General features: G+C 27.7%; 5 protein-coding genes and 1 non-coding gene across 12 annotated transcripts; 1 reads left to right on the forward strand and 5 right to left on the reverse strand.

The window, feature by feature from the left end:
* Nucleotides 1–13504: 13504 nt before the first annotated feature.
* Nucleotides 13505–88922, forward strand: LOC135926099 (bone morphogenetic protein 2-like). Of its 3 annotated transcripts, none has more exons than XM_065461788.1 (9): nt 13505–13650; nt 13688–13796; nt 13848–13899; nt 85628–86027; nt 86080–86201; nt 87036–87219; nt 87314–87448; nt 88063–88213; nt 88353–88922. In XM_065461788.1, exons 1-9 carry the CDS (start codon nt 13551–13553, stop codon nt 88798–88800), a joined length of 1701 nt encoding a protein of 566 aa, XP_065317860.1. In that variant the 5' UTR covers nt 13505–13550; the 3' UTR covers nt 88801–88922. The 3 variants fall into 3 exon arrangements, with proteins under 3 accessions (XP_065317860.1, XP_065317859.1, XP_065317861.1); XM_065461787.1 differs by having other exon boundaries at nt 87036–87225; nt 88353–88921; XM_065461789.1 differs by lacking the exons at nt 13505–13650; nt 13688–13796; nt 13848–13899 and having other exon boundaries at nt 85309–86027; nt 87036–87225; nt 88353–88920.
* LOC135926274 (peptidyl-prolyl cis-trans isomerase-like 3) lies at nt 73639–74399 on the reverse strand. Its single transcript, XM_065462080.1, has 6 exons — nt 74392–74399; nt 74273–74347; nt 74139–74232; nt 73915–74101; nt 73748–73873; nt 73639–73706 (listed from the first exon to the last, which is right to left on the reverse strand). Exons 1-6 carry the CDS (start codon nt 74392–74394, stop codon nt 73673–73675), a joined length of 519 nt encoding a protein of 172 aa, XP_065318152.1. The 5' UTR covers nt 74395–74399; the 3' UTR covers nt 73639–73672.
* Nucleotides 88923–92000: 3078 nt separating the features above from the next.
* Nucleotides 92001–141767, reverse strand: LOC135927377 (plexin-A1-like). The gene is made up of 29 exons (XM_065463345.1): nt 141570–141767; nt 120039–120222; nt 117921–118806; nt 115259–115411; nt 115019–115189; nt 113671–113771; nt 113239–113419; nt 112778–112988; nt 112521–112705; nt 112182–112332; nt 111683–111864; nt 111194–111568; nt 110773–111027; nt 109506–109744; nt 109142–109330; nt 108896–109043; nt 108207–108542; nt 107151–107375; nt 106566–106833; nt 106219–106367; nt 105850–106043; nt 105347–105491; nt 103643–103789; nt 103028–103211; nt 101305–101408; nt 95031–95507; nt 94487–94656; nt 93025–93237; nt 92001–92682 (listed from the first exon to the last, which is right to left on the reverse strand). The coding sequence occupies exons 1-29, from the start codon at nt 141694–141696 to the stop codon at nt 92352–92354; spliced, it is 6681 nt and encodes a 2226-aa protein (XP_065319417.1). The 5' UTR covers nt 141697–141767; the 3' UTR covers nt 92001–92351.
* Nucleotides 141768–152910: 11143 nt separating this feature from the next.
* LOC135927087 (telomerase reverse transcriptase-like) lies at nt 152911–155940 on the reverse strand. Its single transcript, XM_065463023.1, has 3 exons — nt 155683–155940; nt 154271–155635; nt 152911–153188 (listed from the first exon to the last, which is right to left on the reverse strand). Exons 1-3 carry the CDS (start codon nt 155738–155740, stop codon nt 152911–152913), a joined length of 1701 nt encoding a protein of 566 aa, XP_065319095.1. The 5' UTR covers nt 155741–155940.
* Nucleotides 155941–193167: 37227 nt separating this feature from the next.
* On the reverse strand, nt 193168–218826 carry LOC135927581 (corticotropin-releasing factor receptor 1-like). Of its 5 annotated transcripts, none has more exons than XM_065463658.1 (15): nt 218544–218825; nt 217947–218022; nt 215240–215286; nt 214679–214834; nt 205145–205230; nt 203517–203641; nt 203099–203228; nt 202776–202929; nt 202412–202472; nt 201295–201361; nt 199818–199897; nt 199497–199620; nt 198470–198511; nt 194974–195379; nt 193171–194377 (listed from the first exon to the last, which is right to left on the reverse strand). In XM_065463658.1, exons 4-15 carry the CDS (start codon nt 214812–214814, stop codon nt 194250–194252), a joined length of 1539 nt encoding a protein of 512 aa, XP_065319730.1. In that variant the 5' UTR covers nt 214815–214834; nt 215240–215286; nt 217947–218022; nt 218544–218825; the 3' UTR covers nt 193171–194249. The 5 variants fall into 5 exon arrangements, with proteins under 5 accessions (XP_065319733.1, XP_065319732.1, XP_065319730.1 ...); XM_065463657.1 differs by having other exon boundaries at nt 215240–215297; XM_065463659.1 differs by lacking the exon at nt 215240–215286 and having other exon boundaries at nt 214679–214835.
* Trnag-gcc (transfer RNA glycine (anticodon GCC)) lies at nt 203699–203769 on the reverse strand. The gene has a single exon. It is a non-coding gene; the product is annotated as a tRNA-Gly (tRNA).
* Nucleotides 218827–255892: the final 37066 nt, after the last annotated feature.

Raw genomic sequence — 255892 nt, forward strand, 5'->3', positions numbered from 1 at the left:
ATTAGATTTAGGACATAGCCTAAAATTTAAAATTTATTTTTAAATATCAATATGATACATTAAACTAAATTTATAAAATTATAGTTATCATGCATAAAAATTATGCTTGTAGATAGAACACTCAATTTTGTTAAGAAAGTCTAGGGAGCTCTAATCTTTTGTTTTCCTAAGATAATAAAACATTATCCATTGGTGAAGATAAAGGAAATAATAATAAATAACATTCTTGTTCCCATTCATGATATTGTTTTGCAGAGGACATTGATGAATGCTTATTCATTAATCTTATGATCTGATAGGGTTCTGAGTACATAAAAATAAGGATATCAAATTTATTTAATGTTACTTTGAAATCTATGGGAAAAAAAATGAGACGGATCTCAGGGGACCCCAATGAAAGATTATACCTTTGTCAGCAGATTTCCCTGGAAATCTGCAGGTCCAATTTTTTAAGCATTCACTCTTCTTTAGGGTGATTTGTACCTATTTTTTGATATTTTTTTGTCTTAATTCTTTTTTATGCATATATTTTTTTAAAATCATTTTTAATATATGCCTATTTGATTTTTAAATATATATATTTTTTTAATTATTTAGTGAAAATATCCTATTTTATAATAAAATGATTTGACCATTAAAAACATAAAATAAAAAAAAACATATATACCAGTTTTTTTAAAATTCTTATTCATTTTTATCTATTCTAGGATAATGCAGTTACAATAGCTCACTATATTTATATTAGTCTAGTTATAATTATGACTTATCAGTTGATGGGTTATTAAGAATCATTTTTAAATACTTATTAAAAATTAAAACATATCTCTAAAGCTATTAAAATTGTTATAGGTTTCAAAATAAATAATTATAACTTTTTTGATTAGAGGTATAACTTTTTTTTTATATTCATCTTACTTTTTATTTAATTCTTATTTGTATCGAAAAAGGTGTTTTTTTATCATTATTATATTATTTGTGTGAATAAATTAATGTACTATAATCTATTTTTTATGTACATTTAAATTAAATAAATTTTGGAATACGAAATTAACAAAGAATAACAAAAGCCCTAATCAATATCTATCTAATTTTTAAACCTACTCCTTATTTCAGATATTTAATTTTTAATCTCTTTCTGTTGAACATTCTTTGATTTGAGCTATTATACAACATTTCCATAAGAAACGCATAATCTTGTTTGAGATCAGAATATATCTCTATATGGTTTAATGAATAACCCATATGTTTAAAACTAAAATAAAGATTTAAATTGTACAGACCCAACTGTTAGAACATTTCTCTTGCATTAACAGAAATATTTATCATATTTTGCGATTAGCATTTGAAAGTGATATTTGTTAGATATGAGAATTTAGAGAATACAAATAAAATAGAATAAATAAAATAAAATACTAATTAATTTATTAAATAAAATTAAAATGTAATTTAATAAATTATAAATTAACATAAAAATTAAATTCTACTAAAATTTATAAAAATTTCTTCTTGAAATAACATTTTTTTTGTCCATATTTATACTAATAAAATTCATATAATCTCGTCATATTCATATTCAAATTTTACATGAACTCTAAATATTTAACTTTATATATAAAAAAAAATTATTTTCCGTAACTATTCAAATTTATATAAACAACTATTAATTAAATGCAAACACAAATACTAACATTGTAATTATAACAACAATATTATTTTCCAGAAAAGGGTAAGGGATTAAAAAATTCAAATTCTAGGTCATATAGTGTAGGTCGTAAATTTTTAAGAAGGAAGAAAGGAAGAAAGAAAAGGAAAAGGAAAAGGAAAAGGAAAAGGAAAAGGAAAAGGAAAGGAAAGGAAAGGAAAGAGGAAAGGAAAGGAAAGGAAGAAAATAAAGAAATGAAAGAAAAAAAGAAAAAATTTTTAAAATGATTTTTTTTATTAGTTTCTGTAGATCTCATATTTCCTATTCAGAATTTTAGAAAAAAAGAGTAAAATAAAAATTTTAAATTGGGAGGGTTAAGCTAAGACCATATTTCTGAAGGGCAAATTTTCCGCTTATATTTATAGATTAAATTAAGTTGCGAAATGGACGATTTTAAATTAAAGTTAAATCTTTAAAAATTTTGATAAATCGATATTTTATAAATATTAATTTTAATAATTTTTAAAATTAAATTTTTATTTTTTGATAATTAAATTTAATAATAAAAGTAATCATTTCCGGCCAATTTTTCAAACATAACTTCATTTTGAATCGTCGTAAAACTATTTATTACAATTCAAATAATATAATCACCAACATGAATTATTCTTATATGGAATTACCTAACTGTTCAGTATTCGATTATAAACCCTTAACACATATTTCAACGATAATTTATATGGATTTTACCCCCATTATATCAATTATTGGCATTATAGGAAACGGACTGGGCTTTATAATTCCATATATAGACTCTAATTATTCATATGAAATAGCCAAGAAAAAATTTGAGAGAGGTAATGATATCATCTTAATAAAATCTTTCTATATGGCTAATACAATTATTTGCGCATTTCTGTTGCCATGGCCTGTTCTTGATTCACGAGCAATTCACTTTGAAAAAAAAATATGGTTCAATAGAATTTGGAATCTTTACATCATTCATATTCATATACCTTTATTGAAAGCATTTTTGATATATAGCTTTCTGATATCTTTACTGTTTGCTATAAACCAATTTATAGCCATTAGATGGCCATACAAATACAAAACTTATTGCAACGCAAAAACGATTAAATGGGGGTTAATATTTTGCCTTTCCCATTCAATAATTTGGTGTTTGCCCATTGGAATTTTGTACAAATTAAACTTTATTTATTGTCCACACAAAATTAACCCTAATTCTGCTTATTCACCTGCAGGCACGACCTATATAATATACGTTAGAACCTATTTTTTCCCCGCCAAGGCCAGCACGTGGAAACAAAATCTATGGACGGGTTATCTAATTATGAGAGTCTTTGCAACCAAAATTATCCCTTTTTTTGTCATAATCCTTTTACATTTCCTGTCAATAAAAAGGAGGCGAAAAGTTGCTAATAGTTATTTAAATAAAGGAATCACAAGCCTTCCTAAAAAAATAAAATTGGGCAAAGTTTTAGCAAAAGAGAAATTGGTGGTTCAGCATCTACAAAGCGTGTCTAATTTAGTTTCGAATCCAAATTCTAACCCATCTAAAAATCATCAAATAGATGGGAAAAAAAAATTAACCATGATGGAAAGTAAAAAACAAGAAATTAATAGAAAATTAAAAATGAACATGCTCTTTATAATCCAATTCATGTTATTTATGTTGCCCACTTCTATTTTTTATATATTGGGAGCAATAGCCCAGCGTAACCCAAGTATAAATCTCTCATATTCAGGCTGGTCATTTGCATATTTTTTAGAATACTTATTTGTAAGTATGACCTTTTATATTAATCTTTTATTTAACAAAAGTTATAGGGCATACGTATTCCGCACTTTTAAGCCTTATAAAATAAACTTTAAAAGAATGTTGGAAAAATTTACAAATCTATTTAACAAACAATAATATTAATATCTGTATATAGTAAGGGTCAGCAGATCTGGGTTTTTTTCGCCAATATTTTATAACTTAGACCACTTATATGGCGAAATCGCTGTTCAACCTGCATAAAAAAGGGCTTTGAAATATAGACCTTAATTTTTTTAAGAAATCCCTAACAACATAGTATATTTTATACATGACATACAAACCTTTATAATTTTGTAGTATTAAAGAGTATACCTATTGTATTCGAAATTCTAACTTAATTAATTCTCCATTCTAAAGTTATCATAAATTTAATATGTACAATTATAAATTATATATCATATTAAATAATTTATTATATATTATATACATGTATAAAAATAAAACTCTTGATATAATTTATTTCCTATTAATTTTCTTGCAAATATACCATGTAAGAATAAGGAGTGTAAGATTAAATCCTTAATTTAATAAAACAACAGTTAAATATATATAATAAACATTATCTTTTGCAAAAAACCAAAAACTATTATGTGTCTATTACATGTGAGTAATCTTAAATTTCAAGTTTATTTAACTAAGCTGCTATGCAAAATTACATTTTTGTAGTAACGTATTAGCGTAACTATTATGGGAGTGGAGGTATTACTGTAATATAAAACATCTCCCTCTAACCTAGTAATTGTCATAAATACTTTTGCTCGCACAGATTAATCATTATTTTATAAGCAACCCAGTTAAAGAATTAAAATGCATGAAGTTGCAATGAGAGGGAAGAAGGGGCTGTGCTATCTTTTAGGCCCATGTCGTTTTAACAAATTCTCATAATAAGACATATGGGATAATAAGTGTTTAACAAATAAATATCCTTAAAATAAATTAATATAATTTCTGATAACCCATAAATACAATTTACAGACTTGGCAAGTCTCAATTACCCGATTGATGTCAAAAACCAAAATGGAAACCTATTACTTTACTATAATGGTTTTCTTAGATTCGATCGTCAACTGGTTAATAAATAAATATATTTATACAATTAACCAAAGCATGTTTACTAAAAAAAAAATCGAAATTAGTCCTATATTGATATATTATATTTTATTATATAAAATTTAATATATTTTATTATTGATATATCATAAAGGCATCTATTTAATTCTTATATTAAAATACAAGAATTTAATAATAAAATATTAGAATTTCATAATAAAAATATAAAAACTAAAGAATTATTAACATTATTAATTTAATTAGATCTTAATATATATAAATATAACAATAAACCTAAAGTATTGTTTAAGAAAATTATTGATTGTTAATTTATATAAATAATTATAATTTAAAAAAATGTAAATATTAAATTTATATATATTTACCAAGTATAATAGAGCATGATTCACCCTATTTTATTAAATTAAAATTTTATTTAAATATCTTTTTCTTTAGGGGTTTTCGCTAGTATACTTATGTGGGGTTTCTAGATTTTTATTAGTTTTGAGTCTTCTGGTTCGCGTTCCAAACTTTAATTTTTGCATATCTCCTATAATTTCGCGAATATTTTTTTGTAATCAGATATTTTATTTTAAATGCTAGTCTATAAAATTTAAGCGTATATGCATTATATATGATTTCCAGAAAAATTTCCAATGGAATTTGCCACAGAAAAATTAGCCCACAAAAAATTAGCACATAGGATAACTGCCTTCATGAAAATTTGTCCCCTTAAGATATGTTCATCTAAAAATTTGCTCTCCCATCTCCTCATTAAATATATAATTAAAAAGTCTAAATTTTTTTTTAAAAAATTTACCATAAAAGAACACCTTATGCAAGTCAAAATTTTAAGCCTAGCCTGAATTTAAAAATATTTATATTGGAAAACACAGAGGTATATATCAACGATGCTTTCAATAAAGATATATAAAAATGTAATATGCATTGGGTGTCAAATTTTATTAAACATACAATTTTTTTTCCATATGAATTAATATACGAATCAAGTGCAGACCACAGTAGAAGTAAAAATTAATTGATTATATTAACCATATAGAAATTTTTCATGAAGATACTATCACTACCTCTTTATTTTCATAAACAATATCTTATGATGTATGGATAAATATCCCGAGATGTCACTTATTTTACAATTCGCTTTACTTTTTAAATTATTTTTTGCGATACAAGTTATAATCGATTAGATGTCAATTTTTATCATTATTATTATATGGTTATGGGCTATACTTTGAAGACTTGTGCTATATTTTATTTTTTCTTTACTATTTTTGCACCTCAGAGTACTCTATAATTATTGAGAATTTCTAGTAGAATATTTTTACCAGTCTCAATATCTATACCAAACGCATAATGTTTATGCATTAGTTTAAATCAATCAAGTTTGTATTTTGCAGGATATATAACTTTCAAACTCGGCTTTTCCCAAATTTAGCAAAGTCTAAATGGTAATTGTTATTTGTTAAAAAAACTACATAATAAACTCTTGAACGATTATAAAATAAGATCTTGAGCATTATTATTATATTCCTTAAAAAAAATAAGCAATAAATTTTTAAATTAAATTGAAGTGGTGAAAACTAAAATGAAACAATTAATTGACCCTCTATAAATTTTCTATAAAGTTAATATGGAAATTTGAATACAATAACTTTCTTCACTCTAACTTTGATACCTCTTTGGTAGATTCCTAATTTGGTTAGCATATCGATTTCCCAGCAGTTCTGCCTCCAACATATGTGTGAAGCTGGTCAATGGTTTAGCGGTCGTGTATGCTGCCATCATGACAATGAGAGGTTTCTTATGGTCGCTTCCTTTTTAAGTTTGTGTTACATGATAATAGATTTTTTTGTCAATTCTTGATTTACCTAATCGACAAGTTTTGTTATCTATATTGTATTATTCATGTCGTTATCTACTCTGGTTTTTAAGTAATCGGAAAGTCTTCCTCATAATTTTTTACTCCTTACACGAGATTGATTCCTCACTTCCCACGAATCCACTCTGATTTAATAAAATTTCTGGCATAACCTTTTTCTTTGTATCTCAGACATTTTTATGTATTTATCACATAGTCTCCTCCTCTCTCCTTTTCACTGTATAGTGGCGGCTTTGATGTATTTAACTTGTGGTAAATAATATTTTAGCATATGGTTATGCTAATAAAGATATAAAACTTGTAGGGCCGGGAATCAATATTAAAAACCCAAGATTAAAATATTGTATCGGTATTGGGTTTACACAATATTTTCCATCCCTTGTATTGGTATTGTTATTAGTTTATATTAGTACATTCGTTTAACTTTAAATTATTTTAAAAAAATTAAAAGAATAAAATAGTGATTTTTTTTTAAAAAAAAAACCTTGTTTAAATAAATATATATGGAAAAGATGCTAAGAAATAATATTCATTTTAGAGAACCGAGTCTAAATATTTTATCTGGTTTCTTTTTAAATGATAATTCTGAATTTTAAAAAAAAAGATAAAAGAAAAATAAACAGTATGATTTTCAAACTTTTATTCAACACATAAGAATAGTAATATTATACAAAGAAAAATACTAATATATTTTTTGAAATTCTCTACGCGCATTCAATTCTTTAGGGCACAGGCATCCTAGAATAGTAAGTTCACCTAGTGAACATAAGTTATAACATAACGCCCCTCCGAAAACAATGTTGCTGGAAATGCCAGATAATCTTTGGCGAGATAATATAGATTATATATATTTTGGTGTACTAAGAAATTTGAAAAAATGAGCTTCATCTGCTGTCATTGAGAAGTAGCATTATATATAATGGTGGGATACGGCTCTGAGATATTAGGATAAAATTGATGGAGAAATAAAAAAAAATATTCGATGGATATGTGGTGATGCTCTGCCTTGAAAGGGGGCAAAAAAAGGAAATGTTAGAAAACTGATGGAAGAGATCGGTATTGCAGATGAGAAGAAATAAAATACTATTTCCATTTGTTTAGTGAATGCAAAGAAAGTTTGATAAAAAGAGGCTGGAGTATGAATTTGCCTGATTAATAGAGATATACCAATAAACGTGTTAAGGTGGAAAAGAGTTTGGAGATACTAGCATGCTCATATTATTCGGGAAAATTGTCGTTATTCTAACTAGAAGATAAAATGTCAATTATTTATTTCATATTTTAATAAAACCATCAAAATAAATATATGAAATAAACATGAATTAGAGTTGCTAATATAGTGTGAGTGGTATGGATAAGCAAATAGATATTGAAACAAAATTTCTTTATTTTGAATTTCTTTATTATAAATTATAACTAACTGAATATTAACCTAATAAATTCTATATATATATATTTTTCAAAAGTAAATAACAATCTATGTAACTATTAGATTAATATTATGTTAAGTGAAAGAAATAATATAGTAAGTCCGTAAGGTAAAATTTAAGTCAATATAATTTAAAATAAATTTCAAATGTATTAACAAGAGTATAAATATAATTAATAAATCATATAAAAGAAATTGTTAAACTTTGATATAAATATATAATATACAATAAATTTATGATATCTTTCAATCGAGCAATTAAATTAAATTAACAGAACTTTTAATACCATGAAAATCACCTTTGGATCAAAACAAAACTTAAATAAATTTAATATATAATTCCAACATTTTAATATTTGATAATATATATATAGGGTTTAAAAGTGTACGCAATACCCATATTCTTATAACTTTTGTTAAATAGAAAATTAATACAAAATTTTAAGGCTACAATTAAATATTCTAAATAATTTCTAATTATTTAGAAACTCATTTCTTATAAAATTTTGAAAATGAAATATGGAATCTATAGAAACTAATACTAAAATTCTTTCTTAAAAATATTTCTTTCTTTCTTTCTTTCTTTCTTTCTTTCTTTCTTTCTTTCTTTCTTTCTTTCTTCTCTCATTCTTTCTTTATTCCTTTTCTCTTCCCTTACCTTCCCTTACTTTCACTTACCTCCCCTTCCCTTCCTTCCTTTTCTTTTATTTTCTCTTCTTTCTTTGATTTAAAGTAACCTATATTCTATCACTTCTATTAAATAGAAAATATATATAAAATTTTAAGGCTACAAATAAATATTCTAAATAATTGGAAATCGATCAGGTTGCATTTTAAAACATTTGAACTATAACGACTTTGAATGACCACGACGATTATATAATAAATTAACCTGGGTAGCCCAAAACATGTGTGAATTTTAATATCTTCTTAAAATTTCTAATATTTTCTTTTCCTATCATCGTTAAAACTTCTTTTGCATTGCCTCGATATTTCTAGTTGGAGTGTCTGATGGGAGAAAACTGGTAGAATATTCTGATCCGCAATTATTCGAATCACAAATATAAATAAAAAACATATCTTCAAATTTTGCATCTAATCAGGAATTGAAGATGAAGATGCTTAGATTTTACAAGTTCTTTTAAATTCCTGTAAATTAATTCGAATTTTTATCATATTTAGAAATAATTCGGTTAATAATATTTAAGAGAGGTTTTGCCATTATGCCATCTTTTTCATGTTTTCCATGTATTGTCTGTTTTTATCAGAAGGGATGAGCATGCAAGTCATTGAGAATATCACGATTGTGGATAAGGTTGCTTTTACACATAAATTTACCATATTCCGTGAAAAAAAAACAATTTTTTATCAAATTTTACCTAATTTTTTTTGTAAAATCTTTTATAAGTAAAATAAATATTATTCCAATTTATTTTCTTGCATAGAAAATTTTTTAAGATGAAATTATAAAAATTTTAATCAATTACTGCCCCTTTTCATGAAAAACATATATTATATGTATATTTTTAATACATTTTAAGTGCTTTCTGTAGATTCTATATTTTAATTTTTATATATTTAATGAAGACTAAAAAAATAAAATTAGGGCCATATCGACATATATATATTTACTTAACTATGCTTTATATCAGCGCTCAGTATATTATTTCGGAATCCACATCTTCAAATTATCATATTTTGCCTTCCACATCTGAGCTATTCTTTTACCCATCCCACCTGATATTATATATAGAAAACCTCCTTCAGTTCATAGCTTAAATCCAATGCACCTTTCTTTCTTCTTTACCTCTTCAACTCATTTTTATAATGCTTTTTCAATTCTAACTCCATTTCTACACCATTGTGATTTATTTTTCATCTAACTTTGATCAATTAAGCTTAATCGAGTTTCCATTTCGTTTTTTTCTAACCGTACGCTACCTTTTTTTCTATATTAAAATATCAAAGGGTGTGTGTAATTCGATTTTAAAATGTTTTATACCTTATAAAAATTCTTCTTTGTCGCTCTATCACTACTATAAAATTTACCTTTTATTTTTTTTTAATTATAATTATATATAAATTTATCTCAATGTAGGTTTGTTTTATCAAAATCCCACATTAACCTTGGGATTTTAATTTATTAATAGATAAATCTGTAATTACTTAACCAATAATGTTTGTTAAGCCTTTGTGAAAACATGAACTTCTCATCTCGTGCCGCCAATTACTTAAAAGGATTAGATTTTTTTTTAAATTATGTTTAATGCTTATTTGAATACCACTGAAAAAATAACCCTATAATTATACTTTAGATAATAATGTTTGTTAAACTATTGTAAAAGTATGACCTTCTCGTCTCATGCCAAAAATTACTTAAAATAATTAGATTCTATTCAAATTATCTGTTTATTTAATTACTACTGAATAATTATACTTTAGATAATATGTTTGTTAAACTATTGTGAAAGTATGACCTCCTCATCTCATGCCACAAATTACTTATAATGATTAATTTTTTCAAATTGTGTTTAATGCTTATTTGAATACTATTCAATAGATAACCCTAATAATGTTTGTTAAACTATTGTGAAATTATGTTTCATCTCATGCCGGCAATTACTTAAAATGATTAGATATTTTTTCAAAATTATGATATGTGTTTATTTGAACACTCCGAATTGAATAGATAACCCTATGATTATACTTTAGATAATAATGTTTATTAAACTATAGCGAAAGTATAACCTTATCCCATCACTATTTTAAAAATATATTGTAATGCGAACCCGAAACGGTATCTTTACGTTGTTCTTCTATTCCCGTTCCTGAAAAAGCAATTCGTAATTATATTTTTTTTTATATTATTATTGAATTTTTACTCAATAATCCTTATAATGGTAGAATTTTTTATTCATTCATTCTTTATAATATAGATAAGTTATAACATTTAAATATTTTTGTTAAACCATTAAATTTAGGCGACTAAAATGCAACTCAAGTTGAGTTTTTGGTCGAACAATCGACTTCGACTACGAGTGACTAATTTGGTCAACTAATTTGGATTAATTCGACCCATTTAGTCATATAGGTCGACCTATTTAGTGAGCACATCTAATAAAATGACCATATGATAAGTTAATTTTATTCTTTTTTCATCAAAAAATTTTTGAAATTATTCTTTAACCTATTATTTGCTATTATAGCTATCTGCTTAAGTGACCGCTTAATAATGAGTAACCATTTTGATTATAAATTCTTTTTTCGGTTTTTTTATAATGATAACTCCTAATTTTAAAATTATAACAATAGAATTGTCACAATTCTAAGCGTATATATATAATAAAAACGTTATCATAAAATGATGTCACCTATTGAAGGGCATTTATGTTAAATGTGAAAGACACTTAAACGAAATTCCTTTTAGTAGAGTCCACAACAGCCAATTCTTAGGTCTAGATTAGTTTTAATATCATAATTTTTAAAGGTATCCTATCAATCTATTCCCTTTACAAGGGTACCTAGGCCTCCTTTCTGAATAAAGTTTAGAACAGAAAATTAAAACAAGCTAGGAGCAGACTAAACCTTTTATTTTATCTACACTTAAAGGGGCTACGAAGGGGCTAAGCACCAGACAAAATATTCTCCAAAATAATGCCTGAAAAAATATTGCATTAGGTTCTGATACAATGCAAGACAAAAATCTTAACTATATTATTCTGAATATATAGATATTGCAATTCAAATTAAATTTTTATATTATATATTATGACATTTTTCCGAAATATCTTTACATTTATATTTGGAAAAAATTAGCATATCAACAATAAATTTTCTATTTATTTTCAAAATTTAAATTGCGATATCCTGATTAAAATAGACATTTCAAACGTCTTTAACTTTCTAAGGCGTAATCCTCACTCTCAAATTAGACTATTTCCAATTTATCCTTGATTGCTATTCTAATCCCTCCACCTCCAGTTTTGGGGTAGATTAATTTCTCCTAGTAAAAGGTTGTTTTTTTAATCTGTATAGGCATTAATGGCATGATTCGAGTAAACGACCAACTAAACATCCATAAGTGGTATATCGACTATAGTATATTAAGCAACAAACATAAGCTATGGAGGAGTCCTTCATCAAGATCTTGCTGACATTTTATGGAAGATATCTCTCATTCGTGATACACTATCGCGTTGCTCAGTCTACGAATCATTTCTATTGCAGAACTGCAATCTAATTTTTAAGATTTTGTATACATTCCGATCCTCGAGAAACTTCCAATATAATGTCATCATCGCTGCGCATGAGCCTAATATTAAATGTCTCAGAAAAGGGATACTCAACCTTAAATTTGGTGTTCTATTTTATTTACAGACTACTTTATCAACCAGATCCGGTGGCATTGGTATAAGACCGCGTTACTTTCCATTAGCGCGCTCATATTCCACACTCATAAAACACCCTAACTCTTTTGTTCAAGAGGCAATCGATCCCTGGAAATCTCTTATTAGTCGATCCCCCATTAACAAAGCGACAGAATAGGAATAATTCTTAAGAACACCATGGTACCTTAAATCGAAGATTCAACCCGAGCACCATTCTCTTTCCGCAGGTAGTGGTTACAAATTTCGCGATTTTCCATCAAGGAATAGACTAACTGCTAAGCAATGATGATCTATTACATGCCATTGGTCTTAGACTTAATTGCAAAATGGTAATATCCTATCAATCTATTCTCTATCAAACATCGGTCAACTCCAAATGCCATCACTCTTTAAACTGCAAACATTGTAAAGACAGACACCTTGGGCACTCAAAGTGCAATGATACTATAGCCACCCCTTAAAATCTGCTGGCATATCGTTAACAATCAGGCCCACTCGTCTATTTAATTCCGATAGAAAACAGCCAGATGGTTCTACTATCATCCCTTAAAATAATGGGGAATCCCTAAGCTGGGATTTTTCATGCATTAATATTCTTAACCCTTCTAATATGATAAATATGATCTCATAGACGCTGAGTGGAATACCATGCTAAATATATACCATCATTAAGTATCAACTATACATTACTCATAATGGCCACTACTTTAACATCGTTGGGCTCTCAGGCCCTGTTTTAAGAATTAGGGCACTGGATCATAGCTAGGATTTAAGATCCCAACAGGGCACTGGATCTTAGCTAGTATCGAAGATCCCGACGAGGGTAATATCTACGTCAGAGGATGACTCCAAACTTAGTAAAAGACGAGACCCCATAGATTAACATCTTATACTTGAGATACGTTTTGAATTACTAGGTGAAACCTCTTTCCTAATCGAATGAAAGGAAAACAACTAGAAAACAAAACCGCTATATATATATGCTTACTTCTTATAACTGAAATTCAAAATTATGGCTTTTCCACATATATTCATTATTATTTTGTTTTTAAAAATGTTTTCGATATTATATATTTCGATATTGTATATAGCTTACATTCTTAGCATATTAATTAATTATGTTTATGTAAACAATAATAAAAATAGATCATTACTTACATCATTCTCATTGTCGTAGTTAAATTTTTTTCCATAACTTGATTTATACATTTTTTATATAATTTTGATGTAAATTAAATATTTACAATTTATAGTGATGTGCAAATGTTTACTTGATATACAATTATTTCGGCGAATATCTTATGAAATTATCTTATATAATAATTCATATTTATTGGATAAACTTTCAAGAAACCAAAAAAATAATGGAAATAGACTTAGACATAGCGAGTGAGAATCAAGGTTATATTTTTCATTTATTTCTTAACTTTTATATTAGTACAAGAAAGCAAAATATTAGATATTTCTTATCCAATAATAGAAGATCAATTCAATTCAGAAATGTTTTCGACATCTTGTTTCAAATTTATAGAGTCTAAATTTCTAAAGTAATATCCTGAAAATCCAAGTAATATATTTTACTTTTAAATATTTTTTAGAAATACCTTACCGCGTCTGTTTTTATACTTCTCATGCCTTGATGCCCAACATGTAAAATTAACAAGTTTCTTAACTTACTTCTTATTAGAATTTTAAATTTGAGAGATATTAAAAAAAAATTTAGATAATTTTGGTGTGCAAGAAGAGAACAAATCTAAATCAAATTTAATTCAAACACATTGATTAATTCTAAAATATAAGATTCAAGCGGTTCTCAAAAATGAGGTGACAGTCAAAATTAATTTTATAATTGATAATGTCTAACTATTCAGAGTGTTTCTGAACAGTCTATTGATAAAGTAATAATCATTTACCGTATAAACAAATAATCTATTAATACTCGTCAAAACTATAAAATCTCAGAAATTATTAGAGCTTTAAAAAATGGTCAAATATTAATAAGAAATTTCATAAATTGCCTGATTTTTAAGTCCAAAGTAGAACTTTAAAAATTTGATATTTGCATATCTCAACTCACCAAAAAAGCCGTCGTTTATATTCTTTCCTTCTTTCTTTCTTTTTCTTTCTCTCTTTCTTTCTTTCTTTCTTTCTTTCTTTCTTTCTTTCTTTCTTTCTTTCTTTCTTTCTTTCTTTCTTTCTTTCTTTCTTTCTTTCTTTCTTTCTTTCTTTCTTTCTTTCTTTCTTTCTTTCTTTCTTCTAAAAAATAACATAGTGGAGATGAAATGTGAATAAAGTCACGGTTAGAGACGAACCTTTTATAAAATGTTGTGAATAAAGTCACGGTTAGAGACGAACCTTTTATAAAATGTTTAACATTTTATTTTATTAATATAATTTGGAAACAATATGTCGTGTTTGTTATATATTAATATAATAATTTTTAAAAAAATAATAGATTAATTTAAATTTCTTTTGAAGAATTATCTAAAATAATTTTAATAAAATATATAGGTACGTCATTCTTAGCCTTGATGCATAAGTTATAAATAATTTTAACAAAAAATTATAAACTCTACTATATAATTATATTTGAAATAGGATTGAATTTTAAAGGAAAATACGTTAATTAATATTTCGAATAAAATATTATAAATAGGTCATATATGTTTTTAATCCTCCGGTTAATATATAAATATTTAATATATAATATACCTTAGATTGTATTTTTATTCCTAAATGGAGATATAAATGATCTTATATATTTTTCTTTAGATAAATTTTTATTTTTTTAAATATTTTGAAGGGTACAAAAATCAAATTAAGATTAGATAAAATAATTACTTATTAGTCAAATTCATTAATCTGTTATAACCATGCATGGACCGATCTGAGTTCGAATTCTAATTAGATCTGATCAAACTCTACCCTGATAGTTTGGGACTCTGGCGGAGATTTACTGAAACTCTTATGGATTCGGATCTTGAATAAAATTTGTTTAGAATTATTCCTGAATCGCACCTCTTCAAAATATATAAAATTAATTTATTTTCCTAATGTTTTTATGAATATTCTTTTTAAGTATATAATATAATTATTTACTTTTCTCAGCACTTTAAAAAATTTTAGCGTTTTCGTTGAAATATATATTTTATCTACAGTTAAATAAAAATATTTGAATTAGGCTGATGAGATTAAATTTTAAAAAATGATTTCACATATCTTATTTGAACAAGTTATAGATTATATATGATTGTATAGCTTTTAAATTTGAAGCACTTAGAAGTTGACATGGGTAAGCAAGCTTGGCAAATATCTAATAGAGGTGTGAGCGGTAAGTCACGCTACTAGGCGTGAATGAGCATGACGACCATACCCGAGCATGATTGGGTGTGAGAATAAATTTTCCGGTAATCACGGAAATTTTTTTTTTTAAATTGCTTATTTATCAATATAATTTTTATAGTTTATAATTATAACTTATATTCTCTTAAAAATAGGGATAATTTTTGAAAACTATTAAAACGTCCTCATTTTATAGACAACTTTTTTTTCTTCTTCCTTCAAAGTTTTAAAAATATTGACAATAAAATATAATTGGGGTTGAAATGATTCGAAAATCGGAGGTGCTAACTAGAACACGCTACAGTATACTATACGAATCAGAAAATGGGTAAAAGAAAATTTGGGATAAATTTTGAATAATATATATTATATTATAAAAGAAACCAAAAATTTTTTTTTTAAATGGGCTCATTGCCAAAACGTCATGTCATATAAATGTTTTGGAAATGTCAGATATGTTTGGAATTAGTGTCGTTAAACGGCTCGTTTTGAGCCGATTTGCTAACTCAATAATTCCTCCAGAAAAATATTACGAAAGCCTGAAGGGCTCGTTTTGAGCCGATTTGCTAACTCAATAATTCCTCCAGAAAAATATTACGAAAGCCTGAAGATTTTGCTCATAGAATGAACAAAGGTCTAGACATATATTATCGAAATCTCGAGGCTAAGGTAATATTTTTCTGGCTAAAATACTGAATTACCCGTTTTAAAAATCAGCTCAAAATGAGGCGTTTAACAACATATTTGGGATAATATATCTTAAAGATTTAACTTATTATAGGATTAGGGTGGTCTCTTATAATTTACAATTTATAGATCAAAATTTTTATTTAGAGAAAGATTATGTCCAATTTTTAAAAAAAAAAAATTTAATTTTGTTCGCCATTCTTCTAATAAAAAGATTGGTTATAGAAAAATAACCTTTCACTAGAAGAGCTTGTCGAGCCTGATAAAATTTTCCTAGCTAATAACTTCAGAATATTGTCATTGTTGTTTGTTTCATGAGCGATGAATCTTTTAAGTTCATCTTTACAACTTACATTGGTAGATGTTGATACTTAATCAGAATCATCTGGATATTCTTTTAATTTTTTATGTGTGTAGGATAAATCAGAAAAGTTATAAATGATAGATGGCATTGACTTATGCATATCATCTAATTTTATATCAATTACCATTTAAGGTCGTTTTATATATATATATATCTTCCATTTTTTCGTCTATTTAAAACTTAAGACTTTTGAAATTCGGATCTAAAATTAAACCTACTATATGTAATGTTAGCATAATAAATCTTTCCATCAAAAGAATGTCCCGTTTTTTTATGGTTTTGATTATTATTGTATTACCTTTAGAAGGTTGACAAAATTTAAACTAATTTTAGTTTTAATAGAAGAATTTCATTTATTGTAGGACAAATCTGTGCTCAGATTAATCGAGCATTCTCTTTGAATATTGATAAAAATTTTAGCAAATGAAAATAAAATATTAAATTAAATTTATTTATTTGCCAAATTTTTGCTAAACAAGAGTTGAGAGATTTATTATTTTTCATTCAGTTGAAATTTTACAAGACAGAGGAAAAAATGTTGTTTATAAAATGCGGATTTTTTCAAAAAAGAACAAAATTAAATTGGAATATATATGTATTATTGTTAGAAACACATGATGGAGATTTAAGAAAACTATTTTATTAAATTTAAAAAGAATTTCATTGTCATTCTATATATATATATTTAATTTCCACTTTATATAATATTAATTTATAATATAAATTTGAATGTTATTATATAAAATAAAAATAAAATAATTTAATTGAAAATCACGATTCATTTATAAAAGTTCATACCAATATAATTTATTAATTAATATTATAATTTATTAATTAATATTATAATTTATTAATTAATATTATAATTTATTAATTAATATTATAATTTATTAATTAATATTATAATTTATTAATTAATATTTAATTTATTTAAATTAATTTTATATTATTTTTATTGTTATTATAATTTAATATTATAATTTATTTAAATTAATTTTATATTATATTTTTATTATTCTAATTTATTTAAATTTATTATAATTATTTTTTAAATTTATTTAAATTAATATTTAAATTTACTTTAATTAATAATTTAATTTATTTTAATTAATATTATAATATTATTTTTTTTAACATCTATTACAATTATAATTATATGATTGCAAATTAATATTGATATAAAAAACAATTTAATTACAATTTTCCGTGATTCGCGGCGAATTTATGTTCGGCCAATCACGTCCGGCAAAAATTTCGGAAAGATTCGCCAGGCTCAGTCACGCCTAATATTTAAGAATTTATTCATACTCACACCGTAACCCACCATGACCTAATAACGTGTCACGCGTAATTTCATGGCCCGCGCTCACCTCTAGAAACATCTATCATATAATCATCAATATTTTATATTAGTCAATGCATTAAAAAATAATTAACTTCCTGAATAGCTGATATGGGCTTTTTTAAATTGCTAATAACCTTAGTCACTAAAATTAGAGAATATTTCTTATATATCCGATAATCTATAGAGTAATAATATTGATAATATGCTAAAGAAGAGTTAATTATTATTTAAAATTCAATTGAATTTTATTTTTAAATCGCTAAAAAAAATAAGGGGAAATGCGATAAAGGCATAATTGGAATACATGATTGGATATATTATAAGATTATAAAATAAATTTCGAATTTGAAGGAGAAAAAAAAACTTGAATCCTAAAATTAAATTTATAATGAATTATAAAAATTATATAACAAGTTATATTTCATAAAGTAAGTTTATCGATAACCATATTTTATTTAAAATATTAATGTGTAATTTGTTTTAAATATGTATTTTCTAGCCATAGGGAAAGAGAACATCTCGTTTTTTATTACATTTTTTTTAATTATTTTATTTTTTCTTTGAAAATGATTATTTTATTAAATATATATTTTGCCACGTTCATCATAAATTTAATTATCATCTTGGTGTAAATTAAATAGTTTTTCCAGTCCATATATTGATTTTCCAAATCTACAAAGTTTATAAATATATTTTTTAAATATTTTTTTCATAAAGTTTATTATATAAATTTAATGAATTAATTAAATAAGTAATGCACATGCTCTAGCCAACCTTTCATAATTTTTCATTACCTTGAATTTTATTATTCAAAATTTTAACTTAGAATTCTAATAGAAAAGCCTTCTTATAGGAATTTTTAATCTGCACCTCAAAATAAATATGAACGAAAAAAATTTTAATTTTTAAATTTTTTTTATTATTATTTACCACAATCCTTACGGAAAATTAAATTTACCAAAATATTATATGTTTGAAATTTTTGTATTATATCAAGCAATCATTATAATTATATTTTTACAACATGCAATTTAAAGGGAATTTATTTTTTAAAAAAATTACCCTTTTTTTTCATAAGAGAATTTGTTTAATGAATTTTATTTTTGATATCAAAATTTTGTAAAAATTATAATGTTTTTATTTTTTTTTTACAAAAAATATAATGTTTTTTAATTGTTTTTTAAAAATCCCAAGTAATTAACAATTTTATTCAAGAACGAGAATAAGATAAATATAAATAGTGAGAAATTATGGACAAATTTAGATTTTCCGTGCTGAAAAGTATAAAGAACAATAAAATTTGGAGAAATTAAAAAAAAACATTAAATGCAAATATTTTTGTACTAAGACATCATTTATAGTAAGCGCGTTACAAAGTGTTAAGCGGTGATAGAATTTAAATAATCCTTTAAAAATATTATCAATTTTTTTTATTAACTAGATCAACGAAATGCAGGAAAGTTAAGAGGTTTTTCCTCAGATTTTATTGAAGGTCTTTAAATCCACTTATTGTAAACCCTTGACTATATTAGACTTTTATAAAAAAAAAATTAAATTATAGTCGTATATTTTAAAAATGTTATCTAATTTTTCTTTCAAACTTTCCTTAAAAATAATACATCATTGTATCCATTTATTGAAAGAGAGGGAGGGGTATGGGAGAGTCTATTGACTCAAAATTATATTTACGAGAATAGGCAAATTTCCGAAGTGTGGAGTTGGGATAACTTTTTCCTTGACCCCTGCTTTTCTAGGCCTATGATTTAATCAAATAATTACATAATTTAATTCCTTCTTTGAGAATTGTTAACTGAAATTTAATTTTACTTACGGGAATTAGTAATTAGAATTAATTGTATTTTTCAAGCATATAATAAGTTGTTGTTTTTTAAAAAAATGTTTAATTTTTTTTTTATGATAAACGAATTGCGATGAGTCATTCATGTTTTATCATAATTCTTGGGCGGTAGAGATCTAAACAAGGTTTTAAATTCATTAATTGCATCTGAAGCTGTTTCAATAACGAATTATAACTATTAGAATTTCAAAATTGTCTTTAGAAATTCTAGCACAAATTTATCCAATGCTGCTGTACTTTAGGTGCTCACTTATCTATAAATTAAAAAGAGATCAAAATATTATGCTAGAAAGCATCCAACTATTAAAAGGTTGTTGATTTTTGGAGTATAAAGTATTGTAGAATGGTTAAAATAAATATAATTGAACACATTTAAATAATGACCTATTTGAAAATTTATAATAAAAATTTTTTTTTTAAATATACCCGACTTTTATAAATAAATTCAATATCCTTTGTTGATTAGAGTAGAAATATATACAAATATTGGTGCCTTAGAGATCATGAATGATATTTTCAATTGCAATAACATGTAATATTTTCGCCCGGCCTCAGTAAAGTTATATAAAGATCTTTCATAAAATCGTTTTTAAATGATATAGGAAATATAAGAAGTGAATGAATATGATATATTATTTAATTATATAAAAAAAAATTTTAATACATTTTATATATATATGATTTAAAATATTCGGCTGGGCTATGGCTATTTTTTAATAAAATTTAGACCCGGCATTTTTCTAAAAAGCCAGACTTGGGGCAGGGCTGGACCTCCAGGTCTCTGATAAAAATACCACATGTAATAAAAAATAAAAATTATCAATAATTTATGGGGAATTAACTTTTCCACACCTTTCTGTTCATAGCAATTTTTGGGATGGGATCTTCTAAAATTAAATCAAATTATCTCCTAAACGGCATTCGTCGGAGGAATCGATAAAATTTTAATAGCGATCATACTTATATATTGGTCATAGGCTTTCTACCATATCAGAGATTTAACTTGCTTTGAACTTTCCCATAATCACGCGTTTTCCCAAAAGACTTATCTTTGATTGAAATTCCGCGAAATTGTTTAAAACACCTCCAATGTCAAGATTGAATTCTGCAATTCTGGCATTGGCTGCAGCCATGTCAGATTATGGTTTATTTAGATACACTTAAACTAGGATCAAATATTTGCCGCGAATAAATATTCAGACAACAAACTATTTGCGTTTTTTTACACTCTCTGATCATTTTCGCCAAGAAAATTCCTATTTGTTTTATTATTGGTGTTGAAATTATGGAAAATAAATTCGGTATTTGTGATATACTCTATTTATAAAATAGCCAATCTGGGTATAAATCGGAAATTGTATGTTACAAATATTTTATAGGACTACCCATCTATCATAATCCACTGTCGGCTTTTACATTAGTGTAAATATTTTATGCCACTAATAATTTTCCTTATTTTTTTATGATTTTCAAATCCTACACAAAACTTTATTCAATTAATATGAAAAGAAAGGAATTGTAATTATGTAATCATAATTACTTTATAAAATCAAGATAACGTGTAATTTAGTAATTGATTAGAGTTTTCATAAAAAGGAAATTTTATAATTAATATACAAAATTGTAGCCTAATATTGATAAATAAAGATCTCATAATTTTTATTTATAATATCAATTTCATTAATGAAAGATCATTATTCAATATTAATCCAGGTAAAAGTGTTAATGTATTATTTTCTTTCTATTTAGGATATTATTATTATAGGAATCGTTTATTTTTGTTCGATAATAAAAAAGCAAATCATTTTTTTTAAATAATATATAATATGTGTTATGGTATCTAAATCATTTTACAAATATTAATTTTTATTTTTATTTTTGTAAAATTTGAGGAAAATTTTTCTTAAAAACAAAATTATTCTTTTACAATAAGAAGGTTAATGGAAAATAAATAAAAATTTACTCGTGAATAAATATAATAATTTCTTAAAATAATAAGTATATTTTTAATTATTTGAACAAATTTTTCTATTTGATACATTTTTTTTCCTTTTTATTATCCATCAATTAAAAATAGGGTGCTTAAATTAAATTTTTTTTTAAAAAAAAAAATTTTCCATTGTTAATTGCGGCAATTTAAAGGAGGTGACAAACATATAGAAACTTTGCTTAAACAATCTCATACCTTGGGCATCCCATTTTTTAAAAAAATATATAATAAGTCAACCCAAATTTATATATTTATCTAACAATCCTTACCTTACTTTACCTACCAGTAACATTGTTAAACAGCTCGATTTGAGCCAATTTTTAAAACGAGAAACTCAATATTTTAGCTAGAAAAATATTGAATAATTGTCGAGATCACTAATATATATCTTTAAGATTGCGTGATATTTATTTAGATCAATAACTCTTTTTATAAAAATCGACTCAAATAAGAGCCCCTTTAACATCATTTACTAATTGTATATATATATATCTATTTATATTGCAATTTTAAAAACTTTCTAACGTTTTCATTTGTTGTCTAAATTCGATGTCTTATCTACCCTAGTTCACTAACATATTTTAAAAGTTAGAAAAGTAATCAAAATAATTATATAGAATATATTTATTTTATTTTTTAAATTGATCAAACTTTATCGCTTTCCTTTTGAATGTGGCTCTGAAGAGTGGATCGTATTGATAGTAGATGAAGAAATTGTAAATCAAACTAAGCGAATAAAGGGATATCAGAATTTTTTCTAGAACGACGTTTTGTTGCAGGAAGGATACCCTTGAATATCGAAATTTCTGAAATAATAATTATAATAATTAATGAATTCATATATTTTAATCCGATAGAAATTTAAATATTAAAAAGAATATATTTATATCTCTCCCATAAAATACAAAAAACATAATTTGCTATTACATTAATATTTCATATGGAGTGAGGAGAGTGGGGAGGGGGGGGGCACTATTGGGTGATTTTTATTCCATAAATTTTATTGAAGGTCTATTGAGGCATTTATATGCCTTGGATGTATTATATATTTATAGAAAAATTATTTTATTTTATATAAAAATGTTTTTATAAATTATTTTACAGTTGTATATTATATACATTTTTACAGATGATATTTACAAGAACAGACCAATTTTTAAAGGAAAATACCCCCCCCCCTATATAAGGGCTATTTATCTATTAAAAATTTTAAAGTACATAAACATGGATGTCAGGTGTGGAAAACCTATTCAATACTTTGCACATTGGCAAACAACAAAATGGTATATGCCATCAATCACCATGTGTATATTGTATACTTTTAAAGAAAGAATAGTTAAGAACAAATATGCTAGTTTTACAAAATCCCTAGAAACTTAGCTAGTTTACAAACAATCGGCTAAAATACAAACTAAAATAAACAAGCTTGCTATCTTACAAACTAATTAGAGACTTCGCTACTTTACAAAATAACTAGATAATTACAAACTAACTGATTTATCCAAAAATCTAATGTGCAAACTAGCTAACTAATATGCAAACAAATAGATAACATACAAACTAGTTAAATGAAACTTTTAAAAAGTAATTTTTAAATGATACTATTAAAAATCTTTAATACTAAATAACGCATAATATCTAAAATCCAATTATTACTTCTAGTGTGAATATAATAAAAAATGGCAGCCATGTGAAGCAGTAAGCCAATGATATAAAGAGTAGAGACTTTATTACGTTACCTTTTACGTCATACCGATTTTTATTGAAATTTGTTCTAATACTGCATGGATTAGGGCCATTTCATTCAGAGAAATTTTCCTGATACCCAATTTACTCGTACAGGGTTCACTCGCCCGTCTTAAGTTATTTTCAAGTCTATCATTCGAGGTATTGGTTGGAATAATATAAAGATCAACTCTTTTTTTATGGGTCAAGTTATTAGAACTAAAATTGTTTATCAACAACATCATTTTTACAAAGGAATACCATTTGCGATGCCTGTAATCCAGAGATCTCTTGATAAGAAATCTGCTAACGAAGGTGTAATTTGCTAACATTGATACAGTCGGCAAAAGGAAAACAAAAGTTAGCAAAAAAACGCTGTATACAATAATAATTTTATGGGATGTCACATAAGTGCAATCGATTGAGAATTCATAATCGCCGACCCAGGAATGAACCGAAGAAGAAGAGCCATTTGGCAGTTCGTTAGGTCCTTCGATCAAGAAAAAATCTCTATCTATGTCGCGTTCATGTTTATTACTCTGGATCAATCCGTAAGGTATAAAATCCAAAGCCTTGAAGAAATACATGGGCGACCGATCTACGTTTACCAAATGGGGTATCAGGTATCTTAATTTTGGATTCCAGCATTTTGCGAGAGGATTATTTAAGGAACCCTTTGATGAAATATTGAAGAGTATGTTTGATAAAGCTCTTTTGGCGGACTCCACAGTTGAATTATATTTGTACAGTAGAGAAGTGTTTTTCTCTTTATAGAATATAGCACTTTGGCAGCCATCTCTTTCTAGATAATATTTAATTGAGAAGAAAGAGTTATTTGCCTCCGAAAACTTATGAGCTACAGAACCATTTTCAATGAGCACATATACAATGTCGTAGATTATTAAGGTTGGGATAGCCACCAGTATCCCAAAAAGCCAGCAAGCTGCCGAAATTTTGTAGGTTTGGTATCTTTTCTGGTGGTCGCCATTATTTAAATTGAGGGATAGAACGGAGTATGGAGTGACTTTGGTTATTTTGATCAATCTTTCCACTGATATGACCCATATGAAAGCTATCTGAACAAACAAACAAAATATTGGCATGAAGTTGATAAGTTTGCAAAGGAATGTGCCTATAAAGTATTTTATGTTTTGGAAAAAAAAACAAAACTTTATTCAAAATTAACTACCTTACTTTGATTCATTTAAAGTCAAAGATAGTGTTGTTAAATGGCTCGTTTTGAGCCGATTTTTAAAAACGGCTAACTCAGTATTGCATCCAGGATAGTATTACGCAAGCATGGAGATTTTGTTTGTAGAAGGAACAAAGGTTTGGACATCTCTTAGCGAAATCTCGAGTCTTAAATAATTTTTTTCTGGCTAAAATATTGAGTTAGCCGTTTTTAAAAATCGGCTCAAAACGAGCCGTTTAACAACACTAGTCAAAGAATACCGATGATTTGACCTAAAAATGATATTTACATTTTCAAGTTTGAAAGAAATTTTTTTTCACTTAAAAACTAGCAACAAAGTAGAAAAGAATATCTTGAGGCAATCCTTAACTTATTCCCCAATTAATTAAAAATGGACTACGTATGATTATTAAATATATATTCGCTAGTGTATTGCAAAATTTCACAATTTAAATTTCGCTTATGGATAACACATTCTTTATGTCACTCTAATCTAGAACACTAGCTTGCCCCCTTCCCTCTTAGACACCTACCCCCCTTTAAAAAATTTGGAAGAAATATTCCCCTAGTTTTATACCTCTTATATATATAAACTTTATCTGATCACAACAAAAACATTATGTGGCGTAGGGTTTATATTTTTAAATAGTGATAATATATGGCATTTAAATATCTTTTCAGTTTCAGTATTTGACTAAGACCGCGCCTCTTCTAACAACAATTATCCATGGATGTAAGCCGTTCTGCATATAGTTTTTTTTGTATCAATAACTTCATTGAATATGGCAATGTTTCCACTCCACTCTCCTCCCTCACATGCAAGATGTCGAAAGATTACAAATACGTTTAATATTTCCCAACCTGAAGATTGAACAGGATTTGAAAAAAAAAAAAATCAGAGCGAATATAAAATAAGATTATATTAAACTAATCAATTAAAAAATGTTGGAACTTAATAGATAAGAAGGGTTTATTTAATATTTCATTTCCTGCTAATATTTACAATTTTATCCTTGTAACAATTTTCTTCAAAATATAGCCAAAATTATTCAAAGTAACTTAAAATCTAGTGCATAAAAAATCTAATTCTTAGATGGGCCTGGCTTAAAATTCGACTTTTGCAGGTCTCACAGATTCACGTCTGGCTGGTTAATTTTTTAAAATAATGCTTAAGCAAGTAGACTAAGAACCCCTTTATTTTAAATTTCTACTCCATGCCAGTCAAAGTTTCCCATTATAAAATTGGTCGTATCAAATGAGGCTTCGAACTGCCATAACCCCCCCCCCCCCCCTTGTGTTTGACCAAAATACAACTAGCACTGAAAATCTCTTGTAGCAAATGATATCATCGACTATAAAAATAAATTTTCATTTCTATAAATATCTTCAATACATTTTATGGTTAGAGCACTTAGCCCGATCAAGTGGAACATGTTATTCTAAGATACAGTATGGTAGAGTCACATGCATTTCCTATTAGCCTGTAACTGTAGCATCATTTATATATAGTTAATGATATAAATACTATTCGTGTATGATTTTGATATTTCAGATAATTAACATGATTTATGTGTGTTACTGTAAGTTAACCAGTGATGAGGATAAAATGTATATGTTATGTGTTTATTATTTTGCAACTTGCTTCATCTCATTAAATCCAAGAAAATATTGAGAAAAAGAATTCTACCATCGAAAAAAAGATATGACATTATATTTAAAAATTCTAGTATAGTTCTTATTAATATTTTTAATAATAATTTACCTTCAAAATAATCGCTAAGATGTGAAAAATCGTGTAGCTTTTGAGGCAGAAATATTCCACCAGTGATAAGCATACAAAAGGCCAGATTCTTTATGTAGATGTATGTGGAGGTCTGGAAGCATTTTCGTTTCCAATAAGTTACCATAATACTACAATTAAGAAAAAATCCTATTATAAGTATGTTGGATATGAATATAATGAACGCCAAATTTGTCCAATTTTCCATATTGTATATTTTTTTAAATTTATTAAAGGATGTATCATTCAATTTTTACAATATTGTTTCTAAATAACTGATATCGTGGACTAAAAAAAAAATTAATTATAAGAATAAATTTTTATAAAACAAAACTATTGAGAAAATATCGATATCTTAAAATATAATATTTTACATTTAATTTTATTTTTAAACATTAATTATTTTATATTTTATTTATTCATATTTTATATATTATATTTTATATTAATTATTTATGAAATTTTTTTTATTGAAAAATATATATGTCTACTAACTATCTCAAGTATTTATGTTAAAATTTGAAATTTAATTAATTTAAAAAGTTAATAAGAATTACATCTTAATTTCATTTTTAGGCAAAATTAAGAGGTAGGTGGTGTATACGTATCATTTTTATTTGCTTTAAATTATATTTATAAGAAGAATAAATTTTTTCCGATAAATATTCCCATTTTGTTATTCCAGGTTTCTAAATGGATCATGGATTCTAATTTAAGATTTACTCTATATATTAGTGATCTGCAAGACCAGCCAAGCTGCCCGGGGTCAGAAGTGACTATTCTGGGGTGAGCATATTTTTATAAAATGATTTTGGTTCGGGCTTAAGGCCTTATGGGCCGAATGATATTTCGATGCGGATGTATGAAAGATACAACATTTTGCTATATTCATTGCAATGTCACAACTATATAAAAAAAACTCGTGATCCATAAGAAAGTTAAACTGTTTAACGTATTTATTTTCTTAGGTATATTTCTTTCTTTCTTTCTTTCTTTCTTTCTTTCTTTCTTTTCTTAGAGGAGGATATTATATATTATATATATGTATTGTTAGTTAATAAAAGGAGATGGTAGAGGATAGCTATGCCCATTGAGACATAATTGCCAAGAAAAAAATAAAAAAAATTAATATTGTTAACCGCTCGAAAATTTTGTCCAGAAAAAAAAATATTATTAAGCTTTAGGATTTTGTTCTTAGATGGCAAAAAGGGTTTTAAACATATATTTAAAGAAATCTTGAGGCATAGGTAATATTATTCTGGCTAAAATATTGAGTTAGCCCATTTTTTTAAATCAGCTCAAATCGTTTTAACAACCGGAAACTTAAATATTATTATTGTATTTCCGGAAATGTATTCCTGCATGTTTAGAATACCTATCTCTTATGAATTTCAGATAATTTTACCGCTAACATTTTGTGTCATTTATAATTTGTTATGAAAAATCTGTGGAAAAGCGGATATAAATTATAATAAGTTGAAAAAGGGCGAGCACAAATACGGGGGTAGGGATTATATTTAAAAAAAATGATATAACTCTTCAATACTCCGGTGAAAAAAAATAAAGTTAGTACTAAGGTGGGGTTTAATGGACCCCAATTTCAAATGTATACATCTCCAGTTATATTCATTATTTTTATTTTAATATTTGGATATAAGATAGAACTAACCTTAAACTTGATAAAATATTTATTTATTTTTATTTCTCAAGCTTAAAAATAAAAATGTGATGAGCATAATTATAATTTGTAAATTTGTTTTAATAAAATTTTGCAATAAGTAGTATATATTATAATTTTAAAAATTTTTAAAAAAAAAAATTTCTACAAATTTACTCTGGTGAGGTCTCACAAACCCCAATCAGTCACAAAATGCTTATTATCTTTAAACCTACTCAGCAAAAATATATGAAATTTGGAATATAGATTTTAGGATATATTTGATAAAGCTACTGAAGAATCCAGAACATAATATTTAACCGTTTTTATGTAATATTATTTTTTAGCATGCATAGGGCTTCATATACCCCATTAGAGTATTGAAGGGTTAAAGTGAATATAATGTTACTTTAAGTGGTTTTTAACTGATTAATATAAATTTTGGGCATAATTGCATATTAGCTTTAATACAAAAAACATCTTTTTAGATACTCTATACATTTTTTCCCGTACTTAAAAAATAATAAATATTCTATAGTTAAGCATATTTTTATTTTTATACAATCATTTCTATGTGTAAAATTTTAATTTTCATTTAAATTCCTTTGATTAAAATTCGTATGCATAGAGAAATTTTTTTTTGATAGAAATAATTTAAATTAAAAATGATTTATTATATAAATAATTTATATAAATAAGTAACTTGAAGAGATATTAGTTACCATTTTAATGTAACACATAATAAGTTACATTTTAAGAGTATGTTTAGCGAAACGATACCATATTTTTAACATATTAGTATGTAATTTGTTGTAAATACATATTTACTAGCCATTGGGATAATTAAAAAATCTAGTCTTTAAATTTTATTATTATTATTTTTTTTTAATGACTATTATCTTGAATGTATATTATGCCGGTCACATTCAGCGTAGAATTAATTATCATCTTGGTGTAAATTGAATAGTTTTTCCAGTCCATGAATTGATTTACCAAATCTACAAGTTTATAAATATTTTTTTTACAAAGATTATTATATAAATATAATGTTCAATTAAATCAGGAATTACACATTTCTCCTCTTACTACTAGCCAACCTTTCATAATATTTCTATCACCCTGAGTTTTATAATCCAAAATTTTATCTTTGAATCTCTATAAAAAAACTTACTTATAAGGAATTTTTTCTTAATCTCCATCTCAAAATTTAAGTGGAAGGAAAAAGGATTTTTTTTTTTAATTTTTTTATTACTATTTCTTATAATCCTTATGGAAAACAAAATTTGCCAAATGATCACAAATGTATATATAATCTAATCTACCTATATTTTGTTTGAAATTTTTTGTATTATATCAAGCAATCATTATAATTATAATTTATAAGGTGATTTATATTTTTAAAAAAAATTCCTTTTTTTATTTTTTATTTTTCATAAGAAAATATGTTTAATAAATTTTATTATTGAATATAAAAAAGAATTTTTTTTTGTTTTTTTTAACAAAAAATACGTTATTTATATTATTTTTTTTATAAACCCATAATCAATCTAATTAATTATAGTATATAAGTGAGAAATTATGGACAAATTATAATTTTCCATGCTTAAAAAAAATTTAAAGAATTAAAAAGAAAATAAATGCAAATTATTATTGTAATTAAGACTTCTTTTAAATAAACTCGATACGACGTTAGGCGGCAGTAGAATTTAAATAACCTTATGAAGATATAAATTTTTATTAAAAACTATCAGCTAAATGCGGATTTTGGGAAAAGGGGGGGGGGAATATTGTATGAGTTTTTCCCCATAGATTTTTTTTGGATATCTTTGGGTTACTTATTTTAGACCTTTGACTATACTAGACTTTTATAAGAACTGTAAATAATTTTTAAATTAGAGTCGTTATTTTTGAAAAATTTATCTAATTTTTCTTTCAAATTTTCTTTTAGAATAATATATTGCATCCATTTTTGAAAGAGAGTGAGGATGTGGGGATGGGAGGCTTTATTGGCTTAAAATTATATTTACTAGAATAGGCAAAATTCAGAAGTGGTGGGGGGGGGGGGAGATTAAATTTCCCCTTGATCTCTCCCTGGATACTCTCGTGATTTAATCAAATAATTGCAAAATTCAATTTGGGAATTAATAACTGAAATTAAAAGGGAATTAGTAGTTATAATTAATTGTATTATTCAAGCATATAATAAGTTGTTGTTATTTTTTAAAATATATATATAATATTTTATGTTTAACGAATTGCAATGTTATGCATATTTGATAATAAAGCGGTAGAGTTCTAAACAATGATTTAAATTCATTAATAGCAACTTAAGATGTTACAATAAGGAATTCTAATTATCAAAATTTCAACTGGGACAAATCCATTCAAAGCTGTTATATTTTAGGTTCTTACTTATCTATAAAAAAAGGATCAGAATATCATGCTAGAAAGTTTCCAACAATTAAAAGGTTTGTTAATTTTGAAGTATAGAGTGTTGTAAAATGATTAATTAGTTAAGACATTACTAAATAACTATAATTGAACACATAAAAATGTCTTGAATGAAATAGTGATATTAAATATTTTTTTGATATACCCGTAATTTATAAATAACTTCAATATCCTTTATTGATTAGAGTAGAAATATATACAAATAATTAATGGCTATGATATCTATTTAATGATTATGAATAATATACTGTTGGAATTTATTAGTTCCACGTTTTATCATAGATAATTATTTCACATTTTTCATTGATTATCATTTTATTTTTAATCATAATTTAAATTTTATTATATGATATATTACATTTTTAATTTCCTAAAATCAATTACATTTTTTTTATCTCTTTATATATATATTTTTTTAAACAATAATAAAAAAAATAACTAATACAAATTGATGTATAAAAAAAAATGTTAACATAAAATTTTCACCGATTAAATATAAATATAAATTGATATATAAAAAAATAAATCAATTGCCAAAATAAATAATAAAATAACATCGAACAACATATTCAACATACATAATTTCAATTGTAAATGATTAACTCTGTAATTTATATGTAAATTTTTTATATATAATTTTTATTTTAACATAAAAATCTTTAACCAAGTAACATTTACACAGCCAGGTCCTTCATACTTTTAATAAAAATTTCAAGACCCTGAATTTTTTTTTAAAAATAATATTTTCGGCAGCCCCAGCCAGATAATATAAATATTTTCCATAAAATTGTTTTGAAATGATATAGAAAATATAAGAATTTTTTTCTTTCTTTCTTAATTTCTTTCTTTCCTAGTGAATCAGTAGATTCACTAGGCGAAGACCCGCATAAATTCTAATAGCCCTCTGAAGCAATAAAATATTTCTTTAATAGCTCCCCCTGAACTAAAAATGAATTTTTTTTTGATAGCCCCCTGGACGATTTCTTTTATAATTCTCTTATTTATATATTGATTTGATGTAATTATTTGAAAATTACTATCTAAATTTTTATTAAATAAGTGAAATTTTAATTATTAGATTAGATTATTAACAAATAAATTATATTTTCACTATTATCACTTTGCAATCAAATTCTGTGTCTAAAATAAAATACTAATATAAATATTTAAATATCAATTTAGAATTCAACAGTTGAAGCTTAATTGCTTTTTATTATTTAATTAATTTATAACCCTATATAAAATAAATAAAATCATTTATTAATTAAAAAATTTACAAATTTAATATTGTAATTAGCAATCCATTTATAAATTTAATTACCTTACTTATTGAAAATATTTCCAAGATCCAAATTAAGTATAAGAAATTTATTTATAAAAAGTAGACATATAGTTGTTAATCCTCTATTATATAGAATTGGTTACAAAATATTAGGTAAAATACCACTTTTACAGACATATTTGACAGTGTTGAAATTGAATTATATCCACATTTTATCAAAGATAATTATTTCACATTTTTCATTAATTATCATTTTATTTTCAATCATAATTTAAATTTTGTTATATGATATATTACATTTTTATTTTCAAAGATAAATTACATTTTTTATTCCTCTTTTAAACAAAAACCATTTCTCTTTATATATCTTTTTTTAAACAGTAAAAAAATAACTAGTTGTGTGAAATACAAATTGATATTAAAAAAATGTAACGTTAAAATGATATAAAAAAAATGTTAATATAAAATTTTCACCGATTAAATTTAAATACAAATTGATATATATAAAAATATATCAATTGCCAAAATTAATAATAAAATAACATCGATCAACATATTCAACAGACAGTTATAATACTTTAATAAACAATAAAAATCAATACTTTTGATAATAAATATAAGAAATAATTTGCATTCATTCTTAACGCCATCTATTTATTTTTAACAAAAAATATCAAAAAATTAAACAACTCATTATTCATCCCACAATGGACATAATTCTAATTAGATATCTTTTTTCCTTCTCTGTTTAAAGTTAAAAAAAAAAATTTCCTCTTTAGTTTTCACCATTTCTGGTGGTAAGCTACCTCAATATCTCTCTCCACTTTATGTTATTCATACTATCTCTTTTATCTAATTTATACTTCTTCATTTGGCTCTAACTTTATGGCCGCATTGAAGTTTTGGCCTTCCTGTTTTACGTTCTCAACCTTATTTCCTGTGTAGTTCATAGGCCTTCTCATTGTATGCCTATACCAAAAAGTCTGTTTACCATTATCTTAGTCTTAATGGGCACTGCCTTAAAACTTCTTAGTGCACTTCGTACCTTATACTTTCTTGTTACCAGAAATCATCCTCAGCATTCTCATCTCCATAGTTTGTAGACTTCTCTCGTCTGATTCTTTGGAACTATATAGAATAGTTGGTTGTACTATGGAACTGTAAATTTTTCCCTTCAAGTTGTATGAGATTCTATTGTTAAAGAGTACTCTAGATAAAGATCTCCACTATAACCCCCCTTGTTATTTTTACTCTTTATCTCTTTCTCTATGTGCCGTTTGTTTGTATAGTGGAGCCCAAATATTGGCAGCTTTTAATTGCCGATATCTGCCATTCATTTATATCAATGCTCTCTGTTTCATCTCCTCCTATCACCATATACTTCGTCTTTTCTCTATTTACTTTTAGTCTGTGATTTTCTAGGAATTTATCCAGCTCATTAATCTTTCTTTCATTTCATCCTTGGATACGGATCACAATACCAGCTGCAAATATCATATTCCACGGGACTGTTTGTGGTATCGACTGTGCTAATACAACTATTACAGTTATGAAGAGAAATGAGCTGAGAGCCGATCCTTGATAAACTTCTTCGGCTATTGTGAAGCCTGTTGAAGTACCAGTTGTGCTACGGACCATTGTTGTATGGCCCATATACATATCCTGTATTATTCTTATATATTTTTCGGGAACCTTTTTGTGGCGTAGCGCCCACCAGATAAGTTTTCTTGGGATTCTATCGAAGCCCTTTTCTAGATCGAGAAAGACCATTATATAGCTTTTTGTTCTTTTCCTTGTATTTTTCACTCATTTGCCTAATTGAGTGGATAGCATCAGTTGTTAATCTTCCAGGCATAAAGCCAAAATGAGTCTCTCCTATTTCGATTTAATCTTTTTTCTATTATTTTTTCGTAAAGTTTTAGACAGTGTGACATTAGTTTTATGCCCCTGTAAATTTGACAATTGTGTGGATATTTTTTATTTTTGAAGATAGGAACTAGATAGCTCTGCCTCTATTTTTGAGGAACCTTTTCATTTCCAAGTATTTTTTTATATAGATTTGTAAGGAAATGTATTCCATCATCTCCTATTGTTTTAAGGCTTTCTATTGGAATATCATTGAACCCCTAGCTTTGTTGTCTTTCATATGCTTGAAGCATATGATTATTGCTCTGTTATTGGTGTTATAAGGTTTTGACATGGGGAATGTTCATCTAAATGTAGTATGTGGGGATTAAAGTTGAGAAGCTCATGAAAATATCCTTTCCATCTATTCATTATTTTTTTCTTTATTAACAATTTCCCATTTTTGTTTTTGATTACTATCGGAGCTCCGTTTATATCCCTAGAATTCTTTTCTCGTTGTTTGGCTAATCTCTATATTTTATTTAGCCCTTCTTTAGTATGTAATTCCTCATACATGTCATCGTATGCCATGGATTTGGCCCTAGCCACCGCCTTTGTAGCTATTCTCTCGGATTTTTTGTATCTTGTCTTGTCATCTGGATTTTTGGATTTGTACCATATTTTATAAAGGGTTCTCCTGTATAGTGGTTTGTACCTCTTCATTCTACCACCATAGTTCTTTGTATGATTTGTTGCCTCCTCTTGTCAAGCCTAGTGTCGATTTGTGTCTATTAATCTAGATGAAAGGTCTGTCCACATTTTTTAACTGACTTGTGAGGAATCTATTGTTCAATGTTTGCATTGAAAAGACATCGGTCATTGTAATCTACCCCATTTAATGCATAGTTCAAGTTTTGTCTTGTTTTTAGTGGATTTATTTGCGATGTGTAAATCCATGACTAGTAGTTTGTGTTGCGCGGTAATATCTTCTCCTGGGATGACTTTGCAGTCTATTACATCTTTTAATTTTCTGCGAGAGATAAGCTTGTAATCTATCTGGGTTTTCCTTGCATCACTTTCATATTTTATTAAATGACTGTCCTTTTTATTATAATAGGTATTGGTAAAGGCAATGTCGAAGGCTTTCGCAAATTTCAGTACATTCATCATTCCTTTCTCCGTATCCAAAACCACCAAGATGCCTTTTGTAGCTATCTCTTGTTTTTCCCACATGCGCATTTAAGTCACCACCTATTATGACTAGGTCATCCTTATGGATTTCCATTACAGCTTCATCAAGGATAGCTCCAAAGTTATCTTTCTCTTCTTCCTTGCAACTCGTTTGAGGAGCATATACTGAAAGGATGTGTAGTATTGATTTATCAATGCAGAGTTTTATCTTCATTAGTCTATCAGAGATCCTGTTGACTTCTACTACTGAATAGGTTAGATCTTGACTGATGATGATGCCGACACCGTTACTATTGCTAACAATTCAATTATAGTACAATTTATACCCATCTCCAATCATTAAAGTCTTCTGACCTTTCCATTTCGTCTCTTGTATTATGCATGCTATAACAAATTTTCTTTTGTTCAAAATTGATGCCAATTCTCTCGTTTTACCTTTAAGTGTCCCAATATTCAAACTTGCTAACCTTGTCTTCTTTGCTTTGACCTTTATTTTACTTTTCGTAGGATGGAGGACTACCCCCTGCGCGTTGCTTGGAGGGAACGCACTATCTTTTATATTCATATTTTCATTTGTCTCCTAAATTTTGTTTATTGGACAAGTATCCTTAGCACCCGGCTGTTCAGGCCTGTCGGTTACCGGGGTGTCACTCTAAGCTCCGAAATTCATCTTACCATATTTCTTTACACATCAGTCATCGAAGAAAAATCTGAAAGTTTTTATGCTCCTTACCAGGTTTGAACCTGCGTCTTCTGCGTCCTTCTGTTTCCAAACATGCATCTAACCCATTAGGCCACCCCGGCGATATTGTTTTTATAATTATATAATTGCAAATTTATATTCATTAAAAAAAAAACAATTATAAAAAAAATTACAATTTTTCGTGATTCACCGAAAATTAAAGTTTAAGGACCAATCACCCCTGTCAAAAAATTTTGGGAAGGCCCGTCAGGCCCAGTCACCATCATACCGGGACCCACCGTGTTACGCGTAATTTTCCGACCCGCGCCCACCTCACGAAACATCCATCATATAAGCATCAATATTTTTATATTAGTGTCAATGCAATTAAAAATAATTATTATTATCCCGAATAGCTGATATGGATTTTTATTTTGCAATAACCAAAATAGCTAAAATTAGAGGATATTTCATAAATATATCCCAAAATCTATAAAGTAATATAGATGGAGTTTTATTTTTAAATTATTTTATAATGAATTCTATTATTATACTTTACTTAATAATAATAAGTTACATTTCAAAAATAAGTTTAGCGAGACCATATATTTATAATATTAAGTGTGAAATTTGTTATAAATATGTATTCACTAGCCATTGGGAAAATTAGAATATCTCATCTTTTTATTGTATATTTTTTTTTAAAATTGATTATTTTATTAAATATATATTTTGCCACATTCATTATAATTAAATTGAATAGTTTTTCCAGTCCATATATTGATTTTCCAAATCTACAAGATAAATTTTTTTTTAAATTTTTAAAAAAATGTTTTAACTAAATAAGTGATGCACATTCTCTTACTTAAAGGAATTTTTTTAATCCCTTCCTCAAAATACACAATCCTCATAGAAATAAAATTCCCCAAAATATCACAATTTTACATATAATCTACATATATTTTGCTTGAAATTTTTTGTATTATAACAAGCAACCATTAAAATTTAATTTATAAGGTGAAAATTTAAAGGAAATTTATTTTTTTTAAAAAAATTCCCTTTTTTTGTTTTTTTTTATATAAGAAAATATGTTTTTATAAATTTCATTTTTGAATATAAAAATTATTGCGTTATATTTTTAAATTGTTTATTTTATACCACGGAATATGATATTAGTTAAATCTCAAATAAGCCGTTTTTAAAAATCGGCTCAAAACGAGCCGTGTTCGAAAAATTATTTATAAAATTTCATTTTAATATGCCCATCATTTATAAATAAATTCAATATCCTTTTGTCAATCAGAGTCTAAATATATACAAAAATATTGGTGTCAATAATATCTATATAGAAATTATGAATGATATTCACAATTTGTTTACAAATAGTTATGATTTAACAAAAAAAGCAATGACCTGCAGAAGTATCATTTTCACAACTCTTATACTTTATATACCCCAGCCAAGTTGTATAAAGATTCTCCGTAAAATTATTTTGAAATGATATAGGAAATTTAAGTAGTGAATGAATATGATATATTATTCTATTGTACAAAAAATTTTAAATACATTCAATTTAAAATATTCGGCCGGGAAATAGCTATTTAAAAAATAAAATTAGACCTTGCCAGGGTTTTTTTTTCTTCTAAAAAGTTAGGCTTTGGGCAGGGCCAGACCTGCAGATCTTCTGATAAGAATACAATATGTATTAAGGGAATATTAATATATCAAAAAATTTTATGTTATAATTATAAATGGCATATAGGAATTAACTTCTGTTTATTACAATTTTTAGAATGGGTTCTTCTAAAATTGAACCAAATTTACTTCGAATCTAAAAATTTTTATAGCGATCATACTATTTATACATTTGTGCAGGACAAAGAACCTTTCCACCATATCAGAAATTGAGCATGCTTTGAACTTTCCCATAACCCCCCCCCCCGTTTTCCTAAAAATCCATCTTTGTGATTGAAATTCTGCGATTGTGTATAACACCACCAATATCAAGATTGAATTCTGCAATTTTGGCAATAACTGCAATCATGCCATATGATATCTCATCTTTGGCTTGTTTAAAATCGATTAAACGAGAGATCAATTATATGCTCCGAATAAATATTCTGAAAATAAACTATTTGCTTTTTTATTCACTCGCTGTAGTATATAGTTTTAGTCATTTTCGCCAAGAAAATTCGTATTTGTTTTTTTTATTGGTGTTTGAAATTATGCAAAATAAATTTTTGTATTTGTGATATGCTCTGATATATAAAATATGCAAATAAGAAATTGGAAATAATGTTGCAAATATTATCAAGAGATCATAATTCATAGACAGCTTTTACATTGTATATAATATGCCACTAATATACATTTTCCTTATTTTTTATAATTATCAAATACTATTTAAAAAACTTTTTTTCACAATTAAAAATGAAAGGAAAAGAATTGTAATTATGTAATCGAAATTACTCTTAGAATCATGATAATATGTATTAGTAATTACAAAAAGGAATTTTATGATTAATTACAAAATTATCGCCTAATAATTGATAATTATAGAATCACATAAATTTTTTATAAACATCAATTTCGTTAATGAAAAATCATTACGAATATTTGTAAAATCAAGATAAATTGTTAATGTATTGTTTTTCTTTCTATTTCAGAAATTATTACTATAGGAAATGTTTTTTTTTGTTAAAGTTTATTAATATTATATTCAATCCAAAAAATGTAATTTTAAATTAAAAATATATTTAATTATCTTTTTTTTATATAAGAAATAAGGTACAAAATTAATCTTTACAACAAGAAGGTAATGAAAAATGATTTAAAAACTTCCTAGTTTAAATATAATAATTTCTTAAAATAATAGTGACTTTTAATATTTGAACAATTTTTTTTTTATTTGATAAATTTTTACTTTTTATCCATCTACAAAAAAAATAAGGGCTTAAATTAAAAAAAATTTTAAAAATTTATGGCAGAAAGCAAGAAAGAAAGAAAGAAAGAAAGAAAGAAAGAAAGAAAGAAAGAAAGAAAGAAAGAAAGAAAGAAAGAAAGAAAGAAAGAAAGAAAGAAAGAAAGAAAGAAAGAAAGAAAGAAAGAAAGAAAGAAAGAAAGAAAGAAAGAAAGAAAGAAAGAAAGAAAGAAAGAAAGAAAGAAAGAAAGAAAGAAAGAAAGAAAGAAAGAAAGAAAGAAAGAAAGAAAGAAAGAAAGAAAGAAAGAAAGAAAGAAAGAAAGAAAGAAAGAAAGAAAGAAAGAAAGAAAGAAAGAAAGAAAGGAAGGAAGGAAGGAAGGAAGGAAGGAAGGAAGGAAGGAAGGAAGGAAGGAAGGAAGGAAGGAAGGAAGAAAAGAAAGAAAGGAAGGAAGAACATACAACAACTTTACTTAAGCAAAGCTCAAATCTTTTACACCCCCATTTTTTTAAATATATTAGGTCAGCCATTTATTTATCTAACAATCCTTACCCTAGTAGTATCTTTATTAAGTTACCATTGCATGATATTTTTTCTTGGATAAAATATCGAGTTAGCCGTTTTTATAAAATCGGCTCAAATAAAAACCATTTAACAATATTACTATCGTATATATATATATATATATATCTATTTATATTTGCAATTTTAAAAACACTTTCTAACGTTTTCGTTCGTTGTTCTAAATTCCGTCTTATCTACCTTAGTTCACTTATTTAGCTCTGCCTCTTAAAAACACATAAATTGTTCAAAAAGTTAGAAAATAATCTCTCTTTTTTTTTAAAAAAAATGATCAACTTTATGGCCTTCCTTTTGAATGTGGCTCTAAAGAGCGGATCGTATTGATAATAGATGAAGAAATTGTAAATCAAACTAAACGAATAAAGGGATATCAGAATTTTTTCCAGAACGACGTTTTGCTGCAAGAAGGATACCCTCGAATATCGAAATTTCTTGAAATATTATTTAATATTAAGAAATATATTTATCATATTTATATCTTCTCTCCCATAAAAATGCATAAAAAATTTTTTTCCAATGCCATTAATATTTTATATAGAGTGTAAGTTTGACAGGGAGTAAGGAAGATAATAAATATATATTTTAAATGTTTAACTACAATATGACTAATAAAAACTATAATAATTTTATCCTTTATATATATAAGAACTATTAAATAATTAAATGAAACTATCAAGTTAAGTTAATATAAATGGTATTAAATGAATGTAACATATAAAAATTTGCCCTATATAATAACCATTATAATAAAATTATAATCCATGTTCAACATAGAGTGAGGTGAGTTTGGGGGTGGAGGCACTATTAGGTGGTTTTTACTCCATAATTTTTATCGAAGATTTATAGGGTAATTTTATTGGCCTTGAATATGTTATATATTTATAGAAAATTATTTTACTTTATATAGAAATGTTTGTTTTTTAAAATATTTTAGAGTGATATATTATGAAGATGTATGAATTATTAACTTAAAATAATATTTACAAGAACAGACCAATAATTTAAAGAAAAGGATTCCAACCCCCCCCCCCCCAATAGCTAATATACAAACTAGCTAACTGATATTGACTAGTTAGCTATTTTTTTTAGTTTATATAACAAACCAGTTAGCTAATAAGCAAACCAATCTGATAAATAAATATCTAATATATTAACTAGCTAAATAATATAATGCGAACTATGTATATAATATACAAACTAGTTAACTAATATAAAAAATAATTAGCTAATATGCAAACTAGATAGATAATTTTTGTGTTAGATATTTATCCAAGGATTTTGATTATTATACGAATTTTGTAAGTCTCTTTTTATCATTTTAATTTTTATTTGCTTTCTTAATTTTTTTTCTCTCATTTCCTTTACTTTTGAATCCCCCCCCCCCCCTCTATAGAGTGTTGTTAAACGGCTCTTTTGAGCCGATTTTTAAAAACGACTAATTCAATATTTTATCCAGAAAAATATTACGCGGACCTGAAGATTTTACTCATAGAAGGAACAAAGGTTTAGATATATATTATGGAAACAATCTCGGAAGGTTAGGCAATATTTTTCTGGCTAAAATATTGAGTTAGCCGTTTGTAAAACGAGCCGTTTAACAACACTAACTATCATTTTATATTAAATTTTATATTAAATTTTTTATAATATTTTTTTTTATATAGTTTAATCTGATTTTCTCCATCTTCTGTTATCACTATTTTTTTTTCAAAGTATTTATAATTTTTTTAATTTTTCTAATTTCATCTAAATAATATTTTAACTTTATTCATTTTCTTTATTTTCCTTTCGGTAAAAAAAAAGAGCAAAACAATAGCAAAAGAGCAAGGTTTATGAAAAAATATAATTGAACTCTTAGGTTACTTCAATAAGAGTGTCCTGCTGGCAAATCCTTATGCAACAAGCCTCTGAAAGCAGTTCAAAATAAGAAGGAATGCGATTAAAAAAAATGCTAAATTAGTCGAAAAGTATGCATTATCTAATCTATCTTGTTAAATGTTTGAACGTCCAAATTTTTATCATAAGAAGACACCCTGAAATATGTGGCCAATATTTATGAGTCAGGAAATAGAATTTTAATCTTTGCGATAGCTAAGGGGTGTTTCATGTTTACAAGATACAAATTTGAGTTAAGTAATCTTTTTTTGTTCATATTGAATCTCCCCCAAAGTAATAATGTTAACGGGGAAAGTGATTAAGAATACACCATTTAAAATACAAAAAAAATCAAGTAAAATCTTTGGAAAATTATAGGAGGTAGCAGATGGGGGACTTATAAAAGTCAATTAAAAAGGAGAAATAATGTTTAAACAAATTCTAACATTTGCAAATATAAACGAAAAAAAAATATGTATATAAACCTGACCTCTGATTTTTTTTTCTTCTACCGGAAATTGCCTCTAAAAATATTCCTGGCCCCCACAGTTAATAATTTTATTGTTATTAAATATTTATTCCCTATTAACCATTTTATCTAAATGAAAAGAAAGACAAAAAAGAATTCTTACAAAAATATAAGTTATTAGATTTTTATTTAAATAACCTAATAAAAAAACATAAAATAAATATCAGTTATAAAAATATTTTTTCGCTCATTAACCATATATGATAAGGGTAACAAAAAGATAATCCCCTTATTATTAATCATCAAAATAAATATTGGTGAATTTGTCAGTTCCCATGATTGGTCTTCTCACCTTGAACATGTTAGATTGGTCAGTTAATGATGATTTGATTGATTTAAATAACAGATTTTGATTATTCTAAAAAAGTTATCTTTTTTCTTAAAAATTTTTAACACTACACCGTTCTTAGATATAGATATGCATCATAATAGTGAAAAATAAGATAAAAATTCATAAACCACACCATTGATCTGGAAGAAGAAAAAGTTTAATTAATAAATAGGTTTGTAAAGGTCTACGCTTTAAGCTGCTGGTATGTTAAAATATGAAACCCCTTCAGGTGGATTGGGCTATTTGAAAACATTTCTTATCACTTGGGAATTTGGAGGCTAATTCTGAAGAAATTATCATTTAAACTCGAAGGTTTCCACTCATGATTCAACATTGGTCTTTTGTTTCAATGTATAAATATAAATTATAATATTTAACAATTGTTCCAATCTTCAATCAGTATAGATACTAATATACTAATATAGTGCGTGTGCTAAAAATTGTTTCACTACTCCACCACAAATAATAATGTCTTATAAAGAAAAGAGGCGAAAATTATTCCGACTTGATAAGATTAAGGCTCTGAAAATCTTATATTATCAAAATTTAGTCTGAACTCGCCTTATACATTTTTAATCGATATCGAATTGAAGTTCGATTGTGGTAAGGGACTCTAAACTAGAGATTTTTTTTTAAAATATATTAATTGATTATCTTATTGAACGTTTTTCAGAAATTTATATGCTGACGATTATTAAAAACTTGTATATTGTTTTAATACATTGTCCTCCTCCCCTCCCCCCCCCCCTCTTGACTTATTTTTAATGAAGATAAAATGTCTCAAGAGTGTCCTAATTATTACTTTAATATTGTTAACATTACATCGAAATGAATTTTGCATAGGCATTATTAGCCGGTGAAGTAGCAAAAAAAGTCATGAATTTTTAAAAAAAATTAAAAATTGTATTGCGTTTAAAAATTATATAAATTCAGCTACCTAATATCATCATTGGGGTATTAACGGCTTCTTGTGATGCCTCAATCTACACTCAAAAAAGTTTTAGCCAGCACAAGATGATCGATGAAAATTTTTAAAAAATAAATAAAAGTTAATTCTTTGGCTTATGAAAATAAAAATACCCTATAAAATCTTAACTTTTAATTCATTTATGTTAATTATATATTTATATATATAAAAAATTTCTAATGTTTTTATTTATAATGAGGCGGTTCTGTTAAAAACATTTTTTTTAGCTTTCGAGAAGTTAATTTTTGAAGATAAACAGGCACAAAACTTATATAGTTCAAATTTTCATGAAAAATTAATTATTATAATGATGTGTGTCCTTTTATTTAAAGTTTTTTTTTATTTAAATGTAAACATATATTATATTGTGTTATTATTTTTCAATATAAATTTTCCGTTTCTATTTATTTCTTCATTTTTTAATCGTATTTTCACTTAAATTTCATTGATTATCTTATAATAAAAATTATTTTAAAAAATTATCTCTCAATGTAAGTAGCTACTTGTTTTTACATGTAACTACTCTATAATTATTTACCCTTTTAAGGATTTAACAAGTAACATTTACTTCTAACTGTAACTAGAAACTGAAAATAGTATAGTTTTTGGCAATGGCTAAAAGTCGGCTAGTTCGGCTCAATCTTCAGGTGCTTGCCAGATAAAATTCGTTTAACATTAAGGTGTTTTAATTAATTGTTAGTTGAGGCTAAATGGCATAAACAGCTAAAACTATGGTATCTACTACTATAGCAACTAGTGATCTGCATCGGGCCTTTTTAAAAAATTTATCGGCCCAGCCCGGTCCCTTATTTATCTAAAATATAGAAATTAATTTTTTATAATTACTCAAAATAAAAGCCATATGTTATATGGCGTCTAGTTTATATTATAAAAATCAAATATTTTTATTTTACATAAAAAATTTAACATACAATTGATATAAATTTAATATATATTTAAAAATATTTCCAAGGCCCCACCTTACTCGGCCAAATTTTTTTTAAAAAATATTAGATCCGACCCAGCCCGAATCCGATATTTTTAAATAGACCCGGTTCGAAGCCCGTTCGGGCCGAGCCGGGTTCGAGCCGGGTTCGAGCCTACTTTTGCAGACCTCTAATAGCAACTATTAACTTTTAAAAAGTAATTTTTAATGATAGACAATACTAAATAATAGTGTTGTTAAACGGCTCGTTTTTGAGCCGATTTTTAAAAACGGCTAACTCAATATTTTCGCGAGAAAAATAATACCTAGGCCTCGAGATTTAGCTAATAGATGTCTAAACCTTTGTTCCTTCTGCAAACAAAATCTTCAGGTTTGGGTGGGTAATGTTATTCTAGATGAAATATTGAATTAGCCGTTTATAAAAATACCAAATAAAGTATGTTTTCTAAAATTCAATTATTACTTCGATTGTGAATAAAATAAAAAATGGCAGCCACGTTAAGCAGTAAACCAATGATACAAAGAGTAGAGTCTTTATGGCGTTTCCTTTTACCTCATATCGATTTCTATTAAGATTTGTTCTAACACTGTATGGATTGGTGGCCATTTTATTCAGGGAAATTTTCTTGGTAGCCACTTTACTTGTACAGGGTGCACTCATCCTTCCTAAATTATTTTCAAATCTATCATTAGCGTGATCAGCAGCATCATTCGAGGTATAGGTTGGAATAATATATAGATCAACTGTTCTTTTAGAGGTCAAGTTAATAGAACTAGAATCGTTTATCCTGAATATCATTTTTACAAAGTAGTACCATTTGCAATGTCTGTATGTTAGAGATCTCTTAATAAGAAATCTGCTAACGAAGGTGTAATTTGCTAACATTGATATAGTCGGCTATAGGAAAAAAAAGTGAGCAAAAAAACGCTGTATATGATCATCATTTTATGGGATGTAACATAAGTGCAATCGATTAAGAATTCATAGTCGCCGAACCCGGAATGGACTGAAGAAGGAGAGCCATGCAGTTCCATAGGTCCTTCGATCAAGGAAAATCTTTATCTATGTCGGGTTCATGTTTATTACTCAGGATCAATCCGTAAGGTATAAAATCCAAAGCCTTGAAGAAATACATGGGCGACCGATCTACGTTTACCAAATGGGGTATCAGATATCTTAATTTTGGGTTCCAGAATTTTGCGACAGGATTATGTAATGATCGGGAATTCATTGATGAAATGTTGAAGAGTATGTTTGATAAAGCTCTTTTGGCTGACTCCACAGTTGAATTATATTTGTATAGTAGAGAAGTGTTTTTCTCTTTATAGAATATAGCACTTTGGTAGCCATCTCTTTCTAGATAATATTTAAGTGAGAAGAAAGAGTTATTCTCCTCCGAATACTTATGAGCCACAGAGCCATTTTCGATGAGCACATAGACAATGTCGTAGATTATTAAGGTTGGGATAGCCACCAGTATCCCAAAAAGCCAGCAAGCTGCCGAAATTTTGTAGGTTTGGTATCTTTTCTGGTGGTCGACATTATTTAAATTGAGGGATAGAACGGAGGATGGAGTGACTTTGGTTATTTTGATCAATCTTTCCACTGATATGACCCATATGAAAGCTATCTGAACAAACAAACAAAATATTGGCAGGAAGTTGATAAGTTTGCAAAGGAATGTGCCTAAAAAGTATTTTATGTTTTGGAGGGAAAAAAACAAAACTATTCAAAATTAACATCATTTTATTTATTTTTTTACCCAACTTTAATTCATTTAAAGTCAAAAAATACAATGATTTGAAAAATGATATTTACATTTATAAGCTAGAAAGAAATTTCTACTTCTTTCCTTCTTCATCCAATTTTATGCTATAACACACTTAAAAACTAGAAAATTTTCATACCTTTTAATCGATTAACTAAAAAAAATGGAAGCGCAGTATTATATATCGTTATATCTAAAAATTATTTAAACTGCAATATTAAAAGAATTTCTACGTATGGAACATGCTCAGCCATTTGCTAGTTGATTAAATATATATTCGGTATGCGCAAAAACTTATTGTTGGCTAGTAGGCTTGCTCTAAAAGTGTGAATACCGATATTAAAGAATTCTCTTCACCTTTCTCTTAATCAAATTATACCAATAAGTGATCCATTCCATCCTTAATAACCAACTATCCAAGCTGTCAATCTTCCCCAGGCAACCTTTAAACTCTTTTAGACAGAATTGGCATAACGGTGTTTATATGATATGTTTAAATAAAAATATATAAAACAAATAAAAAGCCAAAAAACTAAACAATCAAATAATTTTTAAATCTTAGGCGCGAGGAGGTAAAACAAATTTTTTTAAATAAATTGGCGGGGATAATATTTGTCTAAACCCATGGGTGGGCGAGTTAATTTTTGCATGAGCAAATATAGCTACTACTCCATGCCAGCCAAAGTTCCCAGTATAAATTTATTGTATCTAATAAGGTTTTAAATTCCCATATGCCCTCACTTTGGGTTGAGCAAAGTTATTCTATAAATATCTTCAATAAATTTAGCAAGCAATTTTATCGTTTTATGGTTAGAACTCTTAGCTCGGTAAATAATGATAGTCTAAGATACAACGACAACGTTGGACATATGGTAGAGTCACGCGCATTGCCCACTAGCCTGGAGCTGTAGCAACATATATATCTATAATCATATAAATACTATTCATGTGTGATTTTGAAATTATTATAATGATCTTAAGATATAGTCAGTTAACTATATTATAAATAAATCATGCGTTTATCGTATTCCATAAATGGGGACGAGAATAAGATGTATAAATGTATTATTTGTTGATTATTTTGCACCTAGGTTCATCTCTCAGGAAATCAAATAGATTTTGATAAAAAGGATTCTACCATCGACAAAAGATATATGACACTATATTATTATTATATATAAATATTCCAGTAGCATTCTTATTAATTATTTTACATACATACATCTATTTTTAATGGTTTTTAAAAATAATTTTACCTTCAAAATAATCGCTTAGATGTGAGAAATCGTGTACCTTTTGAGGCAGAATTATTCCACCAGTGATAAGCATACAAAAGGCCAGATTCTTTATGTAGATGTATGTCGAGGTCTGAAAGCACTTTCGATTCCAATAAGTTACCATAACACAACAATTAAGAAAAAATCCTATTATAAGTATGTTGGATATGAATATAATGAACGCCAAATTTGTCCAATTTTCCGTATTGCCTATTTTTTTGTTTGTTAAAGGATGTGTCATTTAATTTTTACAAAATATTGTTCACAATTAAAGTCAAGTTATATTTAGCAAAAATGTTAGATATAGTGGACTAAACTAATTAATTATCAAAATAAATATTAGAAAATAAAACTATTGAGAAAATATTGATATCTTAAAAATAATATTTTATTTTTTAATTTTTATTAAAATTATTTTATATATATATTTTTTTTCTATTTATTAATATTTTTACATACTATATTTTTCTTATTAATTATTTATGAATTTTTTTTTTTATTGAAAAAAATTATTTGTGTGCTTAAACTAACTCATACATTTCTGTTAAAATTTGAAATGTAATTATTTTAAAAAGTTAATGTTTATTAAAATTACATCATATTTTCATTTTTAGTTATAATTAAGAGTGAAGAAGGGGGGGGGGGGTTATACGTATCATTTTTGTTTGCTTTAAATTATATTTATCAAGAAGAATCAATTTTTACTAATAAATATTCTTCTCTTGTTATGCGAGGGTTTCTAAATAGATTATTTCATAAGTATGGATTCTAATTAAGATTCATAATCTATATCAGTAATCTCCAAGGCACGGCCAGAGCTCACCCGGGGTCAGAAATGACTTTAGTCTGGGATGAGCCTATTTTTAAAACTATTTCGGTTTGAGCTCTAGGCTTTTCGGTCCAAATAGTATTCAGACCCAATGCATATGTCTACTCCTTACAGTATATAAGCAATATTTTGCTATATTCATTGAAATGTTAACTACATAAAAAAAAAATTCGATACCCATGGGAAAGTTAAAGGGTATAAAAGCATTTATTTTACTTAGGCATATAGATCCTATCATACGGTCTTATGAAACTTATAATTTAAATAATTAAATTTTTAGTAACTGTAACTAATTATAATTCAGTACAAGTATATTATACCTTTGTTAATTTTAGTAACTAATGTTTCAAATTTATTTAAGAAGTATAAAACTATTTATAAGAAATAAAAATTATCATTACTACCCGGGACCCGTACTGTTCAGTATGTAAAAAATTATAATGGTTACGTTTTGGTTATGGTTCTAAAGAAAAAATTTATAAAGGTTCGGTTCAGCTAATTATAAAGATTTATAAAGGTTCATTACGTTTAGAAATTATTTTTTTTATTGAAGCAACATGGTCTAATGTATTTTTATTATAAGCATCTATGAATTATATATAAAAAAAATATATATATGATTTAAAAATAATGTTCTACTTTTTGTTCGTTGTGACGATAACACAAATTTTAGCCCCGAAAAGGCCTTTTTTACAGAAACTTGTGTTGCGGGAACCGCCAGTACTATAAGAGCAAGTTTATACAATTTTAGATATTCAAATTATTTCCATTTCTAAAACATAAAAACTAACCTTCTTTTATAAAGGTTCTTTTTGCTTCCTTCAAAAAATATTTATATAGGTTCGGTTACGGTTATGGTTCAGATATTCATAACGGTTTATAATGGTTTAACTGTTCGTTACGGTTCACTCCGGGTCCCTGACTATCAGAGTTGTTAAAGGATCTAGATACAAGTATCTAGATATAAAAATGTGGTATCTGTATCTGTATCTAGATAGATTTTTGATTAAAATATCTGTATGTAGATATTATTTTAGACGATGTATCTGTATCTAGATCCATTTAAAAAGTATCTTTTAACAACTCTGCTGACTACTAATCAATATTAAAAGATATCTTATAATGAAAAATTTTAAGTAAAATATTTGAATAAGAAAAATATAAAATAATATTACAAGCTTTTTTTTTTGTCCTCTCTAAAATGTTCAGATTAACTTGAATATACAAATAGTTCAAATTGAATATATTAAAAATAATAATTATATGAATGTCAATGTGAATGTAGGATTTAAAATTTAACTTATAAATAATATTTAATGATATATAATTAAACAATGTTTTAATTTATTAATATTTCTAATATATAACAACTTTGCAAGTAGTTATTTGGGTCATTTTTTAATATAACTAGTTACTCTGAAAATTTTATTGGCACTATTTTTTTATACACAATATTATAAACTTTTATAAAAATATTGTAAAAAAACCTTTTGTTATATAAATTATTGATGTTTAAATAATACAATAACATTTATTATTATAGCATGCTGTTTTATTATAGACATTGACCAGTAAAAATAAAATATAAAGCTTCTTAAATTTTATTTTATATTAATACATCATATCTGATATAAAATTTATTTATAATAATTTTTTTAAATTGATTATATAATTTAAAGTGTAATAATTTTGAATCAATTAAAGGGATTATACTGTGCATGCATTAAAAAAAGGAGACAAGTTTATATAATTTTGTTTGTTCAAGGTAAAACATTATTATTGGGGATACATTTTTTTGACATCTTTTTTAACAAATATTTATAATATTTACAAAAAATATTTGTGTACAATATAGAAAGTTTTAAAACCTTGACCACTCACCTATAACCAGGATTTACTATTACATTGAGATATAAGGTTAAAGATATGTACATATACTCAAAATCCATGGTTAATAACAAATGAACGACAACAGTATACAGTCATTATTTAGATCGAAACGGGTAGCAAAAAAATAAAATAAATTACAGCATCTAAAATAAATAGCATGCTTATGACCTATGTTAAAATCTTTGCGTCTCTCGTCTAACCTCATTCATAGGATTGCACAGCATGTTTAGAATTGTATACCAGGTGCGGGTTATAGTAATAATCGTGTTATTCTTAATGTCATTATCACGTAATGATTCCATAATTTCAGACACCTTATTTGTTTGTTATTTTAACTGATGCAAGTTGTTTGTTTGCTATATTATATTATTTTCGAATAATGTTTAAATATTTATATTTGTTTTTACTGTCTGAGGCGTTAATTTAATTTCGTATTATATTATTTTCAATGGAATGTAAAAGCTAGATATTTTTATAGGTCTGTGACGACTTTAACATCCTTCGGCTCTCAAGCCCTGGCATTGTTTTAAAGTGCTGGGGCACCGGATCTCTGTTAGGACCGAGGTTCCCAGCCAGGGATATTACCTACGACAGAGGTTGGTCCTAAACATAATATAGTGCAAGACTGAAGATCCCAGCGAGGAATACTACCTATGTCAGAGGTTGGTCCTAAACATAATATAGTGTAATAATCTCAGCTTTATACTTTCGATGATCGAAACCTAGGCTTAGGGCTATTTTGATCCCAATAATGACGTTGGCACTAAAAGAGAATTTGGATCACAAGCGATAAAAGACAGCAAAAATTAATGACAAAAACAAAGACGCGAATAAAGATACGCGGAAGTCGAGAAGATCAATGGCCAACAAAGCAAAGCCAATAATAAAGAATTCACAAATTTTGGCTTACTTAAATTATTAATATTATATATAAATTTAAATTGATTAATATAAGACTAATTTATAATTTTAATCTTTGGTTTCCTTTATTTATTAATTATTTGTATACTTATGAAACTCTATATAAATATATATACACACTATTTATACAGAAATTATAGTATTATCATTTTAATTAAAAATTAATTATTTGTTGTTAAGATTAATATAAATCTTAGTCATGAAGGATATTTTAATTCGCCCAATAGTAGCAAATAAAAACTATTATTATTTTCGGGTTATTTTTAAAATATATATATTATATTTTTCCTATAATCATTATATAATTAATTATAAATTTTAATTTTTTGGAAATGTATTTTTTCATGGTAAAAAAAATATCTAAATATAATGCGAATCCTTAAATTAATATAATATCCTAATCTTTAAAAAAAACTACTTATTACAATTTAAAGAAATGCCCAATTTATTGTATATAACAATGAATTACTCCAAGAATATGGAAATATCGAAATGTTCGGAATTTAATTATAAAGCATACACATATATTTCCCTGATAATATATCTCTACCTGACCCCTATTGTATCGATTTTAGGGGTTATTGGAAATGGAATGGGTCTCTTAATCGCATATCTAGATTCACATCACTCATACAATATATGTCGAAATCTATATAAAAGAGGTATTGATAATATAATAATGAAAACTTTGTATATGGTGAATATATTTAATTGCGTATTAATGATAGGATGGCCCATACTTGATGCATATGCGTTTCGATTTAGGAAAAAATTATGGTTCAGTAGTATTTGGCACGTATATGTGATTCATTTTCATATTCCTATGGATAGGACATTTACGGTATATAGCTTTCTGATATCTTTACTGTTTTCTGTAGACCAATTTATAGCAATAACGTATCCTTACAAGTATAAATTATTTTGTAACGCTAAAACAGCTAAATGGGCGTTGATATTAACTTTCTTTCATTCCATAATTTGGTGCATGCCAGTTGGAGCTATGTATAAAATGACCGTGATTCATTGCCTACAAAAGAATAACGACAATTCATCTTATACACTTAATGAATTATATACTAGAAATTTTTTTCATCCGGTCAACACGCGGAAAATAAATATAATGAAGGGTTTTCTAGTATCAAGAGTGTTTGCAGCAAAAATTGTTCCCTTTTTCTTGGTGATAATTTTGCATTTTTTGACGATAGAAAAAAGGAGAAAGATTTTTAATGGTCATTGCAATATAGCAATCGTAAGGTCCGAAAACGTTATTGTAAATTTAGTTTTTAATTCTATTTCTAGCTACCCACCTAGGAATCAAGAAAATCTAAGAGAAAATTTAACAACGGCGGAAATGAGAAAACAAGATATTGATCTAAAATCAAAATTGAATATATTATTTATAATTCAATTCACGTGTTTTATGCTGCCCTCCGCGATTTATTATATAATCGTGGCAGTCGCTAGGAATCGCCTAAGCTGGAATGTTTTGAACACCAGCTGGTCAATTTCGTATCTTTTAGAATTTTTATTTGTCAGCTTAACCTTTTATGTTAATCTTTTATTTAACAAAAATTATAGGATATATGTATATCGCACTATTAAACCTCACATATTAAATATTAAATTAACTTTGTCAAAATTAATAATTGTATTTTCAGTAAAACACTAATTATTATAAAAAATTTTGTCTGTATTAATATATTTATATATTTTTTTTTCCTTTTTAACGCCAAAGTAAAAACTCATTTGCAAAATCAAAATTCTGTTAATTTCTATTTAATTTTCAATTCAAAGTAAATGATAATTCAAATGTGTAGTATTTCGCCTTATACTTTTTATTGATGGTTTAATTAAATATAAGCTGACTTAACTAATCGATATTGTATCTTCTCGTTCTATATGACCTTTTTTTCCATATATCTGCGATCGCTTATCTATTGCAATTTTTTTGTTTCTCACTATCGGCATCTATACATTAATTGACGATAATTTTTATATTGTTATTTTACACTACGGTCATACAAGTTGTTGCCTTTTATCATTTCTAGTTTTTTTTTTATTATTATAATTTTTTTTTTTTTTAAAAAATGAGAAACACCCACAAGGTATACCCTTTAGCAATTCGTTATAGGTTTTATAGAGCATCTTTATTTACATAAAAAATAATTAATCCTAAGTAAATAAATGAAAATACAATGTCAAATATTCTCATTGTAACAGTTTCCTCTATATTATATATTGGAGATCTGCAAAATTAGGCCCGGTCCGAAGCCCGTTCCGACAGGGCTGTGCTCGGTAATTTTTTTTAGAAAAATCGAGTTCGGACCGTGTCTTGAAATTTCTTTTATAATATATTCAAATTTATCAATTATATACTGAATTCTTACATGTAAAATAAAAATATTTGATTTTATTTATAGTACTAGATGGCCATATAACATATTAATTTCTATATTTAAATAAATTCGAGCAGGGCCGGTGAATTTTCTTAAAAAAAATTTCGGGTTCGGGTCGGGCCGGAAAAAATATTTTAAAAAAAATCGGGCCGGACCGGGTTTGAAAAATTAGGCCCTATGCAGATCACTATTATATATCTCACCTGGAAGAAACTGGTCACTTAAAACTAGTCTTGTTAAACGGCTCGATTTGAGCCGATTTTTTTAAAACGGCCAACTCAATATTTTAACCAGAAAAATATTGTCCAAGACTCGAGATTTCTTTGATAGATGTCTCAAACTTTTGTGCCACCTATGAGAAAAATCTTAAGGCTTTGTATAATAATTTTCCTGATTAAATATTGAGTTAGCCGTTTAACAATTACTACTTAAAACTGTCGTATATTTTACAAATAATATGTTGAACCATCTTCATATTATCATTCATGACTTTTTAGACAAAACAAGTGTGGTTTATGGTGCACTCCTATAAATATAGTTAAATTTTATTTTAATTAAAAAATAAATCGCTGCATGAAAATGGCTAATACGAACCCCCCCCCCCCCATCGCCAAAACTTGCCCAGCATATTTACGTTTATTTAAAATTTTATTTCAAGATATCTAAAATATTGTCAATATTTTTATAAATGATAAAATTGAGATTATCATATCACTAAGAAATAAATATTTAGCCTGAGCAACTTTTATAAAAAATAAAAAAAAATTTATCAGTATAAAATGTATTAAAAATATATTTCTGGGCGTAAATTCATATTTACAAATAAAAGCTTTTCAAGAGCATGATTCTACGAAACATTTTTAAACTTATTATAATATATTTATAGCTTAAATTTCAAAATATCTTGTTTTTAAATTATTAACGAAATTACCTGGCCCTGGATAACACTAACCCCGGTCTCCTCTAGAGACTCTATACTATTAATAGTGGAGGTCAGTGGTCAGGTTAAAACCTACGAACAGAGCAAAACAAATTAGATATAGTTCTTAGAATGGTCAGATCCGGCGAACCGTTAACCTTCAATAAACTATCAGTAAAAAAATGATAAAAACAGGTGTAGATCTAAATGAAAATAAAAATAAATTTGTGAGTTGAATAAATGCCTAAATTATAGAGGGCCCACTCAGGAAATTTATATCAAAACGGGGAATTCTTTTGATAATTATTATTTTTTTTAAAATAAATATAGCGGCAAATTTTTGTTTTCCAATGGACTTTTAAAACCCCATTTTATACATTGTTAACAATTTTTGATATTTGTTTAACCTTGATAACTATTAACATTAAATACAAGTTTACTTAGTGGGAAACCGGGGTTATATCGCAGAAATTTTGCTATTTTTGCGATTAAATTTTATTTTAATTTTATAAAATAAAACTAATTTTATCATTGGATGGACTCAACTTTATACAACTAATTACAAAAATCTGGGGCTTTTCTACCTTTTTTATACTGTAACGACCCTGGGTAATATGGAACCATCATCGCTTTGGGCATCTCTAGAAATAACTTCATCAAAAATGTAATCGGTAAAATATATAAGAGTTTAATGGGTAGATTCCACAGGCAAAATCTCACTTAAAATATTTTGTAGTATCGTTGCCCTGGAATATGTTTGCTACATAAATATGCCATAAATATTTTAGCCAAATTTTACATTATTACCCCTAATGATAAAATTTTTTTAGCTGATTGCCTTTTCACTCATCTTTGATATAATAGACCTTTGTCTCATATATTGAAAATTTAGTTTTTAGTCACCATTCTTCCTAATCCCACTAAAACTTCTCAAAATTATCGGAATAATAACAGGACTATTCCCGAATTCTGATAATTAAGGTAATGCTGGACAAATTTTGCCATTGCTATATTCTACAGAAAACCTTCAAAACCATCAAGTAGCCATCAGCAATAATATTCCAGCTTGTTCATGGGAAATAACAAATCAGTCATATTAAAAAATTCATCCTCCCCAGTTAAATCGTCAAATGATGGCAATGTAGGCTTTGTAGTAATCTCCGCCTTCACACAGATATATATATATATTATAGAATTAAAAACTTAATTTAAATGATGATTTACTTAGTTAGCCGCAATAATATATATTAAATTAACCTTGTAAATTAATTAGTTATTAAATTTAGTGACACGTCATTATTATAGTTTTATTAATTTAATATTATTGTAATTTAATTTGATAGATTAGCCTGATTTAACAAATTATATGTAATAAATATAATTAGTAAACGATTACGAATTAAAAAAAAATTCATAATAACAAAAAGACAATGTTAAACATAAGTAATAAAGCAATATAAAATACAAAATAAATAAAAGCGAAACAAGCATATTTATTCAAAAAACCCCAATCCACCCTAATCTTCGGGAGAGATTGAATTGATAAAACAAACATAATAATTAGCCTTAAAAATAAATATCGCGATCCTCTGCCTTAAGTAAAACTTCGCGACGCTCCTCAGAATTTTTGCTGATTAAGCGGAATCTTTAAATACTTTTTTTAGGGCCAAATTATCATAGTTATTAAAGTGGAGCAGTACAGCAAGATAAAAGAAAATTAGGTGATTTGAAAAATAAAAAAATCAATTATCTTTTCCTTTCTCTTAAATATATTAACAAAACGTCCATAAACAATTACAAATTGACACAGTTTATAGCAATATTAAGTTATTAATCTACATTTCTAATATTAATATTTAAATAATTATAATACACCCTGTTAAAACTAGTGTTTACCGATTCGGGTCTATTTTTTAAAAAGACCCGATTAATTATAAACTAAAAATAATATTATTATAAGCCAGGATGTTTTGCTTATAGCTGGCAGAAAGAAAAATTATTTCCTAATACTAGTTGATTTTTATACCATTTTAATATATTTTAATTAATTAAAGAGAAATTTTTATAAATACTTTTATGTTTTCTATGCTACCTAAGGCAAAAAAAACATTACCCTGAAATATACTAGTATATTATGCCTGTAATTGGAACATTAGAAGTATATTTAAACCCAATGTATAGATATATAAATATTTATCTGAAATTATTAATTGATTAGTATGCCCAAATAAATTGGTTTTCTTGGAACATATTACATTTTAGAGTAGATTATTTACTGTGAAATTTTAATTTTTTATTAAAAAAATATTAATAAAGAATTAATTATTTTATTGTTAAAATTAATTTTAAATCTTAAGCATGAAGCGATATGAAAGGCAAACATCAGTATATGCAGTTTTTCAAAATATTTTTTAGAGAATTAGTTTAAGAATTGGAAATGAAAAGAGCTTATAATATATACTATCCAAATATATAAATAATTAAAATTTTTAATTTCTATATTTGTGTTTTATTTTTCTTGTAAATACTATTTAATAAGAATTTTTATAAATATATAAGTTCCTATCTTCGTAAATCCTTTGCAATAAATACCAAATTAGTTGATAATGAATTACTTAAATGTTAGGATAATTTACATTTTACTAATAATATATCTCAATTTGTATATAGTAAATATATTTAATTGCGTATTATTGATAGAGAATACTAGATTCATATGCATTACTCCTTGTCTAAAAGTTATGGTTTATTTCAGAAATTTATTAAAAGAAAATGTTTTATTAATAATTTAGTCAAAAAATTTTAATGCTCAATAAAATGTCTCATCAACCATATTGGTCCAAAGATTCCATAACATCTTCCGATTTTAAATTTAACAACACTAAATTAACCTGTAATTCTATTACTATAAAAAAATATATTCTTCTAATAATTTATATATTTCTGAACCTTGAGATTCAATGTTTTCATTATCAAAGGAATGCTGTATTTAAAAGATGAGAAACACATTTCAATCGTTTATGATTTTCAAATGCTTTTCATATTAGCTCCTTGGTCTGTAATGAATATCATTTCAGATAAATATGCCCTACTGTATACTGATATAAAAAATTAGTGAAATTGGTTACTTTTTAATATTTTCACCCGTCTTTTTTTTCTTCTTCAAACTTGCATGCATACAATAAAGCTTTATTAATTTTCCAGAAATCGTTTAAGAAATGAATAGTATAAATTACATAGGATAATTTCTTGTAATCATCAGTACAAAGGTCTGTGGTGGCCATAAAAAATTTAAACAATATTTTCATACATTTGTTACCAGCACATCGACCCTTCTTTTAATTTCGGGAAATAATTTATTGCGTGTGCCATCATCATCTATTAAATTTCTAGAAATTTGGGATTTGGAATATACTTTTAACGTCAATATTTTCATATATTGAGCCAAATTTGGCAAAATATTGGCAACAATTAACCTTCCTCATAAATTTTATCAAATGATCTCAAATCACCTTCACAAAACATGGTAAGCATTTTTGTACACTCATTTTTTTTTTATAATTTGGTACAACTTTTGAGTTTTTGGGATGAGTACCAAAAAGGCTATCATTGTTATTTGAGACTTTTTACTCTCTACTGTAAATTCACATATATACCTTTTTTTTTAATTTGTGCCTAAAATAATTTAATGATATCATATATTTTATGTATAATGCTGCTAACCTATTCTTATAGAATAATGAGCATATATATATTTGAAAAAACTGCAACTTTAATCTTTTCAACAATTTATTTTAAATTTGGCATCTATTGAAATAAATATTTTAATATGAAAATATGAGACTATTTAATTAAATATTTATTAGTAAAATATGTTTTATTTACCTTGATAGAATATAATGACAGTAGAGTATGTAATAATATCGTTTAAACCAGGCAATGCAATATACTAAAGTATAATCACAAAATAGTTTGGTATATGGTGTAAATTAAAATGGCATGTTATTCTGATTTGACATGATAAATAAAAAATTTGTTGTTTTATAATTGACATTATGAATTATAATGATATTTTTAGAATATTTATATTAATATTTATTTATCGGGTAGGTTCAGTAATTTTCTTTTAATGTGACCCCACCTGAACCTCTGGGTGGGGCTACGGACAGCGCGTACAGTTCTCTAGGGCTAGTGGGGTAGATATAGTGTTTGCAACGGTCTGGTCCGGTCTTTTTTTCTAAAACGAGACCGGACCAATGGACCGTTAAGTCAAATGAGCATTTTATTAAAAATGAATAGTTAAACTAACCTATTAATATTTCAATTATATCATCAATTCATTTTTATTATGTTATACACAAATGCCTAATCAAAAAAATATTAAAATACAAATTTATTTAATATAAATTATATCAATATGAATATGATTTACATATTTAATTAATTTTTTTGATATATATATTTGGTTATAAAATAAATTGTATATAAATAATTTAATTATCTTCTAAAAAATCAAAAATGATTCCATTTTTTATCCATGATTCAAGTGCCATGATAGATTGAACCATCTTTGGATTCATTCTATTGCGTTTTTTAGTTATTTTATCATTAGCTTTAGAAATGTTAATACAATAAAATAAAACGTTAATATAAACTAAAAATTTTCGCCGAAAGGTGTAAATAAAATCAAATTTAAAATCAAATTTATCGACTTATTCAATAATATATATATATATATACAGGTGAAGATCTGATTTTGGCTAAGAATTTTTCAAATTGGTTTTAAGATACTACTTTATTTCTACAAAATAACCATTTTGAATTTATCACCATTTGTAATTCTTCATGCCCTACTCTCGCCAACCCAAGGTCTGGCTAGGGTGAAACCTTAGTTTAGATTATATTTGATTTAAATTTTTAATGGCATTTCATTATTATAATTACAGTTTAAGCAGTTTTTTACAAATTTGTATTAAATTCCAAAATAAAAGTTTCCGCTTTCCTACCAAATCTATATTATCATTTTTATAAATAGAATATTATAGTGCTAGTTTTTTTTTGTAAAAAGAATAAGGTTTTATATATATATATAGGGTCTTTTTAACATAAGTAAATTTTATTTTAAAAGTTATATCAATCTTTTATGAAGAATCTAAATTTTTGGATTTTAGGAAAATCGGAAAAATATCAGTCTGAATTCAGATGCAATACTTTTGAAAATTAAAAAACCCTGTCAAAAATGTTTTTTATTAAATCTAATGATCAAAAGTTGGATAAATTTTTTTATTGATAAAACAATCAATTCCACTAAAGTGCATTTGCAAAATGCACTTGATGAATATTATAATATATTATTAAAAACCGAATATTAATCCATATAAGGTAAAAGTTTTTCACAAAAAATCTTTCATCCTCCGAGATCACATTTAGTTAAAATATATGAATTCGCCTTTATCAAATATAGTTAAAAAATATATTATATATACATGCATACATAATATATATATATAATGCATAATTTTAGTTGTAAATTAAATTATTATAAGAGTAAAACAAACTAATTATCAAATCTTACATTACAATATATCATAGCAGTGTCAAATAAAACTAAATTATTGTACCATTATGGTTTAGAAGATAGTGATTATCTATTTTAATAATTTATATTTAAATAATTCTATTTATAAAAATCTTTAGATTTTTTTTATACCGTTATAACTCATCATTTTGATATCCTTGCTCACTAAAATGATATTATAAAAATTGATTTCGAATTTTTAATACATAATATTATATTACCTCTTTGCCTCAAAATCAGGTCTTCTTAATAAATAAAAGATATTTATTTAACATATCCCCATTATACTCTTTAACTTTATTGTAAGTTAGAATATAGAATTATGAATCATTTAATATGGGGAAGAGGTGTATAAAAATATTTTGTGTCACTATAAATATTGTACCAATCAGAGTTGTTAAAAGATACTTTTTAAATGGATCTAGATACAGATACAGATACATAGTCTCAAAAGTTATCTAGATACAGATACAGCGTCTAAAAAGTTATCAAGATATGTTATACAATTTTTAAATGTATCTGTATACAGATACATTTTTTATTATGCTCTTATAGGTTTTCATAAACCTAAATTAATATTATATTGTGAAAATTCATGAAATGAGCTAAAAAATTTATTGACGCGATATTACATTTATCAGAATATAACTAAAATAATGATTTTAATATAATATATGATAATATATGATTAAATAATTATTAGATTTCAGTAATAAAACATTTTCAAAATTTTGATCATTTAGGCATCCTCGTTTATCTGTAAAGACATTTTTAGCAACACTAAATAGTCTTTCCACAGGGGCGCTTGAAGGAATTGTAGTGTTATATTTAATAAATAACAATTTTATATCAGGGTATTCTTTAAAAATGCTAAAATCTCTACATTCATTTTTGAAAAAATTATTTAAAATTTGTTGATTATCAAAATTTAAATCATTATTAGAAATTATATCTGCTGTAGGGTACTGAAAAAAATCTGAAATTAAATTATTTGTTTTTTTTTGGCAGGTTATTTGCTTGCAGTCAGTTGATGACTTTGATAATTCACCAGCTAATCTTTGTAATAATTGTTTTCTTTTATTAAGATTTTCTTCCATTTGCAACCATGTCCAATCAAGTTTACAAAAAGGGTGGAGCATGGTTGCTATAATATTATCATCTTCAAATAAGGTCACAATAAACCTAGAATTATTAAATATTTTTAATTTATTATATTAATTTACCTATCCTCAATCCCTTTAAGTAAGGCATCTAAGAGTAAACAGAATCTCAGGTTCATTTCTTTAAAATTCTTTAATTTGATAATAAGTTGTGAAATAGTTGCACAGTAATAAGCTGTGTACATATACTTATCTCCCTGCAAAATATCAAGGGAATTAGCTATTGGCTTCATTAGCTAATTGAAAATAATGCTATATATATAAATATTATTTATAACTTACTAAACAATATTCATGAATAAAATCACATTCATTAGGTAAAAACCTAGGTAGTTTTATTCCATCACATATCTTGTCTACTTTGTCAGATTTATCTTTAATAATTTCTGACATTAATTGTAAGGCATTATAGGTGGAGTTCCATCTAGTTATATTAGGACATATAAAATAACGACCAATATATTCCTTAATAATTCAGATGAAATAGGAGACTTATTTTGCCTATTCCATATATTTTGGCATTTAAGTAGTGTTGTGCTATATATCTAATGAAGAAAATATTACTTATTTAATTAAAATTAGTTTTACCCTCTGATATTGTTTACACTGCATGGCTCTATTGGCATCCACAGTGGCTATAAGATTCAATGTGTGACTGGCACAACATTGGTGATGAGGTAAAACTAAATGATTCTGATAATTCAGAATCCTGTGCAGTATTATAAAGATTTGATATAGAAATTGGCACAACTGCTTCATCTTCCAGATCATCAATTGATTCACTTGTATTATTTTCAATTGGCTTGAAAACTCTTTAATAAATTAAGTAATCAATCATATATTATGTTTATATTTATTTATAATAAAATAAACCTAAAACATTTTTTAAAATTTTTGGCATTATCTGTAATGGTCTTTGAAATTTTATTTTGAATGCAATAATCCTTAGCTATATCTTGTAAATTTTTTGCTATTTTATCATATGTATGACTACCAGTCATTCTTTTACAAGCCAACGCTACATTTTTACTTTCCAAACTTATTGGATTTATATAATAATTCTTTATTATAATATTAATAAATATTAATATATAATATATATATATATATATATTTATTTATTTCATAAGCTCATATGAAATAAAATAAATTTTACAGTCAAATATTTTTATTTATAATAAAAAAAGGGGTATATAAAATGTATCTGAAAAAGTATCTAAAAACAGATACAGACACCTCTAAAATAATATCTAGATACAGATACAGATATCTTTCTAAAAAATCTATCTAGATACAGATACAGATACTACATTTTTATATCTAGATACAAGTATCTAGATACTTTAACAACTCTGGTACCAATATTTAATATTAGTTTTAGAATTACGAAAGTAATTATCTAAAATATTTAAACATTATATATTTTGATATGAACATGATCATACCCAAAAAGATTTGTAAGATCCCGTTAGCATCTATATATTTATTAATATATAAGAATTTTATTTAAGGGGGGGGGGGGGGGGGTGAATTTGAAAATTTCATAGAAAATGTATTTCAAAATTTATAGAATTTCAAATAAATTTGCCACTAAATTTTAACTCTTAATTTATAATAAAAATTTTATAAGTTTAACACATATATGGTAAAAATTGCCTGAAATATAAAGGTTAGGGAAAATGTATTTACGAATATATAGGGTTGAAGTCTGCAAATTGCCCGGTCTAACTAAGGTTTCCTGGACTGGCCATTTTAAAAATACAAGGTCTAACCCGAAATATATGTTGCTAAACACCAAAATAAACAACTATTAATAATATTGTTGGCGAGTGCTTAAATTAAAAATACTATACTTTATGGATTATCACTTCTATCTAATATGAGAATTCACAAAAAAATATTACAAAATAATTTTTCCCGGCCACAAAACCTCTTGACAAAATTGTATAAAAATCACAGTTTGGATACTCAATACATTCTTCGGGAAATACATTTTCAGCATAAAAAAATTTCACATTAAAAATCCATTCTCGGTAAAGTAATTTAGAATTGACAGATTTATATATCAAATTGCCTTGAATTACACATCTCGTTATAACATATACAACATTCAGATAGTCATTATAAATCATATTTAAACAATTACTATTTCATAACATCGGTATAGTCAATTAGTTAATATTTTAGTCTCTGCCACGGAGAGCTAAACATTAGTTGGAGTCAATTAATTTAAAAATTATTATAATTCATTTTTACTATTATATAAAAAGAAAATAAAGTTAATATTGTCTTTAAAGAAAATATATTTATTTGAAATTGACCTGTCAAACATCAATCAATTGACCCAATCGTATTTGACTGTCAAATACACAATCCTGGTAATTATTTTATAATTCTATTTTTAAAAAAAATGATTGCTAATAATTATAATAATCATTGGAGATGGAACCCAAACAGGATAAAAAAGGGATAATTTTTAGTTTGCTTTAAGATGAAATTTTTAAAAAATCGAAAATTTTACCAAGTTTAAGGAACTCCCGGCCTCCTAACCCCAGGTCTTAGCTACGATTAATATTTTTATGGAAAAAAATATCATACTCAGGCGTATTTCGTTTCCCAACAAGTTACCTAGAAAATATTTTAATAACATTTATTATCTGATCTATGCGCCGTAAACAGTTATAAATTTAAAGTAAATCTAAAACCTGAGGAATCAAATTTGAGGATAGTATCTATATAAAAATGAATACATATCATTGTATTTACAACAAATCTACAAAATTATTTAAGCGAGTGTTAAAAAGCTAATATCTTTCTGTAATTCAATTCATTGTTGGTGATTTTCTTTATAGTAATCGAATATTTATATCTCAACAGCTTTATATACATCAGGGACCTGCAGCGCCATCACTAAGCCCGGCCTGGGTACCCGGGCCGGACAGTATTTTAATTTTTTTAAATTTACCCAGGCCGGGCCGAGCCTAGAAAATTTTTTAAAAAAAAAAAAATATTCTCGCCGACCCGTATATTTTAAAACTAAATATTTGATATCGCTATTATTAGCTGTAAAAAAATCAAAAATAAATAAAATATATTTTTAAAAATAATTCGGGTTAGGCCGTACCTCTGTAGGTGTCTGATATATATATATATATTTTTATTTTTAAAAAGGAGATGGGGCTACAAGTTCCTCAAAAAACATAAATAATTGTATTTCAAAATTGTAATGTGTATATTTGTTTTTAAAAAAAATTGATATTCTTTAGGTTCTGATGTATGGGATCTTATTTGGCCGCCTATATTTTTTTAAAAATTTTAAGGATTCTTTCTTTCTTTCTTTCTTTTCTTTCCTTCTTTCTTCGCTTGACATATGTCTAAGGGAAGAGATAACGTAGCAAAAAGTTGTTGATTTTTTTTGTTGTTATTAGAGTTAGGCGCACCAATTCATTTTTTTTGTTACTTATTTGAGTTAATTTTTTTATTTAAAAATAAAAATTATTGTAAAAAAATGTCCAGCATTTATTTATTTTTAATTTCCTTTCATATAAAGAAAGAAATACTTTATTTAGCCTATTGTTGTAATTGTGTAATATTATACAGATATATATATAACTTTATATAATATTCATGTCATTCAAATAATTAAATGTAAATTAGTAGATTATATATTTAATTATATATAATATCTTATGACAATAATTGAATAATGCATATACATAACTCCTTTGTTGTGTCTAAAATATATATGAAATTGAAGTTATTTTACCTATAATGGGTGTTAATTTTTGTACTAATTTTAAAAAAATTATTAAATATAGATTATAATACGCGTATTAAATTTTTTTTTGTTTTTTTGAAATAGTTTATACTTATGTTAAGTATAAGCGTAAAATTTTCATCTCCCATATCTAGTGCATTAAAATATTTTATCGATATTACACGAAAATAAATCTTTTACCTATGACGATATTAAAATTTGAACCTGATATATTTATATAATAAATTCTTCTATAGTTATTATATTTTTTTAAAAATAATATAATATATACCTTGGATGAAATAGTCCACATTACTTATGTAACCTATTAAAAAATTATATAAATCCTATATTTTCATTTTTTTTATAAACGAATCTTTAATAAATAAATAAAAAATTATAAATTTATAATGGCAATTAACATAAAATTCTATGTCAATTTTGTAAACCTTGGGTGTTGTTCATAATATCGCCACCTATAAATAAATATGTCGATTGTAGTGAGTTGTTTAACGGCACGTTTTGAGCCGAATTTTTAAAAAAAGGCTAACTCAATATTTAATCCATAAAAATTATTACGCGAGCCCGAAGATTTTTCTCATAGAAGCAACAAAGGTCTATAAATATTTTATCGAAATATCGAAGCTTAGACAATAATTTTTTCCTGACTAAAATATTAAATCAACACTAGTCGATTTGTAATAAAATTATAAATAAAGTATGTCCCAATTGAGAGTTTTGATATTGAGAATCAGACCCTAATCAAATAGAAATAAAAATTATATATGCTAAAATCTGATTATTAATCTTTATTAAATAAATAACTATGATCAAATACAAAGTGACAAACATAATCAAAATAAAAGAAAAATAAAATTAATATAAGAAAATTAATAAAATAAAAATTTAAAATCTAAGTTAAACAAAAATAATCATTTTTCCCATCATTGTTAGCGACAATGTGTTATTTTTTCAACTTTAAAACAATTTTTTAGCGCATTTTTTTAAATTTAAAAATTTGATTTTATTGGAAATGTATTCTATCATGCTTGGAATACTTACCCGAAATTCAGATAATTTTATCATGAGCTTTTGAACCTAATATAATTTATATTATTTCTTCCATAGATTTTTCAAATAAATTATTAATAACTCAAAATTTAAAGGTAAAATTATCAACAATTCATAAGATGGGTATTCTAAACATGCTGGAATTCATTTCCGGTAAAATCAGATTTTAAAATTTAAAAAAACGCACTAAAAATTTTAAAGTTGTAAAAATTACACATTGCCGGAAAAAACACATTGCCTCTAACATATATATACTTTTGTTTTTGCAAGTGGTAATATCATTTGCTAAAAATAATTATTTGAAATTATTATTTTAATCAAACAAATACAGAAGTTGAGATACCTGCATTATGATTGCAAATCATTATTTTAGCTAAATATAGATTTTAATAAATTTAATATAGGTAAAAAAAAATAGATATATCGTTATAATTTGTATAAATATATTAAATAACATTATGTATTCTACAGTATTGTGAATGATTTAATGATAAATTAAAACACATCCATCTAAAAATATTTTGTTTGCAAAAATATTTAAAGCATTATTGAAAAATCCTTTTATTCCTCCTTGTGCTATTTTAAATTATTTTTGCAAACAAAATATTTTTATATAGATGAGTTTAATCACAACACTGTACTTTGTTTAAGGGTGGTAGGGGGGGGGGGTCCATCTGATATATAACCTTTAAAAAAAGTATATGTCATATTGGGGAGAATAAAATCTATCGGAATTCACAATCTCTCAATTTTAATATGATCATATACTAAGAAGTGATTCTTAAATTTTAAAAAATCTGATACAGGGAAATGTATTTTAACACGAATAGAGTATATATCTTATAGACTTCAGGGAAGTTTTTGCCAAAATTTTTACAAAAACATTAATAGATGCTGAAAGTAAGCATTGTTATTTAAATTGAGGATATTTTTCTTTTAAATCGCTAAAAATGGAGGAAATATTATCAATATTCCCATTTTTAGGAACAAAACAATTATAAATATTTCCGCAACTTTTGGATTTTTTTTAAGAGCTCACTTTAAATATTAATTATTTACTTCCCTATCATCTGTTATAATATCCACTTAAAAAATTCAATAGGAGACATTAAGCGAAATTCTTAATTTTTAAATATTTTTTTTCTTTTCGCGATTTAGAACCTATTCTAAAAAATTTGCACAGAATTGTCTGTAATAATGTGTTGGAATACACTTCTGGTCAAATAAGATTTTTCTGGAAATATAAATCCTCTTTACCAAATTTTTAAAAATTTATTACCGTGGAATCCATATTCCAATAGGACATATAAGTTTAAAATAAATATTTGCATCAAAATATTTAAATATCATATTTGAAAATATTTGAGTAAAAAAAAATCATTAATTCTTAATACATAACCTGAAACCTATTTTTAGAATTAATATACCATTTCAAAATTTAAAAGAACCCAGAAAATAACTTGTAATGTAACTGTAATTAATAACTAGTTACATTTTTATAAATGTAACTAGTAACTGTAACTAGTTATGTTTCAAAAGTAACTTTATCAACACTAAATGGTAGTAATTTCAAAATCCTGCACCGGACCCTAGAAATTTTTTAAAAAGGGTTTTTTTTGCCCACCACGTAAAATAAAACTCTCAATTTTTTTTCCCCCAACAAAAATGGGAGAACGTAATTTTGATATATTATTTCTAAAACAATTATCAAAAAGGCAATTTTATTTTTGCTGGGTGTAAATTTCCACGATTCAATTCTTAGTAAAATTGCAAAAAAAAATTTTGCCCAAACAGATTAAGATATTCTACACAATTTGTCCTACTCTACTCCTTACATTTGCCAAAATAATATTATGTAAGCCCTCCAGATTTGGAAAATAGAGGTCCAAACTCAATGACATATATGTCATTGTCCAAACCTGGTCACCCATTTATAAGCAACTCCAGGGCTTAGATAATGTCATTTTTGTCTTAAATCTTAATCGGATAATTTCCAAAAATAGACCCGAATCATCGGGCTTTAAACGATCCTAAATATATTTACACTTTAAATTTTAGAAAAAAAAAATTTTTTCACCTCTAGGGAATAAAGTTTTACTCACCGTGTAGACGTGGTAATACATGTTGGAATAGTTTTCGGATCAAATATGAGTTTTCAAAGATAAAAAACCTATCAGTTAAATGATTTAAAATTGAGAGATTTCCTAACCCTTGCGTTCAAGTTAGACCGAATTCACGTCTAACGGAGTATACAAAATATGATATAAATATAATACTTTTACGTTCATTTTTTGTAATCTTCGCAAACGAATTTTGTCTATACTGTGAATGCAGGGTAATTACCAATGACATATATAATACCTAGACTGACAATTCATTCATTAAAAGTGTACATCATTGCAAATCTGCTGGAGACGCCATCTTGTTTATACTAATCATTATTAAAATCTTAAAAGAAAGCCTAATTTATTCCTATATCTGATGCAAACTTTATCAAAGAATTACCGGATCATCGAGATAATAGGAAAGCAAGTTATCAATTTAGTAGTAGTTTTTAACATGAGAATAATTACTATATGTGTTCCCAAAATGACGGGTCCAGCTGATTTGCGTTTAACGACGCTTAAAAATGCATTTTAATGAATGAATCGTCAGTCTAGGTATTATATATGTCATTGGGTAATACATACGGCATATACAATATTCTGAATAATTAAATCTTAACGATAAATAATTATCCCTTAAAAAAACAGGTTTAATAAGCATATAAATTTACCTGAATTTTCTTCCACGATTAATTGATTGTCCAAATAAATATCATTTTTAAGAAAAATTTAATATTTATACCTAGCTTAGTTTCCACGTCTAATAAATATACAATCAATATAAATGTTCAAAAAAGTATATTTTTAAAAAAATTATAATAGATTACCTTTAATCACACTCGAGAGTTAAGAATAGAGCTATTGCGTAAATTAAAATTGTATTCATTTCTTTAAGGAAAAAATTAGTTAGAAATTTTATTTATTAGTAAAATTATACAAAAAAGCTACTAACCTTTATTAAGAAATATAAATGTTATTAGTTGAGCTTTTAAAGGTTTTTTACCTCTCAAAGTTTTAAATTTTTTGTATTTTGTAGAATTGCAAATTATTGCTAAAGTTAAAAATCAAATTTATAATAAAAAAAATTAATTAATTTTTGATTAGCTAAGTATTAAGAAATATTAATGTTATTAGTTGAACTTTTGAAGGTTTTTTTTTAACTCTCAAAGTTTTAAATTTTTTGTATTTTGTAGAAAATTTGCAAATTAGTGCTCAAGTTAAAAAATCAAATTTATAATAAAAAAAAATAATTAATATTTGACTAGCTATGCAACATGATTAAGTTTTGTTAATATTTTACGATTAGTAAATAATAATCTTAAATAAAACTCTAAATATACCTTTATAGTACAACAAATGATTATTGAACCTTGTTGTATACCATGGACGTTCGTAAGAAGAGAGAAGAGGCGTTATTCACTTGAGTGACTCTTCTTTTTTTTATCGCACAAAATATTTGCTTTAAAAACATTTTCTTGGTAATTTCCTCTTCATTCTAGTTTTTTTTTTAAATATTCTCTTATTTTTATATTTTACAAATACATTGTTGAACTATTTCATTCTCCCGTCTGTTAGTTTTCCAAGCAGAAAAGCCACATATTTATAAAAATATAGTTTACTGGCAATAGCAATATCTAGTGTTGTTAAACTACCTAAATTTATTCCAACTGTAAATCAGCATAGCCATATTTTTAACCAAAAATATTAGAATCAATCTTCAAGATGGAGACTCAACTTAGAAGCTCCCTATTTAATTGTTTAGGCTAAAAGCTTGACCGAGCAATAGAAGAGATAGTCAAAGTTAGGTAATTTAGCAAACACTAGCAATATCTCATTCGAAATTTTATTTGTCAAGTTTTGTAATTAATTGATTTCCCATTCGCAATTGGAGACATAATCTTCAAAATTTGCAACTCCTATACATGATTCTCAAAAAAAAAAATATGAGATCGAATTTTTCAATGTATTTACCAGATCAAGCGAGAAATATCTTCGGCGGATCGCTTCCGGCAGTTAAAGCTCCTTTAAAGATCATTTTAGACCGATATTCAATATAACTAGAATGGATAAATGCGCCTGAAAACTAGCTAAATAAAAAAAAAAACTTGTCAATTAAATATTTAAACAGATCAGGATACGATAGAAGGCGATACTAATCCGAAAAAGATCTACTAATTGAATTAAAAACTCCATTAATAAATTTTACGTTAAAGGGACACTAAGAGATTAAACGATGCTTTTAGCTAAAATATATCCATCGTATTACAGATTATTTTAATCATTCCAATTACCGTGGCATCCGTAGAACGCAGAGCCTCTCATAACTCAAATTTAAAACAACTTATCTACGATTCTGTTATGACAACAAGATAGCTTTTTAATTTCTCTTTAACTTTATTAGAAAATAATGTCCCCTGCAAAATAGAAAGGCTAGGATAAATATTTTTATAATGTGCGCTTTACTCATTTGTTATTAAAATTTACTAATAGAAATATGTCTTAGGCCACAGTCATAGTTGATCCGATCCGACACGATTTAACAGCTGATAGATTTTTAAAATCGGTTTATGAGAATCAATTTTTCTTTATTAAAACAAATATTCTTAGGTTATTATCATGTATAGAATTAAAGATAGAATTAATATTATTTTTTAAAAAATTGATCTCATAAACAGATTTTTAAAATCAATCAGCTGTTAAATCGTGTCGGATCGGATCTACTATGAATGCGGCCTTAGTCCGATCCAATATGATTTAAAAAAGTACGATATTTCAGCGAAAACGTAAAAAAAACAAACTAATTTTAAGTCCCCAAGAAAAATATATAAAAAAAAATAATTTTATGTTATTCGTGAAATGAATTTTTATGAAAATAAAGCAAGAAAACAAAATAATTTTTATTGGTTAGGTCCGGATAAATTTTTTTTTGACCGAATGAGAGAAAAGTCTTTCCGGAGTTGATTTAAATCTGAATGGATTTGGAATCAATCCATAAGGGGCTCAGGAATGCATACAAAAAAATAATCATGGATTTTGAATTGATAAGATTTGGATTCTTACTTTATAAAATATTTTAATTTATCAAAGAAGAATATTTAAATCTTTTCTAAAGAAATAAATAGGAACTTACGCCTACACTATATGCTATATATCTTTAGCTGGAGCCTTGAAAATATATTTGAAACGGAAATTTATAAAGGATTCTCATTTAATTACATTTTCCAATAGATTATTTCGTGCGAAATTTCAATTTTAATTTCAAATATAAAATTATTTAGAATTATTTATTGTTAAAATTAAATCTTAGGTATGAGGGGATAAGGATGATATTAATTTAAAATTATATTTTTTTTTTAAATAAATTATTTATTTGCCAAAGAATTGTAAATTAAAATTAATCATTTTTTTTTTAAATTAAGTTATTTTTACAAATTTTTGTTTTTTTCCGGTCATGGGTTAATTTATTTGAATATTTACTGATATGATATGTTGTCAAAATGTAGTAGCAAATAATTAATTTTTTAAAAATGTAAAATAAATACAGGTGAAAAATGTAGAAATAGAATTTACGGGAAAGGATAGGGGATAAAAAAAAGGAAGTTTGGAATATGGAAGGTTATTCAATGGAATAGATGAAGCTTAGATAGTTAGAGAGGATGATGGCGGTAGCAAGTCTTTGGCGTAAGAAAAGGGATTCCGTAGGCTGATCTTTTTTTTCGCGGCTCCGTTTGCCTAATTCTTTGAAATATGATTATTTTTTCTAATAATCAGTTTTAGAATTAAATTATAAAATTTAATTTTTGGATTTATTTTTTTCTTTAATTTTGATTTTTGCATTTCCAATCTATTTTACAAAACAATGAATTGTTCGAATATGGATATACCTAAATGTTCGGAATTAAATGATAAAACATTACCCTACATCTCCTTGATAATATATCTTTACCTGACCCCTCTGGTATCTATTATAAGTGTTATCGGAAATGGAATGGGCTCTTAGTCTCACACCTGGAGTCAAATCATTTATTCAAAATATTGCGGAATAGATATGAAAGGGAGTTAATGATAGTATCTTAGTTAAAGCCTTGTATACAGTTAATATAATTAGTTGCGTATTAATGATAGGATGGCCTATACTTGATTCTTACGTATTTTAATTTGGTAAAAAAAATATGGGTAAACAGAAATTGGCAGATATATGTCATTCATTGTCATGTTTTAGTAAAGACACTTTTGATTTATAGTTTTTTTGATATCTTTGATGTTTGCTAAAGATCAATTTATAGCCATAACATATCCTTACAAATATAATAAAATTTACAACGCTAAAACAGCCAAATGTGGGTTGATAATATGCTTTGTTCATTCCATAATTTGATGCATGCCAATTGCAGCTTGGTATAAATTGACCATTGTTCATTGCGTAAAAAGAAATACCGATAATTCTTATACTCATGATACGGATATACCAGAATTTAAATCCAACAATCAGATGGGGAAAAAATATATGGAAGAGTTTTCTAATATTAAGAGCATTTGCTTCGAAAATTATCCCCTTTTTCTTGATAATAATTTTATATTTTTTTGACCATTAAGAAAAGGAGAAATATTGTCAATAATTATTTTAATAAAGAAATCGTAAGGTCGGAAAACTGTATTGTACACTCTACATTAAGGAATGTTACCAAATTGGAGATATCAAGTATTAATATATCAAGCTAATCATATTTAGTTCCTTATTCTAATTCTGAGAACCCCATCTAGAAATTAAGAGAATCTTGGAACAAATTTAACGAGGACAGAGATGAAGAAAGAAGATATCAATCTAAAATTAAAAACGAATATACTATTTATAAAACAATTCACCTGTTTTATGTTGCCCATCGCAATTTTCTACATAATCTTGGCAATCACTCAAAATATTCTAAGTTTAGATGTCTTAAACACGAGCTGGTCAATTTCTTATTTTTTAGAATTTTTATTTGTAAGCTTAACCTTTTATATTAAACTTTTATTTAACAAAAATTATAGAATATATGTATTTCTTACTATAAAACCACATATATTAAGTATTAGAATAACTTTTTTATAATAATTTTAATTTGTTTGTAGAATATCAATGTTTTTGTAGTTTTTACTATTCCTTTCTGTTTGTGTAATACTTTGATTCATGTAATTTTTATGATCCTAGATGACACTTTTATTGTCAAAACAAAAAAATAAAATATTTTAGATTAGATATCTTTTATTTATTTATTAAAAGATATTTAAATACCTTTTATTTGATACACTTATCAATTTTTTAGTGGATACTATTATTTGAGTCAAAATATATTTTACCTTTTAGTTGATACCCATCCATATCAAATTAATTTACCCCTTTCCCCTTATAAATCTTTGGCATTCATTACACTCTGCTTGACAATAATATTGGTATATTAAATGAGTCCATTTTCTTTTTAGCTTGATTATATAATTATATCTTCATTAACTTGGTTCTTAATTTTTGGGGTAATGTTAGATTTATGTTTAAAACATTGTGGTTGATTAGCAAATAGCTATATGGGAACCAATGTCATATATAATTACCCTATCTTAAAATATCTAAACTTGGCTTAAATTTTAATACTATTTAAATTAACGAATATAAATTTTTATCTGTATCTTCTGGAATGCAAAAAGATAGAGATATTTTTAAATAACTTGCACCTTGGATAAGATCTTAAAAAATTAAAAAAGATACAAATATCAATGTCCAATTGCGTTGAGATGTATATCTTGGTTCCAGGAACTAGGGCCACCCCATTATGATTAAGAAGAGGAAATGATTTTGTAAGCCCTAAGGATTCTTACTAGCCCAATTTAGAGCTTAGTATATAACTACATTTTTAAGGACTAATACCCAATGACCCTTTTTAAAGCCAACAATGGTGGGCTGAGGAAGCTAATTTTCTTGACAATAATATCATGTTAAATTTTAGCATATTTAACTGTTAAATTTTAGCATATTTAACTGTTAAATTTAAGTTTTTTTTATAAAAAATGCTTTCTTTTTTAGAGAAAAAGTAAAAATTTTGCTATGGTCATTGATACTAATCAATATTATTATTTTTATTCCAAGTGTCATTGTACCATAATTAGGAAAAAAATTTGTATACATAAAAAAAAGGGGAAGCATATGATATGGATAATCCATCACTGTAGCTTAGAGTTTAGTAAAATTCAATTTTAATAAACAAAACAACACTATAATCTTATGTATATTATTTACAATAACTTATATTTACATATTATCAGCTATAGGGTTAGAATGTATTGTAACATATTTAATATGAATATCTTGTTTTGGTCTATTTTTATCATTAACAGGTACCTTTTCTAGTAGATCTAAAACATCAAATCCATCTATAACTCTAAATATTAGATTATTTGTTTTGCCATTTTATATATTTACTTGGCAAAAACAGTATATTTCATATCAAGATGGGATTGTTTAGAATATAATATAAAAAATTGAGAGCCATTTGTATCTGGACCCTTATTAGCCATTGAGATCATTCCTCTAGAATCATGTTTTAATGTAATGTTAAGTTCATCAGGAAAGTTTTTTCCCCATATACTTTTGCCTCCTTTCCCAGTTCCTATAATATTTTTAGAGTATAAGACAATCTAAATTACCCAAAGGATCGCCCGTTTGAACCATAAAGCCTTTAATATTTCTATGGAAAATGCAGTTATTATAATAATCACTCGCACATAATGCTAAAAAATTCTTTAGGATGATTAGCATTCAAATTTAATTTAATATATACCTCACAAGTCTTTGGACAAGCATCACAAAATAATTCTATTTTTATTTCACCTAAATCAGTGTGTAAAGTTACAGACTTAAAAATAATATTTATAAAATTACGTAATAAATTAAAATTACCATGTGCTGGTAAGGATGAATGTATGTGGAAATTATTCAAATTAATATATTCATGGACAAACTTACTTAATATCGAAAAACTTAATAGAGTACATCGTCAAAAAAAAGAAATTAGAAATCAAGCTTAAAAGAATTTTGAATTTTTTTACCAGGCTTATATCATTTATAATTTGTTTAATTTTAGGATCTGCATTAATTATCATCAAGTTAAAATTTTTAGACTGAAGAAAATGAATAATTATTGATTAACTTGACAAATTATATTAAAAACTAATGTAAAATTTATTATAATATATGTTGTTATTTTAAATATAAATACAGCTTTAATTATGATATCAAAAAAATATATGAATATTCATCATACAATGTTTATAATTCATTTTCCAAAAATAAATATATCAATATTTATTTGAAAATTTTGATAAAATTAATATCAATATTTAAAAATTACATTTCTTTCATGAGATTCTTATATCTATTCAAATTTAAATTTTGTGATGTGATGTGAAATATTTATAATTTTTTTCATAGAATTGTGATAAAGAATTACTGTTGATAAAATTGACTTTTATTTTTCTAATTATTTGATATAGGTTATTATGGCATGATTCAATTTAAAATATTAATTTATATCTATTTTCATAAACCAACTGGATTATATTATATTAAAATTAATTTACGTTGCTACTTCATGTGACATTTAAATATCAGATTTCATTTTGAATAACTTTCTTTTAATGATATACTAAATAAAATTTAGAAAAGCAAAAGTATCATTTAATATCTTACACCTGTCTAACAGTGTCAATCATATGTCATTTTTAAAATTATTTGATATGTAACTATTCACAATAATACGATGGCTTATGCTAAACGCCTCTGCCGACAATAGCTAATTTATTAAATGCTATTTTTAAAAGTATTGTATTACTGCGTATGTAATGGATGAGTTTTAACCAACAAGCCCAACCACTCATTGTTTTAAAGAAAGTTAGCCCGTCCAACAACCCACCTACCCAAGGTTTTTTTTTTTAATTTATCGACCAGCTCGCCCATTTATTAAAAAAATTTGTTTAAATCTTCCGAAAATCCAGTGCTTAAAATTTATTCTAATGGCAGTTTTAGCTCTCTATTTATTTATTTTAATGCATCTTCGATCTGCTCATTTAACTCTAAAAATATTTAAAATTTACCCACTACCACCTATTGTTTAAGAGTATTTTTTAACTCTCCCGTCATCAATCTAATGTTTAAATTATTTTAGCAAGCACGTCCACATATCCTGTAGAATAGATTGGCGTAAGCGAACATGCTAAAAACTCATAAATTTTCTTTTTATTTTCCAAATAGATAATAAAAATAAAATGATACAGAAATAATAGTATTGAACAAGGGGGAAAGTTCAATTCGCCGGTTAAGTCAGAGGATTGGAATTATTAGTAATTTGTCTTTATTTGACGTATTTATCAAGAATGAAATAAAATGAATAAATTTTATTTATATTTCGGAATATTGAACAAGAATAAATACTATAGAATAAATTGTGTGATTGTATTGCATAATTAAGGAGGAATATTGAACAAGAATAAATACTATAGAATAAATTGTGTGATGTATTCAGCGTCTACATGACAGGATTTTCACTGGATGCAAACACCCTTAAAAAACCTTTGCCTACCCCCCTAAAAAATCGCAGCCTTCGGCGGCGGTGTCTCTTTATCATTATTTTTACCTATTTATTTATTGATACTCTTTTCAAAGAATTTATAAAGGATAACTTAAATTAATCTATATCTACTACCAACTATCTATATTTTGTGATTATAAATAATTTATTTTTTAGATAATAAATAATTTTTTTTAGATAATAAATAATTTATTTTTTAGATAATAAATAATTTATTTTTTAGATAATAAATAATTTATTTTTAGATAATAAATAATTTATTTTTTAGATAATAAATAATTTATTTTTAGATAATAAATTCAATTAAAACCTCCATTATTTACAATGAATTAGTTATTATGGCATTATGAGCTTGCTAAAATATCTAAACCTTTTAAATTACATTTAAAAGGATAGTTTATTTGGAAAACAATGTGTATGATTGTTTGCAATATATAGATTTGGTCGATGAATTGTATTATAATAATACTATAATAAAAGTATAATTTTTACAGCAATAATTTTTTCCTATTTCATCTCAAAATTTAATAGATAACCCCCCAAAAATTTAGCCTACCCCCAATAAAGCAGCTTACCTCCTACCCCCTCAAAAAAATAGGATGCAAAATGTTCCTACCCCTCCCGCTCATGTAGACGCTGGATGTATTGCATAATTAAGGAGGAATATTGAACAAGATGTGGTCTTTTTATTTGATAATATGTTTATACAAAAAAAACAAGTGGTCTTTTTATTTAATAATATAGTTATACAAAAGAAAACAAGTGGTATTCTAAATGAAAATATATATCAATATATATATGTTTTATCGCCTTGAGATGTATTGATATACATGTTAATTTCATTGAATAAAAAGATAATATAAGAAGTATACAATGAATTACAACAATTTAAGCGAACATGCAACATGCACCACCTCCAAAAAATATATATAAAAAAAATTAAAGTCTTGAAAACACAACATGGTACAAAAAATGGGGAAGGAAAGAACTCGTTTGGCATGCGGGAGGTAACTCTTATAATGTTAAATGAGTGGATAGGGTTAATATTTAATGTTACAATAATGGTTTCATTATTAAAATAATACCCAAACCCAATACTTACATTAAGATTAACAAGGAATTATATAAAAAATAATATATATATGTGGATAGTAGGAACTACAATTGGGAAGGGGGAATTATTGTCATTATTTCCTAATATTGGAATATAATAAACAATTATAATTGGAAAGGGGAATTATTGTCATTATTTACTTTTTTTGGAATATAATAAACAATTACATTTGGGAGGGGAATTATTGTCATTATTTCCTTATTTTGGAATAAAATAAACAATTACAATTGGGAAGAGGGAATTATTGACATTATTAACTTTTTTTTGGAATATAATAAACAATTACATTTGGGAGGGGAATTATTGTCATTATTTCCTTATTTTGGAATATAATAAACAATTACAATTAAAAGGGGGAATTATTTCCTTATTTTAGAATATAATAAACAATTACAATTGGGAAGGGGGAATTATTGTCATTATTAACAATGTAACTTATTAATCATAATTATAATAACTAGGAAAAATGGAATATGTATGATGCTTTAATATTTGTAACCAACAATATAAAAGTAAAAAAATATAATGCAATATATTCCTATTGATAATTTCTAATGTGATCAATATGAACAAAGAGAAACTTATCATCTACCTGAATTTCCCAAATGACGTTACTAATTCTCCCAACGACAATCCCCACACGCCATTCTTGATTGGAGCCCACTTTAATAAAGACAGAGTTGCCTAATGTTAATTATCTGAAATTTATTCTTTTTACATTCCTATTATCACAGTCATCGTCTTTTAAAAAACTCCATTTCCATCTTAACTCCCTTCCGAATAATCTAAAAGCAGGTGATGACTTAGTAACCGCATGTTTCGTGTTGCGATAATTTAACAACACATCTTCCAAAATGTCATCCCAGCCTCCTAATTTATATATTATATTTTTTGCTGATCGTACAGCTCTTTCAGCCATAACATTTGACGCAGGATGGTATGCAGGAGTATATATATATGTAGAATTCCCTTTTCTTTTAAAAAGTTATTAAAATCAACAGACCTAAAAGTTGGTCCATTATCTAATACCAATTCTACTGGATACCCAAATCTGGAAAAAAGATTATTTAATACCATAATGGTGGTAGTCGCATTAATGTTTTTCACCTTAATAATCTCTAACCCGCGAGAGTACCCATCAATAATTACTAATCCATAAAAAATTTTAATAGGTCCAAAAAAATCACTATAGACTTGTTACCAGGGTTTGTTAGGTTGTACACAATAATTTTGTTTAACTTTTGGGAGTTTAGGCGTATTAATCATGCACATATTACATCTAAAAATCATTTCTTTAATATCTTTATTGACTCCTGGCCACCAAAAATACCTTTCCATAGTATCTACCATCCTATTCAACCCAATATGTCCTTCATGTAACACACTAAGAAACTTTTTTCTTAACCTTTGAGGAATAATAACTTGTTCGCTCTTAAAAATACAATCATTCTTAATATTCAACAACTTACCGAATGCCTTGTAACCTTTAATCAGCGTATCATTTTCACCTTTTTCCAACACAATTTTTTTTAACTTGGATTAATTCTGAATCTAAAAAGGTTTCTCCTTTAATCAATTCTAAATTGTTAATTATTCTTACATCCTTCATATCATTATTAACATTAACAAAACAAATGATATCTTCCTTAATTAACCTTGATAATCTATCAGGAATGATTTGATCCTTACCCCTCCTATAATTAATGTCAAAATCAAAACCGGCAAAGCCCATTTCTGTGATCTTGGAGACATATTGTAAAGCTTAACAGGATCTACTCCAAACAAATTCACCAGTAATTTATGGTCCGAAAAAAATTTATACCTACTACATATTCTTTCCATTTTTTTTACTGCCAAAACAAAAGACAATCCTTCTTTTTCAATAATTGAATATCTTTTTTCAGCTCCAGCCCATGCCTTAGACATACACTCAATTGGCCTTTCTAAACCATCTTCTTCTACCTGAAATAAGACTGCATCATGCCTTTATTGGACGCATCCGATTCCTTATTTCTATCATAATGTGCAAGAATTGGTGCATTACACAATTTTTCTCTAATTTCGTAAAAACTAGTTCTTTCAATTGATTCCCCAACAAAATTTATTACCCCTTTTAAGTAAATCATATAAATTAGCTGCTAATTTAGAAAAATCTCTTATAAATCTAGAATAATAATTCATAAGACCCAACCAAGAATGTAATTCATCCTTATTCTTAGGTTCGGTCATTGTACTTATAAGATCAATTTTTTCTTTGATTGGCAGTATGCCTTTGTCACTTATTAAATAACCTAAATATTTTATACTCTCTTTGCTCACTTTTTTTTATATTTCCAATCAGCCCAAATTCCAACATTCTTTCAAACACTCTTTTCGTCCATAGTCTTCTGGAAATTAGCAGTTGATACTGTAAGCCCAAAAGGTAGTCTATTAAATGAAAAAGACCCTTGTGGGTGGAGACGGTCAGAAATTTGGAAGTTTCTTTAGATACAGGAATCTGCAGATACGCCGATGAGAAATCTATTTTTGAAAAAAACTTTCCATTACCTACTTTAGAAATTATGTCATTAATCCTTGGAAGCGGATATTCGAACCTTTCTAATTGTGGGTTTACAGTAACTCTAAAGTCAGCACAAACTCTCAACGTATTATCTTTTTTTTAACTAACACTAATGGAGTGGCCTATTTTGAAAATCTGACAGACTTAATTACTCCCTGCTGGCGTCATTGCTCTATAGTGTTTTCTAATTCTTCTTCTAACTCGAAGGGCACTCTCCTGGCTTTCACAAATTTTGGCTTAAAGTCATTTTTTTTAAATATCTATTTCCATATTTTTGACTTTTTCAATTCTATCATTAAAAACACAATCATATTTCTTAATTAGTTTGTTGATGTCACAACCTCTCTTCAAAATACCCTTTTTTAGCAAATAACGATTGAATGACATAATTTTTTTTATAAAATTTATCAGTATCTTTGAAAGGATTGTTAAAAGTTAAAAAATTTACCCTATCTCCTATCTCATTCTTATTAATAGTGTTTACATCAACGTTGAATTTGATTATGTCAAATTCTTTAATCCAGTCTTGACCACATAACGGTGATCTCTCCCCATCCAATACATACAAATTTAAATATTTAATTGTATTCAAATATTTAACCTTAATATTAGAGACCTGACCAACGACTGTGATAGGAGAACCCTCATAAGAGAATAATTTTTTAGAACAATTTTCCAACTCAAAATCTTCATAATTCTCCAATTTAAAATCTTTAATGGGCAAGGATATCACCGGAGAACCCGTATCTATCAAAAAAGAAAAATTTATTATTAAGTTGCATATTAATCATAAAATCATTAATAAAATTTATCTTATTCCTTGGCCTCAAATTATATGGCCTTTGTATCATTTCTTGTTTTTTGAAATTGTTGTTGTTGTAGTTGTTGTTGGCCTTAAAATCCTGCTTGTTCTTTTTCCAAGACGAATAGCCTTGCCAATCGGCTCTATCCTCTCTTCTCCAAGAATCTTTCTCTACATATGTTTTATTATTATTAATCTCCAACGATTGAAATTTGACAACAATGTCCTCTATAATATTAAGCTCTGTAGTATTTTCTTCTATCAACCTTGTTTTTAGCTTTTCATTACGACAATTCAACATAAATTGCACCGACAAAAATTCAGGATTGAGCCCCGAACCATACTCCTTCAGTCTATCGAGATACTCTCTGGAAGACTCAAGTCTGTCCGGTTTTGTATTGAATAATTCAAATATGCGCGTAATCTTGTTTTTTTCAACTTTTTTTTGTATTAAATCTTTCATCTGTTGATACGATAAGTTATCTATGTTGTCCATAATACTAACAGCCATATCTTTGTCAATTGTTTTGAACAGTTTGTATTTCTTAGTTGCCTCATCAACAATATTTTCGACTAAAAATTTCAGATCCAATGTTTTCAATAGAACTTTGATTTTGATATGCCCCTATCCTCCACCATATTGCACAAGGGGAAAAGTTCAATTCGCCGGTTAAGTCAGAGATTGATTGGAATTAGTAGTAATTTGTCTTTATTTGTCATATTTATCAAGAATGAAATAAAATGAATAAATTTTATTTATATTTAAGAATATTGAACAATAGTTATACAAAAGAAAACAAGTGGTATTCTAAATGAAAATATATATCAATATATATATGTTTTATCGCCTTGAGATGTATTTATATACATGTTAATTTCATTGAATAAAAAGATAATATAAGAAGTATACAATGAATTACAACAATTTAAGCGAACATGCAACAAATAGATTATAAAATAAGTTCTTTTTATAATAATTTATTTATTTATCATTAACAATTGATTTTCAAAATTAGACAAACAGAAGTGCTTATTGCTCAACACAGCTTTCATTGTTTAACTTATCCATAAGTCGAAAAAAAAACATAGTTTCTAGATTATAACTAAAAAAATTTGACTAAACTGAAGATTGGTTTTTATTTTAAGATTAATTCTCAAAATAAGATTGGAGAAATCTGCTTCATTTTTATCTAAATAATGTTTAGCATTACATTTGTTAAGAAATACTTTTCAAATGGGTCTAGTTACAGATATATAGTCTGAAAATCGATTTAGATACCCATGCATCGTCTAAAAACGTATTTAGATACAGATAAAATTTTTATAATACTATGAAGTGCTCATAATGCTCAGGATTCTATTGTTAAAATTCAAATATCGAAGTGAGCTATAAAGCTGATATCACATCTATGTACAAATATATTAAAATAATGACTATTAAGATATTAATAATTCATATACAAAATTTAAAATTAAATGATTATAAAGTTAAACTATTTTGATAAAACATTATCAAAATTTTTAACATTAAGACACCTCCGTTTATCTGTAAAGACATTTTTCGCCATACTAAACTCCTTTTACCGATGCATGACGGCATAATGGTTGTTTTATTTATGGGTATAATCACATAAAATATATTGATACTCAATTTTAAAATAAAATTAAATTTGATTAATTTAAAAACATATATCAATATTTATATCATCTAAGGAATGCCCCAAGAAGATTTAATACTAAATCTTTTCATTTATTTTCAGTGATTGTCAAGTAATTTTAATCTAAAAATTATGATATACATTTTTTTTTATTATAATCTAGAACTTAGCGTGTCGTCATCCCTTGCGGAAAATAAAATTTGTCTAGTTTGATATAAAAAAAAACATAAAATAAAATTGTTTCAATATGTATCTAAAAAGTATCTTCAAATAGATACAGATACCTATATAAAATGGTATCTAGATATCGATACTTTTTTTTATAAAAGTATATCTTTAGCAAAAAAAGTGAAATTATGTTAAACCATTTTTCAAATAATTAATTTATCAAAATCGTGAGTAAATTATATATAATACCTAAATTTATATAAAATAGTAATATATATAATTATAATTATTATAAATATGATTGTGTACAAAATAAGAATACATTTAATTTATTGAATTAAATAAGATGTTATCTTTGAGTGTTTATTTAGTGCAATTGTTTTATTTGCCTGGCTTTTGATAAGATCTTCTGAATATTGTGAACTATTATCTTTTATAAATATAAAATATTTTGACACATTCTCTCTGCGTATGTTCTGCTGGTAAGCTCCTTCTATATCTCTCTCTCCACTTTATGTTATTCACGCTATCTCTCTTATCAATTTATACTTCTTCATATTGGCTCTAACTTTATGGTCCCATTGAAGTATTGGCCTTCCTCTTTTAGGTTTGCCCATCACTTCCAAAAAACTCTCAATCTTATTTCCTATATAGTTCATAGGCCTTCTCATTGTGTGCCCATACCACCTAAGTCTGTTCACCTAGGTATTATTATATGTCATTGGTATAGATATATAGTTGGATCGACAAATTTAAGATTGATTATTCTTTGTTTTAGGTAGAAGCCTTCTTAGTATCTTTTGGTTTCTTTTTTTTAAAAAAGTAAGTTTTCTTTTTTTTGCAAATATATTATATTATAGATTTTATTCAGGGAATGTTATATTTTATTCAGTCTAGCAAGATTTGCTCTTCCATTCACTAGGAAGATTATATCAATCTTCCCTGTTATAATTATTTCAGTTTTTGGCTATTTCTACTCTATAGTCTTTTGATTGAGTAAAATCGTTTCCTTATTATGGACAAATTTCCAAGTTGGAATAGAATTATGATGATTCATAAACTTAAACTTTTATAGCATAAATATCTAAATTTTGCATTTGATAAATCAAGAATAGGATTATATGTCATTTTTTCACTTTAACTTAATATATATTAAATTTTTCATCATTTTTGTTTTTGCTTTAAGGTAAATAGAAGAAATATTATAATAAAATAATTTAATGGCCACAAGGAAAATAATATTTATTTAAAATCAACCTAAATTTTTTTATTATAAGAATGCTATTTAAATAAATTTATTTCTTTAAATGGCTGCCTAACATTCTTAAAAAAAGGAGTAATTTAGTACCCAGCATCTAGCTAGCTACAATTTTTGGATAAATAATAGCCACTAGCACAACATTATTTAAAATTTTTAGTAGTTTTGATAATATTTCTAATATTTTTAATTTTTCTTCCCCTTCTTTCCATTTCATTGGCCAAGTTGTTGCAGCTAATAGCATGCATCAAAATTTAAATATATGGTAGTCATGAACTCCTCGTGTTCATTTATTTTGGGGGTTAGAGGTGTAGACATTTTTCCTAGAAACAAAAGGGAAACTCATACTATATAATTCTATTTAAATTTGGCATTTTATAGATCCCAAAAATTATTCTTTGAGTTTTCTAGAGCCCTGATATATCTTCTTATTAATTAATCCACTATTTTTTGAAAAAAAAATATCAATCGATCTCCATTGCAAAGCGTTTTGAATAATATAGGAGTTTATTTTCAATCCTAATAATAATTTAGAAAAACACCAGTAGGTAACACCAATGGACAGCATAGCCCTTTAAGCCCGTGTCTAGTATTTATAATTATTACTTTTTTAATAATTTTTAAAAAAGGGCTAACTCAGTATTTCTTCCAGAAAAAAAATATTATGCAAGCCTGAAGATTTTGCTCATAGAAGGAACAAGAGGTCTAGACATATATTATCGAAACCCTGAGTTTTAAAAAATAGGCTCAAAATGTGCCGTTTAACAACTCTTACTTTATATCGGATTTCACATATAATTTTCGCATTAATTTAATATAAATTTTTTTTAAATTTAATGAATACTAATACTAATTTAAATTTTAAATTAATTATTTATAAAATTTAAAATTTATATTTCAAAAAATAAATTACTAACCACTGTTCGAATCGATTTCTATTTTCTAAAATTGAAATTTATTTTAAGTCCAATATTCGACTTACTCCACAGAAGGGTGCCGAATAAAATAATCGGCTGAGCCTTTGTAACGCGTGTAAATTTATTTGCGATTTTATTCAGAGTTGAGTTATGACTGATTTTCGGGTAAAAACTAGGTCTACCCGTTTTTAGACCGCTAAATATCCGCTAAAAAGGTAGCGCAATCAATTACCCGATTAAACTTAGTAGTTATTACAACACAACGATAAAAGATGAAGAAAATCATATCTCTATAAAAAAATTTATAATAATCATTATTCAGTCTCAGAGAATTACACAAAACCTTGTCTCGGCTAAAAAGATATCACAAAACTTTTGAGACAAGAAAATTTCAATTTCAAAATATAATAATAATTTATTAAAATTTTTTCTCTTTTTATAATATTAAAATTGTAAGATTTTTTTTTTTATGTGCAGAAAATTAAAAATAAAAGAATATAATGAATAATATATATTTTTGAATAAGAAATTAGGGGACACACAAATCAATAAAAAGATAAAATGTTTTGAAAATTATCAATTTTTTCGAAATATTAAAACAAATATATATATATATGTATGTAGATAGATATAATAATAAACTTAATACTCTGGGAATTGGGATCGAAATTTAAGCAAAAATATAAGGATTGAAGGAAAAATAAAATAATGAATATATAATTAAATCATGGCGACACCTATCTTTGGTAAGCCAGATTCTTACGAAAAATGATTATCAGTTCATTTTTTAAGTGATATATTATAAAAATAAAAATTTCACCGCAAATAGGACTTCAAGTCTTTCGATGTTTTTTTGTTTTTTGGTATTTAGTAGACGCTTAATTTCTTTCCCCCCTTTATATTTATTATATGTATATTATGATAGATTATTGATCTATGCTGATTCCCATAGAAATATGCATTTATTGTAATATAAATAGCTTTGAAAAAAGTTAAATACACATATAATAACCGAAATTTTTATTTTTAAAAAATTATATAAACTATATACCTATACCTCATTTCGGAAAAGAAAGAAAAGGAAAAAATTATGTTTAATAATAAGTTTTTATTGGGGATCTTCTCTTACTTTCTACCAATGGCTCCGCTATTGAACCATAATTTGGCGCTTTTTTTGGGCAATCATTATTCCGTTACTAAAACCATGCATTTGCTTACCAAAGATCCTCATGTAACAAATTTGAATGGTAGCACCAAAAAAGTTGGTATCAATACCGTCGTGAGCGATAAAAACGATTCTAATTTAGAAGTAGTTCTTATTCACGATATCAGGTTTAGTTATATGCGATATCTTTATCAAAATATGAAACGCCGAAATATCTTCGAAAGTTATTGGGACAAATCTCATCTTGCTAAATCCTCTTCGAAAGAGTCAGATGATTCCATGATCATTAGAAGTTTCGAGAAAATCAGTAATTATATTTTTTTTTAATCTCCCATTATTTCACTGCATTCTGCTTTTAGGGAATCCTAATAAACCATACATTCACGTTTTTGACATATCGGTAGTTTACGATGAGAATATACTGAACGCGGATATACTATTTTCGAATGACGACATCAAAGGACTGCAAGATGCGGGAAGAGTGAGCCCATTTATTAGATTATTTATAGTATTTAACAGAGTTGTTAAAAGATACTTTTTAAATGGATCTAGATACAGATAAATCGTCTAAAATAATATATAGATACAGATATTTTAATCAAAAATCTATCTAGATACAGGTACAGATACCACATTTTTATATCTAGATACTTGTATCTAGATCCTTTAACAACTCTGGTAAACAAACAAAAATCAAGAAAAAAAAATATTCTTCAATTTCCTAGATTTCTATTCGTTTTATCTGGCAAATATCTAAATTAATAACTTGCTTCCTTATTATCTCGATGATCAGGCAGTTCTTTATTAGAGTTTGCGTTATATATAGGAATAAATTGGCCCCTTAGTTAAAATTTTTTTTAAAATAATGATATTGATATCAAAATGGCGTCCCCAGCTGTTTTTCATTGATGTACACTTTTAACGCGAATACATCGTCAGTCTAGGTATTTATTATATGTCACTGCTCTACGTTTATGTAGAATGTATATTATTTTTTTTGAAAATTCAGAATCATTTTTAATTTAAGGGTCCCGAAAAATTTCTTATTATATAATTTATACACGAAACAAAATTAAAATTTTATTTCCAAATTAATTATTTAAAAAAAAAAAAAGATTAAGATACGATAAAATTTTGATAATTAATAATAACATAACACCATGAAAGAAAACTTAAATATAAATATTTAGGTTACATCGGCGGGGCTTAATGAACCATGTATGGATATACAGTTTGATTCGGCAAATTTTTTATCTATATGGGTAGATTCATTTGACAATATAAATATTATACAAAAATAAATAAATCAAACTAGACTCCGACCATGCGTCAGATAGTGTATAAAAACCACGAAGGCGTGCTTCATCATATGACGGCGGAGGAATCAAATTTTTATCGCGACGGAAACTTAGCCAAAGTGTCGGGTAACGCTGTCGAGAATTGGCTGAAGATAAATGTCACATACATACTTTTGCGGTTACATGGCAAGAAACCTTCAAGTATAGGTAGTTATTTTTAAAAAATATATATATATATATAAGAAAGAATACATCTATTATTTATATGTATTTATTTTCTTCTTCTTACATTTAGGATTTGTCTTCGATGTTAAAGATGCTTCGCAACGTTTTAATCACACCATGGCGCCTTTAGATATAGAGTCAACTTTGGTCATTATTTCGGATAAAACTTCACACGAAATGCCAATTTTCGCGTACGCTGTGAAAGGTAATTGTAATATTGTATAGCACTAAAGTTTTAACCTGCTGTGATACAGGAGAAAAATCTGATCTAATCCCGAAATGTATGCTAGCATGTATATAGCACCCACTAGTGTTGTTAAAATGGGGCCCGATGAAGATTATAGATACAATAATATTATGTAAGCCCGGAGATTTTACTGATAAATGAAGGTAAAATGACAAAAGTAGTTAAAATTAATGGAAATAAATATTAGGGTATTGTAAAGGAAAAAATGTTATTATCTTCCACAGCCAGAAAGGTCTGGATTTCTTATTTGAAAAATCATAGGCTTACATAATTACTATTTTGGCTAAAATCTTAATCGGGCCGTTAAAAAACTCTAGTACCCACATTATAAATCTTAGACAATTTAGCCCCCGGACTAGTTGAAATGCTTTTTAATTTATATCCATTTTTATATATAATATGGTAAAAATTGGCTGGAAATTTAAAGGCTAGGTTATTATTCTACACATACTGGAATACATTTCCGGTTCAAATCAGATTCCTTAAATTTCCCTTCAGTAATGGAAATAAAAATTTGAAAAGATTCCGAATTAAAACCAAATTTATTTATTTTATTTTTTTTTAAAAAAAAGGTGTGGCTAATAGACGCAAGAGATCAATAATTAGAGAGATTCCGAAAATCTTTAATGATACTAATTCTAAGATAAACAATATGTTTCAATCGCAATCACGACTCGACGAAGAAAATTATTTGGCCGAACAAGCTGAGACTCTCTGTCAGAGGTATCTGATAAGGGTATTTTTAAAACCTCCTAATAGGTTCATAATTGTAATAATTCTTAAAAAAAACTGATTAAGTAATATTTACAATTTATAACGGTATCAAAGAAAAATATCATTCATATATTTATCCTAAATAAAGGTATGACATGACAGTGGACTTCGAAACATTGGGATTCCTAGACGAGGATTACTGGATAATAGCTCCAACCAAATACAACGCGTATTATTGCGAAGGGGGCTGTCATCCTAGGTATTTAGGTTTAGACCTGAACCCCACAAATCACGCTACACTCCAGGGGCTTTTATACGATATCCAAAATAGCCACGAGAGGGAAGACAATCAACCCCTTAGCGATGAGCATAGATACCGCGTTGAGAAAGGAGACTTAAAAGAATCGAATTCCTCGGAGAGGAATAGCGGAGTGCGAGCCAGCGAAAGGGTGATAAGCGACGACGTGAGACCGCCTTTACCGTGCTGCGTTCCCAATCACTTAGAACCACTAACGGTACTCTATTACGATAAACAAAGGAATGTTGTGCTGAAGCGTTTCACTGATATGATAGCGTCTAATTGTGGTTGCCAGTGAAACTTACGAATTTTATACTTATCTATTTAAGAAAATTTTTTTTATAATTGATTGCGCTTATTATATTCAGATGTTTAAAAACAAGCCTTAATCAAATGAATACGAATGCTAAAAAAAAAATTTAATATCTGGTGCCATTTCCGACTCTTATTTAGGTAGTTTATAGGTAATATAAATAATTACTTAGAACTTACCAATAAGATGCAGGCTTAATTGCGCCCTAATTGGTCTAATTATTTCGTTCTTAATTCATAATTGATTGTTCTATTCCTAGAAACAGCCAGGGGCTTTCTATTTTAAAGAACAATGTATTATAAGATAGCGACAAGAGGTTGTGACAAGTACCAAAATACGCTGTTTATTTAGAATTATAAATAAGAGGAGATATAAAAATAAAGCGCGTAACATTTAACCAATGATAAAGGTAATTAACAATTATATCGATTAGTGTTGTTAAAAAAGCCTATATGGGTCGATTTTTCAAAACAGCCCGTAAAAATAATATTAAGATTTGGCAAATAGATGTCCAAGCATTTCTGCTAGCTATGAGTAAAATCTTTAGATATAATGTTCTTTTGGTTATATAGTATACCAAAATTCGCCGTTTTAATTATTTTTTTAAGTCTAAAAAATTATTTAGAATTATAAGAGGAAGGAGATATATATAAAAAAAAGGCCGTAACCATTAGCTGATGATAAGGGTAATTAATTATTATATCGATACTAAGCTGCTCGTATCATTTCGTCCAGAATTTTTTTAAAATTCAATTTTGTTTTAAAAGTATACATTTTTTTTTAAAAAAAAATTCTCATAAGAAAAATGCTAAGTCAACTCCGAAATTTTAATCATATGTTTATTTTTACCTTACATTATTTTTTTTTCAATTAGTAAATTTAAATCGCTAGCGTGATCATGATTAGAGATCTGTTTGCAATGCCATACTCAGCCCATGGGCCGGTTAACGACCGAAAAAATTAAGGGCCGATGTGTAAGAAGTAATGCCATGGGCGCTTACTATAGAATAGAAAATAAATATTGAGGCGGCCTAATTTTGTTAATTTCATAAAATACGATTTATTTTTCCTTTTCCGACATTTTGCATAGCTTGATTTGAACAGATTTTTTTTTAAAAAACGGCTAACTCCATATTTTAGCCAGTAAAATATTGCCTATGCCTTGAGGTTTCGCTAATAGATGTCCAAACCTATGTGCCATTTATGAGCAAAATATTCGGGCTTGCGTAAAATTTTTCCGAATAATATATTGAGTATGCCGTTTTTGAAAATCGGCTCAAATAGAGTCGTATAACTACAATATTTATAATAACAAAATCGTGAAATATATCCTCATCATTAATCTTAAAAAGTGAACCTGAGAGTCGGGTTTTAAAATCCTTCGCAGATCTCCAATAACCATCATTAGTTTAAAATTCTTAATAATATTACAGTTCAATGTTGGTCAAATGAATTCTAATAAAAAAAAATATTTGATCGCTTTAATCAACCATTATTTTCGGTTCTCGTTTCAAGGCTATAAGGGGGAGTTGGGAGTTAAAAACCTTTGGCAAAAAATATTTCTATTTATGGTAATAATATGTATCAGACGAAAGCTAATAAAAAGATCCTCTTAAGACTAAATTTTCTTTTTGATAATTTTTTAAGGCCAATTTTTTTTGGAAAACCCTTCCCTTTTAACATAATTATCGATATGGATATCAAATGAAATGGTATAAAAAGAGTTCTTTTAACTGCTATCAATCATCCCCCTCGAATCAGAAGCATAGTTTTATAGGGTTGGGATTATATTGAATTGCAATATTAAACCTCTACCAAAAAAAAAATCGTGATGAGTCTAAATGAAAGGTTTAACTTCTCTGTTTCCTAAAAAGATATGGATAAAATTTTATGTATTTTAGGCTCATACATAAATATCGACATGGATATCAAATGAAATGGTATAAAAAGAGTTCTTTTAACTACTATCAATCATCCCCCTCGAATCAGAAGCATAGTTTTATTGGGTTGGGATTATATTGATTTACGATCTTAACCTCCTTCCTAAAAAGATATGCATGAAAAATTTTTTTTTTTTAATAATTGTTCTAGACTAATTTTTTAGAAAAACCCTTCCGTTTAACATAAATATCGACATGGATGTCAAATGAAATGGTATAAAAAGAGTTTTTTAACTACTATCAATCATCTTCCTCGAATGAGAAGCATAGTTTTATGGCGTTGGGGTTATATTGAATTACGATCTTAACCTCTTACAAAAAAAACACTTTATTCTCCGCTTCCTAAAAAAAGATATGCATGAAATAATATTTTTTTTTATTGAATTTATAATACATTTCAAAATGCTAAAATATTATTTATTTTTTTCTAAAAAAAAATGTCATATATGGTTACAAAATTATATACTTATATAAAAAAAAATATAAAAAATGTCAATTCTTCTTTTTAAAATGCTTTTATAATAATAATAAAAAAATAAATATTTTTTTTTAAAAAAAAACGCGAGGCGATGATTGGTTAAAAATAAAAAAATTTGGCGGTTTTCCATATATAATAAAATAGCACGCATTCATAAAAAGTCTGAAATTTGTACGAAAATAAAATTCTATATTTATATCTATGTAAAATAAAAATAAAAAAAGAAAGATATGAAATGAAAGAATAGAATATTTACATGGACGTCGGGTGTCTGCATTATTAAATATATTTAAAATAATTTAAGAAAATACTTTTTAAGAGCATAAATTTGATAATAATATTAGCTTTCGAAAAATAGCAGCATTTACGCAAATCAATTAGTATTTCTATTAACTCCATTTTTTTGCTAATCGAGTAAATATTGGTGTAGTAATAGCTCAAATGACTAAAAGACCGTAATTACATCCCAAATGGAAAGAGAAAGAGATGCGGGGAAGGGGAGTTGAAATAAGTAGTTTTTTCTGTCATTAAAAAGTCTCTTTTTTTTTGATTTTTTCAAAAAAAAAAATTTGAGCAAAATATTTTAAAAAATATTGGTTTATATTAAAAATTATATAAAAATTTTTTTTTTTGATATTCTTATGGAGAGAGTTTGTTTTATTTTTTGGTCTAAATAATTTTTCTAAACTTTACGTTTCATTTTTAAAGATTGGTTATTATTTGTATAATAAATAATCTGAAAAGATATGAGATAACAAAAATGTTAAGTATTTGGCAAAAGAAAAAATAATTTTTTTTTTAGGATAAAAACGATAATACTTTTATAAATTTGATGGTGTATTTAAATGCTTAAAAAATGGAATGGGAAAATGGCAGTTAAGCAAGCATTTTCAATTGGTAGCTTATTGTGTTGTGTATTAAATATATTAAATTTTTTTTTTGTCGGCGAAATGCCCGAATACCAATCATAAATCGGGGAAAGCTTCGAGTGTAAAGTCCCAAAATTATTTAATTTATATGTTTTTTTTTTAAATTCTTTCGCATATTTGATCCTAATACTATATAAAAGGGGCATAAAAAAGGTTTAAAAAAAACTTCTTTTTAAAAAAATAATATATTCATAGATTATTATTATTCTGTTGAATTATTGAATGAACGGTGGTGAGTCGCTGCGCTAAATGCTTTTGCCGCGCCATCGGGTCAGAGTCGAGGGCGGCGTTGAGCTGATTTTTGTAAGGGCAAGCGTATTTAACGTATAATTGCCATATGGCGGCTTTACTGTTGAAGCCGCAATTGGGAAAAGGCTGATCCGGGTTTTGAACGTGTGGGGCAGGCGGAAAGGAATAATGGGGCGAGGAAGACGATATATTAAGTAGAGATTCCTCTTTGAGGAATTCCCCCATCTCTTGATCGGTGACAGGGGGCAACATGCGTATGTCTTGATAATATCTGTCAATGTTATACACACATATTTTAAATATCGTATTATTTAAGGTATAACTTAAAAAAAACACCCAAAAAATGCCAAATATTGTAATTAAATTTGGGTGGGGTTGGGGGAAATGAGTGTAGACTATTCAGAGTTATGTATTAAGGATAATTACAAATATATCTGAGACCTGCAGCAATACCATTTGCATAGCCCGACCCCTACGTAAAAAAAAAAATTTCGGCCCGGCCCAGATTATTTTAAAATATACGGCCCGGCCCAGGTATTTAAAATTTTCTAATACCCGAGCCGGGCCTTCGGGTCTCTGAAATATATAATTTCGAAATGCTCATTATTTTTACCTTTCGACCCATTCTTTGTAAATGGAGATATCCTTGGCGTAAAGTAGTTTGCTCGAAGGGGAATCCTTACCCAACCTCTGGTCGCAAGTAGAACAGCTGTCCATAAAGGTTTGGGCTATAACGGAAAGGCAGGCGTCTACCGTGTGAGATTTTCGGACGTCCAGAACGAAATTAGGGTTTTTTATGAGATTGACCCAGAAACGGAGAGGTAGACTTCATTTTAAAATTAGGGTTTAAACTATTTTTAAAAATGGTGTATTTTAAACTGTAATAAAAATGACTTGATAATGGAGTTGAGCTTGAATACTTAAAAGTAGTGTTGTTAAACGGCTAATATTGCCTAAGCCTTAAGATTTTGTTAATTGATGTCTAGACCTTTGTGCCATCTATGAGCAAAATCTTCAGGCTTGCGTAATATTACACTAGATAAATATTGAGTTAGCCGTTTTTAAAAATAGGTCAAATCGAGCCGTTTAACAACACTACTTATAAGTTAGTAGGGGGAGACCGGGGTTATATTGTCCATAAAAAATTTGAAGTGCTATAAAATAATAGATGAAGCAAATTTTACAAAATGGTTTTCTTTACATATGTCTCTTAGGAAGAAAATAAACTTTTAGTAAAAAAAAATTTTAAATTTAAGAATAATAAAAAACAACCCGGGGCACCTCTTATCCCTTCACGCGTGTTATAGTGCTTTTATTTTAAGAATTTTTAAAAATTTTTTTTATAAAAATGTTAATTCTAAGTAAATAAATGAAAATAAATGTCATTAAATTTACCAAATTCATCTATATTATATATATCACCCAGTAGAACTTGCTGTAAACTGTCATGTAATTTTTTTAAAAAAGTCAAACATCTTTATATTGCAGATAAGTTAGCGGCTTCTAAACTTCTTATAAATTTAGTTAGATTTTTTTTTTATTCAAAATAACTCCCTGCTTAAAAAATGGCTAATACGTACCCCGCCAAAACCTGCCCCAGGTTATTCACAATTAAAATTTAATTTCAAGATATTACATTATCAATATTTGAGTTTACTTTTATCATTTATAAATGATATTTAGACTGAGTAACAATTTAAATTTATCAGCAAAAATGTATAAAAATAGAGCTACTTTTAAGGTATTAAATTTATATTTGCATTTAAAATGAACATATTTCTCCGAAACATTTTTAGAAAGATTAAAACCTGCCCCGGGATAACACTATACCCACACACTTTTTGTTCCAAATTATAATATCTATGATTTATTATTAATTATACAAAAATAAACAGATAATATGTAAAGATAGTCCTTTTTTCCCACCAAATTGTATTATTTGATATATTATATCATTTTTTGATAAAAAGAAAAATATTTGGAAATGGGAAAGGCGAGTTGTGTTTTAGCTGGAAAAGAAGGAATTTAAGATTTAAGGGGGGAGGGGGGGGGGTGGAATTAGCACTCTCTATAACCTATTGCTCTTCCAGGTATGCACGACTTCGCTATCCGTGATCCCGTGTTGAAAGGCTTGATCGTCCAAAAAGTCGAACATGAATTTTATGGCCAACGGGAGCGGGCACGTTCTTTGGGTCGTCGAAAATATCGCGTCGAATAGATCATCCACGAATTTTTGAAGGGTTCCCTTTTTTAAAATAAGTAGTCGGAAGAGGGAATGGAAGAAGAAAAAAAATTCAAATCATGTAATATGTAAGAATATTGTAGAGTTAAAATGTTTAATTCTTTTTCTCTCTAGAATATTACCATTTTATGCAATCCTACCTACATATGTGATTTTTGTAAGGTAAAAGTTAAAAAAAAAATGTTTTGTTTATTCAGATATTTTTGTTGTTAACAATTGGCTTATAATGATTTTGAGCTCCCAATAATAGTTGTGGTTTCAAAAATTAAATTAAGGTTATTTGAAATATATTTATTACTCATTGTTATAAAATATTATAGAACTTATTTAAATATAAATGGTTTTTTTAAACGCAATAATTATCATCATTCTTGTACCTTAGTTGCCAGCAGCCTAGTGAGGTAAATCTCGCTGACCATTTTGCCGCGAAGTTCGTTGCCGCCATTGTCCCCGGCTGAACTGTTCGATTTTTTTCCGGAAAACCCTGTCTTGACCTTAATTCGATCACCTGACTTCCCGTCAGGGTCGATCATGTCCAGCGAAGGCTTAACCAGGTGCCACAACTTGTAGGCGTCGGAGGAATCGTTATTAGAACGGTTATTTTTGCCGTTATTTTGGTTGTTAGGATTTATCAGGTAATTATTGCCATATTTAGGCGAACCTTTGTGGTTATTGTTTTGAAGGATATGATTATTGATGAGCCGATGCTTCTGAGGGAATGAAGGCGAATTTACGTTACGGTGGCCGTTTGTGAGGGAAACAGATCCTAGGAAACTTTTGGAGGAACCGTTGGAGATGTTGGTGTCGATCGACGGGTGGCTAGGTTGAAGGGCAAGGGTTGACTCGTTAGGAACCTAAAGGAAGGTGTTTTAAAAAAGATTTTTATATCTGAAGGGATCTAATCTCTTCGAAAATTAATAGCATCGATTAGAGATAGATTTTCGATGGTTTGGACATCTATCAGTGAAATCTGGACGCTTTATGTAATATTTTTCGGGGGGGGGGGGGTTAAAATATTGGTTTTTAAAAAATGGACTCAAGTCGAGACATTTTTTATCAAACGATCCGAAATCATCATTTTGGTGGATTCGAGGGAATGCTTCGGAAGAAGTATCTCTCCTTATTTTTCGCCCATCTGGATACCGGGCCTCTCCTTTACAAAATGACAGGCGACTTAATAACATAAAACGTCGTTCGTTACTTTTTTTAAAACGAGTTATACCTTTCGTGAAACGAGTAATATTTTAAAAGGAAAAAAAAATTTGGCCGAGTTTTCAGGTTCAAAATCATGGACGTTAGGATTAAAAACCGCCCAATGCAGACCTCCCGACTCTATCATACTTTATTGTCTAAAAAACGACTCTGCTCATCGATTGGTTTTGGGAACAAATAATAAGCCTATACCAACTCCTATTATTTGGACCATTTTTATGCCCCTTCCCAACCTGAGCCAGCCCCGGGTTTTGGGTCAAGGTTCATGTCTCCAAAATATATCAAAGTGAAGAAATTATTAATAGAGTCAATCAATTAATATTCTGCGGGACTTGACGGGTCTCATCAACTTTTAAAAAAATAAGTCCATGATCATTAGCATAGCCGCCTTAAAACCGCGTTGTAACAATTGAACTTGCATATATAGCCCGAGTAAGAACGATAGTCAAAATCAAAATTTTTTCCCGGCGAATCAGAAATGTATACTTATTTTGACGAGAGAGGTAATGCAGGCATTTTCCGTTAGTTTGATAAAAAATATGTTAAAGAAGTATATTATAATCAATGGCATTAATACTATAGACTGGGCAATCGTAATGCTGAACAAATTTGAAGTGGCAAAAATGGAAGTGACTGGTGGCCATTAAGAAATATACGATAATTTCATGAATTTCAAATATATTTTAAAATATGTTTTATATTTATAATATTTAAAAACCATTTATATTATATCCCAAATTATTATTTACTTATACGTTTTACTAGATGAATAAAAAAAACCTTTATAGAAGCAAGTAAATTATGGTTATACTGTCTTGATTATTGCTTAATGAATACCTTTAAGATTTATTTAGAGTAAGTTAGCGTAAATATTTTTTATAGTGAAAAGAACAGATTAAGCATTTACAGAGCAAATAGAGGTGATGTTTAATACTTTGTGAATATTATTAAGATATTTAAACTAAACAAGTTTAAATAAATACTTTTTATAGTGATAATAAGAATATAATTAAAATATTTTCTGCTCTTTATTAACATTTGCAGTTTTTACTCAATGAATATCTTTAAGATTTTATACAAACTAATCAATATATTTTTTTTTAAAACTGTATAGTAATAGTTTAAAATTTTGTACCCTTTTTATTAAAATTTGCAGTGAAGTAAGGATTTATTGTTTTCCTTATTACTTAATTAATTAATATCTTTAAGATTTTTCAAATTTTATTTAGACTAATCAAGTTAGAATGAATATATTTTTTATAATAATTCAATTAAATGTTTTTTAGAGGAAAGATATATTATATAATCTTGAATTGACTTATATTTTCATCTATATTTTTTATTACTAAAAATATTTACCCACCAAAGAGTGTAATATTTCATGTGATTTTAAAATCTATTACAAAATTTAATATATTTTTTATATTTTAAGAAAATGCTAATATATTTCAGTGATTTGGTTGTAACCAAAAATATTGTTTGGCATGCAAAACTTCTCATCATAAGTATATGATACCTCAAATTAAATAATTTGATTACTAATTTTTGTCAGACTTAAATATAAAAATATTTATTATATGAAGATACAACATGTATTATTAATCTATTTTCCTTTGTAAAAAAATTATTTATGGCGGATTTCCTATGAAGAATACAATGGACCCATGCTTTGAAAAGAGTTGACTTCAACAAAGTTCAAAGAATTTTACACCAAATTCATTTATTTCCATCAGCTACAAGTTATATTCTATTGAGAAAGGGAGCAATACCATCATTTGTTGATATTCCTAAACATTTTCAAAATGCTGATTTCCTAGAATTGGGCCAGATTAATTCAAAAATACATGAATAATTTTTTTTATATAGAAATCAATCAAGCCACGGTGATCAAAAAAATCATCCATGTCAAATGTAAGCCTTGAAACATTAAACATTTTAAGTCCTGTATATGAATATCCTTTAATTAACAAGATTAATGAGGCTGAACATAATTATTTTGAAAGTTTTGGCACAATAAAATAAGAGGATCTATTATTAAAAATAGATTGACAAGAAAGATACAAAAAAAATTAAATATGGCCAAAAAAAAATAATTAATGAAAAAAAATAGAGAAATATTATGTTTAAAAGTCTGTAATTAAATCATTGAAAGATAAAGACATGATATATGGGTGAAGGTCAAGATATTGTCGAAGGATTATTTACAGGTCTCCCTTTTACATTTGTCAAAACTCAACTTGCCAGTGGTGGGAGTCAAAAATCCACGGGAAATTAAATATGAAAAAAATTTTAAACAATTTGCTTTCACTATATTATTTTTACTCTCCAAAAGATCTATCGTTTTTAAAGAGCAGTTGCTATTGCTGATATAAATAATGCTCCTGTTGCAATTGGAAAAGACTCCGACATTGCAATTCCATTGCCTAATTCCACATAACCATATTCTGTTTTATGTTATTTTATCTATAATGTGAGCGGTTTATGGATTTTGATTGGAGACGTTTAATTTTTTAAATAAAATAAAAGATATTAATAAGGCCTAATATTTGAATTGCAGCTCCAGTTTCTTAAAATGATTCAGATGGCTAACAAAAATGGCTCTTTAAAAACGATAAGCTTTCAGAGGGTAAAAAATATATAGCGGAAGCTATTCGTTTAAAATTTATTTAATATTTAATTTTCCGTGTGGATTTTTGACTCCACAACCGGCAAGTTGAGTTTTCACAAATGTAAGAGGGAGACCTGGTAATCCTTCGACAATATCTTGACCTACACCCATATATCATGTCTTTATCTTTCAATGATTTAATTACAGACTTTTAAACATAATATTTCTCTATTTTATTTTCATTAATTATTTTTTTTGGCCAAATTTAATTTTTTTTGTACCTTTCTTGTCAATCTATTTTTAATAATTAGAACCTCTTTTTTATTGTGTTAAAATTTTCAAAATAATTCTGTTCAGCCTTATTAGTCTTGCTAATTATAGGATATTCATATACAGAGCTTAAAATGCTTGATGTTTCAAAGGCTTACAATGGGCGTAGATGATATTTGTTGATCACCGTGGCTTGATTGATTTCTATATAAAAAAATGAATCATGTATTTTTGAATAAATCTGGCCCAATTCTAGAAAACTTACATGTTATAATTTATTGTCAGTTTTTATGTTACTTTTTGAAGATGTTTAGAAAAATCAAAAAGTGATGGTTATAACTTGTAGCTGTTGGAAATAAATGAATTTGGTGTAAAATTCTTTGAACTTAGTTGAAGTCAACTCTCTTCAAAGCATGGATCCATTGTATTCTTCATAGGAAATCTGCCATAAATAATTTTTTAACAAAATAAAATAGATTAATGCTATAAGTTGCATCTTCATATAATAAATATTTTTATATTTTAGTCTGACAAAAAAGAAATCAATTATTTAATTTGAGATATCATATACTTATGATAAAGAAGTTTTGCTTCCTGAACTATATTTTTGGTTACAGCCATATGCACTGCAATATATTACAATTTTGTAACAGATTTCAAAATCACATGAAAAATATTTAATTCAAAATGATAAAGTATTTTTACTATAAAATTAACTGGATAAAATTGATAATTCTGATATTATACTCTCTGGTAGGTAAATCTTTTAAGTAATAAAAAAAAATATAAATTAAAATATAAGTCATTTCAAGATTATATAATATATCTTTCCTCACTTTGATTTTTGTTATTTGAATATATAAACAAAAAAATATTAAATTAAATTCTTATAATAAAAATATTCATTCTAACTTGATTAGTCTTAAAACTAAATAAATTTGAAAAATCTTAAAGATATTCATCAAGTAATAAAGAAAACAATAAATCCTTACTTCTCTGAAAATTTTAAACAATATTCTTATTACTATACACTTTTTATTTTTATATTGATTAGATATAAAATCTTAAAAGATATTCATTAAGTAAAAAAAAATGCAAATATTAATAAAGAGCAAAAAATATTTAATTATATTCTTATCATCACTATAAAAAGTATTTATTCTTAATTAATTAGTCTAAATAAATCTTAATAGTATTCATCAAGTATTAAACATCACCGTTATTTGCTCTGTAAAATGTTAATAAAGAGAAGAATTTAATCATGTTCTTATCACTATAAACAGTATTTACGCTAACTTGATTACTCTAAATAAATCTTAAAGATATTCATTAAGCAATAATCAAGACAGTATTAACCATAATTTACTTGCTCTAAAAATGTTTTTTTTATTCATCTAGTAAAACGTATAATTAAATAATAATTTGGGATATAATATTTTTGTATTTATGTATTATAAATATAAAACATAATTAAAATATACCTGAAATTTATGAAATTTTCATATATTTCTTTGGTAATAGGTCCATACACAAAATGTTTCACTAGTCACTTCAAATTTGATTTTAGCATTGCGATCGGCTGTATATAGTATTAATGTCATTGATATATAAATCACCTGCAGGCCCGACCCTAAGCCTTATTAAAACCAGGATTGGCCGAAAATTTTTCGGGCAATAGGTACCTCTGCAGGTCTTTGATATATATATATATATTTTAAAAAAATGCATGAAAATAAAAGATTTTGGCATTTTTAGATAAAATTTGATCATAGATCTCTATTCGTTCTTCCTTTTCATTCAAACTCCTGTATTTACAAAGGAGTACTACTTTACAACGATCATCGTTCCAAACTCAAAGAAATTATTTTTTCAATCACAGAAATGAGCTGTTCAGATTTTGTACCGTTATTAATACAAATTTTATTTTAAAAAAAAAACCATATTTAAAAATATAACATAACCCCATATCTCCCATAACCTTTCCCATTTACATATCTAACTTGAAATTAACGCTCCACTTTAATTATTGGTATTTAAAAAGTTAAAAGCAAGAGTTTTCAAGGAAAATATAGTTAAATAATATGAAAAATAAATTCTAATTATGTTTTCCCCTAATTGAAAATGTGACAGGCAAATTATTATTTCTTAAAATAATATAATATATATTCTCCTAATTTCCTTGTAATGTTGGGAAAAATTAGATATGTCACTCCAATTCTCAGCCAAATATTATATACATAAAAAACGTAACTTTTAAGACGATACTTTCACAAAAATACATTAACATATTTGCCTAGCTCTTAGCTGTTTTTTTTATCTTAGTCCCTTAAATATCACAAATATGAAATTGACGTAATTAAGTAGTAGATTATGTGGTGAACGTCAAAGGTGGTATTTAAAATAAAAAGACTATAACCAAAGATCGTTTTTTTAACTGGATCTCCGGTCTTTCGACGTCTTCAGTCTAGAATTTTGACCTTCGCTAGGTTATTAGCATATCAAGATGTTAGAATAATGAGATAGAATAAAAAGATGATTTATTCATCATATAATATATATACCCTGTAATGCTTAAGAGTGTTCAGCCTTTTCCAGTTGCCCTCAACTTGAGATGTTTGGTCTTCGTCCTTGAGCATAAGTCTGCCGTGAACACCGGTTATCCATTCTTTAGATTAAGGTTTCGTGAAAAAAATAATATTTATAAGTTATTCTAAAAAAATTCAGCTAAAAAAGCCAAATTTTAGTCCTAATTCTTGCGTCATTCTAGCCCCCCCCTCCGTTAAGATTACTTTTTCACAATGTTGTAAACGAATGCGTTCAATTTTAAGAAAAAAAAGGGACTATTTTTTAATCAGCTGTTTCCTTTATCAAATTTGAATTTTTCTTTATAACCAGCCATTATTCTTGTCCTATACAATGATTTATTAATTTGAATATTTTTATTTATAGATTAGCGTAAGCTTGGATAATTGTTATTTCATCATCATTAAATGATTCTGAATTTTCACAATCAGATAAATTTACACATTAGCATGGCCCAAATATAATAAATACTTTACAGGTAACATCTAAACTAATTCTATCCTACCAAAAAGTATATAATATCAGTTTCAAAATCTTCAAGTTCTAATTTAAAGAGATACATTGATTGTAATATTTATTATTTGATATAATATAACAACTATAAGCATCCTACGAATAATATATTTTTAGATCGTTGTATTTCATAAACTTTTATTTATTTATTAAGTGTGATTATCTGAAAAATTTCGCTTATTATTTTAAGTTTTTATCAAGGGGTTTATAATTTTAGTATAGTTGAACATAATTTAAAAAGTATGACATAAATATTATATATATTTAAATTAATAATTAAATTTTATATGTCATATAAAAAGAAAGTTTTAAATATATTAAAAATTAACGAGAAATTTTTAATATACATTTTTTTTTATTTACTTAAAAACTATTTATTTTAAACATAGCTAATATATTGGGCTAAAAAATATATATTTATTAATTTATGTTAAAATAAATATTGAATAAAATTTCAAAAAAAATTATTCATAAAGTTACGAAAGAACGTGAACACGTTCGATTTTTGTCAAATGAACGCTAAACGCGTTCGATTTTTGTCAAATGAACGCTGAACGCGTTAGATAACGCTGAACGCTTTCGATTTTTTTAGAGATGTTTACAGCACTACTTTTTCATCTTCGTTCGAAACGGTCGGGAGAAAAAAAAATCGCGACGTTAAAATATAGGCAACAAATTGACAATACGCGTTTTAAAAGCTGTGATACTATTTTTTTTAAAAAATACTGAGCAAAGTGAATTAGAGTGTTTATAAATATTATAAGCTATATTTTGCAAATAAATGTTAGGCAATGTGAAACGATAACAATTATTAGTGAGGGGTGAAGACATATTACTTAAAAAATAAGTGGCAGATGTCACGAATAAGGATGATAAATTAAAAGGCTAAAACCGTACACACGGAAAGACCACATCATTAGGAATAAAGTAGATATTCCAATGAGCTTTAAATTACTACCAACTTTTTTCTAAAAAAAAATTAACTTTTTCTTTCAAAGAAAACACTAATCAGCTGTTCTAAATAACTCCCTCCAAAAAAAGTTTTTAATGGCGAATTTTGTCTCCTATCTTTTAAACATTTTGTGCGTTTTATGGAGATCGAACTAACCCCATAAACACAACGAACGATAAGAACAAACCTTTAATACTCTTAGAAAAAGTTATATATATATTTTTTTAGAGGTAAACCTAATTGCAAATCGTTCAAATCCGGTTTACAACTATCGGGCAAATTCTTGTAAGCCTGATCAAGGATTTTCTCCTTAACCTGAGTCACCGTATCCACGTCTAGAACTTTGACCATAAGTTCCATATCTTTGCAATGATCGAAATCAGAGGTTTCTTCTTGAACTGCAACCACGGCTCTAATAGACTTGATTGTATATTTTTTTTATTTTTAATATTAAATTGATTGACATGAGATAATAAACAAGATGGTTAAAATAGCTTAGTCACATAGATAACAATATAAAAAAAGTCATAATGTCTCAAAAAATGTGAACATTTAAAACGACATAGTGTTTTCTATATACATTTATTTTACAAATTTTTAGGAGGGCATATTTAAAAAAAAAGAAGTCCTTGTGGATATATAAAGAATACAAGTAGCGAAGAATTAATTTATCGACAAAAAAAAATTCACATTGTCAAGACGATTGAAATAAAATAAAAATGACAAAAATGGTATAAGAAAAAAGAAAGATGGTTAAAAAAAAAATTTTGCGCCAATAGAAAGTAGGGAGATTTTCGTTTTCGCTGGTGCGGGGAACAGGAGCATGATTATAAAAAAAAATATAATTTTACCAAAGTTTGGTATTCCACGTGGCAACGTAGCAGCTTTTCCTCGCTGAGAGAATACTTTGCCTCACTGGTGATTTGATCTATCGGACCTTTGTAGGCTTGTTGTTTTATGGCTCTGAACAGCAAGAATAAATGTTCGCCAGCACACTCCTAATAAAAATAGCAGAGTTGTTAAAAGATACTTTTTAAATGGATCTAGATACAGATACATCGTCTAAAATAATATCTAGATTACAGATAATTTAACCAAAAATCTATCTAGATACAGATACCACATTTTTATATCTAGATACAGGATCTTTAACAACTCTGAAAAATAGTAAATGAATGGATAACGTAATACATTTATTCTTGTTCCTTTTTTCAAATACAGAATTGTCCTCCTTCAATCTAGTTAGGATATCGGGGATACAATATTTTTGTCACCACGTATACGAAAAAATGGTGGCATCACGTGACTAAAAGGGTTATCCGAGATCAATGAAGGCCCACCCGTGAAGAATTTTAAAAATGGGGTTTTGGGCCCGATCCTAACCCCTCCCCCTCTTAACAGTTTATCGCGAAAGATAATTCATGAATAAAATATTTTAAAAATTTCAGGATGGCGCCATAGTTAGATAAAAATATTCGGCGCGGATTCTTTCCTTTCATGTTTATATAGATTTAAGTTTAACATTATATCGGACATGTCCATTCCTGTTTTTTTCCATTATCTAATTCATATATAAAAAGTGTGCCAAAACTAAATATATTGTTAGGGTCAAATGTGTTTTTTCCCTGCAAATGTATTATTTTTTTTTTACAACTTTAAAACTAAATCATATTTTGAGCGCCTTTTATTTTTAAAATTTAAAGAATCGGATTTTTACCGGAAATACTATTCTGTCATGTTTGGAAAGACATTAGCCTTTTAATCATTTATAATTTAGATTTAAAAAAAAATATATAAGTTTAAAAGTTGACGGAAAAAATTGTTCGAAATTCATAAGAGTTAAAGTATTCTAAACATGCTTAAAATACATTTCCGGTAAAATAAAAAACGATTTTGAAAGTTGAAAAAAATAAAATAACAAATTGCAGGAAAAAAAACAGATTTGGTAGTGCGTACAAATTGAACGTTTCAACGCGGCGTTTTAAAACGCATATCAATAATTTAAAATACAAAACGCAAACGTGCTCAAATTAAACGAATGCAATTAAAATGCATTATTTGCGTTTTGAAACGCGGCTTTGAACTGTTCAATTTGTGCGCACTATGACTAAAAACTACGATAAACAAGTAGTGTTGTTAAACGGCGCCAACTCAATATTTTATCACGAAAGATATTATGCGAGCTTTCAGATTTTGGTTCATAGGTGGCACAAAGGTTTGAACATCTGTTAACGAAATCCTCGAGGCTTAGTCAATATTTTTTCTAGCCAAAATATTGAGTCAGCTGTTTTTAAAAATCGACTTCAAATCGAGCCTTTTTAATCACACTTAAAACACAGAAATAAAAAATTAAGTTAATCTATAGGATAAAACAAAGACCTCAAAAAAAAGATTAATTTTTTTTTGTATGAAAGAGAAATTTATTTTTTCCCCCTTTTACCGTAATATTTCAAAATCTTTTCGTTTCTCCCGGTATAAATTTTAAAAAAAAAATTTTTTCTTCCTTTCTTCCCTTAACGATATACGCGATCTCATTACATATATATATTTATTACTTTCAAGAAGCGATAAAGCAAAAAGGTGAACCATGCAGTCAGCATCTTTTCGGCAACCGATTCCGTTCTTCTGAGAAGCAATTTAGGGTGGCTATTACCTTCCATCGATTTTTCTATGAGCTCCGAAAGAAGAGTCTTGAGGATACTAAAATTATTTATTTATTTTTTTAAAAAATAAATTAAACTAAATATTGCATTGGGCTCAAAAATGTTTTATAAAATCGGAATGTAAAATGATATTTAAAGTTCTTTATTAAAATTATTAGGGAACTGGGAAAGAAATTCATCTTTAGGGAAATTTTTGACGGATACTGTCGTTGTAACCGGCATTAGTTTATTTAAGGTTTGACTACAAATCTCTGCCTTCTTGGGATTTCAATTATAAAAGTAATTATATATTTATAATTCGAATTGATACAAAAAAATGCTGAATCTGAAGAAAACCGAAGCAAACCAAGCAAAAATTATAACGAGTTAGTTAAATCGGTTAATTTTTCGTATACTCGGTGCAGTAATCCATCTTTCCCTGTAGCGCCACCATTATGAGGGAGGCCACGTTGACCCGGTCCTTCATGGAGAAGTACCGGTCTCTCTCGAGCGTCTTGATGAAAACTAGCAGGAAGGTCTTGAAGCACAGCAGTTGTTCGAATAATTTGAGGCCCTTTTCGACTTTGGATTTGTGGGCCGAAGGTTCGAGCTGTTTGGCATAAAGAATAGTATATCTTTATTTTATTTATTTTTTAAAACTATAATTTGTCGAAATCTTTCACTCAAAAATATTTCGGTAAAATTTTTATTACCCGTGAACCGGATGTAGATAAGATGGGGGCCACAATAATTTAATATAAAAAGGAATAGAAAATTATTAATACCTTTAGGGTATCGTGTAAGATAGGATGATCCGATATGTTAGGGAAGAGCACCTTCATGCAATATTCCCTGTATTCCAGGAAGGGGATTCCGCCGACATTGCTGAATTCGTTGGTTATTTCCGTCATATCAGTTTGTAACTCGGCGAATGCTTCAAGATCGACCAAAAAAATTTTATACGTGGTATTATATAATTGGTAAAATTAATACCCCTATCGATCCCCAATAAAATTAGACTATCCTCTAAAAACCAACTAGTTGCTTCTATCCAACCATTTATGCGCCTCTTAACTTGCAGGCTTGTGGGGGGGGGGGGGGCTAAATGAATAGGAAATAAATTTTTATATACCTGCTTTGCACTCCTGCGCCACCTGAAGTTCTAAAATATTCATTTGCTCCCTCATATTCTTTAGGGCTCGACTATTTCGATCCGATTTTCTGCGATAGAAAACGAATATGGAAAGCGTCAGGCCGGTTAAGGAGAGAACCGCCATTACTATAGCCGCTAAGCCCCATCCACTGATGGGTCGGTTGAAATTGGCAGGCCCGGCTTGAAGATCGTTATATTTCAGGTAACCCACGTCAGAGATCAAGTTTTTGCGGGCTCCGACAGTTACCTACGTGGAGGGATAAAAAAAAATTAAGTTTGTTTTCAAGGACATAATCGTATTTTAGACCTCCTTTCTACTATACAATCCATCATTCAACCTAATAATTCATCTAATATACTTTATATGAGAATTTACTCACTTCAATCATGTCAGACGCCATTTAATCGTTAAAAAACATCAAAGGGCATTAAATAAATACTTTTCCCCCCTTCAAATTCACTTGAAATGGAGGGAGGATTATGAAGAATAAAAAAAATGTTAAAATTATAAGAGGTTACATTAACCATAAAAATAGAATCTTCTTATCAACTTTACCAACTCACCCTGATCAAAAAGGTATCCGTAGGACCATGATCCGTTTTAACCCGGTTTTCGATGCCTCCGTTACCGGAAAGAAGGGAACTTTCGCTGGCGCGTCTGGAGCGGTATATGAACTCACGAACCAAAGCGGGGGAAGGTGGTTGACAGGTAAGCGAACTCGAGTTCATCGAGACTATTCGGCAAAGCATACTGGCAGATACCGGACCGGTTTTAGTTTCGGATAAAGCCTAACACGCAAATACATTTATATTACAAATTTCCCTGTCATTTGTATTTTACTCGAAATCATGGTAATCACATTTTTGCGGTAACTTTGTAGAGGTGTTGGTGAGAGTTTATAAAACCAATTTTTTCAAATTTTAATAAATAATAAAAAGGTAGTATACACTTGATGCTCATGCTATAATTTTAAGTGTATGTTTTAACAAAAAAAATTTATTTACACAATTAGAATTAGAATATTTGAGATAGTGCGAACAAATTGAGCGTTTGAAACGCCAATAATGCCTTTCAAATGGCCTAGTGCAAATTGGTGAAATTACCCTTTGAGCGTTAGCTGCCATTTAAAAAAAACGCAAACAGGTTTGCTATTTGATTACTTGTTTTTTATTCTTCGTTTTGTAACATTATGTAAAAATGTTAATATAAATAACTTACTTATAATCCTAAAAAAAAAGGAATATTTAGAAAATTAAAGAAATAAGAATGCAGACGATAATATAATTTTCAAAGACAAATCACGTGTTTTTAGAACTTATTTACAATTTTGATCGACGGATATTAATAAAAAGATAACCTCAATTGAAACATGGGACGCGTCACGCTCAATTTGGGCGCACTATAACATAACTTGATTAATATTCTCAAATTTTTTTTATTAATAATTTACTGGTCGTAAACATAAGTTCCAACTTTAAAAAAAATAAAATAATAATATATTCCTTATATATAAGAATAAAATTACGATATTCCATATTAACTATATAAATAACTGCTTCATAAAACACAATTAATATTTAACAGTTATAAAAAATATAAGATTCGGAAAATAATAAAACCGGTATCCGATCCGAAACTGGTATTAATTGAATAGCAAAATCCGGAGTTTTGCAGGCCTCGGGGTAGCAACTTATGTCGGCCATGATGGTAATAGAAAACGCGTTTTCAGTTGGCAGAGATGACAAGGCGGCAACAGCCTCGTCCGAATATTTCACGAGTTGATTGGGAACGGCTAGTAAATCGAATCTAGGATCAGGATAAATTCCGTACCCAGTTTCGAGGCCGGATTTGCCGGATAATTTTGTCGGGTTTTCCGGATAGTACAGGGCGTTGTCGAAGACCAGAGAGAATGGCACGGGTATAGGTTGAACCATCGATGTATCAGAAGCCAGCACCTGTTATATTTTTTCAAATTAGCACATTTATGAATGTTTCTCAAATATGATCTCTTAATTATTCATCTAAAATATCTTCACTCAAATTTGAGCGATAGTTTTGCAAGTTTTTAAACGTATTTATAATACGTTTATATAATTACTATGGTAAATATATATTATAATATGCAATTTTAGAAAGAAAGATGGCCAATAAGAGTTCTTATTGGTGGCCTTTTATATTTTTTCTTTTGGCAAGATACGAAAATTTATGTCTTTCGTATAAAATTTATTCTAATTTTAATAATTCACAATTTAGAAAAAGAAGAGTTTATGAAGATTATTATGACATCATATTTAGCGACAATAAATACCCGTGGAGCCAGGCATGTCATGAGGATGTCGGAACGAATAACGCAAGACTCTGTCAGATTAATGTACGGGTTACTAAGTGTTATCATAAAGAGCGCTTCTTGGATATTGTTAAAGCGAGCCCCTTCGACGGTAATGGTGGTTCCACCACTGTTTTTTTTAGAAAAAAGGAATTAAGAATTATTTAGGTATTTTAAATGACAATTTAAGCCATCTTTGGGATATTATATTACGATTATAAATTGTACCTCAAAATGCCGGCAGGTGATGTAACGGAGTCCAACTTAGGGTTTTCCACGTATTCAAACATCAAGGGCTTCCCATTTTCATTTCCGAATCTACTTCGCTCATTTCCGGAGTCAGGATTTTCTTTAATCGCGTCAAAATAGTGAGCCTCCTTGAAGTTTCCATCGACGCCGAAGAGAACCGGGCCGGAACTTGATTTATTTGTAATTTGTGGATTTAAAAAAAATGTATTTCAAATTGATGACACTCGCTCTTTATATTTAAAAAAAAATTTCTCGTCGTATCTAGAGGAGGAATATCTCCACTTTCTCGTATGATAGAAGTGCCTAAATACAATCCTTATCTTTTCAAAGCCGACAAATAAACCTCGATTCGCCATCTTTAATTCCGTTCTTGTCGCTTCCTATTTGATCTCCAATTTGTTGGGAAAATGGCAAGGAGAGGCACACTGCCTCGACCTCTGTTCTGGATATTACTACGCAGGCCTTGCCGGCTAGACGCGCGTGTGCCGTATTCCCCGCATCAAGATGGCGTCCGATTAGGCGCACTCTTGTTCGTCCAGCTTTGGTGGCCCGGGATGGATAAATATCAGTCACGGCGAAGTTCTGGATAGGAGGTATAAAAATAGTAGATAAATAAGATAACCTATTTTGCGTTTTTTTCAAATTTTTTTTAAAAAAAATTTGCGTTAAAAGGCAAAATAGTGTGTTTTACAAACTTTTGGTCAAATGGCCACTTCAATAACAACGAAGCAGTATTTAAAAAAATAAAACGTGAAACTCCTGTTCAATATGCAAATCACTATTACATTAATTATGTAACAATTTCAAATAATTTAATCACCCCTTTGTCATGCAAGGGATACACCGTCTCGATACCTTGAACGCGCAGAGGCTGCTTATCAGAATTCTAACAAGTACCACCCTTTCCACCCGTATATTTTATAAATGTCGTTTTTTTCACGGCACATAAATATCGTAACCCCGACAAAAACTTTAAAATGAAAGATGCCATTCCAACACTCTCGAATTAATATAAATAATATAAGCAACAGTTGAATCAACCCAATATCAGCCTCTTCCAGTCTCCATATGGCTCAGGATTAGAGTTGCATCTATTTAACAGCGTCATCTTATAATTAGAATGAGTCCGAAGTAAAAAACAAAATATGCTGACAAAAACAGTTCAACTTATTCCATTAGACGCCAATATTCTTCTCGGTTTGGTGATGAATTAGTCAATCATGTGACAAATGTAACGATATCTTCCTACACCCCCCCCCCTCAAATAAGAAATTACAATTGCCATGCTATCTACTAGTATTGAATCCCTTATATATATTTCTATAAAAATAATCAGATTTTTGGGATTGGAACCCTCTTTTAAAAATGGAAGAGAATTGTAATCTTAGAAATATAGAAGAACCGATTAACAAACGCGCGAGTAATATTATTTGAGTCTTGGTGTGATTCACTTAAGAGGATTTATTTATTGTTTGAATTTTTTTTTTGAAAGCTAGAATAATTAAAACCGGATTAAATTTAAAAAGTGCAAAAATTTCTAATATAATTTGTGTTTAAAAAGAATTATTTGTAAAGGTTACATGAATTTAAAATATATTAAAAAAACTTACCACAAACTTAAAATCCGCTTTACTAACTGCCGGATATCTACCGACTCGAAATCGAACGGGTCCCGAGGTTTCGTTTCCGCTCCGTTCCAATACGCATGTGACGCGACGAGTGGGGAGGAAAGAGGAAAGCACGGGTATACAAGCTACCCCAGCCACAGTTATTCCTTGCGTGAAGTGTGCAAGGGACCGGGGAAGGTTAAGGCCATTTATAGTTAGTTCAGTACCCCCTTCCATGGGTGCGCTTGATGGCGAGAACTAGAATTGAAAGAAGGGAATATATAATGGACAGATGAATGTTATCGAATATATAAAGTATCAGGTGCACACCCTTTAATTAGGCTCAGTATAAAAAAAAGTGATAAAGGTGCACCCTAATAACCCCCTTAAAGTAGTTATCCATAACAAAATAAATTATTAATACAGATATTATAATTGGGCCCGGGCAAGTGTCATTGACTCTATCGAGTGACGTGAGAGTAGACGATCTTTCCTCACAAATGTCTTTCAAGCTGCACACTTCCATGAGTGCACCAATGCACCATGAACATCTAAGATTGGCTGGCAAAAGGGAACAAGCGCCACAGTCACCTGCCAATGAGGAGCAATTATACACGTCGATACTATTGGCTAATTTCGGGAGAGAGCTCTCATTGTTCGAATATGACACGGTTGAAAGGGGGTCTGGCCAATAAGGACCATCCAGAAGACGTGCATGAGCGGTACCGCCCCAGGATACGGCCAATCGCAGCGAGGAAGTAGTATCGCTTGTTACTTGTGCACTGGCTGAACAGGTGATCTATAAATAATTTATTAAATACGAAATTTTAATCGATTTTTAGTAATTTTAATTGTTCTTTCCCCTCTCCTATCTCTATTTCCGATATCAATTAAATTAAAATACTATACAAACTTGTTCATAACCAGGCGGATTATTAGTGAACACTGCGGTGGCATAGAATGTTCGCCCAGTGCGCGTAGCGATGAAATGACAAGCCAAATCTGTCATAAACGGCTGAAGACTAAAGGCACGCATGCGTAGGCTAAAAGGGCGTGAGGCGTGAACTTTGAATGAACGCTCGTAATCGCGACCATCTTGATAGTATTATATTTAATTACTTATTATCTTCGATTTCAACATAAATTGCAATGACATATCCTAATATTTATCTTACAATCAAGTCTAGGATAAAAAAAACAAAAAATTCTCAGCTCTATCGTTAATAGATTGTGAATATCATCTAATTGTTACATTTTTATTATTTTTATAATTTTAATCAGTTACAATGTTATCCATTTTACAGATATAATTGGGGTTTATGTATTTTAATTATATAGATGAAACGACAAAGGACAAATATGTAATTATAAGCTTATTAAATTGTTATCATACATGACATATGTTATTAGACCTGCGCTAGGTTCCTTAGTGATGACCAAATGGTCACTTCCCTCTACGGCGAAATCGGAATAATCTTCAAAGGCGTCGATTGACTGTTCGTCCTCCATGATTTCAAGTCTGGGGCAGAAGGAACTTCCGGCCCTTGACGTGGCACCTTTGCCCTGATAATAATGTAAAAGGTTATCATATATTTATTAGCAGATATATGAAACCCTTCTAAATAATCAAATTTAGAATAATTACTAAGACTGAGGAACAAATATGATTAACTTTCTTTTTAGATATCTAACAAAAAAAAGGTATTTACAGAACCAAGCACTGTATGAATTTAGTTCAGACCAAAAATTACCGCAAGTCCGTTTACAAGGAAATCATTCCGACAATCCCCACCAGCGTCGTGCGTGCAAGCGTTCTTTTCAACGCACCAATGACATGCGAATCGCGGCGATGAGACGCAACCACTACAAGAGGTCAACGCACCGCAGTTGTACGCTATGATGGAAGTTTCCGTTATGGGATTGACGTCATCATCACCTACGGATATTTAGAGAAAAAAATTATGATCGTGAAGGTTCAAAATGTAAATTATTTTTTTCCAATTTATACCTAAAATGGCGACCGTCACGATATAGAAGTGGCGGCCCTCAGCATTAGCTGGTAACAAGGGAGTGCGGCACCCCAATGTCTGGCCCGATTCGACCCCCGTAGGCAATGGTAGCGATTTTGCCTTAGCCCGTATGTTAAATCCGTCAGACGTAAATAAGCAATGGTAGACGAGCGATAAAGGTCGAGGAAAGTAATTAAGCACTAAACGTATCTATAAGAGTGGGATGGCAGGTGATTAGTAATAAAATTTGAGTGAAATAAAATATAAGACTTTTTTTATTTACCGAATAATTTCATAATTAAAAATAATCGCTGACAAATAAGAATAATATAATATAAGTTGGGATTTAGAAAAAGATTTATAATCAAATGTAATATTAGTAATTCTTTTTAAAAAATCTTATATTCTTCGTGTCCAAAGTCCAAACTAAAATCTGAATAAAGAAAAAATAATTAATAACGTTTCTCCTAGTGGTGGATTGTATCTGGTCGGGTTCTATCCACGTAACCTCGCTGCAACGGCCAGTGTCGAAAGGCAGCCAATCAGCTTCGGACGAAGGGTTTGGTGAATCTAAATGCTGCCGCGAAGCCGGGTCCAAATTAAAATGAGGAGCGGATTGGCAAGCCGTTTTGTTTTTGCATCTTAATTTAAAAAAATTCAGAATTCATCAATATTATATTATTTAATGAAACAATTGGAAAAAATGCATGCCAGGATTCGATCATTTCTTGCATTACATTATTATCTTGTGGCACATTCATGATATATTTATTTTGAAGAGTACAAGAATTACATTATTATCTTGTGGCACATTCATGATATATTTATTTTGAAGAGTACAAGAATCAGAAATTTAATTTAAAACTGCTAAAAAACGTAAAAAAAACAAAACCTTTTGTCCAAGTGACACCAACCGCAATACGGATTTTTGGCGCCCAGACAACTCTTGCAATTCGTATAGGCTTCGCAATTGTCGATACTGATTTGGTAAATCTGCGGGGGAAAAAAAATATAAACATTTTAAAAAAATAAAATTTTATTAGTTGGAATGAGTTAGAGACTCCCCCCCCCTCTCTTATCTTAATAAATTGGGCAAAATATGGTTGGAGCTATGAAGAAAAAGATCATTCACGTAAAATCACGTGACTTACTTGACCCACAATTTTACCTTATACGCAATTCTAGAATGCGGTACTAATTAATATCTCTTGTCTCAATAAAAATAATTATCCCTGAATATTTAAAAATGAAATAAACGAAACCGGAAACGAATATATTGTTGACCACTTTACATAGTCGGCAACCAACTCGTTCGTCTTAGTCTTTTTTAAGAAAAGACGACTGTCAATCATTTTTTTAAAATTTTTTTTTATATATAATGCCAAAAATACCTTTTGACGACGTTAATGAAAAATAACGAGTACACGTGAAATTATGAGTCAACCCTTAAATATTCAAAGAATGTTTCTATGTTCCGAATATTATATATTTTTTTAATGTTATTAATAAGATTTTTTTAAACATTTTTATTGGTAATGTAGGGTAAATGATTGACATTTAAATCAGATGGGAGAGATTTCGGGAAAGCGAAAAAATTCCCGTTTCCGGTTATAAAAAAAGAAGATTGCTTCAAATCGCCAATCATTTTTTTTTAAATTGGCGAAAGTCAAAATAATAGGAAATAGGCATTCAAAAAATATTATTTTAAAGAAAAAAAATGGTGAGAAATGTGTTTTGGCCTCTACACACTAAACCGTATAAAAAGATGGTCTTCTTGTCTAACGTCACGTGATCCTATAAATGGCGCTGGCTAGATGAATCTATTTCCTATATAGGATTTCCAAAGAAATGTTCTTTATATCCCTGCCATTTCAATCGCATAGGAATAAAAGAATTCAAGTTATTTAAGGGAGTTCTTTTTTCTTTATTTCTTTCTCATTCATTTATTCATTCTATCTTTCTTTATTTCTTTCATTCATTCTTTCTTACTAGGCTGGCCAGTAGCCTAAATTTATATTTTATAAAAAAAATTGATGCCTAAGACAATTCCTGGTATCACATAGTTTATGGATAATTTTTGTACTTATTTTTTTAAGAAGGTAAATTTTAAGGGCGATTCATCAGATGTTATAAAAGGTACAAAAAAATTCTTAAGACAACTTCAAAAATTTAGGTGTATCTTAAGATTCCGTCTTAGTCGCATTTTCTTTAGCTAAGCATATCACATAAATCATAGTAACCTTATCGGGAGTGACCGCGTAAAGCGTGGTACTAGTGCGGTCCATGAGAATAGGATCCAAGATGGGCAAAAAATTGTCGGAAACACGTAAAACAGAGTAAAGATAGGCAGATGTGGTAGAAGCGAGCCAGAGACTAAATAACCTTCCATCGGAGGTTGACAGGTATACTACCTATGTTATATTGTGCATATAATATTTTTTTAATAAAAATTCTATAACTAATTGTTTTTATTAAGGTACCGTGTATCCGTAAACGTTAGAAGTAACTATGGAAGTAACGCGCAGTCTATTTTCGACAGTGTTCCAATTCAGCAAATGAGATTTCAACGAGGAGTCGGGACAGTCGAGCGTCAGCGCGTGACTAGTGACGTATTGTTTGGAAGCTGTTTGGTTCTGGTATAGCGTATCAAAAACGAAATAATAATTTCAAGTAGAGTGATAAACACAACCCAGACTTATTTGTTGGGGATAGTGCGTCCCCAAAGAGACTATAATATTGTTTAGGAATTACGTCGTCTCCGCACCCTAAAAGCGCTAACTTTGAACGGGATGCGCGCCAACAAAAGAAAATATGTGTGACGTCTAATTCTTAAAAAAAAGTATAAACAAGAGCTTTGCAGGAACCTGCTCAGTTCTGATCAAATTTGGATAGGTGAGACTTGGTAAAACAATTTATAGGGCTCTTAGATTATTTTGTTTTGATAATGCTTTTTAATATATTTTTTTCAATTAAAAACACCCAATTTTTATCTTCCCTCTGAGGACTCGTTTATATTAAGCGAAATACCGCTAAATCGTTCTAGCGATTCTCTCAATTTATCGCTGAAAAATAGCATAGCTGTACAATTCCACTGTTTACCTTGTAAATCGTGCATCGCTTCGCTTAAGCGATATCGCGCTTACTATAAACGAAGCCTAACGCTTATTTTCCCGCACCCCACCCGCTTCCACCCCTGCGTTTCTTGAAAAAAAAAATTGTAATTTTTCCTCATGCTTTCAGCATTAGGATGAGACATTTCCTAACATAGGAGTTCGAATTAGATTCAAATCTTTGAAGAAGAAGAAAAAAATAATATCAGTTTATAGAAACAAAATTTGTTACATTTTAATAGCCCGATTATTGACTAAAGAGATTTTTTTAAAAAAAATTACGTTAAGGTAAAAAAATATGACATTTTTTTAAAAAATAATTATTTTATTATCAGTCTAATCGACTTCTTCAAACAGAAACAAGCTATAAAATAAATTGTCATCTCTGTATTCCCCTTTCTTCACTCCAATTTGACTTGTAATTTATTATGCGAAAAATATCTAACGGGGTTAAAAAGGACCCGGACCAAAATGGACCAAGCGATGCAGGGGCGTGTGGAATGAGCCGAGATTTTAAGTAGGAATTACGCGTCTAATCGAGGGATCAAATTAGGCGGTATGGAATGTCGTTAAAAATAAAGGAACATTTATTACCTATAATTAAAGATGAGTAAAATTTGAATAAATTTTAAAAAATGTGAGACTAATAAATTTAATATTATGACTTACAATGATGACGCGCCTATTAAAATTGGGTAAAATCTTTTGATAAAATAAATTTTTTTTATTAGGTAATTCTTAATATAATAAGACTAGATAATTTATCTAAAATTCTTTTATTTTATTTTCCTTGGTGATTCAAATGGTTTCTTCTTTTTAAATAATTATGGGGATCGGTTTAATGGTGACATGTCGTAAAAGACGATTATTTTGAAAGTATGTCTTCCATTTTCTTTTTTTTCACGTGATCTTAGATTTGGTAAGAAGAAAAAAATTGCAAATGGCTTTGGGGCAGGTATATTTTATAGATTTTAACTAACCCAATAATTTGCAAAATAAAATCCAGGATTTGAAACAGGAAATATCGCAACTTGGATAAATTTAAAAACCGGATATTGAACCCCTTTCAATTTTATTAAAAAAATGGAGCCGAGGCGGCGACATCGAGAACACGCAAGGCAAAAACGCGCCTTTTTTAAGATTTAATGCAATATGCCGATTCAACAAATTCCGCAAGCTTTGTGAGACCCAAAAATCCAGAAATTAATGAGTCAAGATTTTTTTTTGGTGTTACTAAATATTAATAACATCTTATGCGTGAAAAAAAATATTTCTTTTTTCTATCTTAATGATAAAATTTCGCGTTATATTTTACATGTTAATTACATAAATCTAACATCTACTTAAAACCATCTCTTATAGCCCACCCTAAATTCTCGTCTGCTTTCTAATTAGATTATCTGAAAAAAACATCGCTTTCGTCACTCTAGACCCTCAAATTCATCTAAGACTAGTATTAGGGCATATCTCTCAACCTTTAGGGTCAGGGGTACTCTTAGTGAGATCCCTATTTAAGCGTATCGAGTATTCGTTACGCTTATTTTCGAAGGGTGGGTAGAGAGTAGATTGAATTTTGTTTAAAAAAAATTAGGTTTGGACATCAATGACATTTTAATATTTATCTTGATTGACAATTATCTCGTTAAAATATATTTCAAAGGGGTCATTGAAATAAGGAAACGACAAGCCATTCTGGTTTTTATAAAAATTTATTCATTGGAAATCAAAATGGCGTGTCACCATCTGATTTGTAATGATGCCCATTTATAATGAATGAGTAGTCGGTGGTAATATTATATGTCCTTGGTTTGGACGTCGCCTAAACTAATATAGTGGGTTTCTACGTTAAGAGTCAAATATATTGGTAATTTATTAATTTTAAATAAGGAGTAATTTAAGAAGCTAATATTAGGATATATTTATCACCCTTTGGGGTTAGGAGTACTCTTAGTTCTTCTAAGAGTTGAGACAGCTGATTTGTTAATAGTAATATAGGTTATATATATATAATAGTTTATATAGCATGTCAAACCGTGGCAGAGATGGTAGATTCGTGAGCCCTGGTTATCTCGCTAAGTAAATAAATGCAAATCACAGGGCCGTCCGTCGCCTGATAATCGCTCGTCCGATTTGTGTTTTCGCTATGGGCAAAAGTAGCGATTAAAATCTCCGGTCGGTTGTCTCCTACCGACCTGTAGGCTGCAGTTACCGTTCCGGTTTCATATACCGGATAAATGGATTCCGTTTTGATTATCTTTTTCCGACATTCAAGTCCGATCTCGGAGTAATGTAAATTGGGGCCTGTGATGCGTATGCCAGCAATTAATGATTCCTTAATAGAAGAGACGGATGTGGTACGTGTGGCGATGAGGTATGCTTGCTGGGGTGTGGAGTAACCGGAAACAAAATTCGTGAAGGTATCACTTCCCTCTTTAGGGTTAACCGGGAGAGCTGATTGGCCAGTTAATGGACGGTAAGCAAAGTGGAAGAGCCGATGGGGAGGCGCTAAGGCGTAGTTGGCCAGGTAATGGGTTTTCCCTGAGGTTGTGCTCCCTTTTGAATCGATTTGGGGATAGGTGAAGCATCCAATAACTAGGTAATGGGGCGGTGCCAGGAGTGCCACGACCCCATTGGATTCTCCATCCCTATTCCATAACCTACCCGGACCTAAATTATTGCGAGAGGAAGTAACGGGAACTTTTCCGGGGAACACGGTACTCGGGTAAACGTGTGCCTGGTCGTTATAGATACGCACGTGTGAAGCGGAAAGAGTGATTGAATCTCGTACGGCGCATGCGCCCAAGTATGAGGTTCTACAGTCTATTAAGAATTTGCGCGTCGAGTCGTAAAGTAACGCCTGACTGTATGAGGGATCGGCATGCGATGAGTGCGGACGTTGACATTCTGAGAGATTTGAACTTTTTTTGAGATGAGAAAAAATATTTGTTCATTTTTAATGAGCTAATTTATATATAATTTTTTGCTCCATCTTATTTCGAGATAATTTAATGATTTTTTTTAAAAAAACAAACAAATAAATCATGATAAAAAAATTGACTCCTACCATAAAACTATAAAGACAAACATTATTTTTTTCTTTTCATGATTTTAAAATAAAAAAATTGTAAACAATCTAATTTTTTAAAAATAATATTTTCGCTTTCTTCCTTTATTTCATTCTTTCTTCCATTCTTTCTTTCTATCTTTATTTCACTTCAAGATATTTAAATGGATGTAAATCATTTATAAATCATAATATCATCTTTTTTCAGGTTACTTATAGAGGAGATGGGGGTCACCTGAAATGGGAGAGTAGAATAATATGAATGACTAATTAGTCTACTCTACACCATTGAGATATAATAATACCTAGACTGACGATGCATTTATAATAATGCATTTGGAAGCGTCGTTGAATGCAAAATCAGCTGGACCCGCCATTTTGGTAATCCATATAGTAAATATTGTTATGTTAAAATCTATTGTTAAATTGACAACTTGCTTCCTTATTATCTCGATGATCAAACAATTCTTTAATAAAGCTTGCGTCCGACATAGGAATAAATTGGCCATTCGTTTAAAATTTTTTAACAATGATATGGGTAATAAAATGGCGTCCCAAGGTGTTTTCATCGATGTAGACTTTTAATGAATGTGTCGTCAGTCTAGGTATTATTATATGTCATTGGTCTATAGCTAAACTTTATTGTAAATATAATAGCCACCATTTTGAAATCGGGTAAAAAGAAATGACGGACAAAAAGTGTATGGTCATTTACCAAAGAAATCCGGCCAATCATAGTGATCAAATAAAAGCAAATTCGATTTCCTGAACTTTACCAAAGATTGATTAATTAAGGATGTGTTTTAAAAAGAACAAAAAAAATATAAGCTATAACAAGATGGCAGAAATTTAATTACGTAGATTTTGTATATGCATTTCTCAGTTCGCTCCTCACTAAAAATTTAAATTTTTCAAAAAAGACATATCTTTCTAGTTTTCTAGGAAAATTTCCTCATATTTTCGAGCTTGAGCAAAAAATTTATACGCTCGCAAAAAAAAACGTTAAATAAAGATGCGAGTCATTGAAGAGTATTTTAGGGTCTCTTCATCAATTTTCATAAATAAATTATACTAAATAGTTTTTACTCATTGGCGGGTTCCGAAGATGGGGCCAATAGATTTTCGCGTCGCAACAAGGTGATGTCGGGTAGAGCGTTCGAGCATATGGCCCTATTATTATGAGGGTTTAGACCGGTTCGCAGGATAACTAGAGGTTCGAGCTTTCCCGAGAGTCTAAACAGGTGATTGACGGAGGCCAGATAGATGTCACCTTTATCGATTGATTGAATATATTTATATATGGTATATTAAATAGAGGTTAAATAGATATGCATTAAACTGAATCGCGAACCAGGTTCAAAATTGTGTCCAGAGAGCTTATAAAATAAAATTAGGACACTATCGTGAAAAATCATTGGACACTCATTCTAGATGACAGTTATAATTAAAAATTAAATGAAGATACGTTTGCCCCCTCCCAAAAAAAAATTTCCCGCCCTTTTTAAGGTCCTAATATAGATTACACTGCGCTTGCTTAGAGTTGTCGGGTAAAAAAATAATCTTCTTAATTATCGTTATAATATATAATCTGAGATAGGGACCTAAAATAATTATTGTTATTTTTTTTCAAAATATAGATCATTCTTTAAAATATTTTTCATAAATATACCCGATTAAAATTTTTAAGCGAAAGCTGTGTTGAGCCCTATTGGCTCATGTTTATCTGATCAAAATGTTTAAAATCAATCAATATAATATTTAGTAATATTTTAAGTAAAGGTAACGCGTTCCTTTTTTCAATGTAAGAGTAACGCGTTTTGAAGGAACGTTTACTGCACTAGCAATTAGTATGCTAGTTTTTTTTAGAGTAACTAATAATTAGTATGCTAATTACTTAAGTAATAATTAGAAGATAAATTTATTTTTAAAAAAAAATGACTAATTGCATTTATTAATTAATTTATGTGAACAGGATATCGAAATATTCTTTTTTTAAATCAGATTTGTACCTTACGTGGACCTATCAGATGAGTAGGTCTGATTGGACCTTAATTTTAGCATTAATTTATGTTTTCGTCTGCTTTTATAAATATTCACTTCCCTGAGGAAAATAAAAAGTATACCATTAATTTGTTTTCGTCTGCTTTTATAAATATTCTTTTTCCGAAGAAAATAAAAAGTACACCATTTTATTTTTACATTTTGCTTTTAGCGTTTACAATTTTTCCGCCTTCGAAAATCTTATCCCTTCTTTGTTCCAATTATTTTTCTTTTATTTATTATTAAAGATCTAATAAGTTGAATAAATTAAATAAAGGAATGGTAATTTATTCTTGGAGACGTTTATATACGCGTGAACACGTGGTCGAGACATGACAAATTTTAATAATTGTTTTTAAAAGGATTAATTTTTTGTGTCTTCTTATTTTTTGATATTTCAATTTATTATCATTATTTTAACCCAACCCCCCCCCCCTCCCCACCTAAATTCTAAGTATGCATTACATATATCGAGAAAAAAATGAATTGAATCTTTAAGTGACAAGATAGATAGCTGTCATTGTTGATATTCCATCTTTAACACATTGTTTTTTGCTACTTAATATAATTTACGTATTTTTTTTTAAAAAACAATAGTTTTTTTTATGTTCTTATAATAATGTAATTTTTAAGTATGGTAAATGTTTTTGTATTGTTAAAAATAACTAAAACATTTTACAAGAGGAGAAATATAGGGGAAATTGGGAATAGGAAATTATTCAATTATAAATACAATATGTAATAATAACCATATTCGTGAATCGTAACTATTGTTTTTTAAAGAAGAAATATCAACCAATGAAATGTCGATTTATAAGCTTCAACTCAACCCGCACCATTGTAGGTTATGCTTATTCAAAAATAAATGCGATTAAAAATAAATAGTAAATTGTTAATTTTATTCGTATACGAATAAGTTTATTTTGTTTTTTTAAATATTAATAAAATTGAACAATTTTTTTATTTATTTAGTGGAATACTTTGTTAAACATTTTGAAAACTTTTTCAATGATTTATATCAGAAACCTGCAGGCCAGGCCCTAATTTTTAAATATACCCGGGCCGGGCCGTATATTTTAAAACCAAATATTTGAAATCGCCATTATAAACTAAAAATCATTTTAAAAAAATCCCCAGTTTTCAGACAATTTTTTCATAAACATTTAAACTTAATATAATTTATATTTCGATTTTCCATATATTTTTTTTATACAAATTGTAAATGACTCAAAGGTTAACAGCAAAATTGTCTATAATTCATAAGATAGGTATTCAAAACATGGATAGAAAAATATTTCTGGTAAAATCCGATTCTTAAATTTATTAAAACGAGCTCAAAAAAACTATTTAAAGTTGTAAAAATTAACACATTGCCGGAAAAAAACACAATGAAGCTAACATATTACAATACTACTGGATTGGCAAATAATTCAATTAAAAGTGTGGCGTTACGGCTGACTCCTATGTATGGACATTTTTGATTAATGAATCGCTAATTTACACTAATACATATATATATATACATCATCGGTATTACCTTTTCTTTTTAAATTTTCTCACAATTATTCTAAGGGGAAAAAAATTTGGAGGTATAGATTTGAACTCATGCTGAGTTTACTGAAGTTACATGCGCACGAGGGGGGGGCATAATAAAAGGCATCAAAAAACTACAACCAATTGGAACTATTTATTAATTAGCTATATTAATAATCTGTTTACCCGTTAAGACAAATTTTATAAATCTTTGTATAGTCTAGAATAAGAAAAGTGCCTATAAATCAATCTCTTTTTATATTCTGGTAAAGCTTAATTTTTCCGTCCGAAAAAAAAAATTGATTGATTTATTACTTATATTATACAAGGATTTTGACCTAAAGAGGTGAAAGGGAATATGTATAAGAATGTCGCTTGATAAAAATTGTGTAAAAATATAAATAAATAATTAAAACATACATGATTTATTAAATATTTTATTTATATTATGTAATACGAATAAATGCAGCAAGGGCAGGTGGTGTGTGACTGACCATATAACGGAAGATAAAATTTATAATCATGTATGTATAATAAGGTAATAAATAACACAAAAAAAAAAACCTTTACAAATGTTAGCAGCCACTACACAAATAAAGTAATTCAATTTTCTTTTTCAAAATCGTTAATATTAATATCGGTTTGAAACTGGAACAGGATAAAATTTGAAAACCGGAAAAATTAGGATCGGAACTCATTTTAAAATTTTCGGGAACCGAAAATGCGTGGAGGAAGGAGTATATATCTAATTTTATATACAATCGCGATTACAAATTTTTTTTGTCATTGTTTATTAACAGCTGTTTTGAAAGGGGAATACCTTTAAAAAACAATTTCGCATTTTAAAAAAAAATATTGGGAATTTGACGTTTCATTTCCGTAACCAACTTTCTTGAACTGAACGAGGGTAGGGCACGGTTAAAAGGGTGGATAGATATGAGGTAGGGGGGGGTTAATAAATGGCCATATACGGTCGCGCGAAATGCACAATCGTTAGCAGGAGTTTTTACTTAAAAATATATGATCGCCATTTCAACTGATATATATATAACGTGACAAGTTGACCTGTCTTGTGTCTGACAGATAGTAATTATTTGTCTGGAACCTTTAAATAAAGATACACTATTAACTTACTTTTAGCTAAAGTACTTGCTAAAACGCCAGAGACAAATTTTTTATAACCCAACCCGACCCGTATCCGAAAATATTTTTTAAAATATTCTCAATATATTTTAAAATATTCTCGACCCGGAAATTAATCACATATTCCCTAATCCAAAAAAAAAAATCCGACAACAAAATCAAGATTTTTAAATAAAAAAAAATATTAACCATAAAATTTATTGAAATAATCAAAACAAAAATGAACAAAATTGATAACGCTTCAAAGAATAAAGATAGGGGTAACTCTTAACGCACGGTTATTAAAACCGTTATAAAACGCGAAACCGATTATACCGACAAGCTCGATTTTTAATAACGGCTCACCCAATAAGCGCGGATATTTTGTTCTCGTAGATTGGGCAGAAAGGTTTGGACATTTATTAACGAAATCTCGAGGCTTACGTATTATTACTCTGGCTAAAATCTTAATTTAAAGATTGGCTAAATCGAACCGTTTAACGGCGCTAGTATCTGACCTCGTTTTTTCAGTTTTGTTTAATATTTTTGAATGAGTAAGTTTTATTTTTTATTAAGATTTTCACAATTTTTCAAACCACCATGTTAAGAAGGTTTTTTTTTCTAATGATAAATATTTTATTTCGATTTTAAAAAAGTTTACAATTTTACAATTAATGTCTAAAACAAATTTATTATTTAATGTACTGTATATTATAATCAATATAAAAATAATAATTAAAAGAAGGGGAATGGTCGGCAGGGCTTAATGACCCATGTATGGATATGCAGTTGGAACGACAGATTTCGATTAATCTTTGTCGAAGGTAGAAGCCTAAAAGTTATTATTGCTTTATAATATGTCGACGTGTGGCTAGTTAAATATCTAAAAATTAAAAAATCAATAATTAAACTCTAAATTACTTTTTTTTTACCGACATAAATTTAGAAATTCATTTTTATATGTTTTTTTTCCGGCCAATATGTTTATTTATTTTCAACTTTTAAATCATTTATTTTGATTACGTTTTTTTTAAATATATTTTTAAAAATTCAAATTTTTCTGGAAATATATTTTCCAGCATGTTTCGAATACCTATCTTATAGTGCGCACAAGTTGAGCGTTTCAAACATGGCGTTGCAAGCGCCAATAATGCATTTCAAATGGCCTCGTGCAAATTGGTAAAATTATCGTTTGGCGTTAGCAACCATTTAAAATTTTCATGACATATTCAATTTTGAATCAGGTGATGAGAATCTTCTACTAATCTCAGTGATCATAATTCTGATGAAGGATAATGATGGAAAGTAGCTGAGTTAGTAGTATACATCTGAATTGGAATGTAAATGGAAGGATGATTGTATAAGTTTTGTGTTGATTAATTATTGGTATATTCTGTAGGACAGATATATGAAGTTTGGCTGATTTTAAAAAATAGGAGTTTTGTGAATTTGAAATTCGTAAAAGTATTTTTGGAAGCTGAATGATAAATAATAATAAAAAATGATGTTACGTTGTTATGACTAACAATTACAGGTTTATTTGATATGGTTTTGTTGATTGTAATGTTGTTAAAAAGCCTGATTTGAAGTCCATTTTTAAAAATGGCCCGATTAAGATTAACCAAAATAACATTATGTAAGCCCGGATATTGTGCTAATAGATGGCAGAAAGGTTCAGAACTCTTTAGCAACACTAGTTTGATGGGAAATATATTTGACACTGTTAGAGTAATTTGTTGATGAAGGAGAGATGAGAAGGAAGAAGGTACGAATATATATTACACGTAGTGAGAATGAATAAAAATATGTTAAATGTAAATTATTTTATTATCGTGACCATGTAAAAATTTATATTAAATTTTGTGTGTGAATATTTTTACATTAAGATGACATAGATTTTTAATTTTTTTTAAAAGATGAAAAAAAATATGATTTTTTTAAATAAAATATATTTTTTTTAAAAAGAGAAAAAAGAGAAGAGATGATATTAGTAGAATGAGAAGAGAAGAAGGAGAGAAGTAAGAGAAGAGTTTTAGAGAGAAGAGAAGAGAAGAGAAGAGAAGAGAAGAGAAGAAGAGAAGAGAAGAGAAGAGAAGAGAAGAGAAGAGAAGAGAAGAGAAGAGAGAGAAGAAGAGAAGAGAGAGAAGAGAAGAGAAGAGAAGAGAAGAGAAGAGAAGAGAAGAGAAGAAGAAGAGAAGAAAAATACATAATGGTTTGTATGATGTCAATGTCAATCAATAAAACATTCGCGTATTGGATATATATAGAGGCATTTATTCCTATCCATTGTTAATTTTCAACTATTGCAAGCGCTATTATATTACCATCATTGATATGGTGACATTATACTATTGACTTATATTGAATAAATATATTAAAAAATATATGATTGACTAAATATTTATATTTACCATCACGATACTAACGGTTTGTTATATGAACCCCGGGGGTTAAATTTTTAAAGCATTTTGTTTTCCTTAATGTTTCATTATTAATTTGGGGAAAGAGGCAACCTTTTATCCTTAAAGCATTTAATAATTTTATTTCGCCTTCCTTAAAAAATAGTATTATTCCTCAATCTGTTTTTTTTCTCTTTTATTCCTATAAAAAAAAATAGCAGGATCAGCCGAATAAAAGCAATTATATCGCTGACCGGGTAACAACGGAGGGCTCTAATACCTTTCTACTCGAATACCGTATAAAATAGTAACGCTTCAATATAACCCTCCGCCTTCCTCGAATTTTAGCGGGATTATCGATGACGCTCCGAAGACCCGAAACAGCCGCGGCGCTTTATGAACGTAATCTCCCTATCCCTAACTAAGCCGATTTAGTCATGATCTTACAAAAAGAGAAAAAGGTCGTGGAAATAAGGAGCAAAGGCCAACAAAATGTATTTTAAATACATAAAGCAGATTGCTTTCGAAGATAACGTAATTAATAATAACATTTTCCCCGAGTTATGGATAGGAATAAAAAAGAAATAAATATTTTATATTTAATTTTAATGGAAAATAACGTGAAAAATTTTTTTTAACGTGCAAATGAATGAAAAGCCGTTATTTTTTAATATTACCACAGGATACCGATAATAGCCATATTTATATTACAATTTCCCATAAAAACGATATTTGAAAGGCAATTATTATGTAATAATTATCGCTAAATTATATTTTAAAAAAAAGGTTTATTTCTTTCTTGTATTATTAATATTTGTTCGTATAGCACTGCGCAACCATAGATAACGAAACTATAATGGCCATCAAAAATATCTTTTCAGTTCAAAACTGCCTATATCTTTAAAGAATGCAAATAGATTAAAAACTAGCAGCCCATTAAAGCCTGGACAATTTTGGCAGACAAGATATATTACAAAAAAAAATGAAAATAAGCATTATCGTATGTGTTTTTTGTTTGTTTTGTTGCTGTGATTTAAGACGCCATTTATAGGATCCAATCGGTAAATTTAATAACAGCGGCCGCTAAAAGTTTCAATATAACCCTCCCCCTTCTCAAATTTTCATGGGGGTCATCGACGACACTCCGGACACCAGAAACAGCAACTAATCAATCTTATTTTTGGCAGACAAATATTACAACCAAAAACGAAAAATGATCATTATCTTATAACATGTGTTTTTGTTTGTTTGTAGCTGTGATGGTTATAATCCATGGCCGGACCCAAACCTCGGCAAAAAAATATTTAAATTACCTCGTTATCTTCCTTAATTAAAAAAGGGAATATTCTATTCTTGGAGAGTAAAACAAAGCCCAAAATTTCTCATTTAAAAAAAATAATTGGGTCGGATCTTAAAGATGGTGTCCAATGACTCAAGAGCACCAAGTGACGTTTGTTAAATGGCTAGATTTAACCAATTTTTTAAAAAACTGCCAAAATTTTAATATTGCATAAACTTCGAGATTTAGCTGATAGATTCGGGCACGGGCAATCTTTATTTTTTTGGCTAAAACCCCGAAAGCGCGAATTCGAGGCGAAGATCGAAAAATGAATTCAAAAATCATTATATTTTATATCATATTTTGTATACTTTCCCGGCGATTTCGCGCTAATTGTGAATGCAGGATCAGCCCAGCCCGTTTTGTTAAATCGAGCCGTTATAGAATTAAATGGAGAGTTTTTTTATGATCTTAGAAATTTTTACAAACGTTATTTTTCGCTTTTTTTTTTAAAAAAAATTAAATATTATTATGTTTTCTTCTAAAAAATTTATAAAAAAAAATAATCTTTAATTTGTCATTGTTGCTAAAAAAAAAGAAAAATGGAAGCACGTTTTATTATTATGTGTAATAAATAAAAATAAAATGAAAATAGGAAAAATTTTAAATGTTTTTATATCGTTTAAAAATTAATTGTATAAGAAGCAGTCCAAGCTAGCTTTCTTAGTCCCTTTAAAAATGTAAGAGGGGTTTCGACATTTTGATCGTATCGAAATCAGCTGATATCAAAAGTATCGCTTCTCTCGCAACGTTAAAAATAGTAGCACTTTACATTAATATTAATACGTTTGAAAAAGCGCTGTGACTAAAAAATGAGATATAGGACGTTATGTGTCTAGGAAAAAATTGGCAAAACAATATACTTTTTCATCCAAATTTGGCTGACAAAATATATTCATGCATCGAAATAGTGTGTAAGTTATAAATATCCATACTTTCTATCCTTCCTCCATTTCTTTCTGCGTTCCTTTATATATAAATTCTATACCCCCATTTGAGCGTGTGTGGAGTCAGGCGGATAAAATGAAATAATCTTTGTTTTTCAAATAATTAACGGTTTCAAATGAGCGGATAGTTTAGGAAAATTAAATTATTTGGAAACAGGGTAAGAATAAATTGCGCAATGACATATAAAACTACCTAGACTGCATTCATTAAAAGTGTACATCAAATGAAAACAGCTGGGGACTCCATTTTGATTACCCATATCATTATTCGAGAAGCCAACATTCCGATGTCTGAAGCAAACTTTATTAAAGAATTGCCTGATCATCGAGATGACAAGGAAGCAAGTTATCAATTTAATAGTAGTCTTTAAGTGAGAATAATTACTATATGGGTTACCAAAATGGCGGGTCCAGCTGATTTGCATTCAAGGACGCTTTCAACTGCATTATTACGAATGCATCGTCAGTTGAAATTGTGGGAATCGTTGGCTGAAACCCGATGGTCATATTTCTGAAATGGCAAATAAATAAATTGATATAGGGGAACCACAGGGGGATTTATCAATATTAATTTTATTTTAACACTTTATTAAAATATCGATTAAATAAATTTATTTTTATCAATTATTAATCTGGTCTGGATAAAAACACAACAAAGTTATAAATAAAATGAATGAAAGAAAGAAAGAAAGAAAGAAAGATTAAAAAATGAGATGGTACATATATAAATATATTATGTATAACAGTTTTTTACCTTTCCGTAAACTTACTGGGTGGGAAGCTCATAGCATTTAAAAAAAGAAATAATAATTATATTATTGTTTATTATTTCTTAAATTTAAAGGTAAGAGGGAAGGTGCGAAAATAAAAAAATGATGGAAAAAAAAATAACGATCATAAATTTAATAATTGCAAAAAGTAAATTGCGTGATAATTTATTAGGAGAAGAGAGAAAAAAAAGAGCAAATTGATACTTAACAAAAAAAAACGTGTGGGGCAAGAAAGATACTATATAAAAATATGACAAAAAGACATTTTGACAAAATAAAATATAATACAGCTGATAAAAATGGCAAAAATTTCGAAAGTCGCGAATCCCAACGCCACAGATTTAAAATCTAATTGATCCAAAAAATTTTCATATTTTATCAAAATTGTCGTATCCCTTCCTATTAAGGGAAATCCTGATCACTTAAGATCTACACGCCGGCTCGGTGTAAAAATCTCGTTCGCCGATATCCGATAAGTTTTGATTTGATAAAATTGGCATTCCTTCATTAAAAAACTTAAAGGTCCGGTTTGAGTGGCGTGCTGATCTCTAATTCCGAATACCGGCATTTATAAAATAGACATCAAATATTCAGCATTAATTCTTCATAGCACAGGTAGAAACACTATGCAGAGTTCAGTCATTTAAATTCTTTCTATATTTTTGTCTAGATCTTTTAGTAGATTCGTATAATTAAATTTTGATTTTTTTTTATGGTAGTTCATGAATGAGATCATTTTTTGCTTTCCCGTAAAAAAAAATAATATCTAAATATATTTTTTTAAATCTACACATTTAAATTACAATCTTTATTTAATTAAATAATTAATCAATTATTACATCGAATCAATAATACATTTTCTAGAAGATTATCATTTATATTAGTCCCTTATGGTGTTAGTCAATGATATATAATAATACCTAAGCTGACGATGTATTCGTAATAATGCATTTGAAAGCGTCGTTGAATGCAAATCAGCTGGACCCGCCATTTTGGTAACCCATATAGTAATTATTCTCAAGTTAAAAACTACCTTGCTTCCTTATTATCTCGATGATCAGGCAATTCTTTAAAAAAGTTTGCGTCAGACAATAGGAATAAATTGGCCTCTCGTTTAAATTTTTTAAATAATGATATGGATAATCAAAATGGCGTTCCCAGCTGTTTTCATTGATGTACACTTTTAATAATACACCGTCAGTCTAGGTATTATTATATGTCATTGGTTGTTAGTATAAATATATAAGAAATTTTTATGTTTTTTTAGGAACGTTCGCCGGGAAGGTTACGGAATACATTTTCCGATTACGTTCCATGTCCCTGATTATAAGCGTTTTTTGAACCTGTGGTCTGCGTAGACCCCATCTGGTCATCCGCGTAACCTTTTTATTTCATCTATTTATCGAATTAAAACATAAATAAACACTTTATATATATATATATATTATATATATCATTTTTTTTTTAAATTTAAAATTTTGATTTTACCGGATATATATTATATCACGTTTGGAATACCAACCCTATAAATTTAAGTCAAATTCGCTATGAACTTCTGAATGGGGAGAAAGAAAGAAAGAAAGAAAGAAAGAAAGAAAGAAAGAAAGAAAGAAAGAAAGAAAGAAAGAAAGAAAGAAAGAAAGAAAGAAAGAAAGAAAGAAAGAAAGAAAGAAAGAAAGAAAGAAAGAAAGAAAGAAAGAAAGAAAGAAAGAAAGAAAGAAAGAAAGAAAGAAAGAAAGAAAGAAAGAAAGAAAGAAAGAAAGAAAGAAAGAAAGAAAGAAAGAAAGAAAGAAAGAAAGAAAGAAAGAAAGAAAGAAAGAAAGAAAGAAAGAAAGAAAGAAAGAAAGAAAGAAAGAAAGAAAGAGAGAGAGAAGAAATACATTTTTTTTATATACAAATAATAAATGACTCAAAGGTTAACGGCAAAAATTATCTTACAATTCATTAAGATTGATATTCTAAACGTGCTAGAATACATTTCCGGTAACATCCGATTCTTAAATTTAAAAATAAAAACGCGCTCAAAAAATGATTTAAAGTTGAAAAAAATAACGCATTGCAAAAAAAAATGCTTTGACGCTAACATATATATATATACTAAATCGCACGCACACTAATCAGCATCCAAGACAAAATATCCGTTTTTTTTTAACCAATTGAAGGCTGGTAATCTGATTCTATTCTATTTTAAGTTTTTCTTCTTATTATCTGCCTCACCCTTTTTTCCTGGAGAATATAAAAAAATATATAATTATTTCTTTTCTTTAGATAACGTTTTTTTTTAATCTTTATAATTGGAAAAAGAAGGAAGAAAATTTACAGGTCATAATACATAGTACGATATTGGGACGAAAATATAATTTGGTTTTTTTTAAAGGCAATTTTAAAAAATAAAATTAAAAAAATTAAAAGATTAAATAGAAAAACGTGCTAGAATGTTTCATTCGTTTATTTTTTATAAAAATGTTTGTACTCTTTTTTAAAATTCTTATCTTAATAGGTTCGTCTAGTAGTATTATAAGTATTAGTAATGAATAATCAAATGACAAAAAATAAAACTCTCGAAAAAAAAAACATAAAATATAAGCGTTTAATCCTGGTGTTCCTAGCTAGTCTCATTATTTTTTACCGGGAGCAAGAAAAAATTATTTATTATCGATTTTGAAACAAGTTTGTTCCTTATTTTTTTAGTCTTCTAATTAGAAATTTATTGTTTTTTTTAGGTAGCCGTAAATAGCCGCAATATGCAGATGTCAAATTATAAGGTCCGTCCCCGACCCCAATTTTATAAAAATGTCCTATCTATAAGCTCGTTTAGGGTTTCAATTTATAAAGAGATTTCGAGAATTGTTTTTTTTATTTAAACTTTATGGTATTCGATAATGTGATATGGGCGCAGAGAGTAAAAGTGGAGGGCATTCATGGGAGCTAAAATCGGATGCTGAACGCTAGAAACCAGAGCCAATTTAGGAACCGAAAACCATTTTAAAATTTTTAGGGAAAACGGGTTTATAATAGAGTTTTGAACCGGATCCTGGAACCGTGTCAAGTTTAGAAACCGGAAGCAGAACCATTAAAAATTTTAGAAACCAGAACCATATTTTTAAAAAAAATGTTCATAATTTTTTTTCGTCCAGGCTCCAAATACTGGCTAAAACCCATTCTCCGCTAATCCCAATCGAATCCAAAATTTTTCGAAAAAAAAATGCTCAGTTCGGTTTCAATTACATATGGTGGTATTTGTACATTTATTTAATTTTAAATTTTGTTTTTTTTAAACAAAAAAAAATGTGATTTGACCTTTTAAGAAATTTGATTGATATTTCTGAACTGTAAACCTTAACCAACAAACCCCTAACTTAATTTTCCTACATCAGCAGGACAGAAAAAAAATCTATTAAAATCCTGTCCTTAACCAAGAACCGAACCTTGTAAAAATTGCTAGGGTTCGTGGTCCCTGCTAAAAAGTAGAGTTTTTGGTATTTCAAGATAAAAAAACTTATAGCATCCCGAGTATATTATAAAAAAAAATTTTTAAGATTTCAAATAAAATATAAACGGATGTAAGGAGTAAAAAAGAAATCGTCGCCATTTTTTCATTATGGAGGTGAGAAAATTGTAAAATATTTTTGGAAAATAAATTAATTTTCTTTTTAAAAATAAATATTAAAAAAATATATATAGATAAGCTGGTCTAATTTTAACGCTTCGGTAGATCAAAAAAAGAGGAGAGAATGGCATAAATATTTTATTTCCTTTATTTCTTTTCTTTTTTCTTTCATTTTTTTTTCTTTCTTTTATCTTTCTTTCCTTCTTTTTTTTACATTTTTTTTATAAAAAAAGACACTTTTATAGTGGTGTGAATTTCTAAACAAAAAAAACATAATATCCACTGGAAATACTTGTAAAAAATGATTAAAAAGGATCATTACAACCCCATTAGAAATATTATTTATCATCTAATTATATCTAACAATCTATATCAAAGCGTAAACATTATTTTTATTTTTTAGAATACATTTGTGGCCCAGAACTTTACTCCTCTGCGTAAGTATTAATCGGAATTTGAAACCTTAACTAGAACGGCCAATTATTAAAATTTACAAAAACGAAACTCCATTTTAATATTTCAGGACACCAGAAACCCTGTTTAACAAAATTATAACTAATTTAAATTTGATATCCGTAACCCGATCCGGGCCATAAAACGGTATCCGAGACCATCCATACAAAAAATATAAATTGCAAACCCGAAATCATACAACGGATCTCATTTAATTAACTGCTCATATTTTCGATTTCCTTTTCTATAAAAATTTGACCTCCGAAAGTTAGGGTGAAAACGAATGAGTTTAGAATGTCTAAAGCCTCTTTTTATAGTAAGGCGAATCGCATCAAAACATATGTTTTTCAAATTGCGTCATAGCGATCTGACTCGTTTCATCGCATCGCTCCTAGCCATTGTAAATTATAGGTCTATTATTTACTAATCATGTTTAAGATGAATTAAGCGAATCCCGCTATTAAGAACCGAACCATTTTTAATCCCAGTTTTCAAAGCTTTAAATTTTTCTTACACGAACTTGACAAAATCAAATTAAATAACGAGATTAATGTAATAATTATTAATTACATATATAAATAAAATAATCGATGTCGAGATTTTTAAAAAAAAATTCTTTAAAGACTTTTTGCGTAAAGTGTAAAAAACTAACACAACAAACAAACTATTTTTTTTTAATCTCTTATTTAAAATCAAATAATCACTCAACAATAAAAAAAATAAAAAAATGAATTTTTCTTATTTGTTTATATAATAAATAAATTGAAAATATAAGTTTTAAAAATTAAAAAAATTAAAAAATAAAATACAAATTTGACAAAAAAATATATAAATAAAAAAACTGAAAATGACATAAATAAAATTATTTTCTTTATTTTATTTTTACAAAATATATTATAAAAAAATTTGAACTTTGTGACAGAAAAAAGCAACTTTTTATTTTATTTATCACCTTATTTTCCGTGTTTTAATCTAATTTTATTAATTAATCAATTTAAAAATAAAACACAACCATAATATCTAATTTTGTTTAATAACATAAAATGCACTGAATTTAAAAGAAATTTCGTTCAGTGTTTTCAATCCAACTCGATTTTACCGATAACACTGGGCGATTATAATCCGCTTATAAAAACGCTTCCAGGGTTTACTGGACGCTTTAAAAAAAACTCTAAAATAGGAAGAAAGTTGTAGGCGGTCGCGGGTTATTATTTATAGTGTATTATATGGTTCGCTTGATTATCGTTTAAGGTGCTCTAACTAATAATCTATAGATATCTAGCCATTACCAAGTAATAGCATGAGATGAGGCCGATTCCATTAAAAATTAAATAAAATACCAATCTAACCCTATGTTAAAATCTAGCGGACATACCTGTTGCTAAAAAATCATTTAAAACATCAACTATTTAATGCAATGTTAAAATTAGACAAGACAAGTGACGATTAAAGACGAGGAAGCCACTCACTATCCATATAAACTTATTAAAAACTACTCAAATTAAATAAGTTTATTATGCAAAACAGCAGATCTGTGCAAATGAAATAGCGGCCCAAAATTAGAATATTATAAGGGCCGGTTTTTTGGTTAATCCTCTTGTTAGGGCTTAGGTAAATTGGGGTTTTTAAAAGGTGGAATTCATGGTGAGACCCATGGCTGCCAAAACTAATGCCACCCTCTGGTATATAATCTATCCCATAAGAAAACATTAAGTCAATATTTTTTTTAATTTAATTTTTATTCGTGGATGTACGATTTTTAACGCAAAATATTTTATCAAAAAAATTCTTCTGCTTTTTAAATTTATTTAAAAAAATGTTATATAAAAAGTTTATCAATAATTTTATATTCCTTTTTTTAAACTATGTATTATATATTGACTAGTAATGTTTATATTGTGACAATTTATAATATTTTCATAACAATTACGCATCATAATTAACCTGAGAAAAAATAAATAAAATGGTGATTAGAGGTATAATATATTGTGATTTATATAATGATATGATAATATGTATACGATATATTCATTATAATTATAAATAATAAAAGTTAATAATTTATATGTTTATATATTATTTCTTTCCTTTTTTTTATACTATTATATAATAGTAATTTTTAAGTTAAAATTTATGGAAGCAATATGCTATGCATGGCATGATATGCCAAGTAGGGAATGGAAAAATTGATATTAATAAAAATGTTATATATAAAAATTAAAATAAAACTAGCAGGCTAACAAAACCAAGGTTTTTACTACCTTATCCTTGAAGGTTTTTAATATATTGTAAATTTTTTACAAAATTAAAAATGAGATTAAAAAGATAAACCATACATTTTGTTTGTGTAACAAACAATAAAAAATGTTAAAAAAATGAAAATAAGTCATATAAAATAGAGATCTGCAAATCGGCCCGACCGTTACCCGTTTTTTTCAAAAATTTCCGGGTCGAGTCTGGCTTAAAATTTTAAATATGATATCAATCCATTTCGTGAAGTAAATTGATATCTATTAAAAAATTTATTGAAAGAAACAAGGGCACTAATACTCTTAATTTACAAATCAAATATAATATTAAATTTTTCTGTATTTAAACAAAGTCGGGCCTAGGTGGAATTTTATTTAGGGTAGGGCTTATCGGGGCAAATAAAAACAAAATTTTATTCTGTATCGGGCCGGGTGCTTATGAAATAAGTCATAAACCATAAATAGACCTAATGACGTAATTACGCGGGTGTAACAGAAGAGTTCGCTCTGCCATTTGACATCCTCCCCCTTCTCACGCTAAATAATTTGAATTTACCTTTTAATATCAAACATTTAAACTTTCATTAGGGTGTATTATTGGGCAAGGAAATTTGTCAGTTATTTTAGATAATATTTTTGAAGAAACCCCATCCCCCCCACCCCCTTCTACCTTTCATTTTAACGATGTATCAATCATTGCAGGATTAAGATTATGTAATTACAAAAAAATTCGTATAAAAATAATGATCAAATCTTTATTATTTTTATTTTATAAAAAAAAAATGTTTTCCGATCTTTAAGACGTTTAAATGTAATTCCCTAATCCTTATTGCAATTTTCTTGTACGGATTGGAAAAATACATTATAAAAACTTTTTAATATAAATTGTTACTAGTAATTTTTTTTTATATTTGTTTCCAAAAAAAATATTAATTCGAAAATCAATATTTTAAAAAAGTAAATCCCTATAATAGTTTACAAGTGAGTGGACTAATATGGGGGACGAGGTTTATTATGTACATTTATAAAACAGGAAAGAAGCTAATATAATTTAAACATTTCTCATAGAAGAAAATCCTCCTACACCCCCCCCCCACTCAATTCCTTGGCAATGTGAGCATTTTGGAAATTAATTATTTGTATTATTCTAGTACAAGTAGTGGTTTAACTTTATGACAAATTTCATAGATGCTAGCTAGGAAATTTGGCTGTTTTCGTAAATATAATTTTAAAGCTAATAAATTATCACCCCCGCCTTCATCCCCCGTACACCCCCCCCCCCCTGACTTTCTCAAAGAATTTGTACAATATATTATCAAAAAAGTTGATAATTTTTTAAAATAATGGCTATTTCAGGAAAAAAAAATACTTTCTTATATTTTTTAAAAAAAATGACAAACAAAAATGATTTTTATAAAAAAATGTAACATAACCGAAGACCTATAATCAGCTGTTTCCCCCTCTTCCTTAGCAAAAATCTTGGACATGTCTATAGTGAAATGATATCTTATCAATATACAATATTGTGAAGAAGCATACAGGAATTTGGACTCTCTCGATTTTAAATTATATACCGAGGACGGTTTTTAAATTTGAATTTGACCGGAAATGTATTCTAGCTGCCAATATTTCCCTGAACTTTTTAAACTAATTTTAATAATATTTTCCATATATAAAAAAAAAAATATAGACAACGGCTAAAAAAAATGTCTGAAAAATTACAGTTTGGTCTATACATACCGGAACACATTTCCGATTAAATAAAAAAATTTCAAATTTAAAAATTGAGAGAGCCGATTAAGGATCTGCAGAGTTGTTAAAAGATACTTTTTAAATGGATCTAGATACAGATACATCATTTAAAATAATATCTAGATACAGATATTTTAACCACAAATCTATCTAGATACAGATACCACATTTTTATAACTAGATCCTTTAACAACTCTGGTGATCTGCATCGGGCCTAATTTTTAAAGCCTGGTCCGGCCGAAATTTTTTTTTCTAAAGTTTAGCCCGGCCCGAACCCAAAATATTTTTAAAAAATTTTGCCGGCCCAGCCCGAATTTATTTAAATATAGAAATTAATTTTTATAATTACTCAAAATAAACGATATAATATGTTATATGGCGTCTAATTTCTATAAATAAAATCACATATTTTTATTTTAACAATATAAAATTAAACATAAAATTGATAAATTTAGATATATTTTAAAAAATTTCTAAGGCCCGACCCGGCCCGGCACGAATTTTCTTAAAAAATATTCGGCGGATTCGGGCCGTGTACGGGCCGGGCCCACTTTTGCAGATCTCTAGATCCGATTCCCAATTGATTCCATATCCGCTTCCGGCATATACTATTCCTATTCCCAATTTTACAGATTAAAAGAAAGTTGTAAAAAAAAACAACTAATAAAGGATCGTTTCATAATTATTTTCACTTTTAGTTCACTTTAATTTATTCATGATTTATTTATATAATTTTATTTTTTAAATAAATTTAATATTTTTTATTTCATTAAAGGAACAGGCAAGCAAAACAATGATCAAAGGTTTTCATCACACAGGAATAGCAAAAAAAAAAGGTTTAAAAAATTTTTTTTGATTGGTTTATTTTAAAATATTTTTTTTTGTTAAACAAATCATGGGGTAAAAACTGTTTGGCCACCTAGACAAAAATATTTTTCGTGAGGAGTTTAAAAGGATTGCTACAAATTTATAAAATATAAAGATAGCTAGAACCTAGAGTGCTAATAATACAGATAAATATTGTTTTCCCATCCATAAGATAAGGTTTTTTTTTAAATTATATAGTTATCAATATTTTGATATTGATATACCGCTCCTAAAAGGCTATAAACGGAGGCCGAAAATAATAGTCGCGTCTAAACGCTAAAACCCAAATTAGGCGATTCTACAACACTTGATATATCAGTGATAATTATATTTTATATTCTTATGGTACCTGAATGAAAGAATGACAAAACCTCCTACAATTAATTTGGGTAAATCATCTATTCAATCATTAATGAGCCTTCAGCTCAATAGTGGCTTTATTAGGTAATCCTTAAATTGATAGGATATTTTTTCTTAAATATCGATCTCATTGACGACATTTTTAAGTTCAAATAAGGTTAGTAGAGCTAAAGTTGTGCAAGAAGGAAGATTTATTAAAACTTAATAGACAGATCAATAGAAGTTTTTTTTTTAAATTTCAGCAAAACTAAAACTCCCGAAGAGAATAGGAATAATGAAAGGAGAATAAGATTTGAGATTTCTATTATAAAAAAAATTAATTTAAGATCAAAATGATTCCATTTTAAAAAGGTAAGATCAATTTTTTGTACCCTGATGAACCTAACTAAATCATAAATGGTATTTTGTATAATTTTTGCAATTATAATAATATTTGAAATACAAAAAATTTTTTAAAATTTGTTATATTTCATCTTGAAAGATTCGTTATGCATGAAAATTACAAAAAATTAGGGTTGTGCCGATATTTTCAAAAAAAACTTGATCCGATTTTTGAAATTTATTTGTAAATGTTTACAAAAAAATCGAATTATTTTAAAAGAAAAATATGAAGTTCGGCAACAAGAAAGGGATCTTAAGATATCTAGCGTTTCGTATTCAGCTAGCGTTACGGCTCTTTTAGCCGATAGCCGATTTTAAAAAAAGTCTGAACTATCTGTAGATGGTATAAATGTTTGGACATCGGTGAAATTTAGAGACGTGGGTAATAATATTTTGGGTAAATTCTTGATTTCGCCATTTTCGAGAATATAAATATCGGTTATCGGATAGTGTTTGTAATAATATCTGGACCGATACAATTTTTTAAAAAGATTTTGCCAACTTCTTTAAAAAAAAAAATATCTACAAAGATTTTTTAAATTTTGTAAAAATAACATAATAATAAAAGTATATAATATGATATCAATAATTACAAAAAGGAAGGGAATTATAATTGGAGTTTATGGTTAGTTTTTTTTTGAAAAAAAATATTTGTAACCATATGGAATATTAATTTCATAATATGTATATAAAATAATTTTTTTGAAGGGGGGGGGGGGGGATTATTGAAATAAAAAACGGGCCCTTTACAAAAATTATATATAAAATACAATGCAATTACGTATTAAAAATTATGGGAAAAATTATTTTAAACATATTATTAACACACATATTTTCTAATAATTAAAATAAAAAGATTTGAACCCAAAACCAGGAATGCCCATAATCGAGAAACATCTTTTATTGGATGGGAGATTAAAATATCTTATTTTAAATCATATTTTTTATTGTTTACATCTTTATATATATTATCACTAACTCATATTGGTGTTACCTTCAATCCTAACCTTAACATTTTCTAGGAGAATAATGGGTATTATTTTTTTCATAATAAATTTCCTGACTAAGAGCTTTTCTGATTGGCTAATTTAATATTTTAAAAAAATAAACTTGTAAGGTAAAAAAAACTTCCTGCAAATTTGCCAAGTTTGAGACTATAAAAATATTTTGGGTCAGGTCTTTTTAAAAGGTATATAAAAAATTCAAAAAATAACAAAATGTTTTTAATTGGTTTATCAGAATTAAGTGATGATTAGAATTTATCTATCATAAGGACAACTAATTAGTTATTTTACTCATTTATCTTTATAAAAATTTAATTAAAATTTTGGATCATGATAGGCTTGGTCTTGAAATAAAAATTTGGGCTAGGCCAGGCTTGAACTAAAAGGATTGAATTTACAAGGCCCTACACCAAGTCCATAAAATAGAAAAAATGTGGGCAAGCTCAGTCATATAAAAACCTTGTTAAGGTCAAATTTTATAAATAAATTTATATAAAAATTAAATGATGAATCATTCAAAATTAATTTTCTTCCTATGTTTTCATTACCTTAAAAATAATTTACAAAATTCAGATAATTATAACACAAAATAAAATTTTACAACCCCAAACTGGTGAATAAAAAGTCAACATTCTCTAGACTCCTTAATCAAAAGATACTAACAATCCATGCTTAAATATGGTCAAAACTAGAGCAGCAATCGTGTAAGTATTGGACTATTCTTGCACCGTCTTATTTCGACCCTCTTCTTGCAGGTTGAATGACAATTTATGCATCGGCATGGGTTATATTGGAATTATGGATTGAATATAGGATGAGGATGATGATAATTAGTATTTTATTAAACTACCCCCTCCCCTTTATAACTCTTTTCCCTGTCTTTTTTCCTTTCCCTACAGGATAAACGATTTTGACGAAGGCACTGATGATCTTAAAACCGTTAATAATAATGATAACAATTCTGGGTTCACTATAATAATGATAATGTGGTAAATAATGAGGATCCCGAGCATCGCTTGCTTAATACAAACAAGGATTATGGGGACACTATTGACTCTTCTAAAATGACAAAAGAAGGAAAAAATAAGACAAAGATAGTAAGCTCTTTAGGATAATGAGTTTCAGGGATTGAGATTACAATTACAGGGAAGTTGGATGCCTCCGGAATAGGACACTCTATATAGACATAACGTTATCTTCCGAGGATATACTTACCTAACATAAGAATTACTTTTTTTCCATCTCTAGGCGTCAGGTACAATATTATTAATATTGGTTACAATTCTACTATCTTGCCGGTAACGGAACTAATAGATCCCCTCTTTCATACTCCTCTCTTTACTATGCTAGCTGACCACATAGTGGTACCGTCCACTATAATAAAACTACATCATGTATAGGACTATATACTAGTGAATATACTTGGTGCACACTACAACTCCTGGTGGGTGATATAATTGCACTTCGTGCAATTTCTGGTATGGTAATGATTGACTGAATGAATTATAAAATGGATACTGACTAGGTATTTCCCCCTCTCTGTAATTTCAATAGCATTAATTGTAACACCATGATTAATATCATTATATAAACAAAAACAAACTGATATCTTAAACTTTGATTAAGTTAATATCACATTTAAGTTTGGCTTTCATATTTATATTATAATGTTTTAGTTTAAAAAATTTTCATAAGTGTTTACTTAAATAATTTATGAATATATAATATTAATAAATATTATTTTTCATAGTTTAAAATAAAATGCAATATTAAATGAGATCTAAAAAATACCTGTGGCCTCATTTATGGTCATTCTAGTAAAAGCATATTTGTTATATGGATTTTTATATTCATGTTGAATAATTTTGGTTTGAGAATAAAGAATATGTCCCAAGAATAGAATTAAGATAATAAGCATATTGAATTTTTACTATAAGCATTGAATATAAAACGATTTATAAATTATTTTAGTAGATATTGCATGCAGGTAATTTTGAATGAAATGCAATATGACGCATCTTGATAGATGTATTTATAGAGAATAAAAAATGGGGAATTTCACGTGAAGTGCACAGGTTAAAATCTTAAAATATTATATTTCATTCACACATTGGTGATTATGCATTACACTATTATAAATCTTCAACATAAAAGTATTAGTTTAATGGTTATTAAAATTAAAAATAGTATATATACACAGCTATGTCTAATCTTATCATGGCATCCGTTTTTAGGCCTATATAGGATTTTTATATAGGGAAGGGAGCACTATTAAGTCGGGTTGTAGATAGAAATTTTATTGGAGGGTTTTAGGTCCATTTGTTGTTGACTTGGCTATGACATTGTTTTACAAATATAATTTTGGCTTTTCACTTTTTTTAATATCTTTTTCTAAAAATTTTGAATCACAGCCGTTATTTTTTTAAATTATTATTTATTATGATATAGTATACATATTTTGTGCGATAGGGGTGTGTAGGAGGATTTTTTATTAACTTAAAATGATATTTACTAGAATAAAAAAATTTAAATAAGATAAGAAATTTCACACCCCTAGTTACACGGCTGCATCCGTCTAACTCATATATGAATAATTTCATTTAAGTAAATGGTATTAAAGGACATTTTTTAAATAAGTGTTAATAAATCATTTAGCTGCAACTTTAAATTCATAATAATTTTTAATATATTTATCATTCACATATATGTATAGCTCATAGGGCCAAAATTCCTATACCATGGGAAGAGCGTTTACATGTCAGTATATTCACTGGATGCAAACCCCCCTCAAAAATATATATTTACTTCCCTAAAAAAACCAAAATGTTATCCAAAGATAATTTAAAAATGTAATGGGAATTTTTTTAGATTATTATAGCCTACCCCCCAACATTCCTACCCCCTACCCCTTTACAGATATTAGGATGCAAACTGTTCCTACCCCCTCCCCGCTCATGTAGACACTGCATGGGAAGGAGGTCGGGTAGTATGATCTAATATTAATATTGAAATAGAGGGGGATTTTTATCTAGTTATGATTTGGTGCAAAGGAGTGGGCAGGAGCAAAGATAGGTAAGAGTAGTGTTGTTAACGGCTCAATTTGTTTCAATTTTATTAACAGCAAACTCGATTTTTTAGACAGTAATTATTTTCTATGCCATGAGATTTTGATGCCTAAACTCTAGTGCCATCTATGAGAAAAATCTTCATGTTTAAATAATATTTTTTATTTTCTGGATAAAATATGAAATTAGTTTTTAAAGATTAGATATATAACTGCCTAACAACATCAGATGGGGGCAATATGTTTCCAACATTTTGAAAGTGATAGCAGGGGGGTAGTGGATAGGCATCAGGCTAGGGTTAGAATTTATTTGTGGGGTATCTATTACTTTTTAGATGTAGAGCGAAATAATATTCTTGTAAAAATTTATTATAGACCTATTATAATATACATATACTGCTAAACATCGACCAATAAATTTTGAAATAAACTTCATTTCTAACAATATTTAATTATTATTCGTCATAAATGAGGGGAAGATAATTAATATTATTCATATTCTAAAAATTAACTATTACATTCACATTTTTTTGAAAGTTTAATATATTGATATAAGTTATTCTCCTTTAAATAGAATTTTCCACTACAATTAAAAAAATTACTATAGCGGGTCAAACGCTTTAATCGCATATCTTTATATTTTATAAATAGGTAATAAATACAACAAAATTAAGCTTGAGCTATAAATTGTATCAAAATATATAAATAACTTCGTACAAAAAATAAATATATATTTTATAATAAATCTAATATAATATAGTTGAATAAGAGTATACCATTATGGTAAGACTAACCATTCTTTTTTTACCTTACCGTTTAATGTATACCTAGTCTTCCGATTACTCATGATTAAATACTTATTAATCTTCACCTTTGTGTGTAGCTGAAAGGATGCTTAAGATATAATTAATTAAAACTAGATAAGATTCACAGCCGCTTTAAATATTTAAAAGCTATTGTATTAGAGGGCGGTATCAGTTTCATAAACTTTTTAAAAGGTCTCAGATGTACTATACATGGCGTGAAAGAGGGGCTAGATAGCTTTGCTTGTTTCTAGATCTTAAAAACATCTATATATAGTTAGAAAGATGATTAATATTCTTTACATTGTTAAATTTTAATTATAATATATTATATATGTAAATATTAATGAATAACATTTCACTAGAATGAAAAAAATCTTAAATATCAGTAGTATATAATAATTAGCTTCCCGAAGTTTGTCAAAATGTATAAAATGATTAAATATAAATAAGAACTGTAAAATTGACTATTTAACATGGTATTATACCTTTTTATAATATCCTTCATATTTCAATTCCGTCTTCAAATTTTGGCCAAACGAATAAAATCAATTATAATAAGAATTTCGTTATTTAATTTAATAGCCATTTTTTCACCAATAACTCTTAATTAAATTTTAATAAAATTTAAGTGATAAGAACATATATTTTATCTAATATATATAATATGAAATTATTATCATCATTCATTTATATCTTTGTTAGAATTGAGGATGCATAAAAAAAAACATAAAATATAAGAATAAATTAAAGTTACGAGGTTAATTTAATTTATTTTAAAATTTTACATCTGTTTTAAAACTAAAAATGTAATGCTTATATAGCATGTTACAAACAAAAAATCAATCTACATATTAATATAATAATTTACATAAAAAAATCAATTTTCACAATTTATAAAAAAAATCAATTTATATAAACAAAAAAAAAACAATTTAAAGGTTAGTATTAAAAGGTCATTACAACATTCCAGCTTTAAAAAAATGATCTCCACTCAGGTTTTTCTTGCATATCTTATCGTGCAGTCAACGTTTCTTGATAGTTATAAAATTATATTCCTGCTTGGTCTTTGTCTAACATGACTCTGTTCCTGTATTCCTAAATTATAATCATCATTTCTTCTAAAACTTACAGTAAAAGGTATTGCATTTTTAGTATTTGTTTTCAAATGTGTCGTTTCATCAAGAGGTGTGCTACTTGTAGACCTATTTTTTAATTTGGTCTAAATGTCTTCTAATAATTTTGGCTCCTGTATCCACTTCAAATATTAAATTCCCATTTTTACGTTTTGCCTTGCCTTTGTCCCATATATTATCCTTGAAAGTTTTATACCAAACTTTGTCACCATTCATGATATTTCTATTTGACGATAGATTGCGATTAAATTCATTCACTTTATCTTCTTGCGGTTTGATTAAATCCCATCTGGTTCTTATGGTTCTGTTAAACATCACTTCGCTTGGTATCTTGTTAGTTGTCGCGTTTGGTGTGTTGCGATAATTAAATAAAAACTTTTCTAAAGCTATATCTAAGTCTATTTTATTATTACTTTCCATATTCCTTTTCATATTTTCATTGATCTTATCATTTGCTCACACTGACCATTGGACTGTTGGTGGAGAGACGCGGTGAAAATGTGATCAATTCCATGATCATTACAAAATTTTTTGAACAAGCTTCTTGTATCCTTAGCACCCGGCTGTCCAGGCCTGTCGGTGACCGGGGTGTCATCTCTAAGCTCCAATATTTATCTTACCATATGTCTTTACACATCAGTCATCGAAGAAAAACCTGAAAATTTATATGCTCCTTACCAGGATTGAACCAGCGTCCTCTGTATCCTTCTATTTCCAAGCATACATCATTACCCATGGTCACCCCAGCGACTCACTATTAAATTAATTACCTTCATTTTATTCTGAATCCTGGACAAAAATAACAAAATAATTATTGTTATATTTTGATAAAATTATGTGAAACTATAAGGTAAGTAGACATTATTTCCACCTGAAACATGGAACATTTAACGTTAATGTTATATATAAGATATTTGGTGATTGACATGTTTTACATCATTATAAAATATTCACGTTGCTTAACATTGGCGACGAATTAATGATATCAAGTCATAGTTAAGAATCACTTTATCACGCTCACTTATTTAGATAATGATTAAAGATTGAAATATCATTCCACATATATTTATAGAATTTTATGTCATTATTTACTGGTTCATAAATAAATTTTAAAACCATCCTTTATCATTTCGATTCAAATTTATTTGATTTATTTGAGATCTTTCTTGTAAAATCAGAATAGGCTGCTAAATTATAAATATATAGTGATAACGGTTCCATAAAATATATTTCTTTTATTTTAAGTTAGAAAAAAATGTGTCAGTAAGAGTTTAAAAAAATTTAAAGTATTAGTAATGATAAATAAAAATATATTAATTTACAGATAAATCAGACAATAAAATTCCATATCGTAACACGATAACAGAGCTCCGTGAAATTGGCCGAACATTTGGAAGCACTAACGATGAATCATATGTTATTTTTTAGTGCTTATTAGTCCTTTAATCCTTATAGGAGCCGAATTTAAGGAAAAAAAGTTATAAGCAAAAATAAAAATTTGTGCCAACTTCATGCTTAAAAGTTGACTTAAAGCACTAACTATGAAATTTATATCATTCTTTAGTGCTTAGTTAGTAGATGTTAGTGCTTCAATCACTTTTGTAGCGAATTTAAGAATAAAAAGTTATTGGCGAAAAAAACAAAAAAAAATAAATATTGGCGATGTGCCAAAACAAAAACTAGAGTAGTACTAAACATCCAGTTTTTGCCATTATTTAGTGCTTAATTAATGTATTTAAATTCCGTTATTAATTTGGTTAACCGCCATATGGAAAAAAAAGTTATAATCTAAATAAAAATTATGACGTCACGATTTAAGCGTGAAGTTGGCCGAACTTTTGGAAGCACTAACGATGAAACTTATATCATTCTTTAGTGCTTCGTTAGTAGAGGCTAGTGCTTCAATCACATTTGTAGCCGAATTTAAGAATAAAAAGTTATTTACGAAAAAAACAAAAATAAACAAATAATGGCGACGTGCCAAAACAAAAACTATAGTAGTAATAAACATCCTGTTTTGCCATTATTTAGTGCTCAATTAGTAAATTTGAATTCCATAATTAATTTAGTTAATCGTCTTTAAAGAATAAAAAGTTATTTGAGAAAAAAACAAAAATAAACAAATAATGGCAAAGTGCCAAAACAAACACGATTGTAGTACTAAACATCCGGTTTTGCCATTATTTAGTGCTCAATTAGTAAATTTGAATTCCATAATTAATTTGGTTAACCGTCTTTATAAAAAATTATAATACGTTAAAGAAATGTTTAGAGATAAATTTTGGCCAGAAAATTATGAAAGCACTAACAATGAAATTTATATAATTCTTTAGAGCTTCCTTAGTAGAGGTTAGTGCTTCAGTCAGTTTAATAGCCTAATTTAAAATAAAAAAGTTATTAACAAAATAAACAAAAAATCTCTCAGCGACAAACATTTTATTTTTACCATTATTTAGTACTTATTTTGTAAAATTTAAACCCTAGTTAGTTTGATTAAAAATCCCAAGTAATTAAAAAATGCATATTGTCTTTTTTCACTTAACCTATCAATTGTTTCCGTAGATCATCTGCAAAGCTTATATATATTAAGGTTCCCAAAATATATGAATACCTATAACCAAGTCACAAAATATTATTTCCACTACTGCCTAAATGGGTCCATTGAACCCCATTCTTGTGTAATAATTATAAAATTTTTATTATTTTATTGTAACAACCACATTTTTTCTCCAGCATCTATTATTCTGAGGTGTCATTGAATGATATGGTTAAAAACATTCTCAGAAATTTTTTATTCTTAATTCAAATTGTTCTTTTTACATAGTTTTATTTTATTCGAAAAAATTGCGCATATATTTATTTCTATCATAAATTTTAGTTATATTAAGATCACAATATTATGAAGTACCCGTCGAACCGTGCTCAGGCCTAATTTTTTTTAAATAAATCTGGTTCGGGCCTAATATTTTTTAAAAAAGGGCCGGGTAGGGTTGGGCCTAGAAATTTTTTTAAATATATATCTAAATTTATCAATTATATATTAAAATTTTTTTGTAAAATAAAAATATTTGATTTTATTTATAGAAACTAGACAACACATAACATATGTCTTTTATTTTGAGTAATTTTAAAAATAATTTTCTATATTTAAATAAATTCGGGGATGACCGGGCCGGATCGGTAAATTTTTTAAAATATATCTAAATTTATCAATTATATATTAAATTTTTTTTGTAAAATAAAAATATTTGATTTTATTTATAGAAACTAGACAACACATAACATATGTCTTTTATTTTGAGTAATTTTAAAAATAATTTTCTATATTTAAATAAATTCGGGGATGACCGGGCCGGATCGGTAAATTTTTTAAAATATATCTAAATTTATCAATTATATATTAAATTTTTTTTGTAAAATAAAAATATTTGATTTTATTTATAGAAACTAGACAACACATAACATATGTCTTTTATTTTGAGTAATTTTAAAAATAATTTTCTATATTTAAATAAATTCGGGGATGACCGGGCCGGATCGGTAAATTTTTTAAAAAATATTTCTGGTTCGGGCAAGACCGGCAAAACTTTTTTAAAAAAATTTCGGACAGCGATCACTAATACTTATGCAGGAATTCTGAGAGTTCCTGATTCGATAAATAACTGCCATATTAATCCTCCAAATTTTCTGACACCTTTCTCAACGCCTAAGAAAATTTTAGACCAAAACATTAAAAAATTATATTCGGTTCATAAATTTTCGTCTTTATTAAAGTTTTATTATTAAAATTTTTTTTTAAAAAATTATTTTAACTATATAAGAATGTTTCACATTATGGAAATGCGTTACATACTATAAAAATTTACAGGTAATCAAAATTTTTTTGAGTAATATAAAAAATTAACCACAGAATTTCCCACATGTGATTAATAAATCAACACTCAGCTGTAAACCATATAATAAATAGAATTCTAACAGCTGCACACATTCCAAACAATCTTGAACCATCAAATTTATCTCAAGTAGATGGTTTAAGACCTGATGGGAATGACAACCATACCTTGGGCCCTCGGCAAATCACTCATTGGGACTACACGTGTGTCTCATCATTCCCTTTAAACATAAATTTCAATTTTATAACACAGGCAGAAATTAAAAAGACAAACAAATACAAAAATTGTAAAAACCTCATATTCACTCCAGTAGTGACTTCTACTAACGGGCATTTTTCCCTTTCAACATTTATGTTTTTAAAAAATCTGGTTAATAAAATACGACTTTTCCCAAATGAACCCAGAGAATTTCTTTTTGTTCGACAAAAAATTCAAATAGAAATTTTTAGACACAATTATGGTTCCTTTTTGGGGAAGAATTTTATTTTTAATTATATAATTATAAATTATAATTTTTTTATTTAGGTTTTATTACATATTTTATAATTTTATATATTTTCATAATCCTTAGAGAATTACAATTTTTTATGAAGACGGTTAACCAAATTAATTAAGGAATTCAAATTTACTATTGAACACTAAATAATGGCGAAAACCAGATGTTTGGTATTACTATAGTTTTTGTTTTGGCACGTCGCCATTATTTGTTTATTTTTGTTTTCTTCGCAAATAACTTTTTATTCTTAAATTCGGCTACAAAAGTAATTAAAGCACTAACCTCTACTAAGGAAGCCCTAAAGAATGATATAATTTTCATCGTTAGTGCTTTCATAATTTTCTGGCCATAATTTGACTTCTAAACATTTCTTTAGCGTATTACAATTTTTTATAAAGACGGTTAACCAAATTAATTACGGAATTCAAATTTGCTAATTAAGCACTAAATAATGGTGAAACCCGGATGTTTAGTACTACTATAGTTTTTGTTTTGGCACGTCTCATTATTTGTTTTTTTCGCAAATAACTTTTTATTCTTAAATTCGGCTACAAAAGTAATTAAAGCACTAACCTCTACTAAGGAAGCCCTAAAGAAGGATATAAATTTCATCGTTAGTGCTTTCATAATTTTCTGGCCAAAATTTGACCTCTAAATATTTATTTAGCGTATTACGATTTTTTCATATGACGGTTAACCAAATTAATAACGGAATTTAAATACATTAATTAAGCACTAAATAATGGCGAAAACCGGATGTTTAAATCAAATAATAAATTTAAATTTTTTAAACATTCTTTTATTATATGATTTAAATCTTAGCCAATGAATTTACATTAATATAAATATATTCGATTTAACGTAATCGATCCGACTAGCCCAGAATCTACTATCCACTAAAAATAGTTGTAACTAGTGGCTAGTTATATCTAAATAAAGAAAACTATTAACTGTAACTTGTTATATTCCAAAATTTAACTACTAACTTAACTAGTTGCATCACATTGCCAAAGTAACTTTTAACAACACTATCTATTTTATTTTGTACTTATCTTTAAAAATAAATTTCGTAAAATTCCTTACAAATCATGTCAAAATTTTATTCTACCATTAATTCATCTAATAATCGATAAACCTCTCTTATATAAGGTAATTCTTATATTTAAAATTATGTAAAATACTATAACTTTTTTTTCCTATGACTATATATAACATTTTTTTTATAAAATAATCATATCTTTAAGTAAAATTTTTTATAAAATAATTCTCTATAAAATACATTCTTTATAAAATAATTCTCTATAAAATATATTCTTTATAAAATAATTCTCTATAAAATACATTCTTTATAAAATAATTCTCTATAAAATCATTCTCTGTAAAATCATTCTCTATAAAATTATTCTATATAAAATCATTCTCTATTAAATCATTTTCTGTAAAATTATTCTATATAAAATAATTCTCTGTAAAATCATTCTCTATATACGACATTCTCTATAAAAAAAATTTCTGTAAAATACATTCTCTATAAATAATTCTCTATAATCTACATTCTCTATAATTATTTTCTCTGTAAAAGTTTCTCTGTAATAACGCGATACCGTTACATTGCAACAAACCTGGTTAACAATATATATTTTCAATAATTTTGAAATAATAAATAATTTTCAAAATATTTTTATTTTATCCTTGTTTAAATTTTAAAAAAGTTCAAAAATAACGATTATGACCATTGTCACTTTCCTGTAGTACATCTTCACTGAAATTTTAATTTAATGTTAACAATATCTATTTTTACTCATTTGTCTTAAAAAAAGTTCAAAAATAACGATTTTGACAATTGTCACTTTCATGTGGTACATCTTCACTGAAATTTCAATTTAATATGTTAGAAATATCTATTTTTACCCATTTGCCTTAAGAAAAATTCAAAAAAGTTTAGAAATAACGATTATGACAATTCTCACTTTCCTGTGTTACATCATCACTGAAATTTTAATTTAATATGTTAACAATATATATTTTTGCCCATTTGCCTTAAAAAAATTCAAAAAAGTTCAATAACAATTATGACAATTGTCACTTTCATGTAGTGCATCTTCACTGAAATTTTAATTTAACATGTTAACAATGTCTATTTTTACCCATTTATCTTAAAAATATTCAAAAATAACGATTTTGACAATTGTCACTTTCCTGTGGTAAATTTTAATTAAATTTCAATTTAATATGTTAGAAATATCTATTTTTACCCATTTGCCTTATTTAAAAATATCGATTATGACAATTCCCACTTTCCTGTGGTACATCATCACTGAAATTTTAATTTAATATGTTAACAATATATGTTTTTGCCCATTTGCCTTAAAAAAATTCAAAAAAGTTCAATAACGATTATGACAATTGTCACTTTTCTGTAGTGCATCTTCACTGAAATTTTAATTTAACATGTTAACAATATCAATTTTTATCCATTTGCCTTAAAATAATTCAAAAAAGTTTAAAAATAACGATTATGACAATTGTCACTTTTCTATGGTGGTACATCTTCATTGAAATTTTATTTTTACATCTTAATAATAAAAATTATAACCTATTTACGACACAATAAATCAAATAAGTTAAAAAAATAACGATTATTACAATTGTCACTTTTCTGTGTTACTTACATTACATCTTTATTAAAATTTTAATATAAATTTTTTTTTAATATAAATTTTTACCCATATATGTCAAAAAAATTTTTAAAAAAATAACAATTATGAAAATTGTAGGTGCATCTTTATTGAATTTTTATTTAACATGCTTACTAATCCATTCAAAAAATAATATCAAAAAAATAATAATTTACTATAAACATTATAAAATATGAAGATCTTTGAAGATCGTTGCTCAAAATTTTTTAAAAATAAAAGATCTTCAAATTTTCGAGCGAGATCTTGCTCAAAAATATTCAAAGAAGATCTTTTGTACAACTCTGCTTATAACTTCTAGTGACCCCTGATTTGTTTCAACATTAATAATTTCTATTTTCTACGCGGACTCTCTCCCTTTAACAATTCCCGGAATCTGATTTTCATTAATATCGTTTTTCCTGTTTTCTCGATCCATACTGGATGTTCTTGGCAACTTCCTCACTTTATCATATTTAATCTTAGTTTCGATAATGTCCCAATAATTATTGGCCGCTCCAATTTCTACTATCCAATCCAACCCATTACTGTATGTGTATATGTATAGGCCTGTGCGCCTATATCTCAATTGACGGCGGCAGAAATTTTTTAAATTTTTTCATAGGCGTTCGGCGGCGCGATATTTATTTAAAATAATTTTTTAATGAATTTAATTTATAAATCAATGTATTACATTTTTTTTTTATTCTAACACAATGTTAATATAGTTTAATTCATTTCTTAAATTATTTCCTGTCTCACTCCAATTGTATTTTCTCATTCTCAGAAATAGATTAAGGAATTGAATTTTTACTCAGATAAGAGTCACATAAACAACATATTCTATTGATTTTTAATATAACAAATTAAAATATAAATTTGGAATGCAAGCAAAATATAAAGTATGAAATATAGTAAATCAGAATTCAGATTTAGCAAAATTATAATTGCCAGGGACATAAAAAATTCCTTTTGCATTGAGTATTAATCCAGCAATCAATTCTGGCAATTATGCCATCAACAGTAACGAAATTATGAAGTCCATACCATAAGAATAAATGTTGCTCATAATCCCCCAATCTGACGCTTCTTGACATTGGCCCCTGAATCTGTTACCATTTGTATTATTTTGACTTTTAAAAGGAACTCTTCAATACTATCAATCTCCGATAATATGGTTTCCCCAGTATGCTTTTGTGTAATATTTCTAGTTGCCAGGGTAAAATATTTTAAATCAAAATTTTCATCCGGCGCACCAGGTCGGTCTGGTTCAATAACAGTTTCAACAGAATCATTTTCCATAGTACTAGCTGTGCATGGTCTACCACCACCATACCACCTTTCTGTTGATCAAGTAAGGTCAACTTTTTCAATCAATCGATTTAAGGCTGTGACAGACCAGTTTCTGTTAAAAAATTCCATCAAAAAACTTTTGGCTTCGTAATGTTTTTCATATTAGTTAAACTCAAACCATTTTTTTAAATATCGCTTGTTCAAATGTAAAGTTTAATAAAAAATTAATTTTACATGTTGAAAACTTCGAATTTTGTTTGTCCAACTTTGAATGTGCATAGTGGATCCTGTTGATAGTGAAATTTGCAGAAAAAATTGATAATTAACCTTCCATTTTCCAAGCTTCATTTTTTTTATCCCCTATCCTTTCCCGTAAATTATATTTCTACAATTTTTCACCTTATCATATCATATCAGTAAATATTCAAATAAAGTATCCCATGACCGGAAAAAAAATTTTATCTTTTTATCAATCTATAAAATTTGATTAAATTATATTTAGAACTGAAATATTGCTTAAACAAAAAATGTACCCTTTCAATTGGAACGTGTATATTTACAAAAATAAACAAATAAATATAACAGATGATTATAGACTATGACTACTTCAATTTGGCTAACCTTGTACTTTAAAACATTATAGTGTAATCTTTTACAATTTTAATTTTTAAAAAATCTTTTGATAAATTATAAAATGCATACAAATAACTTGTCAGTGACAGAATATTTGGTGATAGTAAATAGAGTCAATACTTAAAATTTTAGGAAACTGAAATTTATGTCTACAACTCTCAATAAATAAGTAAGAGGACAATTTATGAGTAGAAAGAATTCTTGTTATTAAAACTTTTACAAATAATACGATATTATGATTATTTATTGTGTATTATAAAAAATAAATTTAATATCTATGAAAATATTGTAAATCATTTTCCTAGTAATAATTAATATAAAATTACTTCTGATTAAAATCTTATTATTTAAATTTCACATAATAAGGATTATATATTTTTAAAAAATAAGTTTTATTTTTTTCCAATTTGGAAGGCATTTTTGATATAATTTACATCACTGGGGCAAAGGTAATTTAGATAACAAAATATATTGGATTCAAAAAAAGATAATAAATTACCATAAATGTTAGAATGAGATTTAAACTTTATATAAAATGCCAAAAAAGTAATGATTGTCAAAGAGTAAATATTGTTTAAATTGGTTATATCATTAAAGCCATTGTTCCAAAAAATCCTATAATTTATTTTTATTTTTAATAAATGAGTTAAGAGCATATCAATACAATTATATATCAGTTGAATAATATTATTAAATACCAAATCATTTGTTTTAATGATAAATTTATTATAAATTTGAAAAAAAGATGTAAATAAAGTGTGAAATTTTAAGGCGACTAATAAGTATAAATAGAATATATTTAAATAAGATAGTTGCAAAAAATCTTGATCAAGATCCCGCATATTATATGGTAAAATCTCATATAGAATTATATTATTCAACATAGATTTAAAAAAATAATAAATCTTCCGATGGATTATAGAAAAAAGTGTTTGCCCATACTCTGAATTAAATATAATAGTATCTTCAACTTTCATATTGTAGTACTTAATAAGATTTAAATTAACGCGAAATGGATATTTAGTATTAAAGTCGTATCCACACCAACTAATTTGATCTGCATTCAGATATAGGTTGTGATTTAATTTATTTGTATTTATTTTAAGGCTACATTCGGCAACTCCACTATGGAGTAGTTCTAAAAATCGATTAGCCTCAATATAAAGGGGAGTTATAAAAAGATAATCATCGACATTGCGCACTATAAAACATTGTTTTGAATTAAAAATCGATTTAAATAACAATTTTTCCATGTGACCTAAATACATATCGCAAAATAATGAAGATAACGAAGACCCCTGAGGAATACCTTTTGATAGTTTATATATTCTGTAAATCTTTCTCGGGGAACTAAAATTTTCTTTAATATATTTATGAAATACGTGTAATGATACAGCCTGTAAAATCGTGTTTAATTGTAAAGTCTTAATTTCCGATTGCTTTCTAATATAAATCAAATTATATTTTATTTCATTACTACAGTTGTTCGTAAAAAATTTTGAATTTGAATCGGATATATCTTCTAATGCATCTTGTTTAGTTCGAGAAAATAAAAATTTAAGATTTTTATTAATCTTGGCCTCTCTGGTGTTATGTATGACATACCCGTCATTACTGAATTTTTTTGAATTCTGTTTTTTTATTTCATAATAAGAGCAATAATAAAATGGAGGGGACAACTGAATTATCAACTCTGTTAATATAGAATAAAGTTTTTGAGTATCTATATTATCATAACATTTGTTTAAGTCAGCAATGATAAAATATAATTTCATTTTTTTATACTCACTTGTATATTCTTTCGAGCAATGATTCAAAAAATCGAACCATTTTGTGTGTATCATCCTAGAGTTGATGCCATAACCTTTATAATTATCAAGATTACATATATAAGTCATAAATGGAAATAACCATCTATAATTCTTTCTAAAGTTTTGCTTGGTATTGATAATAGTTCGTAATGTTCCATTGAATTTAGGAGAAAAACGAAATTTATTTAAAGAATTTAGATTTGTAATGCTTTGCTTGATAAATATATTTTTAGCCAATAATATCTTTAATTGTTGATTATGAAAAAATTCCCATACAGAAAAACGATAATAAATTAATTTTTTGTTGTGAGTGATGTCAGTAACAAAAAAATATTTTTTTATTATTGTTATTAAGTAATAACTGATAACCCAATACCAAAAATGATACCAAAAAATATATTCAATATGTTTTTGCTGATTAAATAGCAAACATTCCCAAAAAATATCAAAGGAAATAGAAGAATTTTTGGTTAATTTTAAAAAAAATTTAATACATTTCATAAAATTATTTTTATTAATAAAGTTCCATATTGAAATTGGTATAAATTTATTTAAAACATTCTGCAAAAAATTGAATACTTTGTGCTTCCTGGTATATTTGGTGGGACCAAATTTTTCAAGTATAATATAATTCAAATAATTTTTAAATTTATATGTTGATTTAATATATGCATTTTGTTGACATCCATAAATTGCAGGACAGTGTTTATTAACTAATTTACGATAATTGCAAACATTATGATTGATGATTAATTTTTTTATAACACCATAGTAGAAAGGATTTTCTATCAAAACTTCAATATATTCCTTATTAAGTGGCGATAATTCTCTAGGATATCTCTTCTGATTAGAGTCAATGAAAGGCAATGTAAATAATGATTCCATAAAATCTTTAATCAAATTTTGCATATTTGAGCAGTTATTGCATTTTGATAAAATATGTGTTTTTGGGAAAACATGTCTTCCGAAATTAGTGTTTGTATTGAAAATAATATGATTCACGTGAATAAAATATTTATTTCGAACTTCAAGTATTTCTTTATCACCGCAAAATATGTTTCTCAAATTTTTAAGTTTTCCTATATTAAATTGTTTTAAATATATATTCAAAGTTTCCATTTCGTAAATTTTAACAAAATAACCATTTTTAAAGTGAATATTAAGTTTTTCAATAGAAGATACAAAATAAAATATATCACAATTTGTTTTAATTAAACTTAACATTCCATATAAATCACTTTGGTTTAATTTATTATTATCTTTAAAAATTGTAATCCACAAATGAGATGCTGTGTAACAAAAAAATGTTTCTAACATTTGATATTCAAAATGATCCAATAAATATTGAATATCCATTTTCAATTTTAAAAAATTAACTGACAGTATATGATTGGTTTGATATTCATTGATGTATGATTTAGGAATAATGGGATAGTTACTGCATATTATATATTTTTTTGCATCCAAAATTTTTAGGTATGGCGGGATGTATATTAATAAGTCATACAGTGTATATGCATGATGATACAATTCTAAAAATATTTCCATGTGGAATCTAATATTAAATTAATATAAATATAATTAATATTTATTAAAATAGATATAATATCCTTACCCTGCACCATTTACATCCAACTACCCAAATATTTTATGCTAAATAAAATATTCATTTAAAAAATAATCATAAACACTTGAATTTTATATCAAAATATTCATTAAATAAAATATCAAGCAAAATTAACAGCTCATTCTCCTGAAAACCAATTGTCACCTAATTATTTTATTAATATATTTGAGATAGAATTTAAATATGGACTAAATGATGGATAGTCCAATAAATTAATATCATATCATAAGCATTTAAAATAAATATAGTTACCAATGATGCCTAATTAAATGAATCAAAGGGATAAGTATTTCTTCTCCAGATATTAAGTAATTTAAGGAGAGAATTAATTATATTTAAGGAAAAATAGTTATTGAGCAAATTATTTTATAAACGGCCTATTTAAAATAGTGCCTAAAAAATTATAAATTTTAATTTATATACTATATACTTAGTATTTTATGACTATTTAAAAGATAACTTGAATAAATGTTCTAGTTTGGAAATATCAACAAAGTTTTTAATTAAAACTTTTGTTAAATTATCATAGGGTCAAATTAATATATAAAAAATTAGACTACAAATTAGCTATTGTCCAGAATAGATATGGGACTCAGTGCAAAAAACCTACCTATTCATAAAATAAATTGATGCTTAATAGTGTGAGAAAATTAATTATTGGCATCTGTAATCTTTTAAATAAAAATGTGTTAAATTTTCCAATCTATTATCAATGGAAAATTTTAATTTAAAAAAAAAATACATACTAGATAGAACTTGATGATATTCAAAATATTTTTGAATATGTAGAAGTTTTATCAAAATATTACGATTGAGATCTGTCACAGGACACGTGGTGTGTCAAATCTTAAGCAAAGGTTATGGGCCCACATTATGGGGTAAACACAATGGCGTCACTAAGAGGGGTGGTGAAGGGGCTCGAGCCCCCTAAAAAATTTTAATAGCCCCCTGAAGCAAAAATTTTTTTTTATGGCTCCTTAATATCTCCTTGAACTAAAAATAAATTTTTTTGATTGCCCCCTGAATGATTTCTTTTATAATTCAATTAAGTAATATATAAATTTAATTTTATTATTAAGAAATTAAAAGGACTATTTAAATTTTTATTTACTATTTTAATAATTAGATTAGATTAATACATTATATTTTCACTATGTCAGCTTGCAATAAAATTCTGTATTAAAAATATAATATCAATAACTCACTAAATATTAATTTAGCTTCAGTTGAATTTTAACTGATTTTTATTATAAATTATTATATAACCCTTATTAAATAAATATAATCATATATTACTTGAAAATTAACAAATTTAATATTGTAATTAGCCGAGTTCAAAATGACTAATCAACTGCATATTTATTTTTAAATTTTATTATCATACCTATTCCTAAAAATATTTTCAAGGTCGAAATTAGTATGAGATTTCTTTATAAAAAGTAATTAGACATATAGTTTATAATCGTCTACTATATACAGTTGTTTATAAAATATTAGATAAAATGCCAAATTTATAGACGTATTTATTTGACAGTTATATAATATATTACAGTTAATATAATAATAAATTTTACTAATAAATGGTTTTGATAATAAATATAGTAACAATTTACATTCAAGTATTTAACGCCATCTATTTAATTATAAATAATTTTAAAAATTAAACATTTTATTATTAATCCTGCAATAGAAGTATAATAAATTTGATATCTTTTCTTCTCTTTTTTTATGTGTTTTTAGGAAAGTTATTTTTTTTCTTTTTCGAAAAACAGTTTTGAGTTAAATTTTTAATACATGTATATTTTTGATATTACTACAAACTACTTTTATTTTAATATAATATACGGTGCGAAAATCTATATTATAATTTTCCGATGTCCTCACTACTTCATCGTGACGTCATGTCATCGCTACGTCATATCATCGGTAAGTAATTTTTTTTATTTGTTTATTTTATTGATTTATTTTATACAAACAGATGATCCCATAACTTAATTTTTTATACAACTGTAGGAGGCCATATTAAAACCAATTGTCAAAGTAATACATTATTTACTAAATATTACAAATTATTAATATTTTATATAGCAATTCAATTTACTTGTGAGGTGGACTTGAGAAAATCTTTTTAAATTATTAAGATCTTTGATGCTTGGAAAAAGTGAAACATTATTTACAAATTATTAATATTGATTGGGATTTTTAATGTTAAATGTTAGTCTTATGATAATATACATTAAATATATCTATTTACAAAATATTACAAATTATTAATATTTTATATAGAAATTCAATTTAACTTGTACGTCAGAGATTTTTTCTCCATAACTTATTTTTTGGAGTTATCTCCAATAATACGAGGTAATATTTTTTATTTCCTATAATAATATTAGAGCAGACCTTATTTTGTCATGATTCTCTAATAAGTGGTTTGCCCAGGCTTTTTCCTCATTCATTAATTATAAATTTAATATCTCTAGGCTTGGGAAAATTTTTTCAAAATTATTATGGGTTGGACTGGGCTTAAAAAATATTTATCAGAATTAATATTGGCTTGATTTTCAAAATTATTAGGGATTGAAATGGGCTTGAGAAAATCTTTTTAAATTATTAAGATCTTGGATGCTTGGAAATTTTTTTCAAATATTGTGGGTTTGAACCTAGATTGGGATTTGATGTTAAATGTTAGTCATATGTTAATATTTTTATAAATAAATATATTTTACCCATAGACTAATTGGTAAATCAGAGATTTCCTCTTCATTAATTATAAATTTAATATCTCTGGGCTTGGTTAATTTTGACCCATCTACTGGTTTACATTATTTTCATGTATGTTTAATTTCAACAATAGTTTATTTGTATTTTTGCCTGATTTCTTTATTTGTCTAGGCTAACCCAACCTTAATCCCTCACATTACTACAAAACATGATGAATCTATTAAAAATAAGCAAAGAAAATAATGACGAATTACAAACGCCTTGCCCGTTCTAGAGTTACTGGTAGCCAAAATAATAAAGAACTACGCTTGAAATTAACTCCTCTGAAGGTTTATTTTGTTTTTATATTATGTTTTATATTTATATGTTTATTTTATTTTCATCCAGTTGCCTCCAAATGATATTTTTATCACTACTATCACTCCCTATGCCACCTCTTCCTATTTTTTAACAAATATAAGCATTCAATTCCATACTATCACTCACTTCACTAGAAGTTATTATAAATATTACTTTATCCGATTCTCTGAGAAACTTTCATGAATATTTAGAGGAATGTTCAAACTTGAATGTGCAGTACCGCCATTTTCATCAATTTATTATTGGAAAAATATTCAGTAGTTCTGTCGTGGCCTTTATAACAATTCTTGCTACCTTTTTATGGTTGAGTTAACATTGTCGTTCATGATTCTATTTTAGAGGGGGCTACCAATGCTGACATTGACAGAAATATCATTTTGCGTTTTTCTTTTACCAGTATCCCAAGGCAGAGGCATATGCCTCATCTTTATCAGGACGTAATGTGTTTTGTACACTGCTTTGGTTATCCATCATTACTTTCATCTACAGCCCTAAATGATATGAAATTATACATTAATTATTTCCTCTCCAGACGACCGCCCAGATTTATTTTCGCTTTTTCCATCAAAAATAAAAATGTCAACAAGGATTTGCTCTTAATTTTATCAAATACACAACATAATAATTATTCCTCATTCTTTTTTAATAAAATTAGCCTAAATTTATATGTCAATAAAAAATATATAAATAATTTGCATATAAGTTTCATTAGTGTTTAATAGCATTTTTGTAATTTAAATAGAAAGCATTTTTTTTTAATTAACATAAAAATATAGACAAATAATTTGGGAAATGCAAGACATACATAAAATTTATCCGAAAAGCTACAATAACCCTATATGATAAACAACAATTTTTTTATATATAATTTTAATTGATCATATTACCTAAAAGTATAAGAGTCGGTTATTTTTATTTTATTTGTCGTATCAATATCGCTGATTATCATATTGGGTATACTAAACAAACTTATTATTTTTAACAATTCTCAAATTGTTGACTCAGTAGTTATATCTCTCATTCTTCTAATGATAGGAAACTTGGCATCAACACATACCAAGAAATTGCTACCTTCAAACTGTGCAAAGTCGATGTGCACGCGTTCGAACATTTTTACAGCTGTTTCCCATGGATTTTGTACATTATGAGGATTGTCCGCATATTTATTACACGGATCACAGTTTCTCACCTCCTGATCTATTTCAGCGTTTAGACCAGGCCACCACAAGTAATCTCTCGCCAACAATTTCGTTTTCCCAGCACCAAAATGCCCTTTGTGTAATTCCTGTAATATCTCCTTTCTCATATTTTTCGGTATAATGATCCTATTCTCTTTAAAAAGACAATCTTTAATTAAGCTCAGTTCCATTTCCATATTTTTATGTATTTTATTCTTTATCTGTTCATGATTCTTTATATTGTAAATTACCTCCATTAATTCGATATCAATATTAATTTAATGAACTATTCTTTTGAAATTTATTGGTAAGTCCCAAAATTTGTCATCAATTTTTTCATCATCTATCTCTTGTACCATTTCTTCTGTGATCATTTGGGGTAATCTTGACAAACAATCCGGTACTACATTTCGTTTCCCGGGTCTATGAATTATCATAAAGTCATAAGCTCCCATAGCCAAACTCTATTTTTGAAGTCGCATTGATATGGATGAATTATCCTTGAGTCCCTTCGTAAATATATAAACGAGTGGCATGTGATCTGTGATTATTGTAAATCTCGTAAGCTTACCTCTCTATATTAGTGTATTTTAACTCTGATTTTAATAAAGCTCGCGAAAGCAATGGGTTTCTCTTTGCCATCACCTTCAATATAAAATAAGACTGCTCCTAGACCTTTCTTTGAAGATTCAGTTGCAATGCCTATTAGTAGATCCGGATTATAAAAATTTAACGTAGGCGGAGTACTTATCAGTTTTTAGGTCGTCGAAGCTTTCTTGATGTGTACTATCCCATAACCATTTGTCTTTATTAACCATTTTGTATAGGGGATCAGCTATGTCCGCAAAATTACATAAAAATTTTAGGCCATCCCTAAAAAAGTTGCCAATTTATCTTTTATCTTCGGTTCCGGCATATTAGAAATAGCTTTTATCTTATCTGAATTTGGATGTATACCTCTGTCGTCTATATCGTGCCCAAAGAACCGTAGTTTTTTTAAAAAAAATATACTTTTTGCAAAGTTGGGTGTAAGCCCATATTTCGATATCTTATCAAACACCAATTTTATGTTGTTTAAATGAGCTTCATCATCGTCCCCGGTAATTAGTAGACCATCGATATAAAATATTACATCTTTCATGTCTCCGAAAATGTTATCCATAGTTTGTTGGAATATTGCCGACGAAGTTTTTAAACCAAACGGCAGTCTGGTAAATCTATAATAGCCCTTATGTGTCGATATTGTAAGAAAATTTCTTGATTCTTTGTGCATAGGTATTTGGAGAAACGCGTTTTTAAAATCTATCTTGGTAAATTTCTTACCTTTAGATAATTTTGCGATTAAGTCATTAATGCGTGGTATAGGGTACTTGAAATCTTGTAAAGCAGGGTTGATAGTATTTTTGAAGTCGGCACAGAGCCGAAGTGAGCCATCGCTCTTATAAACGGGAGTGAGAGGACTAGCCCATCTAACATCTTCAACAGGTTCAATAATTTTATCGTTTTCCACTTTTGAAGTTCTTTTGTTATCAAATCAATTCTAGAATATGGTATACGCCTTGGCGGTATGATTTTCGGTGTAGCATCGTGTTTTAAACGTAATTTGACATAGCTGCGAAGCATTGGTTTTTTGTTAAGTTTAAAATTGCATTGCTTAATTAATTCTTGTATAGTATTATCATAATCATCCTCGACCATATTCACAAATTTATCTAGTATATTCCCAAAAACTGTTATCCAGGTCCTTCCTAACAGTGCAATCTTATCACTCAGGACTACATAAACAGTTAAAATTTGACTTTTGTCCTCGAATTTTGCCTTGACTTTGGTAGTTCCTAATACATTTATTGTATTTCCATCATATCCAGTTAATTTAATATCCGATTTATTTATGATTTTTACTCTAATCTTTTTCGCGATATGAATCGTAAGGATACTATACCTTGAGCCGGTGTCAATCTGCATCAAAATAGGCATGTCGTTCAAATATACGTAACCTTATACGCATCGTTAGCTTTATAACTATTATCGGTATCCATATTGTTTATGTCTAATATATTCTTTTCTTTCTAGTTTGTCATTATCATCTTCTTTTATCTCTTCTATATTTACAGTGTTTACTTTATTTGTATGTGATTGATTATTATCGTTGTTATGATATTTACAATTGCATACTTGATTTCTTCCTTGATTTCCAATATTATGATTATCGTTATGTCGTTGAATAAATCTTGAATCGTTATAATGTCTGTTATACCTGTAATTATAATCATTATTAAACCTATAATTATTATAGTTATAGTTATTATAACTAGATCTATTATCAAATCTCGAAGAATTATTGTACGATCCTGGATAGTTTGCTCTGACGTTGTTGTAATAATTCGCGTTATAATTTTGATATCTAGGATTGTAATTATTTTCTTGATATCTATGGTTGTAATTATTTCCTTGATAATTATTTCTTTGAAAGTCAAGGCCTCTTGTTGTCCATCGTTGTCTTTTATCGTAATTAGATTGTAAATTTTGTCGTTCGTCATGGTCTCCATATCTCACCACTGTTTATTTTCTTCTGTTTTCCTGACTTTATGCCTTTCTACATGTTTCACGGTTATATCATCTTCTTTTCGTTTAAAAAATATTTTCAACTTTAGCAATTATATTTTCTTTTAATTCTAACTCTTCAAAATCATATCTTAAAATAAGAACTTCTGCTAATGTAATGTTTTCTTTTAACGTAATTTTCTGCCTAATATTTTTGCTGATTGATAAAATTTTTACTTTTTCAATAACTCTACTATCACTTAGCAAACATTCATTTTTTAAAATGCATAATCTACTTACCAAATTGATGTAACTTTCGTTTTTACCTTGTACAGCTGCGTTAAATAATAATAAGTTGGAACTTGTAGATTTCTTCGGGTGTAATAACCTGAATTTTTCAATCAATATCGATGGATTGATGAAGTCGGTATGTGAACATATCGATTTGAGCTTGATATATACCTCATCAGGTAGTCTTCTTGTAAAGGAAACTTGCTTTTTCGATGTCCGAGTGTCCTTGAAGATGTCTTCGAATCTACTCAAAAAAGATCGCCATTGCCTGAGTATATTGGAAATTCAATATTTATATTAACAATATTATTGGGAATCTGTTTCATATTTATTTATTTATTTACGATTTCCTCGAACATGTAGCGGAACTGCCACCATAAAGTTTTCTAAAAATAAATCAAAGTTAGGAGTTTAATTTATTTTAAAATTTTACATCTGTTTTAAAATTAAAAATGTAATGCTTATATTGCATGTTACAAACAAAAAATCAATTTACATATTAATATAACAATTTATATAAAAAAATCAATTTTCACAATTTATAAAAAAAAATCAATATATATAAACACAAAGAAAAAACAATTTAAAGGTTAGTATTAATCGGTGATATCAACAAGTAACGTTCTTAAAAAATATTTTTAAAAAAAGAAAAACTACCTTTATTTATTTTTTAATATAAATAATTTAAACCGAGTTTTTAATTCATATCAACAACCATTCCTTCATTTTTATATTTTCTCGTTGTTAAATTTTCAGTCGAATGTTAATCTAATTAATATTCAATTAAAATTCAAAGTAAATTTTAATAATAATAATATTATTCTATTTTATCATTTATTTTAAGAATATTATGTCCATAGTATTTACTTCCTCAGAAGAAGATGATTTAACCCTTCCCTGGCCCCAAATTTATACATATTTTACATCAATAAAGAAAATTAAGGGTACAAAGTCTATACTTTGTAAATGTAAATTATGTCCCAACGCAAATATTTCAACCTCATTTCCAGCATTTCAAACTTAAAAAAGCATATGAAGGAAATGCTGAATTAATATTATTTTTTAAACATTACTTCAATAATAGAATATTAAATCATGGGTGTGATAAAATAACCATTATAAGAACTATTCTCTAATAATATTTTGAAAAGCTTTATCATGAAATTAAAATATAAGCAATTAAATTATACTATAGTATATGGCTAGGAACCAACATTTTAAAAATCCAAGATAAACAAAATATTGGCATTGGTTCAAAATATTATATTGGGTTTAAACAATATCTTCTACTTCTTGTTTTAGTATTGCTATTGGTTTAACTTCAAATTGTTAATAAATTCAAAGAATAAAATAATGATTTTAAAAAACTTTGTTTAAATAAATATGTATAAATAAATATATATTATGAATAAAACTATGAAGTAATATTGTTTTAGAGAACAGAACCTTGCTATTCTTTCTGATTCCTTTTTAAATGATAATTTAGAATTCTGAAAAAATAAGAAATTGAAAAATTATCTTAGGCAATCATAATTTCAATGTTTTCCTTAAGAATAAGCTTGGTAAGGGATTTAAAAATGCAATTAAATTTTTATATCTTCAATTATTGAAAAAGAAGCTAAGTTATTTTTAATAAAAAATTTAGGCATTAATAGTATTTTAATTAAAAAATTATAAACTGTATACTCCTTAAAAAATGAAAGAGATTATTGAACATTTGAATAGTAATAAAAATAAATTAAGCCAATCTACTCACACTCATTGAGATGCAGAATACATTTACATCAAAGATAAAAATAGGACAATCAGCTGTTGATGAATTAATTTTTAATTGTTGAAAACACTGCATTTATTAATATTATCAAAAAATTGCAGCCTACTAAAAATGTGAATTAACAGAGCATATGACACCATGGCAAGGTTAGTGGATTTATTGTGTATTCCAAAAATTGTCTTTACAACTATGGATTCTTTGTCAACTTATCATCGGTATATAAAATATATATTTTATAGATTGATAATATTGTCTTTTAAAAAGATCTTATTTAGGGGGGACCTTACACTGGCTACACCCAGACACTCTTGAAAGGATTTCAGCCAACTTAGCTTGTAAAAGTCTAAACCAACACACGTTTGATTAATCTATCAAAAATAATCTTTGAAATTTTTACCATATATAAGATATAAAATAAAGTGAAAAATGCATTACCGACAATGCAAGAAATTATATAAAAGCTTTCAAGTAAAAAATTATAATATATTTATTAAAAAGTTATTAAAGTATGTTCCCCTGACATTATTTGCTCTATTTGAAAATTAAAATACTACTGATAGTATTGTATACTTAACTAAGCATCATTCCTGTTCAGAGCACACTTTAAATTTCATTGCAAATGTTGACATTAAAAAGGCAGGTGACGATTGCATTTTAAAACCATTACAAAAATTACATTTACTAAGTGTAAGTTGTGGAATAAACATGGGCAATCTTTAAACTGTGCAGCGGAAGATATCTGATTAATCTGGTTATAACAAGGTGGAACTCTTTTTATAATTCCGTGAGATTAATAGATAGTCTTATTAAGGAGAATTGAAAATTTCACGAATCTTGTGATAAATCTGTATACAAGTCATTCATGAATGAATATTGTGTGGTTAGTGCTAATTAAGAAATATGATAGGTATATATATATATGATTATATAGGTTATGAAACCGATTGTCTATGACTCTTTCAATTTTAGAGAGGGAAGAAAAAATGACTTTGGGATATCTCACTCCCACCCCACCATAGCTATATCATAATATTAAAACTTAAAAAATATGGCTTTAAATAATTTAAAGTTTTGTGAGCCGCTTATTAATTCAATAGCATAGATATAATGTTTACAGTTCAAATATTGCCTACAATTTATTTTATGATTATCTTTTATTCTCAATAAATTCAACTATAAATATAAATATATAGTATCCGCAATAATTCACCCGCTATTTAAATTGGATTGGCCCTGGATTAAAATTAGAGGTCAACAAAGGAATAATGTTAGAACTTATTTCGAGTATCTAGATTAAGAAAGAGTAGACTTAATTCCTTTATCCACATACATACCTGAATATTTTCTTATAAAGATATATATATTTTTTTGATGAGGAAATGAATGAAGATCTTTGTGAGATTTATTAAGCCTTTTTCAAAATAAAGATAATTCTTTAAATATTTTTAATAAATTCCTCTATTTAAAATTTTTATTTATTAAATATAATTCAACTCTCCCATTCTCTGCACTAATTGAACGAGTGTTTAGCACGGCGAAAGTTGTGTTAAGCACTAAGTGCTCTTGTTTGTCTGATCAAGATTTTGAAAATCAATTGTTGTTAAAAATAAATAAAAAAAGATTTTTTCTTATGAATAATATATTATTTTTGTATAATTTTATTTATATTATATATTGTGAGGAAAAAAATAAATTTTTTTTGTATATAATATTTAATATTTTAAGTGACGGTATCCCGTTTCTTTTTTGTAGTAACGTTTACTAGAGACACAATGTCATGGATTACTTTAAAAAAAAATTTGCATAATGGAGGGGTATAAGGTAGATCCTTCTTAAGCTAATCATGTGACAAGTTTAAAAAAATTTATAGTCTAGCCAAAATTCAAAATAATATCTAAAACATTTAAATAATAAAGATAAAATTAAGCCAATAACCCTGAAAATTTTTAAAATTATTAGTGATTCTAATCTCTCTCAATTGTGTGAGAAAATAAATGTGGTATTTTGAGTTAATTGATTTTATCAGTGTTCACACCTTTGCTATCAAGCTCTCCTGTGGAGCACTTGTTTAATTTAGTAAAGTTGGGCGTGTACTTAATGAAAGACTTGAATGTTTGAATCATAATATAGAAGAAAGATTTATAAATTAAAGGCAAATTTTAATTTATAAATACATAAATTCTAATTGTTCTATTGTATTATTCAATTAAATTAAATTTACACCATAGCTAATTAATTATTATATTAGATAATTTTTGCATCGATCAAAAATTTCCCGATCTTTTTTTTTCCGAAAAGATCATGATTGGGATTCGATCTTTTTTAAAAGAATCTATTAACAAACCTGATTATACATTTTAAGCGATTTATTAAATTATTGTAAAATCCTGTTTATTATATATAAATAATTAATATTTATCCTTAAATTTCAATGTTATCTGGTTTCCAGTTCCAATTATGATATAGTTTATAAACAAAATTTTGCTTTTTATTATATATTTTTAAAAATTATTATTAATATAATTGTACTCGGAAAAAATATATATATATATATATTAAAACAATTATAATAGAATATAAGTGACCCTCTTTATATCTAAAAACCATAATATAAGACCACTATGAAAAAATGATAGATAATATTTCATATGCTTCTGTTTAGTCAGGACCTTCGACTTGAGACATTTTTATATTATATATATTATTTTTCCGAGTATGTACTATATTTCTTTTTTATATATCATTAGATTTTATATATATAATTGTTATAAATTTTTTATTTAGGATTATAAATTGCTCTACAAAAAAAAGCAGCCTGATAAATAATGGAAAATCTGACTCAAAGAAAATAATTGGTAAACTGCACGGGCTTCAGACCTATTTTTTGGCTAGTATTTATCAAATAGAAGTTCATGATTTTAAATATTTGGGAAAATTTCTTATCACAGTTCAGATATCGATTTTCCAAGTTGATGATCTATAAATCTCTTGATAAAAAAAAATATATTTAAAAAAAAATTTAAATATTTGAAATTTTAAAAATAATGGAAACTAAGCATTATTTACGATACATAACATAACATTAAAATCACATATATTTTGACGATAAACAAAAAATCCGTATTTTTCTTTTTTTAAAAAAAAACTAAATATTAATTTTACAATTTGAACTATAATTTTTTCTAAGCCAAAATTTAACTTAATCTCCCTTTTTTTTTACATGCAATTTTAATTATTTACCATCCAAAAAAAAGAAGTTAAAAAATTGACTTAACAGTGTTAGAAGATATAAAAAGTCAGTCAAAATGAAATTGTCAACATGACAATCCTGATTTTTTTATTATAAGAATAGGAATAGTCCTAAATATTGAAGATTTTTAAAAACTTGAATTCGGTCCAAAAGGGATATGAAAAGAATTAAAACATCATTTTCTCGCAGGCAATATGATTGACATTGATTCGATTTTACAAATAATTATGACATTTTTTTTTTTAAAAAAGAATAAACTTTTGGTTATCCTTTTGAACGTTGCTCTAAATTCTAGATCGTATTGATAATAGATAAAGAAATTGTAAATCAAGCTGAAAGAATAAAGGGACATTAGCATTTTATTTAAGACAATGTTCTGTTGCAGGAAAACCCTTGAATATTGTAGTCTCTGAAATATTTAATTTTTTTTTTTAAAAAAAATGGTTTGCATATTATTTTGTTTTTGCATTATATGTTATTAAAGGTAATGTTCCCTAATATAAAACTTTAAATCATTTATTTAAAGCAAATGGATTACTTACCCCATAAATTCTTTTATTACACGTATTTCCTGGTTATGTACGTTGTACGTAACGTATATTAATCTATGGTTGTTACATATTAGTGACAAATTATGTACACTATATTAATTTCTTTTTTTTTATTATTACTTGTATTTAAAGAAATCAATTTATATTACTTTTTTTTAAAATTGTTAATATGAGTTTGCAGCTATGTTTTATAACCGTAATTGATTTGCATTTTATTATATATATATATATATATTTAGCTCATGAGAAAATTAATTTTATATAGTTAACAGATTTTTTTATACTTAATTGATAAAATAAAAAAAATCTTCGCTTGATAAATTAAATCCTTATATTTAAATTGAGGCTAAATCCCTACAATAAATACCCTACTAATTCCTATCAAGACCGACGCCTAATATTCTATTTTAGACAAGACTTTTCCCCGCATGTCTTTAATGGCAAATAATATATGTGTTTTGATGGTAGATTTATGTAATAATATAAAATATTGTTACTTTATATTATAGGTCATTGGAGAAGCATATTTATAAATTTTATTATAATATTTGCACAAACAAATATTTGTTAATCTTAGACGTAATGAATTTCATATTTTATTCTATTATAAATAATATAAATTGTATATAATATATACATTGTTGTGATGATTTAATGAAGCATGTTGACGATTAAATTAAAATTCATTCATATAAAAATATTTTGTTTGCAAAAAAATAATTAAAATAACATAAGGCGGAATAAAAAAAAATTTCAAAAATGCTTTGTCTATATTTTAATTATCTTTGCAAATAAAATATATTTATATGGAAGGGTCTTAATTTAATCGTCAATATGTTTCATTAAATCATCACAACTCTCTATACTTCATCATAATTTTAATTCTTCGTTTCAATTTCGACTATTCCTATATATTTAATTTAACTTATAGTTAACATTCAAATTCACAGTGAACAAACTTTATATTATTTTATAATAATTTATTATCTTTATCATTTTAACATTCTAATTAGGTTGTATATAAAAGATGTATTTTATTTTAACATTGAAGAACACTTACAAATTTTGACATTATTTAATATAGTATTAATTTTTGAAACTTCCCTGGCTACCTTATCAAATATGTTTGGAGGTAAATTGAGAATTATATAATAGAAATTTAGGTATAAGATTATATCTTTCTTTATTATTATATATAAATAAAATATTATCGTAGGGGGTTTAATAATAATTTTTTTTTTGAAGTTAGATCATTTAAAGCACACGTTTTCTAAATTTGCAAGACCTGATTGAGTTTTTCCGGAAGTTAATTCCCTTGGGGGAGGGCATCAATTGATCTGGAAACCCTGTTCGTAAAAGATAATTAGATCCCCCATAAAATATATTGCGAAATCCTTGATATAATTTTAACCTTCATAATATGTCAATAAATCATGTGGGCATTTCATGAATCTTTTAAAAAAAATATATAGTGACTAACAAGGTAGACTACCTTTTGCCCAACATATTTACTAAATTCTGATGATTTTTTACAAGGACACATAGCCGTAACCCCCTCAAAGTATACAAAAATTTGCTGTATTATTGTATTCTTCGCCGCGAATTCGCGTTAACTGGGAATGAGGGTAGGATCTTCCGAAAAAAGGGAAGTAGGTTGGGCGTCGCTACGGCTACTCTCATAAATTATATTGGAGACCGGCTATTTTATTTTAATCATTTGGACCTGGTCACATCTTTATTTAAAAATAATTTTTCGGAACATGGCGATTTGAAATGATCGTAGCATTTTAAAAGTAGATCCATACCCATTAATTTAGTAGTTTTTTTTTATGCCTAAAATCTTGAAAGATAGCCTAGGAAGGGCCTAAGGAATCATTGGTAGAAATAACTAATAATAAATTTATTTTTAGAGGAGAAGGAGTGAAGGAGTGTAGACAATATTTTGAAATTTTAACACACATTTTTATATATAATAGGGTCATCGTCTGGGAGGGGAGCACAGTGTCTAAATAAAATTATTAAAACGAATATTAAAATTAATAAAAAAATTGGAACTGGGGCTTGAACCCCAATGTCTTAGGGGCCATAAATCTCTGGTAATAACATGTGACTACGAATGGATGTAACTTGCATATATGTTATGATAATTTTTTTTTTAATCTCCGCAAGGTTATACCTTCAATACATATTTTTTTTGATTTCGAAATAAAATTAACTCTGTGAGATTTTAAGTAATTATCTATTTCCTGCAAATTACTAAAAAATGCGAATTGGGGTTTGAACCCCTGTCTTAAAGTCATAAAGCTCTGGTCAAAACATGTGACTACAATGTTGCTATTAAAAATGAATTAAGATTTAACTTGCATCCTCAAGGTTATTTTATCATTTTTTTTACCTTCAATATATGTTTTATAATCTCGGAATGGAGTTAACCCTGTGAGATTTTAAGTAATTATATACTTCCTGATTTTAATTTCAGGTCTAATTGTTACTCAATTGAACCTCATGGTATACGCGATTTTATTTAAATGGTCTACCTCTATATGTAAATTTTAGCTTAAAATTAGCTTGATATCATTATTTATAGGAAAATATGTGTGTTTTTAAATAGAATCAGATTACTTCTATAGTGAATACAACGAAAAATGGCAGCCACGTGAGGCAATAAGCTAATGATATGAAGAACAAACTTTTAATGGCATTTCCTTTTCTCTCAGGCATATTTAAATTGGCATTCCTTCCAATTTGACAGGGTTTTATTGTTATTTTTTTTAAGGAATTTAAACTATGACTACTCATTTTACCTTTTCTACTGGGTTCATTATCAGTTTTCAAATTATTTTCACTTCTATTATTCAGATTAGCAGCGTAATTAGGAATATTAGTTGGGTTAACATCGAGACTTACTAGATTCTTCTTATCGGTCATGTTAAAACTGGACTCAAATATCATACATATCATTTTTATAAAGGAGCGCCTTTTGATATGTCTGTAAGTTGGAGAGTTCTTGATTAGAAATCTGCTAAGGAGAGCGTAATTTGTGAAAATAGATAAGCTCGGCAAAACGAAAAGAAAAACGAGCGATAAAATGGTATATCTAATCATGTTGTGGGATGTCACGTAGTTACACCCGATTAAGAATTCGTAATTTCCCACCCAAGAAGAAATTGAAGAAAGAGAGTCATTTAGTAATTTCTCAGGCCTTTCGATGAGAGTAAAAGTTTTGTCTATGCTGGCAAGTCCACAACGTTCATTATTCATGACCGCACCATACGGTATATAACCCAAGGCCTTGAAAAAATACGTGTGCGATAATTCTAAATATAAAGGAGGGGGGTTGTCGTATTTAAATTTGTGAATTCGGAATTTCGCGATGTCCAAAGATTGGAAGCCTTTCGAAGAAATGTTGCAAAGTATGTTTGATAAAGCTCTTTTGGCAGTTTCGAGTCTCGAATTATTTATGTAGAGTAGTTGTTGTGAAGCCTTGTTTTTATCGTATAAACAATCGCTTTGGCAGATATTATATTCAGGTGAGAAGTAGGAAACATTTGACTCCGAATATCCGCTCTGGAATCCGGAATCGTCTTCGATGAGCACATAAACTATATCAAAGAATACCAATGCCGGGGTAGCTACCAATAATCCCATAAGCCAACAAGCAACGGATATTTTACGAGCTTGAGATTTTTCCTTTCTGAAATTCTCGGAATTGTGGGATGGATTGACGGTTGCTGAAACTCTAGTTGTTTTGATCAATCTCTCCACCGATATGATCCATATGAAGGTTATCTGAAGGAATAAGCAAAAAGCAGGGAAGAAATGGATCAGTTTGCAAAGGAGTGTACCTTAAAAAAAAAGAGAATTTTAAATGGAAGCCCTATTTAAAATTTATATAATTGCATGTGGAATTAAATATTTGATTAGGTCATCAAATAAAAACATCGCTATTCCGGGATGGATAACTTAAATCAAAATACTATTAATGGCAGGCCCAGAAATTAGCAATTTTTTTTTAACTCCTAAAATGTTTATACGTTTGTAGACCAGCAGGAAAACTATACAAAAGTATATTTCAAACTAGAACATGTAAAAATATTTATTGCGGGGTCGATTTCGTTGGACAGGTCCGCGCCTACCTCTAGTTAAGATCTTATTGTATGTAATAAAAAAAAAATTACCTTCAAAATAATTGCCTCGATGCGTAAAATCATGCAGCATTTGTGGTAAGATCAGTCCTCCAGTTATTAGCATGCAAGAAGCCAGATTCTTTATGTAAATGTATACGGGGGTCTGAAAGCATTTTTGTTTCCAATAGACCATCAATATGCAACAATTAAGCAAGAATCCTATTACGAGGATGACAGATATAAATATAATGAACGCTATATCTGTCACATCTTCCATGTTCTCTTCCTTGTCCGTTGAAGGTAATTATACTTAACGTTATACAAATTTTTCGGTGTTTTCTAATATTAATGATTTTGCCGATTAAGATTAATTTATTAAAATATTTTAAATATATCAATCATCAAAAATTGAGAAACCTTAAAAAAATGGGGGATTGCATAATGGATTTTAATTATTTATAATATTTATCGATTTTAAAAAATAATGATAACGATTACTTTCCTTTAGAATTGTTAAAGTATTTAGATATAAAAATGTGGTATCTGTATCTAGATAGATTTTTAATTCAAGTATCTGTATCTAGATATTATTTTAAACGTATTTGTATCTGTTTTTAAATACTTTTTAAGATACATTTATTTAACGCTTTTTTTATACTATAAATGAAAATACTTGAATGCAAAATTTATTTTATTTCATAAGCATATAATTTAAATATATATATTAAAAAATACTAAGATTACTATAATAAAAAAAATTATATATATATATATAAAATATTAAAACTTATATATAAAAAAATATATATGTTTATATTCATTAAATATAATGTGTGAGTTTATCAACAAACCAGACAAATTTTGATATTACAATGCAACTCAAGGAATCTGCCATTTTTATTTTCGATGGAATTGATTAATTTTTTATACTAATTTTAAAATTTTATTTGAGATTAATATTAATAGTGATGAAGAGGAAGAAATAATAATCAATGAACCATCAACAAGTTCAGACATATTTTTATGGCCAATTTATAGAGAATATTTTAAAATAATATCTCAAAATAAAGAACTCTGTTAGTAAAATGTTTGCCATATCTATATCTACAAAATAATACGAAAATTTCAGCTATCATTATCTCAACTTGCAACATTGTAAAACATTTAAGGTATAGATACTAAATAAATGTTTACAATTGCAATTTAAATTTTAAGAGAAAAAATCAGACACTGTTAATGAAAAATACAATTAATACAAAGAATACTTGATGAATTATCAAGGTCTTCAACTGTTAGCAAACAATTGACCTGTGAAAAAACAAATAATTTAATATCCGATTTTTTTCAGTAGTTAATAATAATTTTAATTTCTATACTCAACAAATTTTAAATAATTTTTTCGAAAATGAATGTCAAGATTTTATTGTTAAAGAATATCTTGATATAAAATTGTTATTAAAATATAACACCACAATCTCTTCAATCACCCTGGTAGAAAGACTTTTTAGTTTAGCTAAAAATGCCTTTACAGATAAACAGGATGCCTTAATGGCCAAAATTTTGAAAATATTTTATTACTGAAATCTAATAATTATTTATAATCATTTTATCATATATCATATTATTATATTAAAATCTAAAAATCATTATTTTATTTATATTTTGATAAATGTGATATCTAGTCAATATGTTTTTAGCTCATTTCACACATTTTCACAATAGAATCCTAATTTAGGTTTATGCAAAGCTTATATAAGAGTATTAAAAAATGTATCTGTATCTAGATACATTTTAAAAATGGTATCGGTATCAAGATAACTTTTAAAACTATGTATCTGTATCTAGATCTATTTAAAAAGTATCTTTTAACAACTCTGCTTTCCTTCTTTCCATTTTTTTGAAATATATAGTTTATGGGTACTTCTACCATGGGAGGGGAAGGGGGTATAAACACAAGATGGACACTGAATTAGAATTGGAGTAGACAATTGTGAATAGGGATTCGTCCGTTAAAGTAAAAATGGAAGGAAGCACCCGCCATGGCATTCAATATTCTTGGAGGGGGGATTAATATCGTTTCTGGTGAACCCAGCTTACATTTTTAAAAATTTATATTTTAAAAACTCATGTATTTCATCAAGAGATTTGTTCAAATAACCCTGAATATCTGAACTTCTTTCAAATTCAATAATCGGGCTTTATTATGGCTGGAGATGATAGAGAAACCTTAGGTGCAGCCCTATTATGTTTAGGAATAAATGGTGCAATTTCTAATAATTAAACACATATCCTCGCTTAACTTTTGTGTCTATCTATAACGGAATCCTTCCTCCCATGAATTTCTCAATCTCAAACTGCTCAATCCCATACAACAACTTATCATTTAGTCCTCAGCACATGGAACATCATACTACCTGTCTCGTATCAAACTAAACTCTAATATACGTAAAAAAGATTGGGATTCTCCACTTGTTTTGCCCGTTCCGCTGAAACCAGTAAACTCCCAAATCAATCATTTTTAAAACGAGAGGAATGGCTTGAGGCAATACCCCGTTCCGACTTCTAGCCGCTCCTCTCTAGAGAACAACTTAGGATCTCCATGGCACTCCGCTCAGATTTTTAGTCTTCCCTTTTAGATACATATTTTTTTTGAGTCAATCTTTAATTTTTTTTTTATTTAATAATATACACTCCATAATTATACGAATGTATTTTATATTATAATTGTTTTTAATATCTTTAAAATCGAAATGGTTTTTAAAATAAAACACTTTAATAGGTAAAATAATTTGATTTTCTTCAAATTATTTCAATTTCATTTTATTTTTCGTGTTTTTAAACATTTAGAGAAATTATGAATTACACTTAGATTAATTAAATTTCGATTTTTAATTAAAAAAAAAACCTTTGATTAATTTATTTTAAATGTATTATATAAAAAAAAAAGGGAAAATAATATTTTAGAAAAGTCGGAGCGGAGAACCGACCCGTGTAAATTCTAAAAAGTTTTTTTCTGCCAGGCCAATAAATTTTCTCAGCAGGGAAGCTTTATATAGTAAAAAAAAGAAGATCTAAATTTGTAAAATTTATAATGCGCACAAATTTATCTTTTCAAAACACAAATAAATACATTTTAAATGCATTAGTTTAAATTGGACTCAGACGTTTCATATTTTTAAAAAAAATTAAAATTAACGGTTCGATTTTAACATAGCTGTGTTTTACGTAATGGCAAATATAATCGCGGATAGGTGCATCCTAGATGTAAATATAAATAATGATATTGACAGTATTTTTGATGGCAAATTTAAAAACTGATATATACCAACTTTTAAAGTATAAAAATATTTTTAAAAAAATGCTAACTTTCAATGTGGGTACATTTAAAAAAAATGATAAGCATACGCCTAGTTTAACACCCTTATTTTGAAATTAACATATCCTAGGAATTTCGTAATGTTTATCATCGTTATTCCACATGCCTTGTTCATTATAATTTTTTACTTGCTTCTTTGTTTTGTCATTAATAATTGCAAGTTTGGTTATTGAATTTAAGTTTTAACTATTCTATCTAGTGTTGTTAAACGGCTCGTTTTGAGCCGATTTTTAACGCTAACTCAATATTTCACCCAGAAAAATATTACGCAAGCCTGAAGATTTTGCTTATAGATGGAACAAAGATTTAGACATATATTATCGAAATCTCGTGAAGTAAGCTATATTTTACTGGCCAAAATATAGAGTTAGCCGTTTTGAAAAATCAGCTCCGCCGTTTAACAACACTAATTCTATCTATCAGAGAGTTATAATGATTAAACTAATCTTTTATTTTATTCTCTATTTTTGTCTTTGTTCAACCATTATTAAGGGATTAAAAATGCTAGGAATTGAAAGTGTTAGTATAAAAAATGATGACTATATTATAATTTTCCGATGTCCTCACTATGTCATCGGACGTCATGGCATAGCTACGTCATGTCATTGTTACGTCAGTCATCGGTACGTATTTATTTTATTTTTTTTTAAACGTAAATAAATTATTACATTTAAGATAACATCTGTTTTAGCATCAATATCTGAAGATAACAAACAATTCCTAGAGAGTTGATACTAATATTGACTCCTATGCAGGTTCAATGCATTTTTATTTTTTATACTTATATTTGTTTTTATTTTAGAAAACAGGCCCTATCTTAACCTCTTATTAGCTGAACAAATTTTGGTTAATCTATCATTACCAGTCTGGTATGAGCAAAATAACTATCCAAAGATCACGAAGTCCAAAATTCTACCAACAATAAGTTGGTAAAATATAATATACATATATATATATATACACTAAAAATGCATATATTTTTATTAACTTTTATAAGTTCTTTATAATTTTCTAAACATGTTTTACGTATACTTTCTTAAATTTTAAATTACATCTGTTTTAGCTTTACCAATATCTGATGATATTCCAACAATTGCTGGAAAGTTGAACCTAATACTTATACTTTCTTACATTTTAGATTACATCTTTTTTAGCTTTACCAATATCTGATGATATTCCCATTATTGCTAGAGAGTTGAACCTAATAATGGCTCCTCTGCAGGTTCTGTGCATTATTAATATTTTGTTTTTATTTAAAAAAAACACTTGTCTTAACCCCTATATTGTACAGATTGATTAATCAGTCATTGCCAAACAAAGAAAGAGATGGCAAATTAATCATCCTTCTTTAGTAATTTACTTTACATATTCCTTTTTCTTTATATTTTCCTTCCTTTTTCTTCGTATTTATACCATTCCTTCCCTTTTAATTACTCTCTTATTATCTTCCCCTTTATTCTTTTTCTCTTTCTTTTTCTCTTCATTTTTACCTTTTCCTTTACCTATTTTTATTTCCCATTTTCTCTTTTCCTTTACATATTTCATTCCCTTCCCTTTTATCACCTTCCTCTTTCTAACCCTTCTCTATTCCTTTCCCTTTCATTACCATTTTTATTTCCCTTTATCCGTTTTTCCCCTTTTCTTTTCCTTTCCTTTCCCCTCTTACTTTTTAATTTCTTTTCCATATTCCTTATTCTTTCTTTCTCTTTTCCTTCCTTTCACTTTTAATTCCTCTTATTACCTTAACCTTTCTTCACTTTTCCTTCTCCTTTCCCTTTCATATTTTCTTTTTCTTTCCTTTAACATTTTTTCTTTTCCTTTTTACCTTTACATACTTTCCCTTTTCCTTTCGCTTCTCATTTCCCCTCCTTTTTCCCTTTTCCTTCCCTTCTCCTTTTTTCCCTTGCCCTTAAAAAATTTATAAATCTAGCATATATCTTCTAAATATTTTAAAGATAATATTGAATAATATTAAATAGTTGCTAGGAAGTAACACTTATATTCAAAAATGATAACTAATTTCCTCATTTTTAGCGATTTTTTTAAAAAAAATCTTAGCATTTTATATTAATAATAATTTTAAATTTACTTAAAAATATTTTCTAAGATATATAAGCAGAATTTCCAAGTTTTTTTTCATTTTAAGCTATTTTTATTTTAGCGATTTGAACAGGCCCTTGATTATGAGAATATTTTTTTTAAGATACAATTGTCTTTTGCACCAATATATCGTGGACAGTATGCCAAACAAAAAAAATGATTCGATTAAATTCTATTCGTATAGTAATCAGTCCAAATTACAAGCAGAACTCTATCAAAGCATTCATGATGCTACTCTAGAGAAGGATACTAATGCTGACACTCTTGGGCAGAAGAAACATTTTGTCTTCTTTTACCCGTGGCCCAAGGCATATGCATCAGCTTTATCAGGACGCGATGGCTATCATACGCTGCTTTGGTAAGCCCTCGTTATTCATTACTTTCACCAGTAACCCTAAATGGGATGAAAATTCTGCGTGAATTATTTTTTCATCAGATTCCAAACGACGGCCCATAATTTGTCGCTTTATCGTCAAAAAATTAAAATGTATTTAAAAAGGATTTGCTCAAAATTTAAACAGATACACGCCTATAATAATTATTTTCCTCATCATTTTTTAAAAAAAATATAAGTAAATTGCAATTGTTTTATTAATATTGAATGGCATATTTTTAATTTTAAATAAATAGTATTTTTTTGTTTCCTAACAGGAAGATATGGCCCTATTCAAATTCTTTGATAAATAATTTCGGAAAATTCAAGATATACAAATAAATTTATCTGAAAAACAACAATAAGCCAATGAAATAAACAACAATTTATTTTTTTATATATAATTTTAATTGATCGTAATAATACAAAAAAGTATAAAATAATCATCTTTTTATACATAAAAACGTGAATAAAATAAATATATTGAGTGCATATTAAATAGGGCTAGAAATCAACATCAATTTTTTTACAGGATAACGGATAACAAGCAAGCATTAATCATTCAATCAATTTTGTCTATAGAGTTGTTGCAGTGGACGTAATTCTTATCCATATTTTTCTCCATAACTTAATTTTTTGGGTTATCTATCTCCATTAAAAAATATTAGGAAAGACCTTATTTTGTCAGGATTCTCTATTAAGCCCAGGGTTTTTTCCAGTTTCCCTATTACGGAAACTTCTTATAACATTTCAGATATCGACTTTTCAAGTTGTTGATCTATAGATCTCTTGATAAAAAAAAATATATTTAAAAGATTTTAAATGTTTAAAATTTGTAAAAATAATGGTAACTAAGCATTTTTTTTACGATACATATTTAACATTCAAATCACATATTATATATTTTGACGATTTAAAAAAAAAAAATTCTCATTTTTATTTGTAATTTATATAAATCAAATTGCTAATCTATATTAGTGATCTGCATCGGGCCTAATCTTTCTAGCCCGGCCCGAACCCGAATTTTTTTTAAAAAGTTTTGCAGGGTAGGCCCGAACCCGAAATTTAGCGTTTAGTTTCAATAAATTAAATCAAAATTTTATATTTTACATAAAAAATTTAATATAAAATTGATAAATTTAGATATATTTAATAAAATTTCCAAGGTCCGACCTGACCCGGTCCGAAATTTTGTTTAAAAAAGTTTTGCCGGCCCGGCCCGAACCCAAAATTTTTTTAAAAAGTTTTGCTGGGTAGGCCCGAACCCGAAATTTAGCGTTTAGTTTCAATAAATTAAATTAAAATTTTTTATTTTACATAAAAAATTTAATATAAAATTGATAAATTTAGATATATTTAATAAAATTTCCAAGGTCCGACCTGACCCGGTCCGAAATTTTTTTAAAAATATTAGGCCCGACCAGGCCCGAACCCAATTATTTTAAATAGAATTAGGCCCGAGCTCGGGCCGGGTCTAACTTTGCAAATCTCTAATCTGTATAATAATTCTTCCTCTAAACTTTAAAATACGAAATTTCTTTATAAAAAAAAATACAAAATATTAATTTTATAATTTGATTATATTTTTTTTTAAGCCAAAATTTAACTTAATCTCCTTCCTTTTTTTTTACATGCAACTTTAATTATTTACTTTCTTCCAAAAAGAAAAAGTTAAAAGTTTTTCTTAACAGTGTTAGATGTAATGACATATAATAATGCCTAGACTCACAGTGCAATGCATTGGAAAGCGTCGTTGAATGCAAATCAGCTGGAACCGCCATTTTGGTAACCCATATAATAATTATTCTCATGTCAAAATCTACTATTAAATTGATAACTTGCTTCCTTATTATCTCGATGATCTGACAATTCTTTAAATAAAGTTTGCGTTAGACATAAAAATAAATTGGCCTCTCGTTTTAAATTTTTAATAATCATAATTAGTGATTAAAATGGCGTTCCCAGCTATTTTCATTTGATGCAAATGCATCGTCAGTCCAGGTATTATTATTATTATATGTCATTGGTTAGAATATATATATAAAGCCAGTCAAAATTTATTTAAAAAAGAAATTGGCAATTTGACAATCCTGATTTTTATTATAGAGTTGGAAATGATTTGTTAGAATAGGAATATTCTAAATATTGATGATTTTTGAAAATACGAATTCGGTTCAAAGGGATATAAAATGAATATTTTTTATCTCTAAGGACAATATGATTGACTTTGATTCGATTTTACAAATAATTATGACATTTTATTTAAAAAGAATAAACTTTTGGTCATGCGTTTGAATGTTGCTCTAAATTCCAGATCGTATTGATAATAGATAAAGAAATTGTAAATCAAGCTGATAGAATAAAGGAACATCAGCATTTTTTTTAAGACAATGTTTTGTTGCAAGAAAACTCTTGAATATTGTAGTCTCTGAAATATTTAATTTTAAAAAAATGGTTTGTATAATATTTCGTTTGCATTATATGTTGCAAGTAATGTACCTAATTTAAAACATTAAATCATTTATTTAAAGCATTTTTTTTTAAAAAAAAATGTGATTTTGCTGAGATATCTCAGCACATGTAAGAATATAAATTTTTTGAACAATTTATTATACATATTTACTGGTTATCCACATTGTATGTAACGGATATTTATCTATGGTAAATAATACGTTGTGAATAATGTAGTGTTATGTTATGATAGTGGATTTATATAATAATATAAAATATTGTTAATTTATATTAGGTCATTAGATAGTGTTGCGATAATTGGGTTTATAATTATCTATAGTTTTTTTAACATATTAAAATTTTGAATAGTTATTGAGAGTTCATTTTTATAATAAAGTTTTTTTAGTTAAATTTGAATAATTATAATCATACAATTGTTGATACACAAATCAGGAGGCATTCCATCTAGACTTGAACCAACCGGAATTTTTAGAACCGATGGAATGTCCTTGATTCCTTGGTCAAGGGGTCAGCTCCTGGTTTGGGATTTCACCTGCATTGACCCAAATGCACCATCTAACCATAACGTCGATGCCCTCGCCTCGCAGAATCTCGCAAAACCATAAAGTACAGTTCCTTAGACCCTTCTTTCTTATTCATACCCATCGTCTGCTCCATTCTCACCACCTTCGATAGCAAAGCTCAACGTTTTTTCAAAGAATTGGGCAAACGGTTCCACGAAAAAACCGATCAGCCTAAGGAATCCCTCTTCTTCTTACGCCAAAGATTTGCTACCGCCATCATTCGCTCTAACTATCCAAGCTTCATCTCTTCCATTGAATAACCTTCCATATTCCTAGCCTCCTTTTTTTAATCCCCTATCCTTTCCCGTAAATTCTATTTCTACGTTTTTCACCTTTATTTATTTGTTACTACATTTTGACAACATATTATATCAGTAAACCAATGACAGATATATTACCTAGTCTGACGATTCATTCATTAAAAGTGTGCATCAATGCAAATCAGCTGAAGACGCCATCTTGGTTACACTATATCATCATTAAAATTTTAAAAGAGAGCCAAATTTATTCCTATATCTGATGCAAACTTTATTAAAGAATTATCGGATCCTCGAGATAATAAGGAAGCAAGTTATCAATTTAATAATAGTTTTTAACATGAGAATAATTACTCTAATGTGTTACAAAAATGGCGAGTCCAGCTGATTTGCTTTTAAAGACGCTTAAAAATGCATTTTAATGAATGAATCGTCAGTCTATATATTATATATGTCATTGAGATATTATATATGTCATTGCAGTAAACAATCAAATAAAGTAATCCATGACCGGAAATTGTTTTTTTATATTGTTTATATAAAAAATCAGACGATTGTTATGATGCAATATAATTTTTGGATAAAAAAATCAGACGATTGTTAAGTTTGATGATTATGATGCAATTATATAAATAGACCTTTTTAATAAAATAATTCTATATAGTAATATTTTGTTTGATTTCTTAACTTAATTATATTAGATCTTTAATTATTTTCTCAATTTGATACTACGAATTTTAAAAGATAGCACATTTATAAATTTTTGCATATCTGCACAAACAAATTTTTGTTATCTTATATTCTTGTGTATACATAATGAAAATTATATTATATCCCATTGTAGTAATATAAATTATAATATATCATAATTTTAATCCTTCGTTCACATACTTACTTAATTTCTAATATATTCAATTTGGAATATTAGTATATATTTAATTTAACTTATAGTTAGTCAACATTCAAATTCACAGTGAACAAACTTTATATTATTTTATATTTATTTATTAACTTAATCATTCTAATTAGATTGTATAGTATATAAAAGATGTATTTTACATTGAAGAACACTTACAAATTTTGACATTCTTTAATATAGTATTTATTTTGAAACTTCTCTGCCTACCTTATCAAATATGTTTGGAGGTAAATTGAGAATTATATAATAGAAATTTAGGTATAAGATTATATCTTTCTTTATTATTATATATAAATAAAATATTATCGTAGGGGGTTTAATAATAATTTTTCGGAACATGGCGATTTGAAATGATTGTAACATTTTAAAGGTGGATCCATGCCCATTAATTTTGGTAGTTTTTTTTTATACCTAAAATCTTGAAATAAATGATAGCCTAGATGGGGGGATGCTAAGGACTCGTTGGTAAGAATATATATTAATAAATTTATTTTTAAGAGGAGAATGGGTGAAGGAGTGTAGAGAGATAATCAAAATTAACTTAAATGGGATATTTACGAAATTTTAAAATTTTAACAGACATTTTTTTTTATGTGCTTTTTCCGGCAATTTTTATTTTTTCAACTTTAAATTATTTTTTTGAGGGCCTTATTTTTCCATCATGTTTGGAATACCTACACCCCTATAAATTTCATGCAATTTTGCAGTGAATTTTAGAACTTAATAAAATTTATTTTAAATTTTCCATAAATTTTTTCTATAAATTTATAAATGACTAAAAGGTTAACGTTAACAGCAAAACTATGATACATTAGAATTGGCATTCCAAACATGATGGAAAGTATATCCGGTAAAATCAGATTTTTAAATTTAAAAAAAACTCGCTCAAAAAATGATTTAATAACACATTGACGCTAACATATATAACTCAATCGATGGGGTCATCATCTGGGAGGGGGCACAGTATCTAAATAAAATTGGTTCAACAAATTAAAAAATTACTAAAAAATGCGAGCTGGAGCTTGAACCCCTGTCTTAGGGTCATAAAGCTCTGGTTAAAACAAGTGACTACAATGTTGCTATTTAAAAATAAATTAGGCTTTAGCTCGCATATATATCGATTATTTTTTTTTATATCTCATAAAGTTTATGCCTTCAATATATGTTTTTTTGATTTCGGAATAAAATTAACTTTGTGAGATTTTAGGTATTACGATATTTCATGCTTTTAATTTCAAGTCCAATGATTACTTAATTGAACCTCTTGGTATGCGATATTATGTATTTTTTAGTCTAAAAAGAGCTTAATATCAATCCTTATACGTAAATATGTATGTTTCTAAATAGAATCAATATTTTTGATTACTTCTATAGTGAATACAATGAAAAATGGCAGCCATGTGAGGCAGTAAGTTAATGATATATAGAACAGACTCTTAATGGCGTTCCCTTTCCTCTCAGGCATATTTAAATTGACATTCCTTCGAATTTCACAGGATTTCATTGCGATTATGTTTGAGGAATTTATGCGATGACTACGCACTTGATCTATTATACTGGGTTCAATATCAGTTCTCAAATTATAATCACTTCTATTATTCAGATTAGCAGCGTTATTGGAAATATTAGTTGGGTTAACATTGAGATCGACTCGATTCTTTTTATCGGCCTTGTTGTTAGAATCCGACTCACATATCATACATATCATTCTTATGAAGGAACGCCTTTTGACTTGTCTGTAAGTTAGGGAGCTCTTGATTAGAAATCTGCTGAGGAGAGCGTAATTGACGAAAATAGATATGCCCGGCAAAACGAAAAGAAAAACGAGAGAGAAAATGGTATATTTAATTATGGTTTGGTGGGATGTCACGTAGTTGCACCCGATTAAGAATTCGTAATCGCCCGCCCAAGAAGAGACTGACGAAAAAGAGTCATTCAGCAATTTCTCAGGACCTTCGATAAGTGTAAAACTTTTCTCTATGCTGGCAAGTCCACAAAGTTTATTATTCATGACCGCACCATACGTTATATAATCCAAGGCCTTGAAAAAATACGTGTGCGAGCGTTCTGAATGCGCCAGACGAGTGTTGACGTATTTAAATTTGTGAATTCGGTATTTCGCGATATCCAAAGATTGGGGAATTTTGGAAGAAATGTTCCAAAGTATGTTGGATAAAGCTCTTTTGGCGGTCTCCAGTCTCGAATTATTTATGTAGAGTAGTTGTGAATCGTTGTCTTCATCGTACAGATAATCGCTTTGGCAGATATTATATTCAGGTGAGAAGTAGGAGACGTTTGACCCCGAATATCCGCTCCGGAATCCGGAATCGTCTTCGATGAGCACATAAAATATATCAAAGAATACCAATGTCGGGATGGCTACCAATAATCCCATAAGCCAACAAGCAACGGATATTTTACGAGCTTGAGATTTTTCCTTTCTGAAATTCTCGGAATTGTGGGATGGATTGACGGTTGCTGAAACTCTAGTTGTTTTGATCAATCTCTCCACCGATATGATCCATATGAAGGCTATTTGAATGAATAAGCAGAAAGCGGGCAAGAAATTGATCAGTTTGCAAAGGAGTGTTCCTTAAAAAAAAAGAGAATTTTATATGGAAGTTGGACAACTTAAACAAAATACTATTTAAGGCAGGCCCGGAAATTGGCAATTTTTAGTTCTCTAAAAACTTTTTTTTACAATTGTAGGAGGGAAGGAAAACTATGCAAAATTATTTTCAGGCTAGGTCAGGTGAAAAAATATTTATTGGCCGGGCCTAAAAACCCTATTTTATGGGGTCGATTTGGGCGATGGGCAGGTCCGCGCCTACCACTAGTTTAAGATGTTATTGTATGTAATAAATAAATTACCTTCAAAATAATTGTCTTGATGTGTAAAATCATGCAACCTTTGTGGCAAAATCAATCCTCCAGTTAGTAGCATGCAAAAAGCCAGATTCTTTATATAAATGTATACGGGGGTCTGAAAGCATTTTTGTTTCCAATAGACCATCAATATGCAACAATTAAGCAAGAATCCTATTACGAGGATGACAGATATAAATATAATGAAAACTAGATCTGCCACATCTTCCATATTCACTTCTTTGCCCTTTTGAAGGTTATTATACTTAGTGTTATTATACTCTCTTATAAATGTAAATTATTCGCCAATATCTAATATTAATGATTTTGCCGATTAAGATCAATTTATTAAAATTTTTGAATATATTTAAATCAACAAAAATATAGAAACCTTAAAAAAAATTGGGGAGGGGGGGGTGGCGTAATGGATTTTAATTATTTATACAGTATTTATATTTTATCGATTTTAAAAATATCGCTAACGGATTATATTTCAATCTTTCAGTTTTTTTTTTGAAATGTATAGTTTCATAGAGAGATTAATGTGTGGGGGGGGGTGGGGTGGCTATAACGCAAGGTATTCATTGAAATGGAATTGGAGTAGACAATTGAGAATAGGGTATTGTCCGTTAAAATAAAAAGGGAAGGGAGTTGGGGGTGGGGATGAATGTAAAGTGGGCTCGGGGGTATTCCATTTTGATTTTTATGTACTTATCTTTTATTTTCTATTTTTTGATTTCCCTTTTTTTTGTTTGGGTGGTTGTCGTTTCGATATTTTCGATATATTCATAACCGAAAACAGCCCCTATGTGCATTTATTTTTCTCTATTAAAAAAGGTATATTTTTTTGTATGTTTGGTGTTTTACATATTTTTATTTAGAGTTACATTAAAACCTAATTGGTAATTATACATAAATGTTATTAATATTAACTAACCTCAATTTAGCCTATTTTTCAAAAAAAAAAAGAATGAATAAAGAATTTAGCTAAACAAATATAACCTGCCTCGAGATTATATCAAAAGAGGGCCAAAGATTTATGACATGTATTGGCCAAATTTTGAAGGTTATGTAATAATATATATTAACCGTTTTTAAAAAAATCATCGAAATCTAGGTAAAAATACTATTAAAACCTCTCAGTTTTCATTATCAGATTCTGCCTATTCAATATTTTAAATAATTGGGATCTTAAGTATATGCATGTTAAACATGCTTATTTCAATTAAATTTAACCGGAAACATCTGCTTAAAGAAAATTTTTCAGGGTCACGCAAAATTTGGCCAGATAATACTAACCTATATGTATTATTATTATTAAATATCTTCATATGTATATTTAAAATTAACAAGACACTTACTTGTAAGTTTTAACTTTTTGTGTTGGCTCTAACCCTAAGGATACTATTATTTATATAAAATATCAGTAATTTGTTTGAATGGGTAATTTTGTATCATCGAACACAAAAGTTTATAACGTAATTTTGTTAGAAAGAGATATTATAAAAACCATTTAAAAAATATATATTATATATTAATTGATTAAATGAAATTTATATGCATTTGGACCAATTTTGAAGAGAAATTGGTAGAATAGATAAAAATTGAAAAGGTGATGGATCATCTATGACTATTTAATATGGCCCTTTAAGTCACTTCTATCCCACAATAAAATTATTAAATATTAAATACATATCAAAGTATCTAATTTTAAATTTTAATTAAGTGTTTCGATTCAATTATTGTACCTTCCTAATAATAATGATATATTTAATAGACAATTGCGAGTAACAGTTTATAAAGAAAAATAAATTGGTTATCCTCGGAGATTACATATATAGAAATCGTAGTAGGATATGGAATCCGTTGGGATTTGGAATGGCACAATTTCATATCATTTTCAGGGGAGATATTTAAATTTAAAATGCCCAATTTGACAGGAAATCTATTCCAGTGTTGTGTGGAATATTCCAGACGGTATGTTTTGGTCAATTTTTTCCGGCGAACCTTTGAACTACTTCTTAAATTTATATTAAATTTTACAGAATTTGGGTATAAAATATTTAAAAAAATACAACTAAAGTTAATAACAAAAATTTATGACATATTTAGGGTAAGGTAGTACTCTAGATATGCTGGAATATATTACCCGAGATCATAATTTTTCAAATTTAAAATAAAAATTCCTTTAGTAAATGATTTTAAGTTTGAAAAGCTTCTGAATTCCTATCAATTCCATATCTCCCAATATGGCATTTCATCGATACAAATTTATTTTTGTCACTATAAGGAAGTAACTACTTTAACGATGTGGGTGCTCATTATAAGATGCTGATCGTTATTATTATTTTAATACCAAATAGGTCATGAATATAAAAAGGTGTTCATTTCTTAAAATTTAGTTAAACTTAAAAAAATTTTTAATTTTTCAAATTTCCTTCTCTTTTCTTGTAAATTTTTAAGACAGTTTAAAATAATTATTTGTAATTAATTTTTGTTAAAAATCAATGCTCTCGAGTAAAGCTATTTTCACACAAAATACGGTTTGAAAATTGATGCAACTTTTTGACCCGTAACCTTGGATGATTCTTTGGCGCCAAATGACCACACTATCCTTGCATCTTCAAGCCTAAAGCTTTTCGCTGGAATGTTCTCCAAATCTATAAAAAATCACTTAAATTTAAGAAAATGTCCCAGGAATAATGAAAGATATTCAATCATTTTTTAAAAATAAGAATTCGACAGGAGAGCTATATATATCTCCAAGATATTAATACGCTAAACATCTACTCAAGCCATATTCTCGTTAAAAAATTTCTCAATATAATTTTAAATTGGAATATTCCATCTTCAACTTCTCCTTATCTTATGTGGGGCGCGACTTATTGCTCTTTAAAAAATAGGTGGCAATTGTGTCTATCTTTCATTAAATTATATCTAAATTAATATGTTCCAGAAAATTAAAGATTCTTTTTCTAATATTGTAAAATCCCGCCAAATGGCATTTGACATTCGTGCGGGGGAGGGGGGGGGGGTTAATACCGCATCTAATGTGTTTTCTAGAGATTCCCGCCAACTTTTTTAAGAAATTATATTTCAAAAAATCATGTATTTCATCAAGAGATTTGTTCAAATAACACTGAATATTCGAACTTTTTTCAAATTCAATAATCGGGCTTTATTATGGCTGGAGATGATAGAGAAACCTTAGGTCCAACCCTATTATGTTTAGGGATAAATAGTGCAATTTCTAATAATATATCCGATTTATCGCTTAGCTTTTCTGTCTATCTACATCGGCCTTCTTTTCAATCTAATCCTACCTCCCACGAATGCCTCAATATAAAACTGTTCACCCCATACGACAAAACCTATCCTTAGTCCTCAACACCTAGGACCAACTATCTATCTCATATCAAACTAAACTCAAATATACGTAAGATTGGGATTCTCCACTTGTTTTGCCCGTTCCGCTGAACCAGTAAACTCCCAAATCAATCATTTTTAAAACGAGAGGAATGGCTTGAGGCAATACCCGGTTCCAGCCCCTAGTTGGTTCTTTCTACAGAACTTAGGATCTCCATGGCACTCCTCTCAGATTTTTAGTCATCCCTTTTAGATACATATTTTTTTTGAGTCATTCCTTTAATTATTTTTTCTTAATATTATACACCCCATAATTATACAAATTTATTTTATATTATAATTGTTTTTTTATTATCATTATATACACATTATAAATATTTTTAAATCGAAATGGTTTTTTAAAATAAAACACTTAAATAGGTAAAATAATTTGATTTTCTTCAAAATTATTTCAATTTCTTTTTATTTTTCATTTTATTAAACATTTAGAGAAATTATGAATTAAACTTAGTATAATTAAATTTCAAATTTTCAATAAAACATTTGATTAATTTATTATAAATGTGTGTTATATAAATAGGAAAATAATATTTTAGAAAAGTCGGAGCAGGGAATCAACCAGCGTAAATCTTTGAAAAAGTGTTTTCTGCCAGGCCAATAAAATATTTTTCCTACCGCGATAATTTTTATACATAAGAAAAAAAAAGATATAAATTTGCTTAATTTAAAACGTAATTTTTTTTTAAAATTAACTTCCTACCTAGTCCTTGAAAAATATTTTGCGTAATATAGGTCCGAAAGAGGCAGAGACTTTATACGGATAAAATATGATCTGATCACAAAAAAAGGACGATAGTTGGAGAAATGATTCTCCAAATTGCAAATCCGATCCGCGGACCTAGCAAAAAGATTTTACGGAATGGGCTGAGAGCGGGGGAAAAAATAATGACGTAAAATATTTTAAAGAAAATTAACGTAGCCCAAGCCGCCGAAAAACTCTTTTAAAAATGTTTTTTTTGGCCCCAAAAAATATTTTACAAACCAGGAGCCAAAAAACCTTTTTAAAAATTTTTCACGGATAGCTCTGGTCCCGACGGCTTTTACTTTCAAATAGTTTGTAAATTTTATCTATATATATATATATTCATAATATTATTTCTAAACAAAGTTGGCAAATTACCTTTTAAATTATATTTGACTCCTAAAATTCTGCGAAATATTAAAATTTTTTATAATTATTGACAAGCACTTTGATTAGAATTAAATTACATATAAAACTATATTATGCATTCATTTATAGATATAAATTCTGTTATATTTACTATCATATAATACAAATAAAAATTAAAATTGTCATTAAAAAAAAGAATTATTATCGAATTTGGGCTATATTTAACAAATATCAATCAATTAACCTAATTGTATTTGACGAGTTCAACCCTGCTAAATTAATTATGTCGCAGATAATTGTTTTATAAACAATATAAAACAAACTGTTATTTTTTGTCCCATCTATACATTTTTATTTAAATACATTATTCACCACAATATTTATTGAGGAAATTTGGCGGCCGTTCTAATGAAAAGTCATTTTTTTAAAAAATTAGCTTATAATGGACATATATATAATATATATATATATATACTGATCAATAAAAAACAAAATCTCAGTTTTTCATAAACTTCTTCAAAAATTTTTTATAGTAGGAGAGAGGGGTGGGGGGTATATATATAAGACAATTTTATATTTACGAAAATGGTGGGAAAAAGAGCCTTAACCTTTTGAATGTATATTAAATATTATCAAATTTTAAAAAAAAATTCAGGTTAGTATTTATCAATGGCGTATAATAATACCTAGACTGATTCATTAAAAGTGTACATCAATGAAAAACAGCTGGAGACGCCATATTGATTACCCATCTCATTATTAAAAATTTTAAACAAAAGGCCAATTTATTCCTATGTCTGACGCAAACTTTATTAATGAATTGCCCGATCATCGAGATAATAAGGAAGCGAGTTATCAATTTAATAGTAGTTTTTAACATGAAAATAATTACTATATGTGTATTACCAAAATGGCGGATCCAGCTGATATACCTTCAACGACGCTTTCAAATGCATCGTCAGTCTAGGTATTATTATATGTCATTGGTATTTATTTACATTTAAAAGCTATTTGAAAAAAATAAATACCATAATAAAATTGTATGCATAATTATGCGGCGTAATTTTGCGAACAAATTGAGCGTTTCAAACGATGCGTTTTGCAAGCAGCAATAATGGTCTTTCGAATGACCTCGCGCAAATCGGTTACCGTTTGGCGTTAGCAACTAGTGTTGTTAAACGGCTCGATTTGAGCCGGTTTTTAAAAACGGCTAACTCATTATATTATCCAGAAAAATATTCCTCAAGCCTGAAGATTTTCTTCATAGATGGCTCAAGGGTCTAGACATCTATCAACGAAATCTGGAGCCTTAGACAATATTTATTTGGCTAAAATATTGAGTCAGCCGTTTTTTAATATCAACCATTTTAAAAAACGCAGACAGGTTTTGCATTTTCAATACTTTTTTTTTATTCTTCGTTTGGTAATATTATATTAAAAATGTAAAATATAAATAACTTACTAAAAAGGAATATTTAGAAAATTAAAGAAATATAAAATGCAGACGATAATATAATTTTCTTCTGCTTAGAAACTTATTTAAAATTTCGAATCGACGGATATTAATAAAAAGACAAATGAACGCATTACGTTTTTTTATTTAAATTTTGAAAATTACGGCAAAACGTAAACGCTCAATTTGTGCGCATTATTACAGATGCGATGGCATTTTTTTATATTTATTTCTTGATTTGAATATTTTCCTTTTCCATTTTTCTTTTAAATTTTAGTATTACACATTTATTAAGTAACGTAATGAATTAATATAAATAACAATTGTAAATGAGTGCGTATATAATATAAACTCTATAATTATCTAAATTCCATAGTTTTCTTATTATAAAATTGGTGTGTGGGTGAAGGGACATTGAAACTTAGTTAAGTGACAAAAATTTTTAAAATTAAATATTTCACAAAAAAATGGACTGAAAAATGTTGTCAAAATATTATATATCAAACAAGACTGTCTAATATGCTTCATATCATATATTATCAAAAATTTCTGTGCAAAAATATATATTTTATAAGTTCTTTTACAAAACAAAAAAATAAGGAATGAACGGAAATGGAGCTGTTAAGAATAGGCATGCTCCATTAATCCCGGAACAAAAATATGAATGTACGTCGAATGGGAAAATAAACCAATATGATACATTATATCAGTTAAAATAATATTGAGTGGTATACAAAATACCACTCAAAAAGATTTTTGATACTTTTTTTCTTCTTCTTAAAGTTATTAAATTGGATTTTGGGGAGATGGCGAATTAATTATAGGTATCGGGAAATAAATACTTATCATGTATGCGAGTGTCATTTAAGAAGAAGAAAAAAAAGGGGGGTGTAAATGTTAGTGAAGGATGGATGATCTAAAGGATGAAAGTCTTTTATATATATTTTATAAAGTTGCAACCCGCGATTTTATATATAATATTCATACATAAACTTTGGTTTTTTTGATAAATCCACTTAGAATTTTATATAATACATTATATTCATTCACTCAGCACGCCGGTCTTACGACCCGTCCTAAGATCACGTCATACATATATCACGTTGCGATAAACTTTCGTGACCATAAGATAGTTTAATTTTGAGGAATATTTTGTCGGCGAGAAAAAAAAATTAATAAATAAATAACAAAATTTTTAATGAATCTTCTGGTGAAAATTTTTTTCTTCTTTCTCTTCTTCTTGAATTTATCGGTTAGGAATTTAAGGCAAAGTGAGAAAAGAAGGATTCATTCTCATAGGATGAATGTGAATCTTCTTGAATTTATCGGTTAGGAATTTAAGGCAAAGTGAGAAATGAAGGATTCATTCTCATAAGATGAATGTGAACCTAGTAAGCTTAAACTAGAAGACCTCTTTCGACGGGAAAAATCATTTGCACAATCTTTCGGAGTTTTTTCTGTAAAATAAAAATAGAAAGAAATGAATGATTAATATATTATATAAAACATAATGTGCAAATTATACGTAATCATGAAGTGTCAGTTAAGGGAAAGGGGAGGGGGTGGAACCTTTTATTTGGGGGGCCAATATTTTTGGGGAGATTATTTTTCTTTCATAAGTTATTACAAACAAATTTGGGGAGGTCATGTTTGGGGATCGACCATTTTTTTTGAGGGAGATAGGGGGGGGGGGGTACCCTAACTCAGTGTAAGGAGCTGATATAATCATTTTGAAACTCTGTCCTTATTTAACCAGATTAAAATGAAGAAAATATACGATAAATTAGAAGTCTCCATGGCTGGTAAAGTAATTTTAGCAGCCGGGCGGGAAAACTGTTAAATAAAACCGTGGCCAGAAACCTCGTATAAAAAAAATTAACGAATTCGGGTTTAAATATTCTTGAAATAATTTTAACTCAATCTAAAATGATTGGATTTTACCGATTAAACCGCCATGATCTTTAAACACTGAATCTCGGTGGGTTAATATGATTATATAAGAGATATTTTTAGACTTTATTTTGTAATGGCTAAAATAATCGCTAAATGTTACTCTCGATCCGTTTCCCAGAATTCATTCCCGGGTTCGTGACAAAATCCTTTTCGTATTTTTCCTTACAATTTTGGCCCTCGCTTTCCGCTACAATCTTAGAATCAATCGTTGTTTCTCCGCTTGGCTCGACCAAAGATTCGGTCTCCTGATCCTTAGTGCCATTCGTCATTAAGAGTGAGGATGGATTCCTTATCGAAACGATGGAGTCATCGTAGAATACACCGAACTCGCTCTGGACGGATGGCCTCTTCAGAGCGTTAGACAGAACGGAAAAACGCTTAAGCAAGTAAGGGAACGAGGAGGTAATATCGGAATGGCTAGAGAGAAGGACGAAAGAATTGGTGGTGCCACTGGACCTACGCCTGTTAGCCAAATTTTTTACTTCGGCCGTGAAGACTAATTTGACCTGGAAGGTTACAAACATAAAAATATATATATAGATATGCGCGGCCCATTTTTGAGGCCTTAGAACGCGGTCAATTATTTAAATCAGGCAGGCGCCTTGCCGATACGGAAAACGCGACATTCTAATATAAATGAATTGGAATAAGAATGCCATATTCTTTCTTATCGGAAAAAGTTTATCTAGAATAAATGGACACTGAACCAAAATACCCTAATCGAAAAAAAAAAACAAATTAAATGCCTTTAAAAAAGAGTGAAATTTTTAAAAATTACTGCTTTTTTTTAAAAAAGCATTTTAAATTTTAATCTAAAGTCGAGATTTTTTGTCCCGACGTTCGTCTTGTATTCCGTAAGCATTATTTTAGTGTTATTAAAGTAGGTTGTTGGCATTTCTTTGGGATGTAACAACAAAAGAAACTGGTTAATTTCCCAGTCACTTTAAGGATATCTTAAAATCTAATGGAGGTCTAAAAAGTTTCCTGTGGTTTGGGTCTAGAATAGGGTCACCGTCGTCTCCTCAACGGAGTGTAAAAACCACCTAAATGGGGTTGATGTCAGGAAGGCCACCCGATTGTAAAAACCTTGCTACAAAATTTTCTAATGATTAAATCAGAAAGAAAACTGGCCAAGGGTAAACCACCTGAAAATCGCCATTAAACGGAGAAGAAGATATATTCTCTTCTTTTTTGGAGAAAAAATAGTAAGTCTTTTAGACACCAAATATAGCTAAAGTCAAATAGAAATTCATTAAGTCTAATTTTAAATAAATAAATAAATAAACTATTATACCCAGGCCCGTGCTAAAGAGGACATGTCTCTTGGCAAACCAAAATAATGACTATTTAAAAGGGGGTCGCTAACTTTTATTTCTCATTGAAATTGTAATTTTAAATTACTACATAAATTATGCTTAACATTTACCTAACTTCAGTCATTAATTTACAAAAAAAATTTTAAAAATATGTTTCCATTAAATATTACCAATAAAATTTATGTTCTAGGCTGCTCATTCACGTATCCCGTTTTTTTTAAATGGTGAAGCTAAGCCTGGCTATTATTATATAATTTTTTTTTAGATATAACTGTCTTCTCAAAGTTGCCAGAAGCCAGCACGGTTCCTGTACTACATTGTCGTATATTTTTTTATTTTCATTATTTAATAAAGTATTTCCATTTATATCTCTTCTAGTGTTTGTTCAATTACCTAACCTTGACCCTCTTAAATGTGGCTCAGTCAATCTTTTAGCCTAAAAAAATTGAATTAAGTCTCTAAGTTTGAATCTCAACTTGAAGATTGATTGGAATATTTTTGGTTGAAAACATGTCTATGCTCTTAGTTAAATCCCAAAATTAAGTTTGCATTTAATAAAATAAAAAATATATTTTGAATGTTTAATCATGCAAATAAACGGCTCGATTTGAGCCGGTTTTTAAAGCCGGTTTTTAAAAAACGGCCAACTCGGTATTTTATCCAAAAATTAAATAACGCAAGCCCTGAAGATTTTGCTCATAGATGGCACGAAGGTTTGGGCATCTATCAGGGAAATCTCGAGGCCTTGGCAATATTTTTCTGGATAGAATCTTGAGTAAATCGGCTCAAATCGAGCTGCACTGTAACTAATAACTATAGTCGGATAACCAGTTACTTTTCAAAAGTAACGTTTAACAACACGAGTATTTTTGACTGGGATACTTTTGTATAAGAGGGGTTTTTTTTTGTTACAGAATTTAGATGTTCTTAAAATTTTCGGAAAAGGAAAGATGATCAATCAAAATTTCGGCATCTTTTAGATGCTAGCCAAAAAAAAAATTTAGAGTTCCAGAAAACAAGCACACCTAAGTGGAAAGATTTTCTCTATCGGTGAGTTGACGTTGAATTCAAGAATCGTCCTTCATGACAAGTAAATTTGAATAAAATTATTTTAGGGTATAGTTTATTTTTACGTTAAAAGAAATCAATTACCACGCTGATTCGTGTCACCTTTGATGTCGGTAATTAAAGGGCAACGCGCCGCCAACCGCTGATTTGGATTTTTAAGACCGCTCTGGCCGCCGGTACTTTTTCTTCGGCGTGCAGCGGTATATATATACACACTTATAATATTAATATTATCTTGAATAATGCTCTGAACCGAAGGGGAATGATTATTAATATTACATTAATTAAGTAATCATTTTAATACAAGATGGATAAATTTTAAATAATTAACAATATTGATGCCAAATAATCAATACATTTTTCATAATATTTCTTTTATTTTATGAAATTGTTTGGCTTTCTATAAGCGTTTCGCCGTGAGGCAAAAACGAATAGTATATCCCTTGTTCTCTTTATTCAATTCGTTTTTTCCTTACTTCCTCCTCTCTCTAGATCTCCCTACCTCGCATTTAGTGACGATCAATAGTCAGGTCTTCACGGTCCTAGACCGGAAAAGGATCGATCATTTTTTTAAATAAATACCACGGTCCAGTTCGGTCCGGACAAAAGATCGAACCTTGACTACGTCACATCCTTCTTTCTCCCTCTTCATTCATTTGGTTCAGTTGTATAATATAATAATCATTATCCAGAATTTCTCTTATGGGGTAGGGGAAAGCATCATTAGGGGGTTGGTATTCCTCCCTCCTATGGATTTTAATGAAAGCCTTTAGGTATACTTAATTGTAAGATTTTTGGTTTATATAACATTTTTAATAAAAAATAATTTTATATTTTCACCCTTTTTTTTTCTCTAAAAAGTTTTAATAATAATAGTCGCCATTTTATAAAAAAAATTATATTAACTTTCTACTTTCAAATTATAGTTTCTAATATTGTATAAATTTTGAAAAAGGGCAGTGAAGTGTGTGTTGGGAGAAAAATTTTAATTCGCCTTTAAAAGTGATATTTTCAAACGACCACGACCCAGATTGGTAGCGCTTCCGGTCCGCAAAGCGGGCCCTTGGGCTCCAAGAAATCCGTCACTGGAACTGATGCTGATTTGAGAAAAAAAGGTATTCCGAACAAGGGGATTTTCCACTTCCCTTCGTTCCTTGGCTACGCCAATGATCATAATATAAATGATAATATTAGCAAATATAGAGTTAAAACCTCTCTGTTCATGAAGCAACAATACAACGACACGAAAAATCCCTGTGTTAAAAAAAAAAAAAGAATTAAAAATGAAATAGAAACACTTAGTGTTGTTAAAACGGCTCTTTTTGATCCGATTTTTTTAAAACGGCTGACTCAATATTCTAGCCAGAATGGCTCGAGATTTCAGTAATATATGTCTAGACCTTTGTTGTTTCCTTCTATGAGCAAAATCTTCAGGCTTACATAATATATTTCTGGATGAAATATTGAGTGAGTGCGTTTAACAACACTAGAAAAACACTATTTTAAAAAAGTAGAAAAATAAATATGAAAAGCAAAAAAAAAGATACCTTTTAAAAAATATTTGTAATTATATTATTTTTTTTTTGTAAATTAAAACGAAATCATGGCCATTTTATATTATTAAATTTTGATCATTATTTTAAGTCGAAATTTAATTTTTTTTAAAAATTCTCAAAAATATTAATTTTTAATTTTAAAACGCTTTATTTCGAAGGACACACTCATTCAAAAATACGCATGCGCGAATAATACATTTCCGGTATAATCAATTTTTTTTTAAAACTTTAAAAGATGGCGTTTAAATATTAACGTCAATGTATTTTTTTTAGCGCGTTTTTTTTTAAATTTAAAAATCTGATTCTGACGGAGATGTATTCCATCATGTTTGGAATACCTAACCTTATGAATTTCCTGTAAATTTTGTCAGGAACTTTTGAACTTAATATAATTTATATTAGATTTTCCATATATTTTTTCTATATAAATTATAAATGACTCAAAGGTTAACTGCAAAATTGTCTACAAATTCATAAGATAGGTATTCCAAACATGCTGGATTGCATTTCCGGTAAAATCAGATTTTTTTAAATTTTAAAAAAAAATGCGCTCACATTAATGATTTAAAATTGAAAAAAAAAATAACACATTTGAACGCTAACATATATATATAATTAAAAGAAAGAAAGAAAGAAAGAAAGAAAGAAAGAAAGAAAGAAAGAAAGAAAGAAAGAAATGATACCTGAGTCGATATCAAAAAGGGCATAATTATTTTGCGATAAATGGGATTGGGAGGTTGGTATAAGGTGATGAAATAGGTGATACCTAGATGGGGAATCAGGAATATGAAGCCTTTGAAAGATTTTCTTGGATGATTTAGTTATATATATATATATATATATAATATAGATGAAAGTGTAAATTAAATATAAAATCGGTTATTCTTTTCTTTCTTTCTTTCTTTCTTTTCTTTTCTTATCTTTTCTTTTCATTCTTTTCTTTTCTTTATTTCCTTTCTTTCCATCCCCTATTTCTCATTTTACTTAAATATTATTATACTTACAAATAATTTATATTCCCTGTGTTAGAATGAACCTTTTCGACCAACACTTTGACGATGCGGGCGAAGATAAGGAAATTTAACTGTATTTTAAAATTTAAAAAAAAAACAATTTATCGATATGGAATAAGATATATATATATATACACATATATATATATAATAACTTAATCTCGAAATGATTTTATAAAATGTTATTTTTTAACTACAAAATTGGAATTATAATCTTTCTTCCTTCCTTCCTTCCTTTTTCCTCCTTGCTTTCTTTCAGGTTAAGGAGACATATTTTTTTTAAAATAACAATAACTGGACAATTTTTATTACATAATTAACACTTATATAATTTTCATTAAAATGTATTTAATAGTGGCGTTGCAAATCAGCTGGTGATACGCCATCTTCGTCAATGTGTGTTTTTTTCTTCCCGGCAAATGTGTTATTTTTCTAGAGCATATTTTTAAATTTTAAAATTTGATTTTACCGGAAATGATTCTTATCATGTTCGGAATACCTAACCTATAACCTATAAATTTCACACAATTTCGCCGTGAACTTTTGAACGTAATATGATTTATATTCGTTTTTACATATATGACTAAAAAAGATTAACGGCCAAAATTGTCCACAATTCATAAGATTATGGATTCTCTAAACATTGCTGGATTTGGTGTTGTTAAACGGCTCGTATTGAGCCGATTTTAAAACGGCTAACTCAATATTTTAGCCAGAAAAATATTACTTACTCCTAAAGATTTTGATTAAATGTCTAAACATTTATTCCTTCTATGAGCAAAATCTTCAGGCTTGCCTAATATTTTTCTGGATAAAATATCGAGTTAGCCTAGCTAGCTGGAATACATTTCCGGAAAAATTAGATTTCTAAAATTTAAAAAAAAGGCGGCCTCTAAAAATGATTTAAATTTGAAAAAAAAATATATGACGTCGCCGCTAACATATGTATTAATTGCTCTGTATACTAAATATATAAACGAGCACACTTGGTGCTATTAAAAAAGTTACGAGTCGCTTACCCGGACCCAAAATTAGGATCATTTTTTATCCCGACCCAAAAAAGGATCTGGATTATTTTGACCCGATACAAAATTCGTCTCAAACTCAATCATGGTATATGGTTATATATTTTTATTGGGTAAGTTCTAAAATCGAATATATTTTCATCTTTGAAAGGGTTAAAATTAAAATATTATTTATTTTTTTTTGAAGATGAATCAGAACTATGGAAAAGTAAGCAATTTTCAATATATATTATTTTTATACCTTTTTTGGGTCAAGGTCGAAAAAACTACCCGAAATTCGAGTCGAAAGTCGCAAAAAAAGGCCCAGATTTTAAATCGAGATGGCTAAATTAGGGTTCGACTAGGGTCGGTATCGAGACAAAAACCGACACATAATATGTGTCAGCTGTTCAAGCCAACTCGGCTTAAATCAGGATTAAATAGGATATTAAAATTAAGTATACTATGAGGACTATGAAGATAGGAACGGTGTAGATATAATAAATCCTTGATTTCGAAATAAGCATACACCTTTATATATGTTTTTGTTTCGTTTTTTATTTTAAAATATATTAATAAATTAATAATATAAAGCAGAGACCTGCAAGAGGTACCATCAACTGCGCGGCCCGACCCGGATTTTTATTTTTTATAATATATTATATTTATTTTTAAATATTTGTAGCTAATTGATGGTCGATTTAAAATATTTGTTTCGGCTATATTTAAAATAAACCATGCAGGTCTCTGATAAAAAGCTTATTTTAGTGTATACCAATGACATATAATAATATCTAGACTAACAATGCATTCATTAAAAGTGTAACATCAATGAAAACAGCTGGGGACGCCATTTTGATTACCCATATCATCATTAAAAAAATTTAAACGAGAAGTCAATTTATTCCTATGTCTGACGCAAACTTTATTAATGAATTGCCCGATCATCGAGATAGCAAGGAAGCGAGTTATCAATTTAATAGTAGTTTTTTCATCTTGAGAATAATTACTATATGGGTTACCAAAATGGCGGGTACAGCTGATTTTCATTCAACGACGCTTTCAAATGCATTATTATGAATGCATCGTCAGTCTAGGTATTATTATATGTCTATATACAGTTCGAATCGAACTCAGTCGGGCTCGGATAGACTTTTCTTTTCGGTCGGGTCTGATTTTGACTGTACCTTTCACGAGGGGTGCATCCCGATCTACCATGGAGTGGGAAGGGGGTATGACGCAAGATCCTCATTGAAATTGAGGATGTAGTGGGGGGGGGGGTAGAAAGAACATTTTAAGCTAATATTTTAATACTAAATTTGCCTTAGATGGGTGGGGGTAAGGATTAAATCGTCATTGGGCTTATAGGGGGGGATAGTATTGAAATGTGCTCGGATCTCGGCAAATTTTAAATTCCATTTTGATAAAACTTTGATTTTTGTTTACACTGGTCTTCGGGCCAGACCGAACAACTTGTGGCTATAAGAGTAACGCGTTACTCTTTTAAAGTTACTTTTTTTTGAAATAAAGTTTACAAGTCACCAAAAGAAGAAAAAAATGTCATGTGATTTATATATATACATATTTCCGTGAATTTTCAGATCGGTGAAAGCCCACGCGCAAATTACGAGAAAGGGGGCACCTTTATATAGAGGTTTAAAAAAAATTAAACTTTGATGAATCGGTAATCTCAATTTAAGAAGAACTATCTGTGTATTGCCATTATATTAAAAAAACACATTTTTTTGGTTTAGTGTCCTCTTTCAAATTCATATTGTATTTATTTTCTTTCTTTCTTTCTTTCTTTCTTTCTTTCTAAATCTTGTGATGTTATTGATATTATATTTAGTGAAACTGAGTTTATTGGTCTAAAAATAATATTTTCATCTATAATGGTAAATTAAATGGACGAGTGATTTTAAAGAATATGAGTGGTTTTTTTTACCCCAGCCGATAGAAACTATGTATCGTAAAGGTATAATCTTGTGAGCAAAGCCGATGATGACCATTTGGTACATGAATATGCCCTCAGCTAACATCCAATAGAAATTTGCTAAGTAAAAATAGGTGTAAAATACCGAGATAGCGCTACACACTTTCTAAAAGAAAAAATAATAAATGTTTTTTTTTTCAATTTTAATTTATATACAATAATGTTTTATTGTATATTATTTCTTTCTTTCAAATTATTTCCTTCCCTTCTCCAATCCATTCAATCTCTTCTTTGTGCCTATATTATATATATATATATAATTTATTTTATTTTACCATGCGGCTATTCACGTTAAACAAGGAGAAATTGGTGTGAAAAAGGTGGAGTAATATCCATAGAATATCGCTCATGATAAAAGCTATGATCAAATGGCAATGGATAACGTTACGATCGCATCTGAGGCTTCTGTTGACATTGTAATGTTTTTTAAAAAAATGCCTTATTAATTCAGTACTCTAGTAGAGATATGTAGTTTTCGCTTGCCTTTTCTTTCTTTGTTTTCACTTTCTTTTCATAATTATAACTCTATTTATTTTTTTGAAACTCTTTTTGCGTTTTATTTCCAACTTTATCCAAATGTTTATTCTAAAAAAAAGAAGATGATCGGGGTAAAATGAACCAGGTCCACTCCACCCCAGTCTATTTTGAACCAGTAAAAATATCATTCTTATATATTAAAAAATAGAAATTAACTTGAAACGTGACAATATAATGAGAGACAAGCTCAGAGATAATATTGATAAGGCGTAGCCGATGTAATAGATAAGGACTTGTGTCGGGAAGGAGGATTTGTATTTCATCGCAATCCCTGAATTCGTCTAAAAAAAATTATCTTCGTTATCAAGTTAATTTTGTTACAGTTGAAAAAAAAATTTTGCATCGGCCGGGAATTGAACCCGGGCCTCCCGCGTGGCAGGCGAGAATTCTACCACTGAACCACCGATGCTTCTTATGTAAAATTAAATTTTATAAATTATATATTATATACATAAAGAATTTATCCATATTTTTTATTTAAAATATTATAACCAACTTTTATAACAATCTCTAATTTTTTTAAAATATCTTTTTATTTCATATTAATTAATCTCTTATTATGTTTTTTTTTACATCTTATCAATTTTATTAAAATATTATGTTTTTAAAACATGACAGGTGGGTAAATAGCAAATTTTATATTTTTATTTTAAATCTTCTTATATAACAATAAAAGCCCATTTATGTGCTATATTATTCACCCATTTAAAAAAAATATAACCCGCCTATACATGTAGTATGTAGGATAAGTTCAATTTTTGTTGTTGAGACGAATTTGATATTAGAAGCGACCAATGACATATAATACCCCTAGACTGTAGCGATGCATACATCAAAAGTGTACATAAATGAAAACAGCTGGAGAAGTCATTTTGATTACCCATATAATTATTAAAAATTTTAAACGAGAGACCAATTTATTTATACGTCTGACGCAAACTTTATTAAAGAATTTCCTGGTCATCGAGATAATAAGGAAGCAAGTTATCAATTTAATAGTAATTTTTAACATGCGAATAATTACTATAAGGGTTACCAAAATGGCGGTTCCAGCTGATTTGAATTCAACGACGCTTTCAAATGTATTATTATTATGTATACATCATGTGTCAAGGTATTATTATATGCCATTGGACGCGACACGCATTCCGCCGTAAGTTATCAATTTGCTTTTGAACTCTGTTCATTTATTTAAATTAAATGGATATGATCGTGATTAACTATGATCTAATCTATTAGGAATATGATGCAAGGAAGCAAACAACCGTAACTATTGAACCACATTAGCTAAGCGTAACACACAACCCGCCTACCCTTCTTTAGACGCGGAAGTGCCTAAGTTAAATATTTACAAGTTATAAGTGGGGGCTTCAAACTTTTTCCAGGGGAACCCACAAAATTTTTTTGCGTCTAGCCTCTGATCTCTGATTCTTTCTCGAATGTCCTTAGATCCTGACAAAATTATTAGGGAAAAAAACAATGTAGAAAAATTCGTAATCTAGAATTAATCTATCACAGACCACCACACACTCCCCCCCCCCCTCTCATAAAAGGAGGAAAAAAGATTCGATTTATTGCTTTGTAACATTAATTTCTTTTGGGTTAGAACCTAACTTTCCAGTGAAAAAAACTTTTTAAAAAAATATCATTCCCCCCCCCCCCCCCCCCGATATAAAAGATTATGACATTTTAGGTAAAATTTGATCAAAAATTTCTCTTTCTTTTTAAAGTGATCTTAAGATTTTAGCAAACACTGATAAAAAATGTGCCAAGGAATTTGAAACCTGATTAATAGTAATGAGTTGACAGAGAGAGTCGTTAGTGTAAGTTGACCAGGTGGCGTTGCTGAAGCATTTTTTGTAAGCGTTTTCTATAACGAATAGTAAAATTATATAAATTAAATATTATATACAAAAATATAATGTAAAAAATTATTCTTTTTTAAAGCCCCCCCCCCCCCCAAGAGTAAAATTTTCTTTCAATATGTAAATAAATACTGGTTAAGTAAATAAATACCGGTAAAGTAAATAAACAGGGGTAACATGGACGGCGCGGTAACTGTCTATAGAGGCCAGTAAGAGGGTTAAAAAAAACTTAGCATATTTTTGAATGGGCGGATGGGTGAAAAAAGAGAAAGAAAATTTTCACTTGATTCTTAACATATTTTTAAAAATAAATATTCAAATCCAAATCCATCACTAATTTATATCCTTCAAATTGTAGTGTTGTTAAAAAATGGCTTCCATTTAGCCAATTTTAAATTAAGATTTTAGCCAGAAATCTGCAGAGGTACCATTTGTAAAGTCCTACCCGACCCGTTTTTTTTTAAAAAAAATTTTCAGGGCCCGGGTATATTTAAAAAAATTAAAATACGGTCCGGCCCGAGGGCCTGCAGGTCTCTGATTTTAGCCAAAAATAGTATTATGCAAACCTCGAGATTCCGTTGATAGATAATCCAAACCTTGTCTACAATACTATGAGCAAAATCTCCAGGCATGTGTGATATTTTATTTAGGCTAAAATATTGGGCTAACCGTTTTCGAGTATAACACATTAGAAAGAAAGAAAGAAAGAAAGAAAGAAAGAAAGAAAGAAAGAAAGAAAGAAAGAAAGAAAGAAAGAAAGAAAGAAAGAAAGAAAGAAAGATTCTCTTCTCTTCTCTTTCACATTGAATAAAATGCTTAGCAAATTGTAGGGATAAAAAATTTTTTACATTTTTATGAGTAATAGTTAGACGAGCGGGCAGTTTTTTTAAAAAAAAAACATGGGCCGGCGGACGAGTTAAAAAAATATTTTGAAACGATGGCCGAGCGGATATTTTTTCCCAAAGGCTATCTATTGGCGGGCTAAAAAAAAATAAACAATGGTTTGGCGGGCTTTGTATTAAAAACCCGTTCCCCAAAGTTTTACGTACCACCACTACCATTGGAGTACTCCAGGTTACTCTTGTTGTTGACGGATCTATTTTCTTGATGACCTTTAGTCTCGATATCACATTTAGAGGTTCTTACCATATTCTTAAATTTATCGGCCAAGTAAAATGTAGGTTTTAAAATTGATCTTTCATCTTCGATTCGCCAAAAAAAAAAGGTCAGATTTGATAAACATAATAATTAACAATGATTATCAGCTGTGTCCAAGTTTCTCATTTTAAAAAATCGCGGTTTTAAAACATTGTCATTATTTAGGCAGAAATTTGGCTGAGAATATTTTCTAAAAATTTATTAAACGATCATCTATCTTCTTGTTCCCTATCGATTTGTAAGCATCTTTCTATAATAATTAATTAATTATTTTGACCTCTCATGTTATTTTCCCATTTTTCTTTTTCTCTACCTCTTCCACCATCACGATTCTCCTTCCTTTTCATCATTTTTATTAACCTCGTAAAATTCTATACTCCCCCCCCATCCCCTTTCCTCTTCCACCCCCCCCCCCCCCATCAATTCCCAAGCTAATGATGATAAAATTTGCCATATAAACGGAAATCCTAATCAAAACGACCTACCTATCCCCTCCAATTTTATTCAGATGACAGCGATAGCGCCTTAGTAATTATCAGAGACCTGCAGGCCCGGCCCTAAGCCCGTCCCGGGTACACGGACCGGGCCGTATTATAATTTTTATAAATAAACCAGGGCCGGGCCTGAAATTTTTCTTAAAAAAAATATCCGGGCCAGTTTATTTCAAAACCAATAATTTGAAAAAATCAAAAATAAATAAAATATATTTTTAAAAAAATCCGGGCCAAGCCGATAATAATTTTTGAAAAAAACCGGGCCGGGCCGGGCCGTATAAATGGTACCTCTTATCTAACCCTTTCAATTTCAATGACGATCCAACAACCCCGATCACCCATCCCCTACCTTTTTCTTCTTCTTAAAGCTAGTTTATTTAAAGAATTTTTTTTTTTTATGAATGATGAAAAGGCTGAATTAAAAATATTTATACTATTTATAATATTTTGCAATATTAATTATGAATCCACGTAAAAAAAATAATTTTTTTTTTTTAGTTTTAAATTACAAAAATGTTGATTCGCAAAAAATTAATTTTTTTATATTTTTAGATTTTAATTTTAATAAGCCAAAAAAGTAATGATAATAAATAAATCATTTAAAAATAATTGAATTATGGAATTGGCAATTTATTTATTTTTTTTTCTATCATTTATAATTATCTTCGTCACTTTGACACGTGTCAAATTGGAGAGGTATTTCAATAAAGGTGTGGTAGTAAAGAAAAGATTAAACTCCGCAGTGGCATTGTTGAGCTCCGACAAAAGTGAGTCTCTTCAAGTCGAAAGAACTGCTGATGCCTCTTCACTAGGTTTGGTTTTATTTTTTAGAAAAAAAACCGATTTTGATATCAATTTTCGGTTCGGTTTTTTATTCATGCCCTATATTTAAAAAATCAGGGGTGAACCGGACCGGTTTTTAAACCCGGGCCGAACAACCTTAGTAAAATATTGGAACCGGGTCGGGTGAAAACTAAATCCCAATCGGGCAGGATCTAAAAAAATTTTGCCATTTACAAGACCTCTAATGCAGATCAGAAACCTACCTTCATGGAGGCCCTAATTTTTTAATCAAGCTGGGCCTACGGCCAATGTTTATATTTTAAAAAATTCCCAGGCCCAAATTTTAAAAAAATTTAATTTATAAAAAAAATTAGCCACATTTAAGTGTATTTAAAGGGCAAACATTTTCTTTTTACAATACTGAAATTCATTATTTTTAAAAGAAAAATAAATAAATAGCAATATATTTTTAGCTTTAGCAACCGTTTTTAAAAATATGCTAAATTTAATTTTCAAAAACCCAAGTCCAGTCCAGGTCCGCTAAAAAAAATATATTACAGCCGGGTATGGACCGGACCGGCCCGGCCCATGAAGGTCTCTGATGCAAATAAATGCTTTCAAAGTAATTTTTTTTTTTAACAAAAAATATTTTATGAATTACAAGACAAAATAATATATTTGTAATTTAATTATTTTTATTTTTATTTTTATTTCGATTTTTCATTTTTTTTTCACCCTATTTTTAAAGATTAGAAAATAAAGAAAATCGATAAATCAGTGAACCTAAAAATCATTCGAAAAAAAATTAATAAATAAATTTTGGGACATAAGATTTGTTGAGAGGAAATTTAAAATGACGGATTCAAATTGTAACAAAAAAAAAACTAAGGAAAATTGACAATTTTCAAATGATTTATTGCAGTATTATTTGTACGTAGGAGTAGTGTTGTTAAATGGCTCGTTTTGAGCCGATTTTTAAAAACGACTAACTCAATATTTTAGCCAGAAAAATATGGCCTAAGCCTATAGATTTCTCTTAATAGATACCCAAACCTTTGTTCCTTCTACAAACAAAATCTTCAGGCTTGCCTAATAATATTCTAGATGAAATATCGAGTCAGCCGTTTTTAAAAATCGGCTCAAAACGAGCCGTTTAACAACACTACGTAGGAGGAGGGTTAAAGGTGAAGAGTGGTTAGAAAACTCCTAGATGGGTAAGTAATCCGTAAATGGGCGTTTCGGGTTAGGGTCGCTGCAAACAATCGATACCCCACCCCCCGTGACGCTTCATTTTGCGGATTACTAAGACTTACCTCTTAACCTAGCGGTGTTAAAAAACCGGTTTACGGGTCGAGTTTAACCGATTAAGATTTCGTCCAAAATAATATTACGCGAGGCCTCGAGATTTTGGCGAATAGATGTCCAAACCTTTCATACCAGTTATGAGAAGAAGAAAAAAAATTCTTCGCGCTTATACGTAATATTATTTTTGATTCGTAACCTTTTATCGGTTCGTTATTAAAAAAATAGACCCGAATCGGGTTAGGTTAAATATAGGTGTTAGAAAACTCCTAGTTGGATAGTGATCTGTTGTAAATGGGGCGTTTGGTGGTTAAATTCGCTAATTTTTTAAAAAGATTTGCCGGCCCGGCCCGAACTTCAAATTTTCGGACTGGACTGGACCCGGGCCGGGTACGGGCCTGGTCTTATTACTCCCCGTTAAAACAAATTTCATCGAGAAAAAAAAGTAACAAAATTTATTTTATTTTTTTTTTCTATAATAGGCAAGGTATTATAAAAATAAATTATTTTTATAAAAATGTTAAGGTAAAAGTACAGAATAACAAAATAGATAGGGTTGAGAGTTCACAATAAAGTTTTCGTTTGTAAACAAGTTTTTAAAAATATAATTTAAAAAAATATTTTAAAAAAAAAAAAGGGTTATTGGAAAACTCTGAGAGCAGAGAAGAAGATGATCGAGGGATATGTGGGAATGTTCGGGAAGAATGGGAAGATTGGAAAAATAAGGATAGATTCCTATATATATATATAAAAAACAAAAATGTCGGATAATTCTTTCGTTTTTTACCGGGAGTTTTTTTTTTGTGCCTTCCTCCGATAAAAATTTATGTGGAATTTTTAAGAAAATATTTCAAAATTTTAAGGAGAAAGAACAGAGATGAAAGATCCAAACAAGACCCTAGAAACCATTACTCCATATATTCTTAAGATGTAAAATTTTAGGAAACCTCAACCCCCCCCCTTCCCATTTTTTTTCTAAACAGTTTCATATAATCGGTGAACTGTTTGTGCCACCATTAGAGATCGGCGCGAAAAACAGGTCTCCGAATAAATTTTTTTGAAAAAGATTTTTCGACTCGACCCGATAAATTAATTACCCGATCCCAAAAATAATTTTGTACAAGTTATTCGACCCGGCTTGCAAAATCCTATAGACGGAGGATTTCCGGCTTCATTTTCAATGTCAGTAGAGTATCACACTATTAATTCCCTAGTGTCTGTACCCCCCCCCCCTTCCCCTCAACCCCCTATATTAAATAAGAAATTGATCACTGACTAAAGACCTCCTCCCCTCCCCAAGCTGTTAAGATTAGTCAAAATAATATTATGTAAGCCTTGCTCGTATATGGCAGAAATGTTTGCATCTCCCAGGCTAACATAAATATTTTGGATAAAACATTGATCGGGCCTTTTTTTTAAAAATTCGACCAAAACTCTGGATTGTTTAACAACACTACCCGAAGCAGTTAAAATATTTCGGCCGAATTAAACGGCTCGATTTGAGCCGATATTTGAAAAACGGTTAACTCGATATTTTAGCCAGAAAAAAATATTATCCAAGCCCTGAGATTTTGTTAACAGATGTTCTAAACCTTTATGCCAATGCCAACCTATGAGCAAAATCTTAAGGCTTGCAAATAATAATTTTCCCTAATAAAATATTGAATTTCCCCCCTTATTAAAATTAGCAGATTTGTTAAAGGATCTAGATACAAGTATCTAGATCCTGTATCTAGATATAGAAATGTGGTATCTGTATCTAGATAGATTTTTGATTAAATAATCTGTATCTAGATATTATTTTAGACGTTGTATCTGTATCTAGATCCATGTAAAATGTATCTTTTAACAACTCTGAAAATTTGGCTCAAAATGAGCCAGCCGTTTAACAACACTTAGATTTAAAGTTACAAAAATAAGGCATATATTTTTTTTTGTTTTTTTTTCAAAACAACCATTACCGATTTTAAATAATTAGCTTTTAATTTAATTTAAAATAAAAATTAATTTAGTTCGAAAATAAATTGAACCTGCTATTAATAAAACTAAGTTTGTAAATTGATGATTGAACGATAAAAACATTTAAAATTATTTTATAAAAATTATTTACCCAGCCCCGCTAATTTGTTGGAAGAAATTATTAGAAAAATAGTATAAAAAAAACGCGAGAGAAAAAAAAAATTAAAAACATTGTAAAATTTGTGTTGTTTTCTCAATATTTTAGCCAGAAAAAAAATATATTGCCTAAAAGACCTCTTTGTTCCTTCCTGTGAACAAAATCTTCTGGCCTTGCGTATAATATTTTTCTGGATTAAATATTGAGTTAGCCGTTATATTTAAAGTTCTTGAAGTAAATGGGGAAAGTGTAAGGGAAAAGGCTAAGGATATTATATGACAAAACAGATGAGAAAATACATATAGAACACTGTAATTCTACCTACCGAGAAGGGTTTAACTCTGTTAGCGGCTTCTCGTAGGCCCAATCTATTATTGGCTAGCTCATATTCTGTTCGATATTTTTTTTTAATTTTAAGACGTTAAAGGGGGGGGGGGGAGGCAAATGTATATTTGACAAATAAAACATGTATTTTGTTACAAGGAAAATTCAACATCAAAAAAAAACTTGAAAATTAAGAAATATAATAATTTTTTTTGAATTTAAATTATAAAAAATAAATAAATAGGAATATTATGATTTATGAAGTTGAGAGCAATTAATTTGATAAATTTATTTCGTATTATAAATAAAATCACGTAATTGGATAAATAAAATAAATAATACCTTTTAAAATAAAAAAAATTATCCATTTTATTTTATTATATCTTTCCTTCATTCTCTCTTTCTTTCCTTCTTTCTTTTTCTAAAAATAAAATTTTTTGGAAAAATATTTCTTGCATGGCAAATTGGTATATGCCAAAATAATTTATATTTATTTTTAATTATTTGAATTGATTCTTTCTCCTTAAAGCAAATAAAAAAAAAATCTATTTTTAATAATTAATTAATTAACTATTTTTGGCATAATTATAATAAAATATCATCGTTTCAACCCTACAAATCTATTTTATATATATAAATATATGATTAAAACTTAAATAAATATTACCTAAAAAAACTTAGTTATTGAATGAAGAAGATGGCATATATCTTTTTTTTAAAGGAAATTTTTCAAAAAATGACGTCTATTTTTATAATAAATATTTATTAGCTTCTATATGTTATTTATTTATTTATTTGTTTGTTTTTCAAAATCATCTTATAAAAAAAAAAATCAATTCCTAGAAATGTATTTTTTTTCCAGGAGCGAGCTTGCTCTGTAATTTTTAATAAAATTTTGCACTAATATTTATCAGAGAGTTGCAGGCCCGGCTCGGTTACATGAGCCGGGACTTTTAATTTTTTAAAATACCCGGGCCGGGCCGAAAAATCTCATTTTTTTTCACGTCGGGTCAGGCTGGGCAAATGGTATTACTGCAAGTCTCTGATATATATATATATATTTATATATTAGTTTGCCGATTGGAAAAATAATAACATTCGAAACTGAAAATCTCATCATTTCATATAGTCACCACTGCACAAAATTGTCTAACAAAATATTTTAAAATTTTGCAAGGAGAAATAAATAAATCTATATATATAAAAGGGAGAAGAATTTTAATAATTGGAGAATATAGATTATTAGTGTTCCGCAAAACCCGGCCCGAACCCGCTTTAAAAAAAATCGATCGGGTCGAGACGGGCCGGGTCGGGCTTGCATAATTAGACCCGATACAGAATCACTAAATTTGATATCATTAACTTGATTAATTATATGTCATGTACACACCTCCATAAATTATGTATAAAAAAATTTTACATTTTAACCCCCTCAAGGAAAAATGGCCCAAAAATTAGTTACGAGTTCTTGAACAAAATTTGTTTTATTAAAATGCTTTTTTTTGTGAGTTTATTAGGTATATCATTTTTTTGTAACAATTATAAGAATTAATTATCAACTCCAAATAATTTTTATCAGCGAAATTATTACGAAAGTGAAAAGGTTCCGCTAAACATTTTTTTTAAAATAATTTTATTAGTGTTGTTGAACGGCTCGGCTCGATTTTAGCAGATTTTTAAGAAAAGGCTAACTAACTTCAATGTTTTATTCAGAAAAATATTATGCAAGCCTAAAGATTTTACTCATAGTTGACGCAAAGGTTCATCTATTAGCGAAATTTCGAGGCTTTAGACAATTATTTTTCTGGCTGTAATATTGAGTTTTTAGCCGTTTTAAAAAAATCCTAAATTTTATAGACAAAAATGTGCAGGATAATTTTAGGCGAAAAATTTTTTTAAGTTTTAAGACAAACTTCGTAAATTATTAACCGGTTAATGACTATAAATTCAAATAATTTTACAAATACTTATTCTTTTTTATGAAATTATATTTATGCAAAGATGTTATGAGAGTTTGGTCGGGATTGGGATAAGGATCTTTGACCCCGGTTGCCGGTTTTCTAATATAATAATTTTACCCCATATCATTTAAATACATGAATTCTGGAAATGGGTGCTTTTGGGGGAATTGGGGGGGGGGGGTAGAGAGTCATTTGATTTTACAATTTCCGGTTTTACCCACCTAAGGAAAATGAGAAAGCGGAAGACGAAGAAACCCAGCCATTTTTAATTTTTAAAGTTTGGGTTCAAGTTCATTTTAAAAAAAAAAAAGACATAAATATAAAGTTATAACCCAAATCTAATTTAGGTCACATATAAAAGGTAAATAGATTTTTTTTTTAATTTTTGTTTTAAAAAATAAAAGGCAAATAAATGATAAAAAAAAATAAAAATACTTTCTTGCCCAAGAGGCACAAAAGTAATAAAAAAATTTTAAAAGAATATCCATCATATTCCATCATCCAGAAGAAAAAAATTTTAAATTCTACTAATTTTTTGTCCAGGATTTTTGTTATTTGGGATTCAAAATTCCTGGTTCCTTCTTCTGGTTCCTAAGAGAAATTGTAAAAAAAAATGTTGTTTTCAAAAAAATACTAATAGAGTGTTAGTTATTCAATCATTATGAAAGATAAATTGATAGAATAAAAAGAATGCTGAATATATGCTCAATAACTTATTCTTAACTTATATTACTATAACTTTGTCATGATAATATAAATAGTTGGCTAATTGCTCTATTCAAAGAATGATCTAAATGCAGTTTTTACCCGAACATATGTCATCTCAGCCTAGTGTTGTTACTCGGTTCGTTTTGGGCCGTTTTTAAAAACTGCTCATTCAATATATGAGCGATAAAAATATTGCATATGCCTCGAGATTTTGCTAATAGATGTCCAAACCTTTGTTCCTTTCACAAAACAAAATCTTCGGGCTTGCGTAATATCATCCTAGCTGAAGTACTGAGTTAGCCGATATTAAAAATCGGCTCAAAACGAGCCGTTTAACCACACACTCTCAGCCTAAATATGTATTATACAACTCTGCCGGTCCGTGCGCCCTTTAGATTAAGTTGGATTAACAAAACCGATATTTAGACATTATATATAACTAATTAACTTTTTTTTAAAATATAGTATACTGATGCCCCATCCCCCTTGTCCCTAAATAAAATTTTCTTAACACGTAGAAAAAGACGGGGTAGGGTGGGAGGGGGTAAATTGACTAAAAAAAATTTTTATATAAAATATTAAATAAACTTAGAAAAAATTAAATTACCCAAGGAATCCTGGAATAGAGTGCTATCGAGGAACGAAGAGCAAGATAAGCTAGCCAGAGACCCATTCGACGTTTCGGGCCATCGGATCGAATTTTGGTCCAAGAATGATTGGCATTTCAAGTTACTAGAATTCATTGTTACTGGGCGTGAGTTCTCCTTTTATTTATTTATTTCATTTGTTTTATTTGTTTTATAAATTTGTTTTCTTCAACATTTCTTTCGCGAGTATTTTAAGAAATAAATGCATTTATTCTCAGGTAAACACCTTTTTTTGAAGAAAAAAAAATTGTCACGTGTTTAATTTAAATATTTTAAAAAAGTAAAAGTGTTTGTTTACAAATTAAATTTATTAATAAATTAGTTTTAAAATTTTTAAATTTTTAGATTTTTTTTCCTCCGTTCCCCTTTATTTTAAAAGCTTAATAAAAAAAATTCAAAATTTTCTTTCTCTCTTTCTTTCTTTCTTTTCTTTTCTTTTCTTTTCTTTCTTTCAGTTAAGAAATAAAGAAAGATGTATAGGAGTAGTAATCTAATAAACAAGATATTCGATTTACCACTTCCCTTTTCCCCATTGTTTTTCGAGAATATGGCACAACCACTTCCAACCCTACAATAGATCTTATGAAATAAATGAATAGTAATTTTTAAAAAGTATGTGTGTGTGTATATATATATCTATATATCGGAGACCTGAAGGCCCGGTTTCAATACCGGTCCTGTCCGTTTTTTACATATACCCGGGGCGGGTCGGACCTAAAAATTGATTTTTTAAAAGACGTTGAGTAGTATATTTTAAAAGATACCTTTTAAATGGATCTAGATACAGATACATCGTCTAAAATAATATCTAGATACCGATATTTTAATCAAAAATCTATCTAGATACAGATACAGATACCACATTTTTATATAACAACTCTCGTCATTATCAACTATAAAAATTAAAAAAATATAATGAACATAAATATATTTTTTCTTTAAAAATCCGGGTCGAGCCCGAAATTATATAGATAGAGAGAGCTGCGCCGAAAAAAATATTTTTTAAAAAAATCCGGACCGGGCCGAAAAAAATAATTTCTAAAAAATCCGGCTGGGCCGGCCGGCGGCCTACCGTGCACATGGTGCCTATTACATAAATTATGCTCAATATTCATTAAGGAAGGTGGGTAGTGTTGATATTAAGGGTTTGATTTTTTCAAAATTTTCTGTTAAATCCTTTATATATTTCGAAAATTTTTAAAGCACGTAAAAAAAAATATATACATATTGATTTTTTAAAAGCGTTTTCGATTATGAGTACCCATCGAGCGCAGACAATATTAGAAAGGTCTAGTGACGTCTCCAAATCAAATTTATTACAAATTTATTACAATTTATTACAATTTTATTTTTAATATAAAATAAAAATAATAATATCGTGTAAAATAATGATCTAACTTAAATTCTAAAATATTTATCCTAGAACTAGTGTTGTTGTTACGGCTAACTCGTTTATTGTAGCCATAAAAAAATATTGTTTAAGGCCTCGAGATTCCGCTGAGAGGTGCTCAAATTGTTGTGCCAACGTTGAGCAAAATCTTCAGCCTTGCGTTAATATTATTCTGGATAAAATATCGAGTTAGTCGGTCTGAAGATTTTACTCATAGAAGGAATTTTGAGACTTTGGGAAATATTTTTCTGGCTTAAATATTAAGTTAGCCGTTTTAAAAAAAATCGGCTTAAGTAGAGCCGTTTAACAACACTAAAAACGTGACATAGTTAGATTAGATTTTTTTTTTATTTTAAAACAAAACTCTAAAAAAAAATAAATAAAAAGAAATTAATATTTTAAAAAAGTTAAAATAAACATTTTGAATTTTAATTTTTTTAAAAAAAAAATAAATAATATTTTTGTTTTCATTGAAATTTCGCCTATTAACTAGCTAGCATAATCTTCGAGAGAAAAAAAAAAGGAAAAATTTAAGTAAGCAATAAAATGTATTTTAAAAAAGATAATAATTAATCCTGTAAACAGAAACTTTATTTAGAAGTAGTGTTGTCCTAATGAACAAAATCTTCGGACTTGCGTGATAATTTTTCTGGATGAAATGTTGAGTTTGCCGGTTTTAAGAAATCGGCTCAAAACGAGGCCATTTAACAATGACTAATTTGAAACTGATAGATTTTCAAATAGTAATAACAACTAAAATTAGTGTTTTGACAAATGACGGCTAATAGTGTTGTTAGAGGGGGCTCGATCCGAGCCCGTTTTTAAAAACGGCTAACTCAAATTTTAGTGTTGTTAAACGGGTTTGATCCGAGCCGGTTTTTAAAAACGGCTAACTCAAATTTTAGTGTTGTTAAACGGGCTTGATCCGAGCCGGTTTTTAAAAACGGCTAACTCAAATTTTAGTGTTGTTAAACGGGCTTGATCCGAGCCGGTTTTTAAAAACGGCTAACTCAAATTTTAGTGTTGTTAAACGGGCTTGATCCGAGCCGGTTTTTAAAAACGGCTAACTCAAATTTTAGTGTTGTTAAACGGGCTTGATCCGAGCCTTTTTAAAAACGGCTAACTCCAATTTTAGTGTTGTTAAACGGCTCGATTTGAGCCGGTTTTTAAAAACGGCTAACTCAAATTTTAGTGTTGTTAAAGGGGCTCGATCCGAGCCGGTTTTTAAAAACGGCTAACTCAAATTTTAGTGTTGTTAAACGGGCTCGATCCGAGCCGGTTTTTAAAAACGGCTAACTCAATATTTTCCAGGAAAATATTGTCTAAGACTTAGAGATTTGGTTAATAGATGTTCAAAACGTTTGTGCCGCCTATGAGAAAAATCTTAAGGCTTGCTTGAGTAATAATTTTTCCGGATGAAATATTGAGTTTGCCGTTTTTAAGAAATCGGCTCCAATTTAGCCAAATAAAAAAATATGTTTCGCGCGAAAAACCCGATGATATATTTTTTTTGCACATAAGAAGATGGTACAAAGGGTTTGGACTTTAGCCAGAAAAATATTGCCTAAGCCTCGAGATTTATCTGATAGATGTCCAAACCTTTGTTCCTTCTACGATCAGAATCTTCAGGCTTGCGTAATATTAATCTAGACGAAATATTGAGAGGGTAGGAATATCCATCAAAGATATGAATTTTGTCTAGAAAATCTTAAATTTAAAAATAAGCTAACTCTAACCCTGACATTCACAAGTTAGATGTGAATTCGCGGGGAAAGTATTTGGCGCGAATGCAGGATAAGAAAAAGATAAAACATATGTAAATATATAATATAATTTACCTTGTTAATTTTTTTTTTCTCTTCTTTATCTCCGTTATTTTTTTTTACGTTTGCCAATCTTTGAATAAATTGGATTCTTTCGCGAAGGATAAAAATTTGATTTTAATTATAAGCACCATCGGATTCAAATAAAAAAAAATTGATTTTAATTATAAGCACCGTCGATTGATTTAAAAAAAATGATATTTTTTTTTTAAAAAAAGGAGAGATCAAAATATTTAAAAATAGATTTATTTTTATCTTTTTTTTAAAAAAAAAATATTATATTTTTCTTTTATTTTATTTTATTTTATTTATTTTATTTATTTATCTTATTATTTAATATTTAATTTTTCTTTAAAAAAACAAATAAAATATATATCAGCAGAGACCTGTAGGCCCGGCCCTAAGCCCTCAGGTACACGGGCCGGGCCTATTTTAATTTTTTTAAATAAACCCGGCCGGTCCGGACCGGGCCCAAAAATCTTTTTCGAAAAAAAAATCCGGGCCGGGCAGTGCAAATGGTACCTCTGCAGGTCTTTTTATAAATAACTTAAATAGTTCTTCCCTTTCCCCCAACTTCCTATTTTAAAGAAATTAGCTAAGAAAATTTCTCACCCCGCATGTATGAATTCAATGTTGTCGAATGAAGGTATGACGTCACCAATTCGGGCGAGAAAATTCCTAGTTAATTTCAGCTATCTGTGTGGGTGGGGTGGGCGCGGTATTTAATCGTAGGTTAAAATTTAAATTATGATCGGTTTTGGCTCGAAATCTACCCGTCAGCAGGCCCAGAACCCGGTATTCGATAATAAAAATCCGGCCCGAAAAAAATTTAAAAAAAATATATATTAATTTAAAATATAAAAGATAATTTAATCAAGAAAAGTTTATTTTTATAATGAAGAATTTTTAGCAAAAAAATAATAAATATTTTTTTTTAAAAAAAAATATGTTTAATTTTTTAGCGTCAATATGTTTTTTTTTCAGTCAATGTCTTATCTTTTAAAATTTAAATTAATATTTTTTTTAAAAATAAAAAATCATTATATTTGGAAATGTGTAGAAATACATAACTCAACTTTTGTGCTTAATATTAGTGTTGTTAAACGGCTCGTTTTGAGCCGGTTTTTTAAAAATGGCTAACTCAATACTTCCAGGAAAATATTATCCCAACCCTGAAGATTTTGCTCATAGAAGGAACAAAGGTCTAGACTTAGCCATTATTTTTCAGGCTAATGAATTAGCCGTTTTTTAACAACACTACTTAATATAATTATTTATATAAAGTTTTTCCGTAGATATTCGAAATTCGTAGAGTTATGTATCCTGAACATGCCTCGTTACATTTTCGGTAAAATCGTTTTTCCTTGAACGCACTCAAAAAGTGATTTAAAGTTGTGAAAAAAATAAATAAACACAAAAAACGCTAGCATATTATTTAACCAGAGCTCCAAACCGAAACTAGTATCGGTTCGGGTTCAGGTTCGGATAAAAATAACGGTTCAAGGTTCAGGTTCGGTTAGTAAAAAAATTAAAATATCGGTTCGGGTCGAGCCTTTAATATTATTAACCGTCAAGGCCTTTGTCATGAATAACGAGTTCATGGGTAATTTCGCACAAGAAAATAATTAATCAAAGCCTCTAAGCGCCACGTTGGCCATGAGGGGATCTGCACGATCGGGTGAGCTCGGAGAGACCGCCAACTCGGTGGGACCGCACCTCGATTTAACAGTTATTGTTTGGGCCGAACACGGGTCTCGACATAATTTTAAAATTCTTACCATTTTCTTTTCGAAGTCGCGAGTATATTTTTTTTGGCTTGTAATCCTTTACCCAATTCTTGAAAATCTGTATACATTTTAATCGGCCCATTCCTTTTTTTTTAGGAATAAGAAGATCGGACTTGAAAAAAATAAGGCAGATTGCCGGAAGCTAAAATTTAATGTAAGTTCTAAGCCACATAACCCCAGGTCCACTCTACCCCATCATAATTTAATGTTCAAATTTTTGGCCTTTAAAATATCCTATTTTTATTGGTATGTTATTTATAAATGGCGGGTCATCATATTACCATATTGGATATTTAGTTATAACGACGGGATGTTGCCATAGTTTAAACGAAAGTTTTCAAGTTCAAACCTCGATTTTGACAATAAAAAAAAATTTCAAGTTTTTCTTTGATGATTGATGAGCAAATACGTGTGAAAAGATGATTTACCGAGCTTAAAAATCACCCCGGTCACTGACAGGCTTGGGTCGCAGCTGGATGTTAAGATATTTGTCCGTTCAATCAAAAATGGATTATAACAAAAATTGTAAAAAAGACACTGTGATGCGATAAAGAAAGAAAGAAAGAAAGAAAGAAAGAAAAAAGAAAGAAAGAAAGAAAGAAAGAAAGAAAGAAAGAAAGAAAGAAAGAAAGAAAGAAAGAAAGAAAGAAAGAAAGAAAGAAAGAAAGAAAGAAAGAAAGAAAGAAAGAAAGAAAGAAAGAAAGAAAGAAAGAAAGAAATAAATAAATAAATAAAAGGAAAGGAAAGGAAGAAAGTTTCGTATGAAATCCACCTTGTTTCTCTCTCGTTATATTTTTCCCATCTGGGTATGAGGGGTTAATATTGTTTTCAATAATAACTCGAAGTTTGTATTCAATCATATATTTTTTTTTGCTGCCATTGCAATTTGCTATAAACAGAAACGATTTTAATTTAAAAAACATTTAATATTATTTATATAAAAAAAAAGTATAATAATTTTTTTTTATTTTTTCATTATATTATATTTTTAAAATAGATATTATTAAATCTTAATTACTACTATTAATTACTATATTATATTAAAATGTAAATAAAAATTAAAATTTCGTACAATTTTTGTTTTTCAACAAATAACTTTAAATTTGTATATTTTTATTTTATAAATATAATATAAAACAGAACATGCCACGGGGAAAGGGGGTGGGGCGATTAATTAATATATATAATTTTTTATAATTTTATCAGACCTGCAGAGGTACCATTTGTACCACCCGGCTTGGCACGGATTTTTTTATAAGAAATTTTTTCGGCTCGGCCCGGATTTTATTTGAATATATTTTATTTATTTTTGATTTTTACAGCTAATAATGTTGATTTAAAATATCCGGCCCGGTCCGGATATTTTTTTTTTAAAAATTTTTTTAGACCCGGCCCGGGCAAATTTAAAAATATTTATCCGGGTCGAGTTTAGGGCCGGGCCTGCAGGTCTCTTAATTATATTAATATAATCTGAATTAAAAATTTTTTTTAAAATATATATCTTAAATTTATCAATTTTATGTTTGAATTTTTTTATGTAAAATAAAAATACGTGATTTTATTTATAGAAAGTAGACGCCGTATAACATATATCGTTTATTTTGAGTAATTATAAGAATTAATTTCTATATTTAAATAAATTCGGGCCGGGCTTGAAAATTAGGCCCGATGTAGATCACTAATAAATATATCAAATAATGTCTGGTTTTGAAAAATGGTATATTATTTCTACTTCTTCGAGAACCAGCGCAAAGGGAGGACTAAAATTTTAATCTCGACAGATCTTTGACGATATATAACGAGAAAAAAAAAATAATCCCTTAAAATTACTTTATCTATTTAACATTTACTACTAAGACCCTTCCATTTGTTTTTCGAACCTTCATTAATCACTCTATAATTAACTTCTTTCTAACTGCCAACCCATATATTTTTTTTATGGAAAAAAAAATCCCTTAACTTCTTGGAAAGTGTGTATACCATGCTAACAGGAACTGACTATGTTTTCAGTCGAGAAAACCTCATCATAAACTTTTCCAATATATTCTATTTCTTTATTCCTCTCATTCATATGGGCCTAATCGAAAATTATTAGAATCGAATGCAAATAGTTTTTAAAAAAATTTCTATAACGAATAATATATATTGTACATATGAACTATTCACAATATTTTTGAAAATCGTAAATTTTGGCATTACAAATACTCGAAATATTTATTGTAATTTTATAAGAAATGATTGAAAACCGCTCCATTTTTAAGCCCATTTTTGAAAAAGGGCTAACTATTTTAGATAGATAAAGTATCGGCCCAAGCCTAGCAACTTTCATCAATAGATGCTCAAACCCTTGTGCCCATCTCAGAGTAAACTCTTCAGGCTTTCGTAATATTTTTCTGGATAGAATACTGCAGTTAGAAATTCGGCTCAAATGGAGCGATTTTGCATCACTATTTCAGAAGTATACATAATATTCTAATTCGTAATTAAATCCTTTTTTTTTAAAGTAAGTTTTATTATTCGATTAATTTTCCGGAGGTTCTCATGTTGATTACGTATATTGACTCTATGATAACCCTTCCGAAATTTCACTGATGCAATATTGCGTAACCAACCCCCTCAATTGTCATTTTTTTTTTCGTGAAAATAATGATATTTTACTTCACTTTATCCTACTATCTATCTCTATTAAAGTTAATATACGTATGATAATGTTTAAAAAAAATTATTTTATATAATAAATCATCTACCATATTTCCTTAGGTTATTATATAAGTTAGGTACAAACGTAAAAAGTATCATCATAATTACTAATCGATGTTTAATATACATTAAAAAAAATGTTCGAAAACGATGAGGGGTTGAAAATGAGAAATAGTTGGTTTAGAAAATTAAAATAAATTTATATTAGGCTGTGTCCAAAGTATCAAAAAAATTTAATCGCGCAATTCGCGCAAATCTAGCGAAAAAAAAATATAAGCCATTTTTAATGGAAAATTAAAATGTTGACCTAAATGATTTTTTCAAATTTCTTTAAATATTAAAAAATGATTTAGGCCAAAATTTTAATTTTCCATTAAAAATGGCTTATATTTTTTTTTTCGTTAGATTTGCGCAAATTGCGCGATTAAATTTTTTTGATAATTTGGACACAGCCTTAACTAACAAGATACTATATTATTATTTTTAGTAGTTTTACTTTTTCAAATGTATTCAGATACAGATACATCGTATAAGAATATATATTATTTGGATATAATTTTATTCAAGATACTTTTATATTTTAATCAGGGGCCCGGAACAAGGGCATTATTGCGTTCCCGTTCCGTTCCGGTTCTGTTCCAGCTTTCGGAAAGTTCTGGAAAATTCCTAGAAAAAAATGTCTAAATATATATTTTTTTTAAATCTACACTTTTAAAATTAATCTTAATTTAAATCATTTGAATGAATCACTTATTACATCGAGACGCAATAATATATATTTTTCTAAAAGATTATCATTTATCTTGGTTCTTTGTGTTGGTGTTAGCATAAATAAATAAGAAATTTATATATATATATTTATTAGGGACTTTCAGTTTTCATGTCTTTGATTTTTACTATGTAAAGATGCATATAGTGTTGTTAAACGGCTCGTTTTGAGACAAGATTTTAAAACGGCTAACTCAATATTTTAGACAGAAAACATTGTCCTAAGCCTCGATATTTCCAAAATATATGCCTAGACCTTTGTTCCTTCTATGAGCAAAATCTTCAGGAGTGCGTAATATTTTCTGGATGAAATATTGAGTTAGCCGTTTTTAAAAATCGAACAACACTAGATGAATAATGGCTAATTTATGGGTATATAATATATTATTGGTAAAAATTTAAATTTTTTTAAATGAGTTTAATAAAAAGTTTATTAAGTTGATATCTTATCCGAAATTATTAAATATCTATTTTCAAAAATATACGTTTTAACAAATTAAAAACATATATATGAATGTATATATTTTTTTTAAAAAAACGATATAAAATACAAAAGTGTATTTTTTTTAAAAAAAAAACAGAAACAATTAAGTAAAATATAATTTTAATAAAAAAAAAGGTGATTATATGTTTAAGTATTTCTATTTGTATTTTATCATTTAAAATGCTTATTTGTTTAAAAAAATGATAAAATACTAAAATATTTTAAACAAGTATATCAAAATATGTGAAATTAGTTACTAAATAAAAATAAATATATATATTATAAGTATCGAAGGCTCTAAAAAGAGCTTAATTTAATAATGAAAATGTACCTAAAAAAACAAGTATAATTGTGCTTAAAAATTTCTAGGTTTAAGAAATAAGGATTCACGATTTTCGCTTGTTATGTTAAAAAATTTTCGCGTTAAAGTTTTTAAAAAAAAATATGTAGACTGAAAAATTGACCGTTAGTTGATATATGACTATTGGCTGAAATATAAAGTTATTTAATTTTCCCGAATATTTATTAATTTTTTTATTTTTAATTGATGAAGGAAAGGAGGAGACGCAGGTTGCGTCCCAAATAAGGGATTTCCCATTGGACCAGGGGGTGCAGGTTAAACCGTCTGGTCTGAGGCCATCCTGTAATGAGAGATTGGTTGGTTCAAGGATGTTGGGTTTTAGCCTTATTAAAAGCGTTATGGATGATTTTATTAATAGCTTTATGACGGAGATGGCGACCTTGGTTGCGGGTACAGTTTAGGCCGTGTCTGGCGTTAGGTTGAACGGGTAAGCTGCATTGGTGGCAAGTGTGTGACTGTGTAAGCCAACATCCAAGTCTAAATCCTATAGTAACTCTCAGTTGGTGATTGGTTAAGAGATTATCTAAGGTTTGGCTTGGAAGTGCTTCGAGCCATTCATGCCCGCCGTATTCATCGTTTAATATTAATAGTTGTATATCGCTATATCGATAGGGTTAAAACTATTTTGTAATTTATTTATTAGGGGTTCGATGATAGATTTGTTAGACTCTTTTTAGAGCCTTCGATACTTATAATATATATATTTATTTTTATTTAGTATAATTTTACATATTTTTTATATACTTGTTTTAATATTTTGTTTTATCATTTTTTTTAAATAAATAAACATTTTAAATTATATATAAAAAAAAAATTGTATCTCAATTCTTTTGGCTTCCAATGAGTAGATTAGTATTTTTTTTTAATTGGCCAAAGTTAATTTTTTTTAAAAAATGGAAGGTGTTTGTCTACTGTTGGATGTGACAATTGGAGTAAAAATAAAGTTTTCTAATTTTTTGTATAAATTTTATTCTTTTTGTTTCGACTTGAGTAAGTATGTTGCTATTATTGATGCTTTGCGGGGAAAGTGGTAACATAGGTTATATTGACCGGATGAGAGAATTACTCATAGTCCGCTGGATAGTTGTGAGGCTATCAGGTCTAAGGCCATCAACCGATGAAAGTTTGCGAGTAATTAAAGGATAAATGATTATTGTTACATACAATATATAATTAAATGATCAGGGCTTTAGCCAGGGGAGTCTGGCCGCCAATTTTTAAAAAATTTTGGCCTCAGAAATGGCCTCCATAGATTATTTCCAAAATTAGTGACCAAGTTTTTCTACAAAAATGAGCGTTTTCTAGAATATAAACCCCCATATAGGAATGCTCGATGTTAAAAGAGACCTTATATTTTTATAGACGCTAATTGGAAGACTAAATCATCTAAGGATAATAAATGAGATATACATACATATAAAATATATATATTATTTTACACATTATAAAAAAGTTACTTTTGTCGTTACATTTAAAAAAAAAATTGTGTATTATATTTTAGATTCCAAAACAATTATATATTTTTTCAAAAGTAGCTAGCTACAGTTATTTTTCTCTAAATAATAATTTAGTCCTAATGATGCCCCCCCCACCCCCATCTTTCAATTCAAATGAAAATCACTAAATCTTAGCTATATATATTAATTTCGAAGTCGAACATAAAAAAAGGCTCATTGAAAGGCTCAGTTTCTAAATCCCCCACTCACTCATAGCCAGCCATTAAATCTTGGTTCCAATGATAGCTACGCCCTTAGAATGGGAAAATTATTTTGTCAGCCCCATTCACGAATCCTTCAAAAACTTGCACGTCAAGGTTTGAATAAACCTCTTCTTACCTTGTCGTTCCCTTTACGGTTTATCTCTCTCCTATCTTAAAAATGTGCAACAAAATATTCTATATAATTGACTACATAAACTATATTTGATTACACTAAAATAACCCTTGAGTTCGTCACTTCATGGAAGTTTTATTTCTATGTTATTTTTATATGAAAGTCCAACTGTCAATGAGTCCGAGTCAATATAGCTCCTCCATTAGAGGATTTAATTGTATAAAAAAAAAAGAAGAGATTCAACTTCAACCTAATAATATTTCTAACATCGAATTTCTTTTTATTCGAATAAATAGTCCAACTTTTCGCGTTTTTCCAACGAGGTAAACCGAATTAAAGAAAATTTATTTATTTATTTAATTCTTCCTTCCTTCCTTCCTTCCTTCCTTCCTTCCTTCCTTCTTCTTCCTTCCTTCCTTCCCTTCCTTCCTTCCTTCCTTCCTTCCTTCCTTCCTTCCTTCCTTCCTTCCTTCCTTTTTCCTTCCTTCCTTCCTTCCTTCCTTCATTCTTTCCTTCTTAATTCTAAATATCCTAAACTTTGACTCTGAAATTTATTTTTGTAATCTATTTCCTAACTTTATTTATTCTATATTGATATATAATTTGTTTTAGATTTGTATTTTTTTTAAAAAAAGGAGCATATTTTAAAAATAAAAAATGTCAATAAAAAATAAAATGTTTTTTCGTAACCTTGACCTCCTACGCCTAATTAATCTTGAAATTTTGGGGAGAAAAAAAAAAGAAGAATATATTTAAATATAAATTTAAAATATATATGTCATCTAAGAACAACAGAATTCCTTAAGTGTTGGTATTTTGAAACAATTCTATTATTCCTCATGGGAATGGTAACAACTTTAGCAAACGCCCTTGAGCAAAAAGTTGTCCTACATATACATACACATCAATATATCAGAGGCCTGCAGGCCCGGCCCTAAGCCCGGTCCGGGTACACGGGTCAGGCCGTATTTTTTTTTTAAATATACCGGGCCGGGCCTAAAAAATTTTTCCTCTGATATATATACTATTACATAAAACTGAGAATGCTCTTGTACTCGACTCTCTGTTCTCCTCGTGGGAAGATAAAACTTGAAACAACGCCCTTGAGGAAAAATTTGTCATATATCTATATCTATAAATATACTATTAGTGTCTATTTAGTTATCAAGAATGACGATTATAAAATCAAAAAATTTTAAAATCATACCAGCTAAAACTATACTATATGATATATTATATTATTTGTAATCGTAGATAATAAAACTCAGATTAGTAATAAATATTATACAAATATAAACTTTAGGATTAATATTGGACACCAATTTTTTTGTTTTAAAAAAATTTATTTATGTCAAATGCCAAGGTCATTTTGAAAATAGAAAAAATAAAAAAAATTTAAATTTAAATTTTTTTTTGGTCCGATTTATAATAGGAATCGAAAAAATAATTGGAAATTTTAAGGATAAAAATTAATTTGAATTTTTTTTTTATTATTTGTTTATCAATTTTTTATAAGATAAATTACAAATTTATAAATATTTAAATATTTTTGAACTATAGTGACTCAAATAAATGTAAATTTTTTTTAATTTTTTTTTGAATATTATTAAAATTGCGAATAAATCTTTTATTTTTATTATGGTTCAAAGTAATATAATAATAAATATAGTAAATAAATAAAATAATCTCAATTTTTTTTTGAAAGCCACTTTAAAATTTTAAAAGATAGGATTTGGCTAGAAGAAATACATTTCATTAGTGTTGTTAAACGGCTCGTTGTGAGCTCATTTTTAAAAACGGCCAACAACTCAATATTTTAGCCAGAAAAATATCGCCTAAGCCTCGAAATTTCGATAATATATGTCTTAGACCTTTGTTCCTTCTATAAGCAGAATCTTCAGACTTACGTAATATTTCTCTGGATGAAATATTGAGTTAGCCGTTTTTTAATAATCGGCTTAAAACGAGTCATTTAACAACACTATACATTTCAATATACCTACCAGTGGTTTCGAAGCCCCTATCAATGCAAAGAATTGTTAGAAATTTGCAGTATGAATTCTCTAGAAATCCGGTCAAAATCAAATATTTCGGATGTATGAATTTGCCATCAGTAAATGATATGAAAATCAGGAATTCCACAATACGAACCCAATCTAATACAAATACGACATTATAAAATAGTCTAAATATTTTCACAGCATATAAAGTTTATAAAAATTAAACTTTAAGAAGAATGTTATGAGCTATTTTAAAAGTGTTTTTTTTTACAAGTAGGGGTTATCTAATCTCTATTATAAAATAACTTGTCACATAATGAGTGTAATGATTCAGATAAAGATGTTCTGATAATTCTAATCTTTGCGCACAGTGCAGGTTAGGAAAATCTGCTTCTATTAAAAACCATTCACTTCTATTAGCTATATCTATTAACTTGCGATTTTAGAAGTGAGATCTACAGTGGCGTAGGCGGGTGGGGGGGGGCTGAACATTAAAGTTAAGGTGGAAGGGTATTATTATAATAAAGAATTTATATCAATTATTCAGTCTAAAGTTTGTTTTTTTTAAATTAAAATCTTTGATAATAATCTTCAAAATTATAATTAGATATTATTCATACCATTTCCAAAATTATTTATTTCTTATCGTAGATATGGTTGTAAAATAATTATTACTATGAATTTTTTTTTATACTATTGTAATCAATGTTTAATCCCTTGGTGATTATTTATTAGTGGATGTATAAAAATTTAACACCTGTCAAACAACAAAAGGTCAGTTGAGAGGGGATTAAATGCCATACCCTTATATACATTTAAAGCAAATTTAGTTTAACATACTCTCAGAATGTTCTCGCTTTAAGCTTAATTTCTTGGAAATTACATTAAATTTAATTAATCCTCTTTACTATTTATTATGTCATATCTAATAATGATTATTGATATCAAATAATTTATGCTTGTGATTTATGTTTAATTTATTAAATATCTCATTAGTCCAATGTATCCTTTTATAATACGTAATTTATGTTAGAAGTCATATTTAACATTGATTGTTATTATAGAATTTTTTTCTGGTATCATATTAAACAAAAACGTCCATATAAACGTAATCTATGCTATTATTATTTTTATATTAGAGGGTATACATTTATCTTTAAAAGAAAGCAGGAACATTCATGCAATATATTTTAGAGTAATTTAAATTTCTTTCATCAAAGTAAGTTTGTAGATCATTAATGATATATGCTACATAAAGTACAATGTTATTTAGTTATATATTTATCACAAAATAATGTATATGAGATTACGAATTTTGTATCATTTTTGTTAAAAATATATTTAATTTTTACTTTAATTTTATATCTACTTTATATCCTGAATAACTTAAATCTTATGTTTTTATTAACAATGACTGTCAATAATCATAAACATGTCATATATAATCTCAGCTCTATACTGGATTTTAAGGAACTAATTAGACAAGAATTAAAGATATTTGTTTAATTGGTGGTAAAATAATGATGTTTATCACAATTTATCAGTATATATATATCGGTAAAAGTTAATTGTATATAAAAAAACATTTGAATATTATTTTAACAAGAAAAAATTAATTGTATTTAATCAATTTAGTATATATTATTATTTAACAAAATGAAAGTTAATATATAAATTTTTTCATTATGTTAACTATTAGCCGCAAAATAATATACAAAAAGATAATTATATAATAAAAGTATATATACTTATATTAATTTTAGTATTACATATATTTAAGTTAATAATTTATGTAAAATTTTTTAAGGAACTATTAGAAAGCTAATTTCAGGTATCCCCCTGTTTATCAAAGTAGTTAAGTAAGAAGCTTGTCATATTTTGTTTATTTTCTCAAATATAACAACTTTACTCTCATATATATTTAGCTACATCTGAAAAATATTTTAATTTATTACCAACTATCTGTCAAGGGTAGTTATCACCAATACTATTATGTTGATTTTTTTTTATCAAGTCTATATTCGATGTGTATTTTTTTTTCGAAAAAGCAACTTTAACATTTATAAGTTGTCCTTTTTAGCACTAGCAAACATAAAATATATACTTTGTTACATATTAAAATCAATTATAATATCATACTGATTCTGTTCGCAAAAAAAGGAATATATTCTCAATATACAATTATTGTGTAATATTAATTATTTATTAATGCAATATATCATGTATAATTAAGGTAAATAGTATTTGTGTTAGAAATAATCGATTCTTATTTCATTAGTAAATTGATTTCTTATTTAGAATCAACCAATTCTATTCATTGATCAATTTTAAATTATAAATTAAAATAACAATTCAATTTAAATATAATTAATTGCTCAAGACTTTTAAAAAAAAAGTATTAGAGGATTTACTTTAGTATAGAATACACATATATTCCTATCAGCAAGGGAAATAATCCCCCCCCCCTTTTTTTTTACTGGTTATATTATATTTATCAGAGTTATCAAAGAGCACCGCTACAACTATGCCTAAGTATCATATTTGAAATATAGATATCAAATATTACATATGGTGGCCAGTTCTTATTCCTATATAAATTGGAATTTGTTGTAATGTAACAAAGCCTAGATGTAATCTTTATTTTATTTGAAGTTAGACGACACCTTTATCTAAGGAAAGAATTCATACGAGATTCAAAGTAAGATTGATCAAAATATTACGAAAGAATTTAAAACTGGCAGCAGGAAAATAATTTTCATGAGAATCAGTTTAAATTTCTGATCGAGAACGATAAATATAGACAAATCCACTTAGATAAGACTCAGAAAAGTGTATAAAAATTATTAAGATCAATTCGTAACGCATTGAGCACAAAATAGATAAATTTATACGGCCAAAAGTCCTGAGTCCCCTCAATCACTATACTTATAATAAGATATTTACAACTTTCCTCCCTTACATTAATTGGATGTGGTAACAAGCGCACACATCAAGTGATAAGTAGCTGTTCTAGCATTCTTAAAAATTGGAGATAGATAGGCCTTCAGTACATACCAAGCAAATATATTAGGCATATAATCGCCATAGAACTTATAGCGATCATAATGGCCAGACTGAAAACGAGGAGTGATCAAGATATCACAAGCTTGACTAATTCTAAAACATGGTAAATTTTACAGAAAAAAAAGAATGATTTAAATGTCCAATTTTTAAATTTTTTCGATGCCACACATGGTAGGTCAAATTAACCTTGTATACTCCGCAAACATCCAGCTGAAATTATAAAATCTCTTGCAGCCAGGGATACGAAACGACAAGATTTTATAGAAAAGAGAAGGAGAAATCTAATATTAATGTAAAGCTTTGTAAATTATTTATTTAAATTTTGACATTTTATTTTATACTTAACGCCCTGATTTTACCTGACTTGCAAAGGGAAGGATAGATAGAATAAAATCACCGATTACATTATCGACGGACCTAGGTGATGGTCCTCAACTTTGCATTCAAGGCGGTCTTGGGGTTATTTCTATACGAGTCATACAGGAGAGTAGAAAGTCAAATCATATAAAATTTAAAAGTTCATTTAAAAATGTGAATATTTTTCGGTTTGACTAAACTACAAATGCCTGCCTAGGTAAACTGCGAATTGCTTAGGTAAAATTTTTTGTTATATTCTCTATTAATTGGAGTGAAGATTCCTTTTCTTATGATATAAATAATTTATAAAAAATTAAATAATTAGATATATTCAATAATGAAGGAATATTACATTAATAGTTGTATATCCTTTTTATCTCATAATAAATAATATAATTATATTAAAAATAATTGTTTCGATAATATCAAATTTTCATAAAAAAATAATACGCCATCTTGCGGGTTTAATATTATTGAATGTTAGTTAGAAATAGAAGGTAATGTGGTAGGGATCGTAGAAGTAAAAGGTAAGATGGGATTTGTTGAATATTTTTTAAAAAATTTTTCCGGCAAGAACTACAAATTTTTTGATTTATATGATAAGCTAGAATTCACTAGCTAGAACTAGCTAGAATTCACTCGTATCATGCCACTGTAAAACATCTCTAAGATCGTATCTTAACCTACTAAATAAGATTTTATTCGAAATGGGTTCCATCACTTTACTGGAATAGAAATAACTTTTGTAGACATTTAAAATTTTTTTGGTAAAGAAATAAAAGAATGTTTATTTAATTTTATATAATTTTTGTTTAAATTAAATTAATATAAATTGGATAATGAATACGTTAATTTAATTTTTTTAGAAAAATGGCTATGTAAAATTAATCAATATAAATGACGGCTGTTGCTACTGGAATTAATTTTGAATATGACTTTATGCCAAATATAATCATTTTGTTCTTTTTATTATCATAGTTGTTACTTTATTACTTTTTTACAAAATTTATTATTTATTCCTCATCCTCATAATGCTTCGAAATTAAGGAGGTTTGCGTTATGTTTAAAATAATATCATACAATTCGGTAAATGTTATTTTGCGTTTTTTAAATAATTTTTTAGGATTTTAATTTCTAGTGCTATTATTCACATATATTTACCATTTTTTAAAAAAAATATATTACTCTATATTTAGTATAATATAGGATTTAAGCCAAACTATTTATATTTAAAGTGTAATAACTATTGGCCCAGTACCTCGTCCAAATTTAGGATTTTGTACAAACATTAAGATAAAATTTGATTAAGAAAGGGTTACATTGGCAATGTTAATTTTACTTTTATTTAGCCTTGTAAAAAACCTAGAAATGAACATAAAATTTAAATAAAAATATCGGTACAAATACAATCACTTCTTAATAAAACTACTAGTTTCTTTATATCCAACTTTGAAAATAATCAAAATTTATTCCATATTCAATGCCCATCATATCGTAAAATCCCAATAATAAATTTAAAAAAGGTTAAAAAAATTATTAAAACTAGTTTTATATATGTAGAAATTTAAAAATTTGTTGAAATAGTATTTATTATATAAAAAATTTAATTTATAATAAAACTAAACGTGTTAACAAACGTATAATAGAAATTTAAAAAGGATAGCATAAATTTTAAGTACATGGCTACATGGAACTGGATCAAGAAAGGAGGAACAAGTGAATGGCACAAGATTAAATTAAGAAATAAAGGGGAAATATATTATTTAGGAATTTATTAAAGGCATTAAGTTATTTAGGTTTATTTCATTTTAAAAAAAAACATACCTATAGTCGTTATACATAAACAGATCAAATGTCGAGATTACTAGGAAGAGATTGATATAAGTTTAGCAATGGGCAAGCTACGACATAAAGAAAACCCTGCTAAAACGATTTGCTTAACCATTTAAAGAGTCAGGGTCTAATTACGGGAATATTAGGTGTGGGTGGATATGTAGGACAGGCTAAGAAAGTTAAGTTAAATATATAAAGAATTATTATTTAGGTGTTTAAAAGGAAAGTATTATCAATGATATAAATTCAAGAAAGGGCATACCCAGGTCATACATAACCAGACCTATATCCTTGCCTAAAACTAAAACAGATGTGATGAACAGTTATTATTGGAATAGATAATCCGATCAAGTGGGATAGTGTGTATACTGGGTAGGTTAACTAATTCAAGTGTAGGTAACGAAAGCGATGAAAGAGTGGATGTGGTATATACAACTAGGTTAGATGTACACTCCAGTTGGGAGAATAAAATATTGACAAGATGAAGGAGATAAGAGAGGGATAATAAATATAGCTCGACCTCTAAAGCAAGGTATATTAATAAGGGAATCTAATGATTTATGAGATAATAAGTTTTTGTTTTAAGTAGTTTATTTATGGAGATTTTGTTATTATTTAAATGGGTGAACTGTGCTAGACTTATGTTCATATTTAGAATGTCCTTTACAGTTTTGTTGAGACAACAATCTTTCTCTTGTTTTTATATGCAGGAAACCTACTAAGATCTTCATAAATCAAGTTTTGTTCGAAATTTCTCATTATATGTGCAAACAACTGAATTCTTTCTTTTCCTAAGTAAAATCTTAACCGGAATTCTTTGATAATTTCCATAGACCCTCATTAGATATGACTCTGGATAAGTATCAGACATCTATTTACAAAAATCTGAAGTTTTTTTTGTGTTTTGTTGATGTCCCAAGTATCTCCTGTAAAGAAGAATGGAAATTTTATATTGAATTGAACATTTGAAGCCTACTTTTCATATATATTTCTCTAGTATTTTAAAGTTTGATATATTTCTAAAACACAGCTTTCGCATGCTTTTCAGTCTCATTGCCAACCTCATTCTTTATATGGCCTTTATTGTCCAGATTACCCCTATGTATTTGTATTCCTTTACTAATTTTATCCTAGCGATTCCATAATATGATTAGAATAATCCATTTCTACCCATGGAGAAGGCCTAATAACTGTTTTATTCATGTTTACGGTAAGCCCGATTTCCCTACTATATGAATTCAGTATATCCAAAATGTTTTATGTTTCTTCCATGGATTTAGTAATGATCACTATGTTATCTGCATAGGAAATTATACGATGCATAAAGAATATAAGTCGTCATGGGAGAATAAGTTTAATAGATTGAAGTGTATCAGCAATAATTTTGTTCATAATTATATTAAATAGAATCGGCGACAAAACGCACCCTTGCTTAACGCCTTTACGCACCATAAGCGGCGGAGATTGAATGTTATCCACGTAGAAAGTAGGTGAGAGAGAGCTATAGTGATTGCTAAAGATTTATATTATATTCAAGTCCACGACACTGTCACTTAAAATTTTCCATAGTACTTCATGTTTATTACTAACAAAAGTCTTTCTAAAATCCACAAAGGTAAGGAGCAGAAGTAATTTATACTTATAGAATTTCTGTAAGGTAATCTTTAATACTAATATTGGCTGTAGAATATTTCTCCCAGGTCTATAGGCAAAGGCACATATATTGATAAATAATTAATAGAATTCAGTATACGGTTTTTTTTATTAATACCATGAAGACTTTCTATGCTAAGAAGTAAGCTCGATAGCTCTGTAGTCACTGAAAGTAGAAGACTTGAAGGTTTGAGGAAATTGCAGATAAATGACAGATTCTAATCTTTCGGCGTAACGCCTAAAACCCAAATCTTATTGAAAATAATTAATAAGAAGGTTTAAATATAATTAGGAGAGACTAAATGTTCAGCTCTGATACTGTCTGGTCTAGCACCCATGTTATTTCATAATTTAGTAATTGCCTTACATATCTCTAGTGTAGTGAAATTTGAGTTAGAAAAGGCTTAGTCGTCTCTTATAGTTGGTGCAAGTTCTTCGGAGTTAGACATTGTTTAATAATAGATTCATCTGCTCTTCTGGGTCGCGGATAATACTAATGTCCGTTTTAAGAAAGGTATATTTTTAAAGTTTGATGGTTTACAAAACATCTTTAGTTTCTTACAGGCATCATAAATTCTATTACATCATCGATCTCTTTCGCCTTATCTGTGATATACTTCCGTCTATCGGTTCTTACCGGCCCATTGCAAACCTCTAGTTTGACCATCTATTAGCGAATACACAAGGCTTAGCCAATATTTTTAGGGGGTTAAAAATCGGTTTAAATCGATCTATTTAACAACACTACTTTTCGGGTAAGTTTTAATTCTTGTTCTAATTATTGGTAGAAAAAATATATAAATAATTTTTATACGTTAGGAAAATAGTCTCAAATGTGTTTGAAATTATGCCAAGCATCTATACCATTTTTTGGAACATTAGCAATCATATATTTTTTTTAATTTAACCTTTTATATCATAATTTCTATTCAGCTAGTAAATGTAATTATGGGATACTTTAACACCCTCACAACAAAAATCTGCGAAATATTTAATTTTACCTCTAGCAAGATTTGAAACAGATTCGGAAGGATTTTGTGGTAATAATATTTGAAGATTTGTGAGTGCTGCCTGATTAATTAAGAACCTTTCATTCATCTTAGCTGTAAAATTATCCAAGAGGGTAATAAAGAGATTTATTTTATGGTATTTTTCGACTGACCCTTACACTAATATTGGAACGAGTGGCTTGCCTTTCGAGTCGAGGTAGATAAATATTAAATTCATAGAGCTCTGTTTTAACTCAACAATTACATAATTTATGAAATTCGTAAACTACATTTGCCCTAATTTTCTCAAGTTCCAATATTATACTTTCAGTTATTCTCATAGTCTCAAATCATATCGTTGTCATTTTTTTTTTGAAATGTTTTACTGCAGTTTTTCAGTGAAAAAGTTTCAAATGATCTGAGATACTTTAAAATGGCGGATAAATATATCGCCAAGGAAAATTTGATGTCGATATTAATTTATAGAATTAACTAGTAGCGTATTTATTTCTGTTGTAAAATCTGACAAATAAATGTAAATTGGAAAAATATATGCAACTAGATGTAGTGATCCAGTAAGATTTCTGTAAAATATTTTAGTCGGCATCTGGATTTTTTTCGCTTGGGAATGAGGATTTGTCTCCCCTGCCCCCTCTCCCCGCTATTGGTAAGCGCCTGTCTCTTACTATATAATAAGTGATAATAGTAATGATTTTTAAACATAGAAAATAAGAATAATATGTAGATAAAATTTTCGCGAAATTTAATTTTAATAGGTTGTTATAAACTACTATATAATTTCAACATTCCTATTATTAAAGTATAACTAATAATATAATTTTATTTTAATATACCTTCACCCCCCCCCCCCCCCTTGGTTAAAAAAAAATAAAATAATAATGTCACTAAGTCGGGATATATCTACTAAATTTAAAAAATACATAAATCGAAAAATATATTATTTATTTACTTTCTGAGGAGCTTAGAAAACTGGTATATAATTTGCTTGACCAAGGTCTAGTTGCACTTTAATAGGCAATTCCATTACTTTAGTTTAAAATTTTATAAAGGTTTTGTTCCATTTTGGTTTTTTATAAAAAAATTCATATCGGTTCGGTTTATAATTTATAATGGTTCTTTTCGGTTTGTTCCGGTTTTTATAAATTTGATTTTAAAAAAAATTAATCATTAACCATGTATATAATAATTTTAGAATAAAAATCTTTTTAATTTATAATTTCTTATTTAATTTAACCATGATAATCTAATAGATATTATTAGACTTAGTAAATATAAATTAGACAAATTAATTTTTTTTATTTCATAAATAAATAAGATAAAAACAAACATGCGTAAATACAATGATGAATAAAATAACACATAAATATAATAAAATGTAAACTATTTATGTTTAAAAAGAGAATTAGAACGGATAACCAAAATATTTTCTAATATTTCAGGATTTAATTTAGTTCTCTGCCCAGAGAGTATAAACTTAAGGCTAGAAAATGCTCTATGTACAGATACCTGCGTAGCTGGAACTGCTGGCACAGTTATAGCTAACTTATTAAGTTCTGGCATACTATTCTTTACATTTTCCCAATAATTCAAAAGATTTGTATCTTTTTCTAATCTCTCTATACTATCAAATGACCGAATTTTATATTCTATTTCTATACATTTATTATAATTTTATATGCCCTGAGAATTTTTCTTATTAAGACTTTCGTGCGACTTTAATAAATTATCTTTTGAATGCGAACACGTAGACATAGTATTTAGAATTTCAATATTCTGATTATTTAGACTTTGTATCAAGTTCCAAGTTTTACAAAGATGTTTTCTGGCGATCTCTCTTTCTTCAAATGTTAAAAATATTATTTTAATAATAAATAATTTATATTGACTTAAATGAATATTAGAATTCTGAATTTAAAAAAAATAAAAAATTATCATATTATTAAAATATTGCTGACCATTTTATTTATTGTCATTTAAATTCTATGATCCAAGTTTTTATAATGAAATAAAAAATAAACCATATAATATAAAAATGAATGTAAAAAGTCCTTGATTTCTATTAGATGTTAGTAATTAATAGATAGATTTATTTAATTTTTTCCTAAATTATTAGCAAGTATTATTATAAGAGCTTATTAATAACCTTATATATATAAACTTGTTAATTTAGCCAAAAATAATTATGTGCGATTTTAAGATACCTTATCTAATTAACAGATAATTTGCCTAATCTCTAATAAAATAAGTATTTTAAAGAAAAAAAACAATAAACTTGATATTATTCGATATATAATGTTGATATAATAAAAATATTTAATTTGAAAAGAAATCACCAATTGAAAAAAAATTGCCCCAAGGAAAATTAAAATTTCAAATTTGGGTTAATAATTTAAAATTAATTATTTTTTTAAAACCATTTTGAACCGGTTTAAGCCGGTTCAAAATATTTATAACAGTTCGGTTCGCTCTTTTTATATTTTCTTTATAAAGGTTCGGTTAAAGTTACGGTTCAGAAAATCATAACGGTTCTTTCCGGTTTGGCGGTTCGGTTCGAAACCCTGCAAATTACAATATTCATTATTTTTTAATTATTCGAAAATATCCATTCAATAATATTATAAGGGTTTCTATTTATAATGTATGATAGATAAAATGATTCTAAAGTCTTGGAACTACTAAGTTGTTGGTCACATAATTGTTTATCACCATTATTATTTATATATATACATATATATATCTATTCTCAATTCTTATATATTCAATTTGTCAATATTATCATGCGATTCTTTAATTTGTATATTCCCAAATAATACTAGGTTCGCATATTAATATCTTACATTATATATATGTCGTGCGGGAATTCGGAATCTCTTGATTTTAAATCCTTTACCAGGGCGATTTAAAAAAATTTTAAAATCTGATATAACCTGAAATGTATTCTAGCATTTGTAGAGAATTTACCCTATAAATTTCAGCTAATTTTGCCATGAACTTAAGAACTTATTCTAATTTATATTTAATTTTTATAAGGAGTTTTTATATAAAATAAAAATAAAAATACTAAAATGTCTATGGCTAAAATTGGCTCAAATTTATAGGGTAAGTACTCTACACATGCTAGAATACATTTTCGGTCAAATCGGATAAATCATTCTCGGTAAAAGATATAAAATCAAGAAATTCGGAATCCGTACGACACATATATATATACACTGCTTTTAGTTTATCATGTATAATGTATACCTAAAGCGCGATTAACATAGAGCGCCCTATCTAAATGAAAAGAGGCAATAATATTTCATCGCTTAATTTAGGAATTAATGTTATCAGAATTAATGTTATCAAAGTGTATGTATTTGAGATACAATATACTAATATTGATAATCAGTTTGACTTTAAAATAACATTATAAAATCCATAATAAAATATGAGCTAGGGGACATGGTATTATAAAATTTGTGGATAGCCTAAGGAAAATAACAAAATCAAACTTTTATAATTTTTCGATATATGGCAGATTAAGTATAATCTAATTTACTTGTCAGCGAGTCATCTAAAGTATCTTCACCTATCCTTTAATTGGTTTTTTTTTCGGGGATGTCGTTTGCACCCATACCCAATTCAAAAAAAACATTTCCAATTTGTTCTTCTTTTCCTTGTGGAACTTATAATTAATATTTAATCATAATGTATAATTGGAATTTTATTTTACCATCTTTTCTTATATTAGTTCAAAAATAACTTCATAAAAGTCACCACCTTTTAACGCAGAAATAATATTTAGCAATAAGTTTCTTTTTCCTTCAAAATTTGAAAAATGATAATCGTTAAATATTATATATAAAAATAAATACTGATTGTTGAAACTGCTTATCACTTCATTATTGCAAAATATAAACATGCAAACTGTTATCATGCATTGTTGTAATACAATACACTATTAATGTTATCAGCTTATAAACTTACTATATATAGTGTATATGTTGTTATGTTTCCCCGAAACACAAGTTGTGTGTCCGATTCAATAATTCTATGTATGTATATTCATACCAAATATAACTTATTTTGAAGGCTTTTGATGCCTTTGCACGAAGATATTGGAATTCAAAACTCTAATGATTAGGCATGCAGAATACTCTTACTAGGGACCTGCAGAGAATCTACAAGGCCCTTCTTTTTTTTAAAAAAAATTTTCAGGCCCGGCCTGTTTTTTTTTCAAATATATTATATTTATTTCTTGATTAATTTTTTTTAGCATAATGGCGATTTCAAATATTTGGTTTTAAAATATATGGCTCGGCCCGGATACCCGGCCCGGGAAAATTGCTTAGTATAAGCAGTAATTTCATGCTATTTTTCCTATTTTACTTAATTAATTTTTAAAAATACTATCAAAAGTAAAATTATCTAATTTAAAAAGGTTTGCTGCCTTATAATTGATTTTAACTATTTTTCATTTTCACAATTTAATTTAATTACGTGAATTAAATTACAAATTGATTTCATAAAAAAAAATTGTGGTATTTAAATAAGTTAGATTCCCAGAGTGACAAATAAGCGATAAAATATTAGTCATCATCCACTGGAAAATTGTTAATTGTAGAATAAATTATTATAAATTATTATCTAAGGCAGAAAGATACCATTTTCTAAATTATATCAACAAAACACAAAAAGTGAACATCTTAAAATTATTTACGCTTAAAAGAAAGAAAGTAAGAAAGAAAGAAAGAAAGAAAGAAAGAAAGAAAGAAAGAAAGAAAGAAAGAGAACATAAAGTACCAAACACAGAACATACTAAATCCTGCGGACAAAAATCCTTAGATTATAGTTTCCTAGAAAAAGAAAAGAATCTCCCAGGCAAGATAAAATTCTTATCAAATTCTTTGAACACTCAAAAATATTATAGGTCATAAGAAGACTAAAATATTTCTAGAAGGAGCTAATTAAAATAATATATGAGGGAGGGATAGGTGGGGTGGGTGTCGGGAAATAAATTTTACACTTACAATTTTGGGATAGATTACCAAATTAACTAAATTAGAAGAGTTATATTTAATCTAAAAAAAATAATAGCCATTTCACGATAAATAAATAAATGGTTCATGATTAGACCAATAGAAGTGTACCCTTTTAAGGGCATGACATGGAAGCGATCATCAGCTGGCCCAAACGTATTTCGTAGAAATGAGGATTGGACCGGGTTTAAGTGGTTCACTTTTCGTCCAGACCTAGCTCGCCCAAAGCGTGTCTGCGGATCTTTAATTAATATACTAATAACTAGTTAGATTCAAGTTGTATTGTTTAAAATAAAATCAGAGATCATCTGTTTTGATATTGATGCATGTCAATCAAAAGACTGCCTATATCTATTTAATTTACTAAAAAAAAAATGGGGGGATTTCAGATTTACCACGAGTGTAAAGTTGAATTATAAACATTTGTAAATAGTAAAAAAAAAAATTTGTATAGGCAAATTACTAACATATAAATAAAATTATATAAAATTGTTATAGAGTAAAATTTGATTTAAAATTATATAAATACGTATATGGTATAAAGTGAAGAGCTTTCGTTTACCTAAAAATATAAACTATGATCATATGTTTTTTGGAAGATGTCTTATACGCATAAGTGTAGCCAAGGTTAGCGACAAGAAGAGATCCCAACTCCGCCCCGCCCCCCAAACCTCCTTCGGAAATTTGCCTGCGTAAATATAATTTTAAGCTAATAAAATCCTTCTCCGCTCTCCGCAACCCACCCATATTTCTTCCAAAAAATGTATACAATATATTATTATATAATATAGAAGAATTTGAAAAAGAAAAATTAATAAAAGTTTGTTGTGGATATTATGAGTTTAAATATTGTTCTGTTTCTGTAATATATATTTTTTTTTATATACTTGTATGTTAAAATAGTTTATATATATATAAATTCGAATAATTAGGATATAATAGAGATATATGTAATAATTTTTAAGTAATTCGAGGAGAATAATGATATAATTATAATATTATTATAATATACGAATTTATATTATTATTTTTTTAGTTTCTTTTAATTTTATATTTTTTCTTTACTTTTTAAATTTGTTACATTGGTTTTTATTTAAATAGATTTATTTCTGTCTCTTAGAACCACAACTTTGAACAAAAGTTATTAACTTTTTTTAAAAAAAATAACGATTATAAATTCAAACTTCTTTAGAAAAGAAAAAAATTATTATTTTTTATATATATATAAATTAAAAAGAAAGTGAAAACCCGAAATTAGTTATTACAATAAGTAATGTTGTTAATCGACAGAGTCGAGTCGACTTATTCGAAAACTGAGCCAAGTTTTGGGTCAAAAAAAACGAACCCAAACTGACTTGAGTTATGAACTCGGGTCATGAACTCGAACTCGACTCGAATTTACGAGTCTAGTTCGCGACTTGAGTTGTCCACTAATTCGACTAACGACTCGAGACTCTGAGTCGGAGTCGGAGTAACTCGACTTTTTAACAACACTAACGATAAGTGAACCTAAAGAACCTCTAATAAAGTTTAGGCGGGAAAACCCAACTTAAGAGTGATTCGCCCCCCCCCCCTTATTTAACCAGAAAATCCTAGATGCGCGCATGTTAATTACGCGAATCTCAACCAATCATTTTTTTTATTTTCTATGATTTTTTTTATTATTTTAAAAAAAAATTTTATTGATTAGTTTTTTATGTTGTTTTTTTTTCATTATCTATACTTGTTTTTTTCAAATTTTTTTTAAAAAAAAAACAAAAAATTTAAAAATTTCCCCAATCCCGTCCCTATAATAATATTACTTATATTATATTATTATTTTCTTTCTCCAAAACTTAAACATCGAAATTACTTTCAACCATCCCATAGTGGGTAAAGGTAATAGTTCGCACATTCGCATTAATTATTTATAACTTATTTTCTATCGCGAATGTATAATACAAATGTAGTCGGAAAAATAAAATAAGCTAGGGTAAAATAGAAACCAATTTTTTTTTTTTACCTTATAAAATTTATGCTTTATTTTAAGAACTAATGGATACTCCAAATCCAAATATCACTTCTGATAATATTAACAACTCTAATAAATCATCTATCGAATGCCAAGATTATTCCGAAATATACCTGCTCCGCGACAGCGAATTGAACTTCATAAATCAAGGGCTGGCTATCGTGTTGCTGGTATTGGGGGTGATCGGGAACGTATCCGGGATCTACGTCATATCTAAACAACGAATAGTGACAAGGCCATCCCGAGCATGCGCGATTAGTTGCCTCAGCGATAGAGCTGGCGAGGCGAATATCAAAAAGTCCGACAACGAGTTACCCAAAGAGACGCCATCGCGCCAGATCGGAAGGCAAATGTCGGAACATCAATACATCTTGAGATGGTTTTTCTCCTGCAACCTTCTCAATTCCATGTTGCTCATACTGTCGCCCATTCTCAAATCTTACAGCAATAATTTGAAAGGATTTTGGGTCAGTTATGGTTGGATGAAATATATAGCGCGATACCATTACCCAATCAGCAAACCCTTGCTATCTTTTGGCACCCTCATATACGTTCTTTTCTTTACGGTACAAATGTTAGCCGTAACCCGCCCGTACAGTTATAAAAGAAGAATAACGCGACACAGAATAAAAGTGGTCCTGGCCCTTATGTTTATGTACTGCTTTGTTTGGTACTTACCCATTAATACATGGCTTAGATGCAGGGAAAATATCATCTGCGATAAGCCCTTCGAGGGTATCGCGAACCTCAATTTCGATGACGCAAATAACCTCTCATTTATCCCCATATATTTTAACAACGACACTGGAAAATATTTTCTGTCTGCGCATACGATGTACGATTACGAATGGAATATCAGGGATCTCAATTACAAATTTAACATTTACTGGGAGGTTTACCAATCAACTAGAGAGTTGTTCGTCAACATTCTCCCCTTTTTTGCTGTTCTTTGGTTCAAGGTTATAGTTTTAAAGAGAAGGGGGCTAAAAATTGGCTATAATTCTGACAACGTCACTATATCCGGCGGAGAAAACAGGAAAATGTATTTACTAATCTCGGAACGAGGAAAGAAAAGTAAGAGTCCCCTTCACCACTATTTGGAACGGGAGAGCAGTAACTCAATCAGGAACTTAAATAACGATTTACATTTGTCGCCGGTAAATACTAAGGAGTTCACGGACCGCACCCCTAATATGAAACCCTCAAAAAGAGCCGGGAATGTCAAAAAGTTTTTCAACAAGAGCCCTAACTTTAGATTGTTCAATTTCTCTCAGAAGAATACGGAAAGCCGCCAGCATCTAAAGACCCTATTCATATTGAGCGTGGAATTCGTTTTCTTAATTTTACCAATCTCTGGCGCTCAAATGTTCATGGATTTCATTTACGCCAAACACGACAGGTACCTTCTGGCCTCCCTCTACATTTTCTTCACCACGTTGCAGTTCGTGTACGTTAGTTGCACCTTTTACATAAACGTCGCCTTCAACGTTTACTTTCGAAAGGCGGTTCTCGATTGTATCCAAGATTTGGTGGATAGCGTTAAAAAGGGGCATGGAAGAAAAGTACCATAGCGACGAATGTTAAAGTCAGATGCGATGGCGATAAAAAAATCTCCCCCCCCCCGACCCCCATTCACTTTCACACCTTAAAGTTTGTCAATAAAAACATTCATTTTGCTTAGAGATAGAACCAATCCTTGGAAGACCCCCACAAACAAAAATAATTATTCAAAGATTCAAGGCGATCTGATGATGAAAACTCACAATTATTTTTCTTTTCTTTTGGAATTTACGTGTATTTCTTTAAATACACCTTTTATTAGCTAATTTAAAAAAAAATTTTTTTTTTTGTTATTTTAAAAGGCAAAATTATATTCTAGTATTTTAAGTGTTTTGTAATTTATCTTATATATATATATATTTGTAATGAATAAATAAAAAAAATTTTTTGAAAAAAAAATATCATTTCAACCCCACATATATTCCTTATCTTATGCGCATATTTTACACGCATTTAAAATTAAATATGCTATAGCTTATAAATCAGTTCTTATCGTGACGTAACTTATTATCAGTGTTTTTATTTGTTTACCCAAAACATCCAGAATACGTTCACTTATCCCTGTCTGATAAACAGATGAGTTCACAAACATTCCTTGGTTTAGAGGGAAAACACCTTATTTGGGATTTCGCTTTTATTTCCTAATTTTTCCTTAGCCCAAACATTGGTGTTGTTAAACGGCTTGATTTGAGCTGATTTTTTAAAAAAACGGAAACTCTAACCAGAAAAATATTGCATATAGAGATTCTGCTAATAGGTGTCCAAGCCTTTGTGCCACCTATGACCAAAATCTTCAGACTTCTGGCTAAATATTAAGTTAGCCGTTTTAGCCGTTTAACAACAGTACCAAACATGGATCAGATGACAACGGATATGTCAAAAATTAGAAAGCATCATCAGATTTTCACTTTAGCCCAATAGTTATTTCCACCAATGAGACCCTAGGCTCCCATAGGTTATTATTTTTTATTTTTTTTAAAGGAATTTTGGGTAAAATAAGAATTCTCAAATTAATACATGGATACTTTTAAAATCTTAATCAACTCAAATCACGGTGTTCCTAGGCGGCTACCTTAGTTCCTTTGGATCTCATCTCAATGAAAGTTTCTTTTGGCTAACCCCACCTCCCCCCCCCACCTCTCAAAATAGTTTATATTTTTATATTTGTCTTGTTTCACAAAAATGTAAAAAATAGATTAAAAATAATTTAAATTTGAAAAAAAAAAATTAATTTTAAGAAAAAAACATGAGATTAAGTTCCTAAAAAGGAACAATAGTTAAATTAGAAAATATTGATTTGTATGTTCTGCCTAAGGATTAGGAATTCATTCCATTGGTTCAAATGTTTTACGATCTGATTTTGGTGAGGCTAAATTTTTTTAATAAGCTAAACGTTATAGGAGCGAACTTGGCCGTTGGTAGAACGTTGCTATTTGTTTTAAATTGTTTATACGAATTTAATTAACATGTTATTTCTATATTTTTTTTTTCCGGTCATGGGTTACTGTATTTGAACATTTACCTGATATGATATGTTGTCAAAATGTAGTAGTAAATAATTAATTTTTTTTAAAAGGTAAAATAAATAAAGGTGAAAAATGTTAGAAATAGAATTTACTGGAAAGGGTGGGGGATAAATAAAAAGGGAAGCTTGGAAAATGGGAGGTTATTCAATGGAAGAGATAAAGCTTAGATAGTTAGAGCGAACGACGACGGTAGCAAGTCTTTGGCGTAGGAAGAGGGACGCCTTAGGCTGATCGGTTTTTTCGCGAATCCGTTTGCCTAATTCTTTGAAAAAAACGTTGGGCTTTGCTATCGAAGGTGGTGAGAATGGAGCAGGCGATGGATATGAATAAGAAAGAAGGGTCTAAGGAACTGTACTTTATGGATTTCCGGGATTCTGCGAGGGCATCAACGTTATGGTTAGATGAAAATCTATATTAAAACTTAGAAAAATATACCTTCTTTCATTCTTCTCTCATTTCGTTTTATTCAATTTAACTATTAAATTATTATGAAGATTAAATTTATATATATATACCAGAGACCTGCAAAGGTACCATATGTACGGCGCGGCTCGGCCCGGATTTTTTTTCGGCAATTTTAGGCCCGGCCCAGGTACCCGGGCTTAGGGCCGGGTCTGCAGGTCTCTGATATATATATATACGTAGTTTAAAAATATATTTTTAAGAGTCTACTTAATAATCTTTTTCTATTTTTTTCTTACCTTTATCAAGTATCGTAATTCTTAGATAGTTATAGATATTTTTTTAAGATAATACAAGTAAATATCTTCCTTTTTATTACGTTTTAAATTATAAATTATTTATGAATCCTTTTTTTTTAAATAAAAAAATTGTAATAAAAAAATTTTTACATAAAAAATAAAAAATTTTGGAAATGCCCTAGTATATTATGATTAGGTATAAAAAAAAACTATAATATCTTCTACCAAGTAAACACACTTATCTTCTCAAAAATAAAATATATATTCTTTATTGACGTTATTAAGTTTATATTTGAATTTGATGAGATTATATACTGTAGAGGTTATGTTATAAAGGTGTTTGTTTAATAAAACAAAATATCTATCATATTTTAACGTTTATTTTTGGATACAACATAAATTATTATAATAGATTTGTTACTTTCTTATCCTTGTAAAAAAAAATCTTAAAATAAAATGGAGTAAATTAAGGATATATATAAAAAACACATAAAAAATAAAAATAGAAAGAAAGAAAGAAAGAAAGAAAGAAAGAAAGAAAGAAAAAGAAAGAAAGAAAGAAAGAAAGAAAGAAAGAAAGAAAGAAAGAAAGAAAGAAAGAAAGAAAGAAAGGAAAGAAAGAAAGAAAGAAAGAAAAGAAAAGAAAAGAAAAAGAAAAGAAAAGAAAAGAAAAGAAAAGAAAAGAAAAAGAAAAGAAAAGAAAAGAAAAGAAAGAAGAGAAAAGAAAGAAAGTAGTAGGAAAGAAAGTAGGAAAGAAAGTAGGAAAGAACATAGGAAAGAAAGAATTTTTACAAAAAATTAAGTATTTTTTAATAACACAATTTTACAAATAAGTAAATTATAAATTGTGACAATGAAAAAATTTCAGCAAAATAATATTTGCTGGATTGGATTATTAAGAAGCTTATAATTAACAATGAAAATTATTCCTAATCGTAGATTATATTTTCTGTAAGCAATATTCATAATAAATCTTTTATTTAATTTTAAAAAAAAACAATAAAAAACTGAGGAAAAAAACGCTCAATTGTTTTATTTACAAAAAAACGTTTATTTTTATCTATCACGATTATAAACGCATTCCAATGAACAAAGCGTTTGTAACAGATTATTAAGGCATAAGAGTTAATATATGGTGAGTGCACTAAGATTTCAGGATTTCTAGGATTTAGTGTTGTTAAAAGGCTTAATTTTAGTTATTTTAATTTTGAATCTTAGTCAAAATAATATTACCACAATCGAGATTTTATTAATAGACGGTCCAAACCTCTATGCCATCATCCATGAGCAAAATTTCCAGGTTTTAGGCTTGCGTAATATTTTTGGGGCTAAAATTTTGGGATAACCGTTTTTAAAAAAATAAAACGATTTAATAACACTAATAGGATTGAAAATCTTTTCTTAATATATATATATAATTTATTCAAACTGAAGTTGTATCTAAAGTAGAAATAAAAAATGGTATTCAGAGTTTATTAGGACTTCTATTTAATGGCAGAGATTTAAAAACTAAAATGGTTAGAATAAAATCTCAAACGCTCAGAATAAATAATTTATTGCTCAGAACTATTTCATAATGCTTTTTTTTTTAGGAAAAAAAACTTAATTTCTCAGAAAAAAAAATATACTAATTGCTTAAACTATGCCCCACCCCCAAGGGTATATTATCAATTTAACAAGGGTGGCCAGTCATTCCTATTTTTGCCTAAACCTTCCCATTTTTTCACTCTTGTTTACGCCGTACACGCAGAAGGCTCCGATTGTAAAATGAATAGCTCAGAAAAATATATGAAATTTATTGGCCTCTTCCATTTCCCACGGATTTCTGCACCCCCCCTAATTTCAAATGACGATATTATGTCACCCACCAACCCCCCTCCATCCCAATCTAGCCCCGTTGTCGTAGTCCTTGACGGTTCATCAAAATAAAAATTATTGGTTAACTACGAGGGCTTATTCAAATGAATCTTTTGTAATTGTAAATATGGTTTAGGCTAAAAAAAAAATATATATATATAAAATAAATAGAGTAAAATTAAACGTTCAAAAATCTTTCACGTATTATCCATGTCTTTCTAGAATATTCAAAGTTTTACCTGAACCCGATACTTGGATCGTCTTGTTATACATATCTTTACTCGAAAGTTCTACCTGAACCCGATACTTGGATCGTCTTGTTATACATATCTTTACTCGTGTGTTCAACTCTTGTCTAAAAATTAATTTTTACAATATTTACATGCGTATAGCAACGCATCAATTTTAACATGTCGGTTTGGTGCAGAAATCCATATATCCGCACATTTTTGCATTAACCATAAATCCCCAGTTGTTCGAAGATCATCGTGCTATACCAACCTCTTCGATTACCAAAACCAACCATGATCTAGATAATAATATTCATATAAAAGTTAGCGCATAAAAATTCTAAAAACAATCATGCAGGATAGGTATTTGCGCTATAAAAGAGTATTCTCATCCGAAATCTTCTTTAACGTTTCATTTTATTTACTATAGAATGGTACTGTAATGACAGTCAGTAGTTGATTTAGATGTTGCAAGCCCTAAAAGATGTTGACAATAAATCAGAGGGATAATATTCGCAACGTATTACTGCAGAGGTCGCTAAATTTTGAAACGAAATTTATATAAAAAAAGAGTCATAGAATTGAACAAAATAAGAGGAAAGAATATATATAAAATAAATTATAGATTTTATTGAAATTGGCAAGGGAATTATGAGATATTTTTGGCATCTTTCAGTAGTTGTAGATGATTTTTGCGTTGTGTATGCTGGATGCCGGTATGCAAATAACTATTAATTTCCACTGTTTATTCAGGTATGGGAAGTGCTTGAGGTTTCTAATAAAGTTTGTTGTCCGATTAAATTATAGCAGTTTTGCTTTAGATCGCTATTGTTATAATCGTTATGGAATGTAATAGACCACTTCGCGAGATCTGATGTTCCGAAAAAAATACTATTGCATCTGATGAGGGATCACTACTCACAAATAATCGGTTAGATTCCTTATGTAAAATAAATTTCGGGGTCGTTGCACGTAGTTATTGGAACGTTGAAAAATAATTAACACATGTAAGAAAACAGCGAAACATGCAAATTCATATTACATGGGCGTTGCTAGAATTTTGGTAGATTAAGGATGGAGGGGGGGGGTAAGGTATTTAGTCCCCCCCCCCACCATAAAATATTTACGAAAACAGGCTTCCGAAAGGGTGGAAGGGGGATTTCCTCTTGATCAGCCCCCGCATCTCAGGCCACATCTATGTCATATACCCAAATACTAATTTTATACAGCAATGCAGCTCTCACCTCTTTTCTTTTAAATTATATTTTACCAAAATCACTCTTATATAATAAGAGATAAAAATTCCTATGATTGATAGTATGTATCTCTCTAAACAAAAGTATTTTAATAACCAAGATCCAAGGATCTGTCGCTCTAATAGTGTATAAAAAAGACGATAACGAGAAAGTGCTAGACTGAACTAGTGATATTTAGACTTTCTGGCATAAAAAATGGACTCAAATATTATATTACAATAAAAAAAGAAAGATATTTAAATTGAGTTCTCAAGGTTACTCAATATAGATTTTAATCGATACATGGCACACTAAAATAGTTTAGTTATATTTTAATAAAATACATAATTTATATAATGCAAAACAATAAATAATGAAGACAAAGTTCAAAAAAAATATATAATTTTTTTTAGTGGGTTGAGAATTATAAAAAAAATTTCTCTCTTTTAGGGAAGCTACAGAAAGTAAATTTATCTAATTTTATTATATAGTTCAAACGTCAATTTAGATATTAGTGAAGGATAAGCAGCTTACAAATTTGAAAATTAGCATCTAAATTCAATCAGACGGTGTTTTACCCTTTATGAGAAAGTAGAAAAATATTTTCAAGAAGGTTAAGTGTAATAAATACGATCAAATGAATAATTTATGACTTTGATGAACCATTTTATTTTTTTTAAAAAAAGTATTTTTTATGAAATTGTGATAAAAAAAACAAATGTGACAAAAGAGAGTATATAGGGCATAGGGGGTGATTAAGAAGAAGAACAAAATGACGTTGTAAAATAGTAAACCAATTATTAATTATATATACCTTTAAGAGGGTATCGCGTCATTACAGAGAAAACATTTATAGAGAAACTTTTACAGAGAAAACAATTATAGAGAATGTCGATTATAGAGAATTATTTTATAGAGAATGTATTTTACAGATAATTTTTTATAGAGAAAACAATTATAGAGGATGTCGTATATAGAGAATGATTTTACAGAGAATTATTTTATAGAGAATGATTTTATAAAGAATTATTTTATAGAGAATGATTTTTTAGAGAATAATTTTATAGAGATTACAGATAATGATTTAATAGAGGATTATTTTATAGAGAATAATTTTATAGAGATAGATTTTACAGAGAATGATTTTATATAGAATTATTTTATAAAGAATGTATTTTATAGAGAATTATTTTATAAAGAATGTATTTTATAGAGAATTATTTTATAAAGAATTTTACTTAAAGATATGATTATTTTATAAAGAATGTATACTATAGAGAATTATTTTATAAAGAATTTTACTTAAAGATATGTTTATTTTATAATAAAAATGTTATATATAGTCATAGGAAAAAAAAATAGTATTTTACTTAATTTTAAATATTAAAATTACCTTATATAAGCGAGGTTTTTCGATTATTAGATGAATTAATGGTAGAATAAAATTTCGATATGATTTATAAGGAATTTTACGAAATTTATTTTTAAAGATAAGTACAAAATAAAATAAATAGTGTTGTTTAAAAGTTACTTTGGCAATGTAATGCAACTAGTTAAGTTAGTAGTTAAATTTTAAATAATATAACAAGTTACACAGTTAATAGTTTTCTTTTTTTAAATATAACTAGCCACTAGTTACAATTATTTTTAGTGGATAGTAGATTCAGGACTAGCCGGATCGATTAAATTACGTTAAATCGAATATATTTATATTTATATAAATTCATTGGCTGATTTAAATCATATAATAAAAGAATGTTAAAAAAATTTACAAATCTAAATTTATTATTTAATTATATTTATGGAAATATATATATAAATTAAGGAACCAGTTACTTTTGCGCGGTTATCTGTTTCATATGTCTTAATGCATATGGCGCACGGTTCAAAAAACTCCGCTAATTTGCAATGCATACAAAACTGGAACAAATTTTGCATGTACATAAAAATGTTAATGTCACTGGCATATGTACCAATTGAGAATGTAATTGATGGATTCGAGGAATTATGTGCCTCTAAATTTTATCAAGAAAATAGGGATATTCTCTCCCCCTTGCTAGAATACTTTGAAGAGACGTGGATTGGAAAAATGATAGCGATGGAGAGGAAGTCGCCAATAATTAGCATTTCTCTATGGAATTGCTACAATTGACACTAACTCGTGAACCGAATACAAATAATTCAGTAGAGGACTTGCATCGAAGTTTTTCGTCTCATATGTTCCCATCATCCAACGATCTGGAAAATTATAAAGAGTTAGTAATTATATTATATTATAAATTTTAGCATTTTAATTTTTACCACTCAAAGACGAAGATGGCCTGAATAATTACAAATCGGAACAATATTCTTTAGGACTATTGGCTCCGTTGTCAAAGAAAGAATATCGCGAAAGATCTAAAAGAATTTTTCTAATTGTTTAAGATTTTTATTCAAGAACCATGCTGGATTAGGGCTTTATCCCATAAATTAAATTTAAATATTTAATTTATTCATATAATTGTATTTTTTATATTGGTATATTATTTATATTATGTTTATTTGGATTTTTTGTAAAAATTTATTTGCTATTTCGAAATGAATATTGCTAAGCTCAGTATATTATCAAGGTTTATCTTATAAAAACTTCATATACAAACAGTATTAAAATTCTTTAAGTCATATTGCTAAAGTAACTTTTAACAACACTATATATTTTATTTTGTATTCTTATCTTTAAAAATAAATTTCTTAAAATTCCTTACAAATCTTGTCAAAATATGTTTATCTCTTAGTGACAAATAACTTTTAACTTAAGAATGGATTATCGGTGTGTCCCATCTATAATTGAAAATTTTTAGGAAGAATAATAATATAAGTAAGAACTAAAATAAATTTTGCTGAAGATAAAAAAAAGCTTATAAATGAAAATCTCTTCATTAGTTTTGTCAAATTAAGTGGTTACCATTAACTAGCTACACTTTAGCTAAAAAATATTTATAACTAGTTACATTTACAAAATCGTAACTGTAGCTGGCTACATTTTTTAGAAAAGTTACAGCCAAAAGTAACTAATTACTTATTTAAATAAATATAATTAAATAAATTTAAATTTTTTTTATTCTTTTACTATTTGATTTTCCTTACAAATCATGTCAAAATTTTGTTCTGCCATTAATTCATCTAATAATCGAAAAACCTTGTGCAAAGATAAACAAATAATTTTCTGTACCGATTAATAATTAAAAAACTACCCAATTATTCTCTTATATAAGGTAATTCTAATATATAATATTATGTCAAATACTGTAATTTTTTTTACCTATGACTATAAATAACATTTTTTTATAAAATAATCATATTCTTAAATAAAATAATTCTCTATAAAATAATATTCATTATAAAATAATTCTATAAAATACAACATTCATTTTTTTTTTTTGCCTAGTTCTATATGTATAATCATGTTTTTATGATATAATATTTATAATAATTTACTATTTTACATATAGGAAAGTATAAAGAAAATTTTTTCTGCATTTATTTTTATATTATATTTTTTTTCCTTTTAAATTTTTCTTCTTCTTTATATCTTTATCCACCTTATATGTAATTATTATAATTATATAATTTACTTTATTAATTATCGTTCCATACATGTTATATACTATTTTGTAAAATTATAGAAAATATAATATGATTGATTATGATTGAAAAAAAAAAAATACATTCATTATAAAATAATTCTCTATAAAATCATTCTCTGTAAAATTATTCTCTATTAAACGACATTCTCTATAATTGTCTTCTCTATAAGTGCATTTTCTATAAACGTCATTCTCTATATAAAACTTTCTCTATAAACGACATTCTCTATAATTGTTTTTCTCTATAAGTGCATTCTCTATTTTTGTTTTCTCTGTAAAATGGTATTCTCTGTAATGACGTGGAACCCTTTAAAAGCATTTCGGGAATATATTTATTTTTACCAATCAAAGCAAATTCACATGATTTTATGGTATAAGAAATATATAATTTTTAGCGTTGTTAAACGGTTCGTCTTGAGCCTATTTTTAAAAAACGGCTAACTCAATATTTTCGCCAGAAAAATATTGCCTAAGCCTTTGTTGATGCAGGTCTAGACCTATGTTCCTTCTATGAGCAAAATCTTCAGGTTTGGGTAATATTTTTTTGGATGAAGTATTGAGTTAGCCATTTTTAAAAATCGGCTCAAAACGAGCAGTTTAACAACAGTAATAATTTTAGGTGATAAAAGGGTGGACTTTAAATGGGTTACGATATATAAATGTATTTATTATAATTTACGTTTATTTGTAAGTAGAGATTTTCTTATTAAAATTAAAGTATTATATGTAACCGTGATCTGTATCGGGCCTAATTTTTCAAGCTCAGTCCGGCTCGAAGTTATTAAAATATAGAAATTGATTTTTTTAATAATTACTCAAAATATGTTTATTATGGCGTCTAGTTTCTACAAATAAAAATCAAATATTTTTATTTTACATAAAAAAAAAATTCAACATAAAATTGATAAATTTAGATATATTTTAAAAAAATTCTAAGGTCCGACCCGACCCAGCATGAATTGCCTAAAATATTAGGCCCAACCCAGCCCGAGTATATTATTTATAAAAAATCTCAGGTTTTTCTTTTTATTAAAATGGGGCCCGGCCTTCATAAATTATTTAAAATCTTAACTATTTTTTTTTTTACTTATGCTTCCAAAAAATATATTGTTTTTTTTCTACAAATAAGACACTTCTTTAAGAAAAAATATATTTTTGAAAAAAAGATACATTATTTGTTTTCCTAAAAAATATGATAAGGAAATTTTACTTTTGAAAAAAAAATGTAGGAAAAAAAATGTTTATGAAAATTGATATACAGTTAGTTAGCAAAGTATTTTTGAGAAAGGATACAATTATATTTCGAAAGGACTTGTTAGGAGTTTAAAAGAGAGCGTTTTGCAATTTTTCGAAAAAACGACATGTATAAGGATGTGGAATGGTAATATGTTAGTTGACTAGTTAGAGATCTCCGGATAGGGCAGGCATATCATCCAACCCATATATTCCCCTTTCCTTTAGATGATTGTTTTGTTTTGTGAACGGATATCAAAAGAAGGAATTGATGAAGTTACAAGCGAAAATCTATTTCAAAGATGTATTGATGTTCCATTAATTACGTTCGTTTTATTTTTGATATAATAAATTTTGCGTTAAATACGATTATTTCTAAAGCATCATAGATGTTCTTTATTATTTTTCAGGATCTTAGAAAATTAGTGACCCATCCCCCTATTTTGTTTGGAGTCGAAAATTTAATTAACACTAGGTTATACGTATCAGGTATCTAATTTTATTGGGAATAATTTGTTTTTATTCAGTAAAACTTGTCTAATTTAGAATCTTGTTAACTCGGGCAAACTCCCTAATTAGATTAAAAAATTTTAACTTCCAATCGAAATATTAGCTACTATTACACTCGATAAATTAAGACACTCTCATGTTGAGCAAAAATCTTGGTCCCAGCGGTGCTTAAATTAGGCAGATTTTTTAAAATTTAATAAAAAAGGTAATAATGACATTTCGACGAAAATTTTGGAATGTGTTTTTTTTTAAAATTGGCATTTTAATGAATCGTGATTAGAAAAATTATTTCTTTTTTAGCGTATCGGACAAAAATTATCAAATAAATTTTTTAAAAAAATAATGAAACTGAAAAATAAGAAAAATGGTACTTGGTCTGACAATATATTGAAAATTAAAATTTTTAACACCTTTTCCAGTGTTGTTAAACGGCTCGTTTTGAGCCGATTTTTGCAAACGGCTATCTCAATATTTCATCCAGAAATATATAACGCAAGTCTGAAGATATTGTTTATATTATCGAAATTTTGTGACTTAGGCAATTATTTTTTTCTGGCTAAAATATTAAGTTAGCCGTTTTTAAAAATCGCCTCAAAACGAGCCGTT

The sequence above is a fragment of the Gordionus sp. m RMFG-2023 genome, chromosome 3 (genome assembly GCF_954871325.1).
Source record: "Gordionus sp. m RMFG-2023 chromosome 3, tfGorSpeb1-WG-v2, whole genome shotgun sequence".
Lineage (NCBI taxonomy): Eukaryota > Metazoa > Nematomorpha > Gordioida > Chordodea > Parachordodidae > Gordionus > Gordionus sp. m RMFG-2023.

Coding starts and splice junctions, on each gene's coding strand:
- LOC135926099 (XM_065461787.1), top strand. CDS start 13,551: ATGAAATTATCTTATATAATAATTCATATTTATTGGATAAACTTTCAA. Junction 13,651..13,687: donor CATAGCGAGTGAGAATCAAG/GTTATATTTTTC, acceptor CTTTTATATTAG/TACAAGAAAGCAAAATATTA. Junction 86,202..87,035: donor GACTGCAAGATGCGGGAAGA/GTGAGCCCATTT, acceptor AAATCAAACTAG/ACTCCGACCATGCGTCAGAT.
- LOC135926274 (XM_065462080.1), bottom strand. Junction 74,233..74,272: donor CTTGTCCAAAGACTTGTGAG/GTATATATTAAA, acceptor ATCATCCTAAAG/AATTTTTTAGCATTATGTGC. Junction 74,102..74,138: donor TCAAACGGGCGATCCTTTGG/GTAATTTAGATT, acceptor AAAATATTATAG/GAACTGGGAAAGGAGGCAAA.
- LOC135927087 (XM_065463023.1), bottom strand. CDS start 155,740: ATGGAACATTACGAACTATTATCAATACCAAGCAAAACTTTAGAAAGA. Junction 155,636..155,682: donor TTTAGAAAGAATTATAGATG/GTTATTTCCATT, acceptor ATAATTATAAAG/GTTATGGCATCAACTCTAGG. Junction 153,189..154,270: donor ATCTCATTCTAACATTTATG/GTAATTTATTAT, acceptor CTTGATCAACAG/AAAGGTGGTATGGTGGTGGT.
- LOC135927377 (XM_065463345.1), bottom strand. CDS start 141,696: ATGCTTATTATCTTAATTCTATTCTTGGGACATATTCTTTATTCTCAA. Junction 115,412..117,920: donor AATCTACCATCTCTGCCACG/GTTTGACATGCT, acceptor ACGCTATACCAG/AACCAAACAGCTTCCAAACA. Junction 106,834..107,150: donor CGGATACCTTTTTGATCAGG/GTGAGTTGGTAA, acceptor CCCTCCACGTAG/GTAACTGTCGGAGCCCGCAA.
- LOC135927581 (XM_065463659.1), bottom strand. CDS start 214,814: ATGAATTCTAGTAACTTGAAATGCCAATCATTCTTGGACCAAAATTCG. Junction 205,231..214,678: donor TCTATTCCAGGATTCCTTGG/GTAATTTAATTT, acceptor TATTCGTTATAG/AAAACGCTTACAAAAAATGC. Junction 195,380..198,469: donor GTTGCTTCATGAACAGAGAG/GTTTTAACTCTA, acceptor GTAACCTTCCAG/GTCAAATTAGTCTTCACGGC.